Source organism: Miniopterus natalensis, chromosome X, assembly GCF_054644295.1.
Source record: "Miniopterus natalensis isolate mMinNat1 chromosome X, mMinNat1.hap1, whole genome shotgun sequence".
NCBI lineage: Eukaryota > Metazoa > Chordata > Mammalia > Chiroptera > Miniopteridae > Miniopterus > Miniopterus natalensis.
The window spans coordinates 82,806,130-83,067,174 of record NC_142103.1 but is presented as its reverse complement, the minus strand read 5'-3'; the positions used below and the strand labels follow the sequence as shown (position 1 = coordinate 83,067,174).

Sequence of the window (261,045 nt, the reverse complement as noted above, 5' to 3'; positions counted from 1 at the left end):
TGTGGAATCTAATGAACAAAATAAACTGACAAACAAAATAGACTCAGACATTGAAGCATGCAACAGACTGATGTATATCAGAGAGAATGGGGGGGGGGTGCAGAAGAGATTAACCAAAGAATATATATGCATTGCCCATGGTCACCAATAATTTGGTGAAGGCCTGAAGTGGGATGGGAACTGGTTGGAGGGGGGCAATGGGGAAAAAAGAGGGACATCTGTAGTACTCTCAACAATAAAGATAGATTTAAAAAAAAGTCAAAGAGAAAGAATAAACACTTTGAACTTTATTTTTTTTTAATTTTCAAATTTTTTTTTTTTAAATATTACAGATGTCCCTTTTTCTCCCCAATGACGGATTCTACCCCGTCCCATGCCCCACACCAGCCCCTCTCCCCACCATTGTCCGTGTCCTTGGGTTGTGCATATATGCATATAAATTCTTTGGTTACTCTCTCCCCCTCCACCCACCCGCCCTCCTCTATCCCTCTGACATTCGTCAGTCTGATCTGTGCTTCCATGTCATCGAATCTATTCTGTTCATCAGTTTATTAAGTTCTTTAGATTCCACGTATAAGTGAGATCATGTGATATTTGTCTTTCGCTGCCTGGCTTATTTCACTTAGCATAATTTTCTCCAGGTGCATCGATACTGTCCCAAAGGGTACGAGATCCTTCTTCTTTACCACTGCGTAGTATTCCATGGTGTAAATGTCCCACAGCTTTCTTATCCATTCATCTACTGATGGGCACTTGGGCTGTTTCCAGATCTTAGCTATTGTAAACTGTGCTGCTATGAACATCAGGGTACATATATTCTTTGTGATTAGTGTTTCAGGATTCTTAGGATACATTCCGAGGAGTGGAATCACTGGGTCAAAAGGCAGCTCCATTTTTAATTTTTTGAGGAACCTCCATACTGTTTTCCATAGTGACTGCACCAGTCTGCATTCCCACCAGCAGTGTACTAGGGTCCCCTTTCAACCCATACTTGCCAGCACATGTGGTTTGTTGATTTATTGATGGTAGCCATTCTTACAGGTGTGAAGTGATACCTCATTGTGGTTTTAATTTGCATCTCTCTGATGATTATCGACATTGAGCATTTTCTCATGTGTCTCTTGGCCATCTGTATGTCCTTTTCAGAGAAGTGTCTATTCAGGTTCTTTGCCCATTTCTTACTTGGGTTGTTTGTCTTCCTCTTGCTGAGTAATATGAGTCCTTTGTACACTTTGGAAATTAGCCCCTTATCAGATACATCCTTGGCAAATATGTTTTCCTAGACTGTGGGGTTCCTTTGTATTTTGAGGCTGTTTTCTTTTGCTGTGCAGAAGCTTTCTAGTTTGATGTAGTCCCATATGTTTATTTTTTCTTTGTTTCTCTTGCCCTAGGAGATGTATCAGTGAAAATTCCACTATGTGGGATGTCTGTGACTTTACTGCCTATGTTTTCTTCCAGGACTTTTATGGTTTCGTGACTTACATTTAAGTCTTTTATCCATTTTGAGTTTATTTTTGTGTATGGTGAAAGTTGGTGGTCTAGTTTCATTTTTTGGCATATATCTGTCCAATTTTCCCAGTACCACTTATTGAAGAGACTGTCTTTACTCCATTGGATACTCTTGCCTCCTTTGTCAAATATTAACTGACCATAATGGCGTGGGTCTACTGCTGGGGTCTCTGTTCTGTTCCATTGATCTATATTCCTGTTGTACCAATACTACGCCATTTTGATTACAGTGGCTTTGTAATACAGTTTGAATTCCAGTAATGTGATCCCTCCCACTCTGTTCTTTTTTTTTTTTTCCTCACGATGGCTGCAGCTATTCGGGGTCTTTTCTGGTTCCACATAAATTTTTGAATTTTTGTTCTAGGTCTGGGAAATATGCTGTTGGTATTTTAATAGGAATTGCATTGAATTTATAGATTGCTTTGGGTAGTATGGACATTTTAATGATATTAATTTTTCCAATCCATGAGCATGGTATATTCTTCCACTTGTTTAAATCTTCCTCTATTTCTTTTTCAGTGTCCTGTAGCTTTCCGAGTACAGGTCTTTTCAATCCTTAGTTAAGTTTATTCCTAGGTATCTTATTTTTTTAGTTGCAATGGTAAACGGTATTGTTTTTTTAGTTTCTCTCTCTGAAAGTTCACTGTTGGTGTATAAGAATGCCATTGATTTCCGGATGTTGATTTTGTATCCAGCTACCTTGCCAAATTCGTTTATCAAATCTAGTAGTACTTTGATGGAATCTTTACCGTTTCTGTGTACAGTATCATGTCATCTGCAAATAATGACAGTTTTACTTCCTCCATTCCAATTTGAATACCTTTTATGTTTTCTTCTTGTCTGATGGCTATGGCAAGGACTTCCAGTGCTATGTTGAATAAGAGTGGTGAAAGTGGATATCCCTGTCTTGTTACTGTTTTTAATGGAAATGATTTTAGTTTTTGCCCATTGAGTATGATGTTGGCTATAGGTCTGTCATATATGGCCTTTATTATGTTGAGGTATGATCCCTCTATTCCCACTTTATTGATAGTTTTTACCAGAAATGAGTGCTGGATTGTGTCGAATGCTTTTTCTATGTTTATTGATATGATCAGATAATTTTTGTCCTTTATTTTGTTTATGTGATGTATCACATTTATTGATTTGTGGATGTTGTACCAGCCTTGCATCCCCAGAATAAATCCCACTTGGTCATGATGTATGATCTTTTTAATGTATTGCTGGATCCGGTTTGCTAGTATTTTAGTGAGGATTTTAGCATCTATGTTCATCAGGGATATTGGCCTGTAATTTTCTTTCTTTGTAGTGTCTTTATCTGGTTTTAGGATTAGGATGATGCTGGCCTCATAAGAAGAGTTTGGGAGTTTTCCCTCCTCTTGAATTTTCTGGAATACTTTGAATAGAATAGCTGTTAATTCTCCTTTGAATGTTTGGTAAAACTCACCTTTAAATCCATCTGGTCCAGAACTTTTGTTTGCTGGGAGTTTCTTGATTACTGCTTCAATTTGATTAGTTGTTATCGGCCTATTCAGGTTTTCTGCCTCTTCTTGATTCAGCTTTGCAAGGATGCATGCTTCTAGGAATTTGTCCATTTCCCCATGTTGTCCAATCTGTTGACATATAGTTGCTCATAGTATTCTTTTACAATCCTTTGTATTTCTGTGGGGTCAGTTGTTATATCACCTCTTTCATCTGTGATTTTATTTATTTGGGTCCTCTCTGTTTGTTTCTTAGTGAGTCTGGTTAAAAGTGCATCAATCTTATTTATCTTTTCAAAGAACCAGCTCTTGGTTTCACTGATTTTTTGTATTGTTTTTTAGTCTCTGTGTCATTAATTTCTGCTCTGATTTTTATTATTTCCTTCCTTCTACTTCCTCAGGGCTTTTCTTGCTATCCTCCTTCTAGTTCTTTTAGTTGTGTTAGATGGTTCATTAGATCTTTTTCTTGTTTCTTGAGATAAGCCTGTAATGCTATGAATTTTCCTCTCAGGACTGCTTTCGCCGTGTCCCATAGATTTTGGGTTGTTGTCTGTTCATTTTCGTTACTTTCCATGAAGTGTTTGATTTATTCTTTGATCTCATTGGTAACCCTTTCATTGTTTAATAACATGCTATTTAGCCTCCATGTATTTGAATATTTTTGAGTTTTTTTATAGTGGTTGATTTCTAGTTTCATGGCATTGTGATCCAAGAAGATGCTTGATATGATTTCAATCTTCTTATATTTGTAGAGACTTGCCTTGTGCCCTAACATATGGTCTATTTTTAAGAATGTTCCATGTGCACTTGAGAAGAATGTGTATTCTGGTGCTTTGGGGTGAAATGTTTTGTAAATGTCAATTAAATCCATTAGGTCTAGTGAGTCATTTAAGGTCTGTGTTTCCCTGTTGATATTTTGTCTCGATGAGCTGTCCAATGCTGACAGTGGGGTGTTAAAGTCCCCTCTATGATTGTGTTGCTGTCAATCTCCCCCTTAAAGTCCCCCAAGAATTTTTTAATATATTTAGGTGCTCCTATATTGGGTGCATGAATGTTTATAAGTGTTATTTCCTCCTGTAGGATTGATCCCTTTAATATTACGTAGTGGCCATCTTTGTCTCCTGTTATGGTCTTTATTTTGAAGTCTGTTTTGTCTGAAATAAGAATTGCTACTCCAGTTTTCTTTTCCTTTCTATTTTCATGGAATATTTTACTCCATCCCTTCACTTTTAACCTGTGTGAATCTTTTGCTCTCAGGTGGGTCTCTTGTATACAGCATATATTTGGGTCCTGTTTTCTTATTCATTCAGTTACCCTATGTCTTTTGATTGGACCATTTATTCCGTTTACAGTTAAGGTTACTATTGACATCGGCTTATTTAATGCCATTTTCCCCTTCATGCTGATGTACCTTTCTCTCACTATTCTTTCTTTTTCTTAAAGCAGTCCTTTTAGCATTTCTTGCAATGCTGGCTTAGTGGTACTGAACTCCTTTAGCCTTTTTTTGTCTGGGAAGCTCTTTATTTCACCTTCAATTTTAAATGATAGCCTTGCTGGATAAAGCAATCTTGGTTGCATGTTCTTGCTTTTCATTACTTGGAGAACTTCATGCCACTCCCTTCTAGCCTGAAGGGTTTCTGTTGAGAAATCAGCTGCCAGCCTTATGGGGGTTGCCTTGTAGGTCACTGCTTGTCTCTCTCTTACAGCCCTTAATATTTTCTCTTTGTCCTTGACATTTTCCATTTTAATTATGATGTGTCTTGGAGTGGGTCTCTTTGGGTCCCTCTTGTTTGGAACTCTCTGTACTTCCTGAACTTGTGTGGCTTTCTCCTTCGCCAGCCTAGGGAAGTTTTCTATCATTATTTCCTCCACCAAGTTCTCTATCCCTTGCTCTCTTTCCTCCCCCTCTGACACTCCTATAATGCCAATGTTGTTTTCCTTCATGTTGTCCCAAAGCTCCCTTAGACTGTCCTCATGCTGTTTGAGTGTTTTTTCTTTTTGCTGCTCTGATTGATTTTTTTCTACTTTGTCTTCTAAGTCACTTATTCTATCCTCTGTTTCACTGAGCCTGCTTTTAATTCCTTCCAGTGCATTCTTGATATCAGATACAGCATTCTTTATCTCTGTCTGAGTTTTATTTATGGTATGTATCTCTTTTTTCATGTTTTCACTAAGGTCCTCAATCTTATCATCTAGTGTCTTCTTAAGTTCCTTAAACATCTTCATAATCAATACTCTGAACTGTGTTTCTGATAAATCGCTTAACTCCATCTCATCAAAGACTTCTTCTGGCAATGTTTCCTTTTCTTTAATTTGGGGGTTGTTTCTTTGTCTCCCTATTTTGGTAGGTCTTAGTTTGTATCTATATATTAGATATATTTGCTGTCTCCCAGTCTTGTGGGATGGGATTTTGTCTTATGGGTCCAGTGGAGCCCAGAGGTGTTTTCCTTAGACTTCTGAGTTCTTTGCTCTAGGCGTGTCCCTCTTGTGGGTGTCCCTTTTGTGATTTCTTTATGTTCTCCTGTTGTGGTTGGGTCTAGATTGTCATTGATCAGTCCTTGGGAGGACCCTCCTTTCAGGTTGGCTAACTGTGTCTCAGTCCCAACCTTGTTGTGTAAGCTGTTGTACGGGTGCTGGCAAGGCAGGACACTACACAACTAAACCTCCAGGAAACAAAAGGTAATTTACAAAATATCTTGACAGTCACAATGAAAACAACCCACATGAAAACAGAACTGGGAGAGTGAAGGGAGAACACACACACACACACAAAAAAAAAAAAAAAAAGAAAGAGAGAAAGAAAAGTAACGCTTAGAGAGAGATATGTATATTGTTGTTAATAGTGCTTTAAATTTAGAAAATAATAATAAACTAAAATGTGAAAAATAGAGAAGCTACTGGGAGATAACAGAAGCAGAGAAAAGATTCTGAAAGAAGGGCCAGCACAAAACTAAGGGAGAGAATAGGAATAGGATAATAGTTGAAAATGAGAAAACAAAAATACAATAAAGGGAATAAGAGAAACTAACAATCGAACAAAAAGACAGGAAGACAGAAGGGAGGATAACAAAAGAATGAAAGAAAAGTAGAAAAAGAAAAAAAAAAGTTATGCCAATGGATTGAGAGGAGAGAGAGATATATAGCCCAGGCAGGGAGGGAGTCCTGTAAGAGATTTGGTGGAAACTATAGAGGAAAGCAGTAAACTTGGTTATAATGATAAAGTCTCAGTCATTGAGCAGGGATATCCAGAAAGTCTTGACAGTAGAAGCAAGGATAAAACAAAACAAAGCAAATAAACAAAACAAAACTAAAAACAAGCTAAGCAAGACAAAATTATTTTAGAAAAAAGAAAAAAAATTAGTTAAAAAACGTTTTTTTTTAAAAAGCACACCTAAAAAACAAAATTATTCTAAAATCTAAAAAAGAAGGAAAAACAAATTAATTTTCTCCCCTTTCTCTTCTTCTTAGGGAGAAAAGAGTAAAAACATACAAACACACACACAAAAACAAACAAAACAAAACAAAACAAATAAACAGAAGAAAAAAAGACAGTTAATCAGGTGAGTTTCTTCTGGGAAGCTTATGTTGTCTGAGGCTCACTGTTTTTTATGCTGATTTCAGTTCTCCTGGGAGGTACTTGTGTATCACCCAATGTGAGGAGCTGTCTAGGTTTGGCTCTGGTGTCCTTGGGTAGATGGTTGACCTGAGGCTCTCCGTGGACCACCTCCTCTTGTGAACTATTTTGCAATTTTGTAGTTGCCTGGTATTACTCCAGAGTCTTCTGTAGAGTCTTTAGGGCGCAGGATGGCTAGTGTAGCTCAGGGTATCGCTCCCCTTACTTAGAGGTTTTGCTGTCAGGCAGTCACTCTGTGGGAGTTAGTCTCTGCTTCATAGCCAGCTCCTCAGTCCCTCTCCTGTCCTCTGATTCTAGTCCCCCAGGCTCTGGCCTGCTGCAGTTTCAGATTGATTTCAGCCTGTTGCCTTTTCTGTATGTGTTGTTTCAGCAGCCTGGGCTCAGTGGGTTTGATTAAAAAAAAATCCTGGTAAGCCCTTTTCTTGCCCAGCCCCAGCAGGGGTTTTCAACATTCCCTCCGGTTCCCAAACAACAGTCCCTGAGAGTCTTATTCTTGTAAAGTCCTTCTGTGAGCTGCTCTCCCTTCCCCCTCAGGACTGTGCCCCACGGGGGTGTCTGGGGCTTCAGTGAGTGGGACCCACCCTTTCCTGTTGGGGACAGTGCTCCTGGCTGCAGGAGAGCCCGGCAGGCTCTGCCCCTCCCTGCTCAGCTCTGGTTGGCTGGTCGCACCAGGCCCGCCCCTCACACCGTCTACTGTGCAGACCCCAGTCCCAGCCCCCGGTGGTCTGTCTGCGCAGTGCATGCTGGGAAGGTGGGAGCCAGTTCCGTGAGCAGACTCATGAACACACAAAGCAACACACAGGCAGAGAGTCTGCCCTGCAAGGTCCTGCTGCCCACACGCCAAGGCCCCCAGCAGGAGGCAACCCAAAGTCAGCTCCATGCAGTTCCCCACACAGCTGGTCTCAGCAAAGCTGGGGCGACTTCATGCGCCACCACGGGGCCCCTCCGGGCTGGTCACCGATCCCAGCCCCTCTACCCTGGGGGCTCAGGGCGGGAGGGCTCCTCCCCTCCCCCACGCCATGCAGACTCAGTGCTTTCTGGGGCTCAGCACAGTGCCCCACAGGGAGGCAGAGGGTCCCCATGTGTGGACACTCAGTGCAGTCCTCTGGTCCCTTACCACTCGGGTGCCACACACTTTGGGACAGCCTTTCCTATGGTCGGCACCCCGAGCACTAGACGCAGGTCGCAGCCGCCATTAGAGGCTTTGTTTCCTGGGAAGGCGCCGTCCCCTCCTCACAGGCCCACCGCTCCCCTGGGTCCCTCTGCCCTGTGCTCGGGGCGCTCCTTCCCTTCTCGTCGCTCCGGGTGTGGGGTCCCCGCTTTTGGAGGCCGTCCGCACTCCCGAGGGGAGGGAGCTTTGCAGCCTCCAGGCCTCCGGGCTCGGAGCCCAGCACAGGCTTCAGGGGGACTCCCCCTTTCTACCCCTCCCTCTCTTACTGGCCTCCGTGATGTGTCTTCAGTGCTCCTCACTCGCACTCCGTCCACTCAGGTATGTTTCTCTGGTTTTTCCAAGCTGGCTCCGTAGGATTTTAGGAGGAAATCGAGTCCGTGGCTGGGAGCAGGGGGCCTCTGCTGCTTCTCACAGGGCTGCCATCTTCCCCCTGAACTTTAAATGATCATGAAACATATAAAAGCAGGCCATGTCACTTCCTGGCCTCAAAAGTTCTATCTTTAAGGTAGTGTTAATAAAATATAATCTCTTAGCTTCACAGGGATGAGAAGAACTTAAGCAAGCTACTTGGTGTGAAGCATAAATATGATAATAGATGCAAAGACCCCTAGGTCCCACCTAGCACAAGGAAAGCAATTAATAATTTGTTTTTCACATTTAATTATCTTGATACTTTTCAAAATAGAGCCCCACAGACAGATCAAGTTAGTTTTATAGGATGAGAATAGTTAAGGGAAAGGATTATAGAAGATGCTTGACCTATATTTCTTGTCTTTAAATCTTGATTTACAGATTAATAGATCAAACAAACATATTTCCTGCTCATGGGTTTGAGAGTAAAGAAGGCAAACTACTTAGTTATAATTATTAATGGTTTCCCTGCCCTTCTGTTTTCATCAGTAAAAGCTCAATAACAGCAGAACCTTATAGATGTGAACATCTGTTTCTCTGATCTAACAAAGTCCAAGTTCTTTAATAATTAAGTTATTAACCCTTTAAAGACCATTTAGAAGAAGTTATACATATTTAAGTAAGAATGGACAGTTAATGTCAGTGTAAAATACATGATCTATTTCTTCCTCCAAAGATGACTGCTTCCCTGGACCCTGAAGTGGTCATTTCCCTTGTCTCACTTCAATTTGGGCCATAGATGACTTTCAGTTTCTAGGAATCATTTCCAGTGGTTTTTCTAAGGGCCTTTGTAATTACAAAACTCTTTCTTTTGTTTTTCTATAGCCCACTTCCAAAGAACCAAGAATGCTGTAATAAAGAGTCAATAAAATACATCCACATCACAACCCTGTGTATCTAGCGGGGTAAAATCATCCCAAACTCTCTAAGAGGTTTTAAAGCACTAACATGCCTTTTTCCTGACTGATAATAGCTCAGTTAGTCTTACTTGAAGAGCTGAAATTTAAAGGAATTACAATACTTTGTCTGTGAGGATAAAGTAAGATAGGGAGCAACTAAAACTCTTACACATTTTTGATGGGAGTGTAAAGGGGTACAAAAACATTACAGAACTATTTGGCAATATCTAGCAAAGCTGCACATACATGCATCCTAGAACCAAGCAATTTCACTCCTGAATATGTACTTAAGATAAATGAGTGCTTATGTTCACCAAAAGACATGTTAAAGAATCCATAGCACCTTTTTTCATAATTGCCCCAAACTGCAAACAATGCTAATGTCCATCAACAGTAAAATGGGTCAGTAAATAATAGTATATTCATTCAATAGAATGCTACACAGGAATAAAAATAAATGAAGTACATACACTCATCCACAAAAACATGGCTGAATCTCACAGACATAATACAGAATGAAAGAAGCCAGACACAAAGGAGCTCAGAAGGTTCGAGGACAGGCAAAATTTACCTACAGTTATAGAAGTCAGAATAGTAGTTACTCTTATGTGGATGGGTACTGACTGGGAAGGAGCATGAGGAACCTTTCTGGGGGTCCTGGAAATGTTCTATATCTTGACCTGATTTGTGGTTACATGAGAGTATGTAAAAATTCATTGAACTGTTCTCTTAATATTTGTGCACTTTGAAGTATATAAATTTTATCTCAATTAAAATTAAAAATAAATAAATAAATAAATAGATGCATTTAGATTTTTAAACATTAAAAAAGTTAGGAAAATCCAAAGGACATGAGTTAAATGAGTTGCCCAAGGTCATCCTTTGTCTGGACTTAGAAACGTATTCTACTACACTACTTCAATTGCACTGCTTACCAAAGGGGAATTACATTTTGAAAACATGTTACACAGTGCAATATACAGATCTTGTAACATAGAAACCCACACCTGAAACATATATGATCATATTAACCAATGTCATACCAATAAATTTAATAAAAAATAAAATTATATAGTCATGATGAACTTCAAAAAACATCTTATTCAATTAAGTAAATTGTGCATCTTCTTTATTAGAACAAAGGTCTGAACCTTCTATAATTGGTGAATTCACCAAATATCTGCTCTGCTAAACTGCTAGACAAGACAGGGCTTCAAGATTGAAAAGCCATTGCTGCTTCCCAATCCTACTGCTGAACTTATCCCCCAAATGAGACTATTTGGCTGGAATCCTTAGTGGATACCCATCCAACATATTCAGATTATCTACAATGTATATAGTACTATAGATTATATTAGGATATAGCCTCTCTTTTTTTTAGTAAAGAGGCTATAAAACATCTTTAAGAAATTTATAGTGTCTTTTTTTTAATTTTTATTTTTTTAGAGAGAGTAGAAGGGAGGGAGATAAGGAGGTCAGAGAGAGAGAGAGAGAGGGAGGGAGAGAAACATGAATGTGAGAGAGACACATTGGTTGCTTCCCCAACACCCCCAGACTGGGGATGGGGATCAAACCTGCAATCCAGGTATGTGCCCTTGACCAGGAATTGAACCTGTGACCCTTGGGTGCACAAGCCAATGCTCTAGCCACAGAGCTACACCAGCCAGAGCTATAGTCTTTTAAAGTTGTGTTGTTTATCTTTCAAATAAAAGCTCACAGCATTCAGTTCTCCTTAAATGGTTTGAGCAATCAATTCTGAAAATAGGTGTTCTCAACCACCCCTGCAGTACAAGGAATGGATTCGAGAGGGTCAATGAACCCCATAAAATTATACACATTTTTACCTCTACATATTAGTTTTCAGGGTGTGTGTGTTTTTTGTTGTTGTTGTTTTGCTATAAAGGAAAATAAAACTTTTGTGGCAGTCATGAGAAGAGCTCTCTCAGATCTCCTACAGCATGGACCATAAGTGACTGATGGTCCAGTTGCTGCACTCTGAAATCCATCATTATGTTGATAACAAGGCTACACTTCCTACAACCTGTTCCAAGCCAATGATGCAGGATTTCTTTAGTGACACCTCTAGCTCGAGGACTCCCTGACAGCCTTGTAGACTTCCTTCAGAACTGGGTTGCAGCCTAAGATGCTTCCACCCATCCACCCTACCATCTTCTTCCCTTCTCTCATTCCTTCACCTAGAGTCAGATCTGCTTTGAGGTCTTCTGACTTCCCTGGTTCCCTCCTAATATTACCTCATAAGCATTGTCCCTAATAAATCTCTTGCATGGCTAGTTCCATTGTGGCATCGTAGGACCCAGACTACATAAGTGGTACCAGGAGTGGTCTGAGAATATAGGTAGTAATATGTGAAGTTGGAACTTGGTCATTCACTGTTCTGCAAGTTAAGATGATACTCTCCTGATAGGTAGGTGGGGCACAGATATTCCCTGGCACAAAGTGACTTAACTGATAAATATTTCACTGGTTGTAATTCCAGTGGAGGAGTTCAGTGTTCAGGGAAATGCTTGATTTACTGCCCCCCCCCCCCACTGCAAAGTAAAACACAGTGCTGAATCTTACATCCCTTACCATAGAGAAGGAAGCACAGCATTTGGTAGATTTCTTTGGGTTCAGGGAGTACCCAAAGCACATTCCATTCCTAAAAATATTCCTCTGGCATGGAAGACTGTCAGCTTTAAGTAGAGTCCAGAGAAGAAAAGGATTCTGCAGTAGGCCCAGGTTGTGGTACAAGCAATCTTGCCATTTGTACCATAAAATCCAGTATACCTATGGTATTAAAAGTGTCAGTGCTGGAAAAGCTACAGTATAGAGCTTATTGCAAGCTCCAGTGGGGGATAATGTAGGCCCTGGGAGTCTGGAGCAAAAGCATGCCATCCATAGCAGAAAATGATGTCTTTTGAGAAACAGGTCCTGGTATATTACTGGGTCCTGGTGGAGATAGAATGTTTGACTACAGTCACCAAGTGACCATGCAGCTGGAGCTATCCCTTACGAGTTGGGTTCTTTCTGAATTGTTAAGTTGTAAAGTCAAAGAAGCCTAGCACCAGTCCATAATAACATGGAAATGGTATATCCAAGATGGGGCCTGAGTAAGATCAGCAGACACAAGTAAACTGCATGAGCAGGTAGCCCAGATCCCATGTCACCCATAGAGATTTACCAGTACCCTACCAAGGCTTAAACCTTAAACCCCATAGTCATATGAGGGAGGGTTCTCATACAAACAGCTGAAGGAAGAGAATAAAGTTCTTGTTTGGTTTACAGATGGTTTGGTTCAATGTGTAGATAAAGCTGAAAATGAATGATGGCTACATTATACCACATTCAGGACCAGCCCTGAATCACAATGAGAGGGAAAAATCTTCCCAATGGCTGGAGATAAAGTGGTACATCTGGTCACCCACTTTGGGTGGAAGGAAGAGTGATCTGAGGTGAGAAGATTTAGATTCATGGCCAGTGGTCAATGACCTGTAAGGGAAGGCTACAAGATCAGATACAAGGAGTTCTGAGGTAAAGGTATGTGAATGGAAACGTGGGAGTGGGTACAAAATGTGAAGATCTTTGCATCACATGTAAATGTCCAGCAGAAAGCATCTACCACTGAAGAGGCACCAAACAACCAAGTAGGCAAAATGACTCAGCAGCTAGCCTTTGTCACCAGCCACCCTACAATTGGCATGATGGACATATTCATGAAGTGGTGAGGTGACCAACATACTTCTGGCCTATAGCATTCGTGGCTAATAACATTGACTACCATTTACCAAAGTTGATCTAGCTGCTGCTGTCTCTGAATGTCTAACCTGTTGGCAATAGAGACCCATAATGAGCTTCCAAATATGGCACAATACCTTGATTTCATGGTGTCAAGTCAATAACACTGAGCCCTTCCCATCCTGGAAGGGTCAGCAGCTTGTCCTAAAAGGGATAGACACTTATCTTATGAATAGGTTCACCTTTCCTGTCTGTAGAGACTCAGCCAGTACCACTATCCAGGGGATTATGAAAGGTCTGATCCACAAGCATGGCATCTCATGTAATATAGCATCTGACCAGGAGACACAATTTATAGCAAAGGAGGAGTGGGAGTGAGCCCATTTCTAGGGCATCACATACCATACTATCCAGAGCCAGCCATCCTCATAGAACACTGGAATGGATTTTTAAAGGAGTAACTAAATTGCCAGTTTTTAGCAACACTGAAAAAATTTCCAGTTTTTAGGCAACATTCCCTTCAGGGCACAGTGTATATATTAAATCAGAGATCTCTATCTGGTGCTGTGTCCCCAGTAGGAAAAATACATAGATCCAGGGACCAAGGGTTGGAAGCAAAAGTTGTCCCACATACCACGTGATGACCCTATGCTTTCAGTCACATCAACTCTGGGCATGACAGAGTTGGTGGTCATGGTCCCCAAAGAGGGCACACTTTTGCCAGAGGATGCAGAAAGGGCCCCATTGAAATACAAGCTATGGCCACCACCAGGACACTTTGGACACCTTGTGTCCAAAGATCAGCAAGCAAGAAAAGGAGTCACAATTATGGCAAGAGTAATTAGTGTTGATCATCATGAGGAAGTATGGTTGAAGCAGGGAGGAATGTATGTTACTCAGGTGATAAACTTGGGCACCTCTTGCTACTCTCTTACCCAATTATGACTATGAATGGGCAAGTGTAGCAAATGCAGCCTCAGAAGAGTATGATTCCCAAGTGCTCAGACTTCTCAGGAATGAAAGTTTGGGTTATATCACCAGGTAAAGCCAGACCTACAAAGGTGAGAGCTGAGGTGAGAGAAGGTTAGAATGGATAGTAGATTAGAGAGAGGATGAGTAACAATTGCAGCTCCAAGACCAACTGCAGCAACAAGGGTTGTAATTCATCCCACTAATCCTCCTTTTCTGAGTTTTACCCTCAGGAAGAGAGGTCCATAGGAACCATGTAGGATCTGTTTCTGAATTTGTGTGAAGTAAATCTGTGCAGTGCAAGGAGTAGGCTGGCTGCCATGAGAATGTCCCTCTTAGACTTCTGACTATGAGCAGTGTACTTGACTGAAAGCCCTAGCAGCTCCCAAGGCAGATAGTGAGCATGACAAGGACAATAAGGGAGGCATGTTCTTGCAAGTGGTGGGATTCCCCTGACAGGCAACTTTGGTTCTAAGACACCCTGAGAGCCTTGTAGAGCTCCCTTAAAACTACTGAAGTCTAAGGCACTCCCACCTACTCTTCCTTTCCTCTCTCCTCTACAGTGGGTCAGATCAGATATCCTTCTCAGTCTGAGGGCTCTCCTAACCTCCTCACTCACTTTCCCTCACAAGCCTTTCTCTTTATAAATCTCTTGTATGGCTAATCCCATTTTAGAGGACCTGGATCAATACAGCTTCATCAGATACTCAAAAGGTCTATGACCTAACAAAGGTTATAACCCATTTGCCAGGTGCTGAATTTGCATTCCTGCCTTGGAAGAACCAGGAACAGAATGTGGAAGAGTTCTTGACTCAGATCGGTGGTCTCATTCTTGCTATATCCTTGATCAAGGTGAATAAGATTATGCTGATGCATTTGGGGAGATGAGTCAACACTGGGAATAAGTTTAGGCTCAACAGTGATTTTTCTTCCCTCTGGCCAGGCAGGTCACCCTTCCAAAAGAGTCAGCCTTATTGTACAAACTACCAGAACTCAATGGAATGTCACAAAAACAATTAAGCTGGAGGAATAGACTGCCTTAAATTTACTTATTAAAATAATACATTAAAGAGAATAAAAATTCTCCTGAATCATCCAAGTTGCAATGCTATTAGTCACTCAAAGAACTCAAAGTGTACCACAAACACAATGGCTTTATCCATCCCAAAAAAATGCAATGACAAGGGAATATAATTGCAAACCATTTCTGGAGAAAATTAAATTCATACATTTCAGGTTTTAGACAGTTACGCTTTTTTTTTATATATAAAATATCTGCTCCCCAAACACCCTTGAGCTTTCTCCATGACATTAATCGTGTTCTGCTGTCAGGGAGAGGGACAATATCCACCTAATATATCTGTTACCCATGGGATAGTGTTTAAGAGCTGATGACATACTCCTTTCTTATTAGTGACAGGACTGATTTAGAGTACTCCTCCCTGATCCATTTATTCATGGGTATGTTATCAAGTATAATCTCAAACTTTCTATTTCACAGCATAATAAAAAGCAATAAATTCAACCAAAATTCATACTCTGTCCTCTTTCTGTCCCAATCTTGTTATTAATAATATTTCTTATATATTTTCTCTTCAAAACAGCAAAATAAAAATCTTATTTTTCTAAAATTTCAATGTCTGAAATCCCCCCAGATGTCAGTCCAACTTAAAGTAGCTGAGGGTATGATTCTTCTAAGGTAATGTGCAGGGAGAAAAGAGGATGGATGTGGGGTCCAGAATATAGGCAGGAGTGAAGCCTTTTTCAAAGCACAAAAAAGTCCCAAATGATCCTTTCTAGAGAGTTATGTCTTTGAGAAACATCCTGGTGTTCATGGAAGGATACTAGGATGAAGAGACTGCTGGAACATCAGTATATTGTTCATTGCTTACCCTTATACTTACGTCTGTAGCAAATCCAGTTGCCAAACTCACCTGGGCATTCTCCTAGGGACAAAAAATACTAGAAGTTCATGCCATCTCTGCAATTTAATTAACAAGGAGACCCAATTTACCAAGTGACCCTAGAGCAAGCATCCAATCTCTTGCACCTAAATTCACCTATTTGTAAAACTAAAATAATGTTACTTTTCTGTTCCTCATTTATTAGGTTCATATGAAGTGGAAAAATGGCCCAATTTTAATTGAATCCAGTTATAATGGCCCAAATACCATATCAAATCTGATTCACAGGAACCTTTCAACATTATCCATGTTTGTTTTGCATTCACCAAAAGAAAACCTAGTAGCTTTTACAAACCATCTGAAGACTCAGCTTCAAACATTGTGTACGTTCCCTGAGAGTGAAAAGGACAGAGTAAAATGTTACTAGTTAATATTACTAGTTTAAAGGTGATAAGTTAGTGTTATAAAACCATTCCTCAAATGGTGTTGTTGTTTTTAAAAGAGCATATTACATACAACTAAAAGTAAATTTTAAATAGGTTAAATTTTTTACTTATAGTTCAGCATCTTCATGAAGGGAAACACACAGTCCTCAGCTATAAGTCTTAAAATTCCCATTTTTAATCCTCTCCCATACATGCCCATCACACACCACTGGTGCTTCCCCATCTCTTTCCTTCCAATAAACACCTTGACATCCATGCTTACGAAGATATCTTAGCAACATCTAGCAACTCATGATTCCATGAAACTCTTGTTCACACAAACTACTTCATCATGTTCTTGTGATTTTCCAGCACAGAAACTCTCAAGCTAGTCTGTCATCAGAAATCCCTTCTTGGAGGGCAAGAAAAGAAAAGAGCAAGAAAACAGTTTATTTCGAAGGGCATGGGGAGAGTCATGGCCAGAAACTCTCAAGTGTCAAGAATTTTGACTCCATCACATTATGATTTGGTTTTCATCTACCATATTACATATTTATAAATCTTAAAATATTTCCTAAATGGTCTTCACTACTAGCATATGAGAGTTATAGTTCTCATTGGAGAGAGAAGCAAGCAATTTGACACAGAAATAACAATAGCCTCTGTCTCCAGTTGGTCAGCTGCAGCTCCAGCAGTAATTGAATTGGAAGTTTTCCAAGTCTTCATTCAGCAAGAATTGCTCATAATGATGCCTATGAGAGGAATTTTTCATTTTAAACTTCACAGAGAACCATTCAAAAGAAAAAAGAAAAAAAATCCTGATACACACAGATTATTATCAAATAAAAAAGTTTTTAAAATGGTTGGTATGCATTAAACAATTTCTTTGGAATCTTGTTCTCTCTCTCTCTTCTCCCTTTCTCTCTCCCCTGCCCCCCCCAAACACACCAAATACAATTGGCCATTACAGATAAGTAGGTCAGCTTTGGGGAAAATAAGTTCATGTGTTATGAACTAGTTTTTGTATTGGAATACATATTGTATTCTACCTTGTATTATTGTTATTTGTTAATAGGCCTGTCTCCATTAGCTCAGAAACCTCTTGAACACAATGGCAGTGTCTTTTATTTCTTTGTATTCTTTAAAACAGTGCTTTCAAAATGTGGTTTGTGGGCTGCCACTAATCCCTCAAATATGAACTGTTTGTTATCAGCCTGCAACAAGATACATACAGAACCTGAGAGTACGTATTTATAAACTTTTATGGAAATTTAACATTATTATATTGTTTAAGTGCAGGATCATTGTACTCATCTTGTAAGCCAGCCACAGGCCAGGTTGGGTGTTGTTAAACTCCCTTGGATGAGTTGCATATGGTATAAGCTGTATACTTGTCCTGGGCAGGAATAAACAAAAACAAAACATTGGTGCTTTACCACATAGTTTGAGAAACACTGCTCTAAATTAGGAGTTGGAAAACTACAGCTTGTGCTTTTTAAAAGAATCCTCACCTGAGGATGTGTTTTTATTGATTTTTTTTTTTTTTTTTTTTTTTTTTTTTAGAGAGAGAGGGAGGGAAAGAGAGAGAGAGACATCACTGTGAGAAACAATGATTGTTTGCTTCCTGTACGTGCCCCAACAGAGGACCAAACAGACAACCTTTTGGTTTAAGGGATGATGCTCCAAGCAATTGACCCACCCGGCTGTGGCCAGCCTGTAACTTTTGTATGTAAAGTTTTATTGGAATAAGCCATTGTCCATTTATTTACTTATTATCTATACTGCTTTCACCCTACAAAGGCAGAGTTGAGTAGTTGTAGCAGAGGCCACATGGCTTTCAAAATTTAACATATTTATTATCTGACACTTTAAAGAAAAGGTTTATTGGTCCTTGCTCTAAAGATATGCTTTTAACTTTTTTTGACTGTAATCAATAGTAAGATGTGTTTTATTTTGCAAACATGTAGATACATACTTATCTATCTGAGATAAAAATTTTACAAATAATATTTACTACTACTTCATGTGGTGCACTCTAGTTCTATTCTGCTTTGTTCAGGTATATTAAAAAATAACATTGGACACAACATAATAAATATTACAACCTATTATTGATTTTTACCCATAGTTTAAAAATTACCCCTTGAAATTTCCTAGCACAGTGTCTGGCACATAGGAAATGTTTTTTGAATAGTTTATTGATATTTACTAATATCAGAGTTATTTTCCCTCCATGTCATATAGGGTTTATTGATGTTCCGTATCATCTCCACCTTCTAAGTTCTCCTTTGTACTATAAGGACTGAAAGCCTAGAAACTATATTTCCCAGATTCTGTTGTCATCAAGGTTGCACTTGGATTTTGCTATGAGAGAAATTAAAGGTGGAATCAAGGAGGAACTATTATTCCCCAATGGCAGGAACATGGGGATCAGTAGACAAAGGTAGTAAGCACAGAATTTTGTCACACATTCCCAGTCATCCACCTAAGAATTTATTATCTCCAGAGCCATAGGCAGTGGAGATAACTGGTGGCAGCTTTTCTGTGATCCCTGTACTTCAACAAAAGGAATCTGAGTGTAAAATTATAGAAAGGAAGAATTATAGTGAGTGGTATGCTGTGACATGTAACAGTTATCTCTTCTTTGTAGGATTTGCCAATTTCCATGGTGTACATGCTGCTATGATGGCCAATTTCAAGTTGCCAAAGTGGGGCATCAATGAATGTGGAGCTGGGAAAATATATACACAATGAACTCTGTAAGCTAGTGGGAGCTGGCTGCAACACACAAGTTATAGTGCTCTTAGCCCAGTTTTCACCTGTCGTCTAGGCATTCCATCTTTCACTTTCTTGGATAGTTTCTTTTATTTAATGCAGTCTATTCTTGTTATCGATAGTAGTTATGTTCTATAAAGTCACTGCAAACTTTGAATTATCAAATACTGAACCAGTGCTCCTAGGGAAATTACAGTGTTAGGTTCCTGCAAGCTTTTAGTCACAACATTTTCCTCAATTGATCAATATATAACTTTGCTTTTTTTTTTTAATCTGTGTCTCTGTTTAAAGATATCTGATTTCATATACATGGTTGGTTCATTAATATTGAACTAACGGCCAAAAGAATTATCATGCAGGTTTGAATGAAGCTTGGCGCAGGTATTTTCTCCATAAAGTATATCACAGGCTTCTTGGGCTAGAAACACTAGCCAGCACTTAAGAAATATATGTTTTGGGGCCATTTTAATGAAATTGCCAACAAAAAGCACAAAAATGAGGAAAATGTGGCACTAAATAAACCTCAAAAAGGAGGTTTTACTTTTAGTATGAGAGCTGAAACAAGAAGGCAGAGCATCACCATGTTCAACTTCAGCTGGGAACATATACATCAAGTGAGCAAGTCAACTTTTTCACCATTCTGTGCATGTCTGTGAAATGACAGCAAAAACACTGCTAGCATTGACTTTAGTGTTATAAATAAATTTTAGCAACCATGTAGTTTTGTAAATATGGTATCTGTGAATCATAAGGATCACATATGGGTACACTGTCACCCAAGTTATTAAGCAACAAAAATCATTAGGCCTTTTCATGGATAGAAAGAGTAGGAGCTCTAGAAGTATTAGAGAGGAAGGAAAATTTGGAGTTGTGGCAATATTTTGTTGAAGGGGATTAATGTTTAAAATTAACTTAAAGGAATTGCAAGGAGCCAGAGAGATTGCATTTGTTACAGGTTTTATCTTTCTCTAGAGTCCCTGGAGCTTGGAATTCTAACAAAATCTTGAATCTCACTGTAGGTGTTTCAGTCTGCCAGTGGGCAAATGGAATGAACAAGCAGGGTCACTGCAGCCTTCATCCTGAGGACTCTGTAGGAATTGATTGCAACACCAGCCTTTTTCTTATTGGTTTTCATCATGAGGATGAAATTGAGAAATCCTGAATGCTGGGAGCATCCTAATGAAGTCTGGTCTTTTGTCCAGGTTTATTAAGGAATCAGACTGGTACTGAAAGGATGTTTGCGTGTCAGATATTCTGTTTATCCCTTCAGTTCAACTTTCCACTCTTCTCCATCTTGATCTCTCCCCAGGAGTGGAATTTTTTAGAGTGCATCAACAAACTTTGTCCGCTAGCTCCTGGTTATCCAGTGGTAGACACCTACAGATAATAGGATGGGAAAACAATGAAGTCAGGGTATTTATTCCCCTGGTTGCTTCCCTGCTGGGTTGCCACAAGTTGGCAGTGGTTACATTTCTCTACCATAGGCCACAGCTCCCATTGGGGGGCCTTCCTTATAGCTACAGTTCTCTTTTTAGGTTACCACTAACTGCTCCCTTTCTTTAACCTCTCAGGACTAGGGTTAATGGTCCCCTGCTCATATGAATCCTAGGGTACTTCATCATTCCATGTTGATTTCCCTTAACCATGCCCACACATTGCTAAATAGTTTTTTCATTAAAATTTCCTCAAGGTCATATTGTTTCCTTCTGTGGCTTGATTTTGACAGTGGGTTCAGGTGTTGTTAGCCTGGTCTTTCCATTATAAAGGTCTCCATTGACACCCGCCTACTGATTTTGAGAACTTTTGATGATTGCCTCTAGAAATGCTGTGCATCAACTATGTAGTTATCCTAAAATATAGCTTATACAAGAAAAAGAATAAATATTTGATTCTTTCTCTTTATTAATCAATTTTTAGGATAACAAATTGAAGTTCCAGTGACTTCCAAAGAAGTTCACCTTTTTTTGGGAAATATTGTGAACTCATGAGGACATTTTGTGTGCCTTATTATTCATTTTGATGTTCAAATTGTCCTATCTTTCATTAGCAGGAATCTTTTGGTCATGACCCCCATAGACTTTGATACCTTCCTTGCTTTCTAGAACAACATGTTGTCTCATATTCTTTTTATACATTTCCTGCTCTAGACTTGGAATTAATCATTACTCTAAGGAGTTCTGATTTATTTTTATTGCAAATACTATTTAGAGACCATAATTGGGATGTAAGGGGTCTTCATTCCTACCAGATTTTTATTGCTTCTACATTTTTTCAGTGAACAGAATTAGGAAATATGTACATTTATAGAAAGTGAAAAGCAAATTATGAATTTTTACTAATATTCCAAGAAAGGTAAGCCTACAAGATTTTTAACTTATTTGATTTTATTTGTATCACTTTTCTCTTATAGTGAAAAGGTTTATTTCTAATTAAATTAACACAATTAGAAATTTGATTTATTCTACTTCACATACCATACTCTCAAGAATAACACCATTATTATTAAAAATAAGACTATTGAGTACAATGTAAGATTTCTTTGAGGTTATTTAGTCATTAGCATATAAAAGAATGTAAAAAGATGTAGAAGAGATATGTTTTTAAGTCACTTTATTCTTTGTTTTGTTTGTTTGCTTGCTTTTAACAATAAATTCTGGAGATTATAGAATTATATAGAGATTCTCCTTTTTCACACTAACCTGTTTTTCATTGTTTAGATATAACATAGTGTATTCAACCAGCCTCCTATTTATGGACATTTGGATTATTTCCAATCTTTTACTATTATAGGTAGTGGTGAAATGAATAGTTTTTTATATATGTCATCTTGTATTTTTGCTATATTTCTAGAAGTGGGATTGCTTGTTCAAGGATTTCTAGAAGTGGGATTGCTTGTTCATATGTGACTTAAAAGATGTAACAAATTCTCTGAAGACACTGCAGTTCTAACAGCTCTGTTATCAGTGCCTGTTTCCCTGTAGCCTCACCAATGAAGTATGTTGTCGACCTTTGAAATTTTTTGCCCTCTGACAGGTGAGAAATAATATTTCAGTGTAGTTTTAATTTGTGTTGCGCTTATCATGAGCATCTTTGCATATGCTTGGGGGCCATTTGCACATTCATTTGTAGAAACCTCTGTCTCTTTGAGACAGGAAAGATTAGATACTCTTCAAATTAACTAACATGAGTGTCTCAGGTTGGTGGCTCAAAGGTGGGCCTTGAGACAAAGATTCATGTGAAAGTAAATTATTAGGAGGTATTTCCATGAAAAGGCAGTAGGCAAGTGGAGAAATGAGACAAGGAAGGAAAGTTGACCAAGACAGAATGTGATAGTAAGCAAAGTTCCAAGGAATATTGCTTTGAATTAATCTCATAGGGTAGTTATGGAAACAGTATAAAACTCATCTAAGAATTATCCTTATTAGGGGGCAAGGGAGCTTGAATATTAATTCTCCTCGCTGTCATTCACTGATTAAGGGCTCTTCTCAGGGAATATAGATTCCTAGGCACTTCCAACTTTTTACGTTTCCAGGCAAATCAGGCTTCAATTGCCTGAGGGTAGTCAGCCAACTAAGAGATTTAAGTACTAGCTGTTGAAAATGGTAAAAAGAATGGAGGGGTTATAGCAGCATTTACAAAAGGAAGACTTATCAGGAATGACTTTAAAATCAATGCCAGTACCTGTGATAAATGAGAAAGCATAACTGACATTTTATTTACTTGATTTGACTTCATAAATATTTGCTAATCACATGTGTTAAAAGAAAATTATGGTGTTATTTTGTATACCCAGTTTCCCCTAATCACACAGTGTTGAGTTAGATGGCTCCTATGAGGCTGCTTTAGAACTTTCACAGATGCCTAATCTAATCCCTTTGTGTGAAATCAACACCTAGACCTGTGTTGGAATTAAACCAGGGTCCCCCTGACACAAGCACAAGGAATAAACAGAGTCTTGTTTTCCCAGCTAATGAGAGCAAACATCTCTATCCCAGGTGGCCTTCCTCAGAAGTTTTGCAACTATAAGATAATCACACACAGGCCAGAGGTGCAGTTCAATCCTGAAAGAGAAATCAGGAAAGGAATAGAACAAAATGCCTTGCTTGAGACTATCAAGTGTATTAACCCTGTGGCAAGTTTACTGACAAAGCAAACAGATTTGACCACTTAAGCCTTTGACCTGGACTCCATGTTTTGATTTATAGGGGGACCTAAAGAGCTGAAAGATCTCAACATCTCAGAGAAAAGAGAGCTGTTTTTCATTTCATTTATTTTCCTTTTTAAATTAGATTTATTGGGGTGACATTGGTTAATAAAATTATAGAGGTTACAAGTATACAATTCTATAATACTGAAAGCAACAAATGAACAAGACAAACAAAAACTAGTAGACACAGATAACAGTATGGTAGTTACCAGAGATAAAGGGGGTTAAGGGGTAGGTAGTTAAGGGTAAAAGGATCAAACAGGAGTTGGCAAAAGTAGGTTTACAGTTGTGAGTACACAAAATACAGAGTTTATTCTTCTATTATTATTTATTAATTATTGTATTATTTGTATTACAACAGCAAACCTACTTTGGCTCACCTGTATTGATGCCATAGTTTTGCTGTAAATCTTCAACATTTTAAACTTATTTAGTTTATCTCTGCTTTTAAACTTAAGGAAAGAAACATGCTTATGTGATAATATTATTCCTTTATGAATATTCATAGTGAAGAGGAAGGAAGGAATTTATTTGCCAGTACTGTATTAGTGTTTATAAAAAACAGTTTAAAGGAAGGGTACTCAACTTACAACAAAGCAAATTTTAAGTGATACAAAAATTATACATGATGGTTGTTGCTCTACTTTTTATATTATGTTATTCACTTTTTATTTAGTTCTGTTTTGTGGATTTTAAACAAATTTTAAACTTTATACATTTAGATAATTTCATGAACATATCTGCATTGCTCATTCCTATCACAGTCACATACAGGCACCATCTGTACCTTCAAATGGAGTTGTGTGCTTTTTGCCTGATTTCCTTATTCTTAGTTTATAGGGACATATGTCTTTATAAATCTTATATATTTCATATAAAATAAATGAAGGTGCTTAATAAGGTTTCTTCCTAGATTTATTTCAACCCCCTCTTTATAACTTCATTTATTTACTTTTCTTTGGGCACATTTCCTAATGGCAAATCTCCTTTGAAAAACACACTTCATCAATGCCATGAGACAGCTTTGATTCCAGGAAAGAAATGATGATTTTGAGTATTCCTAAATACCACAGCACGGCTTATTGCTATTAATCTTTATTGCCAACATTAACATGATAATCGATATCTAAATCCATACCATACTTTTCTAATGAGTTATCTAGAATTGCTCCTTGCCAGCTTTCTGGACTACAGGGTGTCCATTCTTAGTCATATTTGATTAAATTTCTATTTTAGGAGAGGAGTCATAGAAAACATTAATTCTGTATCTAGCTACCTTGCTGAATTCATTTATCAAATCTAATAGTACTTTGACAGAGCTTTTAGGGTTTTCTATGTACAATATCATGTCATCTGCAATCAATGACAGTTTTTACTTCCTCCTTTCCAACTTGGATACATTTTATGTTTTCTTCCTGTCTGATGGCTGTGGCAAGGACTTCCAGTACTATGTTGAATAAGAGCAGTGAAAGCGGACAACCCTGTCTTGTTCCTGTTCTTAAGGGAAATGGTTTTAGTTTTTGCCCATTGAATATGATGTTGGCTGTAGGTTTGTCTTATATGGCCTTTATTATGTTGAGTTATGTTCCCTCTATTCCCACTTTGCTGAGAGTTTTTATCAAAAATGGGTGCTGAATTTTGTTGAATGCTTTTTCTGCATCTATTGATACGATCATATGATTTTTTCCTTTATTTTGTTTATGTGATGTATCACATTTATTGATTTGCAAACATTCTACTAGCCTTGCATCCCTGGAATAAATCCCTCTTGGTTGTGGTGTATGATCTTTTTTATATATTGCTGGATCCAGTTTGCTAGTATTTTGTTGAGAATTTTTTTAAATCCTTAAAATATAACTTTCCAAATACTGTTTGCTAAATTTGACATAATAAACACATAGTTTTAAAAAGTGACTTAAAGTCTCCCAAAGGGGAAATATTAAAACATCAACAACAGCATAGATTAACTTTGGGCCATTACTGAGACCAAGAGAAGAGGCTGGCCATATCTATAAGTAGAGTGACAACTGGTCTCAGTTTGCTTGGACAGTTACAGTTAACAATTGTTAGTAGCTCCCTCTTTTATTTTCATAAGTGTCCTGATTTGGACCATAAATTATATGATTATCCTAGCTATAAGAAAACAACACTGAAGCACAAATAAGCAAAATGGGAAAAATTTCTATTTTTTTACCCTTTCTCCTTCTTCAGAAGATGTTCAAACTGATACCTTGTACCATCTAAACTATAGATATAATGAGACTTCCTCTCCTTTCTAATCATTTTTACCAATGTGCTCATTAGAATCACCGAAAAGCTTAAAAATATTGATGCCTGAGAAACATCTTGTAACAATTAAATCAGTTTCTCTGAAGGTGGGCCCTAGTCACTTATCTTGTCTCAAAGCTTCCCAGATAATTGTAATGTGTAGCCAGATTGAGAACCACTGATCCTGACAGTCATCCAGTAATTACTTCTATTACAAGACGCCTGGTATTTTGAGTGATTATGAAACTTAATATCTCCTTGAGGAAGGAATATGACCTTGCCCACCACCCTTAACCAAGAATCATGGCATACTCCCTTTTGCTCCAGCCTCTGGGTGGCCAAAGGTCCTGCTCATTCTTGTTATCCTCTGTTCATACAAATAAATCATTCTACTTTTCCTTGGAAATTTTCAATATCTGCAGTGATAATATAACAAAGCTTGAACTATAGTTGTCCAGATTTAAAGCTCCTTCGCGCTGGGATAAAGGCACCTGAAGTGGTATGATAAAGATGTTTGAAAGGACCTTCAAGTTGGCCACTCATCATTTGATGGAAGCTCTGACATTATGAAAGCTAACCAACTGAAGTTAGGTGGCAGTCCTGCTTAGGCAATTAAAGGGGACATCATAAAGACAATTATAAAAAAAGGTCCACACAGAAGAAAACCAAAAGGAAGTTACCAATAATTTAACACCACCATGGGATCAACAGGGCAAAAGTAACTCACTAAAGTCATGTCTTTAAATATAGTATTCTGTATCAAAGTTGGGGAATTTTCCTAAAATTATGGGCAACTCTTGAATTTTTTGGATGCCTCTTAATATTCTTCATAACTTCATCACATTTCAGGTTTTTTAAGATTGCCCCCCCCAACCCCCTGGCATGTGTCTACAAATGGACACTAGCTAATCATTTATATCACATCTATAAAATGAAGGGATGGGAAGAAGTTATGGAGGACATCAAGAAGCATCTGAAATGTAATGTATGCTACAAAATAGTGACAAAATGTAATTCTTTTAAAAGGACATATAATTATAAAGATTTTTTCCAAAATATTAACAGTGTTTATCTCTAGGTTGAGGGATTTGTGGAGATTTTTTTGTCCTTTTTTTTTTTTTTTTATATATACTTTTCTGTCTTGTTTAATTTGTTTTACAATAAGCATGTGTCCTTTTATTTAAAAATTTCAGTGTTTTTATGAAAGTAATAATGTCCTTCAACTCTCAAATGTCCATTAGTGATTAGATAATTAGCAGATCATGACTGTTTTCTGTCATGTGTATTCTCAGCCCAGGGCCTGTCTTATTTTAATTGATGGCTCTCCCAATTAGACTTGTTAATTGATGATGCCAGTGTGTGTTCATCCCAAACAATCAATAGATTGTGCTTGTACTCTCTTTAATTTGGAATGCTAACCAGAAGTTGATGTTTTGGTTTGTTTGCTGTTGTTTTCGGGAATACCCAAGATGAAGCTAAGGTATATTGAGTTGTATAAATTTCATACATCCTAAAGTGTTTAACAAACTATTCCTTAGAGAAGGTGTAATTTTAGAAATTACAAGATAAATGCTATATGAGAACTAAGAGCTCAGAAGATTTTGTAGTTCTTTTAAACTGTATTCATTTAGTTATTTGAGTTAAGCATAGCACATTAAGAAATACAGATGGGATTATAACTGAGAGTAACAACTGAGTATCCCAATGACTGGTCATTGTTTCTTAAAATAAATGCTTCAATGTGTAATGAATCCCAAAGAGAATAAATAAAAATAAATCTACACCTTCATATAGCCTAATGAAACTGTGAGTTAACAAAGACAGAAAAATATCAAAATCAGTCAGAGAGAAAAAATGAATAATCACTCATAAAGGAATGTCTATTAGATCAACAGCCACAATTGAAGCCAGAAGGCAGTGGAATACAAGCTTTAATATTCTGAGACTACATAAGTGTCAACTTAGAATTTTGTACTCACAGAAGCTATATTTCAGGAATAAAATGAAATTTAAAAAAATTTTAGACAAAAATTGAAAGCTCCTTGTCAATTGATTTTCATTAAAGTAAATTCTAAAGGATTGTCATTCAAGTAGGAGAAAATAATATCAGAGGTAAGATCTAGAATACAATTAGGAAACATAATGGATAAAATCTATTGAGTGTTGAATATATAAAACAATAAGCGCATGCCTGGGTTTCGGGCTCTATCCCCAGTGCAGGAGGCAGTCGATCAATGATGACTCTCTCATCATTGATGTTTCTATCTCTCTCTTTCCCTCTCTCTTCCAATAAATAAATAAGTAAATAAATAAATAAGTAAATAAATGGATAAAAATATATAAAACAAGTGAATAAATAGATAGTAATGTCTAATCTTTAAAATGAAAATAAGGTAGAACTAAAATACAGGACAACCATGTAAGTATGGAGAGTGGCCATCAGAGATAATGGTAGGGTTCTTGAGTTGTTCAGGAGAAGGTTAAAAGTGTTTTTTTTTATTTTCTATATTTTATGTCAAGATAATATAAAACTTCTAAATTTGTATTTGCTTAATATATTAAAATGTAAAAAAGGTGAAATAAATCCACCACCTTGATGGAGAAATTTTATAACATTTTTCTCAGGAATTGGTAAATTAAGCAGAAAAATCAGTAAAAAGAGGAAAGATTTGAATATGATAATCAATACAGGGAACACTGCATGCACAAACTGGAGAAACCACTTTTTTTTTTCAAGCACATATACAAACTTATTATCTGTTAGACCATAAGGTAAGCAGAGAACGAGGAGATGTACCTCAACTCATTTGATGAGGTTAGCACAACTTTGATTCGAAAACCAATCAAGGATAGGAAAAGAAAATCACAGGCTATTCTTGATGAACATAGATGTAGAAACCCCAATACTATATTAACAAACTGAATTTAGCAATGTCTAAAAAGATGACCATATTTAGTTCACTCTAGAAATGCAAGATTAATTTAATATTAGAAAACTGATCAATGTAATTCCCTACATTGGCAATTTAAAGGTGAAAAACCATATGTATACAGAAAATAGGTCTGCTAACAAAGTTAATACATACTCATGATCATAACACTCAGCAAACTAGAAATAAAAGGGACATTCTCTAATCTGATAAATAACATCTATGAATACTGATAGCAATTACTGCTGTTAATGGTGACAAAATGAAAAGGCTGTCTTTAAAATCAGGGGGGAAAAAGACAAAGGAAACTTCTATCACCGCTTCTATTCAATAGTGTACTGGACATCTTAGCCAGTACAATAAAACAAGAATTTTTTTTTTTTTTTTTAATGTATGAGTTTTAAAAGAAAAGGCTGTCATTCCAGCAAACAATGCATTTATCTGTATAGAAAATCTGACAGAATTTATAACTTATTAGAGTTAAAAAGTGTTTAGCATGTTTCCTGAATTAAAAAACACACAACAATGTACAACAGTCAACTGCATTTCTATAATCAACAGTTTGTTAGAAGATGTATCTCCTCTACTTCTTGAGTTTTGTTTGTAATTTTATTGCTTCATTGCTATATTTTACACCATTTCTAAATTTACCTTTTTACTTTAGTACTGGGCATATATTTAAGTGAAGTTAATTCCCATTACCAGTTCATTTGCCATAGACTCTCCATTCATCTTTTGTTTGAGAAAATGTCTTATTTTAGTTTCATCAATAAGATTTCAAAGGAATGTATTCCCTGAATTCTTTTATACTAAAACTATCTGTTGGCTCTATACTGAGCAATATTTTAGATGGTTATAATATTCTTAGGACTCTTTCTCCCTTAGAAGTTTAAAGGCATTGTTGTATTTACTGTTTCTAAGGTTAAATATTACTATGCAGAAGTCATAAGTTAACCTTTTTTTCCCCTTGTAGACAATTTTATCATTATGCTTTAATGCCCATAGGGCAGCTACTTTATTTCTGAAGTCTAGAAAATTTACTAGGATATATTTTGTTCTCATTCATTCTATCTGGAACCAGTTATTAAAACAGACGTCATAGCCCAGCAGGTGCTGCTCAGTGGTTGAGTGTTGACCTATGAATCAATAGTTCACTGGTTCGATTCCTCATCAAGGCACATGCCTGGGCTGCAGGCTTTATCTTCAGTAAGGGGCATGCAAGAGGCAGTCTATCAATGTTTCTCTCTCATTGATGTTTCGATGTTTCTATCTCTCTATCCCTCTCCCTTTCTCTCTCTCTCAAAAATCAATAAAAAACATTAAAAAAAACCACAGATATCATATTAGGTATTTCAACAGAGGAGATTTAATATAGGGAACATTACACAGGTGTGAGAGGGCTAAAACAACAAAAGGAGAACACTGAGGGAACTCAAAGATAATACCTGTAGAAAACAACTATCACTTTAAGACAGAAGACAAAGGGAAGAAATTATCAGACTCAAGAAGCTTGGGGGAGGGTAGCCTAACAGGGAACAAACTGGCAAATGAAAAATGTACTATAGTTTGCAGAGTCTCAGCTCCAACATCACCAAGTAGAATATAGAAGGTTATCTTTGGAGCTGAGAGATTAATAACTGGCATGGTCATTCAGTATAAAATTTTTCTGGGCTACATTATATTATTTCCATCTGTATATGCAAGGCTCCTTTCATTTCAGCAATTTTTCTGGATTTAAATCTGTGATTTTTTTTCCTGTTCCATTGTTTGTTCCTTAGGTATGTTTTTTTTCTTGTGGGCTACAGACTAGTGGAAAAAAGTCACTTCATGCATATACCATATGGCTAAATTAATTTCTAGTTTGTTAACAATGGCGTATATAAATCTAGCAACATGAAAGTGGCTAGCTAGTGCAGCACGACTCTACACAGCTTACAGTGGTAACCATCAAAATCACCAACACCAAGCCCTGAAAAAGGGAACATAGCTGCCATTGTCACTGTCAGCACAAGGTAGGTTCTTGCTGTGCCTAAGAAGCTTAAATTCATGTTTGTAATCCAGGATGCTACTCTGGGAAAATGCTAATAATTTCACAAAGCTAGCTTTACTTTCTCCATCCTCAGGCCCAGTTTAGAACCCCAAATCCCTTCTTCTGGTGTCTGAGTAAAGCAATCCAAACAACAATAACAGCAACAAATATATTGAAGATAAAAATAGTATAGTGACTAGTTTTAAGATTCTTTCATTTCTGGTTCTATTTAGAGCCTTTGACTAACAAAACTTGTCTCCAAATCATTACTTTTAGAGGTATCAAGGGTGACTGGGTACATGAAGGTCAATTGAAGGGTATTTTATTTGTGTGCTGGTATAAACTTTGTTAACACAAAAACCAAAAATTTGATGTAGAAATTGCATTCTGTTTTGGAGTGATTGATCATAATGATGAGTGTGGTGGGTGGATTTGTGAGCTTTCACTGCTAGGCAGGCATCCGCTATTCCTTACTCTGATAAAGTCATCTTTTGCAAATTACTTTCTCAAATGGCAAGCACCATCTGAAATTGGGCACTTTGCTAGAGACACTATTTGAGTAACAATTTGAAAGATTCTAAGCTTAAAGGGACTGGGGAGGGAGGGTGTTTATTACATCAACCACAGGAAGATGTAATGAGTTTATTTACCTGACTGGTGCTTAGAAGAATTCATATAGTCTCTTGACCTCAATCTCTTCTAGTGACCTGTTAGATCTGGCTCCATCAATTTATATTTTTAATTACTTCTCTTTTCCTGTCCCTTTCCCTTGCTTACATTTTTAGATCTATCCTGTATTAAAAATAATTATATCCTAACTGCCGCAAGCTGCCAAACTCACTGCTATCAAATTGCTTGAAGGAAATTATAATCTCATAGGTTATCCCCTTGAAGAGTGGATTCCAATTTTTGCTGACCCACAGAAACCATTCACCAGTATCACTGATGACCTGCTAATTGTCAATCCCATTGCTATCTTTTTCTCTTTATTTTTCTCCATCCCTCTCCATCTTTTTATGTTGTTCTCCTTGAGCCTCTCTCTTCTCTTGACTTTTATGACTCAGAAATCTTTCTTCTACTTCTGGATGCCCCTTCTCTATCTCCTGCACTGATTTTCTTCCTCCTCTCCCCCCTAAAGGTTTTCCAAGACTCTATTATTGGTCATTATTTTTTCTCTCTCTTGAACCTTGATGAGTTTATCAATGTCCATGGTTTTATCTCTCAAACCTAATTCTCTTAAATCAATGATTTCCTCAAGCTCTATCTCAACTTCCTGATAAACAAAACTCCCTGGATAATCCAATGCCTTTCAAACTCCACAGGTCCAAAGGTAAATTAATTATGTTTTCCCTTACATTACCTCTTTTCCCAAAGGCTGGAAGCTTGTTCTTTGCCCCTTATATCTGACGAGTTACCAAATCCGTAAACTGTCTGCCTCTGCAACATCTGCATCTGCATCCTATATCCCATTCTCACTACCACTGCTCTATTCCCAATCTTCACAATCACTCATATTGTATTCTCTTGTAAAGAGATGGTTGAAACTTTTGCCAAGATCCCATCTGAAACTTCAATTACAGCAATTATTATATATTGCAATTAATTAAAGTAGTCTGTGAATTTGTTTTATCCCACTACTGAAGCTGGAACCTCCATTTTTTAATTGGATAATACAGTAATTCCCCCTTATTGGTGGGACATACATTCTGAGACCCCCAGTGGATGCCTGAAACTGCAGATAGTACTAAACCCTATATATATTATGCTTTTTTCCTAATACCTATGATAAAGTTTACTTTATAAATTACGCACTTCATGGATAAAAGATTCATTTTTGCCATAGATCTTACAGCATACAATTTTTTTTTTCTTTTCTTATTAAATGGAGAATTTTCACCTTTTCACTTAAAGGAAGCACTTTACAGCTTCTCTTTGACATATCCAAATTGCCAGCATCACTACTTTTGCATCTTGGGACCATTATTAAGTAAAATAAGTGTTACTTGAACACAAGCTCTGTGACATAGCGACAGCGGATCTGATAACCAAGACTAACTAAGATGATTAGTAAGTAACTAACGGGTAAGTAGTGTATACATTGTGGACATGTTGGACAAAGAGATGATTCACAATCTGGGTGGGACAGAGTGGGAATGCAAGAAGTTTCATCTTGCTACTCAGAATGGTGTGCAATTTAAAAATTATAAATTGTTTATTTCTGAATTTTTCCATTTAATATTTTCAGACTGTGGTTAACCATGGGTAACTGAAACCACAGAAAGAGAAATAGAGATATGGGGGACTACTGTATATTGAATAATATCATTGTTCCACCTGAATCCCTTTTCTGCCACTTTACTATTATGTGCCCTCTCTTTACCAACATCAATGGTCTTTGAAATGCCAGGCCAACACCTGTGGTGGCTCTTCTTCAAGGAGCTGCCCTCAGGCTATTGGAGCTGTTTTGACCACAAGGTTAGAAGGCTTGTGCTGGAAGTTTCCATCTCCCCACTCTATCCTGAGGTAGATGGTTGCTAACCAGTGAATATAAAGCATGGGGGTATGAAAGCACAGCTGCCTGATTTTAAGATGATACAATTTCAAGGGATAACTCACGCTGAGAGGCTCCCTTGCGGGTTTTATGCCTAGATTCTACCCTGCTCGCCTTCCTCTCCTTTTGTGCTCCCTAACCCATCTGCCAGTCTCTCGGGCTACTGCTGGGGAACCCTGGCTAACAAGTAACATTTGAGTACCTACCACATGCCAGGCATCATGCAAAATTTGCACATAAGAAATTTCATTTAAATTTAACCTTCATAACCACCCAGAGAGCTAAGTACTATTATTATTCTGAATTAACAGATGAGGAAACTGAAGTTTAGAGAGGTTAAGTAACCTTTTCAATGCCAGGGATACAAATAGGGCTTCAGAGGCAGCTCAGTAAACCACTTTACTTTGCTTCCTCCGAAACTGCTAAATGGAAGGCAGACATCTAAGATGGCCCCCCATGATGCATGCCTCCTGGTATTCACACCCATATGTAATACTCTCCCCTTGAGTGTGAATGATACCTATTGATTTGCCTCTAACAAATAGAATATGCAAAAGTAATGAGATGATGTTCCCATGATTAATTATCTAAGACTGACTTCCCTCTTGCTAGCAGACTCTCTTACTGGCTTTGATGAAACAAGCACCCATGTTGTTGAGGTCCATGTGGCCAAGAATTGAGGGTGGCCTCCAGTCAAGAGCCAACAAGGAACTGAGACCGTCAGTCCAAACACCTTCAAGAAACTGAATCCTCCCAACAAGCATGGAAGTGAGCTTGGAAGTTAATCCTTTCCCAGTGAGACTGCAGCCACAGTCCATAATATTGATTGCATCTCATGAGAGATCCTGTGCCAGAGGACTCAGCTAAGCTGTGCCTGGATTCCTGACTCACTGAAACTGGAGATAATAAATGAGATAATAAGTTAAAAACACACACACAAAAACACCTGCTGCCTGAAAAGCAGAGGAGTCAGTCATTATTCTCTATAACACTGGCAACTTCTGGCTCAGTGACTTACCATAGAAATGCTAACCAATAATACATCACCTCTGCCAATTTTTACAGCCCAATAAACTTAGCTAGGATGGTGGCAATAAACTACTCAAAAAGTATTAACTTTCCAGTGTGATTAGTACTTGGTGCCCTTAGAACCAAGTAAACAACACATAAATTAAGAGGGAGGATTGGGTAAAGAATTTTTTTTAATGCATCTAAAATAAGCCTTTGGTTTAGTGCTTGTTTCAATCAATTAATCAATCAAGAAGCGACAACGCAAATTGGGTACCAGCTGGCTTATTGTGCAATGATATGCAAAGTTATGCTCAGTGCCTCCCAGTCACCATTGTGTTTTCAGACGTGTGCCTCTTTATGCCACTGCATCCCCACCCACATATAGCACAGTTGTCATGTAAATGAACATCAGCCAAGGATGCTTTCTCCAGCTCTTTATTCCTCTTGTTGCCATGGAATGACAGATTAAAACTCAGCGAAGATAGAAGTAAAATTGAAAAAAATGCAACCCTCCAAGTTCCACAGCAAAAAATGCTAATGATGGAATGGATGGTACTGAGCCACAGTTAGCCTCAATGATGGCAGGAGTAGAAAAAGTGCATAAGATAAAGGCAATTGTATCATGATCCACAGGGGAAAATGCACACCTTCTCCATCCTTTTCAAACAGTAGTTGGTAACAGCTGTCCTTATTTGTCTGAAGTTTTTCTCGTTTTAGCACTGAAAGTCCTGTATTCCAGGAAACAGCTCATTCCCTGGCAAACCAGAATTGTTGGTTACCCAAAATACTTTAATGTATGTTTTCCAAAAGCAAGGGCATTCTTCTACCTAGCTACTATGAAATTATCTATTGATACAATACCACTACCCATTATATAGCCCATATTAAAATTTTATAAATTGTCTCAATGTCTTTTATAGAATTTCCTCCCACACAGGTCCAGGATCATGCATTTAGTTGTCATGCTTTTTAGTCTTCTTTAACCTAGTACAATTCCTCAGTCTCTCTCTGCCTCTCTTGACCTTTGCACTTTTGAGAATTACAGGCCAGTTATTTTTAGAATGCCCCTCAATTTAGATAGCCTGTTTTATGTTATTAGAGTCAGGGTATGTATTTTTAGCAGGAATATGTGTTTGATTTTAAATCTCAGAATAGCTGCCTCTACCCATGTGTCCCCCACTTTGACCTGACACCTTGCACCTTGAGGTCTTCTGGTGAAATCCAGACATTTTTCTGCTTCCTCTTATGATCCCTAATTTAGCCATCAAAATTGCTAAAATACTGAGGGGGATGTCTGCTTCTTGGGGAGTTTATATTGAGCTGAAACATTATATTAATTCAAAATTCTTTCCTAATGTGTGCTTCTGTCACTCCCCTGTGGATTAATGCCTGCTTTGTTATTATTGTGAAGAATAAATTATTCCTAAAGGTGGAGAAATTATTTATGGAGATAAATAACAAGACACGAATGTAGTAAAAACATTTCCCTCTTCTAAATAAGTTGCATTTTTAGCCCAACCCCCTAAGACTGTACATCTTTCTGGAGAAGGAGAGTCAACTACACAGTATCCCCAAAGCAAGAGCTTTAACCAGATGCTACAGTAAAGGAGAAGTTCAAAGGCTTCAGTGATGCCTGGAGTTTTGACTGACTATTCAGTCCCTGGTCCCTCATGTTGACATATCCAAGGTTACCATGAAGTGGAAGGAGGAAGATGTGTGGGTGAAAAGAGTGGGAGGAGAAGATTACCAAGAATCGGAAACTATGCAAAGAGTAGCAGCCAGCAGTTTTAATCACTTTTAGCTCTGAAATGACCCCTTGTGTGGCTTGTCTTTCTGAGAGGTTAAATTGCTGTCATGACTCCTTTAGCAGTCTGGTAATGAAAACAATAATCCCAGGTCCTAAATAAGGTGGCTTCACTTATTTGGCTGAAGAGTGGCCCTCCTTAATTTTTTTTTTTTTTCCTTTCCTACTCACTGAAAATTACATCCAAGAAATGAGGAAATTCCTGTTTCATTTCCATACATATGGCCTATTTAGAGGGAGGAATGATCATTAAGAAATAATTTAGAATCTAAAGTTATCCATATTCCTGAAACCAAGAAGTAAGGTTATTTTGAGAGGTTACTATCTTAGCTCTCTACTAAGCTCTGTTGGGATACAAAGTCAGTTGATTAAAATAGCTAACATTTTCTGTGTGTTTACCATGTGATAGGCCATGACTTTGGGATTTTACATGATATATCCCATTTAATCCTTCTTAAAATCCAGGAGTTGGATAATATTATGATCATGTCCTGTTTTTCAGATGAGGAATCTCAGACCAAAACTGGTGAAGAAACTAAACTAAGATGGGTTAGCGCAGAGGCAGGATTTGAAAACAGGCAGTCTGGCCCAGAGCCCATTGCTCAATTACTGTGGTATCTACCGTCTAGATTTTAACTTTCCTAGAGTCAAAGAAGACAAATCCATGCCACATGACTGAGTTGGGTTGGTCAGGGAAGATTTCACAGAAGGCATATTGGAACTGGGCTGAAAAGTGAACTGAGTTTGATTTGCAAAAGAGGGGTATGAAGGGCCTTCCAGGTGAGGGAAACCACATAAAAATTATAAGTACCAGGGCAGCAAACTGGGCTGTGGCAGAGAGCTCCTGCAGTCTTCCATAAGAGAGCTTTATCTCCAAGGCCTCACACTTCTATAAAGGAGAGAAAACTTCTACTCTAGTCTCTAACAGGGGCATATTGGAGTTAATGTAAACTCTGGGGGCCTGATGTCTATTGGTACACATTAGCAATAGTACAGAGTCACTGCTATGACAAGGCAATGGAGCCTGCCATGTCCTCCTTCCCACCTCCCTTGGTCCACCAACATTATCCTAGGTTCTAGTCTCCATTGGGTTAGCAGATGAGGCTGAGCCTGCCTCTGGCCAGCCCAGCATTGTTTCTGCTTTGTTTCAGCTTCCCTTCCTGGAACTGGTTTAGTTTTATTCTGGATGTGGCAATAGGAAGTCCTAGCACATTCTCCAATTTGGTCTTAACACCAATAAAGCTATCTCGATTTCCACCTGGCTTTCTGTGTCTCTTCTAATTAATTTGAACTTGGATGAAAGGAAAGGTCATCAATTGTTAACCCCCAAAACTTCCAACAACAAAGATGTAGTAGAAAATTAATTTAAAAGGTAGATTAGACATAGTAGACCTTGAAGGCTGGTATAAGGAATTTAATCAGAGCCTACAGGAATCATTTATTACAACTCTGTGCTAGTGTACATACATACATACACAGACACACAGACACACATGCACACAGTGGTTAGCCATAAAGGAAATCACTGCGGGACTTGTTTCCAAATTAATCTCTAGAACTTTAATGTCATCAAATCCCCATTTTTCCACAGATAATTTTACCAAAAACCTTAAGTCATTTTAAAAATCCAAACTAATATTCTACCCACATGTCTTTGAATCAGTATTGTTTGCTCAGCAACTTGCTGTTTTTCAAGAATTATTTTATGACCAAAACCCACTTCAGCCTATTTGAAGACTTTAACAAAGCGTTCTCCTACAGCCACAATTTTTTACATTAAAATATACTAATAAGCAATGGTTTCACAAATATAATGTCATCATTTGGAAACAAATGTTTACATCCTCCTTCCCAAATAATCTACTTCAAGTTATAGTCTTTCAATTGATCTCATATTTTTTCTCCTTCATTTATATGTTTATATTTGAGTGCTATTTTGAAAATATTTTTGATTTTAAGTATATACTTTAAGTACAGAGATACGAGTTTTAACCCAACTCTGAAAATTGTTAACTGCTTCCTTATATTTCTTACTGCCAACTACCAGCAAGTGGGCAAAACTCCTTTCTTTAGGAATAGCTTTTCCAGTATATATTTTTTTATTATCAAAGGATTTTGTAGGGAAACAGGAAGACAAGGTTTTCTCCTTAGCTAGCAAAACAGTTGCCTCAATCTCTGTAAAATATTCTTCCCCTGCTTCTGACCCTTGTAGGATAAAAGAAATAATAGCATGCCTTTTTGGTCTCTTCCTGCTCCAGGAAGGAAAGTTGCTGTAAGAGAATTGATTATTTTCCACTTCTGTAGTTTTAGAACAAAGTTATAACTTCAGATTTTCAAAATACAAGGAAAATAATACACAATTACTAAATTGCTACCTGGAGACACACAAGTGTATGAATTTAGTAGAAAACAACTCACCAGAAAAGTGAAGCACATTTTTAAAAGAATTCTGCATTTGACTCCTTCTCCTCTTGGCTTCTGGAATTTAACCTTCATCTGACCCACCTCCATTCTAATCACTTTGGCTCTTATTGCTTCCTTAAAGTTGTCTTCTCTTTTCTCTAAAATGAACTGCGGAGACATTTTAATCTGGATTTTATAGTGTACTTTTTTATACACAACATTGTTCCACAAAAGGTTTAAGGTGGCTTAAAATAATGTAATGTATAAAATATACCAAGAAATTAGAAGCAGAAGAACCAAGAATGAAGCTTATATAAAAACAGTTATATGATCCTAGTCTTTTACTCTGGGTGGACCACAAATTTGGCTCTAAACTTTCTAGCAGGCAGTCAAAAAAGGAAAGTTAATTAGTTACATCATTGACAGTGTCCATAAAACAAAAACAAACCGATTACCCAAGTGAAGCACTGCTATTCCTAATATTAAGACCAGACAGAAATTTCTCGAGAGGCTTCATAAAGAGGTCAGTTTATGATGTGATGTAATAATCAGTGTTCTCAGCAGCAACCTAATGGGAGACACAAAGATGAATTTCATAAGGCTCTTTCTTATTGTATCCAATATAGGAAGATAACATCACACCAACTTGGAAGTCAGGAAAAGCAATTTAATTATGAGTTTTGGAGCCGAGGAGGGGAACAATATGATATCGGTCAAGGTAGTCAGTACTCTGCTCTGCTAGATAAAACCAAAGAAAGTTTTAGAACAATAGGGTTTAATCCAGTACCCAGAAAGGCTTCAGGGAAATTATGAAACCAGTAAAATTGTATGCAACCTTTTCTGAGTAACTGCATTTCTTTTTCTTGACAGAGAAAAGTTTATCAGATCCTCAACATACACAGGTGATTTACAAAAGTTAAAATAATTTCTTTAGAAGGCCTAGAGAATTAAACAGACTACAAATTCTTCATGTTATTCTGCATACTACTTTCTCCCCTTACAGCTTAGCTTTTTTCCCCCTCAGCATAAAGAAACTTTTATTTTGTTTCCATTTGATCTCATGGCTTGGGCAAGGGTTTCAAGGTGTTTAAAATGTTGCCTCCCAGCTGAAGAAAGAGGCTCAGTAAGAAATCCCAATAACACGGGAACACAGACAGGTCCCTGAAAGGCTGCTGGGCTTCAGAGGATCCTAGTCCTGCTTGTAGGTGAGCCTTTTGAAGAGATATTCACCCAACCTGGCCTGGGGACTAGCCAACCTCTGATGGTTGGTCAGATGGTTGCCCAACTTCTTGAAGAGTTTCACTTCATTCTCTAGGAAGTTCCTCTTCAGAAAGTCACAGAGATGGCAGTCTGTGTTGGCAGAACCCAGGGCATACAAATACAAAAAGTTCTGGTTCAGGATCTTCTACAGGGCCATGGTGACTTCCATGGCATCGATGCTCCATTCCACTCATCTTGGGACTGCTTCTTCCCATCCTGGAAGAGGGAACAGCTGCTCCCACTGGTTTTATATCTTCCAGAGAAGCTTGGTACCTTTGTGCTTCTCCTCAGCCAACTCGCAGAAGAAGCGGTCCATGCTTTCCAGGGCCACCTCATTGCCTTCAAATTAGAAACTTATAGAGAGGTAGGTGTAGGAGGCTGTCAGAAGTAGGTTAACCAGATATTTTATGGAGGCTTCCACCTTAGCAGAATAATTCTGGTGTATCTTAGTGCTCATGGTTAGTCAGTTAGCAATGAAGAACTAACCAGAAAAATATGATGCTAGTTGTTCTCTGAAACGGGATAGTTGAGAATATGTATGGTGCTCAAAGTTGCGACTGAAGGGGAGGAGTTAGAACATGTGAGAGGCAGTCCCACCTCCTTCCAATGGGTAGAACAGTAGGCACGGAAGGGAGTAACATCTGATCCATCTAAATCCATGCAGCAAGAGACAGGTCTAGGGGGCTATAGGGTACACTGTCTCTCAGTCTAGCTTTTCATGAGATTTTAATTCTAATTGCTTTCCTAATGATTGGGAAGGAGTTTTTATCTGTCATTTTGCCCCACTTTTTTTACCTTAATTCCAAGATTTGGTAAGAATGTCCAAGGTTAAGAATGCAAAAAGTATTCATAGTGAAACCACCCCAATCCTTTTTTTGTGATTTCAAACCCCTTGTTTCTTATTTTATAGCCTGTATAGATATATTTTTTGGGTTTGTGTGTGTGTGTGTGTGTGTGTGTGTTTTCTCTTTTTTCCTTAGGAAGGAGAGAAAGGGGAGAAAATTAATTTGTTTTTTCTTCTTTTTCAAATTTTAGAATAATTTTGTTTTCTAGTGTTTTGGTTTTTTTAAAACATTTTTTAACTAATTTTTTTCTAAAATAATTTTCTCTTGCTTAGCTTGTTTTTAGTTTTATTTTGTTTATTTGATTTGTTTTGTTTTATCCTTGCTTCTACTATCAAGACTTTCTTGATATCCCTGATCAACGACTGAGACTTTATCATTATAACCAAGTTTACTGCTTTCCTCTATAGTTTCCACCAAATCTCTTACAGGACTCCCTCCCTGCCTGGGCTATATCCCTATCTCTCCTCTCAATCCATTGGCATAACTTTTTTTTCTTTTTCTTTTTTCTTTTTCTGCTTTTCTTTCATTCTTTTGTTATCCTCCTTTCTGTCTTCCTGTCTTTTTGTTAGATTGTTAGTTTCTCTTATTCTCTTTATTATATTTTTGTTTTCTCATTTTCACCTATTATCCTATTCCTATTCTCTCCCTTAATTTTTTGCTGGCCCTTCTTTCAGAATCTTTACTCTGCCTCTGTTATCTCCCAGTAGCTTCTCTATTTTTCACATTTTAATTTATTATTATTTTCTAAATTTTCACCACTATTAACAACAATATATATCTCCCTCTCTAAGCATTACTTTTCTTTCTCTTTCTTTTTTTAAGCTTTGTGTGTGTGTGTGTGTGTGTGCTCCTTTCACTCTTCCAGTTTTGTTTTCATGTGGGTTGTTTTCATTGTGACTGTCAAGATACTTTGTAAGATACCTCTTGCTTCCTGGAAGTTTAACTGGATATTGTCCTGCCTTGCCAGCACCTGTTCAAAAGCTTACATGACGAGGTTGGGGTTGAGACACAGTTAGCCAACCTGAAAGGAGAGTCCTCCCAAGGACTGATCAATGACAGTCTAGACCCAACCACAACAGGAGAACATAAAGAAACCACAAAAGGGACACCCAAAAGAGGGACACACCTAGAGCAAAGAGCTCAGAAGTGTAAGGAAAACACACCTCTGGGCTGCACTGGACCCACAAGACAAAATCCCATCCCACAAGACTGGGAGACAGCAAATATATCTAATATATAGATACAAACACTAAGACCTACCAAAATAGGGAGACAAAGAAACAACCCCCAAATTAAAGAAAAGGAAACATCGCCAGAAGAAGTCTTTGATGAGATGGAGTTAAGCAAGTTATCAGAAACAGAGTTCAGAGTATTGATTATGAAGATGTTCAAGGAACTTAAAGAGAAAAACAAGGCAATAGAGTATCAGATCGAGGGCTTTAGGGAAAACATGAAAAAAGAGATACATAACATAAAAAAAAATCAAACAGAAATAAAGAATGCTGTATCTGATATCAAGAATGCACTGGAAGGAATTAAAAGCAGGCTCAATGAATCAGAGGACAGAATAAGTGACTTAGAAGACAAGGTAGAAAAAAATCACTCAATCAGAGTAGCATAAAGAAATAATACTTAAGAAGCATGAGGACAGTCTAAGGGAGCTTTGGGACAACATGAAGGAAAACAACATTGGCATTATAGGAATGCTGGGGGAAGGAGGGGAAGAGCAAGGGATAGAGAACTTGGTGGAGGAAATAATGATAGAAAACTTCCCTAGGCTAGCGAAAGAGAAAGCCACAAAAGTTCAGGAAGCTCAGAGGGTTCCAAACAAGAGGGACCCAAAGAGACCCACTCCAAGACAAATCATAATGAAAATGGCAAATGTCAAGGACAAAGACAAAATATTAAGGGCTACAAGAGAGAGACAAGCAGTAACCTACAAGGGAACCCCCATAAGGCTGACAGCTGATTTCTCAACAGAAACCCTTCAGGCCAGAAGGAAGTGGCATGAAGTTCTCCAAGTAATGAAAAGCAAGAACATGGAACCAAGATTGTTTTATCCAGCAAGGCTATCATTTAAAATTGAAGGTGAAATAAACAGCTTCTCAAACAAACAAAAAAAAGGCTAAAGGAGTTCTGTACCACCAAAGCAGCATTGCAAGAAATGCTAAAAGGACTGCTTTAAGAAAAAGAAAGAATAGTGAGAGAAAGGTACATCAGCATAAAGGAGAAAAATGGCATTAAATAAGTTGATGTCAACAAGGAGACGCAGACCTCAAGCGACTCACTAGATCTAATGGATTTAATTGACATTTACAAAACATTTCACCCCAAAGCACCAGAATACACATTCTTCTCAAGTGCAAATGGAACATTCTTAAAAATACACCCCATGTTAGGACACAAGGCAAGTCTCTACAAATATAAGAAGATTGAAATATCAAGCATCTTCTCGGATCACAATGCCATGAAACTAGAAATCAACCACTATAAAAAAACTCAAAAATATTCAAACACATGGAGGCTAAATAGCATATTATTAAACAATGAAAGGGTTACCAATGAGATCAAGGAAGAAATCAAACATTTCTTAGAAAGTAACGAAAATGAACAGACAAAAACCCAAAATCTATGGGACACGGCGAAAGCAGTCCTGAGAGGAAAATTCATAGCATTACAGGCCTATCTCAAGAAACAAGAAAAAGATCTAATGAACCACCTAACACAACTAAAAGAACTAGAAGGAGAATAGCAAGAAAAGCCCTGAGGAAGTAGAAGGAAGGAAATAATAAAAATCAGAGCAGAAATTAATGACACAGAGACTAAAAAACAATACAAAAAATGAGTGAAACCAAGAGCTGGTTCTTTGAAATGGTAAATAAGATTGATGCACTTTTAGCCAGACTCACTAAGAAACAAACAGAGAGGACCCAAATAAATAAAATCACAGATGAAAGAGGCAATATAACAACTCACACAACAGAGAAACAAAAGATTGTAAGAAAATACTATGAGCAACTATATGTCAACAGATTGGACAACATGGGGAAATGGACAAATTCCTAGACGCATACAACCTTGCAAAGCTGAATCAAGAAGAGGCAGAAAACATGAATAGGCCGACAAGAGCTAAACAAATTGAAGCAGTAATCAAAAAACTCCCAGCAAACAAATTCCTGGACCAGATGGATTTACAGGGGAGTTTTACCAAAACATTCAATGGAGAATTAACAGCTATTCTATTCAAAGTATTCCAGAAAATTCAAGAGGAGGAAAAACTCCCAAACTCTTTTTGTGAGGCCAGCATCATCCTAATCCCAAAACCAGATAAAGACACTACAAAGAAAGAAAATTACAGGCCAATATCCCTGATGAACATTGATGCTAAAATCCTCACTAAAATACTAGCAAACCGGATCCAGTTTGTATTAAAAAGATCATACATCATGACCATGTGGGATTTATTCTGGGGATGCAAGGCTGGTACAACATCCACAGATCAATAAATGTGATACACCACATAAACAAAATAAAGGACAAAAATCATATGATCATATCAATAGACACAGAAAAATCATTGGACAAAATCCAGCACCCATTTCTTATAAAAACTCAGCAAAGTGGGAATAGGGGATCATACCTCAACATAATAAAGGCCATATATGACAGACCTACAGCCACCATCATACTCAATGGGCAAAATCTAAAACCATTTCCATTAAAAACAAGAACAAGACAGGGATGTCAACTTCCACCACTCTTATTCAACATAGTACTGGAAGTTCTCGCCATAGCCATCAGACAGGAAAAAAACATAAAAGGTATTCAAATTGGAAAGGAGGAAGTAAAACTGTCATTATTTGCAGATGACATGATACTGTACATAGAAAACCCTAAAGACTCCATCAAAGTACTACTAGATTTGATAACCGAATTTGGCAATGTAGGTGGATACAAAATCAACATCTGTAAATCAATGGCATTCTTATACTCCAACAATGAACTTTCAGAGAGAGAAACTAAAAAAACAGTACCATTTGCCATTGCAACTAAAAAAATAAGATACGTAGGAATAAACTTAACCAAGGATGTAAAAGACCTGTAATCGGAAAACTACAGGACACTGAAAAAGAAATAGAGGAAGATTTAAACAAGTGGAAGAATATACCATGCTCATGGATTGGAAAAATTAATATCTTTAAAATGTCCATACTACCCAAAGCAATCTATAAATTCAATGCAATTCTTATTAAAATACCAGCAGCATATTTCACAGACCTAGAACAAAAATTCGAAAATTTATGTGGAACCAGAAAAGACCCCGAATAGCTGCAGCCATCTTGAGAAAAAAGAACAGAGTGGGAGGGTTCACATTACTGGATTTAAAATTGTATTACAAAGCCATTGTAATTAAAATGGTGTGGTATTGGTACAACAGGCATATAGATCAATGGAACAGAACAGAGACCCCAGCAATAGACCCACGCCATTATGGTCAGTTAATATTTGACAAAGGAGGCAAGAGTATCCAATGGAGTAAAGACAATCTCTTCAATAAGTGGTGCTGGGAAAATTGGACAGATACATGCAAAAAAATGAAACTAGACCACCAACTTTCACCATACACAAAAATAAACTCAAAATGGATAAAAGACTTAAATGTAAGTCATGAAACCATAAAAATCCTGGAAGAAAACATAGGCAGTAAAGTCACAGACATCCCACGTAGTGGAATTTTCACTGATACATCTCCTAGGGCAAGAGAAACAAAAGAATAAATAAACATATGGGACTACATCAAACTAGAAAGCTTCTGCACAGCCAAAGAAAACAACCTCAAAATACAAAGGAAACCCACGGTCTAGGAAAACATATTTGTCAAGGATGTATCTGATAAGGAGCTAATTTCCAAAGTTTACCAAGAACTCATATTACTCAGCAAGAGGAAGACAAACAACCCAACTAAGAAATGGTCAAAGGACCTGAATAGACACTTCTCCAAAAAGGACATACAGATGGCCAAGAGACACATGAGAAAATGCTCAGTGTTGCTAATCATCTGAGAGATGCAAATTAAAACCACAATGAGGTGTCACTTCACACCTCTAAGAATGGCTACCACCAACAAATCAACAAACGACATGTGCTGGCAAGTATGGGGTGAAAGGGGAACCCTAGTACACTGCTTGCGGGAATGCAGACTGGTGAAACCACTATGGAAAACAATATGGAGGTTCCTCAAAAAATTAAAAATTAAAAATGGAGTTACCTTTTGACCCAGTGATTCCACTCCTTGGAATGTATCCTAAGAATACTGAAACACTAATCACAAAGAATATATGTACCCCGATGTTCATAGCAGCACAGTTTACAATAGCTAAGATCTGGAAACAGCCCAAGTGCCCATCAGTAGATGAGTGGACAAAAAAGCTGTGGGACATATACACCATGGAATACTACGCAGTGGTAAAGAATCTTGTACCCCTTGGGACAGTATGGATGGACCTGGAGAATATTATGCTAAGTGAAATAAGCAGGCAGAGAAAGACAAACATCGCATGATCTTGCTTATTGGTGGAATTGAAAGAACTTAATAAACTGATGAACAGAATAGATTCAATGACATGGGAGGATAGATCAGACTGACTATGCATATATGCATATATGCACAACCCAAGGACTTGGACAATGGTGGGGAGAGGGGCTGGGGAGGGGTATGGGACGGGTGGAATGGGTCATTGGGGAGAAAAAGTGACATCTGTAATATTTTAAACAAAAATAAAATTTAAAAATTATTAAAAAAAAAGAATCCTATCATAAAGTTTCTACCATCCAGCCTTCATTTTTTTTCCCACTTGTTAATTCATTTGTTCCTTCTAGTTCTACTGAATACTGTTTATGTGTCAGGTGTTTTGTTAGGTACTGGTGGTTTCTTGTGATTACCTAGATATTCCACCATTAACTGAAACGTGTCATGTGAATGGGCACTAAAGACCAACATGTAGATTTATAAATCCTACTAAAACAGAGAATAACATATACAGGATGAGTTAGCCATTTTCAGTTGGAAGATGAGGGCAGAAGTAGATGTTCTGATAGGGTCTATTCCAGCTTGTGATTCCATTCTTTTCATTTTCCTAAATACCACTTCCCTGGGGCTGTTTCACAGTTAAAATGCTTTCATGTGTTTTCTGTCAAACAAGAAGGTGTATTACATTCAGGGCAAACAATATTTGAACCACAGAGAGGAGAGTTTTGCTCTAAACTTTCAACCTCATTCAAAAAAAAATTTTTTTTTAAATTATTTTGCAGTTACTCTCAAATTTTATTTTCTCTGTTGTTGAAAACAGACACCTTAAGTTTTCAAAAAGAGATCTGCAGTCTCCCTTCACAGCTAAAGCTAAAATATGAACACATATCCTGTATCTAAATACAGGATATATTGTCAATTTTTTTTCATGGAAGTCTCTTGTCCATGTGTTCTCATATTGCATTTGAGGTTTTCAAAACCTGTTAGAATTCAGGAATAGCACATTTTTCCCCCTGGAGGGAATTAATTGGATAAAACAGGAGTAGTTCTGAAGCCTTTCTGACTTGGTTCTATGTGGGGGAAAGAAGCTGGGGGTGGAAAGGAGGGGGAAAAACAAACATTCAATCCAAGAACAATATAACATGTACCAAAGTAGGAGAGAAATTAACTAGATGCAATACCTTTCAAATGACAACAAAGAAAATGATCATTTTCTACTTTGTGCATAAACCATTAACCATCTTATTGACCTTGTAATAAGAAAATGCTAAGCTTACAGAAAACTTCACCATATAACATACTCTCTGTATTGTGCCACGTCAGGCTCATTTAATATATTTCAATGCATTTACTTATTTTTCTTGAAAAATAAAAAATGTCTATATAAACCCTTTCACATGAGATCATTTTCTGCCGTGCACAAATGTTGACAAATCTTTCCCTCGTGTCTCTGGAGAGAAGAGAGCCAATGTTGGAACTGTACTCTGGTGAGTGATTAAGCTCCTAGTTGGAATCAGACAAATGTAGGCTCAAATCCCAACTATGCCCCTTACTACGAGTGCGGCCTTAGGCAACTAGCATGGCCTCTTTGAGTCTCAGCTTTCTGGCCTAGAAAATGGGAATATTCATATTCACAAGTCTACCACAAAGATGAAATGATACAATGCATGAGAAAACACTGCCAAACAAGTAGAAAGCACTAAAAAAATAGTGCTGTATCATCGCTCACTTTTGCAATAAAATTGTGGAGGCCCTCTCAAACCCTAGCAAGTATCAGAAGCATCTCCAATATATTGTTTTTTTAAAAAAATTCAGGATGATTTTATTCAGTATTTATTTTAATTTATCTTTATTTTTGAAAGTATTATAGATGTTCCCCTTTCCCCCTCCCTATTGATCCCCTCCACCTGGCACCCCCCTGCCCCCCCAGGCCTTCTCCTCATATTGTCTGTGTCCATAGGTTATGCATATATGCATCTAAGTTCTTTGATTAATATGTTTTTGATCCAAATTTCCTCACTGCAGACACCAACATTATTTACCCATTAGCACAGTGTTTCTTATCCTCAGCTTACTGACAATTGGGGCTGGAGAATTCTTTTTGGGAGGGCCGGTGCTGTCTTGTGCACTGTGGGATGTTTAGGGGTGAGTTGTACTACTTAGAAAAAGAGATCAGGAAAGCCTTTCTGATGACGTGACATGTGAGCAGAGACCTGAATGGAGTGAGGGAAGGAGACAGGCAGTGATCTGGAAGACAAGTCCATGCACAGAAAACAGCGAGAAAAGCAGGCCCCTCCAAGTTTTTCTGCGTTGGGAGATATGGGCTGTCCTTAGGAGACAAGATCTTGGGCAAGGCAACTTTCTTCAGTGGAGGCAATCTCTAAGATGGGCTAACAGCTGAAGGGTGCCCCCTAGTATCACTCTGGGCAGCTGGAAGACTAAGTGTTTCAGTCCCGAAGGACCATCTGGGTAGTACATCCCAGCTTCTATCACCCTGTGCATGCTTTTGTTGCTTATTCTATTTGGCTTACTCATGGAGAAACAGATCTTTGCGACCAAGAAAATATGCTAAACATTTTTAAACTGTCACCAAAGTTTTTGTGCAAAGTACAAAGGTTGAAATGTTACTTTGGATGTAAGTAGCTAGAAAGACAATGTAAATATTGGAACACTGAATAACACAGGAGGAAAGAGCAAACTCTAAATCTGAAAGTTCTTTGGGAGAGAGTACTTGGCAGATGGGTGATTTTAAAATGTGATATCATAGGTTCTTTTGCAACCTGATAACACATCAACACTGCCCACATGCTCAAGAAACCATGTGAATGAAGAAGGCTGTCATTAGAGCTGGAAATTGCTTTGTGATGTTGGCAACATTTTGCTCTTAGGCCAGGTTCAGATTTCCTTCCCAGTTTCTGAATTCTAACCAGTAATTGCAGTTACAAGTGTGTTTGGGAGATTGTTGCTGGGGATTGTGGCAAGGAGATAGAATTCTCTGCCTTTTAAGGTATCTTAATCACAATTTTGGCAGTATAGGGACCTTCAACTTAGTAAACTGAGCAGCCATTCCCATAGCAAAGAAATAAGCTACTGTTTGACCCAGAGAGGGAGCCTTTGGCTATTGTTTGTTGACCTGAGCCAAGGGAAACAAGATGACAGATTGGACAAGCAGCACACCATGCAATTTATGCCCTTCATGGACTGTCAGACATTAATTTAATTTAATTTTAATCATGACCATCTGGTGCTTATATAGAGAGTCAGGCCCAGACAGATATTTCCTTATCTTGAACTGGCGAACAGTGCTGTGTTTTGGCCTGCAGCCACACCATACACCCCAAGGAGGGGGCAGGGGACTATGGGAGGGCAGATTTGTACTGGCTGTGCAACCATCACCAGCCCCAGAAGCTGTAAATGGGGCCTGTGCTTGGTGCTGGTCCCACCACGGGTCAGTGGCCCCTTCTCCTGCCTTAGTCATGGAGGCATGAATGCTGAGTCGTGCCTTTGTATTACTGGACATTGGAAAAGGGGACTGGCTGGGGATGGTGTCGAGGTGAATTGGGATATCTGACTCTGTAGCTAAAACCTCTTGAGTAGCTAAATTGACCAGTTTCCACATTTAAGCTATTTATCAAGTAGTTAATAAGTAGTGACAACGGTGATAAGGACTGGGATTAAATGATCTTTGAGTTTTCATCACTCCTGAGAATCTGTAATTCTTTGTATCTATCGCAGTGCCAGGCCCAGCAGGGAATAAAGAAGAAGTATAAGGCACCGTTTTCTGTCCTTCAGGTCACCTCAGTCCCAGGAGAGATTTTCCTTTCTTCCCAGTCCTCAGATTGAACCTCAGGCTCTTGGTGGCTGATGGGAGGTAGAAGGATTGCTAATGAAGTCCCAAGGAAGTAGGGGAGGGGGTACATATAGAGAAGCCCTTCATTTCCCTGAATTTTAATTTCTCAAATATGAAGTAGCTCGTTGTCCACAAGTCTGGAGTATTCCATGCATCAAGACAGCTCTGCCTTTAGGAGACAAACACTGAGCCCTGTTTATTGCTTAGTGGACCAAGATCATATAACTTACTTGAGAGAGGAAAGCAAATTTTCCCCTTTTCTTTGAAAATAGAAACAAGTCTTTTTTTTCTGCAGTAATTTTATATACATGCTCATTATTTAAAAAATCAGATAATATAGAAAAATAAAAGCAACAAAATGGTCACACACAGATACAGACCACTGTTAACATTTTGGTACACACACACACACACACACACACACACACACTGATCATGTTATAGGAAATGAAAAGCAAAATCCCTTGCTGGGCGATTTTCTTCTTCAGCCATATTTTAGCATGACCAAAAGGAACATTCAGGGGCTTCAAGCGGGGGAAGGGAGAGTGGCCACTTCAAATTTCAAGGCTGGATGTTATTTCCAGCTCAAGCTGTGTCTGTCCAACCTACCTCTTGGCAACCACCAAGGGCAGACTTACCAGCCCTTCTGAAATATGATGCCATCTCTATTCAGAATGTGAATCTTGTTTCTTTCTATTAAACATTACTCTTTTCCTTTTAAAAAGTAACGGAAAGCACTTTTCATTATGGAGGGCTAAGGGACAAGTGCAGGTTGGAAGAAACATTTGCAAGGGTTAAAATGGAACAAGGAAAAAGAAAATAATTTCCTGCTTTCCTGATTAGACAGATTTTTTTCTTTATGTTAAAAGAGAACACTATTCCATACAGAACCCATTTTGATCCACATGCATCAAAATGGAAAGAATGTGATCTCCAAGTGTATCTTATCTTAGTTAAGGGTATGGTTCAAGCTGAAGACCAGGGGGAGACAGAACTCCCCACTTCTGCCCTTCCTTGTCAGATCTCAACATTAAATACTTATTAGAGTCAGGAGCAACAAAAGTCAGGTGGCATGACCTGCCTTTAACAACTAGCCTTGCAGTTCTTTTGGGTTCCCATTACCTGTTATAATCACTCAGATAAGCCGCAGCCCAAATTTGACCTTGTGGAGTAGCCACTTTCATGCACTGCCCAGATTCGCCTTCAATGAAGTCCTTTTTGTTGCAGCTACTAGGCGTTCTGGTGGTAGACAACCCTCAGCTCCGGGACCTTTCAGGGATTGCCTAAGCTGCTGAGAGCCATCCTGACTAAAAGGTGGTTTCCTTGATGACCTTCTGAGGTCGTCCATATCTAATGACAGATCAATGCAGAAATACAAACTCCCAGCCATTTTGGTCCAACTCAGGACAACGCTGAAGGGGCGTTATAGCTCCAGAGCTCCCTATGTGTTGACCGAGGCTGTTGTTGGGCCTGCATCACAGCTCTGCTTCTCTCTCTGCCCCCTCTTGCTTCCTTCTCCTCCTTTCCCCAGGTATTGATCCCAAGGACATGTCCTAATAAGCCTCCTGCCTCCTCTGCTCTGTCTGAGTCGGCTTCCCAGAAAGCCCAGCCTGCAACACGAGGTCTAATCCAATTCACCCACACTCATTTTCATGGTCTCTGGATTCCTCCAGAAACTATTCAACCCAGAAGACAAAATGACCTCCCAGGATTATAACTCCTTGGTCAATTCCCCAACTCATCCCCAATCATTTTTTACCTTTGCTCAGAGGTATGACTAGTCTTGCCTGCCTGCTTACACACACACATAAATGAAGCCAGAAAAATGATCTTCCCTGATGCCCATTAATCAATTTATTGCCTACTGTTCATCTCTTCAGCTCAGGGCTTCTCTTTCCTCAAGGAATTGAAACAGATAATCATGGGTTGCCACACAACACTGGTTCTTTACTTTGACCTCTTGAGTCCTAGGAGGATTTATCAACAAACAACAAGCTAATTTAACTATATGTCAGAAGCAAACAAAGAGCCAGTCATTAAGGGAATATAAACAACTAAGAGCTTCAGCTGTTTTGTAAAGCTAACATATTTATAAACATGTCTTTGGGCAAGGGTCAGCCTCAAGGATACCCACTTTGGGAATAACAAATCCCAAACCACTTAATTTTTATGACAATAAATGACATTTTGATGAGTAATCATTAAAATATATGTACTTTTAATGGACCATAAGATCTTAACATGTTTCCTTACATATCAGATTTCCTAAACTACAACTGGACAAACCGCATAGCTTCCATTTGATCTTCATGAATAGATAAAATAACTACCCTATTTAATCATGCAGTACTATATATTTGAAAAGCTAATAAAATCATAAAGGATAAAATGCAAGAGAGCATAATTACTGATTTTTAAGATTTTCTGTAGGAAGATACTTCATCATATTAAATAGATCTTCCTAAGTAAACCCTTTGCTCTCACAGCATGCAGCCTCATTCTTACAAAGGAATTAAAGGAATACTTGACAATCTATTGGTTTCTTATATTAGTTTTTGTTTTATTATGTCCCTTTGGCAATATTGTTGGATTTTTTATATTAGCTTCTGTCTAAATATCTAAAATGGAGCTGGTATTGCTACGCAGGTATGGATACTGATCAATATTCTGTCCTTTATAGTGATTGATACTGACCCCAATCTATATGGACAATTAGAGCTGTAAAAACAGATGCTAGTCTCTTGGGCCCATCCCAGCCGTATGTTTTGATTTGTGGTGCAGAGATGGGCATTTTGTGTCAGTCAGCCTCTGATAGCCCTGGACTATCTGAAGATTAATTTTTAAAAGTTATGATTCACTGTTTATGGGGCTAACTGCCTCTATTAACTCCTAGGATTCTACAACTCCTATGGTTCATGGTCTGAGATTTTGCTTTTGTGACCCAGATACTTATAACCACCTTATTTCAGGCCCCCCATAAAGTAGTTACTTGTATTACTTGGAACAGTGAATTGCAAGAGTTCTTAAAAAACATTCAGTATAAACATATATATATATATATAGTTGTGGCCTGGCCGGGCGTGGCTCAGTGGTTGAGCATCGACCTAGGATCCAGGCGATCGGGGTTTGATTCCCGGTCAGGGCACATGCCCGGGTTGTGGGCTCGATCAATGCCTCTCTCATCATTGATGTTTCTATCTCTCTCTCTCCCTCTCCTTTCTTCTCTCTGAAATCAATAAAGATATATTGAAAAAATATATATATATATAGTTGTGAACATCACCATAAGGGAAACTATTACAGTTTAACATCTACCCATAGCAGTTTCAGATTTATTGGGGGAGATAAAAATAAAACAGTGTTGTTTACCATCACTGAAATAGGTCAGGTTGTATGACCACTCACATAATCTAAAAGTGAATCATGAGGCTCCTAGTTAAAATGCAGGTCTCATCACAAATATATTGAAAAAGAATCTTTGGATTGGTGTTGAAATCTGCACTGTTAATAAGCTCCCCAGTGATTCTCATGCACAGTAAATATTGAGAACCATTTCCTTAGAGGCTGCAATACCACCATTAGTTATTGGGTCTCTGTGTTTTGGAAGGAAATGGAAGCAATCAATGACTATCACCACTGATATGTGTGATTAATGCCCCACCCAGAGCTCCTTTGCCAGCCTCTGACTCCACATTACCCAGAACTAAGATTGCCTCTATTTATTTTCTATTTAGCAGCTTGAGGGTTGGCTACTCACAGCTCACAGATGCATTTTTTTTTCTTTTTTTTTCTTTCTGGAGAATTGTTCTTAGTTGATGGGAGCTACCTCATCCAGATATAACTAAGAGGTTATATAGCCATCAACACAGCTAATGACTGACTGGTATGAAGGAGCAAAAGACCAAATCCTTTGCCTCAAGGGAGACAATTTTGTGGTGCTAACTTTGCTCTAGAGCTCTCTATGGAATCAAGCTGATGCTAGACTCTACTGAAACCACTTCTTTGTTTAGCTTCTTCTCTTGCCTTTCCTGCTTCCTCCACTACCTTCCTTACAGGTTGTTCCTGAGAACACTCCCATAAAACGAACCCCAGTCTCATTCTCTGCTTCTAGGTTACTTTACCTAAGGTACTATAGTTATTCAGCTATTGAGGAGGCTTTTCCAAGGAAAAATTTGTAAAAATAATAAAAGAGATTCTGTGAATAAATACAGAGATGTATTTGTAGCAAGTTATAAAAGAAATGGGAGATTCTGGTTCTAAGTAAAATGGGATAACTACACCTTATTTATCCCATTCAGTGCAGCTATAAGAACTGGAAAGAATGCAAAGGGCAGCTATTTGAGGACTCTGAAAAGTAAACAGTAGCATTCAGACTGGGAAAGAAGACAGACCAGAATCCAAAGTACTACCAAACTAGTGGTGTTTATCGATTATTTTTCCTCTGATATCAATGGCCTAGACTCAAGGAAGCCCAAAACCTATAAGTGGAACTAGGTCATGGACAAAGAGAGCTCCAGAAGCAGCTCTCTAGTTCTGCCTGGAGGGGGAGGAAAGAGATCTCTTGATGCTTAGAGAGGGTCGGAGAAATCTCCCAGGTTTTCTTCCGTTTCTCTGTTCTTTTGCACTCCAGGAAATCTGCAGTAGCAGCAGCAGCAGTAGAGACAGTGCCATCAATGTGGGCCTACAAGTACCCAAAACTCTGAGTGAGGAGGAGAACCATTATGTTTGGTTAGAAGAGCTGTGTCCCAAGAAGATGTGGTGAGCCCTACTGCTGTTTTTCTCTCCTTTCTCTCCTGCAGCTCAGTCTCAGACATGGGTACAATAGTGGGAAGTGCACAGCATAGTATCTAAAACCCCATCTTTCTGAGGTCAGAGACTGAAAGGAAAGCCCCAGGGAAAAAATAATGGAAAAATGTTGAAGAGGATAGAGCTTGGGAAAACAACTCTATAAAGTTGTTTATGAATTCCTAGGATCACTCCCTAGTTATGCTTATGTGGATCTGACCCTAACCAACATAACAAAATTTTTGAGAATTGAATTATGGGGTAGAACACAGCCCAGGTTCCAGACTTACCACTGGGTGTCACACATACATAAGACAAATCTGATAATACTGCAAAGTCTTTAGAACTCAACAGACATTAGAACCACAACCCAAAGAAGACTAGTAGACTGGTTGGAATGTGCAGCCTGAAGTCAAACAATTTGATTGCCTGTTTAAAAATGTCTCCATTACCCATAGGATTTAAACAAAAATCCAGAATCTCATAACCCAGTCTTCCAAAATATCCAGGATAAAATCTATCATTACTCAGCATACAGAGAAGCAGGAAAAATATCAGCTCACATGGGAAAAGACAACCAACAGACACCAATGCCAAGATGACATATGTTGAAATTATCAAAGAATTTTAAAGCCAATATTATTAAAATGTTCCAAGAAGTAAAGGAGAACACTCATTTCTATTGAAGTATAATTGACTTATAATATTATATTCAATATTTATATGCATTATAAAGTGGTCACCATGATAAATCTAGTCATGTTCTATCACCATACAAAGTCATTACAGTATTACATTCCCAATACTGTTTGTTACTTCTCTATGAATTATTATTTTATAGTTGTAATAAATTTGTGTCCCTTAATCCCATTTACCTAATTTGCCCATTCCCACACCAATGTACCTACATTCTCTGGCAACCACCAGCTTGTTCTCTGTATCTAGAGTTTGTTTATCCTTTATTTTGTTTTTGGATTTTTGCTAATTCATTTTGTTTTTAGATTCCACATATAAGTGAAATCATACCGTATTTGTCTTTCTTTGTCTGATTCATTTCACTTAGCATAATACCCTCCAGGTCCATCCATGGTGTTGCAAATGGCAAGATTTCATTCTTTTTCATTGCTGAGTAATAATCCATTGTTGTGTGTGTATACATATATACATATTACATCTTCTTTATCCATTCATTTATGCATGAACACTTAGGTTGCTTCCACATCCTAGCTATTTTAAATAATGCTGCAATAAACATAGGGTGTATATATCATTTCAAATTAGTGTTTCATTTTTTTCAGATTAATACACCCAGAAGTGAAATTGCTGGATCATATGGTAGTGCTACTTTTAATTTCTTGAGGAATCTCCATGCTGTTTTCCACAGTGGCTGCACCAGCTTACATTCTCACCAAAAGTGTACGAGGGTTCCTTTTTCTCCATTTCCTCACCAACACTTATTATTTTTTGTTATTTAATAATAGTCATTCTGACTGGTGTGAGATATCTTCTTGTGGTTTTGATTTGCATTTTCCTGATGATTAGTGATGAGCATCTCTTCATGTACCTCTTGGCCACTGTATGTCTTCTGTGGAAAAATGTCTTCAGGTTCTCTGCCCATTTTTTAACCAGATTTTTAAAAAAATTATTTAATTGTGAGTTCTTTATATACTTTGGGTATTAAACCCTTATCAGAGAAATCATTTGCAAATATCTTCTCCTATTCAGTAGGCTGCCTTTTCATTCTGTTGATGATTTCTTTCACTGTGCAGAAGGTTTTTAACTAATGTAGTCCCATTTGTTTATTTTTACTTTTGCTGCTCTTGACTGAAGAAACATATCCAAAAAAATATTGTGAAGATTGATGTCAAAACTCTTGCTGCTTATGTGTTATTCTAGGATTTTTTATGGTTTCAGTTCTTACATTAACATCTTTAATTCTTTGTTAGTTTATTTTTGTATATGGTATAAGATAGTGGTCTTGTTTCATTTATTTGCATGTGTTTATCCAAGTTTCCCAACACCATTTATTGAAGAGACTGTCTTTTTCTGATTGTGTATCCCTGCCTGTTTTGTCATAGATTAATTGACCATATATGCGTGGGTTTATTTTTGGATTCTATTCTGTTCCATTGATCTATGTGTTTTTGAGTCAGTAACCATACTGTTTTCACTACTATGGCTTTGTACTATAGTTTAAAATTATGAATGTGATACCTTCAGTTTTGTTTTTCTCTCTCAATATTTGGTTATTCTGGGTCATTTGTGTTAGTTTGTTTTTACAAATTTTAGGATTGTTCTAGTTCTGTCAAAAATGTCATTGGTGCTCGGGCTGGTGTTGCTCAGTGGTTAGAGCATTGGCCGGCTCACCAAAGGGTCATGGGTTTGATTCCTGGTCAAGGCCAAATACCTGGGTTGCAGGTTGGATCCCAGGCCCTGGTTAGGGCACATGTGGGAGGCAACCAATTGATGTGTCTCTCTCACATCAATGTTTCTCTCTTTCTCTCTCTCTCCCCCTTCCACTTGCTCTAAAAATCAATGGAAAAATGCCATTAGTATTTTGATAGAGATCACTTTGAATCTATACATTTCTTTGGGTAATATAAAGCCATTTTGATAATATTAATTCTTCCAATCCATGAGTACAATATATCCTTCCATTTATTTGTGTAATCTTCAATTTCTTTCATCAACATCTTGTAGTTTTCAGAGTATAGCTCTTTGACCTCCTTGGTTAAATTTATTCTATGTATTTTATCCTTTTTGTTGCAATTGTAAATGGAATAGTTTTCTTAATTTTGCTTTCTGATATTCTGTTAATAGCATATAGGAACACAATAGATTTCTGTATATTAATTTTTCATCTGGCAAATCTAGTGAATTCATTTATTAGTGCTGGTAAATTTTTGGTGGTATGATTAGTGTTTTCTCTATATAATATCATGTCTTCTGCAAATAATGACAATTTCACTCCTTCCTTTACAATTTGGATGCCTTTTATTTCTTTTTCTTGCCTAATTGTTGTGGCTATGGCTTCCAATACTATGCTGAATAAAAGTGGTAAAATGTGCACCATTTCCTGTTCCTGATCTTAAAAGGAAAAGCTTTCAACTTTTAACTGTTGAGTATGATGTTAGTTGTGGGTTTGTCATATATGGCCTTTATTATGTTATGTTCACTCTATATCCACTTTGTTGAGCATTTTTCTCATAACTGGATGAATTTTGTCAAATGCTTTTTCTGTATCTATTGAGATGATCATATGATTTTTATCCTTCATTTTTTTAAATGTGGTATATCACATTAACTGATTTGTGGATATTAAACCATCCTTACAGCACTGAAATAAATCTCATTTGATCATGGTCCATTATTCTTTTAATGTATTGTTGAATTCAATTTGCTAATATTATATTAAGGATTTTTGCATCTATGTTCACCAGGGATATTGGTCTGTAATTTTCTTTTTTGGTAGTGTCTTTGTCTGGTTTTGGTATTACTGCACAAGAAGTGGGGGTTTTTGTGAGATCACGTCTCTGCCTACCTGTCTTCAGATCATTTTTAGAGGGAAGTGATCCATAAGTAGCTATAAATTTGGTGTATTCATGGGAGGTGAGTGCAGGATCTTTCTACACCACTGTCTTGGACTCTGCCCCTCATGAAAACACTGTTGAAATGAATGGAAAGATATAGTCTCAACAGAGAAATAGAATAGTAAAGAGGTATCAAATGGAAATTTTGAACTGAAAAATACAATAACCAAAATAAAAAATTCACAAGATGGAAACAATAGCAAAATGAAGATAAAACAGGAAATAGTAAATATATTGATAGATCTATAGAAATTATCCAATCCAAACTAAAGGGAGAAAAAATAATGAATACCTTCAGAGACATGTAGGACAATACTAAAGATAAAATATTTGCATCATTGGAATCCCAGAAGGAGATGAAAATGAGTATGCTGTAGAAAAAACATTTCAGGAAATGGTGGTTAAAATCCTCCCAAATTGGAAAAAGACATAAACCTACAGATTTAAGAAGTCTGATGAATCTCAACTAGTATAAACTCAAAGAAATCCATGCCCAGACATAGCATAATCAAACTGCTAAAAACTAAATTTAAAGAAAAATCTTAAGAGCAGCCAGAGAAAATAACACATTACTTATAGGAAAAGAAAAATTTGAATTCCAGCAAATACCCTTTAGAAATGATGAAGGCACGAAAGAAATGGAGGAGCATTTTATTTTATTTTATTTTTTTAATGCAGGAAGAAAAGAACTGCCAACTAAATCCTTCAGTACTGAGGGTAAAATAAAGGCATTATCAGGCAAAAGAAAACTAAGAGAATTTATTTTGTTAGATTTATATGTATTTTATTTTAGGGGGTGCTAATATAAATTGTATTGTGTTTTTAATTTTGAATTCCCACTTTCATTGTTGGTATATAGGAAAGTAATTGACTCTCTTATATTAACCTTGTATTCCACAACCTTGCTATACTTATTTAGTTCCAGGAGTGTTTTTGTTCATTCTTTCAGTTTTCTACATAGATCATCATGTTGTCTGTAAATAAAGATAGTTTTATTTTTCCCTCTCAATCTGTTTACATTTTATTTCACTTTTTTTGCCTTGTTGTATTAGCTATGACTTCCAGTATGATGTTGAAAATAAATGATAGGAGGGAAATCCTTGCCTCCTATCTGATCTGAGTGGGAAAGCATGGAGTTTCTCACCATTAAGCATGATATTAGCTGTAGATTTTTTGTAGAGTCTATATTAAATTTGAAAAGTTCCCCTCTATTCCTAATTTACTGTCAGTTTTTATCATAAGTGGGTGTTGAATTTTGTCAAATGCTTTTTCTGTATTTATTAATATGATCATGTGATATTTCCTGTTTTTAGTCTGTTGATGTGATGGATTACATTACCTGATTTTTCAATGTTGAACTAGCCTTGCATACCTGGGATGTCACTTAGTTGTAGCGTATAATCTTTTCATACATTTTTGGACTTAATTTGCTAACATTTTGTTGAATATTTTGCTTCTATGTTCATGAGAAATATTGGTATGTATTTTTTTATTCTTGTAATGCCTTTGTTTAGTTTTAGTATTAGGATAACGCTGGCCTCATAGAGTGAGTTAGAAAGTATTCCCTCTAATTAGATCCTATGAAAGAGATTGTAAAGAAGTGGTGTAATGTCTTCCTTAAATGGTGGAATTCACCAGTAAATCCATATAGGTCTGGTGTTTTCCATTTTAGTAGGTTATTATTATTGATTCAATTTATTTAATAAATACAGACCTATTCAGATAATCTGTTTCTTCTTGTGTGAATTTTGGCAGATTTTGTCTTTCAAGGAATTGGTCCATGCCAACTAGGTTATCAAATTTGGGGACATAAAATTGTTCATAGTATCACTATATTATCCTTCTAATTCCCATGGGATTTGTAGTGATGCCTCTCTTTCATTTCTGATGTTATTAATTTCTTTCCTCTTTTTTTTTTTTTTTTTTAAATTTTGTTAGCCTGGGTAGGGGCTTATCGATTTTACTGATCTTTTCAAAAAACTAGCTTTGGGTTTTGTTAATTTTCTTTATTGACTTTCTGTTTTCAATTTCATTGATTTCTGCTCTAATTCTTATTATTTCTTTTACTCTGTTTACTTTGGATTAATTTGCTCTTCTTTTTCTAATTTCCTAAGGTGGAAACTTAGATTATTGATTTTAGATCTTTTTCATAATAAAGGGGTGGGCAGAAGTAGGTTTACAGTTGTGAATATGTGAGTTTATTCTTGTATTATTTATTATTGTATTATTTATTTGTATTACAACTGTAAAGCTACTTTTGCCAACCCTTGTACATATATTCAAATCTATAAATTTCCCTTTAGGCACTGCTTTCACTACTTTGACACAAATTTTGATGTTACATTTTCATTTTGATTTAGTTAAAAATAGTTTTTAAATTCTCTTGAGATTTCTTATTTGGTCCATGTGTTATTTAGAAGTATGTTGGTTAATCTCAACATATTTTGGAGTTTTCCAATAATATTTGTTATCGATATTTAGTTTAGTTCCATTATGATCTAAAAGCAGATACTGTATAATTTATATTCTCTTAAATTTGTTAAAGTGTGTTTAAAGATCCAGAATGTGATCTACCATGTGACCTGGAGAAAAATGTATATCCTGATGTTGTTGGGTGGAACTGTCTATAGCTGTCAATTATATCCAGTTGATTGATGGTGTTGTTAGGTTCAATTATGTCCTTACTGATTTTATGCCAGCTGTATTTGTCAATTTCTGAAGGTTGTTGAAGTCTCCAACTATGAGAGTGGATTCATCTATTTCTCCTTGTGGTTCTATCAGTTTTTGCTCCATGTAATTTGATGCTCTATTGTTTGGTATATACACATTAAGAATTGTTATGTCTTTTTGGAGAATTGACCCTGTCCTTATTATTATATTGCCTTTTTTAAAATTTCTGATAAATTTCTTTACTTTTTAGTCTGCTTTATATGAAATTACTATAGCTACTACTGTCTTCTTTTGATTAGTGTTAGCATGGTATATTTTTCTCCATCCATTTACTTTTTAATTTATCCGTGCCTTTATATTTAAAATGGGTTTCTTGTCAACAACATATTGTTGTGCTTTTTTATCAACTCTGACAATCTCCATCTTTTAACTGCTGCATCTAGACCACTGACATTCAAGATGATTATTGATATAGGTGGATTAGTGTTTATCATGTTCATTACTGTTTTCTATTTGTTACCTTTGTTTCTTGATTGTATTCTACACTTTTTCTGCCTTTTGTAGTTTTATTTGAGCATTTCTATTATTCCATTTTCTCTCCTTTATTAGCATATAGTTATATTTCTATTTTTAAACTATTTTTTAATTGGTTGCCCTAAAGATTGCAATATGCATTTACATCTAATCCAAGTCCTCTTTCAAATAACACTATACCACTACACTGGTAGAGTACCTTATAAAAACAAAATAATCCTAATTCCTTCCTCCTCTACCTTATAGCATTGTTGTCATTCATTTCACTTATATGAGCATACATAAGCATATATACATAGATGCATACATAATTGAATACATTGTTGCTATTATTATTTTAATCAAACTGTTATCTGTTGAATGAATTAAGATTTAAAAAATAAGAAAAATATTTTACTTTTACTTAGTTATTCTTCACTGCTCTTCCTATCTTTATGTAGATCTGTGTTTCTGACTCATATTCTTTTACTCCTCTCAAAGAATGTCTTTTAACATTTCCTGCAAGGCAGATGTATTGGCAACAAATTCCACAAATTTTTGTTTGTCCAAGAAAATATTTATCGTTCACTTTTGAAAGATAACTTTGCAGAGCACAGAATTACAGGTTGGTGTTTTATTTTTCTCCCAATACTTTAAGTATTTCACTCCACTCTTTCATTGCATGAATGGTTTCAAGAAGTCAGATGTATTTTTTTTTTTAAACTATATCTTTATTGACTTCAGAGAGAGGAAAGGAGAGGTAGAGAGAGAGATAGAAACATCAATGATGAGAGAGTCATTGATCGGCTGCCTCCTGCACGCCCCCGACTGGGGATAGAGCCCTCAACCCGGGCATGCGCCCTGACTGGGAATCAAACCCTGATGACCTGGATCCTAGGTGGATGCTCAACGACTGAGCCATGCCCAGCTGGCGTCAGATGTATTCTTACCTTTGTTCCTCTACAGGTAAAGTGTTTTATAAATCTGGTTTCTTCTAAAACTGTTTATCTTTGATGTTTGCCATTTGAAAATCATATGCCAAGTTGTGAGGGTTTTTTGGTTGTTTATTTTTGGTATTTATCCTGCTTGGTGTTCTCTGAGCTTCCTCGATCTGTGGTTTGGTGTCTGACATTAACCTGGGGACATTCTCAGTCATTATTGTTTTGAGCATTTCTTCTGTTTTGTTCTCTCTTTTCTTTCTGGCATTACCATTACACATGTTACAATTTTTACAGGTGTCCCACAGTCCCTGGATATTTTCTTCTGTTATTTCAGTCTTTGTTCTCTTTCATTTTCAATTTTCAAGCATTTATTTATATATCCTGTAGCACGGAGATTTTTTTTCTCTGTTGTGTCCAGTTTACTAATAAGCCCATTGAAGGCATTGTTCATATCTGTTACAGTGTCCTTTATGTTTTGCATTTCTTTTTAATTCTTTCTTAGGATCCCCGTTTCTCTGATTACATTGCCTATCTGTTCTTGCATGCTGTCTACTTTGTGCATTAGGACCTTTAGCACATAAATCATAGTTGTTTAAATTCCCAGTCTGAAATTCCTGCCATGTCTGGTCCTGATGCTAGCTCTGTCTCTTCAAATTTTGTGTGTTTGCCTTTTGGTGTGCCTTGTAATTTTTCTTGATAGCCAGAAATGATGCACCAGGTAAAAGGAACTGCTATAATTAGGCCTTTAGTAATGTGGAGGTGAAGCATGGGAGCAGGGGAAGTATTCTATGGTCTTGTGATTAGGTCTCAGTCTGTTAGTGAGCCTGTGCATCTGGACTATAAACTTTACAAGTGTTTCTAAGTTTTCCCTCACATCCCTCTCCTCTTAGGTAGGACATGATGGGTACAGTAGGCTGGAGTTGTGTATTTCACTTCCCCAAGTCAGTTAGTCTCTGGTTACCTAGTTTCCCTTAAGGGCTGGCCTTGCTAAGAATACAGTGCTCTTGTGTATTTCAAAATGGTTCCTTTTTCCCATCCCCTGATGGAAGACTGGAGAGATTTTTCTCTGATATTTACTATGGGAAACTGATTGAGCTCTATGTGGTAAACCTCACAATACTGCAAGACCCCCCTATGTGTGGGTCCCTGGGAGTTTTAACACTTAGCGTTTTAAACACTGAGCCTGCACCAATTTGTCAATTACAATTCTGGTTTCCCTACCCCAAGGATGGTTCCCACAATGGTTTCTGCTACTGAGTCTCTTTTCCAGTAAGCTGCAAATCCCTTTATTTGCTTGTCTCTCCAATCTTGAAGGCAATGGTTTGCTCTATGTCCTCCCTTCTCTCGTGGATCCAGGAAGAGTTGTTGATTTTTCAGACTGCTCACTTTTTTACTTGTTTGGATGAAGTGGCGACTTCCAAGCATCTTACATGAGAAACCAGAAACTGGAAGTCCCCTGCCATCAGAACTTTTCTGAAAGAACTGCTCAAAGAAGTTCTTCAGACAGAAGGGAAATGGTGCCAGAAAGAAACCTGGAACATTAGGAATTAAAAAAGAGTAGCAAAATGGTAAATATCTGGGAAAACAGAATATTCTTCCATGTTGAGTTCCTTAAAATATTTTTAATGATTGAAAGTGGAATTTATCACATTTTCTGATAAAGTTTTTGATGTATGTAAATATACTACAAAAATATAAAGGAGGGAGGGTAAAGGGACCTATATTTTTGTTATATTTTTCCACTTGAATTAGAAAAATATACTACCCATTGATTGTGAGTAGACAGTGAAAAGTTGACTATGGATATTACAATCCCTAGAATAAACACTAAAAGTACTGTACAGACAGTAAAACACACAATAGAATAAGTAAAATGGAATAGTAAAGCATGTTCAAGTAATCCAAAAGGAGGCAGAAAAGGAGAAACAGAGAAATGAAAAACAGAGGGAACACTCACAAAACAAATAATAAAATAGCAAGCCTAAATCCAAATATCAATAATTAAATTAAATGTAAAAGTCAGAGATTGTTAGAATGGATTAAAAAAACAAAAAAACAGGACCCAACTATATGCTGTTTACAAGAGACTCACTTAAAATATAATGATGTAAGTATATTAAAAGAAAAATAAGATATACTTTCATGCAAATATTAATGAAAGGAAAGCTAGAGTGACTAGTAAAAAAAATAAGACACTTGGGCAAAATGACTGAATTTAAGCTACTTTTACCAATAATTCCTTAATAAATTTTTTACATTCTTTTCTCAGGAAAGCTTTACTCTGTCTTACACATAGACCTTCCAGGCATCCAGATACTAAATAGTTGCCCAGCACTAGCTAGTTAAATTTTTTGAAATGTTCTCAGGTTTGGAATTAGAATCTTGCTGACTGGCCTAACCTAATGGTTTACTTTAAGAACAAAAGACATAGCATGTTTCTCCTTAACTTTCCAGTTAAGTACAGGCCAATTTTCCAAGCAGATCTCTGTTTCCTTTAAGAAGGACAGTTCTGACCCTCATTTTCATTTTACTCTTTCTGTTGTACAAAGCCTTACGCTTCAAAGCTACAAGAAAACAAAAGTGGTTATATAACGAACATAATTTACCTTGAGTCTCATTGGTCAATTAAGAAAATTATCCATGGCCACTGAAAGTAAGGAGATACTATTCTGAAACCCTTCTTTATGAAAATAGGTATTTAAAATGATAACTTTCTACCTTTCCTATATCATTGCACACATAGAAAGTGATAATATTTGTAAGACATTATGGATAAGAAGAGGAGAGTGCTCATTGACAGAGGCAATTGGCCAGACACTCTCAGTCCCTCTGGACTGCACTGAGCTGCCCTGAAGGCTATAGAGAACCACTGCATTGCACACCTGTAATACATTTGTGGAAAGCTGCAATCAGAAAGATGGGAAATATTTTAGCATAAAATGCAAGTTCTTGCTTTAGCAATCTCAGTGGGTTTCTCTTTTGAGTTTCTATAATCCTTAGTGTAATTTCAATTAATCCTTTTCACTTTTTAAAGGTTCAATTTTTAAGTAAAAGAGAGCATTAAATATTATTACACAGGAGTTTCTTCACACATAAAAGAATATCAGTACAAAGCTATGTATGCTAACTTCCTAATGGAATGATAGGCAGAGAGAGGATAGGGATCTTGGACCTGGTTTTCTAAATTTTGGAAAGTTACAGATCCTTTCTGATTTCAGTTTCCATTATATAACGGAGATAATAATGCCTATGTGACACGGTTGTTGTGAATATTAAAGGTGTAATACCTTATGAAATGTAGTTAGCTTAGTGCCTAGTAGATACTGGGTACTCAATGAATATAGTTTGCTTCCTTTTCATTTTCATTCCCTAGAGTAATCTTTGCTAAATAAATTGAAAGTAAGGAGATATCATGTCAGCATTGAAGTCTCAGAGAAGGCTTGGTTTGGGGGGGGTATGTAATGATCTTGGCCTTGAGGAGAAGCTGAGATTTGATGGACAGTGAAAAATAATAAAGACCTCTCAGGTCCTGGTAATAAGATGTCATGAAGCTAATCTTTGAAGTTTCAGGCAGCCAAAGGTTAAATAAATGAATAAAGAACACGTGATAAGTAGGAGAGATATTAATTTGGAACCTAACCTTAAGGAAACACTATGACAAAGTCTTACTTGTGAGGGTGTGAAACTTAACTTCAGGGTAGCCCATGACCATATGGTGACCAATAGGCAAAATATTCTTTTGGTGCTTTACCAACATGACTTTGCTGTCTTTTCTTCCCTTTGAGCATCACTTCTTCCAAGGACTCCATTATATTACTTATGCTAAACTATCATCTATTTGAGAATAAAGTGGGCTAAAATAATATCTAATTCATACTAGAGATTTTGATCTAATGGGTCATCAGCATTTTAAAAGAGAATCTTAGATTGCCTTATGGTTAATCAAGAAAAAGGCTTGCCTGTGAGGAATTTCTAGCACTCTTGAGTAGGGAAGATATTTTTTATTATAAAGTCTATCCACTTAAATCATACTACAAAGATAACTTCCCACTCCATCTATGGTTGATAAGGACACTAATTAATAGACCTGGGCATGCACAGTCTAGACATAATCATGCTCTAATGTCAACATTCTAAATGAGGCTCTAGAAGAATTTGTCTGAATTATCCTTATGTGAGTTGAATAATAGAGAGAAGCACTGCAGGGACTCCTGGCTGAAGCAGCCCTAAGTACTACAAAAAAAAAAAAAAAAGGAAACAAGCAAGTGAGAAAAGAAAAGATCCATAATAACATTTAAACCCAAAGGGCCAGATGCATGACTGCCAAGCATTCCCCAAGCTTTTAGAGTCAAGGGAGGTGGGTTCAAAATGGGAACTCATTAGGAACAACTGTTAAGTCCAAGGGGGTTATACTGACCAGTCTATCCATAACATCCATGGCTGATGTTTCTTATTCAGTATCTGCCAGCTGTGACTACCCACTGAATTAATTTAAAAAGCTAAAAGCAGGGGTGAGTATAAAGGATGCAGGAATGGACTTGTGATGCTTTGGGGAAAATTTAAATAAATATTAGAGAATAATTGGTAGCTATTAAAATACAGAAGCTATGATGCTATTAGAATACAGAAGTTATGGCAGATGCATCCAAAGGAGGTAGTAAAATCACTATTTAAAGAATCATTAGACACTTGTTCATCTTTAAGATAGGATTTAAGAAAAATAATGAGGTCTTGTGGTAGTGCTGAGCTATGAGCTAAATGACCCACGAGAGGTCTCTCCAAACTCAACAGATCCTGTTTAAACATTAGAGTCCATCTGCTGGAATGGAAATTAAATCTTCAATAAGCATTCTCCTTGGAAAAATATTGCTTTATATGAGCAATGCTCTATTCGCGCTTCTCTTTCTTTCCATCCATTCCAAATTAAAAACAGGCTCCAACCTATTTCAAAAGTAATTTTCTTGATATTAACCCCTAAAAAGAAGATTCATAGCCTAGCATACCAAAAATGGCAGGTTGGCTTCAACTTGGTAGGGGTTTCCTGAACTTTGTGTTGAAAAATATTGTGAAGTTGCATTCAGAAAGCTGTGCCTGACTAGCAATGCCTGCCTTGTGCAAGAAGGAGGGATGAGAGCATGCTTACCAGGTGTTTGCTAACCCTGCTATATAACAACACAAGGAGCATTTATCATTAAAAGCAATAAAAAGGTAATCTAATATTTTAATATTCTGAGGCATATGTGAGCTCACAGGTATCAATGAGATTTGGTGCATGGTATAATGGACTCCTTCCAAGAATAAGGAAACAAGGGGCTAGTTATTGTTCAAAAGAAAAATATCCAATAGAAGAGTAAAAGACATAATACTGGTACACTAAGAATAAATAAAGTCTTTTGCAAATCTACTAGCCTAAGGTTGGAACCCTAAGGAAAACATTTAGGTATGATTCAAAGGACAGAGGAAATAGAACTGAAATTGTTATGGCCATATCCCATGCTGCCTGACTTAATGGAAGACACAGATAATATTCTCCAAATATTGATTACAAAACTGATTTTACAGGCATAGAGCTGAACTGAGGTTGTCATCCATTTTTAGGGCTATCTTGTTAAACCCAAAGCTATATTGCCTAAATCTTAGCCGGACCTTCGATCCCTTGAAATGCTTAATAACTTTGATTTCTTTTGATAGTCAAACCTATTCAACTGCCTAACAGCCTTCAGGGGCCAGAAGGTAAATCTTGCTGGCAATAGCACTTTGGTTTCCTTAAGAGCTCTTTCAGGGGAGTCAACTACCACATCCCTGTTCTACCATCTAAAGTTGTGTAGATATGCCATGTGGTTCTGGTGACTTTGGTAATGTGGAAGACCCCAGGACAGGGTGTACATTCTCCCAGTCTCCTTTCTGCTCTAGCTGAGATGAATCAAAGGGGTGTGTGTGTGGTAGTTGGGGGTGAAGTGTGGCAGGGGAATATGAGAATATATTGCCTGACCTATTAGACTCAAAGATTTATCAAATGAATGAAATACCTGAATGAATAAGTGAGATTTTGGAGACCACCTTAAACAGTGGGAGGACAGTGCCTGCTGGCTTGGGAAAAACACATAAAGCAAGCCAAAAAAATAGAAGCAGACCACTGTAGATAAGTGCTTTCCTACCCTGCTATCATGGATCCTCCTCCTAAGGCAGGAAATCTGGGAAAGCTTTGCAAAGGAGGCATGTCTGTTGGTGGGAGAATCCCAAGACAGGAAGGTTAATCTTCAAATTAGCAAGAGGAAGTTTATACAGGCATAATGAAATTTGGCAACACTTTATCTGGGATTTCTCTAGCACATACAGTACAAAATCAGAGGGTCATACAGAAGATCACTAAAGTATATAGTTTGTTCTAACTTTGAATATGGGCTTAGACAAGTAGACTTTTTCTCTTTAACAATATACTGGCATGTTGGGAGATAAACAACATCTAAAACTCTGGAGCCTTTAACATGTTTATTGGAAGAAACAATTGTGCTTAGTTTTAGTGACCAGAGATGAATTTTAAATAGTTTCTAAATAAAAAATTTAATTTTCTTTCCAATTTAATCTTCTCTGAATGATTTTGGATTTTAAGCTATGCTGCTACTGTGACTTTTAACAAAAGAGACTTTGCCAGTGTTGACCATATAAGTAAATTAGTAAATCAGTGTATAAGGCTGTATAAAATTGAATAAAGTTAGGCTTCAATTAAAAAGTAAGCATGATGGGGTTTCTGGTCTACTAGCCATATCTTATTTCTTGACCTAGTGGCTAATCACAGGAGTGATCACTTATGATATGAGCACTTTTTCTATATGAATATTATATTTCAGTAAAATGTGTTGTTTTTTAATAAACAAAAAGCACCTGTGCAGAGGATATACAGTCTTAGGAATGAGTGGTGTCTAGAATCCTGTAGCAGAACAAGTTTTGCCCTAGCAAATGGCAATTTTGATTTATAATTACTTGGAAAATGCTTCTGCCTTTTATGTTTCATCAATTTCACTTATTTACAAGCAAAATATTATTAATTATGAAATTATAAAATCTCCATTTAGGTTTTGCTATCATTCTAACTGAAATAACTCATTATCTACTTGGTGAAGTTATGTGGACTTAAAAGACATTCTCAGCTCCAATTTACCCATTATCACAGATTGTTGTCCTTTGAGAAAACATACTTCATATCACAGAAGCAGCATATTTTGACCCTAATGCACTTCTATATAACTTGTTACATTGCTTAATTCAATCCATGATTGACACATGGACAGAAACATTTAACTCATTCTGTGCTCTTGGACCCAGAATGGAGCTGAGTTTCTCAGGAGCTTCGAAAACTAGGAATTTACAAAATGTATGTTTTCATGTTTAATTAGGAAAATATGAAATTATGTCATTTGGAGTTGAGAATGAATTTTCATAGAATTCAGAATATCTGGATATTCTACCCTGGGCCAGTAGTTCAGCTGGTTAAAGCATCGTCCCAATACACCAAGGTTGCAGATTCAATACCCGGTCAGGATACATAGAAGAATCAACCAATGAATGTATAAATAAATGGAACAACAGACTGATGTTTCTTTCTCTCTCTCCCTCTTTCTCCCTCTCTCCCTCCCTCCCTTCTTTTTTCTCTCTAAAATCAATAAATAAAAATTAAAAACAAAACAAAACAGAATACCTGGATATTCTGCAGGGCAAGTGTAAGTGCTGGGAAATTAAAGCCCTCTGGGAGCAGCCCTCATGCACCAGTGGATGGGAATTGGTGGATGACTCCAACTCTCAAGCCTTTCAGTTGGGATAATTCTGAAGTGCAAGTCTACATCATAGGTCAGCAAAATATTTCTGTAAAGGGTAGATAGTAAACATATTAGACTTTGTAGGCCACATAGCCTCTGTTGTAACTATTCAACTCTGCTGCTGTAGAATGAAGGCAGCCATAAACAATTCATAAATGAATGAACATAGCTGTGTTCCAATACACTTTATGGACACTGAAATTTGAATTTCATATAATTTTCATGTGTCACAAAACATTATACTTTTTAAAATTTTTTACTCATTAAACCACATAAAAACCATTCTTAGCTCACGGGCTGTATAAAACAATGTTGGACTTGGTCCATGGGTCATAGTTTGCTAAACTCTGTTCCACACTATCTCTCCAAGTTTCCCTCGGGGTTCCACAGTGGTATCTTGCTGAAAAGTTTACCGTTTATCACTTTCCTTATCTTCCTGGTCTTGCTCCTCCATTCACTTAACAGTGTTTCTCAGAATCGCCTACTAAATAAGCTACTGGCATTTGGATGTTTTTCTTGAGGTCTGCTTTTGGGGGTAGCAAAACTAAGACACTCACCTTGGCTAATTAATCACTGAATTGAACATTCATTGCTTTAGTATCATGAGGACCCCCAGAAAGACTCTGGAAATCTTAAGGGTAGAGTCAATAAAAGGCTCTTTTTATTATATTCTCAGACTGACAGTACAGTGGGTCAAATGTATAATCTTTACCATCCCTGTCTTCTGACTCGTACCCAAGCAAAACTGAGAGTATTAATACCTGTGATGAGCCCAAGGCAGCTAGTTCATCTTGGATTCATTGCTCTGAAACCCTCATACTGGGCTTATCAGCAGTGAGGACATCAAAGTGCTTCACAGCAGCAAGTGTCAGTGAGTCAGAGTCAACCAAGCCATGTAACAATTCACAGGGATCCTGGGGCAGTGGATGTGATGATAACCATGCAGCAATCTCTGTATCCATGGGGATTTATGAAATGGCTTTTCTTCCCAAAGCTCCCTGAAAATAACCAAAGGACTAAATTAATTCTTGCTCAGGAACAGCAGGTGAGTAGAGAAGGCATTCATTTTTTGGTCCCATTTTATGCAGTAATTTCTTTCTTTGTAAATTGAAAAAAGCTTTCCTCACCCTGTTCCATGCTGTTCCAGATGGCTGTACCCTCTCAACCTGGCAGGTGCCTGCCTGTTGGCAGTGAGACTGTGAACTTACTAAGTACAGCACTTTCAGATCTTCAGACACAAATGAAGCAATGTAGATCTTTTTATTAATGACAGGCTTCTCTAATAAAAGGACAGGCCATAACATGTGAACTACAAGGAAATTATGAAGTCATATCCTGCTCTAAAGTGCTAGGGATTTGTGTGTTGTCTAAAAATTGATTAACATAGACTGATTTCCTCTAGTCCTACTTGGTATGCAACATACAACAAAAATATAATTCTAAGCTTAAAAGGAAAAGAGCTGACATTCTAGAACTAGCTCTGGGGTGTTTACAAGTTCTAAAAAATCCTTTAAAAATGTGTTTTAATTGGGTTTCTATTAGCAAGTCTAATCCATTGAGACTCCCTAATTACTAAGGTAAGCCTTAACCCCCTTTCAACATTATTTTTCCTCTTTCAGTTGAAAATAGAAAGAAAGCAGCTTTTTTTTTTTTTTTTTTTTTTTTTATTAAGATGTAAATTTTAAATTGAGCTTGAATCAAGCAAAGTAAACTATCACTGGTTCTTTCTGAGCCTAACCCTCTGGAGGGCTTCATCTTAAAATTCAAATACAAGGAGATAATTGATCAGTGTGATTTTGGCAGTGACATAATTGCTCCTTGAAGAAAACAAGTTGGCAGCCTTGCAAAAGAGGAAGTGGCATTTATTTATTTATTTATTTAGTTAGTTAGCTAGTTAGTTAGTTAGTTAATTATTTGAATTAAGTTCTGCAAACAAATGTCTGACTACTGGGGATTTAAAAATGCTGTGTGGTGTTCAAATAAAAAAAAAGCAACATAAAGCCAGTAAGTGCCCATGGTCACAGGGTGTGCAAAGTGTAGCCATGGTAATAAAAACCAAAGTGACAAGGAGTAGCAAACCAATGCCCAGATCTATAAGCCGGCTGAAATTTCTACCCTAGGCTCTACATTCCTGCTTGAAAAACACTTCCTTCTTTATCAGACACCCAAAGGCCTGTGTTTCTGTGATGTAGTAGGATGCAGCTGGGGTAGAGTGGGGGACAGTCATGTTATCTTTCTGTTTATAGCAGTATCTGGAGTTCTATGATGCAGGCTGAGGCAGGGGAGACAAAGGAGCTATTTCTTAACATCAGCCAGCTTCCCAGCTCTGCCATTTTTCATCAGTTTGCATAACCAGTAGCAGCAGTTGTATTTCAGAGGCATGTGGACCTCTGCCTCACCTTCCCAATACACATATACCTTCAGCTAGGTTTCCCTCCAGGCCCATTCTACCAAATACATTCTTGTCTGCTTTTTAATGCTGAAAAGTTCACAACTAGAGATTTATTCCTTGGACATAAGGACTTGTTTCTTAGTAATATGCATATAATCCTGGGATGTATGACACCTTAACCCCTTAGCTTTTGAATTTAAACAAACCCACAATGTTCACTGAAATTAACTCCTTCAGAACAGTCACAAAATTAAAATGGATAAGCTCTATTAATCACTTATACTTTATTGGATACAGATTGGGGGAGGATTAGGCAAAGGGTACAAAATGGGAAGACTGTGCGATCTCCCTAATGATAAGGTCAATGGACATGAAAATTGCCACTATTCTATTAAACCCAAGCTCTCATTGTCATAAAGAAAGAAGATTCTATACAGGTGTTCATTCTTTATACTTTTTAAGGTATATTCTTTTCTAGGAGTGAAATATATAATAAAATACATTTGAAATAAGATTTGGATTAAATACTCTGTTTGGGAATCTAGAAATGAAATTCATCAGACAGCTCTTTGATTTTTTACATTTGGCCAGTAGGGATATTGTTATATGGCATTCCTCCAAGTCCCCAAGTTTATTCATATCACTTTGCTATCCTCACAACATCTGTTCTCTTAAGAGAGTAGGAATATATTTAAATGAATACTCTTCTTTTTAGCTGGGAGAAGAAGCATTAAAAACATGGAAATGTAACATCTGTCATATTGTGATAGTGTAGGGAACACAGTACACTAATAAATAGTTGTTTAGAACATAACTTGGAAGACAAATTGACCATTTCATCAAAATGTATCATATGATATAATTTAATATAGTAGTACTTTTTCCAGAAAGTTATTGTATAGAAGCACCCTAACAAACAAGTGAACCAAGGCATAAGTTACATGTGAGATACAAAAATATTCATTGTAACAGTGCAAATGTGGCAAATGCTGGAATCCTAATTGTAACAAAGCAGGTTAAGTAAATTATGCATTACAGCCACTAAAAAGAATTAAGTACCTTTATATGTACTTATATAGAAAGGTACCTAAGATATTTTATTAAATAAACTATATATATACTATTAACTCTGGGGAGAAGGATATTGACATAGGAAAATTTTACTTTTCATTTCATAGTGTTCTGAACTGTCTGACTTTTCTTTTTGAAAGTTATCATTCATTATTTCTATAAAATAATAATAACAAAATAAAGAAAAATAGAAAAAGATAAAAGTCAATTATCCTCCTGGAGCATACTTAGGTGTCGTTTAGGCCTATATTCCCTCTTTGACAGTGGCCATGCTGGGTTACAAGAGGTTCAAATTGCCTTCCCTGATGATCCTTGAACATCAGTGTTTCTGTATAAGTTATAGATTTGTCAAAACAAAATATCTTATTTGAATCCACATAAATTTCTTGTAGTACATCTTGGGAATAACAAGTTTTATAGGCTCATCACCCCACTTCATACCTTGTCGGGGGCACAAAAGGAAGAGTCCTCTCAATGTAGACCTTTCAATCTTCAGGAGCTGCTTATAAGGTTTAATGGATAAATTAGTGTTCATCCCTCCATGACTTTCAAAAAGGTATATAGCATTTGACTCTATCTCCTACACAACCTTGCCTTTCTAGGCAGAAGAAAAAGAAATCTTTCATCTGCCTTCAAACAGAGAGACATCCTGTTTTGTTTTGTTTTTCAGTCATTTTAGCTGCCCCTCCTTTTCCAACTCCAATATGAATTTTTCCAGGTTTCATAATCAAAATTGCAAATGGTTTTCTCAGCATGGTTACCCGGGGATTTTATACAGTGTTCTGCATTTTGTTTACACTGCTTTCTTTCTTGACAAATCCCATTGCTTGGACAGCATTTTGGAACAAGCTATCCTTTAGTCATCTTCTTCCTTCCACAGGATACCAAAACCCCCAAGATGAAAAATGGAAAAGATTCAGATGTTTCTAAATCATGGAATCCCAGGATAGAACTGAAAGGGTCATTAGATATAATCTTTACGTCCATTTGATAAATGAGGTAAACTAAGTCCTGGGGAGGTTAAGGCCTGGCTCCAACTTAAGTCTCCCAACTTCCATGCCAGCCTCCTACATTTAATTTGTGTCTAGGAGAGATATTAAAAATATTTAACAGCTGTATATACCTCAAGCATCAGACTGAAGACCCACCTGAGTGTTGGGGTAGGGCCCTGAAAATACCTGTTGTGGTGGACAATAGCTCCTTACTTGCTGGGTCAAGGAGTGGTATGTGGGGTTCTGGGAAACAGAGAGAAGTGACTGGGTGGTGAGTATAGGGGCTTTTGGAATGCAGAGCAGCATCTCTTCATCAAACAATATGGAAGTATTTCAGTATATTAACAACTGAGACAGTCATTAAAGTGTGTCCCAGTTGTGTAGCTCTTGTGACTATATAGTTCTTTTATCTAATTCAGATAAAACTTAGGAATATTTTTTCTTCATTGGAATGTTTGGATGTGGAAAGACTCAAAGAGTCTGGCAAAGTGATATGCTTTAAATCTTTCAAAATTTAGGCATTATGAAAATAATGTCCAGATACTCTGAACATTACACATAATTAATAAAGGTCTAGGGGGCCTCCCATCCAGTGGTATTAGAGTGCTACAGCCTTTTAATATCAGTCATAAAAATGAAATATTTAAATTGCAAAACAGACACATCTACACACAAATATGAGCTCTCTAAAAATGCATGAGCTGATGCATATCCATCATCAAAGAAAAATGAGTCACAGTAAAGTTTCTCTGTGCAACAGATTTTAAATTGTAATTTATGCAACTTGGAAGCAGCTAAGTAGCCCTTGTCAATAAGACCATCACAAGGTTGTTTGATGGAGACCACTTTGTACAAATTACCTAAATGACTTAATTCACCTTCTTCAGAGCAGAAGAGTGAGGAACACCCAACCTCAGGAATAGGTGTGTTAGGGTATATGAATGGAGAGGTTCTTTGTTCTCTTATTCTGTTTTCCTGTCTCCAGCTCCTCAGGAGGTACTACATGAGACACAGCATACACAAAAGCTAAACAATAGAACGTACATAAATATTCCTCCTCCAACCATACTTAAGACTAAAACATATTTTGGAAGCTTAAATTCCTAACACTCTATTCTGTCTTTTTTTCAAAAATATTTTTTTATTGGTTTCAGAGAAAGGAATGGAGAAGGAGAGATAGAAGCATCAGTCATGAGAGAGAAACATCGATCGGCTGCCTCCTGCATGCCATGCACTGGGGACTGAGCCAGCAACCTGGGCATGTGTCCCTACCAGGAACTGTACCGTGATCTCCAGGTTCATGGGTCTACATTCATCCACTGAGCCACACCAGCTGGGCCCATTCTGTCTTTAAGAGACCCTCCAATAGAAAATTATTCCTGATAATTCATTATTCTTCATATCTCTGGTAACGTTTTCCCTCACAGTAAAAATGGAATCTGGGTTCTCATAAACATTTATTTTCTCATTTACTTATTTAACAGCTGTTTGAAAAATATCAAAAGTTAAATAACACTTAGTCATGCTTTTTAAAGAGATAGCCTATTGAAAATAAAAAGACTAGATGAAAAGAGATATAGATGAGGCTAGACATAATATTTATTGAATTTTGAATGAATGAAAAATTAATAATATGTATGTCAATTATTTCTCAATAAACTGTTTAAAAATTAATTCATGGAAACTTGCATACTTGAACTGGAGCCTTCTGATATCAAATTCTGCATCATATAGGGATCAACCAGAGAAGCAAAACCACTACATACACACACACACATGCACACACTAAAGGGAATTGTCACAGGCATTTGACCTTAAACAATTGTGGAAACTAGTTAAGCAGTCTCTGTAAGATTATTATCTTTGTTTCTGAGGCTGGAGCTTAAAGTCCATAGAGCAGGCAGTGGAAGAAGGGAATGTGGATATGAAGTGAGGGAAAGCAAGAATGAGTTGGAACTCACAAGAAGACCACAGGATGGTCTGATATCTGTGTCAGCTCTTGTTGCTGCTAACCTTAGTAGGATGGTTGTCATGTGAAAGCTGGGGACCTTTCATCACAGAGCAAAACCCACACACCTAGCCCAGGAGTAGAAGCAGATGGAGGAGGAACCAAGGGGTGGTGGAGCAGTTGAAATCCCAGCTGCTGTATCATTGTAATGAAGTGACTTAGCAGATCAGTGACGATGTGTGTGAGATACAAAATGGCCGCTGTTCTCTTCTTTCTTTCAAATTTCATATAAGAATCTCTCTTGTTGCTCACCATAATGAGAAACATATAGAAAAGGGGTTTCTGGAATATGAAGATCAGCCTAGCTGAGTTGACACATTGCAAAGCCACCATGCCAGTCACTCTACTTAGGGAGATGCTAAAAGATTTCTGAGTCCCAGAAAAAACAGGACTGAAGGTTTTTGCTCAGTAGGGCAAAGAAAAGGCCAAGGGCCCTGCAAGGAGGGGTAAGAAGGTATATATCTGGTTAGTTGCCCTCCCTTCTTCTTTTTTTTTTTTTAAATATATCTTTATTGATTTCAGAGAGAGGAAAGGAGGCGGAGAGAGAGAGAAACATCAGTGATGAGAGAGTCATTGATCGGCTGCAGCCCGCAACCCGGGCCTGTGCCCTGACCGGGAATCGAACCCTGATCGCCAGGATCCTAGGTCGACGCTCAATCGCTGAGCCACGCTCGGCCGGGCGCCCTCCCTTCTTTCATCATTAAAAATGTGTATTGAGCATTTACTCAGGCCTTGTACTAAATTGTATTTTTCTTTTTTTAAATATGTTTTTATTGATTTTTTTAGAGAGAGGAATGGAGAAGTATAGAGAGAAACATCGATGAGAGAGAAATATCATCCAACAGCTGCCTCCTGCACACTCTCTACTGGGGATGGAGCCTGCAACCTGGGCATGTGCCCTGACTGGAAATTGAACCATGACCTCTTGGTTCCTAGGTTGACACTCAACCACTGAGCAACACCAGCTGGGCTAAATTGTATTTTTCAAAGACAGCCACGTCAATATGTTCCTTCCAGTGTGTTCACCTTACACTGTAATGTTGAAAGTCCTATATCAACAGATGTCTATGTTCACTCTCTTGAAATCTGAGCAGGGCTGTGACTATGGCAGATGTGACACTGAATAGCTTCTGAGGTTAGGTCATAAAGGTTATTGAATTTCTTTTTTTCCCTATCTTTTTATTTTTTAATTAACTAATTTATTTTTATTGAACTTACTGGGGTGACATTGGTTAATAAAATTATATAGGTATCAGGGATACAATTCTATAATACATAATCTATATATTGTACTGTGTGTTCACCACCCAGCTGGTTTCCTTCCATCATCATTTATCCATTTACCCTCTTCCCCCTCCCCCTACCTCCCTTTCCCTCTGGTAATCACTATACTGTTTTCTGTCTATGAGGTTTTTGATTTTTATTTTGCTTAATCCCTTCACCTTTTTCACCCTGCTGCCTCTCCCTACCCCCTGACAGCTGTCAGTCTGTTCTCTGTATCTATGACTCTGTTTCTATTTTGTTTGTTAGTTTATTTTGTTCATCAGATTCCACATATAAGTGAAATCATGCGGTATTTGTCTTTCTCTGACTGGTTTAGTTCACTTAGCATAATACTCTCCAGGTCCATCCATGCTGTTGCAAAAGATAAGATTTCCTTCTTTTTTACAGCCACATAGTATTCCATTGTGTAAATGTCCCACAGCGTTATTATCCACTCATCTATTGATGGGCATTTGGGCTGCTTCCAAGTCTTGGCTATTGTAAATAATGTTGCAATGAACACAGGGGTCATATAGCCTTTTGAATTTGTGTTTTGGTTTTCTTAGGATATATTCCCAGTAGTGGAACCTCTGGGTCAAAAGGCAGTTCCATTTTTAATTTGTTTTTGTTTTGTTAATCCTCACCCAAGGATGTTTTTCCCATTGATTTTTCTTCGAGAGAGTGGAGGGGATAAAGGAGGGAGGGAGAGAGAGAGAGAGAAACATCAATGTGAGAGAGACACATCGACTGGTTGCCTCCCACATGCTTCCTGACTGGGGCTGGGGATAGAGCCTGCAAGCGAGGTACATGCTCTTGACTGGGAATCGAACACACAACCCTTTGGTCCATGGGCTGATGCTCTAACCACTGAGCAAAACCAGCCAGGGCCCATTTTAATTGTTTGAGGTAACTTCATACTGCTTTCCACAGTGGCTGTATCAATCTGCATTCTGACCAACAGTGCATGAGGGTTTCCTTTTCTCCACATCCTCGACAATTGTTTGTCGATTCACTGATGGTAGGTGCTCTGACAGGTGTGAGGTGATAGCTCATTGTGGTTTTGATTTGTATTTCCCTGATGATTAGTGACTTTGAGCATCCTTTCATATGTCCATCGGACATTTGTGTGTCCTATTTGGAAAAGTCCCTATTCAGGTCCTTTCCCAACTTTTAAATTGGATTGTTTGGTTTTGTGGTGTTGAGTTTTATGTTATGAGGAAGGCAAACCTTCAGTGAGAGGTCATGTGTACATGTTCTCATGGACATTTCCAGCTAAGATCTCAGCATCAACCAGCTAGCATCAATCAGTAAAAACGTGAATGAGTTTTCAAATGATTCCTGCCCCCAGTCTTGAAGTATAACCCCCCTCAACTGATGACAAAATGAGAAGAGAGATAAGCCATCTTCACTGAGTCTTGCTGAAATTACAGATTTGTGAGTAAGATATATGTTGTCATTATTTCAAGCCACCAAGTTTTGGGGTAATTTGTTACACAGTCATAGTAATTGAAACAGCCCTTTGTCATACTGATAGGGGATATAATAACTGATATGTATTATTATATGGAATCATACATAATTGCCTAAACCCTTTTGCTGTAATAGCAGATCCACTGGCCTGAAGTTAAGTTTTTAATCAATAATTTTATATAAACAATAGTATGTCTTAAACTTGAATTAATTGTAGATTTGTATGCAACTGTAAGAAATAATACAGAGAGATAACATATACCCTTCACCTAGTTTCCCCCAATGGTAACATCTTTGCCTAACTACAGTACAATATCACAAGCAGGAAACTGACATTGACAAAATTCACCAATTTTATTCAAGTTTCACTAGTTTTATACAGTCATTTGTGTATGTTTATTTAGTCCTATGCAATTTTATCACATGTGTGGTTTTATGTGGCAACCAATATAGTCAAGATATAGAACAATTCCATCACAAGGATCTCCTTTATAGCTACAGCCACCTCCCTCCCACCACCATCACTACTCCCAATCCCTGGCAACCATTAATCTGTTCTCCTTTTCTGTAATTTTTGTCATTTCAAGAATGTTATATAAATTAAATTATATAGTCTGTAAACTTTTGAGATTACCTTTTTTTTTGCTCAGCATAATTCCCTGAAAAGTCATCCAAGTTGCTGTGCATATCATTAGCTCATTCCCTTTTATAGCTGAGTGGCATTTCATGGTATGGACGTTCCACAGTTGTTTAAGCATTCACTTGTTACAGAGCAACTGAGTTGTTTACTGCTTTGGGATATTATGAATAAAGTTCTATGAACATTCACGTACAGTTTTTTGTGTGAACATAAATTTTCATTTCTCTGGGATGAATGCACAAGAGTAGACTTGTTGAGTTGTAGTGTCATTCTCTTTTCTAGAGTGGCTATACCATACATTCCCATCAGTAATGTATGGGTGATCCAGTTTCTCATTTGGCGTTACCACTATTTTGAACGTTAGCCATTCTAATGAGTGTGATATAGTGATATAATAACATATTTTGTAATATGATTTGACCAGATGTGCATGAACTCTGTCCCTCCTTGTTTACAGCAGGGGTCTTATTTTCTTCAGGGGCTCTAGGCCAAGGGCCTGCTGGGAAACTTTTCAACCACGTCAAATTGTTGGAAGGGGCTCTTTTTTGTTTTTACTACCACGTCTTCCCCTTTGACCGTCCTCCTTGAAGTGGAGAAAAGAATGAGTTACTTGGGGTCTGCAGCTAATGACTGGCTTTATTTTCTTAGAAATCATTCCTAATAAATATGCAGAGGCAGAACTCATTGTTTTGTTCCAAAAAGTATTTAAATAAATTTTCTACAATAAGATATTTTAAGTAAATGAGGAATTCAAGATAAAGAAAGATACGGATAGGAAAAATATTAAATCTTGAATAAGGTTAATTAATAACCTTATATGTTACATACATATATATTTGTAATTTTATATGTATATAAACTACATAAGATTTCTTGTAATTGAGTCACACATTTGTCTGTGCATTTACAGAGTTAAGAGGGAGATGTACTGAGCTATCTGGTCCACAGACCTCAAAAGGAAACTAGTTGCTCAAAAAAGGCCAGCCTTGTTCTGAGACCAGAGTCAAAATTCCCCCATGCTTACAGAGGCCAAATAGATAATATAAATGAGTGAAGCAGATCGGGAATAAGAGAATAAGGAATAGGTGAGAAGGGAGGCTGCAGTTGTGCTAACCTGGAAAGCACCTGCACAATCTAAGAGGGCAGGGACTATTCAGCTTTAGCCAATATTGCCAAGAGGGAGAAGAAGGCTCAATGTTGACAGATTTTCTAATTTCTTAAGAGAGGCTATAAAACCAGATTTGTAGGAGTTATCTCCTGATAATATATTACCAACTATAGTAATTGCTGTATTAACTTTTAGCCTTTAAAAGTAGGCAGAAACATCTAATGCAAGATAATCCTTATAAATATGACCTTTCTCATTTCCAAAGCTCAGCTTTGGGCAAATATTGAATGCCATTGAGTTGATGGTATGCTCTTTGAAATGTGTACAGAATATAGATTTTCTGTGTCATTGGTTAAGTGTGGTGTCACATACTTTCATAGTCAGCCAACAATAATTTTAAAAGTGAACAGGAGACTTGAACGGGCACTTCATGGAAGATATCCAAATTGTCAATAAGCATATTAAAAGGTGGTCAACATCATTAGTCATTAGGGAAATAAAAATTAAAACCACAATGAGATAAAACTATACACCCACCAGAATGGAAAATATTTTAAAAAGCCAAATGTGGATGAAGATTGGAGCAGCTGGAACTCTCAAACATTGCTGATAAGAATGTAAAATTGTACATCCTTGTTGTTCCTAATAAAATTTAATATATTCCTTCCTCATGACCCAGCAATCCTACTTCCAAATATATGTTAACAAAAAGAAATAAATGCATGCATACATATAAATCCTGGTACAAGAATGTTCAGAGCAGCTTTATTCAGACTAACCATTAACTGAAAATATCCCAAATGTCATCAACAGGAAAATGGATTAACAAAAATCTTTGTGGTATATGCATAAAATTTATGAGCAATAAAAAAATAATTAGAATATATCCAAAAACATGTATCCTTAAAAACATTAGGTTCTGTGAAAGAAGCCTTTACACAAGAGAGTAAATATTAATGATTCCATTTATATGACTTTCAAGAAAAGAAAAACTTATGGTAATTTAAAAACTGGTTGTCTCTGTGGGTGGAGGGATTAATTAGAAAGGATATTAAAGGATAGTTCTGGGAGATGGACATGTTCTACATCTTGAGCTGGGTGATGGTAACATGATGTATACATTTGTTAAAATTTTCCAAACTGTACACATATCTGTGCATTTTCCTGTATTAATTATATACTTCAGTAATGTACTAAAATAATAGAGTCTTAACAGAAACAACTAGACAAGGGCATTGCTGGCCTGGCCCAACTAACTCATGTGTCTTCATACAGGGAAGAAATGTCAGCCTCCATGTTGGCATGTTATAGTCAGGTGCATGTGCTGGGCCAGTTCCACACAGGGATGGGAAAGCACACATACAGAGTGACTGAAAGAGAAAACCCTTCTTTTCCAAAAGATTCCCATCATACAGAAAGGCACTCCATGCTAGTGCTTATGAAAATGATTTTGGAGTCAAATAGCATGGATTCAAATTCGGGATCCCACAAATATTAGCTGGGTGACCTTGAACAAATTCTTTTACTGTTCTAAGCTTCTTATTTTACATCTGTAAAATGGAAAAAAATAATAACTTCTTCAAAATGTTGTCATGAGGATTGTTTGTAAAGTGTATGTCTAGCACAATGACACACATGAAGCAAAGTATTCAATAAATGGCAGCATTTCACTCTTATGGGAACCAAATGTCTGAACACCTACCCTTCAAGGCTTGTCTTCTGCCTCCCCCCTAAAGATCCTTTCACCATTCTAATGCTTCTAGGAAGAATAACACACTAAGTCAACACCTTAATGCAAATTACTTTTAGCAAGAAATGACTTCCTCAGAGACAAGCAGGGTGGGCAGGTTATAGAGTAATTGATTTGAAATGGATGTAGGGAAAGCACTGCTAAAGGAGGCTGTGTCAGTTAGGCGTTCACTGTTTACAAATAGTGAAAACCAGCTCTGCTGAACTGAAGGTAGAAAGTTGGAAAGCCAGGTGAGTGTCCAAAGAAACTAATGTCACTCTATAGGCCTAGGCCACAGAACCCACAGTCACCAACTCAAAGCATGAAGTGGAGTCTAATGAACAAAATAAACTGACAAACAAAATAGAAACAGAGGCGTGGGAATGAACAGACTGACAGCTGTCAGAGGGGAGGGGAGTTGTGGGACTGGGTGAAAGAAGGTGAAGGGATTAATCAAACACACACACACACACACACACACACACACACACACACACACATTCAGGGTATCCCAAAAATGTCTACATACACACTTTGAAAAATTATAAAGGCAATGTTTATTAAAATACATTTCATTTTCAAAATGTAATAGAATCTATAGACATTGTGTGTAGACATTTTTGTATGTGATAGATATCACATACACACAGACAATAGCAGTGTGGTGATAGCCACAGGGAAAGGGGGGTAGGGGTAGCTGGAGTGAGCAAAGAGGGGGACATGGGGACTGAAGGAGACTGCTTGGGGTGACGGAAGCACCATGCAGTGTGCAGATAATGTTTTATTGAGTTTTATACTTGAAACCTGTATAGTTTTGCAAACCAATGTTATCCCAATAAATTCAATTAAAAGAAAGAGAAGTGACTAATTGTTTTTATGCCTCATTTGCTCAAGATTCAAAGTCTCAGGAGAAGGCATCATATTAGAGAGCATCAATCTCAGGTCAACTTCTCCATCCTAGCTCTTGCAGTGGACAAGGCAAGGAAGGGCTGAATGGCTTTGGCTTCCAAAGGGTGAGGCAGAAATCTGGAATTACATCACACCAAGACAACCCTAATGAGGGAGAGATATTTCCCCCAAAGAAAATTGGGGAACTCTTGGGAAGTGGATGTTGGACAGCTGAAAACAACAAATGTTTACCAGAGGGAACACAGGGCAGAATAGTGGAATACCAAAAAAGGCCCTATCCTCCTTTTTGGCATGTCCTTAATTGACTGTATTTGAAGTTTAATAACCTTTTTGGTGATGCCATTATTATCCATCTCAACAGCTTCTCTGAGCAGCAGAGAGAGACCATCAATTTAACTCCTCATTAGTGACCTGTTCTGCATCTCATTGTATTTCTTAAGAGTCCTAGTGCTTTCTGTGGAGGTCAGCAAGAAGCCTACAACAAATATCAAAGAATGTCATTTTGTGGCATTTTACACATATAAAAGTTAAAAGATATGGGTGACTTCTTGTATAAATCATAGGAAAGCAAGTGTACTAGCAAGATATACAAAGTAATCATCAGAAGATGGAAATGCAGAAAAAGTTAATTTTTAGTTCAGGTAAATGTTGCCAGAATAAACAGTTTACTTTCATAGAAATATTACTTTTGTGTTGCCCACTATGGCCTTCTAGGGAAGAAGAAGGCCAAAATATAAATTTAAAAATTGTAATATAGCTAAAGTATATTTTGATTTTTAAATTTTTCCCAGTTTTTCTATATGTATTTTCCTCAGTTTGAGAGAAATTATGCACAGCCATACTAAAATATTTTTGGATTCAATATCAATTTTATCACAAAAATTTTATTTCAGTAATGTGTGTGTATACAGTATTTGTGAATGCCGACAACTGACTTTTAAATTTTAGTTTTTATAATATCACAGATTTTGGGTTCAGTTTTGACTCATTTGTGCATGTTGACCAATTCCAAGTACACTTTTACTCCTTAGGCATCTTCACTTAGTAAAACCCTTGTTTTTACCATGACACCAAGCTTCACAAAATATTATTTTCATATTATATTACAAAACAAATAATTGCATCTTCGATGTTAAACTTTTTAACTGAATTTTCAATTGAATTAGTAGTAATGCCACATTTTTCCCTTTGACAGAATGAAGTTCTAAAAACTTTACTTTGATTTTATAAATTGTGTGAAAATAAAACATAACCATTGAGATTCACATATTTTCCATTTGAAGTTTCCAATACCACTGATATAAAACTGACTTCACTTAATCTTTTTTGCAGTTCTTCTGCTAATGAAGCTAACACAATAACATCTATCATTTCATTTTTAATATGTGCACATGAAAATTTGGAATACAATTATGACATTAATTTAGTAAAATAATTATTTGATCTAAATGAAAAGTCACACTTAACAGAATGATATATAAATATACCTTCTGATGATGCACAGGTTAAAACCTTGGGCCCAGTCTTAAATAAATTACTACATTTCAAAATAGATATTTATGTATCCCTAATAGATATATGTCCCTGGATTTTATATAGTCAATTACATTATTTTGGCTCCCAGGGTGGGTGATAAATGTCTCCAAATATTTTGTACAAATTACATGTCCATGATCAACTTTTTTTAATCCTCATCCAAGGATATGTTTTATTGATTTTAGAGGGAGAAGAGAGAGAAATTAATGGGTTGCCTCCAGTATACGCCCCAACTGGGGATTGAACCCACAACCTAGTATGTTCCCTGACCAGGAATCAAATGTGCAATGTGTGTGTGTATGTGTGTGTGTGTGTGTAGGGGATGGCACTCCAACCAACTGAACCACCTGGCCAGGGCCATGATCAATTTTTTTGAGAAGTGAAAATTCAGTAGTTCATTTGTTGTTAATAAATCACACACTTTATTTTTGTTTAGCTCATTGTAACTGAAAGGGTTTATTATAAAATAAAAAGCATTATGAAACAATAAAGTAGTTGTCAATAAGAATCATACAACAAATGACAATACCACTGTAACAATGATATTCAGGCTAATCTCTATATCTGGGGTTAGCAAATTACTGCCTATGAGCCAAGTCTGGCCCATGACCTATTTCTGTAAACAAAGTTTTACTGGAACACAGATGCTGTTTCCTTTATGTATTGTTTATGACTGACGCACAGATCATATGACCCACAAGGCCCAAAATATTTACTACTTGGCCCTTCAAAGAAAATGTTTGTTCCCCTTTGCTCTACATACAATACGGCAGGGCTGGTCAGTCTCTATTTCCTGAACATATTTTATATACACCTAGCCCAGGGTTTATTAATCTTGGCACTACTGATATTTAGGGCTGTATAATTCTTTGCTTGGGAAAAGGAGGCTATCTTGTGCACTGTGAGATATTTAGCAGCATCCCTGGTCTCTACTCTTTGGGGGCCAGTAGCACCTCTCTACATACAAAAACCAAAAATGTCTATAGGCATTGCCAAATATCCTCTGGTGGGTAAAATCACCCCTTGTTTGAGAATCACTGACATAACATGTAGTTTCCCACTGATGCCACCAATTGGGACCTGGCAGTCTCATGGACCTTACAGGCTATGGCTTAATTAATAGATACCACAACCAGCTGGTACTCCAAGTGGCCAACAGTGGCAAAGCGGTATTGATAACTTTTCCCACCACCTTCCAAGGCCAGTGGGCATTAGCTGTCTCTAGTCACTGACGAAGCACACTTCATCAAGTCACTGAGTGTCCTGCTTTCTGTCCTTGGAAAGGGTGTGTTAGTTACTTGGTATCTGCAAGGGGTCAGGAAATGAGTACTGGGTTATTGTTAATCATTTTTCAGATTTAACTACATAAATTTATAAGTTGGTTTTCTGCTTATGTATCTCACATACTTCTAGAGGAAATTATGGCAGAAGCTCTAAGTATAAAGTACCAAACCATGTTAGCTGAATGGGTGAACAGGTAATGCATAATAAATCCACTACAAAATTTCTATCTTCTTGTCTTTGGATTCCTTTACCAATATCATATCAAGAAAATTTTAGCATCTCAACTTACTTTACTCTGGCCCCCTTATTGAATCCAACTGAACAAGCCATTGGAATCACTTCTAGCATCTTAAGCTAGCACAATGAAATTTCCTCATGCTTCCTAAATAATAAATTCAGCCTGATCTAGTGTTTTGTTCTGCTTTCCTAGGTATAGCACTCACTGAATCTATTCTGATTTTGGCCAATACACATTTGTAAATTTGTAATTTGCCAACTGGGGCCTCCCATTACACGATTCTAGTTTAGATGTGGCAATAGCCAGATGTAGTGGGTTAAGAAGTCAGGTAAAATCATCTCTCCATTTTAAGGTAATACTCTCAGCAAAGTTGTTACAGAGTCTTCAAGGAATGAACAGCCTCATCAATCAGGAGAGGAAGGAAGGCTCTATAGAATTTGGGGCACTGAGTTATCTGAATCCTACATGTCTCCATTTCAATTCTTGGGATCCCACTCCTTCTCAATCCAAATATAACTTTTATGTAAAATATCTGATAAGTCAATGTTTTTATATAGCAGCCTAAGACCCAAAATTTGAATTTTGCTTTAGCTATCTCAGCCCAGTGGCTGTAAGAGATGAGAGTCTTTGAATAAAATCATAGAAATTGTACAGCTTTCTGCTTTTGCCTTGGTATAAGCTCTTTAACTGTCAAGTTCACTTAGAAGCAAATAGCTTATACTGTAAATTTTTAATTCCTTAAGCCTTTTATTTTATTCTATTATAACTGCCCCTACATCCCTCAGAACCTCACCCAAAACAAGCATGCTATTCCTAGTAAGCACAGATAATAATTTAATTAACACATAATTAACCTGAGATTTACCCCTATTTTCCTGAGGATCCATCACCTGCAACTACTTTTGGTACCATTTTCTCGATCAGGTTCATTATTAAGCAGAAAAGTCACTCATTAATAGTTCTCATTGTTGGTCAGAGGGCTCAAGAATTGATGAGGAACAGAACCCAAAACACTACCTGAAAACAGACTTGATAAACTACTGCCACTAATTACTGCAGGAAGTCCTCATTGCTGCCATCCTGATGCATCTGTGGCAGGAACTCAGCTTTGCAACCTCCAGGAAACTGCTGTCGTTGCCACCACTAGAAGGCTAAACACATCTCCAGAAGAAGCACCACAGATTGCTTACTTCTAAACTGGAGTCTCACATGGGTACAACTGATTGACAGGGGTTCTGTCACATCCCTGAGCACTAGACGCAAATGGGGCTGTGGTTTGAATTTTTACTCCTATGTTGGGGAAGTTGGACTCATATGGAAACTTCCTTGTGCTGGTTACCTATTGGTGTGTAAGAAACCATCCAAAATTTCAGTGGCTTAAAACAACATTTGTTTTGCTCACAAATTTGCAATTTGGGCAAGGTTCTGTTTGGCTCAATGTAACTGGGGGCTATAATAATCTGACAGCTCACTTACATGCTTAGTGATTGAGGATGGCTTCCAGGCTGTGACTTTCCCTGGGACCATTGGCCAGACATCTACATGTGTCCTCTCCATAAAGAACCAAACTACCTCTATATAGCTTACTTTCTACATTAACTTGACTTTACTATTCCATTGTACTTTTTTGCATTACTTTAGTATTTCAGTAGACTATTGCCCAGGAAGATAAAAGTTGTAAATAAAATTATTGTTCTTTATAGGAACTTCCTGAAAGAACTATCACTCGTCAATAGAAGAGTTAACATACAAAGATTTTTTTGAGCCTCTAACTTCAAAATGCTCACCTTGTGGCCAGCAACCCTAAGATCTTTAACCAAGCCTATATTGAAAGACCTCCCAAACCCCTATATTGAAAGACCTCCTTTAAATCAACCTCCCAACTTTCAGTATTATCACCAAATAAATCACCTTCCCTCTCTGAGGCTCTGAGACTCCATGAGGTAGTGCTTTAAGCAATATACTCAGCTTTGTCTTATCAATGTGTTGGTTTGGTAATATTTAGGAAGCCAGCATTTGACATAATGGGACCTGGACTTCTTTACAAAATGATGATTAGGTTTCAAGGGTAAGCATCCCAAAAGAGAGAGCTATGTCGAAGTGGTATAGCCTTTTATAACCTAGGGTCAGAAGTCACACAGCATCATTTCTCCCAAATTCTTGTCACCAAGGAAACTACAAATGCTCACCAGGTTCAAGACAAAGGGAATTAGACTCTACCTTTTGATGGGAGAAATCAATAATTTTCAGATAGGTTTTAAAAGTATCACAATCTGTGACTATAGAAAGACTATATAAAATCTAATACGCAATCATGAATATGAAGACTACATTGATTATCCTCTATAAAAGGTATTTAGCTTAGGGAGTAGAATTATAGAAGGATTTTTCTTGTATATATTTCCTGAATTTTCTTGAATGAACAGATATTCCTTAATTTGAAAAAGATATGTAAATGTGCCCTCAAATCTAAGTTGGATAATTAAGAAAATTTTCAGGATAAAATGTCAAAAAAAGCATACCTGTAACCTAAATTTTGAAAAACATTCTAACAGCTTTATTGAGACATAATTTTCTGTAATAAAATTCACTTGTTTCAAGTGTACAATTAAATGCTTTTTAGTAAACTTATAGGTGGTAACCATCACCAAAGTGCAATTTTAGGACATTTTCACCACCCCAATAAAACCGCTACTACCCACTTTTAGCCACTGTCCATTTTTATTCTAAGATCCAGACAACTACTATCTAATTTGTCTCTATAGATTTGCCAGTTCTTGTACAATATGTAGTCTTCTGTGTCTGGTTTCTTTCCCTTAGCAAAGTGTTTTTGAGGTTTATCCATGTTGTACCATGTATCACTCTTTTGTTCCTTTTTGTTGCTGAATAAAATTCCATTGTATGGATATGCCAAAATTTGTTTATTTACTCTCCAGTTGATGGTCATTTGGATTATTTCCAATTTTTGACTATTATAATAATGGTGCTGTGGACTTTGACATATAAGTTTTTGTGTATAAATTGTTTCCATTTTCCTTGGGTAGATACCCAGGAGTAGAACTACTGGAGCATAAGGTAAATGCACGTTTACCTTTTTAAAATGCTACCAACTCTCGCTAAAGTTGCTGTACCATTTTACATACCCACCATAAATGTATTAGGTTCTCATTTCTCCATATCTTCCCTAACACTTTTTAATATGTCTTTCTGGTTGTAGCCATTCTTGTGGTTATAAGGTGGTACTTAATTTTGTTTTTTATTAACGTTTCTGTAATGACTAATGATATTGAGCATCTTTTCATGTACTTATTAGCCAGCTGGATGTATTCTTTGATGAAATATCAGTTACAATCTTTTCCTCACTTTTGAGTTATTGGTCTTGTTACTGAGTTGTAAGAGTTATTTATATATTCTGGACTTTATATATATAAGACTTATATATATATAAGACTTTTATCAGACATATAATTTGCAAATATTTTCTTGTAGTCTATAACCTTTCTCTCAATATAGAACCTAGATTTCATGCTTTAAATAGTATATTTATCACCATTTATTTGATTTTGTTCATGGAATGCACCAAATTTGAAGCAAATTGAATTAATGAGAAGGCACACCTTGGTAGAACTCTGTTTTCCAAGGTTTGAAATTGAAAAGGCAGTTGTGGTTTTCCAATAACTGGTAATAATTTAGTTACTTTATAAAGCTTGTAAAAATTATGTCTTGACCATCAATCTGCATCAGGAGAAAAAATAAAGAAAAAACATACAAGATGAGAAAATATATCCTGAAAAAACAAAGTAATGCCTTATACAGTCTCTACCAGTGGTTTAAATTCCAGTAGCATTGACAATTGTTTAACCTCAATGATCTAGGTATTAGAAATCAAAACATAAGAACATATTTTCCAAAATGAAAAATTAAGGGCTTTTTTTGAGATAAGCATTTCTTATTTCACAACTGAAATGTAAACCATTTTAACATTTTATCTGCATCTGGCTGATTTTAACAATGTACTATAAAGTGGGTGGTTCAATTCTGCAAATATTTGTTGAGCATATGTTAAATGAGGCCCTGTGATAGGTATAAAGGGAAATAGGGATGAGAGTAATTGCTCAACTGTAGTTTCCAAAATAAGGTAACCAATAACCTAAGTGGTGAGATGTTCAGAACAATTTTATGAGTTGCTACTGGATAAGCTCAATTCTGTATTCTGCTAGTGAAGAGTAAAACTGTATAAGAGGATATAAGAATGACACTCTTGCCCAGCCAGTGTGGTTGAGCGTCAACCCAGGAACCAGGAGGTTACGGTTCAATTCCAGGTCAGGGCATATAGGGTTGTGGCTCAATTCCCAGTAGGGATCGTGCAGGGGGCAGCCAATTGATGATGTTTCTCTCTCACCAATGTTTCTGTCCCTCTCCCTTCCTCTCTTTCTAAAAATCAATAAAACATATTAAAGAATGACATTCTTTTTGTGTCAATTTTGCCTGAGTCCCCAAAGCAGGAGAAAACCCAGCAAATTTGAAATACATAAATGTGCCCAAGGATTGACAAGATGTTGGAGCAAAAGTAACGTTTTATAATCCTTAGCACATCATCTATCTTTGAAGACACATAATTAGCTTCAAGGGAGTCACTCAGCTGCACATAAGCCTCTGGGTTTGGGAGAATGATGTCTGACATTCTCAGAGGCAAGTCCAAATGTTGGGAAACTTTTTTCAATTATTAGTACATTTCTTTATACAAAGGGGAGGATTGAACATGTGCATTTTATTTTACTTTCAGTTTTGAGAAAGTGGGTATTTGGTTTGCTTGTCTGTTTATCCTACCAGTCGTTGAACACAAATATTTGTATTTTCTCCTTTTTCACACAAAAGTTAACATATGCACTGTACTGCATCTTGCCATTTTTACTTAATAGTATATTTTAGAATTTGTAGCTTATCAGCACATAAAAAGCATCCTCAATCTTCTTATATTTGCACAGCATTTTTTTGTGTGGATGTATCATAATTTCTTAAACCAAACATATATTGATGGATATTGGGTGGTTTCCAAAATTTTAACTACTACCAAATTAAAAAAGCTATAATGAACAACCTTGCATATACATTTTCTTTTGTGTGTGTACACATGTGTGGTAGATAAATGTCCATTTTGATATCTGTAAGAGTTTTCCACATCTCCCCAACTGCTTAGAGGCCCTATTTTTATCTATATACTCTACTCAGCTATAAAGGAGACACTTGACAGAACAAGTGACATGTATGTGCACACATGTATGTGTCCAGAAGTAGAATTCCTGGGTCCAAACTCTATGTGTAATTTTGATGACTATTGCCAAATTTCCTTTCATAAGAGATATACTATTTTCTACCACAAATGTATATCAGTACTTGTTCTTTACGTAGAGGGCCATAGTTTTCAATGAACTCAGTTGTTCTTTAACTAAAAACAAAGACAAAACAAAAAACTAGTTTTTTAGTCCCTTAGCCAGAATCAGGCTTTATTTTTTCCCCTGTGTAGGCAAGTTCATTCTTATAATTTATAGACAGTCTAAGCCAAGGGCATATAGGTACTTTTCTAAATATAGGCCTCAAGTTATTACATTTCTAAATATCTTTACTTCTGGTTTTTGCTAAAATTTCTGTTTACATGATACATTTCCTTTTAATTATTTCTTCTTAAAATTTTGAAATATTTGGTCCAGCAGGACAGAGTGGTGGTAGCTCCAAATGGAAAGATAGGCTCAAGTTAATACACACTATAAAACCATTCCACTTCTTTACTCAAAGAAGAAGGGCCCTTGGAGGCTAAAGATTATCAAATTCTTCCTTACTGTCAGAAATATTACCAGTTTGTGAGATACAAAGAACTAAAAGCCCTCACACATTTATAATTTATCTTTCTATGTTTTCCCACATAAATACAAATTACCTAAAATATAAAATAACTCACTCAGAAAAATATTTTTCAGATAATTTGCCCATAAGGAAAAACAAGAGAACAAGCTTAGTGATACTATTAACATAGTTTGCTTTTAAATAATGACATGAGGTTGATCAAACATATATAATGCTTTGACATATAACCCCATGTGAATAAGCACAATGTGGGGTCCTAGGTAGATGTAGTATTATAAAAATAACCACAATAACTCACATTTTTATGGTGCTTTATAGTTTACAAAGCACTTCCAAGTACATGACAGTAATTACAGCTGCCATTGGTTGTATATACCAGGTGTTTTGACAAACTATACACTAGAAAGTATTAGTTTCTTTTCACCCAAGATGAGGGGAATGAAAATACATTATTTGCTTCAGGTCTAAAAGCCAGTTAATGGTAAATCATAGAGATATGAAGTGGAATTATGGTTGCCAAGGACCAGGGGGAGATGGGAATAGGGAGTTATTATTTGATGGGTACAGAGTTTTAGTTTTACAAGATGACAAGAGTGCTGAAGATGGATGGTGGTGATAGTTGCACAGCAATATGAATGTACCTAATACCACTGAACTGTATGCTTAAAAATGGTTAAGCTGGTAAATTTTGTTTTGTGTGTTTTATCACAATAAAAAATTGGAGGAAAAAAATGTTAGTGAAAGGTGAAGTCTGAATTTTATTTCATTTCTATTCAACCTTTTCTTTGTACTTAGAGCAGTTATTATCCCCATATTACAGATCAGGGGATTAAGACTCAGAAGGACTGATTTGACTTAAGCCACCCAACTATCAAGTAGCAGAGGTGGAGTTCAATCCAATGGAAGCAATTTTACAACCAGAAGCTAAATATAGGAAGTCAAAAAAACAAACAAAAAAACAACAACAAGGGCTCATCTAACCACCAAAGAGTTGGTAATCTTGGGTTAATTACTTTACCTGTCTGGGCTTCAGGTTACTCTGTTGTAAAATAAAGGGATGGATAAAACAAAAGTTTTGGTTTTTTTTAATTCAATGTTTTATACCATAAATTACTGTAAGAAATATCTTATATTGACCCAGCACACAAACACACACACACACACACACACACACACACACATACACACATCTTGTCCTAGGTTGAGTTTCCCAGAAGTAGACCTCGAAATAAGGATTTGAGTACAAGTGATTTATCAAGGATGTGTTCCCAAAAGAAACTAATATGGGAATAGAGGAGGCAGAGCAGAAAAGGGGTTGGAATCAACCAAGGGTAAGATTTCAGATGAAGTCACAGCCTCAGCCTGATCCGATGGGTAACTCGGGAGCATAAAATAAACCACAGAAATTTACTGGCCTTGAGTCAAGAGAACTTGACTTTCATATTCCATCCTTAGTCAATCACTAGTTACAGGCCACCCCAGCAGGATTTAACCTCCTAGGCATTTCAGCTCATGATACCTGTGGTAGCCAGTAGAGGCCCCCAATGATCCTTGCCTTATAGTATTCACACCTTTGTATAGTTCCGTCCTATACTGTTTCATGGTTGGTCTACGTAACCAATGCAATACAGCAGAAATGATGGTATGCCACTTCTGAGATTAAGATATAAAATACTGTGGCTTCCATCTTAGATTGTTTCTTTCTTTCTTGAATCACTGACTATGAGGGAAGCAAGGTCTCATTTTATGTGTAGCCCTGTGAAGAGACCCATGACATGGACTCTCATAACAAGGAACTGAGGCCTGCCGACAACCACATGAGTGAGTTTGAAAGCAGCTCCTCCAGCCCCAGTCAAGTCTTGAGATGCTACAGCCCCAACTAACAGCTTCACTGAATTCTCATGAAACACCCTGAGTCACAATCACCCAACTAAGTTGCTCCTGGATTCCTGACCCTCAGAAATTGTGTAAGATAATAAATGTTTTGTCATTTAAGTCACTAGATTTTTAAAAAATTTGTTATACAGCAACAGGTAAATAATACAAATACATTAGGCTAATGTGTCTCCAGTAGCTGAAGTGAAGATTCTTTAGGAGAGAAGCACAAAGACACTGGGAGATGTCCAGAATCAGTAAAAGAGACCTGAGGTGATGTGGGCAGAGCATCAATTATGTCTGCTATCCCTCTAAGACAAATGTTTCATGAAATAGCACTTACCCTTATTACATGCAATGCACTTTGATAACTTCTATTTTATTTCATTCTTATTTGCTTTATTAAATGCTGAAAGTGGGCCTTTACATTGATTTCACAATTCACTAACAGGTTGTGACATGCAGTTGAAAAATGGTGAACTTAATCATCTTTGAGTCCCTTTTAGATCTAAACCTTTGTACTTAGGAGATGGCACAGTGTTATTACAATGACAATCAACATTTATTGAGCACACAGTATGCCAGAACTGTTTCAGACACTTCACATATATTACCTCACGTGAAGATAATAAGGTAGATACTATTAATATCCCCATTTTACAGCTGTGAAGACTGGTAAGTGGCAGAGGCCAGGTGGGAACCCAGGTGGTCTGACTCCAAAACCTACTGTAAAGAGTGCAGGTGCCTACATCACACTGGGTTCAAATTCTGATGCCAACAGTCAACCAATAAGTGTTTCTAATTATGATCATTATATAGATCAATTATTAGAAGCTATCAGCTCACTGATGGGGATAATTCTAACAAAAGGAAGTTTAGGACCAGAGTTATGTATGTCAACTAAATTCAGGGGTTAACTCATCGATAATCAGCCCATATTCTGCTCTACTTTAGCCATGTTGGCCCAGTCTTCACCTTAAATTTAGCCACTTATGCATTTAAATAAGATGGAGTCCTGGGCTGGGTTATATAAATCTGCATGCTTGAATAAATACATTTCACTGTAACTAGGCAGAAGGAATTTCAACATACTCACTTTTATGTATTGGATTATTAAAGTGTGAAGATAACTAATAAATGAAACTAACTAAAGTAGAATGGTCACCCTTATGTAGAGAATATTCCTGTTGAAGTCAATGAACACTAATTAATCTTTGGATTTCAAAAATAGGGTCAATAAAAATAATGATATAAATGACTAAAATGGTAAACACACACACACAGCACAGAATCTGCATACCTGGTACCACCATCTTTTTGGCTGAATTTGTCTAAGCCAAGTCCCCATCAATTATGGCTTTCATCTCACAGGAATACACTATTTATCACAGATACTGGAGTCAGTATAAAAACATCCTTTTAATAAAAGATATTGGTAATCAAAGACTCATATACCTACTGAGTAAATTATCTACAGCTGTACACATGTATGGGATATATGTTAGGAGGATGTTTCAGCAGCTACTATGTAGTAAGGTGACTTGGATTTTTTAGAAAGATGACAGAATGAAAAAAAGTGGTCCGTGTCCTACTTCAGATGCTACTGCATGATTATGGATTACAGGGCAACTAGAGTGACTAACCTAGCCTGGAATACTGCTAGCAGAGGTAAGATGCTATTCTCTTGTCACCTATTTTTTTCCTATACTCTTTCTTTAAAAAAAGTGTATCTTTATTGATTTCAGAGAGAGGAAGAGAGAAAGAGATAGAAACATCAATGATGAGAGTCATTGATTGGCTACAGCCCGCAACCCAGGCATGTGCCCTGACCGGGAATCAAACCCTGATCACCTGGATCCTAGGTCGACGCTCAACGGCTGAGCCACGCCCGGCTGGGCACCTATTTTTTTGAAAAAAAAGAAAGTCATTTCAAATATATTGGTAAAGGGGGAAGTTACAAAAGGTATCATTGCTCCTCCCAAATCAAATATCAATCTAGATGTCCTGAAAAATTAACAATTTAAAATATTTTTTGGTTATAAAAGAAATATGTTTTACAGAATATTTAGTAAATGCAGAAAAGGTAAAGAATAAAATAAAAAATCAGATCATGAGACAATAATTGCCACTATCTGTGTTTATCTCCAAATTGGCATTATCCTACATTTACTATTTATAATTAAATTTTTTTTTTACTTCAAAACATACTGTGGGAATTTCCCTGTGTCGAAGAGTTATACTTCAACATTAATTTGATGGCTGTATCAATTCCATTCTAAGGACATATAGCATTTGTAGCAGTATCTAGTCAGGCAAATGAAAACCAATCTATATGTTTAGTGCAGAAATGGACTTAATGTTAATAATTTGCTACAAAGTTATAAAAAGTGCTAAAAAAGAAGAAAGCTGTGTATTAGTTAGCTGTTGCAAACATACCCTTAGCAGGAGCAATCTTAGTCCTGCAGACATTTCTGAATCCCAGCATAAAAGTCATTTTGGGTGCTCAAGTAGGGACCCTGAAAACACACAGATATATCAATAAATATAGAAATCTAGATTAATGGACATATGCTCATATTTCAGCCAAGCAGGTTTTCAAAACAGTTCAAGGTTTTCCCCATTAAATCCTAAAACTTTAATATTTTGATTTTGGGAGTGGAGGCTTTCTTTATAAAATATACTTCTTTACTTTTATAAATGTTGTATATGATTAGTATTTAGAAATTTTGTGAAATAGAGTAAATATAAAAAATCACCTATAACCCCACTACTCAGAGTCACCAGTGTGAAAATTTTCTATGCTTTTTCCTCTGATTTCTTTTCTATATATTCTAACATAGTTGAGATTACATTGCATATACATTTTCCTATTGTATTGTTTCTTAATATTATAACAAAATTTCCCTTTGTGATTAAAAAGGTTCTTTATATACATACTTTCTAATAAGTGTAAACTAGTCCCTTGTTTGAATGTATTATATATTGGGATTACACATTTTAAAAGCTGTCCTCCAAGTTTACTGAAACTAGAAATAAATTGTATTCAATTCCTCATTTCCCTTTATTACTCAAATTCACTCAGTCATGAGGACTGTCTATTCTATTTCTGAAGTTTCTTTTATCTGTCCCAGAGGTTTAAATCCCAGCTAGATTATTGAGGAACTTTTAAAAGCACTGATTTCTGGGGCCCCACCACAGATTGAGTCCATCAGAATCTATGGGGGATGAAGCCTTGGCCTCCATGTCTCAAAACTCTCCAGTGGATTTTTTAAAATTTATCTTTATTGTTGAAAGAATTACAGATGTGCCCCTTTTTTCCTCCATTGACCCCTTCTACCCCACAGCCACCCCCAACCCCAGGCCTTCACCACACTATTGTCTGTGTCCATGGGTTATGTATGTATGCATATAAATTCTTTGGTTAATCTCTGCCCCCCCCAACCCACCCCAGCCTTCCCTCTGAGATTCATCAGTCTGTTCCATGCTTCTATGTCAATGGATCTATTTTGTTCATTAGTTTATTTTGTTCCTTAGATTCCCATATAAGTGAGATTATGTGATATTTGTCTTTCTCTGCCTGGCTTATTTCACTTAGCGTAATATTCTCCACGTCCCTCCATGCTGTCCCAAGGGGTAAGAGATCCTTCTTCTTTACAGCTGCATAGTATTCCATGGTGTAAATGTCCCAAAGATTTTTTTATCCACTCATCTACGGATGGGCACTTGGGCTGTTTACAGATCTTAGCTATTGTAGATTGTGCTGCTATGAACATAGGGGTGCATAAGTTCTTTCTGATCAGTGTATCCTCTTTTGTTCTCTAATGTATCCCTAGCACCTAGATACGGTAACAACTAAAAAAAATGTTGAACAAATGGATGGTACATAGTAGGAACATATCTTAGGATATATTCCAAGAAGTAGGATCACTGGGTCAAAAGGCAGCTCCATTTTTAATTTTTTGAGGAAACTCCATACTCTTTTCCATGGTGGTTGTATAAGTCTGCTTTCCCACCAGCAGTGTACTAGGGTTTCCCTTTCTCCACATTCTTGCCAGCACTTGTCATTTGTTGACTTGTTGATGGCAGCCATTCTGACAGGTGTGAAGTGATACCTCATTGTGGTTTTAATTTGCATCTCTCTGATGATTAGTGACACTGAGCATTTTTTCATATGTCTCTTGACCATCTGTATGTTCCCTTTGGAGAAGTGTCTATTTAGGTCCTTTGCCCTTTTTTAATTGGACTATTTGTCTTCCTCTTGTTGAGTTGTATGAGTTCTTGTATATTTTGGAAATTAGCCCCTTATCAGATGTTCCAGTGGATTTTAATGCAGCCACAGTTGAGATGTACTGCTCTGTCCACTCCTGCAGCCCCAATGACACTCCCTGAGTTCTAGCTCTCATTAACTCCCAATTGGGTTATTTTAATTACCTAACTCTTTTTCTCTTTCTAGGCTCTTTCTTCTGCAATTTCTAATCCTACGTACTGCCTCTCAAATTAGTTTTCTAAAACACAGATTAGATCATGTCATTTCTCTATTTAGAAACCCTTCACTGCTCCCAAGTACCTACTCAAGGGAGTCTTACTTGGCCTGAGCAAGACCCCTTCTACCACAGCCCAACCTACATTTTTGCATCCTTTCCTACTTTAGGTCCTTTAGCTCACCTCACCAATCTTCTGAGTAAGTTTTTGGCTTTTGTTCATCCTGTTCCTTAGCCTGTATTGACCTCCTTCTCTATTCCTCAATGATCACCATTATTTTATTCATACTTCAAGGTCCGTTTCAAATATTACACCCTTTTTCAGTCAGTGATCATCTACTGAGTGACTACTATGTACCATCCATTTATTCAACATTTTTTTAGTTGTTACCATATCTAGGTGCTAGGGGTACAGCAGAGAACAAAAGAGACAAAAACACTTTCCTATGTGGAGCTTAGTAGCTGAGGCAGATAACAAAATAAGCTTGTGAATGAGAAAATGTTAGTTAAGTGTAACACAGAGAATGAGGACAGATAGTGACTAGGTGGCTTCTGAGGAGGAGGCTACATCTACACTAAGATCTGAATGACAGGAAAGAAGGGACCAAACCATTCAGAGTTTAGGGGGCAAAGCATTCTAAAGATAGGAGCAGCCAGTGTGAAGGCTTTCAAGGGAAACTAAGTATGATTGAGAAGGAAAAAGAAGGTCAGAGGAGTGTAATGGGGGAGGAAGTTGAAGCCAGCTCATGTATGCTTTCTAAGACAGGGAAAAGAGTTGGAATTTGATTCTTTGTGCAATGATGGGAAACCACTAGAGGGTTTTAGGCAAGAGAGTGACATGATATGTTTTGTTTGAATAAGATCACTCTGGTTGCTGTGATTGAGTGGGTGACAGCAGGGACCAGGTAGATGCTTTAGTGACAGTCCAGTTCTCCTTGAAGTACTTGCTGAAACTAAGGGAAATAAAAGCCAAAAGCTCCCTTGCTTTTAGACAAATATTAAAATTCTTTTTATCATATAATAGGACCTAAATGGGCTGACCTCTCTCCAGCCACCTCTATACTATCTTTGCCCCTGCTATTGAGCCTTGGTTACCCTTTTTCAACTCCCCAAATGTACCATTCCTTCAGGCCACAGGGCCTTTGGCCTTGCTATAATTATGTTATGTGTGAGTGATAAAATACATATAACATAAAATTTACTATTTTAACCATTTTAAAGTGTATAATTCATGGCCATTAAATACATTCATAACTGTACAATCACCACCTCTGTCTAGCTCCTGAACTTCTTCATCACCTCAAGAGGAAACCCATTACCTATTAAGTAGTCACTTCCCATTCCCCTTTTGCTCAGGTTCAGGCAACATTAATCTGCTTCCTGTCTCTGGATTTGCATATTCTGAGTTCATACAAATGTAATAATGCAGTATGTGGTCTTTGTGTCTGGCTTCTTTCACTCAGTATGTTTCCAAGGTTCACCCATATTGTATCATGTGTCAGTACTTCATTCCTTTTTATGACTGAATAGTATTTTGTTGTATGGGTATATCACATTTTGCTTTATCCATTCATCAGCTGATAGACATTTGTTTAGGTTGCTCCCACCTTTAAATTATTGTGACTAGTGTTGCTTTGAACACTCATGTACAAGTTTTTGTTTGAACACCTGTTTTCAATTCCTTTGTCTATATACTTAGCAGTCGAATTGCTGGGTGATATGTTAGCTGTGGTTATATTTTGAAGAACTGGAGATCAGTGAATCTTAGATGTGTGTTAGTGCCACAAAATGTGTGACTTAAAACAACAGGAATTTATTCTTTCACAGTTCTGGAGGCCAGAAGTCTGAAATCAAAGTGTCCGCAGGGTCATGGTCCCTTTGAGATTGGGTACAGTCTTTCCTTGCTTCTTCCTAGCTTCTAGTGGTGACCTTGAATCCTTGGCATTTCTTGAGTTGTGGTTGCCTCATTCCAATCAGTCATGTGGCATGCTCCCTGTGTGTCTCTGTGTCTTCACACGGCCCTCTCCCTGTGTCTCTTCTTCTTTAAGGATACCAGTCATATTGGACTAAGGGCCTACCCTACTCCAGTATGACCTCATCTTAAATAATTACATCTGCAAAAATCCTATTTCCAAATAGGGTAACATTCTGAGGCACTGGAGTTAGGACTTCAACTTATGTTGTGGGGGGGGGGACGACACAATTCATTTAAGGACAAACTGAGACATTACTGTGCATCTGAATTCCCTGGGGATCTTGTAAACATGGGCTTGGAGTGGGGCCTGAGATTCTGCATTTTCAACAAGCCCTCCCAACAGTTGCCAATGCTGCTAGTTCAGGAATAGGGTGATCGAATTATTTTGGTTTGCCCAAGAGCTTCCTAATTTTAGCAAGGAAAATCCAGAATGCAAGGAAACACCTCAGTCCTGAGAAAACTGGGATGGTTTGTCACCCTATTATATGACCAGAGCACAATTTGAGGAGTAAGGGTCTAGCTACAAGCTATGTTAATTTATCCATTAATTACATGACTGAATATTCATATTCATCTTTAAATTTAAATAATTTTTTGTTAGAACAGTTCAGTTTTCAAGAATCTGAACCTTATAGATATCCTTAAAAATCTCCAGAAAGACTCTGAAATGGTGTGTTAGTTGAGCTGATGGGCACCATCTATGAATATCATACATTAACTCACAAAATTATCTATGATGCTCAGCAAAGTCCCTGTTGGGTTGAAAATTGAGATGTCTGACCCCTGTACAGAGTAACTATTATTGGGCAAGACTTTTTGAAGCTAAGGGTACCCACTGTGTTTGCAGTTTTCAGGATCCTTTTCTTGCTGCTGCCTGAAAACTAAAGATGGAGGAGAAACTCCTTTCTGACATTGGGTCTAAGCTTATTGCAGTTGGGACAGTTTCCCTCAATTTGATTCCTATTAGGACCACCTGAAGAACTTTATTTATTTATTTATTTTAAAAATATATCTTTATTGATTTCAGAGAGAGGAAAGGAGGGGGAGAGAGACAGAAACATCAATGATGAGAGAGTCATTGATCTAGCCCGCAACCCGGGCATGTGCCCTGACCAGGAATCGAACCCTGATCGCCTGGATCCTAGGTCGACGGTCAACCGCTGAGCCACGCCTGGCCGGGCCACCTGAAGAACGTTAAAAACTGCTGAGCCTGTACCCCTCACCAAATGACTCAGGCTACCTGGGATTGGAAACTATGAATGGATAAACATAATGTAGTGCATACATACAATGGAAAATTATTTGGCCACAAATAATTTTTTTTTTTAAGGTTCTCCAGGTGATGCAAATAAGCAACCAGATTTGGGAATCATTATGTAGGTTCTTCCTTCATAACAGAAACCTTGACAATCTTTGCCTAATCTTTTTTCACCAGTACCCATATTCCTCTCCCACCCTTCTAAACCCACCACATAACCTTTTCTAATGGTTGATTATTGCTTAGGCAGGTTCTCCTCTTCCTCATATTTGTGTCCTGTTTATACAATGACCTCACTGACCTGGGAACATGTACAACTCATTAGAGGTAATAATTACTCCTGCAACAACTGACCTTGGCAGGCTTTCCTCAAGCTTTACTGACTGTTTTTACTCTTTCACAAGAAGTACCCTAACATGATTGAGTTAGCTTGTGATAGTATGGCTACTTTGACTGCAGAATCTCTCAGGAATCAAGCTAAATCTCCCACAGAATCTATAATGTGTGTTCCTCTACAAAGGAGCCACAGGAAATCTGGGTGGAGTTTATTTTATATATATATATATAAAAAATATATATATTTATATATATATATAATTCACATGCCATAAGTCATCCTTTTAAAGTGTACAATTCAGTGGTTTTTAATATATTCACAGATATATGCAACCATCACCATTAATTCCAGAACACTTTTGTCACTCCACAAAGAAGCCTCCTACTCATTAACAGTCACTCCTCATTCCTGCTGTCCCCCTGCAACCACTAACCTATTTCTGTCTCTATAGGCTGACCCTATCCAGAGAGCTTAAAAAAATAAATCAATGCATTATTGAGACAGGGAGGTGTCTTTTCTGTACGTTGCCTATAAATGGATCACTCAATGTGTTCTTTTATGTCTAGCTGCTTTCATTTAGCATATTTTCATGGTTCATACATGTTGTATCAGTACTTCATTCTTTTTCGTGGCCAAATAATTTTCCATTGTATGTATGCACTACATTATGTTTATCCATTCATAGTTGATGGGCATTGGGGTTGTTACTGCTTTTTGGCTATGATAAATGGTACTGCTATGAACATTCACATATAAGCTTTGGTGTGAAGATGTTTTCATTTCTCTTGGGTATATATCTAGGACTGGAATTGCTGGGTCATATGGTAACTCTATGTTTAGCTTTTTGAGGAACTTCCTAATTGTTTTTGAGCATTATTTTTTGACCATGATACAGCTCTCTTTCCTGGTCTGTACTTGTTAGGGTGGGGAAAATGTTTTGCGGGCACTTTAAACTTTTTTCTGTTATCTGTTAAACATTTTATGTGCAGAAAGAATAGTACCTTCATAGAGAAAATTCTTGTCGTTCAGTTTCATCATTTCAAAGTGTGAGGAAATAAAAAATTGGTCGCGAGGATTTGGGGTGTCTGTCTGAGCTCCGAGGTTCCTGACCACCCCTCCAGCTGTATCTCCAGCCACCTGTCACAGTCTGTTCCTGGCACAGACAAAGCCTGCTTGTTCCAAGGACATGACTACTGGGACACTTCCATCTGAGAAGGGCCTGGTAGGGCGTCCAAATGCAGAAACAGAATTGCTTTTTGGGGATACCAATAATCCTCGTGTAGCCAGGTGCAGAAAGCTGGCCTAAGTAAAGTCCTACTACGTACAAAGTATAAACTTACGTGCCACTGACCTCGGACCAGGCCTCCAGGCTCTGTGATCCCTCCCAGCTGCCTAGAGCCTCCCCTCGAGCGGGGGTCTGAGCCTGCGCAGCCTTGCCGGGGCGGGCAGCCTTCTCAGCATGCGCAGTCGCTGCCCACCCCCTCTTCTCCGGTGGGTGCCCCGCGAGGTGCGCGCTCACGCTCGCGCACTGCCTCGCCTGCGCGCGAACCCGACCTCTCGCAGCACGCGCCCCCGCCTCGCCCCGCCCCTCCCCGCCTCCTCCCCCCTCCCAAGCGCCCGCCCGCAGCCTGCCGCCGCCGCTGCTGCCAGAGCTCTGTAGTATGGCATCGAGGAGAATGGAGACCAAACCTGTGATAACCTGTCTCAAAACCCTCCTCATCATCTACTCCTTCGTCTTCTGGGTGAGTGACCACACCGGCCCTGTGATCGAGCCGCCGTGGTTCAGTCCGTGCCGTGATGCTCCGGGAAAGGCAGGGGGAAGAAAAACCTAAACCCCAAATCAAATCTCGACCCCCCTCCTTAAGGAGACAGGCACAGGGTGCTGGGCCGGGGCTCCAGGATGGCTGGGTGCGTTGGGGCTGCTCGGCCCTAGACCCCGCAAGGCAGAGGCTGCAAGGGGCTGCGTGGTGCTGGTGACCGCAGGTTGTCGACCTTTCTAAAAAAAATTTAATGCATTGATTTATTTTTTTTAAGCTCTCTGGATAGGGTCAGCCTTTGGGGAAAGTTGCAGGTATATTCGTCTATTTTCCTCTCTGGACACCCTTCCCTAACCTCCCTTACCAGCCTGTTCGCGGTGCCAATTGGAGCTAACCTGTGGCCAGCTGGGAGCTGGCGCAGGAGCGCAGGGTTTGATCCCAGATTGATTCCTGGTTATTCCCAAACCCATGGGACTGTGAGAGGGAGGCGGCAGGAGCCTTGTACCTGCCTGGCAGGGCAAGGGTAACCAGAGGCCCCCAAGTACGCGGATGGGAGTACGGGGGAGCGGGCACCGCCGCCGCTGCGCTAAGACGCACAGAGGGGAGAGATTCTTACAGAAACCAGAGGCATCTTTGGGATTTCTTGGCGACCCAGGAGATGGGACTTATGACCCTTTTCCCACTCCCTGTCACCCTCACGCTTTTCATCTGGTCTTTCTATCGTTGCGTGGGCGCAGCCGCAGAGCCCTGCGGGAGGACCTCCGCCACTAGGTGACAGCAATAGCGCCCCAACTCTGCTCCCCATCTAAATGATGCTGCTACGGGTCCTTGAAGCTCAATGCAGAAGGGTGACGTCAGCCCCTCAGTGGAGGTCTGGGGGGCTGAGCATTGCACCTCCCTGAGAAATGCGGGCTGCTGAGGGGGGGGGGGGAGGGCGGGGGAGGAGGGGGAGGGGGCTCAAGGCTGTGCCTTACCTCATCCTGTTTGGCAATTCATGGAATCAATGCTGGGCTGACACTGCAGTGATTCACTTGGTGGGGTGGGTGGTACCCAAAGAACATTCCGCGTTATTTCTCTTTCCATGTAGAGGGGCCCCCTTTCCTCAAGTTCCCCATTCCCACACCAAGCCACAGCCACCCTGCTGGAGAATGAATGTCTATCGTCCCCCCACCTCCATGCCTTCCCCAATAATCTGGGTCATTTCAGCTTCCAAGGCAGTCATTTTGAAACCTGAGGCTCTCTAGAAAAACCAGTCCTGCCTTTGGTTGTTTTTCTCCTTGCCACCGTCCCCCAGAATAGCCCTAATTTTGGTTTGAAACAGGGTACAGTGCTCTATGAGGTACCATACTCGGGTTGATGGTAAACCAGGCTGTTTGTAATGATCAAGGAAGGAGCTGAAATTTAATAAGGATTTTTAAAAAAATCCCTAATGCTCCCCCCACACCCGCGGGCATTTCCTTGTCACTGGCATTGGTGATTCTTCAAGTCAGGTGAACTGTGGACCCTGGGGACCAGGCATACCAAGAGCTCTGCAATGAGATAGGATAGATTAACTGTTGTGTCGCACAAGGCAAGCACATAAACGTACTTTATTTGGACTGAAAACGACAGAGGTTGAAATTTTTCAGTAGTGAATTGTGAGCTATGCACAGATCATCTTATGTCCTGCCTGGAAAGGGCAATAATGAATGCTGCTTGCTGAAACTTCCCAGTAGCTATTCCTGGGAACTGGTTTAGCTTTTTGTTTCTTTCCCTAAATTTCTTTGTGTTTGGCCCTTAGTATTTACTTGACTTTCTATTTGTTACTGGAGCAAATCATATGGGTGATTATTTTTAGCTTCCTGAAAAATACAGTTTACAGTATATACAAAGGAGTGTTGTTCTTTCAGCATCACTGCAGGCTGATAAAGAAAGGAGTCTTCTAGACTGAGTCTTTTCATGTGAACTCTTTAACTCTTCTTATTTACCTTCCTCCTACCCCTACCCTGCCCCACCTCCTGTGAATCTAATTACTTAATGACCCTAATATGCCTTAGGCATGCCATTTTATGTCTTCTGAAGTTCGTTGATGCCTGCATTTTAATTTTTTCCCCCCGCTTTCAATATTTTTATAGTCTTAAGTGAAACGTTTATCTGGAGCATTTTCAATCCTTTAAATAGCATTCAGAAATAATTTCCTATTTCACAGCCAAAAGAATGAGATCTCTCCAGATGCAAGGGTATTTTATTTTATTTCATTTTTATTTTTTTAATCTTTATTGATGAAAATATTAAATATGTCTCCTTTTTACCCCATTAACCCCTCCACTTGCACCCACCCCACCCCCAGGCCTTCCCCATACCAATGTCTGTATCTGTGGGTTATGCTTATAAACATATAAGTTCTTTGATTAATCTCTCCCCACCCAATCCCCCACCTTCCCTTTGAGATCCCTCAGTCTGTTCCATGCTTCTATGTCTCTGGATCCATTTTGTTCATCCATTTATTATATTTATTACATTCCACATATACGTGAGATCATGTGGTACTTGTCTATCTCTGACTGGCTTATTTCACTTAGCATAGTACTCTACAGTTCCTTCCGTTCTATCCCAAAGGGTAAGAGACCCTTCCTTTTTACAGCTGCATAGTATTCCATTCTGTAAAAGTTCCATAGCTTTTTTATCCACTCATCTACTGATGGGCACTTGGGCTGTTTCCAGATCTTAGCTATTGTAAATTGCACTGCTATGAACAGAGAGGTGGATCAGTTCTTTGTGATTGGTATTTGGGGTTCCTTAGGATATATTCCTAGCAGTGAGATCACTGGGTCAAATGGCAGGCCAATTTTTAATCTTTTGAGGAAACTCCATACTGCTTTCCATAGTGGCTGCACCAGTCTGCATCCCCACCAGCAGTGGACTAGGGTGCCCTTTACTCCACACTCTCACTAGCGCTTGTAGTTTGTGGATTTGTTGATGGAGCCATTCTGACAGGTGTGAAGTGATACCTCATTGTGGTTTTAATTTGCATCTCTCTGATGATCAGTGACTTTGAGAATTTTTTCATATGTCCCTTGGCCATCTGTATGTCCTCTTTGGAGAAGTGTCTATTTAGGTCCTTTGCCCATTTTTTTTAATTGGATTGCTTTTCTTTCTTTTGTTAAGTTGTATGAGTTCCTTATATATTTTGGATATTAACCCTTTATCAATTGTTCTCCCATATAGCGGGCTCCTTTTTTGTTTTGTTGACGGTTTCTTTTGCTGTGCAGAAGTTTTTTTATTTTGATGTAGTCCCATTTGTTTATTTTCTCCTTTGTTCCTCTTGCCCTAAGAGATGTATTGGCAAACATATTGCTACGAGACATGTCTGAGATTTTCTTCTAGGATTTTTATGATTTCACGTCTTACATTTAAGTCTTTTATCCATTTTGAGTTTACTTTTGTGTATGGTGTAAGTTGGTGGTCTAGTTTCATTTTTTTTGCATGTATCTGTCCAATTTTCCCAGCACCATTTATAAAAAAGACTGTCTTTACTCCATTGTATGTTCTTGCCTCCTTTGCCAAATATTAATTGACCATAATGGCATAGGTCAATTTCTGGGTTCTCTGTTCTGTTCCACTGATCTATATGCCTGATCTTGTGCCAGTACCAGGCTGTTTGGATTACAGTGGCTTTGTAGTATAACTTCCTATCTGGTATTGTGATCCCTCCAACTTTGTTCTCTCTCAAGATTGCCGTGGCTATTCGGGGTCTTTTTTGGTCCTATATAAATTTTTGAAGTGTTTGTTCTAAATATGCTGTTGGTATTTTTGCGAAGGTATTTTAAATAAGATATTTTGGTTAATAAACCATGGTCCAAATGCTGTATTTTCCATTGTACCTTAAATACTATTTTTATCCACTTTATGGAGATATAATTCACCCCTTTTAAAGTGTACAATTCAGTGGTTTTTAGTATATTCACAGACATGTGCAACCATCACCCCAGTCAATTTTAGAACAGTTTCATTACCTGAAAAAGAAACCCCATACCCTTGAGCTGTAATCCCCCCTTTACCCCAAATTTCCACCCCATCTTAAGATAAGCAATCATTAATCTATTATCTTTATGTGTAGATTTCCCTATTGTGGACATTTCATATAAATGAAATTATGTAATATGTGGTCTTTTGTGAGTGGCTTTTTTCACTTAGCATAATGTTTTTAAGATTCATCGATGTTCATTCTTTTTTATGGCATGACTGTATCCCATTTTATTCACCCATTTGTCCATTGATGGACATTTGGGTTGTTTCTGTCTTTTGGCTATTATGAATAATGATGCTATAAACATTCATGTACAAATTTTTGTACGAACATATGTTTTCAATTCTCTTTGCTGGGAATTTCTGGATCATAAAGTAATTCAGTGTTTAATCATTTGAAGAACTGCCAGACTGTTTTCCAAAGTGACTACACCATTTTACATTCCCTCAACCAGTGTATGAGAGATCTGATTTCTCCACATCCTTGACAACATTTGTGATTATCCAACTTTTTTATTCTAGCCATTTAGTAGATATCTCATTGTGGTTTTTATTTGAATTTCCCTTATGAGTAATGATGTCAAGTATTTTTTTATGTGTTCATTGGTTATTTGAATATCTTCCTTGAAAAATGTCTATTCGTATACTTTGCTCATTTTTTATTCAGGTTGTTCTTATTTTTATTAGTTGTAAACGTCCTTTATATATTCTTGATTCAAGTCTCATGTCAGATATGTCATTTGCAAATATTTTCTCCTATTCCGTGGGTTATCTCTTCATTTTCTTGATGGTGTCCTGTGATATACAAAAGTTTTTTTAAAATTTTGATAAAGTCCAATTTACCTTTTTTTCCTCCTGTTTGTGCTTTTTGTGTCATATCTAGGAATCCTTTGCCAAGTCCAAGATCAAGAAGAAAATGCTGTTTATAAGAATGATTTACCAATTCAGTAAATGCAGTTGATAAATTTACCTTTCTCTAGCCCCTAGCACTATGTCTGACACATAGTAGATACTAAATATTTGTCAGGACTTCTGGGGTTATGTTAACTAATTAACAAAAAATGACCTTGGTGTTCTTTTAAGTGGAATATAGAGGACATATTAGGCAGGATTATTTCCTTTCTTGTTCTTTGTGAATCATTTTAGTAGGAATGCTTTTCTTCCTGTACCACAGTTTAGATTTAAGACTAGAAGACATTTGAGCTTAAAATCATGGTAGACCAGTAGCATTAAGAGGTTGATATACCTGAGCATATACTAAAGCAGAAGTCTACAATTATGAAAGAGAGATCTTTGTTTTATTTGGCATTCTCATCAGTCTACAATCGCTATCTTTCTTTGAGGTGTTCTGGAGACATTTTTGGTTACAGCTGGGGATGGGGGTCTATTGACATCTAGCAGGTACTGGACTGCTAAATATTCTCCAAGGCACAGATCAGCCTCTCATGACAAAGAATTATCTGGTTCAAAATGTAAGCAATGCCTGCAACCTCTGCACTATTGAACTTTATATGAAGTAAGTTCTATGAAGAAAAATACAGTATTATGCAAAACTCACTATAGTCACCAGTGTTTGGAGTCACCATACCAGAGCATGCTCAACAGTTGCAATTAAGGAGAAAAACTTTATGTTGCACCAGTCTTTATTTGAAGACAAAAGGTAGGTGCTTCTTTATATAATAGTGTTTAAATGGGTAGGATGGTTTGTGTTGTTGTTAAATAACATCACCTGAATTCTATGTAAATGGACCCTTGATTTTCCTTGATTTAAGTTTTGTTTTCAGGTTTATAGAAGAAGAGGAAAAACACACCTAGGAGTAAGTTACCTTGTGCTTTAAAGACTAGCAAACAGTGCCTTCCACATAGGAGGTTTACTTAGGAAGTTGTTTACTTAATGAATGGATGAATAAATGAAATTGCATTGACTACTCTTGGACTCATTTATTTATTTCTACTCACTTCACTTGGGAGGCTTTTAAAACAATATTATTTCCAGCATTTCTGTAGTGATTTAAATGTGTTCCTGACATTGATGTATGGAAACATAGGATACAGACTTTATAAAGATTTGCTTATCTTAATGATAGTTCAATTATTATATTTTTATGGTCAGCTAATTTGCCATATATTTTCATTGTCTAAAATTTTAATTGAAATTTAATTTGTTAAACTTGAATAAGAAAAGTATCTATCTTGTCTTAGTACAAAACAAAACATCCCTCCATGACAAATACAATTTTTTTCAACAAAAAGCAGGAAAATTTTACAAATGTGCTGATTATAAGATAAATTCTGTTTTGATTTGTAAGTTTTTAATATATTTTAAACACTCATTTGTGTTCTAAGCTAAGATTTAAATCTACTGTATCTAAATTGCTAGATAATACTGTGAAAAGAAATATTCTTTGCTTCATTCCAGTGTATATTGGATTTGATTTCTTCATTTTTAATTATAGCTAGAGTTCTTGATTTGACCTTACCTTGAGCTACATTATTTATGATTCATTGACTGTTCAGCGTTATATACTATTTTAAGTAAGCAACTCAGAAGGTGCTGAGAATTAAAAGTCATCTGTGACTGTATATCTTTGTTTAAACATTTTAAACCCTTGACATAGGTGACTAATGCACTGTTAAAGCAATTTGAAACACACTTTAAAAATATATTCTTGGATGAGATTAATTAAAAAACTTATATGCATATATGCATAGCCCATGGACACAGACAATAGTGTGGGGAAGGCCTGGGGTGGGGCAGGTGCTCCGTGGAGGGGGGCAAATGGGGAGTAAATGGGGGACATCTGTAATATGGTCAACAATAAAAAATTTAAAATATATATTCTTATGACTACCAATTTGTACTTCTTGATCCCTTCATGAATTGGTAGTCACAAAATAGTCACGAGGATGTAAAGTACAGCATAGGAAATATAGTCAACAATATTGTAATAACTATGTATGGTGCCAGGTGGGTACTTGAAATATCAGAGGGACCAGGTTGTAAAATGTATGATTATCTAATCTCTATGCTGTACACCTGAAACTAATACAAAATAATATTGAATGTAAACTATAATTGAAAAATAAAATTTTAAAAATTAAAAAAATAAAGTATATATTCTTATGTCTTTCATTCTTTGGTCTCATTATGGCAGCTTCCATTTGGTTTATCTCCTCCTGGCAAGCAGATCATTGCATTACTGCTCTTAAATTTTTTGAGGGGGGCTATTATCCCCTTTGCCATGGCAGAATGCTTTTCATTCTTGGCTGAGCAATTTTGCCCTCTTTTATATAGAGCCCCAATATTCATCTAAAAGGACATGGGGGGAAAGATAGAGGGTTTTTCTTTGTTTTACCCTTTGGTTATTTGATCAGTTTAACGTGTAAGCAAGTTACATAGTTTGATGATAGAATTAAGGATCATTTCTGTGGAAGATTTTCTTTAGAGATTTTTGTAATGTATGATGGGCTTTTTCGTCATCTGTTTTAGGAGAAATTGCAAGTGCCTTATATTAAAAGATAGGGTGGGTTGGGCACAGGCACTAGTTGAGCAATGTAGATTAGTGAATCCTGTTTGCTCACAAGGATTGCCTAAGGAGCTCTGACATATATGTTTAGACCCACCCTACAGATTCTGATTCAGTTGGCCTGGAGTGGCATACCAGCATTGGTATATTTAAAGTAACCTCCTAGGTGGTTTGGCTTTGCAAGTAGGTTTGAAAACCATTGATTCAGAGAGAACTCAATATATAATAGCAGACCTGGTTCATTTGGAATCTCCTGGATCTAGAGATAGCTAGGGAGTGTCCAGCATTGGCCTTTTGGTTTTGTTTGCTTTGCACAAATGTCTGGACTAGTTCTCCAGTGTCTCTTAGTAAATCAAAATGGCCCTGTCACTCTCAGGAGACCTTGCTGTTTGTGCCTAACTAGAGGAGTGCTCATCAGAAACACTAAAAGGGCTTTTTAAGACACATATGTTCAATCCTATATTGTGAAGTTTCAATGTTAATTTATCTAGAGAGTGGACTGGGTATGAAATTTTAAAAACTATTCCCAAGGTGATTCAAATTCCTGGAAGGTAACTCTATGGTCCATAATTCAGTTTGTTATAAATAAATTCTTATCATATGAATTATTTCCTGTGTATTGACCTGTGGTACCATAAAGCTAGTTTGATGAGAAGACTAGCAAGATGTCGCCAATCGAGCATGTTTCTCACTCACTGAACCCATCTCTGGCAAGGGTCTCTAATTGAACTCTTGGAGTTTGGGGTAGTTTGCCCCTTACAGGGAATCTATTGCTGTTCATCTTCACACTGAGAAGTTAAGCATCTTAGTTTGCCCTCTGTCAAAAAATGAGACTATTTTCCAATATGTAAAACACAAAGCTGAATTCATTACTTACCAAAGTAAAAGAGAACTTTGCTAGTCAGGCACAGTTTATGAGTGAAGCAGGTTGCTGATCTCTTTGGGAAGTGTGGTGGTGGTTGGGGGTTGCTTTATTTTTATTTTTTTATGAACTTACTCATTTTTTTCTCTCCCATTAATCTTCATGGAAAGTGAAAATGGACTGACTCTGATGGTAGTAAATCTATGACTACCCCAGTCTAGTTCCTTTGCATAAGTAAGCAAAGTAATACTAGAAGGGACCTGGAATTAGGAATTAGATATTTTTAATCATAGCTCTGACCTCAGTTAACTCTTCATATTATCATAAATAATTTGGTGTTGTGAGGTCTTGGTTTTCTCATCAGTAAAGAAGGTGAGAAATACATGCCTGCTTTTTCCCCCAGGGGTATCAAGACTCAAATGAAATAGTATTTATTCATTTATTTACCTCATTTATTCATTTAACAAGTGTCTATTGTCTACCTCAAACCAAGCATTGTTCTGGGAGTTGGGGATACAGAAGTGAACAACACAGACTAAAGTCCCTGCTCTTATGGAGCTTAAATTTTTAAATTTTGGCAGTAGGAGAAAGATAAAGAAAGCAACAGATAAATGTATAGTGTGTCAGGTATTGATAATTGCTATGAAAAATATAAATAGCTAAAATGGATAGAATTACTTAAAAAGCATTATAAGACTGTAAAGAACTATACAAATTTAAGATTTTACCCTAATTTCAAGTTTTACTAATAAATCAAATTCAGCTCATGGCCTTTGGCACTGGAGAATATATTGGATTCCTTCAAACAAGGGGAATTTCCATGATTGTTCATTACACATCAGCCTTTTTAAAATGGCCCCATTTCCCACCTTTTTTTAAGGTTTTTGTTTTTTTTTAAAGTTTCTTTATTGTTGAGAATATTACAGGTGTCCCCTTTTTATCCCCCTGATCCTCTCCGCCTCACATCCATCCTACCCCCAGGCTTTCCCCACAATGTCTGTGTCATGGGTTATGCTTATAAACATATAAGTTCTTTGATTAATCTCTCCCCTCCCACACCTCCCTCCCCACCTTCCTTCTCAGATCCCTCAGTCTGTTCCATGCTTCTCTGTCTCTGGATCCACTTTGTTCATCAGTTTATTTTGTTTATTATATTCCACATATAAGTGAGATTATATGGTACCTGTCTTTCTCTGACTGGCTTATTTCACTTAGCATAATACTTTCCAGTTCCCTTCATGCTATGCCAAAGGATAAAAGGTTCTTCTTTTTTACAGCTGCATAGTATTCCATGCTGTAAATGTCCCACAGATATTTTGTCCACTCATCTACTGATGGGCACTTGGGTTATTTCCAGATCTTAGCTATTGTAAATTGTGCTGCTACGAACATAGGGGCGCATAAGTTGTTTGTGATTGGCGTTTCGGGTTCCGTAGGATATATTCCTAGAAGTGGGATCACTGAGTCAAATGGCAGCTCCATTTTTAATCTTTTGAGGAAACTCCATACTGCTTTCCATAGTGGCTGCACCAGTCTGCATTCCCACTAGCAGTTTACTAGAGTGCCCTTTTCTCCACACCCTCACCAGCACTTGTAGTTCGTGGATTTGTTGATGGAGCCATTCTGACAGGTGTGAAGTGATACCTCATTGTGGTTTTAATTTGCATCTCCGATGATTAGCAACGTTGAGCATTTTTTCATATGTCTCTTAGCCATTTGTATGTCCTCTTTGAAGAAGTGTCTATTTAGGTCCTTTGCCCATTTTTTAATTGTATTGTTTGTCTTCCTTTTGTTAAGTTGTATGAGTTCCTTATATATTTTGATATTAACCCTTTATCCTATGTGTCATTGGCAAATATGTTCTCCCATAGAGTGGGCTCCCTTTTCATTTTGTTGATGGTTTCTTTTACTATGCAGAAGCTTTTTTATTTTGATGCAGTCCCATTTGTTTATTTTCTCCTTAATTTCTTTTGCCCTAGGAGATGTATCAGCAAACATATTGCTAGGAGAGATGTCTGAGATTTTGCTGCCTAATTTTTCCTCTAGGGTTTTTATGGTTTCATGTCTTACATTTAAGTGTTTTATTCATTTTGAATTTACTTTTCTATATGGTGTAAATTGGTGTTCAAGTTTCATTTTTTTGCATGTATCTGTCCAATTTTCCCAGCACCATTTATGGAAAAGACTGTCTTTACTCAATTGTATGTTCTTGCTTCCTTTATCAAATATTAATTGACCATAATGGCGTGGGTCTATTTCTGGGTTTTCTGTTCTGTTCCACTGATCAATATGTCTGTTCTTGTGCCAGTACCAGGTTGTTTTGATTACAGTGGCTTTGTAGTATAACTTGATATCTGGTATTGTGATCCCTCCAACTTTGTTCTTCTTTCTCAAGATTGCCATGGATATTCGGGGTGTTTTTTGGTTCCAGATAAATTTTTGAAGTGTTTGTTCTATATCTGTGAGATATGCTGTTGGTGTTTTAATAGGGATTGTATTGAATTTATAGATTGCTTTGGGTAATATGGACATTTTAATGATGTTAATTTTTCCAATCCATGAATATGGTATATTTTTCCATTTGTTTATATATTCCTCTATTTCTTTTGTCAGTGTCCTGTAGTTTTCCGAGTAAAGGTCTTGTACATTTTTGGTTAAATTTATTCCTAGGTATCTTATTTTTTTAGTTACAATGGTAAATGGGATTCTTTTTTAGTTTCTTTTTCTGAGAGTTCATTATTGGTGTATAAAAATGCCATCAATTTCTGGGTGTTAATTTTGTACCCCACTACCTTGCTTAATTCATTTATTAAATCTAGTAGTTTTTTGGTGGACTCTAGGATTTTCTATATACAATATCATGTCATCTGCAAATAATGACAGTTTTGTTTTCTCCTTTCCAATTTGGATGCCTTTTATGTTTTCTTCTTGTCTAATTGCTGTGGCTAGGACTTGCAGTACTCTGTTGCATAAGAGTGGTGAAAGTGGACACCCCTGTCTTGTAGACTGTAGGTTTGTCATATTTGGCCTTTATTATGTTGAGGTATGATCCCTCTATTCCCACTTTGCTGAGAGTTTTTATCAAAAATGGGTGTTGGATTTTATCGAATGCTTTTTCTGCATCTGTTCATATGATCATAGATTTTTGTCTTTCAGTATATGTTATGTATCACATTTATTGATTTGCAAATATTCTACCAGCCTTGCATCCCTAGAATAAATCCCACTTGGTCATGGTGTATGATGTTTTTAATATATCGCTGGATCCGATTTGCTAATATTTTGTTGAGGATTTTAGCCTCTATGTTCATCAGGGATATTGGCCTGTAATTCTCTTTGTAGTGTCTTTATCTGGTTTTGGAATTAGGCTAATGCTGGCCTCGTAAAAAGTGTTTGGAAGTGTTCCTTCCTCTTGGATTTTTTGAAATAGTTTGAGGAGGATAGGTGTTACTTCTTCTTTGAATGTTTGGTAAAACTCCCCTGTGAAGCCATCTGGGCCAGGGCTTTTGTGTGCTGGGAGCCCTTGGATTACTGCTCCTACTTCATCAGCAGTTATTGGCCTATTTAGACTTTCTGACTCTTCCTGATTGAGTTTTGGAAGGTTGTATTTTTCTAGGAATTTATGCATTTCATCCTGGTTGTCCAGCTGGGTGGCATATAGTTGTTCATAGTATTTACTTACAATCCTTTGTATTTATGTTGGGTCAGTTGTTATTTCACCTCTTTTGTTTCTGATTTTCTTTATTTGGGTCCTCTCTCTTTGTTTCTTTCTTTTTTTTTTTTTTTCATATGTCTTTATTGATTTCAGAGAGAGGAAAGGAGAGGGAGAGGGAGAGATAGAAACATCCATGATGAGAGAGTCATTGATCGGCTGCCTCCTGCAAGCTCCCTCCTGGGGATCGAGCCCCCAGTCCGGTCATTTGCCCTGACCGGGAATCGAACCCTGATTGCCTGGATCCTAGGTCGATGCTCACCCACTGAGCCATGCCCGGCTGGGCTCTCTTTGTTTCTTAATGAGTCTGGCTAAAGGTTCATCAATCTTGTTTATCTTTTCAAAGAACCAGATCTTGGTTGCATTGATCTTTTGAATTTTTTTTTTAGTCTCTATGTCATTTATTTCTGCTCTAATCTTTATTATTTCTTTCCTTCTACTTACTCTGGGCTTTTCTTGTTGTTCTCTTTCTAAGTTTTTAAGTTGTAGGGTTAGAGAATCTATTAGAAGTTTTTCTTGTTTTATGAGATAGGCTTGTAGTGCTATAAACTTCTCCCTAAGGACTACTTTCATTGTGTCCCATAGATTTGGAGTTGTTGTGTGTTCATTTTCATTTGTTTCCAGGAAGTTTTTTATTTCTTTCTTAATCTCTTTGGTAACCCATTCATTGTTTAAAAATATGCTTTTCAGCCCCCATGTGTTTAAATGTCTTTTAGTGTTTTTATTGTAGTTGATTTCTAATTTCATGCCACTGTGATCCAAGAAGATGCTTGGTATGATTTCAATCTTCTTGAACTTATAGAGACTTGTTTTGTGTCCTAACATGTGGTCTATCCTTGAAAATGTCCTGTGTGCACTTGAAAAGAATGTATATTCTGCAGCTTTGGGGTGGAATGTTCTGTAAATGTCAATTAAGTCCATCTGATCTAGTGTGTCATTTAGAGTCACTTTTCCTTGTTGATTTTTTGTCTGGAAGACCTATCCAGTGAAGTCAATGGGGTGCTAAGGTCCCCTATTATGACTGTATTGCTGTCGATCTCTCCCTTAAAGTCCTCTAGAAGTTTTTTTATAAATTTAGGTGCTCCTATATTGGGTGCATATATGTTTATCAGGGTTATATCCTCTTGTTAGATTGATCCTTTTAGTATTATGTAATGACCTTTCTTGTCTCTCATTATGATCTTCATTTTGAAGTCTATTTTGTCTGATATAAGTATTGCTTTTTTTTCATGGACAGTTTTTTTTTTTCATTCCTTCACTCTCATCTTGCGTGAGTCTGTTGTTCTGAGGTGGGTCTCTTGTAGACAGCATATATTTGGGTCATGGTTTCTTATTCATTAAGCCACCCTATGTCTTTTTATTGGGGCATTTAATCCATTTACACTTAGGTTATTATTGAAAGATACTTATCTCTTACCATTTTGTTTCTTTATACCTATGCTTCTCATTCTCTTTATTTCTACTTCTAATTATAGAAGTCACTTTAACATTTCTTACAATGCTGGTTTGGTGGTGATAAATTCCTTTACCCTTTTTTTGGTCTGGAAACTCTTTATTTCACCATTTATTTTGATTAATAGCCTTGCTGGATAGAGTAGTCTTGGTTTCAGGTCCTTGTTTTACATTACCTTGAATACTTTATGCCGTTCCCTTCTGGCCTATAGAGTTTCTGATGAGAAGTCAGCTGACAGCCTTATGGGAACTCCTTTCTAGGTAACAGATTGCTTTCCTCTTGCTGCCTTTAATATTCTCTTTTTGTCTTGAGTTCTTGGCATTTTAATTATGTTGTGTCTAGGCATGGGACTCTCTGTGCCTCCAGAACTTGTGTGACTTTTTCCTTGACCAGGTTAGGGAAGTTTTATTCCATTATTTCATCAAACAGGTTCTCTAACCCCTGCTTACTTTCCACCTCCTCTTACACTCCTATAATACAAATATTGTTACATTTAATGCTGTCCCACAGCTCCCTTAGACTGTCCTCCTGTTTAATTATTTTTTTGTTTTTGGGTCTCTGATTGAGCGACTTTTTTCTACCCTGTCTTCTAATTCACTGATCTGATCCTCAGCTTCCTCTAATCTGCTGTTTATTTCTTCTAATATATTCTTTACTTCTGCTATGATATTCTTCATTTCTGACTGGTCATTTTTCATAGTTTCCATATCTTTTTTTCATGAGCATCCTTGCAATCAGTATTCTGAACTCTATATTTGAGAGATTGCTTATCTCCATTTCATTTGGCTCTTTTTCTGGAGACTTCTCTTGTTCTTTCATTTGGGGCTTGTTTTCTGGTCTCCCCATTTTGGCTACTTTTTGAGGTTTGTTTGTAAGTGTTAGGTAGATCTTCTAGGACTCTCAGTATTTCTGGAGGGTCTTTGGTACAGGCTAATGTCAGATGCAGTTTGTGACTGGCCCTGAGTAACCTGTTTGGGGCTATCAACAACCCCAGGCTTGAGATATCCGCTCCCGTGGCTGGGTATGGTTGGACAGGACCAAGATGCACACCAAAGTCTGCCTTTCTAAGGCCCAGGTCCCAAAACAGATCAGGCAAAGGGTCAAAGCACTCTGAGTTCTGCGTCTGTCTGCAGACTGATTAATATGATTCTCTTAATGAGTCACAGGCTGTAGAAGCTCCACAGGGTGGGGCGACTGGTTGTTATCAGTCTCTTAATAAGCCTCAGGCTGTAGAAACTCCTCTGGGCAGTGCAAGAGGCTCTCCAGCAGGGTGGGGCAGTTGCTTCCCCCACCCCACCCCCCAGGCAAAAGCCAAAAATTCCCCTCCCGAGAAAGATGTCCCCCACAGTCTAGGGGAATAACTCTTTGCAGACTCTCCCCACACAGCTCCAGTCCACTCTACTCCCCCCCCTCCTCCGGAGCCCAAGGTGAGTGGCTGCACATGAAACGTTGTGCGTTGGCTCTTTAAGAGAGTTACTGCAGTTTTAGCTGCCTCTCCCTGGCAGCTAAACAGAAACTGGGCTGCTTTTCACAGCCACATGTTATGTGGGCACCTTTCTCAGTTCCAGGGCTCTTGGCTGGGAGGTCCAGCCTGGGTTTTAGGCCCCAGAGTCCTCAATGGGAACCCCCACAGCTGAGATCTCCCTCCAGGCCTTCAGCTGCTGCCTGTGGGAGCCCAGCTAGCCGTCTCCTGTCTGCACTTCCTACCAGTCTCTGTGCAGTCTCCACTTTTCCTCCTTGGTTATGAGCGTGCTCTCCAGCCAGTCTTCAGTTGGTTTTTCTGTTTTAGTTGTAAATCCAAATTGGTCCTAGGAGAGTGTTAGTGTAGCTTCCACTCAGTCCGCCGCCATCTTGGATCTCTAGGGGTTGCTTTAGGTACAGAAGCATAAGAAGTGACCTTAGCCTTAGAACCATGACTATTTGGGTGAGAGCATTGTTGACTGACTTTGAGAAAAATATTCACTGCAGTACATCTGCTGCTGATTGGTTGACCTTGAATTTTATGAGACACTAATTGTAGTTGGCTTCCAGAAGTATATTCCCTGAAGCAAGTTGAGTTGTCATTGATAATTAGATTTAGGTGAATTTTCATTGATCAGATAGGTTTAAAGTGGGTTCTAGTGGTTACTATTTATCATGCCTATTGAATAATCAATCTCTCCCCTCCACTCCAAGAGTATAGAGACATTTATTCTTGTCTCAGATTGCCAATTCTTGCTTCTCGGTGAAATGAGGTGGGCTGTGCATCTCAGTTACCATTCTTCAAACATTGTCATGGTGATGTATAGAATTCCTCAGTTAGTTCATTGTTCTGTCGTTCCACAAACACTAATGAGAGCTTATGATTTCCAAGGATTGTACCAGGATTTCCCACAACCCCTTTGGGTTGTAAAGGAACCCAAAGCTTGATAATGAGACTGGATGGTAACTGTTCTTAAACATTGCTTTCACATTCTTGTCTTTACTTGTGTTCAGTTTCTATTTCTGATGAAGCTTTTGAAGATTTCCTCTCTCAATTTTTGTTTCATATTCTAAACTGTATCACTCACTTGGTATTCTTTTAATTATTGCTTTCTTTTGCAGGGGATCTGAAATTAGTCCTATGTGAAGTCTTGGCTTCGGCATTTGCCAGGTGACCTTAGGCAAGTCACAGAGCCACTCTGAGCCTCAGTTTCCTCTTCAGAATTGAGAATATCTGTGCTTACACACCTCTGTAAAGTGTTGAAGGTTAAATGGCATTCAATTGCTTTGTAAAGTTTGATACACGTGTTTTAGCAACATTGTTCCTTGTGGTGTAGAGTGTTGCTTTTTTCTTCATTTCTTGCACATGGGAAGTACTATGTCAATATTTGTTAAACATGTAAATTGATCAGAACAATTTCTACCCTGGAAATTAAGGATGATTCACTTTTTAGGTTTTATAGTTCACAACCTAAGAGAGCTGGGATTCCATAAGGGTTTGAATGGGAGCCAAAAATATAAGTTTAGTTTGCTGAGTTTAGCCCTGTCATTGGGAAAAGAGTGTTCCTATTTAGGATAAATAAAAATAAACCTGTCACTTAAAATCAAAAGAGGAATTGATTACTTCCCTTATTCTTTTTAATTAAGCTTTAATTTTAGAACAGTTTTAAATTGGCAGAAAAATTGTTGAAATAGTGCACAGAATTCTTAGTTCTCCTATTGTTAACATCTTACATTAGTATGGTACATTTGTTACAGTTAATGAACAAAGATTGATACATTATAGATATTAACTAAAGTCCATGCTTCATTCAGATTTTCTGAATTTTTACCTAATATCCTATTCAGGTTACTACATTACATTTAGTAGTCACGTCTCCTTAGACTTCTTTTGGCTATGACAGTTTCTCAGACTTTCTTTGTTTTTGATGACTTTAACAGTTTTGAAGAGTACAGATCATGTACTTTGTACAGTGTCTCTCAACTGGGATTTATTTGATGTTTTTCTCATGATTAGAGTGGGTTAATGTGTTTTGAGGAGGAAGACTATAGAGGTTATGTGCCATTTTCATCACATCATATGAAAAGTATGTAATATCAACATGACTTATCACTGTTAATATTGATCTTGATCACCTGGCTGAAATAGTCTGTGAAGTTTTTCAATGCAAAATTGCTCTTTTTACCCCCCCCCCCTTTCCATACTGTACTCTTTGGAAGAAAGTCACTATGCCTAGCTCACACTTAAGGAGTGGAGAATCATGCTTCATTTCCTTGAGGGTGGAGTATCTACCATTATTCTTTTAATTAATAAACGTGATTTCCATTCAAAAATGTTAAAATCAACAGTAAATATTTGTTCAAGCAAATAGTAAAATATGAAACCATTTGAGTCAGTTGGGAACTGGACAGGGATGCTTGCTTACTATTATTTATGATTTTGATTTAATTAGTAAGTGTAATAACATAAAAAATAACAATATTGGAAAAAGAAGTGATAAAATTCTCTTTTCACAGATATAGCTGTTTTATACTAAGAAACCCAATGGATTCTAGTTTAAAAAATACTAAGAATTTGGGAAAGTAGTTGGATACAAGATAATACAAAAATTATCTGCTTTTCTTTATTTTAGCATGAGCCTTAGAAAAGAGGAGGGAGGAAAATATTCCAGTCTCAGTGGCAACAGAAATCACAAATAACTTCAGATTAAAGTTAACATGACAGGCAAGGCTCTTATATGAAGAAAATTAGAATCTTATTGAGGGTCATAAAATTTGATCTGAACAGATTAAAGGATGCTGTATTTTTGAGTGGGGAGATTTAATATCATAAAATACTAATTTTCTAAAAATTTGTTTAATACAATTCCAAATAGAATCCCAACAGAAAATTTTTAAGGGGAGGGGTGTTATTTGATAACATAAAATGTTTATGCAGAAGGATAAATGCCTGAGAAATCAAGAGTAATTCAGGGAGGAGAGTATATGCCTTACCATTTATCAGACTATAAATTGGCTGCCATAATCCCCACTTCCCATTTAGGCCCTTGTGTTATCTCCTCCACTTGAGTGTGTGCAGGACCTGTGGCTTGCTTATAACTAAAAAAATACCTCAGTGGTGTTCAAATGTATGTGAATACATGTACATGATTGCATTAGATAAGATTGTAATGTCTATCTTCCTGCGAGACACTGTCCCTTGCTGGCTTTGAAGAAGTGAGCTTCCATGTTGTGATTTGCCCTGTGGAAAGGAACACATGACAAGGAATTGAGGGCAGTCTCTGGATGACAACCAGCAAGAAACTGAGGCCCTGAGTTTGGCAGCCTGCAAACAACAGAATGATACCAACAATCGAGTGATCTTGGAAGCAGATCCTTCCCCATAGGCCTCAGAAAGACTGCAGCTACTACCTGTTATCTTGATTGAAGCTTTATGAGACCCTGAAACAGAAGACTCAGTTAAGCTGTTCCCAGACTCCTGACCCCATAGAAACTATAAGATGGTGGCTGTATGTTGCTTTAAACTGAAACATTTGTGATTAATTATGCTATATAGCAATACATAACTAACACAATTATAAAGTCACTAATTGATTCAATATGATGTTAACATAGGAATAGACAAATAGGTCAGTGGAATGATAGGGAATCCAGAAATAAATTCTAATGTGTATGGTTTAACATAATCCAGCAGGGGAGTGGGTGTGTGTGGGAGGGGAGAGTGGGCAGACTGGATAAAAGATGAAGAAATTAGCCAAAGAACATATATGCACAGCCCATGTCACAAACAACAGTGTGGTGCTGGCCAGAGGGCGGGGGGTGGAGGCTGGATGGAGGTGTGTAAAGGGGGGGGGGGGATGAGGGATATCTGTAATAGTGTCAATAATAAATAATTTAAAAAGTGACATTTCAGTGACAGAAAGCTAGGTTTAAATGATTCTTATACTATGGGATATATGGAAGAAAATAAAGTTGGAGCCCTTAAATTAGTATATTAAAACTTCTAGTTGGTTAAAATGCTTAAATATAAAAATAAAATGGAATTCTGTAAGAAAATATAGAGATCATATGTACAATACAGGAGTCAGACTGCCTTAACTATACTGGAAACTCAGAAGCAATTAAATTAAAAATCAATGTATTTGCTTATAATTTTTAAGTTACATGGCAAAAGGTACAATAAATTCAATTGAACAGTTGTAAGATAAGCTGATACCAGACTGTTAACTAATGTACTGCTTTCTTCATTAAGAAAGTCTTGTTACGCACCCTGGCTGGTGTAGCTCAGTTGGTCGGGCATCATCCCATGAACCAGAAGGTCACAGGTTCGATTCCCTATCAGGACACATGCCTGGGCTGTGGGCTCTATCCCCAGTAGGGGGCATGTAGAAGGCAGCCGATCAGTGTTTCTCTCTCACATCAATGTTTCTCTTTCTCTCCCTTCCTCTCTCTCTAAAATCAATAAAAGCATATTTTAAAAAACAATGTATTGTTACAAAAAAATTTATTTGCTTCTCATTTTAGACTAACAATTTACTGACCAGCACGGGCCCACTGGCCACACTTTGGGAATTACTGCTCTGGGGAAGGTGTTGGCAACCTGTTTCTGTAAAGAACTAGACAGTAAATATTTTAGGCCTTGTGGGCCTTATGGTCTTTGTTGCAGCTGCTCAGCTCTGCCATTGGTGTGTGAAAACAGCATAGATAAATGTAAATGAATAAACAAGTCTATATTCAAATAAAATTTTATTTATAAAAAGGGATGGCCAACCAGATTTGACCTATGATCTGTAGTTTGCTGACTCCTGCTCTAGGGGATAATCCTTAGATTATACAAAGAAGGTATAATCCTTAGCCTCAAGAATTAAAGTTTAAAGTTTGATTAATCTCTCAAAAAAATAAAAAAAAGTAAATAGTTTAAAGTTTTATTTGGGCCTATAGGAGTGGGAATGATGCAAACCTCACAATTTTTAGCTTGAAACAGCTAGTCTTGCACTGTTCAATAAGGAAGCCATTTAAGCACTTCAAATATGGATAGTCCAAATTGAGATGTGCTCTAAGTGCAAAAAAAAAAAAAAAACACATTAGATTTTGAAGATTTAATATGAAAACGTAAAATATATCAGCTTTTATATTGATTACATGTTGAAATGGTAATATTTTGGACATATTGAGTTAAATAAAACATTGTTAAAATGAATTTCACTTGTTTCTTTTTAATGTGAGTGTGACTACTAGAAAATTTAAAGTTAGATACGTAGCTTACCAATATATCTCTATTGGACAGCACTGGACTAGAAGTACTAGAAGTTTAAACTAAGTGCTGTGGGACAAAAGGAGAGAGATCATCTAGCTGAGGAATTTAGAAATGTCATATGGACAGAATCAACCTTGGATAATAATGGGATTTTGACAAGTGGTGCTCTGGGAGGATAATGAAGACTTGGATAGAGGCAATGGCATAAATAGAGGTTTGGAGAAAGGACTATGGTTTCTGTGTTTGTTTGCAACAGGAGTGAGTTTAGCTCTAATAATGACAAAGCATGTGATAACTCTAAGTAGGCATTGGCCTTATTGTGGGTTGGCCTCATGGGTTAGGTCTTTGGGCCTTTTCTGCCTGGCAGGGAGAGGGATGGATGTGAGGTGGGGTTGAGGCCATATTTTTGAGCAGGGAGTGGTAACTTTGGAAGCAGTTCATATGCCTAACCTAGAAACAGTAAGATTGGAATAAGGAAGGCAGGAAGTGGTGAAATCAGGTTAACTAGGAAAGAACAAAGGTCTCACAAAGTATGACAATGGGAATGAAGAACAGAGGACAATGGAAAGCCACTTTATGTGGCAAGGATATTTGTGAGTGAGTGAAAACCCCAGTGCTATGGGCTTGAAGAACTTGCATGATAGTGATGCCCTCATGGAAAAGCAGGCCTTAGAAGAAGCTGGTTTGAGACTAATATGATATGTTACGTGTGTTTAGTTTGAGATACCAATAGATTTAAAAGATAGGCCAACTCTCAGAAGCTTGCACACTTGTGGTTTTTTTCCCTGAGAAATGTGGCCCTGGGCAATTCTTTACTTTTGGCCATCTCTGTACTTCGTGACCCTTGCCACCATCCACCATGGTCACAGTTGTTTGACCAGGGAAGAGGACTTGACCCTTGGATATTTGCTCCTTAGCTAGTCAGTGGAACTTGAGATGATCAGGCTTGTAAGATCTGAATGGAACAGTTCTTTTTTTAGGCATTTGAACTTGAGATACAAGAGAGACAGCTGGTGTAGGGGCAGAAGGAGAATGAAACACTGGGGGAGTGTCAGGGACAGGAAAAACCTAAGTTATGAGAATGGTGAACAGCTGAATGGGACTAGTGAACTCCTGGCCACTAGGTTGTGTAGGCTCCTGGACAGCTCTACAACAGTCCATTCTTTTTCCTAACAGTAGTGCTCCTTGGCTAACCAAGAAGGACGATTAGGTGGATACTGGAAGCCATTAGAAAGGCAGGTTTGGCATTGAAAGAAGAGGTTGGTGTGGAGATGCAAATTAAGAAAAGCCCATTTGCCCATGTAAGACGCATGAGATCATACACAGTATTCTTTTCAACTACACAGTGAGCCCAGAGTTAAATGCAGTTGATGCTAAATTGCTTGATGATAATAGGTGAAATAGGTAAAGCAAAGCATCAGCCAGCTAATGGAAGCCTGAGTTTCCAGTAAGTCTTATTTAAGGTATGAAGGTTCTGCTACGGGCAGGAGCAAGTTATTTGAGCAAGTTACTTATTAATCTGCTTAACAGCAGCTGTTCTATTTGTGAAATGAAGCTAGCAGTTGTTTTCGTTTATATCCTTCAGAGATGTTTTGAGGACAAACAAGTAACTGCTTTGTATGTTGTATTCTTCCTAAAAAGGTCCTGGTATACAGAGGTCCAGGTAGCTAGCCTGACAGTTTTTATAAATGGCTTGTAATAGGCAGCTCTCTGAATGGCGGCTCAATGAGTGCTTTGGGAAGCTTTGATTTGGCCTAGATATCAAATGGAGGGGAAATGCACTTCTCCTCACCATTTGAAATTGAGATCAAAGTCTTTTAAACTAAGATGTCAGGAGTGAACTCTGTGTATTTGGCATGGGAATTATTTTGAGATAAAATACAGAAAAATAAAGGTGTATAAAAAATGGATATTCTAATTTTAAAAAGCTATTCAAATAAGCTGTCTAAAAAACAATATACATATATGGTATACCATTTTTGTAAAGAAAAAAATGCATGTAACAATCCTGGAGGGAGAGCCACACCGAAATGTTAATGGTTATGGTGGGATGGTAAGAAAATTCATGGGGCACTTTTTACTTTGTGCTTTTCTTTATTTCCTAGGGTGTGTTTTTTCTCCCCCTACATATAGCATGAATTACTTTTGTACTTAAGAAAACAGTAAATACTGGGTGGTTGTTTTGTTTTTTTTAATCCTCACTCGAGGATATGCTTTCCATTGCTTTTCAGAGAGAGAGTAGAGGAGAGAGAGAGAGAGAGAGGAAGAGAGAAACATCAATGTGAGAGACACATTGATTGGTTGCCTCCCAAAGGAGCCCCGATTGGGGCCAGGGATCAGGTCTGCAACAGACGTATGTGCCCTTGGCAAGAATCGAACCCGGGACCCTTTAATCAGTGGGCTGATGCTCTAACCACTGAGCAAGCTGGTCAGAGCAGTAAATGCTGTTTTAAAAACCAAACTTTTCTGGAAATTTTATACTATGTAGCTTCTTTTGTTTCTCTAAAATGGAGTACCTGTTTTTACCACGTTGTGTCATTTATAATCCAGCATTTCTTCGACTTAGTCCGTTTTAGTGACTGGATTAAATTAATGCAGAGCAAAAACACATTTAACTTGCCTTTAAAGCCATGTCTCTTCAGAATAAAGGAAAATGTATGTTCCTGTTAAAAATTTATAGAAAGTTTTCATGATGTATTTAAAATATAATACTAAGACAGAGAATAATATGACAATTATTTGTGTACCTACAACCCAGCTTTATCAGATCTTATCATTATGCCTTATTTGCTTTGGGCATTTAGTTTTAAAAGAAATATGAAAACTGTACAGTTGATGTATCTCCTTTTTGTCATAAAATCAGAGTTCATCAGTTGAGCCTATTCTTAAATAGTGATTTACATGTATATATCCATAATTATTATAAAGTATTGCTTTTCAGATTTTTAAATTTTGTATAAATGAATCATGCCTTACATATTGTTTTGAAACTTGCATTTTCAAGGCATTGTTTGACATGTTTCCGTGTTGATAGATGTGGTTCAAGTTTAGAGGTTGAAAAACTGTGACCCATAGGCCAAATCTAGCAAGCCACCTCTTTTTGTAAATAAACTTTACACATTGCCTATGGCTGCTCTTGCCTCACAACAGCAGGTTGAGTTGCGCCAGACACTCTATGGCCTGGAAAGCCTAAAATGTTTAATCTGGATCTTTACAGAAAAAAATTGCTGATCTTTGATCTAGTTCATTCTTTGTATGGATATAACACTATTTATCCATTTTCCTGTTCACGGACACTTATTTCCTGTTTATTTGTAAGGAAGTGATGCTTTGGTGAACATTGGTATATATCAGTGTCCATACCACGTGAGAGGGTTACTAGTGTAGTGCATTGATCATGAAACAATTAAATTTTTTATATGTTTTGGTCCTGTTTTTCATATCTAGCAAAAAAAATTCCAAGGCATATATGGCTGTTAGCTGCTAAGTGTTTTATTTTGTGGTCTGAGATAAAGAAGTTATTTTTACTCTTGATTTAGATGTTTTTTCTCAAAGTGGATTTTTTTTTGCTAGAAGAGAGGAAAGGGCTGGGCCATCCATATGGAACTGAGAGTTATGAATGGTTCTGTCAGCAATAAGGGAGTACCCACTGTATGCAGTTAACTGTATTAAGTTATGGTGATATTGTTATTGCTACTATTAATAGCAGCTACTAATAGTATTTACTAAGAGACAAGGATAGTATTAAAAACTTCACATGCATTATCTTGTTTAATCCTCATAACAACCTGCTGATAGTAATTGCTACTCTTCATTTTGAGAAGAAACAGTGAGGTCCAGAGTTTGGCTGAAGGTCATGTTTAAGTGAGGCTTCGATTTGGACCTCTCCACCCACACTGGGCCTGGTGCTCCATGTCCAGGGGTACAGTTATCCGTGGTGAGTCTTTGTAGATGGGACAGAGGATACTCTTTGAGAATCCACACTGCCCTGAGGCACAAGTCCTCATCAGTTCCAGCCTTGGCTCCTACAAGCTGACCAAGGCTTTATGCACAAAGGAGAAGTCTCAGTTTTCCAGAATGGTCAATGTTTATAAATTCAGTGAGAGTAATTATCCCACATGATTTCTTTGTAAAATAATCAAGGCAAGGGCCATATTTTAACATTTTTTTTCTGTTCCCCAGCTCAAAACTCCAGTTCCCCATGTGAGAGTTGTATTGCGTCACAGACAGTTGATGCTGAAGACTGTCTAAGGACTTGTAATATCAGGCTTAGTGCTCTTCCTGAGCAACAGGGAAAAAGTTTGAATCTATATATATCTTTTTCCCTCTTCAGTTTGTGGCTAGTGTGGGCAAGACATAAGAAATCCTGAAAATTTTCATAGGGATAGATAATTTTTCTACTCTGTCATTTAAAAAACATCTTATGCCTAAGAGACCCCAAATTGCTGGTCCAAACTGCAGATATTATTTTTCCTGCTGCTGTGAAATATGGTTAGGATGTAAACTTGTCTCCTATAGCTATAAGCTCCCAACCTCTTTGAACAAGACAGAAGGCAAGGCATTAAAAACTGCTAGAGAGGCAGTTTTTCTCTGCTTTAGAGAAACAGAGCAGAAAGCAGCAGGAATCATCAGGCATTTTCCCATGGAGCTGACGCTAGCTTAAATACAGTTACATAATCCACACATGGACACACAGATAAAGTGTATTGGCATAATGGCCTAGTAAAAGTTTTTTAGCTAGGGTGATCATGCTTTTTCCCCTGAACTTGCTTTCAGGCAATAATCTGACCAGTCATTTATACCTCCTATGAATGGCAAGAGGAATTCTTGCCTAAATCAGTGCAATTAGCTATATTAGCTCTGATGGAAACAACTTAAAGAATTAGAGTGCATTAAAGAAGGTCTAATTTTAAAAAGGAAATCCCTTTTAGGCTGCTGAAATCGTACCCTGTAGATGGGCCTCTTTTTCTGCTTGTAAGACCAATCATATGCCAATAGTGGTGACAATAATTCATCATACATTACAGATACAAACTTCATTAACATAAGTTATTTCTTAATTAGTTAGTGCATATGTGTTCTGCTTCTACCATCACCCCAACTGGGATGCCATTTTCTTGTCCATGATCTATCAGATGGTAGAAGCAAGTGATTTGAACCTTGGGGCCTATTGACTTGGGGCCTAGTTTCAACAAACCTGACTTAAATCAAGTGTTCCTGTGTAACCATGGCACCATTTCTCTAACCCTACTTTGGGCCCTCTGACTTCCCTGCCCATCAGGTTCCTATAATTGTAATAAGGATTTTGTGGATTAAAAAAATCTATTTGTAGGTGATGGCATTGGCCAGAGAGACAGAACAAGCTGCATTCAGGTTAAATCTAAGTTGAGCAGAATGTGCAAAATTATATTGTCTTTTGAATGTAAGGTAGACCTCCACAGCCACTCCAGCAATTCATGAATGGAGTGTATTTTTTTTTTTTTTTTCTCATTCGTACCTCTCCTAAACTCATTTCTCTCTCTTTTTTTAAAAAAATATATCTTTATTGATTTCAGAGAGAGGAAAGGAGAGGGAGAGAGAGAGATAGAAACATCAATGATGAGAGAGTCAGTGATCGGCTGCCTCCTGCAGGCCCCCAACTGGGGACTGAGCCCGCAACCCGGGCATGTGCCCTGACTGGGAATCGAACCCCGATCACCTCGATCCTAGGTCCGCGCTCAACCGCTGAGCCATGCCCAGCTGGGCATCATTTCTTTATATTTACATTTGTTGTATTCAGTTGCTGAAGGTGTAAATGCTAAATTTTTGCTTAACCTCAACCTCACTTATCCCGTGAATCACCAAGCCCTGTTGATTCCAATTCTTAAATAGCTCTTGCATGGCTTTCCTTCTCTCCATCTCAGTGCAACTGTCTTTTATCTTACTTGGATCATTATAACATTTCCTGTTTTCTCTACCCCAGCCTCCTCATTTCATCCCATCTAACTCTGTTGAAATAATTTCTCTGAAATAAAACCACCTGATAAAAACTGGTAGTTGTTTCATGTTACCTATAAGACTAAGTTCAAATTTTGTTTGTGCTGATAAAAGACCCTTTGTGATCCTCAGTGCACCCCACTACCACCCTTTTAACTTCCTTTCTGGTCACCAGCTCCAGACCCTGTGCTTTTAGTGAATCTCACTTGTCTTCAAGGCTTTATTCCAATGTCATATTCTCTAGGAAACATTGCCTTTCTTGACATCCTTTTTCTTCCTGCCACTCTAGTCAGTCTCCTTTCTCTATGCCCTCTTCAAACTTTGCCCATTCATTTTAGTACTCATATAGCAATCATTTATTTGCCTACCCATCAGCCTTCCCTATTTATTCATTGTACTTTCTAAAGGAATATTTTAGGAACGAGTGCCTGTTATATGCCAGTTTCTGAGATTTAACTGTGAATTGGATGAACAAAATGATCTGTTAGGAAGGGAGGAAAATAGACAATAAAAAGAACAAGTGTGGTAATTTCAAGCAGTGATAGATGCTCCAAAGGGAAGAGTTCATAAGATGGTGATGTAGGGGCCAACTTGAGAGTGATCATAGAAAGCCATGCTGAGGAGATGACATTGGAGCTGTGACCTGAAGAATAAGGAGGATCCATAGTAGAAATCAGTGTTATTTACTATTTGCTGATCATTGTTAACCTGATAATTCCAGTTATCTGTGCTGAAGCAGATAACTTAGAAGTCAGTTTACTGATTTGGATTGTTGCCCCCCCCCCCCCCCCAGTTGGCAGCAACCCCAGGTTTATCTTCCTGAATATCTGTCCTTTTAGCATGAAAAAACATGAACCCGAGTTTTTTAGTTTGTTTATTTTTAAGGGCGCATATAAACAGTGCAGTAGAAATGGAAAAAGACTGTTAACCTCCACATGGGCCATTAATAGTTGGCCATGAGATAAAGCACCTTGCTGTTAAATATAATTGGGATTGGGATGATCTAATGAAAATAGGGTGAGCCCGTCCACCATTTTCTGAAACTTGCTTGATCCTTTTCTTCTCATTTCCCTTACATCTAACCTTTAACATTTCTCCATTTATTTCTCTTATCCTAGCTGATGTGTCTTTATGTGTTATTCACACATACAATCTCTTTCTTTTATGATTATACCACAAATATTTTTGAAATATGGAATCCCCTTTTATAATGACAATAAAATCTCTTTGCATTAAATGTAACTATCAACTCAAAAATTATCTGTGGCTGGTAAATATTAGTTGTAGAATCAGTCCACATCTAGATTTGTGCACACAATCTTAAGTCTCTCACATCCACCTTATATATTTGCCTTCTGAAAATGCCTATTAAACATCAATCCAGAGCCTTGTGGTTATCCTAAATCCATTGTCAATTGGACCTCTTTTTGTATATTGATTTTTTAAATACCACCAGCTATGGATTTAATTTGTTGTGTGACATCAATCAAACAGTTTTGAAATTTTGAACCTAAACACCCTGACAAGAAAAGCCCCTGATGAACATGTCACATCACTTCCAATTAGCCTACCATCTTTGTCATTGTACCTTCATATCTATGCAATTATAATCATCCTAAACACACTGAGTTCTGCTTGTTCCAGTTAATGTTATTCAGGTGTGGACTTGTATGTGTCAGAATGGTTGTGTATAATGCTTCATGTTTGAAAAATTGAGTCTTTATGTTGTGGAAGAAACATAAAGGACCGTGCAAATATTTATGTATATAGTGTAAAAAATAATTAAAATGCAAATACTGTACTCATATAGTTAACCTCCCAGGTTAAGAAATATATTTCAGTACCCCCAGAAGCCACCAGAATTACCGTCTATGATATCGTCCTCTCTTTCGACCTCTGTAGGGAAACTCTGTGCAGACTTATTCACCACTCCCTTGCTTTTCTTTATAGCTGCACCACCTATGAGTGCACTGACCTAGTTCTCCTTTCTATATTTTATTTTTGCCTATGTTTGAACATTATGTAAATTGAATAATAATCTGTGTATTTTACTTAATGTTGTATGAGATTTATCCATGTTGTTGCTTGGGGCTACATTTCTTCCTTTTCATTACTGTAGTATCATTGTATGACTATACCATAAATTATCCATTCTGTTATTGGACATTTGGGTGCTCCTCAGTTTGCTGTTATGAATAATACTGCTATGAACATTCTTTTGTTTCGTGTTGAACATTTGTAAAGGTGAAGGTGTGTCTTTAACCTAAGAATTCTAGTTGTTTTACATATTCTCCAGCACTTGATCTTGTTAAATTTCTCAATATTTTTTCAATCTTCTGGATGTTTAATAATACTCTGCTTCTTTTAATCTGTGTTCCCTTGATTAATAATGAGGAAATGTATATTTTCATGTTTGTTGCCCATTCTTATATCAATTTGGGGGCAATATTTCATTTTCCCATAAAAAGGCATCTTATTTTTTCCCTAATTCCTATGATTTGAAAGATTTTTGATTAATAAATTTCATTTTAAGGATGTTTTTATAAATGCAATTTCTTATATTTGCATACAATATATTTATATACATTTGCATATAAGTAGTAATTTGTATACAGTACAAAGTATGTATTTATTTGTTAGTCATGTCATTTATCCATCTGACTGTGCTTGTTTGTTTGTTTTTCTGAATCTTGCAGCTCAGCACCATTACCTGGAGCCTTGGCTCAGGTACTTTTTAAAAAAGTTCTGGAAATGCCCAGTGGGCCCTCTCTACTACATTCAAATTCACTCAGTGGTTTGAAGACCAGACACTGGACTAGAAACTCAGGTTTCAACCATCATATGTGTCTGATAAAGCATTATTTCTGTTCCTTTGCCTTAGTTTGAAGAATTGGGTGTTGTGCAATATTTGATATCAGGAATGTTCTGAATATTTTTTTTATCTAACTCTTGGGGGGTTATTTCCTTGGAATATATTTCAAATGTGGAATTCCAAATGTGGAATTATTAAGCAGTTTAATACTTTTAACCTGGTATCTCATAAGTTAGGAGATGAACTAGATCAAACTAGCTATTTACCCAGGCTATTCTACATACAGCTTTATTTAATATGCATTTTGTTAGTTTAATTAGTAGGCAGAGTAGTATAGATTTTTCTTTTAAGTCTACTAAATGTTGAACTGGGTTTAAAAAGTCAATTTCTTGAAAAATCATTTCTTAAAAGTCTAGTGCATACTTCCATTCTGTTCTCAGAATATATGATCAATTATTTGATTCCCTTATTTTCTACTGGAACAAATGACCGATTTATGAAGTTATTGAAAGAGTTGGTCAATGGTGATGATTTATGGCTATGAAACCTCACACACAAATTTAATGGCATGTGGAAAAATAATACTTGAGCTGTTTCCAGATTTACCTGTGCTCATTAGCTGTGGAGGAAGGCATTGATTGTATTGCTTTCCTGTATTTGAAAGTGGACTAAATAACCCTAAAGTCATCAACATCCTCCACGTGGGGTTTCATAGGAGTTTCTTAATAAGCGTCAAGTTGACACACAGAAAAGTTAGACAAAAAGGTGGTCAGCAGTAATTATTCTTTACCTGTGTTCATAGTATTGTGCTGTAATGAGAATAAAACAGTCTTGTTTAAGGGTAAAAAAAAACTAGGTAAGGATTGGAGCATTGCAACATTTAGAGGTATTTAACTATACTTTAATGCTATAGGCTGTGGCTCAGAACCACCATAGGAATCTTGCTGGTTGTATTTGTGGGTTTATTTTGGGGGAACTATGAACAGTACTGAAATGATACTCTGTGAAAAGGAAAATAAAATGTACCCACACATTTAAAATGCTGTTTGCTGGTTTTTCTCTCTGGTCTTATGCACCAATCAAAAATTGCTGGAAAAAGAAGTCATGTTGAACCATGTAATCTTGGAATCATTTGTGTTGCCCCTTGTGGTAACCTTAGTATTTTAGAACACTCATGATGAAAACAGTATTCCAACTTAAGAAAATCAGGATTCTTTTGGAACAGCATTTTAAATGCTAAGAAAAGATTTTCCTGTGGGGATATTTTCCTCGGTCCCTTCTTCCTTGGTCTTTTAGCCCAAGGCACCATCTTACCCACTGCCAATCAAGTTCTAAGGCTCAGTGAGTGTCTTGTTCTGAAAAAGTGATATTTTTGAAATGGCCTTATCTTTGTTTGAAAGAAAGCATTAATATAATGATCCCAGTTTATTCTTGATAATAGATTAGAACATGGACAAAAATCTCAGGCACTTAAATTCCCCATCTGTCCTATTTTCCATCACAGCTTATTTACTCTTCTCTACCATTTACTTTTACTGTCCCTCTTGACATGGAAGATGTTTTACTAATGGATTTGTGGTTATTTAACCCCGAAGCCAAGGCCTGGTTAGCATTAGAAGGATGGTTTGGATATTCTGAGTTCAGAATTTCTATTTGGTGGTGGTCATAGTTGGTTAGCCATATGACAGGCAATGAAACACTAATAGGTCAAAATTTAGTGAAAGTGCTTAAAGGGCAGTGCAAAACTAAAAATCTGGAGGAGTGAGACAAATTTGAAATCATGCTACCTTAAACAGATTGGTGTCCTGGTATTTTTTATTCAATCAGAACCCATGTCTTTAAATTTTTTTTTTTTTTTAAATAGCATGAAATGGCCATGTATTTTTACATCCTGGGGTTCATTTATTTAACAATTTTCCTGCTCTTGCATATAATAAGGTTGTTTCTAGTTTTTCACCAATAGAAGATTGTGATTAGTAGTCTTGCACTTAAATTTTGGGCTTCATATTTCATTATTTGCTTAAGATAATTTCCTGGCAGAATGAAGTATGAATGTCTTTAAATATTGAAAACTTTTGCTACAAGAACTTCCAGAAAGGATGTTTGCCAATATCCCCCTGCTAACTGTATAAGAAAATGTCAATCACAGCACACTCTTGCCATTTACAAGGATTTTAAAAATTTTAGCATTCATAGATTTAAAAAATGATAAATTATGTATGTATATGTTTAATTATAAGGTGAAACTTAAAATAATCAATTTTTATTTTATGAATTATCTGTACCTTTACTATGGCTATTTTTTTCTGGCAGTGGTGTTTTAGTTTTTTATGAGTGTGTATAAAGTAAAGCTATCAATCCATTTTTTGTTGCAGATTACCTAATTTTTCACTTCTTTTGTAATTTATGAGGTAGGAGCCTTATAAGTTATTGATTTAATAAAAGAAAAAGTAAATTCATATGTAATTATAATGCTATAGAGTAGGTTGGCATTAATGTCTATTTACTTCTCTATAATGGCCTAACTGGCATAATCCTAAGGTATTCTGAGAATTTCTGGTCTGGTTTTGATTCTGTTTTTCTCCAATACTTTTACGACCACTTCACCCCTTTTATTCTAATTGCTTTAAAACTCATGAACTGGTTTAGAATGATACTTTATTGCGTTAAGGTCATTACTACTAATTGCAGAAACTTGTTAGTTTTGCTACTTAAGTCCTTGATAGAAGCGTCCTAATAAATAATGTATTTTGATTTCTAACTCTTCTCCTTAGTTTTGCAATGCCATGGACATGTTTATTGAGAATGGTTCATGTCTTACATGAATGTGTAAGATAGGTGTTCCTCTCAGGGAGGTTATATTCCAGTGGTGGAGGGCATGCTATAAATGTGGAAATAAAAGATAGGATTTTGCTATATATATTTGTTTGGTTGCTTGATTGTTTTTAACAACTTTATTGGGGTATAATTGACATACAATAAACTGAACCTATTTAAAGTGTACAATTTAAGTTTGGGCAAATGTATATACTGGGGAGACTATCACCACAATTAAGAAAGTGAGCATATCTATCATGCCAAAAGGTTCCTGTTCCCTTTATGAACTATCATCATGCCACTTCCCATTGCCCATTCCCAGGCAACTACTGGTTCACTTTTTAAAAAATTTATCTTTACTGTTGAAAGTATTACAAATGTCCCCCTTTTCCCCCGATTGATCCCCTCCACCCTGCACCCCCTCCAGGCCTCCACCACACTACTATCTGTGTCCATGGGTTATGTAAATATGCATATAATTTCTTAGGTTATTCTCTCCCCATTCTCCCACCCCTGCCTTCCGTCTGAGATTCTTCAGTCTGTTCCATGCTTCTATGTCTCTGGATCTGTTTTGTTCATCAGTTTATTTTGTTCATTAGATTCCACATATGAATAAGACCATGTGATACTTGTCTTTCTCTGACTGGCTTATTTTGCTTAGCCTAATACTCTCCAGGTCCCACCATGCTATTTCAAAGGGTAAGGGATCCTTTTTTACAGCTGCATAGTATTCCATGGTGTAAATATCCAAGAAGATGCTTGATATGATTTGAATCTTCTTGAACTTGTAGAGACTTGTTTTGTGTCCTAATGTGGTTTATCTTTGAGAATGTCCCATGTGTACTTGAGGAGAATGTATATTCTGTAGCTTTGGGGTGAAATGGTCTATATATGTCAATTAAATCCACCTGATCTAGTGTGTCCTTTAGAGTCACTGTTTCCTTGTTGATTTTTTGTCTGGAAGATCTATCCAATAAAGTCAGTGGGGTATTAAAGTCCCCTACTATGACTGTATTGCTGTCGATCTCTCCTTTAAAGTCCTCCAGAAGTTTTTTGTTGTTGTTTTTTTGTTTCAGCCTGTGTGAGTCTTTTGTTCTGAGGTAGGATTCTTGTAGACAGCATATATTTGGGTAATGTTTTCTTATACATTCAGCTACCCTATGATTTGATTGGAACAATTAAGCCATTTATATTTAAGGTTGTTATTGATAGATATTTATTGCCATTTTATTTTTTTATGCTTATGTTTCTATTTCTACTTCTTATTACAACAGTCCCTTTAACATTTCTTGCAATGCTGATTTGGTGGTAATAAACTCCTTTAGCCTTTTTTTTTTTTTTTTTTTTTTTGGTCTGGAAAGCTCCTTATTTCAACATCTATTTTGAATGATAGCCTTGCTGGATAGAGTAGTCTTGGTTTCAGATCCTTGTTTTTCATTACCTTGAATACTTCATGCCATTCCCTTCTGGCCTGTAGAGTTGCTGATGAGAAATCAGCTGACAGCCTGATGAGAGCTCCTTTGTAGGTAACAGATTGCTTTTTTCTAGGCTCCTTTAAGATTCTCTCTTTGTCTTGAATTTTGGGCATTTTAATTATGATGTGTCTGGGTCTGGGCCTCTTTGGGTTCTTCTTGCTTGGGACTCTCTGTTCCTCCTGGACTTGTGTGACTTTGTCCTTGGCCAGATTTGGGAAGTTTTATTCCATTATTTCTTCAAACAGGTTCTCTAACCCTTGCTTACTTTGTACATCTTCTGGCACTCCTATGAATTGAATATTGTTATTTTTCATGTTGTCCCACAGCTCCCTTTAACTGTCCTCCTGTTTTTTAATTGTTTTTTATATTCGGTTGTCTGATTCAGCGATTTTTTTCTACCATGTCTTCTAATTTGTTCATTTGATGCTCAGCTTCCTTTAATCAGCTGTTTATTCCTTCCAGTGTGGTTTTTATTTCTACTATGTCATTCTTAATTTCCTTCATAGTTTCCATATCTTTTCTCATGCTGTTGACAATCCTTATGATAAGTATTCTGAACTCTATATCTGATAGATTTTTTATCTCCATTCCATTTAGCTCTTCTTCTTGATAATTCTTTTGTTCTTTCATTTGGGGCTTATTTTTTTTGTCTCCCCATTCTGGCTGCCTGTTTGGATTTGTTTCTATGTATTAAGTAGATTTGCTAGGACTCAGTCTTTTGGATGATTGCTAGTGTGGGCCAACGTCAGACACAGTGAGTGGCCTTGAGTACCCTGTTTGAAGCTTTCTGCACTTTATAACTTGTGGTTCCCTCTGCTGGGGCTGAGTGCTTTTGGAAAGGACCAAGATGTGCACCAAGTTGTGCTTTTCCAAGCCCTGGGTCCAATAGCAAATCAGGGAAAGTCTCAAAGCACCCAGAGGCTGATGGTTATTCAATCTCTGAATGAGCCTCAGGCTGTAGAAACTCCATAGGGTGGGGTGAGAGGTTTTCAGTGGTTGGGGCAATTGTTTTCTCCCCAGACAAAAGCTGTTTGGAGGTACATATCTACCTGAGAAAGATATCTTCTGCCTCATGAGGGAATGACTCAGCACAGGAATCCAGATAGCTGCCCTCTGAGCTCTTTTCTCCAAGCTAGCATCCATAGATTCTCCTCACACAGCTCTAGTCCACTCTGCCCTCCTTCTGCTGGAGCCCAAGGTGAATGCTGCACACAAAACTTTATGCATTGGCCCTTTAAGAGGGTGCCTGCATTTCCAGCCATCTCTCCCTGCAGGCAGAACCCCACTGCTTTTCACAGCCAAATGTTATGTGGGTACCTTTCTCAATTCTGGTGCTCTGGGCTGGGGAGCCCAGCTTGGGGTTTAGACACCAGAGTTCACAGAGGGAACCCCCCCACAGCTGAGATATCCCTCTGGACCTTCAGCTGCTGCCTGTGGGAGCCCAGCCAACCCTCTTGTGCCTCTGCACTTCCTACCAGTCCCTATGCAGTCTCCAGTTTAGGTCTTTGGTTATAAGGGTGCTCTCCAGCTAGCCTTCAGTTGATTATTCAGGATGGCTTTTCTAGATTTTAGTTGTAATTCCAGTTTGGTCCTGGGAGAGTGTCAGTGTTGCTTCCACTCAATCTGCTGCCGTCTTGGAATCTCCTCACTTTCTATCACTATAGTTTGTATTTTCCAGAATCTTATATACATGGATTCATACAGTATGTACTTTTTTCTGGCTTTTGAGTGGCCTTGAGTACCCTGTTTGAAGCTTCTGTACAATTTTTATTCATGAATAGTTTTTCATTAAATGGATGTATCTCTGTTTGTTTACCCATTCACCTGTTGATGGACATTTGTGTTTTTTCCAATTTTTCTCAGTTAGCAATAAAGCTGCTATGTATATGTACAAGTGTTTCTGTGGACATATACTTTCATTTCTCTTGGTTAAAATACCTAGGAGTGGAATGGCTTGATCATATGGTAGTTATTTAAGTTTTCTAGAAAATGCCAAACTGTTTTCCAAATTGGTTTTACTGTTTTGTATTCACACCTACAGTTCTAGTTTCTCCATATCCTCACCAACACTTGGTATGGTAAGCTATGAAATTTTATTTATTTTAACAGATGTGTAGTGGTATCTCTTTGCAGTTTTCATTTATATTTATCTAATGTTTAAAGATGTTGAGCATTTTTTCATGTGCTTCTTTATATCTATATAAATTCTATGATGAAGTGTCTGTTCAAATCTTTTGCCCACTTTTTTTTTTTAAGTCCTCACCCAAGGACATGTTTTAAATTGACTTCAGAGAGAGAGGAAGGGAAAGAGAGAGACAGAGAGAACATCAATCAGTTGCCTCTATATGAGTCCAGACTTGGAATTGAACCTGCAACCTAGGTATGTGCTCTGGCTAGGAATCGAACCTGCAACCTTAAATGGATGGTATGACTCTCCAGCCCACTAAACCACATCAGCCAGGGCTTGCCCATTGCTTACTAGAGGGTTATTTTCTTACAATCAAGTGTTGACTGTACTTTATTATACATTTTGGATATAAGTCCTTTATTAGATTTATGAATTACAAATATTTTCTCCTAGACTGTAGCTTACTTTTCATTCTCTAAACAGTGTCTTTAGAACAGCTAAACTTTTGCATCCTGATGAAGTCCGATTTATCAATTTCTTTCTTTAAGGTCATGCTTTTGCTTTCATATCTAAGAAATCTTTGTCTTACTGCAGGTCATAAATGTTTTCTCCTAGAATTTTATACTTTCATGTTCTACATTTAGTTCTGTAATCCATTTTGGTTTGATTTTTGTATATGGCACAAAGTATAGATCAAAGTTTATTTTTTGCATATTGATATCCAGCCATTCCAGTATAATTTGTTGAAAAGACTCTCCTTTTCCACTAATGAGCTTATTGTTTGTACAAACTTTGGGAAATTCTGGCCAGTATTTCTACAGATCTATTTTCTGTCCTCACTCTTTCTTGGTATTTTTTATTACAGAATGGTATTTAGAAATTAGGGCCTGTTGTGCTCAATGGATACTAGAGTGTCATTGCTTCTAGGCCCTCCCAGTAGTTAGGACGTATATGTAAATAATGTACTAACCATGCCAACACATCTGTTTCCTTCTTTCTCTCTCCCCCCCCTTCCTCTACCTCAGCTCCTCCCTCTCTCTGTCCCTTCCTCCATTTCCTTCTTCCCTCCCTCCCTCCCTCCCTCCCTCCCTCCCTCCCTCCCTCCCTCCCTCCCTCCCTCCCTCCCTCCCTCTTTTCTTTTCTTTGTTTCTTTTCTTTTCTTTTCTTTTCTTTTCTTTTCTTTTCTTTTCTTTTCTTTTCTTTTCTTTTCTTTTCTTTTCTTTTCTTTTCTTTTCTTTTCTTTTCTTTTCTTTTCTATTCTATTCTATTCTCTGTCTGTCTATCTATCAAAATCAGGAGCTCATACTAATACCTCTGATTCTAATCCAGCACCACATGGTTCACTCTAGCCTTCTTTCTCTGATGGTGAGAAATATGTCTCTCATATCTATAATATAAGTAAATATATTTATTGATTTCTTTAATCTTAGTATACACAAAAATATTTTTAAAGGTGCTAACCCATACCCTATGAGAAACACACTCATTAGCTATTTCTCTTACTTTACAACAGTATCCCATCAATATAGTGTTTTTATAGTCACTAAAGCTAGTTCTTTTCTTCCCCACCACCTTCAGTGTGGTTATGTTATTTACTTGTGATATAATTGAGTTCTTTTGTTACTGTCTGTATTCCATTTTGCCTTCTTCTCCTAAAACACATACACCCTAGTTGATTTTAATTATTTATATTTTTGGTATATTAAACATTACTATAGTTCTCAGAGCCGGGGCTATACAAAAAGATATAATAGTAGGTGTCACTGCCTTCTCATCTCTACTATGGTTTCCCATTGACCCCTTTTCCCATCCCTCCCAAGCCACCCACTTAGATAACCAACTTTGTTTCTGATTTACCTTTACTGTATTTCTTTTGCAAAATGAGAAGATTCATGAATGTTTTATTATATTCCCCTTTTTCTTACATGGTAGCATACCATAAATACATTTTTTTTGCACTTTTTTTTCTTAACAGTTTATCCTGCAATTAATTTCATATCAATTTATAGAGATCTTCCTCATTCTTTTGTACAGTATTGTAACACTGTTGTGTGGCTTTATCATAGTTTATTTAAGCACCCTCCTATATATTGGCATTTAGGTTGTTTCCAATATTTTGTAATTGCAAACAGTTTTGCAATGAATAATCTTGTGCATATGCAGTTTTGTATTGGAAGTGTTTTCTTAATATAGATGCTAAAAGTGGGATTATTGGGACAAATAGCCCTTTTTGTCCCTCTGTCTGAAGAATTTCTGATTTGTATCAGAAAATAGCTTTTCTCTGCATTTCCTTCCTCCCATGGCTTTGAGTGAAACAAAATAATTTTTTTACAGGAATATAGGTGAAGACTTTCCCCAACGTGTCTGGTATTTCAAATATACTCCTAATATCTAACTGTCATCTCTTGAGCATTAGATTCCTAGTCATTCCTCCCTGTTTCTTTAAATATGTCTTTTTCATAAAGCTCTCTTACGTATGTTCTGAAATGTCCTTAATTCTTAGCTTGAGCTGAGGTTTGCTCATTGAAGTATAATTATATGCATTTTATCTTTGTCAAATTTAAAAATACAACAAAACTAGTATTACATTAGTATACATAGTCAATTGAAGACAGTTATTTTTTCTTAACTGCAACTGGTACCATGTGTGCTGAAAGAGACTTCTTTCAAAGAAAAAAGACAACTGTGGATTGTTCTCAAGTGGCATGGAAAATCAGACTGGCTTAAGTGATGAAGAACCCTATGCTGGTCTCACATGGAACTTTGAATCTTTAAATTGTTAAACACAAACTATAACGTTGGAATCAGTGGCCTGGAAAAATCAGTCTTGAGTATCTCAAAAGCCTCTTACTCTCTGCCTTCAGAGAATGTCTGCCACTCTGAAGCACCAGTGAACACACTCTTCATTTCATCTACTTTCTGGTTATTTTTGTAGCTCTGCAAATCTTTATGGGAGACTAATGTTCCTCTGAATTATATATTGGAAGTAGAATTTTCACTGGGGCTTTTGCATCAAACTGCTCTTCTCACAGGCTTTTTGGTGCCAGATTTCCTTCCAAAATGACAGGTTGCCGGATCTGCACTTCTGCTACCCTTTATTTCACCAAGACATCTTTGATTTATAGTGTTGAATCTGAGGGTAAGAGCACAGAGGTAATGAGAAGCAAATGCCTTTATCTACAGATAACAGCTTCCTAATAATCCTAGCTCTTATCTGCATGTTAAAATGGACAAGTTGTGCTTTGCCCACTTATGTGTCAGCTGCCTGAAAATGAAGCATTCTGTACCTTTCAGATGATTTTTCCTTTACTTCCTTAATGCTGCTAATAGTCCATTGGGGAGGAGAAAAATGCTCCCAAATCTGAGGTTCTATTTGTAAAGCACTATTGAGATGCTAATGTACTTTGTTTTAATTTCTTTACAATATTGATAGACATGGGTAGGAAAATGAATGGCATTGTGCATTCTAGGCCATTTTACATGTGGAACTATTGATATTCTGAAAGCTTAGTTGCTTTTTAGTATCTAATATATAGCCTTAAACTAAAGTGCTTGTTTTTTTAATCTAAGTAATTATCTATCCTCTGTTGGATGTAGGTCCATGTTAGGGCTGATGAATTTCTTCCATATCTTTGCTATTCAAAGTATGTGCAGCATCAGCACTGTCTGGGTGTTGTTAGAAGTGAAGAATCCTCAGGCCTCACCTCACACCTCCTTAATCAGAATTTGCATTATTCACATGATCCCCAGGAAATTCATGAGCATAGTAAAATTTGAGAAGCACTAACATAGAAGGTGAACAATTTAAGGAATCAGGGCATCTAGAATTTACTCCTCGTTCTTTTCTTCCTTTTTTTCCAAACAAGAACATGTTTTTTAATTTTTCAAAGCTTTGATTTTTGTCTCACTTAAAAACTGATTTATAACTAGGTTTTTCCAGGCCCACAAGAGATGAACAAAGTGGTCATTTTGATATGATGTCTAAAGAGACACTTTTGAACTCATGGGAGAAAACACATCACTACAGATTTGGCATTGTTACTGACTAGCTCTGCCCACCTACTACTAAAGAATCTTTTGATGTCTCAAGACAGGAAGTGATCTCTTAGAGACAAAGGCAATCCTCATTATTTGTGGATTCTGTATTTATGAATTTGCCTACTTGCTAAAATCCATTTGTAACCCCAAAATCAATACAGTACTTTTGCAATCATTCACAAACATGCAGATTGGTGAAAATTTTGAGTCACCTAATGTGCACATTCCCAGCTGAGGTTGAACAAATAGACACTCTGCCTTCTTGTTTGACTTCTTGTACTATAAATACATGTTCTTTTCACAGTCTATTTAGTGCCACATTATTCCGATTTTTGTGCTTTTTGTTGGTGATTTTGCTTTTTAAAATGGCTCCCAAGTGTAGTGCTGAAGTGCTCGCTAGTGTTGCTAAGTATAAGAAGTCTGTGATGTGCCTTATGGAGAAAATATGTGTTAGATAAGCTTCATTTAGGCTTGAGTTATTGTGATTTTGACCATGGATTAGTGTTAATGAACCAACAATACACAGGGTAGGGCAAAAGCAGGTTTACAGTTGTTCATATGGAAAATAATACAATAATTAATAAATAATAATACAAGAATAAACTCTGTGTTTTGGGTACTCACGACTGTAAACCTACTTTTGCCTCATCCTGAATATTAAATAGTTGTCTTTAAATAGAAATACACATAAAACAAGGTTATGTGTTCATTGGATAGCAAAAATGTTGTGACCTGAGACTCTTAAGAACCTAACTCAGTATTTCCAAGAGGAGCAATGGATCAGTGTTTGTTAATTCAGTGTTTGTGGTGACTTTATAGAACATAACTGCTGCAAATAATGAGAGTCAATGGTATGCTTGAAATCAAAGTAGGATTACAATTGGGCATCATTTTCTCTCTTAGGGATGGTGGTGAGACTATACAATTTCAAATAAAGAAGGCTGGTAATTTACAAAAACACATTTCACCAATATTTGGAGGCTTTCTTGGAATTAAAGCAATATGATAGGAAGGCCTTGTCTTCCCATGGGTGATGTTGCATTCTTCTAGGCATGGCATATGAAACAATAGTACTATAGTTGCTTTTAGACCAACAATTTGCACTATGCTCATTTTCTTTTGGGTCTGTGTCAACTTTTTCAGTACATTTCACTACATAAATATCACAGAAATCTACACATTTCTGCCTGCATCCATGATCCATGTGGTTGCCTTAGTTCAGGTCTACATAATTTACTGCTTGGATTTTAGACTTATGTTCTCACTGTTCTTACCTACAGCCCACTCTCTAGTACAGTCCACTTTCTAGTATAGTAAATCTGATCCTACCCCTCCTTTGTGTGAAATATCTCAGTGGCTCACAGTTACCATGGGATAAAGTTCAAGATGCTCTGAGATTTGACCTCTAACTTCTTTGCCACTGTGCTTAAGTTTGAAGATTCCTGACCACTTGATACTCTCCCACCTCTGCATTTGCATGATCTGTCCCTCTGCTTACGTTTCTTCATCTACCAGGCAGTCAACTTCTGGTTTAATATGCTGAAAATTATCTCTTGTATTAGAATTGCAGAATTAAAAAAAATGTCCCCCTATATTAGGCAGAGCCTCAATGGAAAGGAATGGCTTTGTTCAACTCAGTACCACTAGTGCCTTTTATAGGAGTGTCTGGCCATGAGGTCACTGGAAGTATTGAATAAATGAGAATTTAGGGGTGAGTCTGATCTGATTAGTGTCATAGTAAATGGGCATTGTGTTAACATCCCTGATCTGTGCCAGCTCTGATATCACTAATCTTTAAGGAAACTCAGTGTAGAATACATAATGACCATTCAATCCTTGAAAATACAAAAATTTTTAGGGTGAAGAGATTAACTATGAAATACAATTAAAACTGTAGCAACTTGTTTTATATGGTCGATTGTTTTAAAACAAGTGATGCTTAACGTAGTATTTATTTGTTAGGAAGTAAAGAACGTAAAATGAATTAATGCAACAAAGCATTGATACTCTAGGTTTTAATTTCTCCTTTCCCTGATTCACACAATGAGTAATATACAGCAGTCAAAATGAATGAACTATTGTAGTGTAGAACACTATGGATGATTCTTATTAATATAATAAGTGAAAGTAAGTCTCTCAAGATTAAATGATAGGAATATATAAAAGTTTAACACAAGATTCCAGATAGTGCTTACCTTTGGAGGATGACAAAGATTGAAGGGAGGGGATGGGGTTGATCACATAGAGAGATACAAGTTATTGTCCATGTTCTAGTCTCTATGTTAGATAGTGGGTTTGTGTGTGTATGTGCATGTTAATATAATAAACACAAATAAACAAGAAGGCCATGATGAGTGGTCATGAACCAAGGATTTTGATAATAATGAGTTATTCAATTATTTTTACCTGAGTTCTATACTTTAAAAAATCCTTATTTAGAAATTGTAGGGGAGTCTCTGCACTTTACCATTTCTTGAAAGTGAATCAAGCATGTATGTAAGAATTTTAAGTACTTCATATGGGAAAGAAGTTAAATAAAATGATGAAATATAAAATGTAATATTAATGGTGAATTCAAAGACAACAGGCATTATGAAAATGAGAAAATAATGGGAACAGTGCACAAATAGCCTGTCTTATTTGAGTCATTTGAGTTCTAGAGATGTGGAGATGAATTGCAATCAGCTTTAATGGAGTCCCCCATTTTGTGGTACTTGTATTAGCTTGTCCTACATTTTGTTGGCAGCAGGAAAAAAGCAAAGGGCACTATTCAAAGAAAAGCAATTGTGTGAGGCTTGTGAGAAAAATATGCATCCTATCTCTTCCATGTTGCATGCCACAGAAAAAGAGCCCTGTCTTCCAATTTTATGAGAAATACCCTTCATTTGAAATGGTTTTGTTTTACATTTCTCCCAACAGCACTCTCTCTCATGCTGTTTCTCATCAATCCTACATTCCTCTTTCTGCTAAAATCCTTGAAATCTCTTTCTAGTAGCAGTTGGTGCAAGACAATGTGCATTTTTATTTCAGTGGCAGCATTTTCTAGTTTTCGTGCCAGAATGTCTGCATTCACAATGAGCTAGTTTTAAGACACTTTAGATTTCAGCTGATTCCCAGTATCAGACTTGAACAGACAAAACTCTATCTGAAATCTATCTCTCTTTAGGCAGGAGCTTTAGTTACCCTCTTGGTATAGTCCAGAGAGAAGAATTGAGCATTGCTTGGATTTCTAAGTCATTTAAAAAACTATATCATGAGTGTCTTCTTGTCTCCTTGGTGATATGTGACCATTTTTCTCCTGAATGAGCTATTCCATGTATTTTTAGTAACAGCAGAACAGCATAGATATTTGGGTGAGCTGTGTCCCCAGCCAGGAAGCCTAAGCAGACAAAGGGTCTTAAGTTTCCCTTGATCTTGTTTGTCTCCTCAACCACCTACTTTCTTTTTTGTACAGCACAAAAATGGAAGGCCTATTTGTGAAAAGCACCTCACTTAGGGCTTACTGGCTGCCATTATCTTCTTTGGCCCTTTGTTCTGTTTCTTCAATCTGCAAGGTTAGCTCTTAAGCTCTGCCAGCTGTTTGTCACTTCCAGAGATATTATGCTGTTTCTGTCACGTCTGCCCAACCCAGCTAAGAGTGGAATCTTACTGTTTGATGGCCTATAAATAGGAGGCCTTGGAGAGTATAATTTAGTGATATTTTTGTGTTTTCTAAGCCTCATTTCTCTTGTCTGTGTAGCTAGCAAGTGTCATTAACTTATTGCCTGATTGAATCTGGATAATTTCTAACTAAAAGCAATGTTCTTTTCTCTCAATTAGCAGGAAAGCTGTTTTGTGTTCTCTCTGGTAGCAATAGGCACTATCTTCTACATTCTGTCCTGTCCTCTAGGAGGCCAGCCTGGGCTTTTGCACATCTTAGCAGAAGAGTTCCCAGAAGTAATGCACACACACTCTTCCTGCCTTTATCTACATAAAGTTTTCCAGGCTCCCAGTGACCTATGCAAGTCACATCACCAAGGCCAGAGTCATTGTGGTAGGGGAGACTACACAAGAGCATGGATACAAGGAGGTATTACTTTTGGGGTTGTTAATTAGTCCCCCACAGTAGACTTTTGAGTTGCCAGATGCTTTCAGTAAAATGGACACAGAGCTTCTGATAGCTGGGATGAGGGATGAGAGCTGGGGGTGGAGGAAAAACAAGTTTCTACAGTTGTGTGATGAATGTGCTTTCTGAATGAGAAATCATATGACAATCTGGCCAAAGGGATTTTATGAAAAGTGTCTAAAGTATAAAACCTAATCATTTTTTTGTGTCTTCTTGAGAAAATAAGGCACTAAAGGCAGCGAATAATTGTAATGACTAATAGACTAGTCTACGTAATAATGAAGAACTCTTATATGGTAAACACCATGAATAAAGAAGGAAAATACACCTGGGAAAATTATAGATAATAGACAAAGGGGTAATATTTCTAAAAATTAACAAGAAAGAAAAATATGTCAATAGGAAAATCAGCAAAGGCCATGAATACAATATTTACAAAAGAAAAAATTGAAATATACACATGGCTGCCAATAAACATTTAAGAAAACATTTGTTGTAATCAGTAGTCAAAGAAAGGCAAACAAATATAATTGACACGTATCAATTTCTGATATATTTTCATAGCACTTATATAATATGAAAGAAGGGAAATGGAATGGAGAGGTAGGTGGCGGAGTTGCAATTTTAGGGAAGGCCTCTATGAGGTGGTACCATTGGAACAGAGGCCTGAATGAAGTGAGGGCACAGACCATGTGCTCTGGAAGCATTCTAGATTTAGGTAAGATCTGTGGTGGGTTCCTAATGTGGCACAAAGCAGTGGGAAAGCCAGCAACCACACGATGTGGGGAGTAGTAGAGAATATGTTGATATATATATACCTAGTGATGCAATCAGAAACAGTCAGTGCGGTAAGTAAAACAGCAGGTGTCACAGCCCACAGAATGGAAGAAAGTTTTGCAAATCATATATCTGAAAAGGGACTTGTATCAAGAATATATGAATTATTCCTACAAGTCAATAATGAAAGGGCAAATACTACAATTAAAAATCATCAAGGGGTCTGAATAGATATTTCTCCAAAGCAGATATCCAAAAGCCAATAAGTACATGAAAAAGGCTTGATGTCATTAATCATTAGGAAAATGTAAATCAAAATTACACTGAGATACTTTACACCCACTAGAATGTTTATAATTTAAAAAAACCTAAGTGTTGGCAAAGATGTGGAGAAATTGGAACTTTGATACATTTCTGGTAGAAATGTAAATTGGTGTAGCTAGCTGATTTGGAAAACAGTCTGGCAGTTCCTTAAACACTTAAACATAGAGTTATCATGTGGTCAATTCCACTTATATTCCACTTATATACATATACCCAGGAGAAATGAAAACATACTTCCATACAAAATTATGTACATGAATGTTTGTAGCAGCATTATTCATAATAGCCAAGTAGTGAAAACAACCGAAATGTCTGTTAACTGAGGAATGAATAAATAAAATATGGTATAAACAAACCATGGAATACTATTTGGCAATTAAAAGGAATAGTGATTCATGCTACAACATGGATGAACCTTGAAAACATTATGCTAAGGGCCAGTCTATATACTGTATGATTCCACTTTTAGAAAATGTCCAGAAAAGGCAAATCTATAGAGATGAAAACTAGATCAGTATTTGCCTAGACTTGGGTAGGGGAAGGATCTTGGAGTAACAGCTAAGGGGTGTGGGACTTCTTTAATGTTACTTAAAAATATATCAATATCTTTTTAAAAATTTATATTTTTGTTAACAGTATTACAGATGTCCCCCATTTCCCCCCCTTTGGCCCCCTATACCCAGACCCTGTCCCACCCCAGGCCTTCAATATCTTTGTGCATTTAATTAATCTTTTTAAAAAGGAAATAATGTTTTAGAAAAATCAGTGATAAACGGAGAAGAGAATTACAAAGAGGCAGCACCTAGCCCAGCTGAGGAGAGGGAGGGGTAGTTGGAAAATGTGTAGAATAAATTATCAGTTGATTTTGGTCTTGATACCTACAAGAACCACAGCTACAGCCTTCCTCAAGGTATTAGTTTAGAGTTTTAGTGTAGTAGCTGATATGGTAAGAGAGACCTTTTGATCCTGGAATCCTGAATCTAGAGTTCATAATATCAGTGTTATGGAGGTGATGAATGCCACAAAGGACATCTGCCCCCAACATTTCTGCCTCACCAGGAGCTACTGCTGCGACCCCCATACTTGGGAGCCACTGTCACAAGAGAAGCCTCCTTTGTGAAAATGCACCAAAGTTGGAGCTTGGAACTTTTTTTTTTTTTTTGGCCTAGTAGAAGCATTTTTAAATGGTTAAGGTGTTTTGTTTATATATATATACATATCAATTTTATTGTAAATCTATTGTGATTTGAAATAGAAGATAATTTATAACATTGTTTGTATGAGGAAATGTGCCTAGGTTTCAAATAAATGATTTGGTAATGAACCTTTTAGGAATCCAGCTTTTTGTGAGATAGAACTGCCTACAATTCAGAGCTCTCTGTCTCTTGGTGTGGATGTAGAGTAGGAGAGCCTGAGAAAATAAGATAAGGGGCTCCAGTTTTTCTTAGAGATTCATGCATAGTCATGCTTGCTGCTCCCATGTTTTGGGAGCTAATGTAGAAGTCTGCACTTTAGCTGGTTAAATGTGATTTGCATGCAGTTGACATCCCAGAACTCTGGTGTGTGATGAATTTCATTAATTCAGTGATTTGTAAAAAGAGTTTGAATTAAATGCTTCTTTATGCTTCAGAGACTGCATTGAGCTGCTCTGTATTGGTTGGCACAGTTGTTTCCAGTGTAGTGATATAAAAAGGAAAAGACAGGTAGGAATGAAAGATAATCTAGAGACCTGCAGGTACAGTGTTGCAGATCTTGAAACAGAGGAAGTAATGTAGCTTTATTTAGGTGTCTCACTTCCCTCTCTTTTTGTGAAGACAATTATACCCTCACTGTGCTTTGGTTTCTTATTCACAGTAATCCTCTTAGGGTAGTTAAGGGTAGCTCTAAGCACCTGGACAGCTAGTAAACCTGCAGATACATGGGCCCCATGTATAGTAGGCTTCTGGTGAGGCCTGAGAATTTACATTTCTAACAAGCAGTCAAGCAATGCTGCTAAGCAACCACACCTTTGGTAGTATTTATAAAATTTAGAAATCCACTTTTAACTCCAATATTCTACAATTCTCTGATTTCATATTCTCACATCTGAGGCATGTACTTGAGATCAGATGTGAGCACTCGTCATTTAATTGCTCAACAATCTTTACGACTCACTTTCATCCTGACCATTGGGAAACCAAATCATGGCCATGCTTAATGTCTGTAGAAGGACTGGTTTCTGGTCTAATTTTAGCCTTGAGAGAAAATGGTGGGAAAGTGAAGCCAATTCTGAATTGGAGTTTACAAGATTAGTGAGTCTTGAAAACCTTATCATTTTGCTTCCTGGGTATCTCCAAACTCTGGCATTCCCTCAATCTTCCCTGGCTTAGAGTAGTCCCTGGTGCAGAAGGAAATATGAGAGAATTGGAGAAATAAAGCAAGTGGGAGGAAGATGTGGAGGAAAGAGAGTTGTAAGAAATAAGTCAAAGTAAATTGGGTACACTAAGCTTTTGTTCCTATAAACATTTGTTTTTATAGGCAGTTCACACTTCCTAGAGAGTTCTTGAGAGGCAATTTAAAGAGAACAAAGTGGGGGTAACTGAACTGTTAGCATATACCACAGTTAGGGTCTTGAGGACCTAACCTTCCAAAAAAAACTTTACTGCTGACCACCCAGACATCAGAATGGGCAGCCCTCACTGCAGAAGAGAATATTTTATTTTAAAATATTCAGTTTCTACTGCCTTTGTTTTCTGACCATTTCTTAGTGGATAGGAGCCGTGGGTAATTTTCTTTCCCTAGGTGTTATTCCTGAAGCTCTTGGGAAATGTGGGAAAAGTTAAAAGGTAACCTCCTCTCTTCTTTATTATTATATATATTTTATTATTCAATATATCTGAATTATATTTTATTTTTAAATTTTTATTTCATATTTTATTCATTCATTTAAGTTTACTAGCCATACTAATAAAATAATTAGAAATTACTTTCCAAAGGAAAACTCCCACAATCCCATTACGTAGAGATGACTTCCTTTAACATTTTGGAGTACATCCTTTCATACATTTTTCTGTAATTAGTATCCTTTTTTTTTTCTCTCTCACAAAAATTGAGTCCTGCTATCCAAATAATTTAATCCCTTTTTTTGGCTAACATTATTGCAGATATTTTTCCATTTTGTTCAATGCATTTCTATGCCACAGGAATCCTCTAGGTAACCAGTGTTCTGTGATATTTTTGTTCCCTCTTTTTGCTATTAAACAATGTGATGAACTTTCTTGCATATGCATTTTTACTTGTGTGCCCCATTAATACCTAAGGATAAATCTCTAGAGGCTGAATCTTGGGTCAGAGGATATACACTCTGTAAATGCTTTTGATACCCAGTGCCAAATTGCCCTGTAGAAATGTTGGGCCTGTTCACACACTCTCTTAGCAGTGTATGATTAGTAATCTGCATGTTTCAAAATGAGTTTTTAATAAATTAATATTTTTTAGAACTGCTTCATGGCATTAGCGAATTTAAGTGTTGGTTTTTGAATGAAAACGTTAGCACACTGAATGTATTTGAAGTGCTGCTAGTGAATATTATTTGGAGCTCTCTCTCCACATAACCTTCCTGTAGCATTTTTGCACTGCCTTGATCAGCCAGTTCTATTATTAGTGGAAGACAGTGAGAGACACTGAATTGTTTACCACTAGGCTTCCTCTGTGTTTAGGAACTGCATGTATGAAACTATCTTTCCTCAAATACTACTTTATATTTATTCTTGTAGTTGAAAAGCCCATGCAGCCAAATATCCGTTCACATATACATTTCAAGACTATATTCAATTTTGATCTCCTGTTTTAAATATCTTTTAGCCTTAATGGATTTCCAGTGCATGGGTGCTTGGCATACAGCATTAGAAAAAATAAAGTTAAAAAAATTCAGGGACCTCTGTTTCCTACAACAGTACAGAGAATCCTTTGAAAAACTATTCCTTTATCTTCTGAGTGAGGCAGGGACGGTACTCCTTTGAAAAGAAAAACTTGGAATTCTAAAGCTGTTCTTGCCAATTCCTACAAATACAGTGCTCTGATTTCACACCAGGTTATTAACAAAGACATGGGTGTCTGAGTGATGAAGAGAAGGGTGGACACAGCAAGAAAGAATGTTGCTATGCTACGTTAAATTTCCCTCTTGGACTTCAAAAATATCCTTTTTGCCAGAGCTGGATGAAGTTCCATTATAAAATATAAGAAGTAGTACAGAAAATTTGAGGGATTTTAGTCCCCAAAATGTGCAGTTGGCATCCTGAAGAACATGTTATCAGATTCTAAATTATTTGTTAATACAATTGCCAATTTCTTTTTCTCTTTGTTTGGGCTTGACAGAAACTGGCTTGATATTGTATTTAACAAAGATTTCTAAGGCATGTCCTGTGTCATAGCCAATGTTGTAAGCATTCTATGAATACCAACTAATTTAATACCCACCATCCTGCGAACTATGTGTACTAATATTAGCCCATTTCACAAGTGAGGAAAACAAGGCATAGGACAATTATATAACTTGTCTAATAATACTTAGCCAGTGTATGACAAAGCAGATTGGCAAACACAGGCAGCTGGACTCAAGATTCTGCTCTCCTAATAAGTTATTTGTGCTGCCTGACATATATAAGCATGCACACAGCAGTGATGGGTTTTAGGAAACGTTAGCTTATATATTTGATAGGAAGAAACTGGTAACCATTATGGTTGACCATAATTCTCACCCTTGGCAGCATATTACAATCACCTAGGGAGCTTTTCAAACTCAAGTAGCTCAGGCAGACCCTTCAACTGGTAAATCAGTGGGACTCAGACACCTGTAGTTTTCAGAGCTCCCCAGGTGATTCCAGTGTGCAGCCAAGATTGAGAGAAACTGATCTAGGAGAAGATACGTTACTGATGGTCATTATTTTATCAGAAAAAGAGCATTGTGGCCATGCCTTGATTCATTTCACCTAGTCTTCTAAGAGATGAGCTTATTCACAAAAGAGCAACCTTTTTGTTTCAAGTGGAGGCAGTGTAAGTATGGGAAAAATAATTCTTTCTGAAGATTCTGGTTCTGATAATATTTGAGAAGAGTAGGAGTGTGTGAATCTATTTGCGTTAATATAATTTAGCCAGCTATTTCACTTTATTACTTGGGTGAATAGAATAGATGCCCTTACTCAAATCAGAGCCCTGTTGGTTTTGATCTACATCTGAACGTCCAGGTGAATCCCACAAGAAGTAACAGAAAATCATTGGCAGGAGGGAAGGAAAGTCATGTCTCAGCCAGATGGCTGAACAGTGTCAAGAGGCTTGGGCTGAAGCATCTTCAATTCTCTGTGAGAACTGTAGAACTATTTTTTTTGTTTCTTTCTTTGACTGAACACAGAAGGGAAACATGGAGCATGTGTGAATTTGGAATGTTTGTTTCTGTTGAAGCAATTTTGTGAAATTGAATAGCAAATTGCCTTTCAAGAAAAATGACTTTTAGTCATGGTGGTGTGACCATAGAATACATAACATTTATGGAAATCTACAAAACATGGGTCAGTAGTTAATGGTAAACATTTCTGCTGTTTCATCTGAATCATACTGGGAAAGTGAACCTGTTGTTTGGGGTATTTATTTTGGAATTGCTAGTCTGTTCAAACAAGACTAAAACATGTCAGTGAGCTGGTGAGCACAATCTCTTTTGACTAGACATTTCAGTTTGTCTCAGAAGCCTGTCGGCTCATGGGAATCCCACTGGTAGAGGAGCACAAGGACATTTCTCATTATGGCTGTACATGAAAGCTAATTACAAAAGGTCCTATTTCTGTTTGTTCCTGTTGTAAAGCGTCTTCTGGAATTGCATTACTGTGACTGCTGTCTTGGGGCACATAAAAGGATTGCGATGACTGGAATAGACTGTCTACTGCTGTTTTGGGGGATAACAGAGGCAAATGATACAGATTCTGTGGAATTTGTAATCTAATCTGTGACTCAAATAACTTTTTAGAATTGAAAAATGTATTCTAAATACAGAAGAATTTTCAGTAGCTATACTACAGTATAGAGAATAACCACTCATGTGTTCATGCCCCAGTTTAAGAAATGGGACAATAGCAGCTCGTTAAAGGCATCTTTCCCCAGTTGCACAATACCCCTTCCCTCCAGAGATAACCACTACCCTGACTTGTATTGCTCATTTTTTAACTTTTACTTTTAGTGTCTCCATGTATGTATGTATCCCTAAACACTATATTTTATGGTTTTGAAAACCAAGCAGCAAACAGAAACCTAGCTGTCTGTAAGGAAAGGGAGACAATGCTTCTAGCTGATGACGGTCCCAAGAGAAGTGAAGTGATCAAGTCTCTGAGAGAAGTCTGTGTTCATGTGCCATGAAGTTATTCTGGAGAAGTGGGTGGGGAATGCCATGGGTGAATCCAAAGAAAAATGGGGCTCCCCATCATCAGCACATCTGATGGTGCTGTAGTGTAAGGCCAGGTACTGCATGCCCAGCATGAAGATAGTGGGGAATGTGGTGGGGGGTGTCTCTGCCTTTCGTACTTTTAAGCTCACTGGGACCTTCTTCCAGCTCTTGGGAATAGGTGAGAGCAGAATGCTGCCATGGAGTGAAATGGATTCCCAGGCAGCAGAGCATGGTAGGGAGAGTGGATCCACTATAAGCCATGGTCAGAAAAAGTAACACAAGAAGGATATGGACCTGCTCACCTGGTCATTCTCTCCTCAGGTTTCATGGCATCAAGCATCTTGTGATAACAGCCTACTCATCTCTGGAGTCATCCTGCTCCAATCTGAACTGCTTGTCCTCTTCTTTCCACTCCCAGCTATCATCCTGAGCTCATCCTTCACTCATCCAGGGCTGCCCTTGATCTCTCCTGTCTTACAACTGGTTTTCTTTCCATCTTGTCTTCCACGTTGCTTGTTTTGGTATGCACATTGTCCAGTAACTTTGTGAGAAAAGGTATATGGGAAGTACATTTTCTGAGGCCTTGCATGCCCGAAAATGTCTATTCTACCATCATGCTTGATTGGTATTTTGGGAATAGAATTCCAAGTTAGAAATCAATGTTCTGAAGGGAAATTAACACATTGCTCCATTGTCCTCTCTTTCTACTACTGATGTATGGAAGTGTGAAGCCATTCTGATTCCTGATAGGCTATTTATGACCTGATTGTCTTCTCTTTGGAAGCTTGTAAAGTCTTTTAATCCCAAAGACTGGAAATGGCACACTAATGGACTAAGGCATGGGTTTGTTTTCACCCTCTGCCCTAGATAGTTTTTGACATACTATGTGCCATTTCATTCTGACACCTCAACTCATTCAGTTTTGGATATCTTTTCTTGAATATTTCTTTTATTCTCCACCTTTCTCCTCTCATTCTTGAACTAACATTCAAGAACTGGACTCTCCATAGCAGTTATTTGATTTTCTTTTTTCTCCCCTTTTAAATCTCTTTATTTGCTCTAATTTGGGAGAGATATCTTCTAGCATTTCTAGAAGATATCTGCTTTTAATTTCTCACATTTTTCAATTCTGAGAATGTTTGTTTTAGCTTTTTAATTTTCTGGGTTTTTTCCCTCTTATTTTCTTATTTTATAAATATAATATCTTCTCTCTCCAAGAATATCCATGATCTATATTTGCTTAACTTTTCTCAGAACTCTGTAGTCTGTTTCCTCCAAGTTACTCTTTTCTGTTTGTCTTCATCTCTATCCTTTTTGGTGGTGACTTTCACAGATGTCTGGCAATCCTTCTTTGCTTGAGGACTAGAAAGCAGTCATGAAGGTCTGAGCAGGTGGGTGGAATTTGTTGAATTTACTTCACCGTAAGGTGATCTGGGTTGGGAATTTTTTGGGAAACCCCAGTGTTCATATTTTTAGATGTTTCCTCTTGGATTGCTTAGATGCCCTAGAAAAGCCTTACAGTTTCCTGCTGGGAAGGGTGGGTCTGGTGTTCAGCCTGGTTGCTCCTGAGAAAGGGGACTGGGGTGGGGTCTGTCTCTGCATTCAGGGTTCAACATGCATCTTTATGGTCACTTAATGCCTCTCTTTTCACTAGAGTACCCTGGCCCAACTATACTTCCCAAGTCAGATACCATGTGCCCATGTCCAGCTTTTCTCCCTGATGGTTTGAGATAATTTTTCCCTCACTTGCTGAGTTGATTACTGCTTGTCTTTCTGCTTTGCAGCTTCCAAAACTTTGTTGCTGTTATTACCTCTCCTTTTCTACTAGGTTTGTCTTTTTCAAAAAATAATTCCTTTATGTGGTCTTAGTGAGGTTACAAGAGAGTGAAATTAGGTTAATGTATTTAGTCCACCAACTTAACCTGGAAACTGGAATGTCTCTCTTTTTTTTTTACGTTATTAGATTTGGTACATTTCTGCCTTTTTGAAGCTAAAGGCCAAGTCCATTAACAAGGTTTTTGACCATTTATTGAACATCATTGTGCCAGGTGCCGTTGAGCCCTTTGCATGTGTAGACATGCAAGTGGGAATGGACGTTACCCTTAATTTACAAAAGACAAAATTGACACTCAGATAGAGCAGTGCACCCAAGGTCACTGCTAAAAAGTGGCAGTCCTGAGATATGAATTCAGTCCAAGATTTGGATTTGGAAACCCTGTGAAAGTTTTTAACAAGCCCAGTGCTTTCATTATACCGGGAGCTGATTTAAACTAATGCCTGTGAATTCTATGGAGATCTCTGAATAAATTGGACTTTGAAGGAGAAAAATATTCTGACATGTATTGGACTGAGTAACCTTGCCTGGGCTTTTGAAAAGCCAATGGGGTACCCATAAAGTGTGAGAAGCGCCTGTTTTTCCCAGCTGCAGTGCCTCATGCTTCCCTGCTAACTTGGTATGTGGCTGAAGGTCATTCATAAGCACTGTTGTGCTGTCTATCTGGAGAACAAAACATGCATGGTTTTCTCGCCCACCCAGTAGAATGTGTGTCCTACTGTTAAGACTTTGCTGTAATGAAGGACTTATTTTGTGCATGGCTACAAGGCTAGGTAACTCATTGCCTATTCAGTGTCAAGAACACTAGCATCTCATTTCCCTATTGACAGTTTTGCTTTTTTCCTGCAACAGCATGAATCCATTGATTTGCAAAATTAATACAGTGGTAAATGGGATTTTTAGAGTTCTTAGAAATTGAATTATTTATTATGTTTTATGCAAACCTTTTAAAACCAAATTTTCAGACCAAATTATATATAAAAAATTATACTTCAGAGCTGTAATATTGCCAATAGCTTTAAGAATGGACTACATAGGTTTGAACATTAGAGTATTGGAAGTATTGGTAAACAATGAGACCTACTTTTTTTTAATGTTGAGTGTTATGCATATAATAGATTTCAGCTTTAGTGAGCTTTCTAAGCATGACTATTTGCTTGTTAAGGATAAGATTCTGTTTATATTCTTTCCCATAGCTATAGCTAGTCCTTTGCCTAGAATAATGCAATAGAAAACACAAGTAGCTAAAAATAAGATGTGTGCATGTTTTCTTAATTTAAAAAACAGCAAAGAAACATCAACCTGCTTCTGCACTCTTGAAATTAGCTGGGGTTACATTTTAATACAGTGTTTAAAGCCAAATTATTTTTAGTCTCTGTGGATAGAATCCTTTTCACTTAAAGGGATTAAAAGAGTGCTGGACCAATTTCAGCTGCTTTAAAATGCACACTTGGGGCCTTTTTATGTTCCCTCAAGTTCCAAAGAAAAGAACATTGTAAGGACACTCTGTAAACTGCTTTACAGTATTGGCTTTCATATTTAACTAGATCTTTACCTAGGAGAGATAACGATGGATAACATATACCTTGAGTATTTTACTTGGGAGAAATAAAATGATTTACTTTACATTTTAATTTATTTTTTAGCATCTTTCATCATGGGAATATCATCTCTTCCATTCTTATTACCCAAAGAAAAATTTTTAGGTGTCTCTTTTCAGAAAACTCTGCTATACCAAAGCCAGATTTTGAATCAGAAGAGAAATTTAGAATAACTTGTCAACACAGACCTGTAATCTTGGGGTCACCATTCCTTTAGAGTTTGCGTGAGGGGACTTATACTGGAAAAAAACTAGTCTTTGGAGTTGGATATAGGTTTCAATTCTGCCCACACCTTGTGTTCTTGGAAAAGTCATTTGACCTCTCTGGTATTGTTTCTGCATCAGTAACACAGGGATGGCATAATTCCCAAATTGCATGGTCAATGAAAAGTTTAGCAGGAATACACATGGAGGGCCTACTATACTAACTGGTGTATAATTGGGTATTCTAATACTATAGCATTAATTGACAGCAGTTACTGCTGGTTAGCCTCCGTTCTAAGGATTTTATGTGTATTGACTCATTGAAGCCTCACAACCTTCTATAAGGTAGGTACTATATTAATATCTCCATTTTACAGATGAGGAAACTGAGGCACGGAGAATGTAGTGTGCTCTGTTATACAGCTAGTAAGTGGTAGAGCCAAGCTTTAAACCCATACAGCCTGACTCCAAAGCTTTTGTCTTAACTGCTGCACAGTGGTGGCTGATGATGTGTTGAATTGTGATCATCTATAGGGCAGAGTTCCTGCCACATTTATCTGTGTGGCACCCATTGCATGCTGTTTATAGTAGTAGGTGCTCCACAAGTGCTTGCTGAATGAGTGTACGAAGAAATTCCCATAACCTAGTGAGGTGGGCCCCTTTTACTGCACAAAACTTGTTTTTCTCCATAACTACGCTACTAAATTTCCCTGAGCCCCTTTGCACCCCCTTTCACTTTAAAATGCTGGTGCAAAACTCTGTGTCAGTATTTCTACTAAACTTTCTATACCATGACTGATTCCCATAGCCAAGCTATGGGAATAATGCCTCAAAGTGACCGAAGGAATTGCTTGATAAATACAGATTTTTGAAAGCTACTCATCCAGAGTAGGAGTTGGTACAGTGTTTCTGTAAAGGATCAGATAGTAAATATTTTAGACTTTGCAGGCAATAGGGTCTCTGTCAAAACTTCTCCATTGTAGCTTGAAAGTGGTCACAGATAATAAATAATAGATGGGTGTGGCTGTGTTCCAAGAAAACTTTATTTACAAGAAAAAGAAAAAAAAAGCTGGCTGGCCACATTTGACCTGAGAGCTGTCTTTTGTCAGTCTTGCCACAGTGCTGATTGTTTCCCCTTTGTAGTGCTGAAGAACCACTTAGAGCATACCTTTAAAAAACAGAGATTCCTGGGTGTTACCCATTAAAAAATAACATTCAGATAAAGGTAAAATCATTTTTTTCATGCAGATAAAATGAGCATATATTAACAATTTTATTTTACTCATATTAGAGAAGCTAACATATGCTATAAGTGATTTAAAGGGAAAAAGTAAAAAGCATAAATTTATATTGAGTAAAGGATTTGAATTAAAAATTGAGGCAAAGTTGACTTTTTTTCTGCAGGGAAGTCAATCAAAATGACAATTACAGTTTTTCTGTCAGTTGCTTATAACTTAGAGAGTTGAAAAATAGCACAAGCAATGAAAGGTTGGAACCTGATAATCTGGAAGGATGTGCCATATGTAGATGATGCAGAATTTTCCTTTGAAACAAATATTTTATAAACCTCAGGGGACTGGTTCTATAGGTCTGATGTTAGACAGAGAAATCTGCATTTTGAACACATCTCCAAAGCTTTTGTCCAGCAAGAAGGCTTCAGACCACACTTTGAGGAACACCATACATAGGTGCATTATTTGTTCTTTTTCCTAGAATACTCCTTTCTGTCCTGCACTCTTCTCCCCTGATATAGAGAAATCAACCCTCATTTTGTGAGGTTTACCCATCTATTTGACCAGATGATGACAAATAGATTATTTGTTATAGGGTATGGTAGGGACAAAGGAAAATTGGATATTGGGGAAAACACATTGTCATCTTTTATCTTAACTATTTGTCTCCTCATGTCAGGGAGAAAAACCAAAGGGATGGGGGGAGACTTAATCTGAAGTGATCATAAAAATAGTTTGCATGGACTAAGAAATAGTTTGCAACAGAGGATGATTAAACCTTGGAAGCTCTTAATGCAGCTGTTGGAAGGTGGAGGAAGGGAGAGAGATTTAGGCCAGCCTGGGAGGGACTATAGGGTGGACAGAAACTGGGAAAGAAAGAAGCATGGATTTTAAATAGTCAGGAGCACAGAGACCTCAATAAGCACCTTAGGTAAGTCAGAACTCATTAAGTTGACAATCCATTAAACATTTACTTCCTTGTAGATCTTTAACTGCCAGCAGCTATTCTGCTCCATCAAATGTTGTTCTTCCATGGACAGAGCAGCCAACCTGTCTTGTGCATTTCTGGATGATAGCGAAATTCAGAAAAGCCCTAGACTGTCAGCAAGCTGATTTCCTTCTTACTGTCTTTTTTCTGTGTGTGAAAAAGTAAAGGGCTGTCCTTGCTACAGGGTAGCTGGAAATTACCATCAAGTGTGAGTAGTTAAGACCTAATTTCCCTCTGATTTGCTTTCCAGTAGGAGCAGTCCTTTGTGTCCGAGAGTGAATGTGGGAGAGTAGGGAAGGTTCAGCCCCCCACAAGTCTTTTCACTCAGTTCTGGCTTCTCAGACTGTATCCCTACTCACAGAGTTACCATTTATTCCGAAATCTTAGCCAGCCCACAAGTGGAGTTTTCTGTTAGTGTCAAGAGCCTGAATGACAAGAATGTCCAAGTGGTGGCCACTGCTGCGCCCCTGGGATATTTTAGGCCTCCTGCTTGACCAGGAGGCAGAGATGGCAGCAGCCATAGCAGCTGTTTGGGCCCCACTTATGCCAGGAATTTAGCACTATAGTCTGCCCTGCTGGAATTTGGGACACTGGATCATGAACCACACACTGCTGCTCAGTCCCTGCTGTGTTCCCTCTGCTTATAGTACTTGGTGCCGCCTAAAACAACGCAGCAGTAGTGTACTGTTCTCTCTATGTAGGAGATAGTCTTTCTGCCCTCACCTTGTTTCCACCTCAAAGGGCAGCTGAGATGGGGAAGGTTATCAGTGTTCATTACCCAAGGCATGGCCTCAGCCTTGAGTCCCCCTTGGAAAGCTTCCTAAAAGGTCTTTGCATGGTGCCATATGGGTACTAGACTTGTTGGGATGATCACTATGTAAGGTATATAAATGTCCAATCACTATGTTGTACACCTGAAACTAATATATTGTATGTCAACTATAAAAATAATTTTAAAGGTCTTTGTAATGTTTCTGAAATGATCCTTTGCTGCTTATTTTTAGAGCCACAGAAGGCTTAAGGGGGCTGATAGCTGTGTGAAGGGCAGGAGCCTGTTTTCAGGCAGGACATCTTGTCATTTTAGATTCATAACCCTTAGTTCCTAATTTAGACTGTAAATCTGAGCAGTCCTGTGCCTTCCACAGTGTTGACATCCTCTATTTTGTATTTGTTGGTTGCCAACACAGAGCACACAGACTAAGCTGCAAAATTTTACGCAATTTAAGAATGGAATTTTAGGATTGTTTGGGACTTTCCTGCACTGTATGCATCATCTTTTTATTTGGAGGTTGTAGATAATAATAAATAAGTTTTTAAAAACCTACATTAAGAGATGAAATGAAAAAAGAATTACTAAAACAGGGAGTTATTCAAAACCAAAAGTGAAACTACTCCAATTTTCCTAATTTAAAAATTTTATCTTGTCCCCTTCTTTTCTCTAAGACAATAATGGTATCTTCTGTGCTAGAGAAACGAGTGTGATGTATTTATTGTTATGCAGATCTATTTGGAAGTTCCTGAGGGACAGGGCAAGGGTGGATGGACTTGTGTGCCTATATAGCAAGATGGAAGCGGTATTTAAGGAGAGAAATGATGGGACATGGAGGAAAAGCAGGTAGGGAGCCTTGAGTGGGGTATGCTAACTTCTGCAAGAACACAGTTCTGACATTCTCCTTACCTTTCAATTGCAGCTCTAACACATCAGTGATGGCAGGCAACCAGAAAAATCTCCCTGGGTGTCACTACCTTGACCACCACCAAGCAAAGAGTGCTCCTCCTTATGGAAGCAGATGGAATGGCCAAACCTGACTCTAGTCTCTTGCTGTCAAGCAAGGTCTTGCCTTAATTTTTTGAGACCTTTCCTGGGAGATAGGCCTGTAATCTGCAGCACAGGAGAATATGTGGCCTTTGAAAGTTCTCCTTTTATTTTTGGTGTAGAAATTGCTAGCCTTTTCTGTTTGAGACTGACAGCCAGATTTCTCTTCAATCCGTATCCCAAATGAAGGAAGGAAGTTGTCATTTTGGGCCTACAATTTCTGTCTAGAAAAAAAGGTATGAAAGGGGTCAGAAGCCTCCCTCCCCAATTCCAGTAGTGGCCTGGTCTGTCCTGTAGACACTTGGCTATAAGGTGTGGGCAATTCCACTGTTGTCCACTCTCAGTCTTTCAGGGAGCAACCCCATCTTCAGAACCCACAGCTGCTGAGAGGAGTGAAATAACCTACCATCAGGCAGAGCACTAGACATAGGGAAGGTGGGGTCTTAGTTATGTCTTGGCATGACATTTGATAAAGAATAAAGAGTGTGGGAAAACTTGTAACTACTCTATGCCCCTTGGTGCCCTGAAATTGCTGACTCATGGAGGGCAGGGCATGTGTTTTTCCTCACTCTATTCCCAACATTTAGCACAATGGCTGGCACAAAGGAGAAGCCCAGTAGATAAGTACTTACAGTCTGCCAAAAAGTTACTGTCCGTACTCTAATAAACAGACACGTCTGATGTAAGCAGGCTTAAGATATGAGGACTGTGTGCCAGCAAGGATAGCACAGGTTTAGAAAGACATTTAGGCATTTTAATTTACCCTTAGAACATGCTGCTTCACTGGTTTTTAAACAATACCAGCCTGTCATATGGAATTTTATTTTTTACTCTTAAAGATAATTTTTTAACCTTCATTTGACACAGTGGTTTAAGAAGTTCTAGGTAGGTCTACTAGGCTATTTGTCATTGGTAGTTTGTTTTTTTTAACTTTAAGGAAATAATCTTAGCAAACCAAACCTGAACCTCTGAATAGGATATTGTCTGCCATGACAGAAGAGTTGATAGGTTCTGGCTTTTCATGGTGTTTTTTGAATGACATATTTTAAAAACACAGCTAGAGAAAGGACAAAGAGTAAAGTAATAAGATCTAAGACTATAAGGAACAGAGTGAAAGATCAGAAGAATTCTCATCAAAATATTTCAAACAGTTCCCTGAACACAAACTGGTAATGGTGTTTGGCTCTAGGAAAGAGAACAGGAAGGTTAGGGGTTCTGGGTAGAAGACAGATTCTCTTCATCATATAATCTCTTTGTGTCTTTTACATTTTGTATTATATTCATTTATGGTCTTTCAGAAATTAATAAAAAACAAGAAACACAGCAGCTTTCTGATGAGAAAGGAAATAATTGCTGAGTCACTCGTCTTTTAGAAATAGCATCCAATACTGATGGTGATTGTGTTGACCCAACCCACTTGGTTTTGCATATGTAATTACTTTCCAATGAGGCTTATTTCACAAACAGATGCAGATGCAGAATTTTAATCTAGGGAACGCTGTATAGATAAGTAACTTCTACATTTTCAGTATAACATTTGGCTTTTTATAACCAATAATCTATAAACATCTAATTATAAAGCCAAAAAGAGCTGGTTTAATGTAGTACTCTGCTTCTGGATCCCTGATGCAAGTCTGAAAATTTTCAGGTTACCAGGCCTTGGCCAGATTACAGTCTATTGATTATTGTCTTAAAATTAGTTCTTTAAAAGAATTTGAAATTTTTCATGCTTAGTTTTAGAATCTAAGCTTTCTTTGATTTGCCTGGAACTAAAAGGCTCTGAGGAACGATATACTTGGCACTAAATATAAAGCTGTAACTTTGGTTAAAGCCCTTGTTTGTACACGCTGTTTTGCATTAGATCAGGATTGAGTCTTCTTGGAAAAGTGGAAGAATTCATAACCATCTTGGCAATTCACCTTCAATAGAGTATAAAGCAAGACTGTGGTGAGGCAAAGAAAAACAGACCTATTTCTCATGCCTATGTTTAACTTTGGTTTCCCTAACTCATTCAGTTTCTTTCTTTCCCTGATGATGAGCTTGTGATAGTGTGATCCACAAAGCAATATGTAAATATGAGTTGTGCACTTATTTCTCTGTGTTTGGGATAGCCTTGCCTACTGAGAATAATAAGAAATGGGTTTTCTCTTTATTTACATAACAGGCAATATGGTGTGTGAGACAGAACCAAAGATTTGAGGTCAGAAGAGCCAAGTTGTCACCCAACTTTTCTACAACCTTAGATGGCTAGCTTTGAACAAGTCTCAATTGAGTTGTAGATTTTTTACCTGTACATTTGAGTACAACCCCTCCTCACATCACAAGGAGGCTGTGGAATTCTAAGGAGAGATCTGTGAGGCAGTACCTTAGAAACACTGAAGTGTGATGATCCTCCGTTTTATTTAGTCTCATTAGTAAGTGTTTCTGGCAGACTCTGTAGTTTCTGAGCAACTTGGCTTTCATTGGAATTATGAGACAAGCTATTGAATGAAACTAATGCCATGTGGGAAGTAAGATCAAAGATCTTTCCAGAGCTCAGCTTCTACTTTTCCAATCAAACAAGAAGAGGATTGAATGTCAGTTGCTGAGAATTTTAAAGTTCACCATATATTCTAGGAGCTTCTCTTGACTTGACTTCCAAAGTACCCCATTTTCTTGATTTTCCTTATACCTCACTGCTTTGTTCCAGCCTCCTTGATCAGTTCTTCCTCTTTTCCCCAATCTCTTAAAATAAGCAGGCCCCAGGTCTCAGTCTGTGCCTCTTTACTGTATACTCACTCCCTGGGTGACCTCATCATATCTCATGACTTTTTAAATACCATCTAAATCTTAAAACTCCCAGACTTTTTCCTGAAACCCAAACTCATATACCACAGCCTTCTCTACTTTGATATCTCCAACTCATTGTGTCCCCAATATGAACTGATCTCTCCTCAAAACAACATCAACAACAAAAGAATCAGTTCTACCTACAGCTGTACCCTTCCTTAACCTCTCACTTTGTACTCTTCCCAAATATTTTTCCAGGATCTTTCCTTTTCCACCAAGTACCTGTGGGAAAGTAAGAGGGAGGAGAAATTAGTATCTCAATATTAGAACTGAAACATGTTGTCATTCACTGCACTTATTTTAAGGCTGAGGACACAGGCCCAAGGTCTCACAGCCAGGTTTCAGGGGTTCTTGTTCTCTTGGCAGAGAGCTTCATGAGCTTTGGGTGTTTGTTTTCAGAGTCATCTGGTGTAGTCATATATAAAGATGGAATAGCCTAGGTTGGCTCCAGGCAAGAGGTACAATCAACTAATATACAGGTATTAGCCATAACTTTCCATTCAACATTTTATCTTTCTACCAAGTAAACCACAGCCCTCAGCCCTCAAGAGTACTGTTATTTAAAACTTTGAATCATAAAGCTGTATCAAGCCTAACAGCTGGAAGAAAGGCTGCTGCCAGTTTGGTTCTGACCATGCACATCTCTTGAGACCCTTAAAACCAGATTCACAATGAAAGATGCTATGGAAGAGCAAATTATTGTATTTATCTTTAGGTTATTATTTATGCTAGCAGTGGAGTAACTTCTCTGCTTTTTTGACTAATAAATGTTGACTCTCTTGGTAGGGTCTTAATAGAACTCAGTGAGCTGACAGGTCCTTAGAAATAGATTTCAGTATTAATGTTCTCTAAGCTAAGAAACATTGTCTAGAAATAGTTTCTAGAATCTAAAAGATTAAGGCAAGAAGAAACAAATGATCAAGGTAGAATTATCTTGCCTGATTAAAAGTAGTGTATTTAATCTTTTAGTATCTTGTTCACTCAAATTAAAAAGTAAAAATATAATTTGAGTGCCCATTCTTCTAAGGTGATGGTTCTCTTCCTTGGCTGTGCATCAGCATCTCCAGGGTGCTTAAGGAACATGGATGCCTGGGTTCCACCCCCAGAAATTCTAATTTAAGTGGTTTGGGGTGTGGCCCAGGTATCAGAATTTAAAAAGCTCCCAAGGTTATTCTAATGCACAACCAAGGGTTGAGCGTTCTTGTAATAGGGACTTGAAAATACCTTGCAAGTATCTGTCCTAATTTTTTGTTTTCTAAAAGACACATGAACCTCCTTGGAAATTTCCATATCTTTTATTTACTTGTGGAAGATATGAAAAGGAAACACAGTTCCCCTTTGCCTTTAAACATTTTAATTTTCCAGAATCTGGAACACTAGCTACATGTACCTAGCCAGTTACCAGGGTGTGGAAGAGATACATTTCATACACTATTCAGTGTAGGGTATTCTTTAGTGTCTCCCTTAATGTGTCTATACCCTGCGACTATCTCTGTGTCACCTGGCCAGGAAGTTGCAGGCCTCAGATTTGAATGCTGATTTTTCTGAGCCCAAAACTCCTTTGTTTAACCACTGGGGCAAAATCTGCTAGGACTCACCCAAACCAAATTTCATCTTCTTGCTAGGCACACAGCTAGACTACCTTTCCCATCCTCCCTCAAAGTTAGGTGTGACCATGTGACTGGGTTCTAGTCAGTGCAATTAAAGCAGACATAACGTATGCCACCTTCATGCCCAGATCATCCCTTATTCATTCCTCATCTGCTGGCTGCAAGTGAGGGCGACCTTTGAATGTCCTCCCGCCAAATACCCACAATATAATTCTACATGAACAAGAAAAATAGTGTTAAGGGAGAGATTTGGGGGTTTATCTCTTTGAGCAGCTTGTCCTTCCCAAAGGTAACTACTGTGCAAAAATGGCTCTGTAGAAAGGCTGAAGACTGTGGAGAGGAAAAAAACAATGGGGTGGAGATCCTGGGATTTGGGACTCAGAGTGCAAGTGGAAGTGTTAGTCTTGAACAGGAGAAAGGACACGTCTGTGATTTTGACAATTGGAAAGGAGGAAGAAGCAAGTATACATTTAAAGGTATGCAAGGAAGTTAAGGTCATTTTTTTCTGATAGCTTCAATTTTCTTTGTGATATATGAGAGATAAGTCATCTATGGGAACTTAATGAAACAGGGTAGGTGGTTTGAGTAGATAATATTTAAAACACCCTTGTGAAGAGTGGGAAAGAAATACAAAGATAATAGTGGTTAGTGTCAAGAATTCATTAAGGATAGAAATCATGTGAATTTGTCACTGCAAAGACTATGTATCTTGTTCACTGTTACTTCTTCAGTGCTTAGCATTCTTCCTGGGATGTGGCGGGTTTTGAATAAATGGTTGACTGATTGAGGAATAAATATAATGACACTGAAAATGGGAGAGCTGGAAAATTGGGGGGGCTGTAATGGACAGAATAGGATTTTTAATTTACTATTCTGGAGGTAAAGTGTTTCCAGGTGCTGACAAATTTTATGTTGTGGCCATGGCAGTAGGTGGTAGCAGTGGAATGGAGGTGAAGATTATTGCCATTGCGGGATACCTCAGGATTGAAACACTAAAGATACAAAGTCACCCTGGATGATAGGGCATGGAGTAGAGAGTAAAACTGTACATTATCTGTAAACCTTTAAAAATATAAAGGGATTGGTATTTTAATAGGAAGAGGTAGAGTGTGGTATATGGTATAGCCAGATGGTTTAAGCATCAGGGGAGAAGGGATGTCTATTTGTGAATGCAAGGGCAATGATCTGGAAGTGGCAGTGGATCATGAGAAAAATGCTAACAAGCTTCATGGCCCTGAGTGTGTTGAGTGTAGGAGAAAAAGCCACAGAGACATGATATCCTCAGAGGAAAGATGGGTTCTATAGAGGACCAGGAACTGAAATGGACATTCAGAGGAGAGAAGCTTATTCCCTAACAAAGGAGCTGAGTTTCAACGGGAAGACTTGGAAGGAGTCTGAAGTATGTATCAGTTATCTCTTGCCATATTAATGTTGTTTAACAATCAACCACAAAACCCTGGGTCCTACAACAATGAGTGCTTATTGTCATGTTTCTAGAACCTGATGGGGACTGCCTAAGTGGCTCTAATGATCTTGGTTTGGCTTACTCATATGTCTGGGGGTTAGCTAGATGTCAGCTGATCTATGCTTGGGTAACTTGGCTTTGTTTAGAATATCTTTCATCTTCTTGGGACCATAGACTAGCTTGAAATGGACTTAATCATAGTGATGACAGCAGACAAGAACAGGAGCAGGCACAATTGCTCAAATGCTTTTCAAGTCTCTGCTTAGGCCATATTTGCTAATATCCTATTGGTCCAAGTAAGTCACATAGCAAAGCTCAGATTATGTCATAAAGTTATATGACAACAGGTATGGATGTAAGGAGGGATAAAAAAATGGGATCATTTTTATAATCTGCCACACTTTGGGGGAGTAGATAAGGAGAGGAATTGAAGAGACTGAGTAAAAGGGTTTAAATCTAGGTGTGAGCAAGAATGACTTGTAAGTAAAGCAGATGTGGTATATGGCTGATAGAAATATTAGTTCCAGTAGACTTCTGATGGATTGGGGTGGGCAATCTGAATCCTCTCGGGAAAAGTATGATCCTCATACTTTCTTAGTCTTAGTCTTCCCATGTATAAATGGGGATGTTAACATTTTTCATATTGTTAAGATTACAATGAGGTAATATGTTTGAAAACATTTTGTGAATGATGAACTTAAGATATGGGGGTAGGAGTGCATCAATCAGATAGCAGCTACCTAATCCTCAGCATGTAAGTAAGCTCAGCCAAGATCATCAGGGCCACACTGAGGAATATCAGGGCCAGATTACCATGTAAAGTCTGTATAGATGTCTCAAACCCCTACCAATGCTTCAGTGACTCCAATGGCAGGTCTCCTGGAAAGAAAAAAAAGTATTCTTCCTTTATAATTAAGACTGAGTAGCTATTGCCTCTGGGGTGGAAGGCATGAATGACCCTCTAATATCAGATGGCACAGAAGAAGACAGATCCTAAATTAGTAATAATGCATGGCTCCTCTAAAGGGAAGTATCCTCCACTCAACCCCTGCTAAGTCTTCTGGTAGCCACAGTATGACTTCGCAACTCTTTCAGAGAACCTGCTCAGAGCCCTCTGGACTGGAATCTGGAAAAAGAACCTGCCTAGTTCCCAGAGTGGCCTGCTCTAGTCTGGCTCTCTGACCTCCCTTGGCTAAATGTGAACTTCCCTACTGATTTGGGGGAAGCTTTTCAGATGCAGGGGTCTAAACCCTACCCTATTGCTTCCTCCTTGGCGGTGTCCAGAAACAGGGTCCATTGGCATTAGCCCCAAGGTCTGTTCCCATGCTTCTCCCCAATGCCCACCATGAGGCAAGGGAAACTGTGTTGGTAAATGGACTCTCAGGAGTGTTTTTCAGGTTCCAAAGCATGTATGCACATGACTTCTGGGTGATCCTGGTCACATATGTGAGGGTCTATTTATGACTATGAACATGACTCTAGAGGGACTGCACCAAACATAGCCTTTTAATCCTGGGAACACTTGTAGTGGCAATTCTGTTTTTAAAAATCTGTAGTCCTCTTTTACTGAATAGGGAAAGTGCCTCTACCTATGTTGTATAGCCCTGTACATACTTCCTATTTGTGGAGGCTTCCAGGTGAATGTCATGCATGTTGATTTAAGTAGCACAATAAAAATATCTGCCTGCTAGGTTTTATTATCTACCTTATTCCTCTATGTTTCATCTCAGGTCTGTATTAGAGCCATTTACTTGGGTATATTTAGGTTTATTTTGTAAAACTGACATATGGAATATGTCTAGAAACAGATCTGTAATGAGAAATTTCTGCCTATTTATTTTAGGAATCAGTCATGTAGCTTAGTATTGGATCAACATTGACAATGTGGATTCCTACTGTGAAGTTTGAAATTTTGACCAGAGGCCAACCTGTTTACAAATTTACTTGAACGCAGATATATTACAGAAACTTGGAAAACAGTTTCAGATGCTCAAAAATTATAAGCAGCCTGTTCTCTACCTATTCGTTTAAGGAAATGTCTCTTCCACTGAGCATTGGTATGTGGAACAGAATTTATCAGAATCAGGGTGGGGGCTTTCCATTCAATGTGTGGAGGAGTTTGGAACAAGGATCAAAACTCTAGTGAGACACTGAAGTGTTGTCCATGGTTCTTCTGGTTGGGGCTCTTACAGCTTGAAATGGGGAGTCCGTCCTCTTCCTCAGCCACCATTTTCTGCTGAAGCTGATAGCTCTGACCTAGCTTGACTTGGGCCCAGGGCTTTTTCTTCTTCCTAAATTATGTACCCTTTTGCTACCCTGCCTACTTTTCTAGATCACCTGCCTGGTGGCTTTCGTGAGATGCAGGGAGAGGGGAGTTAATATTGAGAGGGATATTGGGAGCACCTCCTGCGTGTTGCCAGGTAAAAATTAGAACCTATGACCTAAGAAAATAAGCGCAATGTGAGATGTTTTTTTGCATTTTTATAGCCAGTTTTTAATGGCCAAGGAGTTTTAAGTCTTAGATCATCTTTGGGTTTGGGCTAAGAAGCATTGAGATAGTAAAGAACTATGCCATCAAATACTTTTCCCTTGATATATTTGTTTTCTTTTTATTTATTTATAAATTTATTGGAGTGATGTTGGTTAATAAGATTATATTCGTTTCAAGTGTACAATTCTATGATACATCATCTGTATATCGCACTCTCTGTTTACCACCCAGAGTCAAACTTCCTTCTGTCACCATATATTTGACCCCCTTTACCCTTTACTACCTCCCCCCACCTCCCTTTCCCTCTGGTAACCACCATACTGTTGTCTGTGTCTATGAGTTTTTGTTTGTTCATTTGTTGCTTTCAGTTTTATATCCCACATATGAGTGAAATCATATGGTTCTTCACTTTTTCTGTCTGACTTATTTTGCTTAGCACGATATTCTCAATATCCATCCATGTTGTCACAAATGATAGTGTTTCATCCTTTCTTATGGCTGGGTAGCATTCCATTGTATATATGTGCCACACCTTCTTTATCCAATTATTTATCAAAGGATACTTCGGTTATTTCTATGTCTTGGCCACTGTGAATAATGCTGATATGAAAATCTGCAATGGTTTGTTTAATAGAAATATAAAGTAAACCTCACATGTCATTTTCATTTTCTATTGCCCACATTAAAAAGTAAGAAGAAAGGGGCCCTGGCTGGTGTGGCTCAGTTGGTTGGGCATCATCCAGTGCACCAAAAGGTTGCTGGTTCAATTCCCTGTCAAGGTACGTGTCAGGGTGGCAGGCTTGATGGCTGGTAGGCATGCAGGAGTCATCCAGTTGATGATCCATTCTCACATCGATGATTCTCTTTCTCTCTCCATCTCGCTTCCTCTCTCTCTAAATACCAATAAAAATATTTTTTAAGAAAAAGTAAAAAGAAAGGTAAAATGCATGAACTAATTTAATTCTTTAGTTTTCAGATTGTCTTTGAAATTAGGTGTGTATTTTACACTTAAAGCACATCTCAGTTTGCACTAGCCACATTTCAAGTGCTCAACAGCCACTGTGGCTCGTGGTTACTGGAATGGACAGCACAGACCTACAGCTTTAAGAGGGTGATGTGATACAGTGTGGAGAGTCACTACAGTTTTGATATTTTTGTTGTTGCTGTTAAGTAGCATCGTTTTGATTAAATTTGGGGCACTACACTTCAAGTGCTTAAATTGCATCCATAATTATCATACCATTCGCTTAATTACCCTCAGCTCCTTGTTGTTTTTGAGTAGCCTTGAAGGAGAACTTGTGGAGAACCACTGCTGTTTCTGAAAGAGCTTTGGAATAATAAAGCTAAACAGAAAGGTTCAGCCTGACTGCACTGCAGGCCAATGTTCACGTGGCTGCATATATAAGATTAAAGACTCAATTCTTTAGTCATTCTTCTTATGAAAAAAGACAGGAGGTATGATATGCAGGGCTAAAATATCTAAGAGCATTAGCTTGTTACAGTTTAATTCTGCTCTGACCTGAGGGCCTCCAATATCCTGAAGTATAGCTAGCATTGTATGTGCATGTAGAACTTTCAGAAATGTGACCTTCTCTTGGTCTTTTTTCCCCTGGACTTGTTTCATCTTTAGGTCTCTGGTCAATTTAATATTTGTCATTCTACAATGTTAGAGTGCTTTTGTAGCTTGGTCTATAAACTTTCAAAACCAGGCCATTCTCATTTAAATAGCATTGGCTTTTAAAAGGGACTCTGGGATTGGCTTAATTGTTTAGTTATGGCCAGAATGAATTTGGATTCCACCTTATAATATTGTACTATGGAAGGTTTAGGATTCTTGTGGTTGTGCTTGAGAAAAAGAATGAAGCATTTTCAAAACTTAGAATGTTGCAAAGGAGAAAAGAACAAAAAGTGATCATTTACCCATTTTAATTTAGTTATTGACTTGCATAATCCAAAATGTACAAATCAGTTTAGAAAATGGTTGTGTCCTTCATGTAATCTAAAAAGTGTTACCATGGCCCTGGCTGGTGGCTCAATTGGTTGGAACATTGTTCCATACACCAGAAAGGTTTCAGGTTCAATTCCTGGTCAGGGCACATACCTAGGTTATAGGTTTGATCCCAGGTAGGGGTATATGCAAGAGGCAAATGTGTACTTGTTTCTAGGAGAAAATATATAATGAATATGCCTCTCTCGTCTATAGCTGTCTTTTATTTATGATTTTTGAAAATTGGCCTCTCCTAACAAATATTATTCTAAATGTGTTTTTTTAAGTTTGGTTTTCTGTTTTCCCTGGTAGGAGTAGGTTTAGCTCCATCTAGACTCAAAGTTGGGCCTAATGGTGAGGACTATGCCACACTGGTACACCCATGTAAAGACTGTTTATGAATATAGCAATATCCTCGATCTAATGTGATTTAAAATCCAAACGTGGCTACAAGTGGGGACCAAATATATGTAGAACAGTTTTTGTGTATATCTCTGCTATCCTGATGTAATGATTATGTTCTCTGTACTATGTACATTTACACCATTGGGAGGCCAGCATGTCTTTCTTTTTTTAACCCCTCTTATTTTTTTTCAGCTTTTACAGCTGTCTTTTTTTATTTGGCCTAGGATAGATTTAGATGGCCTCTTTTTATTACTGAGTCACTTTGAGAATACCCCTGAAATATAGCACCAGAGTTGTGCAGAAATGCCCCATCTGTGATGATAATTGAGTACTGTTAATATCTATGTCTATACCATGCAAGAGCATGAGTAGAGCACCAACCACTGGCTAAATCATAAATCTTGAATACTAGCCTTTTAGCCTATGCTGCCCATTTATATATTTCTTTGGGGTGAAGTGGGACAGGTAGATTTTTTCCCCCTTGGATAATAAATGACCAGTTTGCTAGAATTCTTCATTATTCATAGGTGTAATAATTTTTTAATATAAACTGCTTTTATTTTCTTGATTTTTAAAAAATCTGCCAAACTTGAAAGTAAATATTTTCCATCTTAATTTTTAAACATTAGTTAGGATTTCTTTTTATTCTAGCATCCTAATAGTGGTGATCTCAGTGCATCTATGGCAGGAAGTTTGGAAACAAAGGAGAATTGGTGAGGATCAACATGGATGTGTCTTTGAATTGTCATAGTCCTTTTGAGAATTTCAGTTCCCCGTCTATTTAAATAGAGACCATTTGAATATACATTTACTTTTTGTTTTTGTTTTTCCAGAATCCCAGGTTTAAAATGGAGTAATCACTACTTTTTCAAGACATCTCATCTATTGGGCCCCTGATTTGGGAGATGTGGATTGGAAAAAGTGCAGTTGCTTTTGGGCTCTATGACCCATTATACTTTAGTATAAAGTTGAATGTACTTACTTAAACTGTTGGCATTCATGTTATGACATTACTTCTCTAGGACAATGATTTCAACAGGTGTCAAGTTTCCAAAGGCTTTTTCAGCTCTGGTAAATCTTTGATATATTTTACACAATTATACAAGGGTGGCAAAAGTAGATTTACAGTTGTGAGTGTGCAAAACAAGTTATTATTGTATTATTATTTATTATTTATTTATTAATTACATTTCATATGAACAACTGTAAACCTACTTTTGCCCACTCCTGTATTTGTAGGTCTTATGGCTGTGTTAAACTATGGAGAAGACACAACATTTACATAGCATTTTCTAGTTGATTGGTTCTAAAATTACACCTGCCTTAATTGGTGTGAACTGCTCCCTTTCTAATTATGCTAATACCATTAAGGTTTCAACAGTATGGCATTCTGAAGTTGCCCCAATGTATCTTCATTTTATACCTGTAGCAATGGTGATTGACAAAGTTGTCGGATTACAAGTTAGTATTTATTTGCTTGGTTTGCATAAATCTCTCTATACCCAGCTGCTCCAAAATCAGTGGCTATTAATCCTTTTTAGAAAATGTTATTTCTGAGCAACTAAGTTATAAGATATTCTAAAAAGTAGAATCATTAAGTTTGAGCTGGGGACAAAGAGAATTGTGTTAACAAGGAGAACCAGAGTTAATTTCAGTTCCTAATTCTGTTCAGCTACTATACCTTCAAGAGTGCCTTTCTGGCTACAGCAGGCAAATGGAAGTGAAGGTTTCAGATTGTTGGCTTTCTGGCATTTAATTAGTCTTGGAAAAATTTGATATCCAGTTGGAGTTCATGATTTAATGCCTCAATATTCATTTGTCAGCATTACACTGTTATGAAGGTATCTCTACCAAGTGTTACACATGTGAATATCTGCAAAATGGCTCTTATCTTTATTTTAAAGCTTGAATATTGAGTGATTTCATTATTGTCTGTCATCACCATTAATGAGAAAAAATGTTGCTCTATTTCTCAAGAATATAAACCAGACCAATAACTGATAAAGAGGAAGAAAGTTAAGTTTTAGGAGGGTAAACCTTAGGAAGATACGCAGCCATACAGGGAGAGAAGACTAGAGGTCATTTTTGTCTTTTAAAAAAAATTAACTTTATTGTTGAAAGTATTGCAGATGTCCCCTTCTTATCCCCAATGACCCCTTCACCCCGTTTTCCCCCTTCCCCAGGCCTTCACCACAATATTGTCTGTGTCCATGGATTATGCATATAACTTTTTTGGTTGATCTCTTCCCACCTCACCCCCTTCCCTCTGAGACTCATCAGTCTTTTTCATGCTTCTATGTCTCTGGATCTATTTTGTTCATCAGTTTATTTTGTTCATAAGATTCCACATATAAGTGAGATCATGTGATACTTGTCTTTCTCTAACTAGCTTATTTTTGCTTAGCATAATACTCTCCAGTTCCCTCCATGCAGTTTCAAAGGGTAAGAGATCCTTCTTTTTTACAGCTGCATAGTATTCCATTGTGTAAATGTACCCCAGGTTTTTTATCCATTTGTCTTCTGATGGGCACTTGGGCTGTTTCCAGATTTTAGCTATTGTAAATAGTACTGCTATGAATATAAGGATGCATATATTCCTTCTGATTGGTGTTTCAGGCTTCTTAGTATATATTCCTAGAAGTGGTATCACTGGGTCAAATGGCAGTTGCATTTTTAATTTTTTGAGGACACTCTATACTGTTTTCCATAATGGCTGCACCAGTCTACATTCCCACCAGCAGTGTACTAGGGTTTCCTTTTCTCCACATCCTGGCCAGCACCTGTCATTTGTTGATTTGTTGATGATAGTCATTCTGACAGGTGTGAGGTGATACCTCATTGTGGTTTTAATTTGCATCTCTCTGATGATTAGTGACTTTGAGCATTTTTTCCATATATCTCTTGACCATCTGTATGTTCTCTTTGGAGAACTGTCTATTTAGGTCCTTTGCCCATTTTTTAACTTAACCAAGGAGGTAAAAGACCTGTGCTCAGAAAACTATAGGACACTGAAAAAAGAAGTAGAGGAATATACAAACAAATGAAAGAATATACCATGTTCATGGATTGGAAGAATTAACATCATTAAAATGTCCATTCTACCCCAAACAATCTATAGAGTCAATGCAATCCCTGTCAAAATACCAACAGCATATTTCAAAGATCCAGAACAAATACTCCAAAAATTTATATGGAACCAAAAAAGACCCTGAGTAGCTGAAGCAATCTTGAGGAGGAAGAACAAAATAGGAGGGATCACAATGCCAGATATCAAGTTATACTACAAAGCCACTGTATGTGAATAATTGTAGGAATTTATAAAAGGCTCATCTATATCATTTTGAAGATTTGTCTTAAAGACAATTTAGAAGAGGACCAGTGTTTCTGGTACTGGGTACTAACCTTTTTGCCCTTTTAGGGCCTTGACTAACTTGATCTCTGTTTCACTCAGTAGATCTCCATTCAGTTACTCTGACCCATCCTCTGGCTCTGTTAGATTTCTCTCTGAGATCAGCTGAGTTTTAGAAGTGGACAGGAGAGAACCGCCATGGTAGTGGCATTACCAATTCCTCTGTCTACTTAAGGACTTTATTCTAAGCATCCAGACTTTGTTCTTCCTTGTCTCCTTTCCTTCATGAGGGGCCTCATGTTTATTGACACAGCTCTTTGCAGCACCCAGGTGGTCCTCATAAATTTTTTTCCAGCCTCACATTGACTTGTGAGATATGGCAGGGACATGAGAAAATTGAGATTTAGAGGTGCAAGAAGTAGCACTTGAACTCAGCTGTCTGATGTTTCTAAACCTCTGCTGCCTGTGTGTATAGGTTGATAAGAAGCCATGGTCAGGAAACAAACCTTTCCCCCATGAGGACTCTTATCTAGAGCAAAGGCTACAGGAGAAGCAGGATGTGGCCCACCAAGTGGGGCTGCAGCCCTGGTTGTAACTCTATGGTGAACTTCCAGGCATTGAACTCTGCCTCATCCTAGAACTTTATTATCTGGTGGCCGGGCTGTGTGCAGGTTCTATTACTGCCACTTCAGACCCTCTTGTCCTTATTTGATAGTAGCAGCCTTACACAGATATGTGTTTGGGGGTGTTACTATGACTTATGACTTCCCTCTCTGAAGAATTGATATCTTGACCTGAAATGCTGAAGGGTGGAAAAGTGCCCATTAAACCAGTCAATGAAATCAATTTTCAATTAATTTTAAAGAAAACATACCCAAGATCTAGTTTAAATGTTCTACTTTAACTTGGGCAGAAGGGTTTTCTAGTAGAGGCTGGGAGCCTTTACAGGAAGAAAAATGTTATGGAATGTCTCTTCTGTTACATTTTGGCAAGACTTTTGGGGGCAGAGAGAATGTCATGAAAGGATCTGGATTCTGTACTCTTTCCATTTCCTAAGGAAGCTGATGTAGGTCTCTGGTGAAATTGCTTATGAAATAGATACTGTTTCCCATTCTCTGTTGACAAGGACTAATGATATTTCATTTTTAGAAATGTCCTTGCCAGAAAGAGAAGAAAAATAAAGCAAACTTTGGAATAATCGGAAATAATGATGCTGATGCTTAATATTTATTGAACACTTACTATATACCCTGCACTGTATATTACTTCATTCAGTCCTTAGCACAACCTGTAGAAAAAGGTAGTAAACTTATCTTCACTCAACAGATATGGAAACTAAGGCAGAGAATAAGCTGCCCAAAGTCCCACAACAGTAAAATACAGAGTGACACTCTAACCCCTTCTCTAAAACACTGTTCCACTATTGTGTGTACCTTTCCAGGTGAAGTGGGTTATGGGTCTGTGCAGCTATTCCATTGCAAACTCCAGGGGTGCCATACATGACTAAGTTTATGAACAGTAACCCATAAAATTCATTGCAAGCTTTCTATTTCTGGCAAAGGGTTCAATTACTTATTTTCAGACAAAATTTTAAAATTCCTTACTGGCAGCCCTACTAATTTATATGAACTTGCTAATTAGGGAAAATACTTTTGCAAAACTAGATGGGTACCCTAGCCTCAGACAGGCCACATTTGAGCCAAATGGTGCAAAAAGCTCTTATTGTTGATAATTGGTATAGCTTAATTGTGTCTGCTCTCTCTACTCTTTAATAAGTCAAACCACTCAGCAGTAGGACAAAAGCTGTTGTTTTACTTTTCCCTTGTTCAGATTGTTTCATAACCATTACTCTGATTTTGAGTAAATATTAATCATTCTTTACTCATAAAGAAACATTTAAAATTGCAAATTACCCTCTGTTTCAAATAGTTGTTCTTGTTCACAAACAAATTTCTTACACTCAGGATTAGTGAAGCCACTCAGCAAATCCTGAAGGTAATTTTTGGAAGACAATTAGTGCAAAGAGTAGAACATAATGGAAAAAGTTGGAACTCTAGCCCTGAGGCTGTTATGTTGAGCAGAAGTGAAAGATGATACCAACAGTAGAGGGCATTGCTGAGGCACCTGGTGGGATGGGCCAGGCTATGCCCCTTGTGACTAGCAGAGCTGATATGAGGGCCAAGCAGGGATTTTTTCCACTATGTTGTCTAATAAACCTATGGTCCCATTGAAGAAGCATCACAGGGCAAATTGCTGAGATGTCACAAACATGTGGCAGTAAGAAATTACTCCTTCATAATCCAGGTTTACTCTTGCATCCTGACTTTCTTGAAGGTTTTTCCTTAGTTCGCCACACTGGAACTTCCCATGTCATGGTAGGATTTTAGCTTACTGATGCTTTTAGTATTCTGAAAATTGCCTTTGAGTATTCTAACAGGCAAAATCCCTTCCTGTCAAATTCCCAAAGTGCTATTTTTAATTCATATGACCCGTAAGTATCCATGAATATAGTTACTCTGATGTTGCTTTAACCCGTGTACCAGGGCACACATTTGCTTCCTCTAAGATTCCTTCCTCATTTGACTTCCATTTTACATGCTCAAGGTCATGTACATATCTAAGAGATAAATAATCTTATGTCTTTGATCCTAGATTTAGAAATGTCATGGCAGTCATTGCTTCATGTCTATTTTGGGTCCCTTAGGTAGCCCAGTTTAGCAGAAATTGATTTCCTTCCTGCATTGCTTGGTTATTATTGGGGATGTTGAACTCAGTTTTTCCTTCCTGGTGCCTCTTGAAACACAGCCATCTTTCCTCACAGGAGAGCAAGCCCCTGCTGATAGGAAATCTTTCTGTGTGCACATGTACACAGCAGTTTGCCAGCCTGGATTGCTGTCAGTGGTTTTCTCTAGTTGCTAGGAATTGTTTTCCCCGGATGGCAGTGCTGTGCCACATAGGTGGCCTGTGACACAGTAGGCTCCTCATTGATAGGAGCTTCTTTGTGAAGAAGTGCCTCTGGTATGTTTGGGGTTCCCACAGACATTTGTGACAGTCAAGTGATGCAAAAAATGTTTTCATGTTGTACTGGTTTGGGGCTTATCGTGAAGCAGAGGATGTGTCAAGATTAAGGTATGCTGTAGGCCCCTGACGAGGTAATAGATTGCTCCAGACCCAGGAAGGCTGGCTGGCTATTATGTCAGACCTGGAGCCCCCCAACCTTGAATAGCCTGTTGAAGGAAAGTGTTAAGGATTCTCCACTAAGTGCCTCGACTTTGTAGAGCATGGTATGGGTCTCTGGCTAACTCTGTGAGGGGGAAGAAAGGGCATCTCCCTAGAGGTAAACACCTTAGGGAGTTATAACTTCCTCCCACTAACGCCATAATCTGGCAAAATGCTGTAGCAGTTTAAGTTGTGTATATGTTTTAGTATAAATCTTAATTGTTATGTAGATTGATCATGGTCAAGTGTGAAGCCCCTGAGTTGGAGGGTCCTATCTTCTGTCTTAGTCTCAAATTGTCTCCCACTCCCATAAACTTGCTTTTGCAGTTGGCCCAGCTTCTGCTTTGCAAAGCCTCAATTGGTGGAACTCTCCTTAGTTATATGGCCCTGGGGCACTGCTGGGTCTTAAATCATCGAAGACAGATTAAATTATGAACACAGTGCACTTTCTGAGGCAAAGTATTTACTCATGGACATAAGTTTTTTTTTTATGAGTTAAAACAAATTGGTTTTTTATTAATTTGCAGTTAATAAGAAAACTCAATGAACCCCAGCATGACATTCTAAGCATTTTGATTAATCAACGCTTATCCCTAGAATGCAGGAGTTTAAAGCAGACGGCAAGCAGGGACCTTCTCTGGGGAAAGCGTAAGCTTTGATACCTTTTATTTTCATACTTTATTAGGTGGGGGCTTCCTAGTGTGCATGTAGAATGCATTTAGCTATTTGTACAACACCATTTGCCTCTGACCCATGTCATGGGTAATGAATTGTTCTAGCAAGCTCTTCTGAGCCACATCAACCAAGTCTGATCAAAGGCATATTTTGTCTTTAGAAGGAGAATGAGCTGAGACTAGTAGGAGTGGCAGTTTATTGGGCATTGATTGTTAGATATGAGCCTAAGTGGTTTAGTTTACATAATCTCATCTGATCCTCTTAATATCCCCCTCAGGTGGCTATCATCATCCCCCTTTTACAGAGAAGAAAAATGGGTCTAAAGGAAGTTAAGTAACTTATCCAAGGTCTACCAAAGTGAGTGGTGGAGAAGGAATACAGATGAGTCTAGCACGTGGACCCAGCACTTACATGCGATGCTGTCTTGTTTGGTGATTGTATATTCCTTCCTGCCTGGAATGTTCTCTCCATCCCAACCCCAGCCTTCAGAATCTATTCCATCTGGCAGGCCCCAGTCTGAATGTTAACTTTCATGAAGCCTCCCCCCACTGGCCCGGTGAGAAGTGATTTTCTGTTTTCCATACCCATGTGGCACATGATTACATGATTGACCGTCTCTCTTATGGCATGTCACATTCTGCTGCTTATTGGTTTATTGTTGTTGTTACATGTGAATATTACCTGTTTTAGGGCTTCAGTCCTCAATGGATGGTTCTGTTGCTGCTGCTTTGGTTTTGGTGAGGGGGTACCCACTCTCTTCATCAGTGGGGTCTGCTTTGGCAGTTCCAAGTTCAGGCTGAACCTTTCCCTCATCTTTGAGCAATGATTCTTGCCCTTGAGGGATGAGAACATTTCCCTTCCCCTTCATGGTGATCACTATGAAGTAATATTATATGAGGATCATTCATTTTCTGATTGTGACTGTATTTGCCAGAGTGATTCTTTTAGTAACCTCAGCTATGAATGGGATAGGTTTTTTTGAAAATATATACATAAACAAAAATTGACAGCTTTTATTTTACAACAGATCTGTTCTATATTTTGCTATTACCAATCTTCATGTATTTTGAAAGGGGATGGGGAAGAAACCAGGAGAAATAGAAGTAGGCTTAAAATATGCTAATATCAAAATTGGATTTTCAATGTTTTAAAAGTCTGAAGGTAATTGAAATTTGATTTACCAGGATTGGATGTCTAAGGTGAGTGACTTCCTTGTAGGGAAAGAGAAACTTCCATCTCCTGAGGCCCTGCTTTGTGCTGGGTTCTACATTTCTACTTGTCCTGGCTTCCTCCCCACTCCCTTTGATAACTCATAAATAACAGCAAAATAGGGAAACGAATGGGAAATTCCCAAGATTCCATCTTATCACCATTTTTACAGGTAGGAAGCAGGCTTAGTGAGGTGCTGCTAAAGTTTACAACAGTCCCTACCTGATAAAGCTTGTATTGGAACCCAGGCCCACCTTACCCCAGAAGCTTTGTCCACAGCATTTGCTATTCAAGGAGAAGCTCTGAAATTTTCTCTGTGGGATAAGAGAGTTATTCTTTCAATTAGTGTCTCCTGAACAAATTCCCTTCCCCTCCTTTGGCCAAGGCTGGCTAGATTAAATCACTTACACTTGGAGATGAATTGTTATTATATTGCCTGTTAAATATATTTTTCTCTCTTAAAATGCTAGAATTTTACTACAAAATATGCCTTTTAAAGTGAAATTTCAGGGACTCTGACACTTATATGAGACGGAAAGATTAGAGCAAGATCACACCTCATACTTCAAATGACATTAAGCCGGAGAGAATTGCCGGCTTTGGAGGTTAAATACCAGTGGTAAACAGTACATTTTTTGAGCACTTTCTCGGTTTTAGGCATGGTACTAAGCATGTTAGCTGTAATTAGTCTAATCTTCACAATACCTCCATGAAATAAGTATGGTATCCCTACTTGACACATGAGATAAGGGAAGTTGTGCCTAAGGTCACACCCAAGGTTAGATAGTCAGGGGAGCTGAGTTTTGCATCTGGTCACATGAAAGGCAAAGCCTGTTCTCAGTCTTCATGCCAAAGAGGATTTGGAAGTTCTTGGCCTTGGAGACGAGTGCACAACCTTTCAGTGAGAGGTCCCAAATAGTTTGCAGCGAGGCTGATGCTCAGAGTGCAGCCCTCTCTCTAAGTATTTCTACTGTCTACAGCTCTGAAGAGAGGCTTTGAACTTTCTCAAGTGGAAATTTGTTCCTTCAAGATGTTTGTTTGGAGTTGAAGAACAAAGAAAATTTCATGAAACTAGTAACAAAGCTGCCTTTGTGAAGACATACGCTTTGTTGTTAACTTGCTGAATCCAACTTTTGAATTATTATTACTTCCATTCAGGGTGATGTTGAAAGAGTTATCTATGAGGAAAGAATCCAAAAAACCTCTCTGAAGGAGGCAGCAGTCCTCTGGCCAACAGCAGAGCTCTCTTTTTTTATGCCATTTTGCAGAGTGCTTTCCCATTTTGTCTCAGGGTGTTTCCCATTTTGCTCCCGTGAAGTAGATATTATCTTCATTTTGCAGACCAGAGGTGGAGGCTCAGAGCAAAAATGTTAGAAGTAGGATGTAAAAAGAGTGATTAAAAAGGGAACAAAATAGAAACAAAACACTTTACCCCTGGACAATCTCCTTTAGTTTTTTGGAAAGCCCTCTTACCATTTTACCTTGGGATTTGTGAGGTCTTTCTCCACTACCTGCCACCTCATGCTGCTACTACACCATAATTTTCATTACAAAGTATTAAATACTGATTTCTATTAGGTATGAAGAGTCCTCCTATTACAGTAGATATTTGTCACATTTTTTCCTGCCATTAAGATTTCCTTTTTTTCTGTCTCTGACATGCTCTGTTGTGTGCATTTGTGTTGCGAGCTTAAATTTGTAACTTATTTCCAACCCTGTCTGCAATGATTCCTGGGGGTTAAAGGGAACACATCTCAAGGATGTAGGTACCATTAAATTGGACAGCTCTGGCTAGGATATCTCAAGACTAAACTTAGGACTCAGGGAGACCATGATTGATAGAAATCAGCAGAATGATGTTGAATAAAGGCAAGTTGGCAATACCATCACGGGGGATAAAAGCCACCCAATTTTTTAGTGGATATTTATAGGACAATTACACTTTGCTCATCACTGTGCCGAGTGCTGTGGTGGACTCAGAAAATGCTGAGAGGTTGTCTCTCACTTCCACCTGCAATCTATTTGGAGAACTAAGACCTAAAACATGAAACAAATAGAGAAAGAATAGTATCTCACGCAAATAGAGTGGCCTTTGTAATGCAGAGTGTTATGAGAAATTGGCTGTAGTGCAGCAAACATTGAGCGTATAAAATTTTCAATAAGACACCAGCTCCAACCTAAGAAGAGGCCTCTCTCTACTGAGGAGGTGCACATGTAACTGATCACTCATATGTGATATATAAAACAAAAATCAACAAATGAACAAACCAAACAAACAAGCAAACTCATAGATACAGACAACAGAATGGTGGTTACCAGAAGTGAAGTGGGGTGGCCGAGGAGGACAAAGAAACTAAAGGGAGGGTCAAATGTATGGTGTTGGAAGGAGACTAGACTTTAGGTGTTGAGTAATTTAATTTAAAAAATATAGTGTAAATATGTAATTGAAACAGATACAAGAGCCAGCAGTTAGGGGCAGTGGTTAAAAGCATAGCCTGGAAAGATACTGCTTGGGTTCAAATTCTGGCTCTGCCACTCAGTGATCATATGATCTTGGGCAGCTTATTTAACCACCCTGTACATTCATTCCCTCATCTGTAAAATGGGGAGTAATAATATCCACCTCATAGGAGGTAGGATTATAGTAAGAATTACACACACACAGACACACTCGGGTTCCTGCTATATGGCAATGCTGTATAAGTGATGGAAAATGGCAGTACAGAAGGGGAAGAGAACTTCTGCTGGAAAAGGATAGGGTAGAGGTCAGGGAAAGTTGTACAATGAGTCCTTACTACAGGGCATTTAAAATGTCCAGGGAATGTCCAGGCAGATAATGAATAAAGACACAAAATGGCATGACGGATTGTAGAACACTGCAGTCGGCTAGGTATAGTTGCAACATCAGATTTGAGTGTAGGGGATTTAAGTCCTGGGAGAAAACATGACCTAAGCTGAACTTTAAAAGATGGGTAGAATATTGAAAAGTGGGAAGAAATATTTCTCAGGTTGGGGAAAATGTCTGAGCAAATATATAGAGTTGGGGCTTTTTATTCAAACAAATAAAAAAGAGTATGCAAAAAACATCACAATGGGGACATTTTCAGCAATGTGATTGGTTGGTAAGACTTAATAGTAAAACATGAAATTGAGATTTAACCTATAATAAACTAGTTTCTCCAATTTTACTAAGGAAAGCAAAATTGTTGGGATGGAAGCTTAGCATGAGAGGAAAGAAATCAGTGACAAGGTAACAAAGCAGAAGTTAAGGGGGAAAAATTGGAAATTTAAACCAGTTTTGCTTCGGTGGTAATGAATGAAAGATGATGACAAGGAAGGGTAGAAAGGCTGATCCTTTGCAATAAAAGACCAACAGGGTAACTTGCCATAGTTCATAGCACCCCATGAATGTTTTGTGCTTCTCTCATTCCAACACTATGAACTTTGCTCTCAGTGTAGGATGAATAGCTCCAGTGAGTGTGATAAAATTAGTGGAGCTCAAACTCCTCCCCCTTCCCATACTGTGCTGACCTCAGTAACTGTGCACAGGAGAGAAATTTTGATTCAATGGAGTGATGTATAGGCCATTATTCTGTGTCACCTGTTTTGGGGGCCATTTTGCTGAGAAGTGCTGATGCTTCTGACCTTGAGTTTAAGAAACAGCAGCACTGTTATGCTCATGGCGTTCTGTGATGTTCAGTTTTTATTTCAACCTTGTGTGACTGGATGACAGTGACTGGGAATGGGGAGAAGGCACACTAACATCAAAATAAATCTTCGTACAGTATACTGTACCTTGGTTTTTCAGTAATTATAATGAGTGTCCTTTTTGACTTGCATCTTTTGAATTTTCTTAATGATTTTTGAATTTCTAAATAAGTTAAATATTGTCACTATGAACAGTTCTTATAAATCTACCCCTGTTCCCTAGAAACTCTTTCACAACCCTCTCTGTACTAGAATTGCTTAGAGGCCTTTAAAGGGGACACTTTATAGACTTAGAAGGAATCTGTATGGATAAATGAATGTCTTGAATTCTAGTATTGGCTCTGCCTCTAACTAGCTGCATAATCTTGGGCAAATATTTTGCTTCCTAGGCCCTCAGTAACCTTATTTGTGAAATTGTGGAGGTTGGACTAGGATCAGGGATGGGGAACCTTTTTTCTGCCAAGGGCCATTTGGATATTTATAACATCATTCATGGGCCATACGAAATTATCAATTTAAAAATTAGCTATGATAAAAGCTCCTAGATTTATTGAATTTCGAGTCCTGCCTGCGGTTACCTTAGCAGGGAAGACCAGATGATTTTTTGGGCCATATAGGGCCCACGGGCCAGATGTTCCCCACCCCTGGACTAGGTCATGATGTTGATGAAGATAATAGCTAACTGATTGAGTGCTTCTGATGCACCAGGTAGTATTCTAAGTACTTTACCCACATTAACTCACTTAATCCTCCCATCAACCCTATCAAGGAAATACTGTCATCACTGACCCCGTGTTGCAGATGAGGGAAGGCACACACACAGGTAACTTGCCAAAGGTCTCTCAGATGGTAAGCAGTGTAGACACAACTATTGTAACCCAGGAAGACTGCCGCTGGACCTGTTCTCATGTCCACTGCTGCCTCCTGTCTCTCACTGTCTCCCTCCTGACAGTGGGTGACTTCTAATGTGGTATCCAGTGAGGCTTTAGGAAATGTCATGACCTCAGTGTTTCTAGTGAAATCAACACCTCATCTACACTTCATGTTGAGCTCACTTGGGCCACCCATTGCTCCTGTGGTGTATAGAACCCGAGGTGGCTAGGGGTGAAAAGGGAGCATCCTTGGGGAGCTTTGCTGGTTTCCAGGAGTTTCTAGTGCTTCCTTTCTCTGAGCCCATCACTGGCTGGCTGGGCCTGACCCCCTTGAACAGGGTCTCCACAGAGCAATGCTAAGGCAGACCTGCAGACAAAGGTGCTGACAAACTTCACACCTCTTCCAAAGAGTTCAGTTTAAAACAACTTATCAGGGATTTGCAAATGAATGAAAACAAGCTTTTTCTTTAGGCAGAAATGACTGTGCAGGAAGTGAGGAGGTGTGTATTCTCTGACTGTAAACCAATATGGTTTAATTTTCTTAAAAGCCAGAGCAGACCTCTGGATTCATAACTGTCTAGGTACATAACAAAAGAAAAGACTCCCAAGAGGCAATTCAGAACATAAAAGGATTCAAGGCAGTACAGATTCTTGGTTGAATTTATGGCTGTGGAAATATTTGAAATAGCTTAATAATAATAATAACAACAACAACAACAACGGGATAACCACAGTTTTTGTTTAACACTATCTACTTACCAGGCCTGAATGGTATATTAGACATATTATCTATTTAAACCACTCATCAAAGTAATAAAGTAAAGCCATTGTACACATGAAGAACTCAGAAGTGTCGAATTGTTTTTTGGTGTCTGCCCAATTAACGTTCAAGTTAGAGTACTTCTTGTCAGTCACCTGTCAGTGAGTTACTGACCTGGCAAGTTCCAGACTTTTTTTGATCAGACTTAAAACTCTGGTTTTTAATCTAGTAATAGTTGGTGTACTTTCTAATGAAGCCCATAAAGATTGTGAAACTTTGGGAAAAGCCTTCTGGCAAAGAAGTATAGATATAGTTTTTAGAGCTTTTGTTATAATATCATTTGTATTACATATTTACTAAAGAAAGGAAAGGCTGCAAGATTTTATGGCCAATTGAATGTGGCTGTGGCTTTGATTAGTAAATTTTGTTTGATAATTTGGCTAATACAAATTACTATGGTAGCTGTGCGATTTGTGAAGATGGCATTTGTTTTCACTTTTTCCCTCAGGTGGCAGTGGAATAAAGTAGAAAGATTGGGAGGGGTGGATAAAACAGGGGTTCTCAAGAGGGAATGTCAGAAAGCAGATGAGAGAGATGAGTATAGTTGGAGAAAGAATGTTCACACTTATCATTGCCTGGAAGAGTTTTTGAAATTCCAGATAATCTTAAAGGAGGGCATGACATTTTCTGTGCTTACCAAAGGAGTGTAAGTTTAAGAGTTTGGCTCTAGTGACTTTATCACAGTTTGCATGCATAATATGTGGTATATATGCTGTAGCTATACACGTTCATGTGAAGTGAAATGTCCCGAAATTATAAAAATTATGTTAAAGTGGTAGATTTACTCAATAGGGGTGTTACTCGATTTTTAAAAAATTCTGTCTTTAAGAGAAAGAGCAACCACAAGTGCAATCAAGCAACTTCATTGCTTTCATCTTTACATCTGGCATATTTGTGTGTTAAGGTTGCCAGAGACTGATGGCCATGGGAGAGCAGGTTGCTCGAGTTCATGGTCCTTCACTGAAATCAGCACTTACATTCTCCTGTGCTCCACTTAGAAAGAACAGCACTAATATGCATCTTGAAGAGAACTCAACCTGAAAATGATCTGATCTTCAGGGAGCACTAAGGTGCTCTGGGGCAGAAGATCTGCAAGGAAGTTTGGAAAGGGTTGGCCAAACTATAGATTTTCTTCTAGTTATACTCAGCTGAAAAGGCAAACATTTAAAAAATTATCCTAACTGTCCTGTTCTAACAGAAGTTTCTACAGGTTGGTTTTGCTAGTGAGAGACCTTTGGTTAAGCTCTGTAAATTATTCCCCACCTGGATTAAAGGGAGAGAACACATGCAGTTAATACATAAACCATCACCATACATTTATCCTGAATTTTACTGAAATATATTTTTGTGATACAGAATTTTGTTACATGATTCTGTTTTTAACACTGTTAAGTTCTACAAGGTACCACCAAATCTGTTGACAAAATAAGCATTCCTTAAGTGGATGCTGTAAGTAGGATACCATACTGGGTGCTACTGGAAATATAAAACACAGTGGCCAAGTGTCTAACCTCAACTGGTTGTATGCTATTAAGATGACAAGATGGCCCGGCTGGGTGTGGCTCAGCGGTTGAGCGTCGACCTAGGATACAGGCAGTCGGGGTTCTATTCCTGGTCAGGACACATGCCCAGGTTGTGGGCTCGATCCCCAGTCGAGGGTGTGCAGGAGGCAGCCAATCGACAACTTTCTCATCATTGATGTTTCTATCTCTCCCCCTCTCCTTTCCTCTCTCTGATATCAATAAAGATATATTTAAAAAAAAAAAAAAAAAAAGATGACAAGACGGATACTTGCAAAATTTCAAGACACATCAAAACTACAATTTGCAAAGTGACATAATTGTAGTAGTATTAATTGAATAGGTATTATTCTAACCCTTTGATTTTCAGTCTTTATTCTTAGGGTTTGAATACTAAAGAGCCCTGCACAGTGGATGTTAGGTTCGTATGGAGTCCTGCAGTTTGGGCAGATGGTCAACTCTGATTCCTATACACTTGGATGATATTCTTAATAAACTCATTTTTCAGGGAAACTTATAGTTTGGAGAACCAAGTCAGACACAAGTCAGATACACAAAATACAATAAGTTAAACCAAGTACCAGGAAAACTACTTTAAAAAAGTTCCTGGTGTGGTGTAGTCAAAAGGACTTGACCTCTGAGTCAGGGCATTGGGTTTTAGTTCTTTCTCACTTATAGATAGTGGAACTTAGGTTGACACCTAATTTTCTCTGAACCTACTTCTTTATTTTGCAAGTGGGCATGCTGATTATGTGGGCCCCTTGGGGACATTACAAATATTAAATGGAATTTTATGAATGAAAATACTTTATAAACTATAAAGCACATTGCAGATGTAAGATGATATTTTAATTTTACTTGTTACAGAAAATCCAAGGCCATTTTCTTCCTCTTGCTGTCTCTAATGATTATATAATAACATTTTTTCACCCATTATTTTTTTGCTTGAGTTTTGAGGTCTTCCCCCAAAATACACCTCAATCAAGATAAAGATCCTCTCCATCAGCCCTTGAACCACCTCCTGTCAGTCTCGTTACCCCCATGGATAGTTACTCTTATGATTTCTATCACCATAGGTTAGTTTAGGGTTTTGCAATTTAAATGACTTAATAATCATCAAATGCCACTATTATATTATTCCCATTGTGTAAGAAGGGCCCTTGGTGCAATCCCAAACTTGCTTGCTCTTTTATTTAGTATATTTTTATTTAGAAAAATTAATATCCTCTAGTATTATAAAAGATGTTTATGTCTATTGTTTGTGCCTAAGGCTCTTTCTAGTCTCCAAATGAATACATTAACAGATTGTGACACAAGGTGACACCTCTGTCTGTACTGTATTGTCTCTATTTGACCATTTTTCTTCCAACAGCTGAGCCCTCATTCTCCCATTGGTAGAGTTCCTGCTACAGTAATAAAAGCCACTGTCAGCTGTGTCTGTTAGCCAGATGTGGTGAATGGATCAGTGTAGGCATGAGGGTGTCCAAAGGATCCCACCCACCCCATTGGATCATTTATGAGAGAGCTATTTTGGTCTTCAGGATAGAGCGAGTTCTGCAACAGGCAAGCTACTTTAGGATAGTGTTTTTATTTATTAGAGGTCACCTGGCATTGAGCCTCATATGTGGTCAAGGACCTGAGCAATGTTTGTGGAGGGGCTGAGGGAAGGATCTGGCCTCCCCAAGTCACCCCTCTTAGGCAGCCAGGGCTTCTGCTTGTGTAATCTGGTTCTGGCTACCAGAGTGGGGTTTCCCCAGGGCCCCTTCTGGGTAAAGGGCTGTGCTGATGATGGGGCTATCTCAAAAGGCAGTGGCTTGGTCTTCTACCACAATTTTCTGGTATTGCACAGATTAAAATGAGGCCAAACAGGTAGACTGCTTCAGAGACCCTCTCCTTTATTCAAGAGGGAAAGGGATGACCAAGCATCTCAGTGGCAGGTAATCAGTGGGTGGTCCTGCTCACAGATTTTTCTGAGCATCTGCTCTCCTAGTTCTTGCTGATAAGATGGGGCATAGGTAAATGGTCCTACCCTCATCACAGCTGATTGCATCAGAGAGGTCACCTGACTTGAGATGGCTCCCTCAGATTCTTTCCACAAATTTGAAATCAGTGTGCAAGGCTGCTTGTCACTTTCTATTGGATGTTTCAGTTGGGAGGTACTCTAATAAGAGGCTTCTGTCACTATGTAGAGAGAGCCAGTCTGTACAGATAGAGAAGAATGTGGCAAATATGCAAGAGAAGCATATCGCAGAGCCCTTGCTATAGAGGGAGGAAAGGGTAGATTCTTAGGCTCCTGTCCTGGGAGTTTTCAGCTGCTTGTCTGCCCCTCTTTCCACATGATGCATACATGGCCCTCAGGAGACCTCCCTTTTGCTCAAGGTGACATGTATGGCTTTTCCATATAGCCACATGGTCCACGGTTACAATACTTTCTGATTGAACAACAGAAGACAAAATGAGTTGAAAGAAGAGTTTAGCAAAATAATGCCCATTGAATTCAGAAGTCAGAATATGGTGCCTGCAAGTCAATGCAGTTCCATGGTGAGAGTTACTCACAGTGTGTGCCAGGACATTGTAAGTGTCTTGGATTTGAGTGCAAACATATGGTAAGATCTAGTGACTTCCCCCATGGCCAGAAAAGAGTGTCCTTGGTCATTAGCTTGTGTGGAGTACAGGGAGGGTTCAGCTGTTCTGGCCCCTTACATGCTCCTTTAAAGAATAGTCAGTGGACCAATCACTTTCAGCAAACACTATCAGTGGGGAAGGATTTCTGCTTTATGTTGACAAGCCTAGCTTTCCAAACTAAGTTGCTAATGGTGACTTTCAGGGAAGGAAGGGGTTTATATTAGTGGTCTTTAGGGGTCACTAATTACCAGGTTGTAATTTTCTAAACTTTTAATTTGCCTAAGATCACAGTAGTAACATTGGTTTCAAAGCACAACATGGAAGCAATGCAATAGACTTTAACACTAGTGCCACACTTGATTGTTGGTGTCTTCCCAGTCCTTGTTACTGGTCAGGTTCCCCAACCCACCTTCCCATCCTATGCCCTCTGGGCAACATCAGGGACCATCAAGCGGGGTGCCCATTACCGTGTCTTAAGATGAGACCTATTTATTATCAGAGTGCTCTGTCTGATCATGTTTAGTTATCAAAAGCAAATGCTAGATGCCACAGGATATATATAGTTAACACAGTCCCAAGTGGGACTCATCTGTTTCCAGAGACTTGTTTACTGGGGCTGTGCTAAGGCGTTCACAGAGGTGTAGAACACAAGTTAAAAGACCATTTATAAGAGATAGCACATTCAGAAGAGGATTAAATGACTACTGTCTTTCAGTGTCAGGAAAGACCTCTTGGCAGAAAGAGCATTTTAGTTGGGCTTTGGAGCGCAGGTAGGACCTGGCTGGGGAGCAATGGAGCAGGAGGCCTGAGCAGTTAGAACCAGCATGCACCATGCAGGAGTGAGCTCAACAGTGGCAGCTATGACACCTCAGGGATACACAGTAGAGTTGTATTTGCCCCCATGACCATAACCAAGAGCTAATTACATAGCTCTTCTAAGGAGTTATGTGGTTGTTTCATTGGGAATAGATTTCTGGTGCAATATACCATTACTAATACCACCTTATTAAACAGCTTCTCTTTTTATTTCCAATGTATGTCGAGTTTTGGACAGAATCTTTGTCTATATGTGAAAAGTCTGAAGGTTGCCTCTATGCCTTTGTACATTTATCTCTAACCAGTTTCACTGATTCTTAAAGTCATCCAGGACTTCTACTCTAGCTGAGAAATGGTATAGTTGCCTAGGGAAAATAGAGCTATTATTATAATAGGGCAAATGTTTCTTCAAGTGCCATAGCCCCTTTTAAAGAACACAGCTCATTTTAGTTACAACCTCATTTCACTGACCAGGCATTTCAATTGTTCTTCATGTAACAAAATTAGGTGGCCTATCACTTCCTTTTGGAGATCAAAGGAAATGTAACTTGGGGTCTTAGAAAATGGTTTCCTTGTTTCCTGTGTTGCAAACCTCCTATTCATTCATATATGAAAATCTGGGGAGATAATTCGCCAGGAAAATCACTAGGCTTCCTGAACAATAGGATCAGACAACTTTTCAGGCAATTCTGCCTTTTCCTGCTTGCTTCCTATCCATGGTTGCCTCTGGAGACTGTGTGGAAATAGCCAGAAAACTGATTACCCTCAGTTGTCACATTTGCAAGGCAACACATTCCATTTGGGGCAATGCCTATCACTAGAAATTTCTTCCTTGTATTGAGACAAAAATCTTTCCTTCTGTTAATTTTCCCAATACTGGCTTAAATATAGACTTTCAAAGCCAGGCCTAGAACACAGGCACCATGTCTAATGCTGTTTCCAAAAGACAGTGCATTGTGTGTTCCAAGCAAGTAATATATAAAAAAATCTTGTGGAGCACGGCCCCATTCATGATTGGAGCATGCCCACTAGCAGACATGGGAGGCATGCCCCAGGAAGGAGAATGGAGAATATCAGTGTACACAGGGTCAGTCTGTAGAGTCCATCTCTCCTCCCCTCTGCCTTTTTCTGTGTTTCCTGTATGTTGACAATTAGAAACTTCCTAAAAAAAATGTGTGGAAATTGTTTCAGAATGCTGGTTTCCTCATAACTCACTCCTTTAAAATTAATTTAGGCAACGTTGGCTAATAATATTATATAAATCTCAGGTGTACAACTTTATAATACGACATCTATATACTCCATTGTGTGCACACCACCTGAATTCTAGTCTCCTTCCATCACCGTACACTTGACCCCTTTACCTTCTTCATCTTAAGAATCACTTAGGCAGTGTAAAGAAAACTAGGCTTCCCTTTGTATTACTCACCTACCTGGAGGAGAGGGCCACAGCCTGGGTAATACTGGGCAAGGAGGACCTCAGCCCAAGGAGCTTCCCTGTTTTGTTCACACTGCCGCAGGAGGCAGAGAATCATGGTGGTTTGGGAAACTGCCTTCTAGTCAGACAGAGATGAATTTCACCTTGGGCTATACCACTTTTTAGCTTTCTGACTTTGAGCAAGTTGTCAAACCTTTCAAATCCTCAGTTTTCAAAGCCTGTTTTTCATCTGCAAAACAGAGATTAAAAATAAATGTGATGAAGCATGTAGGGAGCACAGTGCTGCTCAATAAAGACAATTTATCCCAGGCACACACAGTTAACTGTGTTTTCGCACTGTGCCCTTAGTTTATGAAGGACTGAGCACATCCCCCTTGCAGGCTATGGGGGAGGCAGATAAGATGCCACTGCCTTAGGTGGCAGCTCAGCCCATCACTTTGGGCCAGAGCTGCTTTGTAAGTCAAATGATTCCACAGCATCAAAATGGGTTCTCCTCATATATATTTCAGCCATAGCCTCTTGTTTTTCTTCTCAGGGCCAAACCCAGAGTACTATTTTAGTTTCTTAAACTTGCCCCAGAATCTGCTACAGTTGTCTGTTTGTATGTCAAGGTTTATTGATTCTTCAGATTGGTGCTTGTGCAGATTTGTGTCTGCTGTTTGTGATAGTTACCATTTCTGGTTCATCACAACATATACATCAGGATATGTATTTCCCCTCCTGGTTTTTAAAGTATCAAGCCTGAAGCAGAACATGTTTTCATTTCTATAGATCTTCCTTCTTGAAAGGGTAGAAATAATGGAATACATTTTTATATAAATAAATTGGTGACTATGCCTGCAGATTTTATTTTTTAATTGTAGCAACCAAATTCTTAGGGTTGAGAACCAATCTGGCATCAGTGCCAGGATGCATGACACTGGCTTCCAAGGTTTTCTCATAGAACTGTTAGCGGTAGAGGGTTGGAAAGTACCTTCTCCAGTCAGACTACTTAAGTGGACATTAAGGGAAAGCAGTGGTTGAGAGCCAGGGCCTTGAGTACCTATTGAGTCACTTAGTGGTGAAGACCTCAGTCAAGTTTTATAGGGTTATTACAAGGATTGAGCTAGATAAAACATTAGAGCACTTATCATAGTGCCCAGTACATAGTAAGGACCTACCCTCTCTCCAACTATTGTACATTTTTTAAAAGAGAAATTTTGCTGGTATAAGCACTGCTCATTCTCCTAACCATCAATTACAGACCTCATGGAGTTTTCGAATTTTAGAGCTTTGAATTACATTTCCATTAGTGGTGATGGATTAGACTGAACCATTCCCATGTTTTCTTATTTCGTCCCCCTTGTTGGTCAAAAGCAGACATTTGTGAAGCAATGTGCTGGATTAGAAACAAATTGACTAAAGAAAAGGTTTTTATCTGAGCGCAAGTGCCTGTCTGGACCTTGTAAAGTCAAGTCCACCATTTGGCTTCCTTAGTGTAGTGCTCATGACAATAGATTTCATGGCCTCTGAAGCTCCCACACTTTCTCACCTGCCTGTCATTTTGCATTTAATCATTTAACAAGTATTTACTGAGCACTTACTATGAGCAGACATTGTCTTGGCTTTAGGGATACAGTAATAAAAAAGGCAAAATTCCCTGCCCTCACAGAACTTACATTCATTTTGGGAAACAGATTAAGCCAGTAAATTAGTGTTTGAAGGTGATAAGAGGTAATAAGGGCAGTGAAAAAAAAAAGAAAGCAGGGAAAGGAAGGAATAAAGGATGCTAGAAGGGCAGAGTTCTAAGTTTTAAATAAGGTCATCAGGGAAGGGCTCACTGAGGAGCAGGGACTCGAAGAAATGAGAGATCTCAGAAGTCCAGGCAGAGGGAAGGGCACGTATAAGTCCCTGATGTAGGAACCAGGCCAGGAGTGTTTAGGGGGCAGCAATAAGGTCTGTGACAACTCTGGAGTCCAGTAAGCAAGTGGGGCAGCTAGTGGAGGTCACATTAGAGGAACTAACATGTCAAGAAGGGCCTTGCAGGCCGGCTGAGGACACTGGCTTTCACTTAGAGATGAAATGTGTGGAAGGGTTTTGAGCAAAGGATTAATATTATGGGACTTAGGTTTGAACAGGATTACCTTGACTGCTATGTTGAGAACAGAACATGGGACACAGGGGGAGACAGGGAGACATGGTGGGTTGGCCCAAGTGGTAGAGGTAGAGATGGCAAAGTGTCCTCTTTGTGCTTTTCTGAAATGGCTGATATTCCTTTGCCAAGTTCACACATTACCTAAAGTTAGTTTTCCCTCACAGTACCCTATCACCGTTAGAAATCTGAATTTTCCCTGTATGTCTTATTGGTGGCAGTATCACATATGTGTGTAGGGAGGATATTTGAATGTTGAGAGGGAAGTTAATTAAATCACTTATTTCCTCCCACAAGACTCTTTAAATCTTGATGTACACAAAATTAACAATACAGAACATGATACATGTGTGGTCAGCAGAAACTTTCTGTCAACACATTAATAATTGTAGCTTGTTTATAAGCTTACACTGACATGAACTACTTTTAAAATACATTTCCTTATTAGTTGGGAATTTTGTCCATCTTTTCACAGATGATTCAGTCCTAGGTCACTGAAGAATGAAAGTAAAGGGAATGATTTCTCCCCACAGCTCTTCCTGCACTTGGTCAGCCACTTGCTAATGACGCTAGCGCTGTTCATTCTCCTGGCGCTCACCTGCCTTTGTGTGTGTTAACTGGGTCAAAAGATTTTGTATACAAGTGAGATCAAATGGGGGTTCCATGAAGGAGATGTGGCATAGAGGGAATCCTCCAAACATTAAGCTTCTGTCACTTTAGCCACTACAGATGGTCCTGATTTCTAAGTACCTAAATATCCTCATAAGTGGCTTTGCTGGCCCCAATTACTAATAGGTATTCATCTATATGCCATCTATTTTTATATCTGGGTCATCACTGAAACCAGAGATGTGAGCTGTATCCAGACAGCCTTAACCTCTGTTTTGCTCACTTTTTCTTTTTACGTGCTCTTCGAAACTAGAAGTTGGAGTAAGACACACCTTAATAGTGTAATTAAAAGGCCTAAGTCCTGTTTCGAATGTTTTCAAGGAGAACTCATCATATATTCAAAAAGTAATGCCAAGAAGCTCAGAATAAGCTGCCTTAAAATTTCTCCCTGGCATAATGGAACATTTCTTAATGTGCTAATAAGTGTAGAGTGAAATTCTTTTTTGCTTATGGGGTCTTTTTTGTGGCTTTGTTTTTTTAAGAGGGAGGAGACCAAAAATCCCGAATCTTGTAGGGTAATATATGGAAAATGAGAAACCAATTCAGGGATGTTCACTCTTTCTCATTTCCTTGTGAGATATACAGAGTTCTTAATAACATGTTTGGAAATATCCTGTGACCCTTTGTTGAATAATGGCATTAAGTATAAGGTGGAACTGCTTGGGCCTCATTGGAAGGAGTTTAATTATTTAAGTAGTAAAAGGCTATTTTAATAAAGTACCCTTTATTATTATTTTAGCAGCTGTGTACCCCTGATTTTCTGTGATAGGCCTGTTTCAAATGTCTCTATCATGTTCAGACCCAGTTTTGAATTCAGGAAGTACTATTACCATATTGACTGATTTCTACCACTTCCTGGGCCTTTAGACCATTAGAGATTATTCAGTCTCCAGCCAGTCAACTACTTGAGCCACTCGCCAGCTAGACTCCCCCAGACTGACTACAAAGTCCAGCCAGCACAGGCCCTTGGTAAATGCTGCTGACTAGTGTGGTCTGCATCCTAGCTAACAGTTGGGCTTGACCTTGGCCCTTCTGAGGACCATTTAGTCAATTCAAGGAGACAGATAAAACTTAAGTACTGGAAGGACTCCTGTAGATGAGACTGGGGCCAGTCCTGTCATTTCACAGATGAAGAACTAAGGCACAGATATGCAATATGACTGGTGCAAGCTGGCAGTTGTATTTTGAAGACATCTGGGAGAAGGAAGCATTATTTACTGGACTTAAAGCATTCTTGGAGTCATTTCCTATGATATGATTAGCTTCTTCACTACACAGGTGAAGAAGATGCTGGGGTAGGCCCACAGCCAGAGCTGGAATTTCTAACTTTTCATAGTGCCATTCAAAGCAATATACATATTTTCAAAAGCATCTATGATCTGTTAGACAATATGTGCTTCAGACCCTGGCTATATGGTCATTGATAAAATCCAAATGGAAGCTAAAGTTTGTGACAAATGACCTAGCTCTTAGAACTTGAATTCTATGAATTGGTTATAGGATGAAATATTTAAATACAAATATTTAAATATAAAATATAATCTTGGTGGGCTATACTGGGTATATAAATAAAGAGTACCATGTCTTCTCATTGACATACCTGGGGTCAATGAACTGTGCTGGTGTCCCCCCAACCTCCCAATAAGTCTTTAGAAGCAAAAGAAAAGTCTCTCTTCCATGTCTCCTACTTTTCCTATTAGCAGCTACCTTTGTAGATGTGTCCACTCTGTTCTGCATCTCCTCACTATTTCCTGTCTTCCAGTGTTGTCCTCTCATGTTCTAGTGCTCATCTTCCTCAAGGCTTAACCCTTGTCTTTTCAACCATCCTCTGCTTCTGTTTCCTGAGACACACTGTTCCTTGAGCTGTCACTTCTGGCCTCAACCATCACCTGCAGTTCTAATGAACTCCTAAATTCTGAACTCCAGCCCCACATCTACAACTGACATCATAACATGTTATCTGTGTTGCCTTGGCCTTCGGTCACCTCAAAACCAACAAAAAACAGGGTCTGGACCAGATGGGTTTCCTATTGGTTCTCAAATTCAGTTTTAACAAATCAGTATTTAAAATCCTCTTAATTATCTCACTCTTCTCAACTTCCCTATCCATTTTTAATGATACCACTGGTCTACCCATCATGTATTGTGTGTTCTCTTCCACACACGTACACGTAGACATAAAAGTGAGAAAATGATTGAATTGGCTAACATACTTGCCTAGAAAGAAATAGCTCAAAGCATATGTCTTGTTGCTCTTAAGATAGCAGTGTCATCCTTATTGAAAAGGAAAGCATGTTATCATGTCAGTCAGCTTATGAATTTTTGGATGTCTTTGTAAAACTACAATGGCCGACTGCCTGTGCATGTCCCCGCAACCACTTGTCACCTTGGAAAGCTGGCAGAACAGTGGGCTTCAAGTACAGAAATGAGCTGACTTTCTACTCCCACGGCTGATGGTTTGTCAGTCACAGGAGGAACCTTACAAACTTTCTTGTATTTATTTTCCCAATGGCACATCTATAAATATATTTCAGAGTAAATAAACATGTCAACTTTGAGATTCATATTTGTTGTTGAATGTTAGAGATGGGGGAAACACTGAAAATCAGGTTTGCTCACCTCCTGGTCCTACTGAACAGGGAACTGAGGCCCAGAAAGGTTAGCTGATCAGCCCAAGATCACACAGCTAGTATGTGACAAAACTACAACTGAAACCCTAATATTCTCACCCCCAGCCAAGAGCTCGTCCATTCATACCTTTTAAATATACTAGGTCCCCTTTTGCCACTCATCTTGGCTGAGTTCTCAAGCCTGCTGAAAAGCCCCAATAAATTCTGGTTCTTAGTCCATTTTAAAACATTAAGTATTTACACAAATAATTCTTAATAAAATCTTAAGTTGTAAATGTGGCAGATTCACACTGTTACTTTTTTAAATTTAAAGAGAAGACCACAAGATTATAAAAGCAGCTGGTTTCTCTGTCTTTCCGGTTGCTTTATCTACCTCTACAAAATCAGGTCAGAACACTGTGTAAAGACAACCTTCCCTGCTGTCTCCTCAGCATACATGCTCAAGTAAGAATAAACCAAAAGCATAGTTTGTTAGCTACTTTTCTACTTACGAGCTATTTTCAAGTACCCTGTATTTTAATTATTAATAATATGTATGGAGTTTCTTTGTCATGCATTTTTCCTGAGTTATAGAATGCTCTGGAGTAGGGGAAGAACACTTTATAATACCTCTGTGTGTAGTCATTGAGAGTAAACTTCTGGGATGATTGAATTGTGGCTTTCCCCTAAAAAGCTGTTAGGCTGAGATTTCTGCCTACAGTTTCTTCTGTGTGTTTCTTTTGGCTGGTTTTAGGTCCTGTACTTTTTCTCCCATATGGCTCCTTCGGGGGGAGAAGGGTTTTCCAAGTAGCTTGTGCTTTTATAATTCAATTTTCTATTGTATTTTTCTATAATTGTATAATACATAGTTCATGAACCCTATCTTCTAAATGAACGTATAGATGTTATTCTGATGACACAATTTATAGTTTGTGTATAATGCAATTAAAGAAAAATAATATATGAACTTCACTCTGGCAGACCCACACATGGCACAGCCTTTCATGGTCATGAGAGGAGCTGCTGCAGTTTAACCAGAAGGTTTGTGGTCTGTGAGAACAAATGGGAGTGGGCTCAAGTAAAATGCCTTTGGGAATGCAAGAAACATGAAAGCACAGTATCCCTGGCTTCTCATTGAGGATCAGGACACTGCAAGGACGGTAGGGAGACTTTCTAGCGTTAGCTGTGCTGACCTGGCAGAAGCAAGGGGAATCATTTATCGTTGCTGCCTGTTTCTCCAACATCCTATTCAGGATGAAAATAAACCTCCATAAGTCTCTTCCAGAGCGTTTCAGATACCCCTTGGTATATTGGCAAAGCTTTTTTAGTTCTGACCTACTTTCCCTTTCTGACGCTTCCGTTGTAGTTCTTCAGCCTCATCATCAAACTTAAATCAGAGGTAGCTGGGATACTCTGCTACCCATATATTTTGAGTTGTACTGTAGCACATAGATAATATCGAGCCGCCGTAAGATGCTGGGAATAAAAAGAGACTGAGAGCCTCAGCCTGACAACTGCTGGTGGATCCTGGGCCTGCCTTCCTGGCTTGCGGTTGATGTGGGACATGTAAGGTGGTGGCGGTGCCTTCACCAGGCCACTCATGTTGTTTATTCATGGAATCTAATCTATTCCCTTCTCAACCACGCTATTGGCTGCTTGCTAATTGATTCTTCTGAGAAGAAAAGCAAAACTTTCATGATTAATTTAGAAATATGAGGTCTCTGAGGAGCTGAGACGCAAACTTGATTTGGCAAGCTCTGGACCTACTCCTTGCACCCAAAAGCAGAAGAGAGATGTCAAAAGAACATGTCCCTTGCTTTTCACCCTGGGGGTGCTTGCGAAGGTGTGTGTATGGGTGGGTATGTGTGTGTTGACAGGAACCAAGGAAAAATCATACAGATAACAATGACTTTTGTCTTTGGCTTGTCTTTGTATGCTTCTTATCCTTAGTAAGAAGCATTATTATAGTAGTAAAAATGTGAGAAAGCACTAGTCTATTGTGTTTAATGGATCTTTAGCTCTTTGCCTGTAGTTTTTTTTCTCTCACACAGCCTGGCAATTATTTCAAATACTCACCCTAAGTCAACCACCACTACCACCACCAAATATGGTTTTACTCACCTAGGGGTGCACTACATTTTTCTCCCTTGACTATTTAACCCTTTCTTCTTTGTCTCTAACATTGTTATTTCCCAAGATTACAATGCCGCACAGACTGGCATTCTTACCATTTCTGATAGGTTTTCAGAGAGGTTCAGAGGGTATAGTAGATGGATAGATAACATAAAACTTTCCCCTTCTCCTATCTACAATTGGTTGCTTATTCAATAATTTAACATACTGGACAGTGACTATGTGCAAGACACACAGCTTCTGCCCTTAAGAGAATCACTGTACTGGATGTGCATGGGAGGAGGATAGGGCATGGCACAATGAACAGCAGCATACTACAGAATAAGTTCTGTTTAAGGAGGCTGGGATAAGTGGGTACAGTGTACTGAAAGAGTTTAGGATGCAGACAGGTAGTGATAGGAAGGGTAAGAAATCTAGGTAATAGGATCATCGAGAGCAAAGGTTGAGAAGCAATAAAGTACAGAAAGTACACAGAGAGCAGTCCAGTTTTCCTGGGGCTACATAGAATGTACAGAGTCATGAGGGAGATGTGGCTGAAGAGGTGGGTTTGGTGTATGCAGAGGCCTTGTATATGTGGAGATTGGGCTTCCAAACACAACTAGTCCATCAGAAATGTTTTTATTTCAACAATTAAGATAAATTTCTAAAAAGGCAATCTACTTCCAAAAGTGAACATTTCAAAATCAAGTAACATTATTTTATAAATTAAAAATATTTTTCCAGTTTTATTGAGATATGATTGACATATAGCATTGTATAAGATTAATGTGCACAACATAATGTTTTTATATATGTACATATTGTGAAATTATTATATCAGTAAATTTAGTTAACATCCATAAAACAAACAAACAAACAAAACAATCACATACCAATAATGACTGGCAATGGTAATGTACAGACTGCAACTGCTCAGTGTATGTCTGAAGTGTTACTGAATCTTTGGGAACAGTCTCATGAAATTGCAAGCCTCTAGATGAGACTTATAGTCAGTCTATATAAACCATGACCAGTTTGATTGAGTTTTTGGTTTTGTTTAACACATTTACATTGTGACATTTACAGCTTTAGGCACATAATGCTAGAGTGGGAAGTAGGGGAGAAAGTTCCTTTTTGGCTCCATTTTAACTTGCCTCACAGTATTTACCTGATGGAGAAGTTTTGTAAGTATTTGGCATTAGACGAACTCAGTTTTATAAATTAGAGGTTCTAAAACTCAGAGAAATGAAATATATTTGTTTCTCAATGATTATTAAGCATTTACTCTGTGCCTGGCACTGTGCTAAACACTGAGTAATAAAAGATAGCTTAGGCACTGTCATGTCTACCTAATGTTCCATGTGTTCTTACCCCTAATGAGTGGAGAGATGAATCTTCAATTTTGATTCTGGTAGATGAAAAACTTTTATGTTTCCATTTGGAGGAATATGGCCAAAGAGACTATTCAAGGAAGGCACTTTCTTTAGCAACCACCAGGTGTCAGCAGAGGACTTGGAACTCTTAGCAATATTTGCGATCTTGATATTCTTAATTCACGTCTTTTCCATTGGAACTTTTCAAAGGCAGTAGACCTCCACTGGGCCACCAGCTCCCAAATATTAGTGTCAAATATTTTCTCCTCAAGATTATATCACAGCCATTTACCTTTACCTTATAAAATTTGCATTAGTTCCTCAATCTTTTTCTGATTTAAAGCTTTTAATTCTTTCATGGTGATATTTCCATAAAGTAGAAAGGCTTTTGGGGGTAGGGATAAGGGAATATCACCAAACTCTTGTTTCTACTGAACCCTTCCCCCCACATTCGTAGAACCCACTCTCACCTGATATGGGGAAAAGTTCAGGGTTCATTCTTTTACCTGCACAGAGGAAATATCTGATGGTGGAGCGTGATGCTCCAAGTTGCATAAGGAGTTTTCAGAACGTAAAGGAGAGAGGCTTTGGCATCTTCACTGGCCCAGCTGTTTGGTTCCTCACGTAGCATGTATCTGGTGGTGTTCAATTACAGACGTTATAGAACAGTGAACACTGTGTTGATTGACAGGAAATGTTGGTGAGGTGGGTATTGATTTGTATCATACTGGTTTTCTCCAGTTTCTCATCTGGCTTCCTCACTTGAGTGGGCAGACTGGACAGAGAACTGGGGCATTTGGTATGGGACATTAGACGATAGGGTGAGACCAAACTGGGAAGGAGTTCCCTTGGACAACCAGGCTTCTTTGGGCCTCTTAAGGTGTCAGAAGTGGTAGCAGAGGGCTGTTAGTTTGAATAAGTTTCTAAGCTACTGGTAAACTGAAGGAGAGGCCAGCTAGAAGGATAGAGACACAGTTAACTATTGGCTTTGGTAGCTAAAAGTTCAGGGGGTGGAGAGTAAGGCATAGCATGCAGCCCCAAGTCTATCTTTTGAAGTAAGGGCCCAATTGACCCAAGGTTCTAGAGTTTAGAAATGCTGTTGTGAGGATTTCTTTTGGCCTAGATCAGTAGGGTTTGACAAATCACATTAAAGCTAATTCCAGGAGTTACTTGGATTCTTCTCTTGTTTTATATTGAATAAAGTATTATAAATAAGGTGATGAATCAACAGGGATTCAAAAATATTTTGAATGTTTTGCTTTTGTAGAGATTTTTGTGAAAATAGTGAAAGAAATTCACCTTGTTGCTCAAAACATGTGAAATGACCTTAAAACATACTATGTACATACAAATCATTGAAGAGGGTGGCTGACATTATTACTGGGGTTATACCCAGCTCAGCATCAGGCAGCGGCTCTCAGACCAGGCCTGGAATATCTCTGAGGACTGTATTAGGATATACTTTTTAAGCAGCTTGAAAAGTTCTTTGTTGTTGGCTTCACTTCAGATTAATATAGTAACTGCATATGGGATTATGTGAGAGACAGATCTAATTGTACAAAATCAAAGTGTCTTTGTTCTATGATGGCATTAGTTAATGGCCTGCAACATTTTCCCATGACTTTAGGGAATCCTAGAGCAATTGCCAATTTGCTCATGGAAACTGGAGTTGTCAGGTTCAGGCCACATTGTTTTGTGTTGATCATCACCTCTCTCAGCAGCAGTTTCACACTCCCTTCTCCCCCCTTCCCATTTTCAGATCACTGGGGTGATCCTGCTGGCCGTTGGAGTCTGGGGCAAACTCACTCTGGGCACCTATATCTCCCTCATTGCTGAGAACTCCACAAATGCCCCCTATGTCCTCATTGGAACTGGCACCACCATCGTTGTTTTTGGCCTGTTTGGATGCTTCGCTACCTGCCGTGGTAGTCCATGGATGTTGAAACTGGTGAGTATATCACAATATCATACTGCTTTTTCAATTCCTTTTGGTAAAAATATAAATCAAATGGAAGCAAAGTGGCCTTTCTTGAAGCCACAGACAAGACCTCAATAGTCATTGACTCTAATTTTAGTCCAGACTCTTACATAATCCACCCTTTAATCCCCTAGAGGGAAAAACAAACCTAAACACAGCCTGGCACAAAAAAATCAGTCCTGGTCCCCTGAGGTAAATGATGAGAAAGCAGTGGCCAGCTGTTCCAATAGGCCATTTATATCCTTGTTGCAAGACACCCTGTTCCAGTTTTGAATTCTGTCTTAGAAATCTCTTCAAGCGTGTGATGTGTAGCTTTGGTGGGCAAGTCAGCATCCCAAACATAAGCAGCCTTTCATCTCCAAGTTCACATTGGAGAAATACTTTCTGTCTCCTTGAACTTGGCTGTGGATGCATGAGCACACTCTTCTCTAAACCTGGTTCAGTTCTAAGAGAGTTGAGCTAAGCCAGAGCTTCTCCACTCAACAGAGGGTTGAGGCATTGCCAAGTATCAGCTACCAGAACCAGTGCTGGGTACCTTTACTCCAATAGGGCAGACACAGCAGTGATGTTTCCTGAAGAGTAAGGGCAGGCTGTTAAAAGGTTGTTGCTGTGATTCTTAACTTCTTAGTAGACTACTTGCCTCAGTCTCAACTCTCTGTCCATGCACTTCATTAATAAGAGTTAATGTTAAAGGATTTTATAGATAAAGGATAGCAGGGGCATCTCATCAAAAGAAAAATTTGTTTAAAAGGATTTATTTCAGACATTTCATTCTGTGAAAGGGGGGAGCAGAGAGTCTATCAGTATTTTGTTGCTTGTCCTTCCTTGTTTACCCCTAGGTTGTAGTAACATTTAATACCACCTAGTGACAGATATGGATGTGAAGGTAATTTGCTCTAAAGGAACAACCTTCTAAACTGGTACAGGTCAGTTTCTTTGTTGATAACCTCATGAAGTCATGCTTGATTTGGCCACTTTTTCTTCTGCAGACCATCCGGGAGACATGTCCTGGGGACCACTGATTCTTTCAGTTTGGTGGAAAAGCCATAGCGAAGCCATGTTGAGGCACTTCTCCTGCTATCAGCTGCCACTCTATGCTAACACCCTGAGTTTTCCTTCTTGTATTTCTTACAAGCACTAGAATTTCTTTTAGTCTAGAATAGTAATCCTCAACTTTGGATGGATGCTTAAATCACCTGGGCAGGTTTTTTTTTTTAACCTTACCGGAGGATATTTGTTGTTTTAGCGAGATTGGAAGGGAGGGAGGGAAAGAGGGAGGGGAGAGGAAAGAGAGAGAGAGAGAGAGAGAAACATCAGTGTGAGAGAGATACATCAATTGGTTGCCTCCTGCACTCGCCCTGACTGAGGCCGGGGATTGAGCCTGCAACCAAGGTACGTGCCCTTGGTCAGAATCAAACCTGGGACCCTTCAGTCTGCGGGCTGATGCTCTAAACACTGTGCCAAATCGGCTAAGGCTGAGCAGCTTTTTTAAAAACACCTTTGCCAGGGCCCCATCTCCAATCAATTGAACCAAAATCTATGGAGAGAGGCTATAGCATCATATTTTCTAAATGTTTTCCAGGGGATCCTATTTACAGCCAGCACTGAGAACTCCTTGTTTAGTACAATGAGTAGCAAGGGGAGAATTAACTTCAGATGCATAGAAAAAAAGGATTACTAAAACTTCATCTGTCTAAATAAGAACAGAGGAGACCTGGTCATAAGACTTGACTGATTCTGACACTAACTGGCTGTGTCTTCAGTGGCAAGGGCATAACCTCCTTGAGCCTTTGTCCTCATTTATGAAAGAATAGTATCAGAGTAATCACCAAGGTTTCTTCCAGCCCAAATACTATAAGTGAAGGAGGAAAGGAGAGAGAATAAAGCAATGGAATAGTTATCTCTGGCCTCTTCTAAAGGTGGTGTCACAGCACACTGCCATTTTCTGACAGAATTTTTTTGTTTTGCTTTTTATCTTTTTTTTAAAAATATACCTTTATTGTTGAAAGTATTACAGATGTCCCCCTTTTTCCCCATTGACCTTTTTTTATCTTTTGAAAACTATAATTTAGTTCCTTTTACCTGCCAGATGCTATCCTGGGTGCATACTACATTTATTCCCCACCACTGTGAAGTATAGGTTGTATTTTCATTACAGGATAAAGACTTTGAGGTTAAATAACCTGCCAAGGTTCACACAACTAATATGTGGAGAGCTGGGATTGGAACCCATCTATGTCTTTTTCCAGAGCCAAGATGTATTTTACTATGGTATTTTCATTTGAGGAAAACTTGAACCCTACCACCTGTATTTAGCACAAGCTCTTCCCAATAGACTTTTGGATAATGCCTTGTGAAGGAGAAGGAGCTGTTCTCTGGAAGGTCCTGGCAGCAGAAAACTTCCCAAAGACAGGAAATTGCTGATCTTGCTGATGAGAGGAAGTCACTTGATTAACTGTCAGTCTAGAATTTTACAGTCCTCATTTAACCTCATTAATTGCAAAACAACTGAAAATAACTATTTTCACTTCATGGAGGCCTAGAGAGGCTGCCTCTTTCCTAAGAGTTCTTTCACAGAAAGCCTAGGACTCAAACCTAGGAGGGCCTCTGGTGAGGTCAAGGCTGGTCTGAGACTCCTTAGAGTCAAATGAGCTTCTAATTGTATTTTGTAACAAGTCAAGAGATAGAAGTTGTGTACGTGGAGCATTATACTCATAACTGTGTGTTTGATATTTTAGTGGCTGTGCTTTAAGTGTGAGTAGAGATTTTTGTTAATATTTCACATGAAACTGGCTTTTTAAGCCAATATATCTTCCTTTTAATATATGTACCACTATCTGAGAAAAATAACTTATGATTCTGTGTATATATGTATACTTTACAGGACATGTGTACACGTTACAAGTAAATCATATTGCCGCATGCAGTCTACCTAAATTCCACAGCATCATCTAAGGCCATTTCTAATATTGAGGACTTTTACATATTTTTGAGATGGGAACAAGCAGATTGCAGGACATATACCTTGTAGGAAAGGAATCAGTTTATCTTTCCTTTTATCTGCTTTTCAAAGTCACAAAAATGGAAACCCTTAATGTCTCATAAGTACCATGTAATATCCCTGAACTTAGGCATGCATACGTGCACACACAAAATCAACTTAGAAAGTACAGGAAGCATGAAATGAGCAAGAAGCACTAGAGGTTTTAGGTGCCAGCAAACATTGTTAGTCAGTGGTGTAGTGTAGCATATTTGCTTTTTAAAAATCTATTAACTCCACGTAGTGTGCAGAACAAGAGAGGTAGGTAGCCCACTGGCCATTGCTGTAGATGCTATATTTGGACCTGACCACCATATTGAGGAAGGAGGTCAACCTGTGCATATTCTGGTCTTTCTGTAAGAATGGGAGGGATACAATTCCAAAGGAAGAGTTTTTGAACCCATTTCATATGAGACATGCTTAAGGAAACTGGAAAGATTTGCCTGAATGGAGAAAAGCAGCAGGGTCACACGATGGCTGTGTTCACACATAAAAAGGCCTGTTGTATAGAAGGCTGGTTCTTACATCTCCTGAAAGCAGATCCAACATCAGTGAGTGGAAGTTAGAAGTAGGCAGACTGTGGCCAGGAGAAAGGAAGTCTTTCCAGCAGTTGAAACAGTTTGAAAACTAAATGAGCTGTAAGGGGAGGGTAGGTAGAGCTAGGCTTGCAAATGCTGGATGAAGGGTGCATAAAGAGGAAGGTTGGTATGAAGTACTCCCAGACAGTGTAGAAATGTGTCCTTGTAACCTCCAGAGTACTTTCTAGCTCAAGGATTCTAACATTAAAAATAGTGGATAGCTTAGTTGTAGAAAGCCCTTCTAGATTTCTCCTGTTCAAGCCAAGCTGACAGGTATGATACTAGTCCCTTGATGAGCTCTCCTCAGCATGTCTGCCCCAAAATGCTTCCTCATATTAAACAGACACATTCCTATATTGAGGCTCATGTGGGTGAATCTGGAGAAGAGTATTTTTAAACTTTTCCTAAACTTTGTCTAGACAATAGAAGAATTTGTCTAATTCTCCCTGACAAGAAGTAACCCACCACAAAGAAACTTTTCTTAATCTTGACATATTTGACTTTGTCCTTATCCACTTGATTTTCAGTATGCCATGTTTCTGTCCCTGGTGTTCCTGGCTGAGCTCGTAGCTGGTATTTCAGGATTTGTGTTTCGTCATGAGGTGAGTATACACAAAGTGGAGTGCTCAGTTAAAGGGTCTTTGAGAGGAGAAAATTTGAAACCTCTTGAAATGTGTAAAGGTTGCATATAGGCTACCTGGCATCTCCAATGATACTGCCATTTTCCAAATGTCACATAATTTGGGCTGAAGTGCCAATAAATTTCTAAATGCAGGAATTTTGCCAAACTTGAAAACTTAGTTGTTGATCCTTACTTTGTTTCTTTACATAGCTATTACATAAAATGATTCTCCACCTTGCTTTAAAGCAGTGGCCTTCAATATAGATAAAATACTCCTTTTAAGATAGCCACTTCAGCAAAGTTCAAGTATATATCTATATAATAGGATTTCTGTGACTTCAAAGGCAAGCTAAACTAGTTGTGGCCCGCCCAAAGGCAAAGTGCTAGATTTCCCCAAAGCAGTCTGTGCTCTCTTTTCCTCTACCAGAGCCCCCGGGGGCCACCCCTGCCACTGGGGATAAAATCCACACCCCAGTAGTGAGGAACCCTGCTGCTTTGCCTGGTAGTGAATGAAAGGGAGAAAAGACAGTCATGATCCAAAACCCCTACAACTTTTTGTTTTTAATTTACATGTAAAATTTTAGATTTGTAAAGCTGTTTCTCCTGGTCTTCCATAGATCAAGGACACCTTCCTGAGGACTTACCTGGATGCCATGCAAAATTACAATGGTAATGATGAGAGGAGCCAGGCAGTCGACCATGTGCAGCGCAGCGTAAGTTGCAGGGAAGGAGATGGGGCTGGCAACTGCGTGTGAGGCCTGGCCTTAGACTTGTGTGCTGCTATTGATTCTCATTCTCCAACTTCCAGTCCCTTTCCGTTACCAAGGGTTGACATCCAGTATTTGTCCAGGTCCAGTTATCCAGGTAATTAGTATAAAGAAGCATCACTGGCTCTGGTTTGCTTTTTATAAGTAAGGATTGTGAGCATTCCAAGGAAAGCAAGTTTGACCTTAAAATCTGAAGCCTTGGAAAGGAGGTAGGCAGTGAGTGTATGATAGCCTAGCTTAGAGTTGGCTCCCAAAGGTTGGCATTCTAGAAGTTGTCTTTAGTCTGGGTGAAGAACTCAAGTAAACTGCCTTCACAGGCTTGAGCAGCATAGTGTCACAAGTGGGGATGGAGAGCGGACCTAGAAGAAACTGAGGGTCTGTTAGGTGTGTGAATGGCCCAAACTTCCCAGTGCTTTACAAAGGATATGAGGAAAATAGAAGTTTCCTGCCTAGAGGCACTCAGGAGGGCAGATGCTAGTGCTGAAGCCTGATGCCCAGCAGGATCACAAGGCAAAAATGGTTTTATCCCATCAGGGAGGTTTTTGGTATTGAGGTATTTTTTGTTTTACTTCAGAAGCAATATTTTAATTTGGGGGATTAATTTTTTTTTAATAAAATTTCAAACTTATCTAGAAAAATTGTAAGGGTTGTACAAAGAACTATATACCTTTTACCCAGATTCACTAATTAATTATATTTTTCTCTGTTTACTTTAATATTCTTTATGTCAGCGGTTGGCAAATCTTTTCTGTAAGAGGTCAAACAGTGACTATTTGAGGCTTTGAAGGTCATGTAGGCTCTGTCACAAGTACTGCCTCTGTAGCACAAAAGCCACCATAGATAACACATAAAGAGACCTGGCTGTGTCCCAATAAAACTTGATTTATGAAACCAGGCAAGTGGTCAGCTATAGTTTAGCAACACCAGCTCTCTTTCTACCTCTGTGTGCCTCTTCCTTCCCCCTCAAGACCATTTATTTTACTTATTAGCATAGATCACTTGAAGAGCTTTTTAAAATAATTTTTGCCTTGGCTTCCCCATCGGCAGTCCTGATTGAGTTGATTTATATACATGTAGACCTTTAACAGCACCCAGCTCACACAGGTGATTTTGATGCATAACCAGGTCACTGGTTTGCTTCAAGGAGGTTGTAAGAAAGCCAACAGGACCAGTCACCTAGGACTAACTTCCTTCACTGAGTTCAAATGGGCTTCCCAGTGAGGGTAATTGTTAGTGGAGCTTCAGCTCACCTGTACTCACCAAAGCTGTGTCTGTTGACTCATGTTTCTATTTTAAAAGTTGCAGGACAGGGAGTGAGAAGACCGCACAGTCTTTGATCTGCCACACTTTGATTCTTTTCTGTTCCCTATTAACAGCTGAGCTGCTGTGGTGTGCAGAACTACACCAACTGGAGCACCAGCTCCTACTTCCCAGAGCATGGCATCCCCCCAAGTTGCTGCATGAATGACACTGATTGTAATCCCCAGGATCTGCACAATCTGACCGTGGCCGCCACCAAAGTTTACCAGAAGGTACTTGCTTCCTTTCAGTCCTAATGGGATCAAGTGGTGAATGTTTGGGGAGAGCTATTGTGTTTCTGTGAGATTATGACAAGTAGGTTAGAAATGGTAGTCTAGAAAGGAGTCAAGAATCTGCCTTTGTGGTACTTTATTGCCTGGGAGAGGCACTTGAGGCTCCCCACTTCTAAGGAGAAAGCTGTGACTCAGCTAAGCCGCACATTCCTCTCTCAGCAAGAATCTACCAGGCATAGTTATGAAGGTTTAGCAAGTGGTTTCTGCTAACCCTGATGCTGATGTCAGACAGGGAATGCTGGCTTTCTTCTTTCTGGGTGTCTTTCTTCTGCTTAACATATCTTCTAAACATGAAATTTTTTGCAGCTAGGTGTTAGTCTTTAGTAGGAAAGGGGAGTAGAGTTGACAGGCAGCATCTGCCTTTATTTTAGGGAGTTCACTGTTATAGGAAAATAAATCAACAACTCCAATTCAACTCACCGTCATCCTGACTCCAAAAGAAATTAGAGAGAGGAAAAAAACTAGCTAAAAGATATTTGAAATTTAGTATGTAGTGGAATTGAGGAATATAAAATTTCAGTAGTCAGAGAAAAGGAATATCAATTCTGTATTCCACTTTACAGAGAATATGTTAAAGACATGATACAAGTGCATGTGAAGGCTATCTATATTCTTAAATGTTTAGAGAAATTCCAGATAGAAAATATACTTTGGTAAATAAGAGGGAGAATAAAACCATACTATTGAGTTTACCTGTGGTTATATGGCTATTGGGTAAATTTTCTTTTCTTACTAAGATAAAATTATAGTCTTCTATGGTCTTCAAAATTCTTTTTTTAAAAATATATCTTTATTAATTTCAGAGAGAGGAAAGGAGAGGGAGAGAGAGAGATAAAAACATCAGTGATGAGAGAGTCATTGATTGGCCGCCTCCTGCATGCCCCCGACTGGGGGTTGAGCCCACAGCCCGGACATGTGCCCTGACCGGGAATCGAACCCCGATCGCCTGGATCCTAGGTCGATGCTCAACCGCTGAGCCATGCCCGGCTGGGCTGGTCTTCAAAATTTTATGTGATCTGGGCCAACTACTGAATAATTCATAAGAGATAGCCATTCTCTCAAGATTAGAATGTTAAGAGATTGGTTTCTGTATTTTACCCATTTAATGTTGGTATTTGTAGCATAAGCACTATAAGGCATTGTTGCCATTCTAGAAGCTCGTTTTGTCATGGTGAGCTTTTGACTTTGCTATTGGAGTGGGGAACTAAGATGTTCAGCACTGACAGCTTCTTGTCTTGGATAAGAGGGCATCTGTTACTACTGGAATTTTCTTACGAACCCAAAATTTGAGGCCCATTTACCTCTCATCAAGGTAACTTCTGCTTTCTTCCTGGACATCCCCACTGAGCACCTATACATGCCAGTATGCTGCCATTTTATGAAGTGCCAAGCTTACTCAGTACATGGTGGGTACTCAGACTTATAAAAGGCAAGAAGTGCTTTATGGTAGGGAGATATTGGCATACCAGAGCCTCGGGAGGTTGTTTGTAGAAGCAGCAACCCTCAAACTTTGATAAAAGTCTTTTTTTTTTTTACACCCAAACTTCCTCTTTTTTTTTGTGAAAGATGAGGGTCTAGAAGTCCAGAGCATGGGGTCTCAAGTCAGACTCCAGATTAAATTCTGGCCCAGCCACTTGCTGGTCATGTGATGTTAATCAAGTTACTTAACCTTTCTCAGTCTTGTTTTTTTCTCATCTGTAATATGGAGATAATAATTCCTGCCCCTTAGGATTGAATGAGGATTGAATGAGATAAAGTATCGAAGCATGGTGCCTGGCACAGAGTAATGGCACAATAAATGTTAACTATAATGTTCAATATTACTTGTAATATAAATGTCATGACAATTATGGTGAAGTTTGACTTCTACTCTACCACATTGTGGCTGCTATTAGAAATAATGCAGCCAGTCCTCCTAGGAAGGATCTTTTGTTAGTATTCAAAAGCAAGTTTAGAGGCATATCCTGTAGTACATCTCTATAGTCTTTATAATTATTTCCAGGAAGGATGATAAGATAGCATTTTTTTCTTTTCATTGATGATCTACAAATTGAGCTCATTCCCCACCTCCCCCTCATAATCCTGCTTTATTTTTTCCTGGGCACCTTAACTTCTCTCTCACTTTCCTTATATATACTTTATCCTGGCTCCCTAAGAGGAGAAAAAGTAAGTAAAAGCTGAAATTTGTCTACTGAGTTTCATTAGATATTCTCATTTAATGCCTACATGAAGGAAACTCTGAGACAAATTACTTCTCAGGTCAGAGTCTCAGAGGACTCATCTATAGAAGGTGGGAGATGAGGATGGGGTGGAGATAGTAATAGTAGATGCTCACAGAGGTTAGAACCCTCCCCTCTCCAGACTCACTTGCCCAGAAAGCTTAAGCACTGCCATATTCTAGTAATATGGAATACTGTTATATAGAATAAATGCATTGTAAATCCCTTTAGATTCTTTGGTATCTTGAACCCTCTGCTCTGATAGCACAGGAAGATAACTCTGGCTCTTATTTGACAGCACGAGAAACCTACCTTGTACAAATAACTGGGAGAGAGCAGGAAGGAGGTGAGAACAGTTAAACAGGACATTTATTGTTTTGTTTGGGAGACAGACTTTATTTTGGTTCTGTTAGCAGGATGATGAAATGTCTGCAGGTTCAGTTGGCTAATAGTATTGACTGAGTCTGTCCTCCATAAGAATTTCTTGACATTTTAAAAAAATATATGTTTTTATTGATTTTAGAGAGAGAGGAAGGGAGAGGGAGAGAGAGAGAGAAACGTCGATCACCCCCTGCTGGGGATAGAGCAACCCAGGCCTGTGCCCTGACTGGGAATCAAACTGATGACCTCTGACCTCTTCGTGCATGGGATGATGCCCAACCAAACGAGCCACACCAGCCAGGGCTTCATTGACATTTTTAAAGAGCAAGGACAAGAAGAAGAGAGAGTTATTCTTGTTGGCAGCTACCAAGACACAGCTTCCTAAAACCTGTCTGGAACTAGCTGTCTACTAATGATATTGAAAATCTGCCACTTATAGATGTTTTCCATTGGTGACTGTATTGATTTAGATGTGCTGAGAGGGTCAGCAAATTACCTGTTCTGTTTCTGGGTGTTTCCTAGGACACTTAGCAGGCTTCTGTAGGTTTACATCGCACCTGGCAACCAGGGTTTCATTTTAGGAAATTAAAGAGATTATTGTGGGTGATAAGATCAAGATTTAGTGGAGAACTTTTTGTGGAATGTAAACATGGCCTGTGGTTGTGTATCAAAACAGTTCTTGCCTTCTGCAGCTCTATTCTGTGACCTGAAAAATGGACTTGTGAGTCCACATGGTAAAGAACAGAGCTCAATTCAGAGATGGAAAGCATTTATTTCAATCTTGGTCTTGTATTGTTTAAACAACAAGGAAGCTAAATCACTTCCATCTTCTCATTTTAAGTAACCTTATTCCTGATATAATTAATTAATTTACTTTTTTATTTTGAGTAAAAAATAGGGAGAGAACTTTTCTTATAGTGTAGTGCTTCTCAGGCTTTAATAGGCATATGAAACATGGAGATATTAACATTCATTAAAAATCAATGAAAAACAAATAACCTAGGGATTTCACAGATTGTAATTCAGTAAGTCTGGAGTGGGGCCTGGAATCTGCATTTCTAACAAATTAGCAGGTGCTGCTGCTGTTCATGGAAGAATCCTATTTTGAGGAGCAATGTTTAGAGAGAACAATTTCTCCAGAATTGTACTAATGCCAGGCACCTATTTCATTTTTCTGGTTGTGGTGGGCTTACTTGAAAATAATGTGGTTGACTGAAATCTCCTAAAATGGAATAGAAATCATACTTCAGCTTCAGCTTACGTGTAGAATTGGAGTTCACAGGAAAGAAAAGTCTTTGCCAAATTATTTTGCAGAATAAAATAATAACCCACCTCACTTCTCTCTAGTTTTTATTACTGGGTTTGTGTTTCCATATTTTGAGCCAACCTAATACTGATGCTGGTGTGAATTTCATTCCTCTACCTGACCTTCAACTATCGCTGTGGGGAGAAGATCCAGTAATGATGACCAGCAAAAACACTGTTTTAGCTACTATCATTTGGGAAATGGTTAGAATATTCACTTCCCTCTCAATTTGAATTCTTCCTAACCAAAACTACTCTCCCTTCCGCTGTCTTTTGAAAAATAGTGTGATATATAGTCTCATTAGTAAAAATGAAATCAGCAAGCAAGCTTCTACTATAAAGAGAATCAAATTTCAAAACTCCCCATGGCAATAAAGTATTTCCTTTCCTACCTGCGCCCTGATCTTCAAATTTATGTCAGGAGTATATTTACTGAGGAGAATAGTTTGTCCATTGCATTGAAAATATGTGTCAAAGCACTGTTGCTAAGTTAATGCATCTTTTTTCTCTGCAAACAGACTGTGAATCCATAAAATATCACTTATTAGCAAGCATAGCTTTGGCAGAATTTTTACAAGCTATGAGAAATGTTAAATTGTTAAATTTTGAGTTTAAAAAGGGGAGACACGTTTCTTTGGTTTTTTAGATGTTATGACAATTCAGTGTGCCTTTCTTGATAAACAAAAATTCCTCTTACTCTGTTATGAAATTAACATCTTGATTTTTCACAGTTGAAGTTTTTTTTCCAGAAAACTAGAAAACGACCAAGTCTTCCAAAAAGCTGAATATGTCAGAAGTCTAGGTTGATTTGGCCCAGTTCCAAATGAATATACATATAAATTCACTCTCTCTCTCCTTCTCCCTCCCTCCCTCCCATCTTCCTTCCTCTACCCCCTGCTGTTTGACCTGTGATGCTTTTAACAAGGAAGAGTGAGTTTTTGCCTTTGCAATATGGGTGATGTACAACATTTGGTGTTTCCTACCTGTACTAGGTTGATAAAATGTAATCCAGAAAAACAATGAAAAACTTTTTTAGCAACATTGTTGAACTCCAACCAGATCATTTATTTTAAAGAAAGGTGGTTAAGTTTTAAACCAACATCAAAATTGGCAAAAATGGTGTTGGTTTTAATCACAACATTTAAAGATTTCATAGAATGTTAAAGGAAAATACCCTTTATTTTATGGGTAAAGATGCTGACATCCAGAAAGGAGAAGCTACTTGTTCAAGGGCATACAATAAACTTGTGGGAATGACTCTAGACCATAGGTTTTCCCTATTAAAAAAACCCCAAACTTAATAGTCTCCTTAGGAAGGACCCTAAAACACAATAAAGTTGGCAGGCATTTAGACACCTCCCTCTGACTAGATGATTTCACTTTATCCAAAATTTTGCCATTTTTTGTCAAAATGCTATTAACTATGATTATGATTCTGAGTCTTCCTGTTCAAGGATATGAAATGCATTTTCATCTGTTCAAGTCTACTTCTGTATCTCTATAGTGTTTGCTTCATAGATCTTACAGATTTATTGCTAAATTTAATTCTACTACTGAAATATTTGTGGATGAATATACAGTTAGCCCTTGAACAATAGGGGTTTGATTGTGTGGGTCTGCATATATACAGAATTTTTTTTTCTAAATACCTGTACTGTTTTTTACCATGGTTAGGAGTTTGTGGGTACGAAGAAGAGTTGATTGTATGCATTAATCTAAGCCTTTTTTTTATAGGGTGATAAAGGAAAACTCGGTCTAAAATGGCCAACAGTGTCGTACCCCCCACCCTTCCCCTGGCTTCACCTTCCTGCACCCTTCCACTTTCCCACCTGGGCCAAACTAGATAGGTTAGCCCCGCCCTCCTACCTTAATGTAGGCGGAAGCATGTCCCATGTAAAACTCCTTGCCCAATCGTGTTCTGGGCAACGACTTTGGACTTGGCCTCCTCTGGGCCCACTGGTGTAAAATAAACCTCCTGAAACCCGAGCCTCTGAGTGCCTCTTGGTCTTTCTGTAAGGTGAACATCTGTTCTGCAACAAGGGGACTTGAGCATCCTAGGATTTCGGTGTTTGCAGGGGGTCCTGGAACCAATCCCCTGTGAATACTGAGGGTAAATTTAAGTTTTGGGGGAGTTAAAAATTATACATGGATTTTTGACTATGCAGGGGTTGGTGCCCCAACCACTGTGTTGTTCAAGGGTCAACTGTTTATATGCTGGATTTATTTTAAAATCACTCAGCCAAGGGATGAGAGTTGGGGAGATTTAAATTAAACAAGATTAGCCATATGCTAATTGTAATGTTAGAGAAAGGTTCATATGGGGGCTCATTGTACTACTCTGTATACTTTTTTGTATATTTGAAATTTTTCATTATTTTTTTAAGTGTAAAAAGAATGGTGGTAAGTTCCTAGAGTGAGTTACAAAAGTTAATGCTATCCAGTCTGGCCTGGTAAAACTTGTCTCTGAGATTGTCTCTCTCTGTATCTAGGGTTGTTATGATCTGGTGACCAGTTTCATGGAGACTAACATGGGAATCATCGCTGGAGTGGCTTTTGGAATAGCATTCTCCCAGGTAGCCTACATAATTGTGTGATCCAGTCAAGCCTTTCCCCTGTCTCCCGCTCTCCTTTCCTTCCCTGGTCTCCAGATTCTGCCAGCCTCCCTGTGCCTTGTGAAAGGCTGATAGATGGGGTCAGACCTCCATACTCATTAGTCCTCAGGTCATCTGTTTATTGATTTTTCTTTTTCAACTTAAATGAAGTTTTGCCGTCAAGGGAATATTGGTTACAGTTCAATTAATGACTAGCTCCAGAAAAACAACTTGCTTCTTCTGTAGGTCACATGGAGGTTAACTGAACCAAAATGCTGGCTTAATTGGAGCATAAACAACTCCAAACATCAAATGGCTGATCTGGATTTGGGGGGAAGCTTTTTTCCTGGTTGACCTATCCCTTTTCTGTTCTTAATTCCTATAGATTATGCATGAGATCCTTCACTTTAAAGAAAGCCTAAATTTAGCCGACTTCATTTTGTGATCATTATTTTAATCTCTAGGTTTGGAGTTTGTGGATGCAAAGGGCTGATTGTATGCATTGATCTAAGCCTTTTTATATAGAATTGAGCATCCTAGGATTTTGGTGTTTGCAGGGGGTCCTGGAACCAATCCCCTGTGAATACTGAGGGTAAATTTAAATTTGGGGGGAGTCAAAAGTTGTACGTGGATTTTTGACTATGCAGGGGTTGGTGTCCCAACCACTGTGTTGTTCAAGAGTCAACTGTCTATATGCTGGATTTACTTTAAAATCACCCAGGCAAGGGATGAGAGTTGGGGAGATCTTGTTGCATCATATTCAAGGATGGAACAAGATTAAACCAAATCTAAAATTTTGTCCACCTCCATCAGGCAGTGTACTGTCCCATAGGCTTCTGATCTCCTGGCTGAATGATATATTGTTGCTATATATATTACTATGGTGAAAAGATTGGCATGTATACTTAACCAAATAAACATGTTATGTTTTACTTAGAATTTTTTCAGACAAACAAATCATTTTTTCAACAAAGCCTAATTAGTGTTATTTCAGCAATGTGTCCACGACTCTAATTTCACCTGCCTGAATTCTATATTGGCTCTCTCAGACTATAATTACTTTTTCCCCACCCCTCTGTACCTCTTTCCTTCCTGCTGAGCAATATAGATTCACTTTGATCTTATTCAAGTCTAAAACTTTTTACTGGAATATGGCGTATGCAGAAAAGTACATAACTTATAAGTATACAGTTTAATAAATTATCACAAAATGAATATACCCGTGTGATTGTCACTTAGATCAAGGAATTGAACATTAGCCAGGTAGTTTTTACAAACAGAGGGCTTTGCCTTAGGTAAGTCAAAAGCTTTCTTCCAAGCAGGTTCAAAAACCTGCCTGACATTTCATTTCACAAGAGCATGTGGCCTCAGCCAATAGGAGTGTGTATTTCTTGTGATAGTTCCAAAATTCTTAGACCATGCTTTATTTTTTGCAGCTCATGAAGTGAGTTAAACCTCAATACACCCACACACAGACAAACCAGAGTGATGTCACAAACAGGGCCAATTAGTTCAGTCTCCAGAGACATTTCAGAGGAAGTTGTTGCGCAGGACTTTCTTCTGGTTGCTATCATATTTCAGTAATAACATCTCAGTAACATATCTTTAATGGCCAAAGGGGCATTTTAAAGGACCCCAGACCACGTGTCCAACGCAGATGTGCAGGATTCACTTGACAGCTTGCACATACAGTTTACTTTAAACATGTATGTGCAGAGTCAGGTTCACACCCACCTACAGGAAAGGTTTATGCTGGGCATTTGAGGTGAACTGTTCCTTTTGAGGAAGGAATATGCTGAAGTCTCCCCTAATGGCTATCCTAGAATCATAAAGGGACATGATGCCAGTAGTCTGCATGGGGAGAAGAGAGCCTCAAATAACCTGGAATCTCATGGATGAAAGATCTTATCATCCAAAAATATTCCCATGTGGCCATGAGGGAGTGAAGTAATAATCCTATTTTCATTAGTGAGGTGACCCAAGTCATAAAGAACCTGATTTGTGCTTAGACAAATGGTTACCTGGCCTGATGAGTGTTCATCTCTCTGTTCTACCTTGAAGAAATCCATAACATGGGAATTGGTGAGTTTTCTCTGTGGCCCTCTGAGGCAGTGAGAAAGGAGCTTGGCTCCAAGGAACCTCCCAAACAGAAACTCTCTGCAGAGAGTTTAAGTCTCATAAGGTATCACATAGTTGTGGGGATAAGAGAACAAAAACACAAAGCCCAGTTTCATGCAAAGTCAGTGCCATTCACTTGCATGGCCAGACAGATGCAGTGGGGAAGAGACTTGAGTCTTGTTATACTTAGCTAGGAGCAGGGAGAGGAATAGCCATGGTTGTCTTTTATTAGCCAGATGTGCTAGGAACTGCAGCTTTTAATGGTGCCAGAAGCCCCAGGGTTCCTGTAAGCTGCAGTTGAATTCCAGATGCCAGTAGATCCAGGGCCTCTCTGGGACAGTGGTGGCCACTTACCAGATGCCTATGAATAGAACCAGCCATACTGATCCTGGTCAATCACCTAGAACCAAAGCTTTAGCCATACATGTTCAAAAATTGTAGGACACATGTCACAGTAAAACTTAGCAAATGTTGGCCTATGTCTTAGCTTTCCTATAGTAAATCAAGCTCTACTAAGCAGAGGCCACAGACAGACCAGAGTACATAGGAAAGGACAGAGCTCGCTCTCTCTTCACCTTTTCTCACCTGCCCTCCACCTTCTCCTTGTCCTTTTTCTGACCTGCTCTTGTGACCTCCACACTATCATCTGTTAGCACAAATGGATTTGCACATCTGTTGTCTCAGAAATTAAAGGTGATATAAAGTACAAAGAAAACTAAGCTGAGCCTAGCCTTTTAATAGACTATGCAAAAACTTTGTCCCCATTAGCTAATTCAGCTAAATTAAAAACTTGAGTTTTGTTTTTGGACAGCAAGGTTCTGGCAGACCTTTAATACTTCTCTCCAAAAATTCCTACTGCTTTTACCCTCTCAAGGAAGAGCCCATTTGTCTAGACTTGATGGGCAGGTACTACTGTCCTATAAATTTGCAACAAGAGTGTATTTTGACAGGGTACCTCCTCCCTCTTTTTTTGGGAGCTACTCTTTTACTCAAGAAGTCTTGGGGAGACACAAACAGCATAGGGGCATTACCTTCCCTGACCCCAACATGGCATAGAAGCCAAGAGTGAGGGCCTCTAAGTCTGGACACTTGCATTGCTCCATTTTTAACACTACTTCCCAACTCGGTTGGCCTTCTGCTGTGTGTGTGTGTGTGTGTGTGTGTGTGTGTGTGTGTGTGTGTGTGTGTGTGTGTGTTTGCGTAGTAATAGTAGTAGTAGTAATGATAGATGTCCTCTGAGACTCTGTATTTAGTACTTCTATATCCAATGTAAATAGACATAGGACTTCACTAGACTTGGAAGCTGTTAGGCTGAATTAATCCCCTACATAGTGGAATGTTATAGTCCTGAGTGGGGACAGTACAGCTGTTCTCCAGAAGGGGAGGTTTGAATGGCTTGCTTGAGATTGGGAATCTAGGATTACAGTTCTGACCTCTTCACCTGGTCTGCTGTATTAAACATCACCCTTGTTCTTGTCTCAGGTAGCACCTAAAGGGGACTTATTCTGTGCCTTTATAATGAAAGGGTTTGAATCTGTGGTATTATAAGGAAAAAAGTACTCATCAAAAAATACAGATCCTCCTCCCCATCCATCCCCTGACCTTCACCACTGCAGAGCCTCCCTCAGAGCCCACAGGCTTCTGAGATGACTCGTTATTGGCCAGGAATTTTTTTTCTGGGACTTGTTTCCCTTTTCTATGTAGAGGGCAGGACAAAACTGTTGATAGCCTTGATAAGACATGACCTGATAAGGCTAACAGAACTATTTATGCATTCCCTTAATATTTTCAGGGCCTGAGATGGTCCCTAACAGCATTTATACAGTTTTATTTCTAGCCAGATTCCTTGGCACTTTCCTGAAGTCATGAAAGTTTTATTTAGTTTCTCAGTTAAGTCATTAACATAAAATCTCCACAGGCATTATATGGATCTAAATTTTTGACCTATTGCTTGTCACTTTCTTGTTAAGAAAGTTGCCTTTACAGCTTTGTTTGCTGACCTCTCTCTGCCCCTTAGTCATCAGGGGTAGGGCCACATTTGCTCTTAGGTCTCTGTCCTGATGAGTTTTCAGCATAACAAGCTCTCCTGTTCCCATCTCCCTCCAGGGTTTAAAGCAGAAGTTTGTCCAAATGCCCACACACTGCAGCCTTAATACATAGCAGTGTGCTTCTGAAGGGCAGTCTGGAATCCCATAGAGCCTACCTCTGCTCTCTTTGAGGCACTTTTTACATATATTTAACCTAAAAAAGGTTTCACTTTTATAAGGATATATCTTTCTGTCTACAGATTCATTGGGTCTAATGGCAAGCAAGCTTTGTGTAATGTCTCAAACTGAGGAAGGGGACATGTCTTTAGGCTGAAAGGCTTTTCATTATGTACCTATAAATAATCTGGTAATAATTGGTATTAAGTATAAGATGCTTCCCCCTATCCCTTAACTTGGGTACTTATAGAAATGAGAAATCAAAGGTTTCTCTCAAATATGATGAAAACACTATAGCAAACTTGAAATCAGTGACCTCATGAGTAATTCAAAACACCTACACGTTCCAAATCCTAGTTTTGTTCTGTTTATTTTGCACTAGAATTCACTAAAATCAAAGCCAATGTATCTAAAATAGTTTTCACATAAGCTTGTATGTGTATGTGCCTCAGTTCAGGACATTTTTTTGGAAAATCAATTTCTTAGTAGATGTTAAAAAATAATTTTTAAAAATCTGTCATCTTCTATGAGCAAACAGAATGAGGTATATTCTTGCACCAGAAATACAAAATATAGTAAACTTAAAAGCAAACAGCTTTGATTTTTACTCATATTTTTTAAAGTTATTGCTTCTATGAGAAAGTTAGTATGTCCATTGCTTAAGAATGATGTTGTTCCTGTTTTGGGGGGAGAAAAAAAGATGGAGGGACATACTGTATTTCCTTGAAGGCAGAGATTTTAGATACAAGAAATATTTAAGTGTTCCAAAACATCTTCTGGCTGTGTGACTAATGAATTGCCATGGAGGCCAGGAGCATTGCAAACCGTGGAATGGAGTGACTATTTTAAGTTGCTTAAAACACATATGAGGTCAAGGAGAAAAAAACTAAAGTGATAAGCTTTACAAAGGAAGGAAAGTCTAGGAACTTGAAATCAAATAAAGAGATACCCACTGAAAACTCTCTCTCAGAAGTATGCAATGTAAGGTGGTGTGAGACAGAGGAGTTATTCTGGAAATGAAAGGGGTCTAGGCCTAGGAGTAGGGTTGGGGAAAAGGGCTATACTTGGCTAGGGCAAGAGGATGGAATCTGCAACTCTGTGTGAGTTACCTGTGTGGTTTGGGGAGATTCTTTAACTTTCCCTGAACCCATTTTCTTACCTGGAAAATTGCAATGGTAATATTTCACAGCGAGGTAGTAAGAATTAAATAACTTGATATATCTAAATGTGCTATATACCTCTAATACTTATTTTTTGACTGGAATCTGACTTTTGAGAGTATCAAGTGTGTTCTGGTGTGTGTTGGTCCTGGAAAATGGAAGTTCTAATGAAAAGCTGTAAAGTTCAAATTCCTTGCACTCATGGAGGGGATTTGAGTTTCTCATTTGGCACAATATTCTGGAGGTTACAGCAGTGGTTCCTGTGGCTATTTGATGGTACGTGCATGATACTATGCATTTTGTGGCATAAAATGATGTTGGTAAGTCCAATAAAGTGGTGATTTTTCCTTACCTGACAGAGGTTATAGTTTGCATATTCCATTGAACAATTTTAATTTTAAAAAGGAAGATAAGAATCAGGGATTTCAGCAATAAAGGTAGGCAGGTGAACTGGTACCAGCATGGATGGATGGAGATCCAGGAGAACAGAGTTCAGGTGTTGCCCTGACCAAGAGTGAGACCCAGTTTAGCTGCAGGTATTTCACCTGTAAGATAAGGGTGACTAAATGGACTGAATGAGTGGTTCTCTTACCTGCAGGTCTTGTTAAAACACCAATTGCTAGTCCCTACTTGCCCAGAGTATCTGATTCAGCAGGTCTGGAGTGGGGCCTAAGAATTAACATTTCTAACATGGTACTAGGTGATGCTGATGCTGCTGGTCTTGGGGCCACACTTGGAATGACACTGTTCCAGATTCTCTCTAAAGGTCATTCTCACCTCTGATCCAATAAAACGTGGACAGTTGCTTAAGGAGAAGGGACTCAATTTGGCTTAGAGAAGCTGCAGACCTCCAGACTCAAGTGTACATTTGGGTTCCTGTCCAAAGCATACTGATTCTCCAGAGTCAGGAAAGAGAATCTTGATTTCCAGTGAGCTAAACAGGTGTGCTTAAAGGATGTCTTTATAGTATCACAACAGCTTTTATTAGATCCATCTATGCTACAGTTTAAGTCAAGACATAAACACAGGTAGACGATTGAGGTCTTCTGAGGAGGTGATATGGGTTGTTCTGGGGCCCCAGAAAAACTAGGAGGTGGACCTTGAATGTAGGTAGATGGGCTAATTAGGCCTAAGATATCTACATGGTTGAGAGACAAAGAGAAATTAAAGGCCCCCTTTTCCCTTCAGCCCCCAACCCCACCTCTCACAGGCCATGACTTTATTACTTCTTCGCTGGCAAACTCACTTGGTCAAGGATAGCATCTCATTGTCTCAAGGAAAGGACTATGATTTGGTCAGCTGGGTATGGTTGGGGTATTATACTATGATGAGATATCTTCTAATGCATGTGCTTATGGTTTTGAATTGCATTTGGGCATTAAAAATATATATCTCACTAATTCTGTGATACTTAATTTTTTTCATTACTCTTATAACATATGAACACATTTTAATACTACTTATATGTCAAAAGTTGTTTTTGAATGACCAGAGTGAACTAGAACCTTATGGCGAGTTCGAGAACCTCCATTTGTCCTCTACCAGCAGTTAAACTCCCTAAGTCTTAGATCACACAACTGAAATCAGGTTTGATCTTTTTCTCTAGTGCTCTTCCCCATTTGTGTACAAAAGCCTTCAGTTGTCAAACATTGTATTTGAGGGGCTGTCAAAGCAGGGTGTAGTTCAGTGACTTAAGATTCCTGTTCTCATTTTTCTTCCTGGCAACAGTTGATTGGCATGCTGCTGGCCTGCTGTCTGTCCCGGTTCATCACAGCCAACCAGTATGAGATGGTGTAAGGGGAAGGTGAGTGGTGGTGGGGAGTGTTTAATTTCGGGTTTCTCCCTTTGGGGCACATACTATCTTTCAAAGGGTAAGGGTACTGCCCAGCCACTTAACTACCTGATCTTGGTGGCACTAGCCCATGTGCCAAAACCTCATTTCTGTGTTGCTAGGGAGGAGATGTGAAATCGATATTACGGAAAATGTATAAATGCTCTTTTTAGCTTGTTACCTTATTTTAAGTCCTTATTAATGGTGAGTCACTCATGTGTTTTAATCTCTCTCTTAGTCTTTCAAGAACGACGGAATATGAGACCTGATTTAAAAAGGAACTGCAGCAATCCTTGAAAGACTTCCAAAGAATGTTAGAGCACAGTACATATTACACCTACCCTGATTCCCCTAACCCCCTACCCTGCGTGCAACTGACACTCCCACACAGTCTCTATTCTGACTTTCAGCCTAAATCATGTGTAGTGTTCCATTTTGTGAAGTCCTGTTGTGCCAGAGTATAGCCAGATTCCCTGCATCTAGTCCTAGTGGACCCCACCCAAGGCTCCTCCATCTGTATTTGGTCCAACTGCAGCTCATCGTAGGTGACTGGTTATCTCACCATCACTGGCCTCCTGGGCCCTGCATGTTTTTGGGAGGCTCCTGTTATCCCTTCATCATGATTGATAAATGCCACACCCCTTGATAGAGATAAACAGCTATCTGTTCTTTTGGCTTAATTTCCTCTAATTTGGTTTTCCCTTTGCTAAGGCTCTTTCCTACATTCTCCAGGATGCTTGGGACATGTAAAGAGATACATCAGTGATTGTTCATGAGGAGGAAAAGACATGAAGGAAATTGTTGAGCTTTAGGTGGCCTTCTTGCTCATTATTATTACATGCCTGGGTATGTAGAGGCAGTTTAGTGCACTTATACCTCTCACTTGAAACCTGTATTACAAAGCTAAGTTGTTGCTTCACATGAAGGAAATAATATTACTCCTGTTTTTCTCCAATTAATTGCTATTGTGTTATTTTACTTCTTTCTGTATACTTTCTTTGCATTGACATTACAGACATTGAGGACATCATTAACTCAATTAAAAAATGAGTGTGAAGGGGGAACAATGTCAAAATATTTTTAAAAGATCTTTAAAAATAATGCCTCTAGCATGCGAACAAGAATGCATTGATATTGTGAACATTTGTGATACATGTATTAATAAATAGAGTCATTACAAATTGCTGTGTTCTGGTTTTGTTCTTTGGCTATTGCAGAAGTTTTAAACACATATTTTTCTACTCTATCTTATTCCACAAAGGCTTGGAAGTAGACTACCTAACATGCTGACACATTCCTCCATACATGCTCCCACTGACCCCACCCCATCAAAATAGTATTGGGCAGCGTAAAAGCTGAAGGGTGGGATTTTTAAAATGGAAATTTCAGAAACTTACATCATTTATCATGAACAAGATATATTGTTGACTGCAAAAATAGAACTTTCATATTACTTCAGGTTAGAGGCAGAAAGGTTTCAGCAGAGTTTTCAAAAGTCTAAATGTCATTTTTTTAGAAAAGGAAATGAGCATTTATTCTTTCTTTCATTGTTTCTGATGAGCATGTAATCTTTCTTTCATCTCTGGATTGAATACACTCAATCTAGGGAAGAGATAACATCATGCAACACCATTTAGTGGTCCCAATGCCCTGGTTTATATTGAAGTATGAAATCCTTATACTTGATTGAAAGAGCATTTCAGGAATAGGTACAATATATATTATCTGTGATGTATTTTTTCCTTCTTAATGAATCATTCTTTAAAAATTAGTAAAAGCATATGTTGATCTGTTTGCCAAATAAGTGGATCTGAAAAGATCCTCCTTCTCTGTAGAATAACCTGTAATTAGTATGGAGATTCCATTCTGGTTATATGCATTTATTAGCCTGAACTTTGCATGGGGTAAACCCTGAAAGGCTTACAAAGGGCACTGTTCCACACCCTTCAGATATTCCCTCTTCAAAATGTCAATATTTTTAGTGAATTAAGGAGATATCTTCTAAGGAAACATGTTACTCAAAACTTTTCAAAATCCATTTTTAAATTTCCATTTTATTATATATGGAAATGAGGCTTTTCCATAAAATCCTAAATAGCCCCACTCATGGTTCACCCTTCTGCAAACTATGCATTCATTAATACACTATTTTTAATGTTTATACTAGTTTATTCTTACTGTTTATGCTATTTTATTTTTATTGTTTGCATACTTTTTTTTTTTAAAAGCAGCTTTATTTAGATATAATTCACATACCAGACAATTCACTATTTAAAGTGTTTGATTCAATATCTTTTAGTGTATCCATGGAGTTGTGCAGCACACATTTAATTGTCAGTGTTAAAAGCCTTTGAACAAAACTTGAGTTGAAAGATGTTTGAGATTATAATCATAGACCACTCCAGAGATTGATTTATTGGGTTTGGCCTGGCCATTGAGATTTTTTTTTTAAAGCTTCCCAGGTGATTCTAATATGCAGCTAGGGTAAGGCATCTCTGTACTAGAATCGTAGTCCAGTTTTCTATTTTCACCTTATACCTTACTTCTGTCTCATTTACTTGAGATTATCTCACTCTGCTTAATGCATATTTATTTCCACTCCATGCTTTTCCTCTCATTTTTCCTGTTTGGTATGCCTCTCCCAAGGTCTCCCATCTTCAAAGACTATCTCTTCTGTGATATTCTTCCTGATGACTCCAGTCCTAACTGTCCTAGTAATTTCTCTCTATGCCCAACATTTTAGATCAGTTATTTTCTAGAACATTGCCCATTTCTTCAACTTATGAAGTTGTTATAGTAATGTCTTATTTTTGAAATCTTAATGGCATCTAGATTTATTAGCTTTTTCATTCCTAATATATTTTTCTTTCTTATTTTTCAATCATTCCAGAAGTTCGTCTATTTTGTACCTTTCAAGAAACTAGCCTTTTTGGTTTGATCCTTTCTATTATTTGTTTTCTATTTCATTAACTTCTCCTTTCTTCCTTCTACTTTCTTTGGTTTCCTTGGATTTTTCTCTAACTTTTTGCATTTCATTCTTAGCTCATTAATATTTTAAACTATCTTTTCTAATACATTCATGAAAGGCTGTATTTTTTTTTCTAAGTGCTGCTTTAGCTGCATATCAGTTTTGATTTACAATTTTTATTGTCTTTCAATTCTAACATTTTGCAATTTCCATTAGGATTCATGCATTGAATGATAAATTAGAAATTATTTTTAAAGTTTCCAAATGTGTAGAATTTGAAGCTGTCTGTTTTAAAAATTTTGGTTTGTAATATAAAGATTTTATATTTGCTGAGGCTTGCTTTGTGCCCTATTATGTGGGCAGTGTTTGTTCTATATGCGCTTAAAAAGTGTCTTCTTTAATTATAAGTGTAAGTTTAGACCAAGCTTGCAAATATATCCAAAGAGTAAATTTTGTGGATATTATTCAAATTGTCTGTGTTCATATGAATATTTTGTCTGTTTCACCTATCAGATTCTGAGACTGATGCATTAAAATCCCCCACTATGAATGTGGATTTTGTCAATTTTGCTTTATATATTTTTAAGTTGTATTTTTAGGGACATGCAAGTTCAAGATTATTTCTCATGGGTGGATTATTTCTGTTATCATTATGGACTTATCCTCTTTATCCCTAACTATGTTTTTTCTTTTAAAGTTCATTTTGTCTGATATTATAGATGTTATAATTACTTTTGATAAATACAGGGGTGGGCAAAAGTAGGTTTACAGTTGTGTATACACAAAACAGTTTATTCTTGTATTGTTATTTATTAATTATTGTATTATTTGTTACTTAATTATTAACCTACTTTTGCCCACCCCTGTATTTGCAAAGGGTATTGTTCTATTTTACTGTGTTTAACCTTTCTGTGTAGTATTTTAGATATGTCTCTTAAGCAGCATGTAACTATATTTTGTTTTCTTTTTCAGCTAAATCTGAGAAAGTCATAACTGAAAATCTTGATCCAATTATACATTGTTATTACTGATATATTTTGTTTTATTTCTACCATATTATTTTTTCTGTCTACTATCAATTTCCTGTTTGTTTGTTTTTTTTCTTCCCTGCATTCTCTTGGAAATTATATATTATATATTTATTTTTTTAGTGGTTAACCTTAATTTCTTAGCATACATAGTTGAAATGTAAAGTTAATCAGAATGTTCATCATTCTCCAAAATAACACAAAGACCTTGAAATGTTTTCATTCCAGTCACTTCATTTAACTTCTTTGTTTTTGTTGCCTGACATTTTATTTCTACCATCTCCCCAAATTAATTATCACTGTTAGTGTTTTTAGAGTTTATTTGGACTTGCCTACATGTGGATGTACTCATTTTGTTGTTGTTATTGTTTTGTTTTGTTTTAACCATAGCAACTTGCATCTTAATCCTTTTGGGTTATTTTGTTTTTATTGAAGTACATGTTATTTTATGAAGGGGCCTATACATGGTAAATAATTTAATCTTTGTCTGAAAAATCATGTCATCCTTTCTCTTGAATGGTAGTTTAATGGGGGATAATATTCTAGATTTGAAGTTGAGGGTATTTCTTTTACTATTATTAAGAATAAGTCTAATTGTTCATTTCTGGGTAATCTATCATTTCCCCTCTAGGTGCCTTTAAGACTTTCTCTTTGCCTTTGATTCTCCTCTTCCATATATGATGGACACTTTCTAATTCTATCTTCTATGTCTCTTAGGGTCTTTCATTTTTCCATGTCTTTATTTCTTGTTGACCATCCAGGATAATCTCCTCAATTGTCTTCCAGTTCTCCAATTTGTCTAATTTGTTGCTTTTAAATAAGTTATTTTTTAATTTTCTTTTTTAAAAGCTCTTTACCTTTTTTATGGTAGCCTCTTTTTTCACTGGCTTCACATCTGTCTGTAAAAATCATCATCTATTTTTATTCTTTCTTCCAAATATCCTAATATCTGAAGTTTTTAAATTTTGTAAGACAGTTTCTCTTCGTTGAGATTTTTAAAACTCTATTTTTATTGATTTCAAAGAGAGGAAGGGAGAGGTAGAGAGAAATAGAAACATCAATGATGAGAGAGTGTCACTGATCGGCTGCCTCCTGCATGCCCCCTACTGGAGATCAAGCTCACAACCCGGGCAAGTGCCCTGACCTGGAATCAAACCGTGACCTCATGGTTCATAGGTTGATGCTCAACCACTGAGCCACACCAGCCAGGGTCATTGATTATTTTTTAAAAAAACTTTATTTTGAAATAATTATAGACTAATGGAAAAGGCGAAACAATAATACAGAGATTTCCTGCCAGTGCCCCTGATGTTAACACCATACATTAATTACCCTTGTACATTTGTCAAAACTAAGAAAGCTATACTGGTACAAAGCAATTAATTAAACTCCAGACTTTGTTCAGATTTTACCAGTTTTTCCTCCAAAGTTTTTTTTCTGTTCCAGGATGCAATCCAGGATACAATATTACATTTAGAAAGTGGATTGCAAGCTGGCTTATAGAATTGTCCCTACAGTCAAATTTTGCATTTGCTGATCCAGAACCAGATTTTATATTAGCTTCTCAACTTAAGGAAACATTCATAAAATAGGTAGTATATATTTTTATTTCACACCTTTAAATGGCTTGTTATTTCTGTAGGGATTTTTCTATGCCCTCTTTCACTGGATTTATTCAGGATCATAAGAAACAGATGGCTCAGTGTGGGCCCAAGGATATGTGTCTCTTGACCCCTTGGTAGGGGTTAAACCCTCAAGACATTGAGGAGTACACTAAGTTCAATATCCCATCATACCCTTTAACTCCTTGTCATCGATGGAACACAACTCACAAGCCTATTGCTCTAGCTTTAAGTTTCTTTGCTTCTGTTTCTTGAAGATTTGTCTTTTTGTCTTTGGATGTATATTTAATTCTTAAGCATATTTTTGTCCAGTATTTGAGGTTCTGCCTAGTGTGTGTGGCTTCATGTTTTTTTTCAGTTTGCCATGTTTTCCAGGTTCTATATTCTATTATTTGCAATATATAACATGGTGCTTTCTTGTTCTCTAATTATTTCATGTGTAAGTAATTTAACTCACAGTTGGTTAGGATCTTTCAGTAGTGTTCTTTAGGGCAAGGACAATGTCAGTACTGCCTTTATATCCCCACAGTGATTGGCACATAACTAAGAACTTTTTAGTTTCTCAAATTACTTTATGGGTAATGAATGAATGAACTTAATTCTTTAAACTGATCTTATTATCATTTTTTTTTAAATTGTCACCCAAGGATATTTTTTCCATTACTTTTTTGGAAAGATTGGAAGAGAGAGAGAGAGAGAGGAGAGAGAGAGAATCAATGTGAGAGAGACACATCGATTGGTTGCCTTCCACATGTGCCCTGACTGGGGCTGGGGATCAAGCCTGCAACTGAGGTATGTGCCCTTGGCCAGAATCGAACCCTTCAGTATGTGGGCCAATGCTCTAACCACTGAGCAAACTGGTCTTATGTACATATATTTTCTTAGTTTATTTTAGTTGTTCCTCAAGTTCAATTTGTTGTTTTATCTCTAGAATTCTGTGGTATTCTATTTTTGCCTCATGCCTTGTTTTCTAGTTAATGCATCACTATTTTTATCAAATTGATATGTCATAGTTTCTCCCACTGTCCTCAAAATAAAAAACTCAACATGTCTTGAGTAGTACTATGATTCAGCCTGGATTCTCAGCTAAACTTATAGTCAGAATCCCCAGGTTTTTGTTTTTGGAGGAGGAAAAGTGGTGATCTCTGTCTCCTAATAGAACTTCTGGTATAACTTGTATAAATAGACTAATAAACACTAAAAGGATCCAAGAATAGATAACTCCTCCTAGCCCTGGTAGCTCTCTGCAACAAACAATACTGGGTAATGCATGCACAAAAAGTTTGACCTATTACACAGAACTGTTTGTTGCAGAGAGTTACCTGGGCTGGGAGGAATTCATTGATCTGTTCTAGATTCTTTTGACCTATTGTGTGATGTTTCCATGGAGTAATATAATTTACTTCAAAGAAGATTAATTGAGCACTTCCTGGATTTAGACCATGAGACATGTAAAGAAGCATGTAAAAAAATGTCTGTCTTCAAGCAGTGTTGATTAATTTCTATGTATATAGCAGATTGTGCAAGCTGCTAATTTTTCTACTAGAACAATTCAGGTTTGTACAGTTGATTGTGAAAAGGCCAATATAATATCTTTTACAAATGCAGCTGTGTTTGTTATATATTGCTTTATAACAAATTACCCCCATGATTTAGCAGTTTAAAATAAAAAACATTGCCCAGACAGCTTGGGTCAGTGGTTGAGCATCAACTCATGAACTAAGAGGTCCCAGTTCAATTCCCAGTCAGGGAGCATGCTCAGGTTGCAGGCCCAATCCCCAGTAGGGGGCACAGAGAAGGCAACTGATCTCTATCCCTCTCCCTTCCACTCTCTCTAAAATCAATAAAAATATATTTTTAAAATAACAAACATTTATTGTGACAATTTCTGTGGATCAGAAATTCAGGTGAGGCTTAGCTGGGTGCCCCTGGTCCTCAAGGTCTCTCATGAAATTGCAGTTAAACTACTGGTTGGGGCTGTGATCTTCTGTGAAATCTTATCTTGTGGAAGGGAAATAAGATTCTTATCTCATTCAGGTGATTGTTGACAGGCCTTGGTCCCTTGCCATCTAGGCTTCTCTAATAGGGCTGTCCTATGCCTCCTTAGGGGTGCTTGACAGCTAGCTTATCCCAAGATGAGAAATCCAAGAGAGAAGGAAGAGAGAATGTTCAAGGCAGAAGCCCCCTTTTTATAACCTAACATCAGAAATGACATGCCATCATTTCTATAATATTCTATTTGTTAGAAGTTAGTGAATAAGTCTAGCCCCAAAAGAAGGGGAGGAGATAACACAAAGGTGTGAATACCAGGAGGCTGGGATCATTGGGGACCATCTTAGAGGATGCAGGCCATAACTATACTTGATTTTTTTCCCTTTGGGACTTATTGAATGACTCACATACAGTTAACAGAGATAGCAACTACATTTAGGAAGAATGTTTTACAAGTAAGTTTACACTCCTCTTTCATTGATCTTGGTGTTTTCCATTTCTTTCATGATTAGCCAAGGCTTTTTTTGGCACCATCTCCTGAAATACTTCTATTTAGAGTTAGAATTATTGATGGTCAGCAAAATCAAATGCTGCAAGTTTTCAAATATATCAGAGCTATTTTTCCATTATCTTGGAAGATATTGTAATTTCTGCATGTCTATTCTGTCTTTTAAAAAATCTAATAATTATCACATTTCTAACACACCTCTTGTTAAAATATCTGTGAAGAGAAATCTTTAAAAGTTGGTATTTGATTTTTACCCTTTCTTCCATTACCTTTACTTCATGAGAATTAATTACTTTAAATGATGGTCATTACAGGTAAATGAATGGAGCAGTCAGGTTATTTGTTTTATTTATAATTTATTTGGTAGCAAAATGATTAAATTTTTAAGGGGACATTGACAAACTGATAAATGAATATATCCAAAGTACTCTCCAGGATTATAATGGCCTAGACATTATGTTATGTTTGAGGGGATTTGTGGTAGTCTGGTTGTGCAGGTTTGTGTACAAGGGAATGGGACATGCTGAGCATTTTCTTCTTTAATATTGAGCTCATGAGAACTAAAGCCTGGGCCATCTTCTGCATGCTCTTCTCCTAGGTGATTTTATCCATCCCTGTTGCTTCAGTGACCATGTATATGCCAGTTACTTCCATTTTCAAATAACCGGCTCACACATATCTTTGGAGCTACAGATCTGTACAGTTCAGCTGCCAACAACTACAGGGCTGAAAGTAAAGAAACCCAGAATGGTGGCAGTGGTGAGACTAACTTGGACACCGCATTGAGGGAAGATACAGATCAGTCTGGTATGGATGAAAAGAAACAGGAATTTTTGGTAAATTTTCTTTATGCAATCATTCCATAGATATGCATTAAACACGATGTCAGGCACTGCTCTGAATGTGTGGCTACAGAGGTGACAAGACAAAGTAGGCCCTTGCCTTCATGTAACCTACATTTTTACAGAAGCAAAATGATAAATGTGTGAGTAAATAAGATTAGTTAGTGACATGTTTTACAGAAAAAATGAAAATGGGTAAAATTGGTGATGTTAATTTACATGTTATTTTAAACAGTCCAATTTTCACTACATATTCGAATTACTTTTTGAGTCTGGGAATTCAGGCTCTGACATCCTCTCATCTGAGTTAACTTAAAGGTGGTCTGAAGTCAGATTTGTACGTACCTGAAGTTTGGATCAGGCAGTCTGTTCCCAGGTGGCTGTTTGTATGTATGGAAACCAGCCATTTATGGTTATGTAAACAAGCCTAAAATCATTCCCCAAATAAGGACCCTGAAGAATCTTTAAGAAATTAAATTCATCTCTAATTGTAGCTATTCTCTTGCAAAGAAGAGTGTACTTTGTGTAGAAGGGCATAACAATGTATATGGTGTATACATTAACAAGGAATGTACATACTATAGTTATAGTTGATTAGCTTTGTAGATGAGCTCTGGCCCTTCACACTGGGGACCATACCAGTACTACTGGTTTTATACAGGATTTCCTGTAAGGTTGGATTTGAAGAAAGGGTTTTATAGCTTAAGAAAAGCGTGTAAAAATCACTGAGTTTGATTATGATGCTACTGAAAAGAATCGGAGCTACACAAAATGTGGCCTAGGTCAGCAGTGTAGGTTTAGCCTGGGAGCTTGTGACACATGCAGAATCTTGGGCCACCCCAAATCTGCGTTTTAACAAGATCTCTAGGGGATTCATAGTCACAAATATTTGAGAAGTGCTGATGCTGATTTAGGCCACTAGTTTCCAATCTTGGCTGTGGTTTGCAATCACCTGGGAGTGAAATCTCCCCAGAGGATTTTGATATGCAGCCAAGTTTGAGAACACTGATTGGGGCCACAGACTGATTGGTGTCCTGACAGTGTAGGCTGTTTGGTCACCTGGCGAGCCAGGTTTATAGTGTAAATCAGTCAGATAGAACCCCACCAATACTCCACCTCAGCCCAACATTCTCCTGGCATATGAAATCTAATACATAATGAATGGCGAATGGCTATTCTTGTAAGTGGGTGGAGGGAGTTGTGAGGGCATTGAGAATTCCTTTCCAGAAGATGGTATTTATCAGCTGGTGAAGACAGCGGCGAGATCTCATTTATGTGCAGTGATTGTCCCTCTTCACCAGGGATTAACTCAGTAGAATCGCTCAGAAAGACTAGCCTGCTTGCTACTCATCCTATCCAGTTAGATTTATTTTATATAATTGTGTGCAATAATTTATCTGTGAAATTCCTCCAGGGAAGGAAGCCACAGGGATAGCTCAAACTGCTGAAGGCAGTAAATAGAATGGCCTTATGCATTTGTTAAGTCATAAAGCAAACAGCAGGGGATTGTTGAGGGAGGGGAGAAGGTGACTGAACATTCAGAAAAGGACACCTTTGGGAGGGCAGCTTTTCTTTCTTTCACCATCTCTGACTCCCAGACATGGGGTTTGGCAAATTCTATTTGCATTAGGCATTTCCAATTTTTAAATTCATCTTTATTGAGGTAACATTTGTTAATAACATTATATACACTTCAGGTGTACAACATAATTCAATACCTGTATACTCTATTGTGTACTCACCACCAAAATTCTAGATTCCATCTGTTACCATATATTACACCCCCTTTACCTATTTCACTTTCCCCATCTTCTTTCTCTCTGGTAACCACCAATCTGTTGTCCTTATCTATGAGTTTATCTTTGTTTTCTTTGTTCATTTGTTATTTCTTGTTTTATATTCCACATATGAGTGAAATAATGTTTTTTGTCTTTTTCTATCTGACTTATTTCATTCAACATAATACTCTCAAAATTCATTTATGTTGTCACAAATGGCAATAATTCATCTTTATTATGGCTGAGTAGTATTCTATTGTGTGTATGTCCATATATATATATATATATATATATATATATATATATATATATGTATATATCACATATGTGTGTGTGTGTGTGTGTATCACATCTTTATCTACTCTTCTATTGATGGACACTTAGGTTGTTTTTATATCTTGGCTATTGTAAATAATGCTACAATGGATATATGTGTACATGTATTTTTTGAAATAGTGTTTTTATATTCTTTGGATAAATACTCAGAAGAGGAATTGCTGTATCATACGGTAGTGCTATTGTTAATTTTTAGAGTAACCTCCATACTGTTTTCCATAGTGGCTGCACCAAATTACAATCGCCCCAAGAGGGTATGAAGGTTCCCTTTTCCACATCCTCTCCCACACTTGTTATTTTTCATCTTTTTGATAACTCCTATTCTTACAGGTGTGAGATGGTATCTCATTGTGGTTTTGACTTTAATTTTCCTATTAGTGATGTTGAAAATCTTTTCATATGCCTGTTGGCCATCTGTATGTTTTCCTTGGGAAAATGTCTATTCAGGTCCTATGCCCATTTTTATTTTTTTATTTTTAAATTTAAAAAAAATATATCTTTACTGATTTCAGAGAGAGGAAAGGAGAGGAAGAGAGAGAGTTGAAAACATTAATGATGAGAGAGTCATCACTGATCGGCTGCCTCCTGCACTCGCTGGACTGGGGATCGAGCCCACAACCCGGGCATGTGCCCTAACCGGGAATCAAACCACAATCTCCTGGATCCTAGGTCGATGCTCAAGTGCTGAGTCATGCCAGGCCGGGACCTTTGCACATTTTTAAATCAGGATTTTGTTTATTTTGTTTTTGAGTTATGTCAGTTCTTTAAATATTTTGGATATTAACCTGTAATTGGAAGGATCATTTACAAATATCTTCTCCCATTCAGTTGCCTTTTTGTTTTGTTGATGGTTTTCTTTGTTGTGCATAAGATTTTTAGTTTGGTACAGTTTCATTTGTCTATTTTTGTTTTTGTTTTCTTTGCCTTTAGAGTCAAATTCATAAAAACACCACTGAGACCTATGTCCAGAGGCTTAGTGTTTATGTTTTCTTCTATGTTTTGTTGTTTCAGGTCTACATGTAAGTGTTTAATCCATTTTGAGTTAATTTTTGTATATGGTGTGAGATAGTGGTCTGGTTTCTTTCTTTTATATATAGCCGTCCAGTTTTCCCAGGACCATTTATTGAAGAGACTTTCTTTTATCCATTGTATATTCTTGACTCCTTTGTTATAAATTAGTTGCCTATATGTGTGTGGGTTTATTTCTAAGCTCTAAATTCTGTTTCATTGTTCTGTGGCTTTTCTTATGCTCAATTTTTAAAATAAAAATTGAATCATGGAAATATCCAAGCATAAACTATTTTTAAAATTCCAGTGTGTTAAATTATCCATGATCCCAAAGTTGCTTTTACAGAACAAGTGGAGTTGAGTTAGGAGAAGGTGTTTGTGAAATTTGATTTTCTTGCTGAAGAAGCAGGCTACATTGAGCTTTTGGTTCTAGGACGTGCATGCCTGCCCATAAAAACAAGCAAGATATCTAAGTGAATACCTTGAGAGAGTACATGTTCTTCCTATTTTTTTAAATTGTTCAAAATATTACAGATTTCCCCTTTTTTCCCCATTGACCCCTTCCACCCCGCACCCACTCCCCGCCCCAGGCCTTCACCACACTATTGTCTGTGTCCACGGGCTATGCATATATGCATATAAATTCATTAGTCAATCTCTCCCCACCCTCTCCCACGTTCCCTCCGAGATTCCTAAGACTGTTCCATTCTTCTATGTCACTGAATTTATTTTGTTCATCAGTTTATTATGTTTTTAGATTACACATAAGTGAGATTGTGTGATATTTGTCTTTCTCTACCTGGCTTATTTCGCTTAGCATAATATTCTCTAGGTCCATCCATACTGTCCCAAAGGGTATGAGATCCTTCTTCTTTACAGCTGCATAGTATTTCATGGTGTCAATGTCCCACAGCTTTTTTAATCCCTTCATCTACGGATGGGCACTTGGGCTGTTTCCAGATCTTAGCTATTGTAAATTGCACTGCTATGAACATAGGGGGGCATATATTCTTTCTGATTAATGTTTCAGGATTCTTAAGATACATTCCTAGAAGTTCAATCACTGGGTCAAAAGGCAGTTCCATTTTTAATTTTTTGAGGAACCTTAATACTGTTTTCCATAGTGGCTGCATCAATCTGCATTCCCACCAGCAGTATACCAGCGTTTCCCTTTCTCGACATCCTCACCAGCACATGTCATTTGTTGATATGTTGATGGTAGCCATTCTGACAGGTGTAAAGTGATATCTCATTGTGGTTTTAATTTGCATCTCTCTGATGAATAGTGCCATTGAGCATTTTTTCATGTCTCTTGGCCATCTGTATGTCTTTTTTGGAGAAGTGTCTATTCAGGTCCTTTGCACATTTTTTAATTGGATTGTTTGTATTCCTCTTGTTGGGTTGTATGAGTTCTTTGTACAATTTGGAAATTAGCCCCTTATCAGAAGCATGCTTGGCAAATATGTTCTCCCATGCCATGAGGTTCCTTTGTATTTTGAGGCTAATTTTTTGGCTGTGCAGAAGCTTTTAGTTTGACGCAGTCCCATTTGTTTATTTTTTCTTTTGTTCCTCTTGCCCTAGAAGATGTGTCAGTGAAAATTCTACTATGTGAGATGTCTGTGACTTTATTGTCTATGCTTTCTTCCAGGATTTTTATGATTTTGTGACTTATATTTAAGTCTTTTATCCATTTTGAATTTATTCTTGTGTATGGAGTAAGTTGGTGATCTAGTTTCATTGTTTTGGATTTACCTGTCCATTTTTCCCAGCACCATTTATTGAAGAGGGTCTCTTTTCTCCATTGTATGCTTTTGCCTCTTTTGTCAAATATTCACTGACCATAATGGCGTGGGTCTATTTCTGGGGTCTCTGTTCTCTTCCATTGGTCGATATGTCTGGTGTTGTAGCAATAACAGGCTGTTTTGATTACAATGGATTTGTAGCATAGTTTCATATCTGGCAAAGTGATCCCTCCCACTCTGTTCTTCCTTCTCAAGATGGCTGCAGCTTTTTGGGGTCTTTTTTGGTTCCATATAAATTTTTGGAGTATTTGATCTAGCTCTGTGAAATATGCTGTTGGTATTTTAATAGGAATTGCATTGACTCTATAGATTGGTTTGGGTAGTATTGACATTTTAATAATAGTCATTCTTCCAATCCATGAACATGGTATATTCTTCCATTTGTTTATATCTTCCTCTATTTCTTTTTTCAGTGTACTGTAGTTTTCCAAGTACAGGTCTTTTACATCCTTGGTTAAGTTTATTCCTAGGTATCTTATTTTTTAGTTACAATGGTAAATGGTATCTTTTTTTAGTTTATCTTTCTGAGAATTTATTGTTGGTATATAAAAATGCCATCAATTTTCAGGTGTTAGTTTTGTCTCCAGCTACCTTGGGGGATTCATTTATCAAATATAGTAAGACTTTGGTATAGTCATTAGGGTTTCCTATGTACAATATCATGTCATTTAAAAATAATGACTGTTTTACTTTCTCCTTTCTAATTTGGATACCTTTTACGTTTTCTTCCTGTCTGATGGCTGTGGCAAGGACTTGCATTACAATGTTGAATAAGAGTGGTGAAAGTGCACAACCCTGTCTTGCTCCTGTTCTTAAGGGCAATGGTTTTAGTTTTTGACCATTGAGTATGATGTTGGCTGTAGGTTTGTCGTATATGGCCTTTATTATGTTGAGTTATGTTCCCTCTATTCCCATGTTGCTGAGAGTTTTTAACAAAAATGGGTACTGGATTTTGTCGAATGCTTTTTCTGAATCTATTGATATGATAATACGAGTTTTGTCCTTCAGTTTTTTATGTGATGTATCACATTTATTGATTTGGAATATTATACCAGCCTTGCATCCCTGGACTAAATCCAACTTGGTCATGGAGTATGATCTTTTTAATGTTTTGCTGTATCTGGTGTGCCAGTATTTTGTTGAGGATTTTAGCACCAGGGATATTGGCCTATAATTTTCTTTCTTTGTAGTGTCTTTATCTAGTTTTGGGATTAGGATTATACTGGCCTCACAAAAAGAGCTTGAGAGTTTTTCCTCTTAAATTTTCTGGAATAGTTTGAGGAGGATAGGTGTTAATTTTTCTTTGAATGTTTGGTAAAACTCGCCTTTAAATCCATCAGGTCCAGGACTTTTGTTTGCTGGGAGTTTTCAGATTACTTCTTTAATTTCACTAGTTATTATAGGCCTATTCATGTTTTCTGCCTCTTCCTGATTCAGCTTTGGAAGATTGAATGTTTCTAGGAATTTGTCCGTGTCACCCAGGTTGTCCAGTTTATTGGTATATAGTTGCTCATAGTATTTCTTACCATCCTTTGTATTTCTGTTGGGTCAGTTATATCTCATCTTTAATTTCTGATTTTATTTATTTGGGTCCTCTCTCTTTGTTTCTTGGTGAGTTTGGCTAAATTTTCATCAATCTTATTTATCTTTTCAAAGAACCAGCTCTTGGTTTCATTGATCTTTTGTATTGTTTTTTTAGTCTCTATGTCATCAATTTCTGCTCTGATCTTTATTATTTCCTTCCTTCTACTTCCAAGGGGCTTTTCTTGCTCTTCTCTTTCTAATTCTTTAAGTTGTTGTGTTAGATGGTTTATTAGACCTTTTTCTTATTTCCTGAAGTATGCTTGTACTGCTATGAACTTTTTTCTCAGGACTGCTTTTGCTGTGTCCCAAAGATTTTGGGTTGTTTTGTGTTCATTTTTGTTTTTTGCAAGGAAGTTTTTTTATTTCTTCCTTGATCTCATTGGTAGCACTGTTTAATAACATGTTATGTAGCCTCCATGTGTTTGATTATTTTTTAGTTTTTTTATAGTGGTTGATTTCTAGTTTCATGGCATTGGCATCCAAGAAGATGCTTGATATGATTTCAATCTTCTTAAAATTGTAGTGGCTTGCTTTATGCCCTAACATGTGGTCTGTTTTTGAGAATGTTTCATGTGCACTTGAGAAGAATGTGTATTCTGGTGCTTTAGGATAAAATGTTCTGTAAATGTCAATTAAATCCATTAGATCTAGTATGTCCTTTAAGGTCTCTGTTTCCCTGTTGATTTTTTGTCTTGATTATCTGTCCAGTGATGGCAGCGGGGTGTTAAAGTCCACCACTAAGATTGTGTTGCTGCTCATCTACCCCTTAAAGTCCAGCAAGAATTTTTTTAATATATTTACATGCTCCTATATTGTTTGCATATGTATTTATAAGGGTTCTTTCCTCTTATTGGATTGATCCCTTTAGTATTATCAGTGACCTTCTTTGTCTCTTGTTATGGTCTTTATTTTGAAGTGTATTTTGTCAGAAGTAAGTATTGCTTATTCACCTTTTTTTTCATTTCCATTTGCATGGAATATTTTTTCCCCCTCCCTTCACTTTCAGCCTGTGTGAATCTTTTGCTCTCAGGTGTGTCTCTTGTAGACAGCATATATATGGGTCCTGTTTTCTTATCCAGCTACCCTATGTCTTTTGATTGGAGCATTTATTCCATTTATATTTAAGGTTATTATTGATATATACTTATTTAATGCCATTTTTCCCTTTATGCCTATGTACCTTTCTCTCATTATTTCTTCTTCTTAAAGCAGTCCTTTTAGCATTACTTGCATTGCTGATTTGGTGGTACTAAATTCCTTTAGCCTTCTTTTGCCTGGGAAGGTCTTTATTTCAATTTCAATTTTAAATGATAGCTTTGCTGGATAAAGCAGTCTTGGTTGCAGGTTCTTACTTTTCATTACTTGGAGAACTTCATGCCACTCCCTTCTGGCCTGAAGTGTTTCTATTGAGAAAGCTGCTGCCAGCCTTATGGCAGCTCTCTTGTAGGACTCTGCTTATCTTTCTCTCTTGCAGCTCTTAATATTTTCTCTTTGTCCTTAACATCTGCCATTTTATTTATGATGTGTCTTGGAGTGGATCTCTTTGGTTTCCAATTGTTTGGAACTCTCTGTGCTTCCTGAACTTGTGTGGGTTTCTTCTTCACCACCTTAAGGAAGCTTCCTGTTATTATTTCCTCCACCAGGTTCTCTGTCCCTTGCTCCATTCCTCCCCCTCTAGTACCCCTATGATGCAGATGTTGTTTTGGTTCATGTTGTCCCAAGTTCTCTTAAACTGCCCTCATGTTTTTTAAGTGTTATTTTTTCTTTTTCCTGCTCTGATTGAGTGTTTTTTCTACCTTATTTTCTAATTCACTCATTCTATCCTCTGCTTCCTTGAGCCTGCTTTCAATTTCTTCCAGTGTATTCTTGATATCCTATATCATATACTTCATTTCTGCCTGGTTCTTATTTATCATATCTAAATCTTTTTTCATGCTTTCACTAAGTTCCTGGACCTTCCCATTAAGTATGTTGTGGTTCTCATTTAATTTCCTTGAGCATATTTATAAACATTACTCTGAACTCTGTTTTTGATAACTTGCTTAACTCCATCTCATCAAGGTCTTTTTCTGGCAATTTTTTCTTTTCTTTAGTTTAGTGGTTGTTTCTTTGCCTCCTCATTTTAGTTACTCTTAGTGTTTGTATTAGTATATTAAATGTATTTGCTACGGGATTTTATAGCATATGTCCAGTGGGATCCAGAGGTTTGTTTTCCTTGAACTTCTGAGCTATTTGCTCTAAGCGTGTCCCTTTTGTGGGTTTCCCTGTTGTGGGTTCTTTGGGCTCTCCTATTGTGATAGGGTCTATATTGTTGTTGACCATTTTGTGGCAGGGCTCTCCTCTCAGGTTGGCTAACTGTGAGGCTCAGCCACAACCACATCATGTGAGCTGTTGTACAGGTGCTGACAGGGCAAAACAAAACACAACCAAACTGTCAGAAAACAAAGAATAACCTACAAAATATCCTGACAATCATAATGAAAACATTACAAGAGAAAGTAGAATTGGGAGAGCGAAGCAAGAACACAAATGCTAAAACAAAAAAGAAAAAGAGAAAATGATATTATTGCTAATAGTTAAATAAAAAATAATAATAATAAAATAAAAAGTAAAAAATAGAGACGCTACTTGGAGATAAAAGGGGCAGAGAAAGAATCTGAAAGGAAAGTTGAGTAAAAAATAGGGGTAGACATTAGGAATAAGAAAATAGTTGAAAAATTAAAAAAATAAAATACAAACCCAAAGAAACAAAAAGACAGGAAGACAGAGAATAAAAGGGGAAACAAAGGGGAAAAAAGTTACTCCAATGGAACAAGAAGAGAGGGAAAGTTAAAGCAAGGGCAGAGAAGGAGGCCAATAAGAGACATGGAGGAAACAATAGAGAAAAGTAATAATCTTATTGGTTAAAATGATAATATCCCAGCAATAAAGCAGAGAACATCAAGAAAATCTTGATAATAGAACAAAAAAACAACAACAAAAAACAAGCAGAGCAAGACAAAACAAATCCTAAAAAAATTAATTGAATAATTAAAAAATTAAAAACAATTAAAAAATAAATAACAAATATTTTCTAATTTTCCCTCTTTTTTCTAAAAATAAAAAAAGTCAACCAGGTGAGTTTCATCTGGGCAGCATCTGTTGTCTGAAGCTCACTGTTTTTTATGCTGGTTCCAGGTTTCCTGGGAGGTACTTGTGTTTCAGCCAATGTCAGTAGCTGTCTAGGTTTGGCTATGGTGTCCTTAGGTAGTTGGCTGATCTTAGGCTCTCTGTGGATAACCTCTCCCTGTCAGCAATTTTGCCTCCCCATTGTGGTTACCTGGTATTACTCCAGAGTCTTCTGAAGAGTGTTTAGGGTACAGGCCTGCCAGTGTAGCTCGGGCTATTGCTCCCTTTACTTAGAGATTTTGCTGTCAAGCACTCACTGTGGGGAACTTAATCTCTGCTTCAAAGCCAACTCCTCTGTTTCTACCAAATCCTCCAATTCTAGTTCCCCATACAATGGTCTGCTGCAGGTTCAGATTGAATTCGGTGTATTGCCTTTTCTGTATGGGCAGTTAAAACGGCCTGGGCTTAGTGGGTTTGTTTGTAAAAGACTCCATTGAGCACATTGCCTGCCCAGTCCCCAAAAGGGGTTTTAAGCTTTTCCTCCAGTTCCAAAACAATTGTCCCTGAGAGTTTTACTCTTGTCTTGGTGTCCTTTGAGCTGTTCACCCTTCCCCCTCAGAACTGTGCCCTGCAGGGGATATCTGGGACTTCAGTGAACTGAACCAGTCCCTTTCCTGTTGGGAGTGGTGATCTTAGCCTGCAGAAGGCGAGCTCCGCCCCTCCTTTCCCAGTTCTGGTTGGCTGATCTCACAGGGCATTCAGTTCAAACTCTCCACAATGCAGACACAAATCCCAGCCCTCACTGGTCAGTCTCCCCAATGCAAGCCAGGAAGGTGGACACTTGTTTAGAAATAAAAAATGCACAAAGCAATAAACAGGCAAAGAACCCACCCTGCAAGGCCCCAGCACTCTCACGCGTGGGAACCAAGCAGGAGGGGTCACAAAGTCAGCCCCACACAGGTCTTCTGCACAGCTGATCTCAGTAAATCTGGAGCAGCTCCTTGTCTGCTATCCTAGCTTTCTTGAGAGCAGGTCAAAATCTCTGATTTATGCCACCAGCAGCTCTGGTGGCTAGAGTCCTGATCCGCCCTGCTGGCAGCTCCCATCCCTCTCTCTGGTGGCAGGAGGGCTCTCTTCCTCTTCCCCATGCAACATAGTTCAAATGCTTTCTGTGGTTCTACACAATGCCTTACAGGAAAGCAGAGGGTTCCTTTAGGTTGCTGCTGAGTGTAGCTCCCTGGCCCCTTTCTATTAGGAAGCCACACCTTGTGGGACAGCCTTTCCTGTGGTGAGCACCTGGGGTGAAAGTCTCCTACCCCGGTTGCTGTCATTAGGTGTGTTGTTTCACTGGGAAGGTTCATTCTCCTCATAGGCACACTGTACCTCTGGCTTCCTCTGCCCGCAGTGCATGGCCTTTCTTTCCCTCCTCCTCTGCTCCAGGTTTGAGATCCCAGCTTTTGGATGCCAGATCATACTCTCAAAGGGAGGGAGCTCTTCAGCCTCTAACCCTCAGGTCTCGCAGCCAAGCACTGGCTTCAGGGGGGACTCCCTCTTTCTACATGCCCCCCCCTTACCAAACTCTATGATGTTTCTTCAGTTCTCCTTACTGAAAATATGTCCACTCAGGTATATTTCTCTTGTCTTCCCAAGCTGGCTACATAGTATTTTATCTATAAATCCAGTCTGTGGCTGAAAGTAAGGGCACTCTGCATCTTGTCAGAGTGTCACCATCTTCCTTCCTGAAGCTTGCATTTATTTCCCTGTACCTCCAGGCCCCGGCTCCAATGTGTGGACTCCAATCTTCAGGCCCCAACTTGCAAGACCTATGCCCTGCACTTGGGCTGTAATGGGTCTTTTCCTGCTTCCCCCAGCAACTTGTGGGGCTCCCTAGTTCTTTCCATTTAACAGGTGAAGTTACCGAGGCTTCCAAGAGTTGTGATCTTCCAAAACCAGTGTCCATGACAGGTGAAAATGCCAGAATGTACTTACATTGCAAAGCTGGGATTCCTACTCTACCATTTCACACAAATTAATTATGGAAATACCCATTGTCTGTCTATTAGTGTACATGTGATCAATGGGGAAATGTACAGTGGTAGATCTACTTGGAGATAAATTATTAGAAGTGGTTCTATATCCACCCAGTACCTTTGACATAATAGCATTTCATCTCAAAAGACTCTCTTGCCTTTCTTTGTAGAGGTATGTTCTGAGCCTTCTTATAAGGAAGAGACAGACAGGAAGTCCAACCCCTGGCCATCTGCCCCAGAACAACACTTACACCATGAAATTATTTTAAATTAAGAATTTCAATTTTCCCAGCAACCTTTGTCCTTTTTTGTTATTGTAGTAAGAACACATGAGTTTACCCTCTTAACAAAGTTTATGTGTATAGTACAGTATTATTATCCGTGAGCATATTTTACAGCTGATCTCTAAAACTTACTTATTTAACATAACTAAAACTTTATACTCATTGAACAATAACTCCCATTTCCTCCTCTCCCCAGTCCTTGGCAACCACCATTCTACTTTCTGCTTCTGTGAGTTTAAACAAATCTGTATGCCATAAAATCCTTGTAATACAGGAAATGATAATTTGATTTGAGGATTCCCCAATTTCTTTTTATCTTCTTGACTCTAGCATTTTCACTATTATAAGGAAGGCATACTCTCATAAGAACAAAAATTATGAGGGAGGGACAGTAACACCATTAATTTTATATCAACTTAATACAAGGATTCAGATGATCAATGGACTTTCAGTAATCCTCCCACATAATTTATGTAAGCTATATAGATTTTGGGGAGTAAACATTGCTTATTAATCTTCCAAATGTTCACTTGGGTGCAAGAGTTGAAAAGATATTTTGGAGGGACAGTTGCTTTGGAGGTAGGGGATCTGCCACAAACGTAGTTACAAAGCTAGGCAATCTCTAGCCTTCTTCAAATTTTAACTTTAAAAATTGCAAGAAACTTTTGAAGCTTTCAAAACTGTTTTGAAAGCTTAATGTAACAATTTTCCTGGGATGGATGGTGGTGAATAAGAGCAGAAGGAGACATAAAGCCAAAGTATTAGGCATCACTGCCAATAGAATATCCAGCAAAAATAAAGTCACAATGGCTCTAAAATTGTAATATAAATCAATGAGAAAATAGGATTTTTAAAAATTTGCCTTTACATAGTACTTTTTCAGATCACAAATTCCAGGCCACTGGTAGCTTTTTTTCTCATAAGCCTTCAGGAAGTAAATGCCTGCTGACAACCCTGAGAATGTGTTTATGCCATTGGACCATGTTGGCAGGAAAATTCCAGGGGCTAGATAAGGCATTTCTCTGGATGGACATTCAGCCACATCCTGCTTTCCCAATTACAGCTAAAACACAGTAATGAAGTCTGAGGTATCAGCCTATTGGCAGGTAGTGAGTTATTTCCAATGCAATATCAACATGACCTCATCGTGCTTATCTCTGTAGTCTCCTAAAATAAGGTACTAAAAAAGAATAATTCCCCCAGGAAAGCCCAAGGATGGCCTAACACATCTCTTCCAAAACCACTCACAGCTTGCCCCCTACTTCATTCAAACAAGCAGCCTAGCAGAAACTAGCTCCAAGGGTTTCATGGAAAAAAGAGAAAGGGTCATTAATAGCTTCCCAGCCAGGGATTGGGCAATGATGATAAATGTACTCTTTCCCATAAAGTCCCATGAGATTTTGGAAAGATACTATTTAAATTTCAAAACAACTATATATTAAAATGAATCTAGACAGACAAGAAGGTGAGAATCACTCAATCAGTTACATCTGTTGACCTTCAGGGCATTTGTAGCATTTTCATAAAAGGTAAGATTATTGTGAAAGTTATTAACTACAGCAGGGATACTTATATTCAGTACTATCTTGTGCCCAGCACCTGATAAATAAAGGTGTGGCACAGAGTGAAGTGAACCCAGCAGCTGGAGAACCAGCCCTGAGTGTTTTATATCTTCAAATAGGAAAATAATCATAACCATGAGGCCAAAGTTGTTTAAGTTCGTCTACCTACCTTGACAAAGTGCTCTCACTAGATAGAGAGAAGGCTATCACTTTATGGTTTCTTGCTTTTTGCCCATTGTGATTCCCTTGGCTTATAGCCTTGAGAGTTTCTAGGTCAGGATGAAGGAAGCAAGAACTCACTGAGGCAGAATCTCTGAGTTGAACAGACAAAGCTGAGAGTTTAGGGAGACCAAAGCAGCTAGCGTTTGCAGAATAGAGTACTGGAACTACATTGAATATTCACTAGAATAGAGATTGGTGCACCTATGTGGGAAAACTACCAGATGCTGGGAAAAGAAATACCCAAAAGGCAAGAGGGAAACAGTACTTGGGGCTTACTTAGAGGAATGTTGCCTATTCCCATCCACCAGAGTAGAATAACTCATAATTCACAAAGTACTCAAAAGACTCTGAGACACAGTTCAGCTACTTCAAAAACCATTACATTCCTTCCAGTCTTTTAAGATTTTTTAGGGGACTAGAGTCATGTTTATTCTAGGGCTAGCTAATTTATTACCAACTCGCGAGTCAAGTACTGGATATTTGTGTATTCCTATAAATACACAATTGCTAATATTTGATGAAAACTATAAACCCATACATCCAAAAAGCTCAACAAGCCCCAAGCCCAAAAAAGAAATTAAGGCACATAATAAGCAAATTCCACAAAATCTGTGATAAAAAGAAAATCTTTTTTTTTTTTTTTTAATATATCTTTATTGATTTCAGAGAGAGGAAAGGAGAGGGAGAGAGAGATAGAAACATCAATGATGAGAGAGTCATTGATCGGCTGCAGCCCGCAACCTGGGCATGTGCCCTGACCAGGAATCGAACACTGATCTCCTGGATCCTAGGTCGATGCTCAACTGCTGAGCCACACCCAGCTGGGCGAAAATCTTAATTTACCAGAGGAAAAAGAGGTTATCTAGAGGAAAACAAAGATAAAGATAATAAAAGACTTGTTTGGAAAGAAAATGTAAGTGTGAAGACAGTTGCAATGGAATGAATGTTTATGTTTCTCCAAAATTCGTATGTTGAAATCCTAACTCCCCAAGGTAATAGTATTAGCAGGTGCTGCCTTTGGGAGGTGATTAGATCATGAGGGAGGAGCTGTCATGAATGAGATTAGTACCCTTATAAAAAAGTAGACCATATATTATGGCCCATAAAATAAATTTTGATGAATTTAAAAGGATTTAAAGTTAAACCAAGTATATTCTCTGACCACAGTGGGATTTAAGTAAAGGGAATAATAATAGAAAGTTCTCTTATGAAGTATGGTATGTTCATAATAGAATATTATTCAGTAATAAAAAGTAATGAAGTACTGGTACATGCTACAACATAAAATGAACCTTAAAAACATTATGAAAAGTGAGGGGAAAAAACAGTAAGAAAAGATCATATATTGTATGATTCTATTCATATAAAATATAAATAATAGGCACATCCATAGAGACAAAAAGTAGATTAGTGGTTGCTTCGAGGTGGGAGTGTGGCTGTTGGGAAGAAACGAGGAGTGACTGCTAAAGGGTACAGGGTTTCTTTCTGAGGCCATGGAAATTTTCACAGTTGATGTGGTGATGGTTACACAACTCTGTGAAGATACTAAAATCACTAAATTATTTACTTTAAATGTGTTAATTATATGGTAAGTGAAATATATCTCAATAAAGCTGTTATAAAATATGTATGTCAGTTATTGTTTGTTAACTATTTTTTAAGAGGTACATTTTGTGTCCCTGAGTTTTTCTGAGCCTTCCTCTAAGTGTGGCTGGTAAAAACCAATGAATAAGACCCTTGAGCAAGTTAGCAAGAATTCTGTCTCCACTACATTATGTCACATTTTCTTAAGTAAAGTTTACTCAGGTTGTAACACTACACAAAGGGTGTGTAAATTCCTTGAATTCTTAGCACACCTGCTTGCTAAATAGTTATTTCTATTTTACTAAATAATCATTTCCATATGTTAATGTTTTAAAAATCTGTTTCTATAAACAATTATGTGCTTTTCCTGGCTATGAGACTACAAGTTCATCAATGAAGGAAGGGGATATCTTTGTTTTTAAACTTTTTATTAAAAAATGCTCATATCTTAAACATGTTTTTGACAAATTTTCACAAACTAAACACATTCATATCGCTAGCACCCAGATAAGGATATAGAGTATTCACAGCTGCGCAGAAACTCCCTTGTTGTTTTTTTAAATAGTGGTAAAAACAACAACACATAAAATAAAAATTACCATCTTAATCAGTTAAGTACACAGTTCAGTAGTGATAAGTGTATTCACATTGTTATGCAATCTCCAGAATATTTTCAACTTGCAAATCTGAAACTCTATGCCCATTAAACAACAATTCTCCATTTTCCCTTCCCCCAGCCCCTGGTAGCTACAATTCTATTTTGTTTCTATAAATTGATTACTTTAGATACTTCATATAAGTGGAATAATACAATACTTGTCTATTTGTGACTGGCTTGCTTCACTTAGCATAATATCCTCAAGTTTTCATCCATATTGTAGCATGTGACAGGATTTTCTTCCTTTTTAAGGCTGCATAATATTACATTGTGTATATATATATATATATATATACCACATTTTGTTTATTCATTCATTCAGTGATGTACAGTTGGGTTGCATCCACCTCTTGGCTAGTGTTACCAGTAGTGCAATGAACCTGAGAGGAAAGATATGAGAATGTCTTTTAATATAAAAATAGCTGACATTGATTAATATATTAATGCCAGGAATTCTTCTAAAGACTTTATATACATTATCTCATTTAATCTTCAAAGCAACAATATGAATTAGGAAGCACTCTCATTATTACCATTTTACAGATTATTAAACTGAGCAATAGGAAGGTTAAGAAACTTTCCCAAAGCCACACCAGTGGAGCTGGGATTCTCATTGAATCAGACTGGCACCAGTGCCATGAACTGAACCACCATGTTATGCTGCCTATTCTTTATCTTCTTTTTTAAAAATTCACTCATTTTTTTAATGTTTCTTTATCTTTATTGTTGAGACCATTACAGATGTCCCCCTTTTAACCCCACTGATCCCCTCCACCCCACATCCATCCCACTCCCAGGTGCTCCCCACACCAATGTCCTCGTCCATGGGCCATGCCCATAATCATGCAAATTCCCTGATTAATCTCTCCCCGCCCACACACCCCTCCCCACCTTCCCTCTGAGATCCCTCAGCTTGTTCCAAGCTTCTGTGTCTCTGGATCCACTTTGTTCATCAGTTTATTTTGTTTATTGTATTCCACATATAAGTGAGATCATTTGGTACTTGTCTTTCTCTGACTAGCTTATTTCACTTAGCATAATACTTCCTAGTTCCCTTCATGCTGTGCCAAAGGCTAAAAGGTCCTTCCTCTTTACAGCTGCATAGTATTCCATGGTGTGAATGTGCCACAGCTTTTATATCCACTCATCTACTGATGGGCACTTGGGCTGTTTCCAAATCTTAGCTATTGTAAATTGTGCTGCTATGACCATAGAGGTGCATAAGTTCTTTGCAATTGGTGTTTGGGCTTCCTTAGGATATATTCCTAGAAGTGGGATCACTGGGTCAAATGGCAGGTCAATTTTTAATCTTTTGAGGAAACTCCATACTGCTTTCCATAGTGGCTGCACAAGTCTGCATTCCCACCAGCAGTGTACTAGGGTGTCCTTTTCTCCACACCGTTGCCAGCATTTGTAGTTCATTGACTTGTTGATAGTAGCCATTCTGACAGATATGAAGTGATACCTCATTGTAGTTTTAATTTGCATCTCTCTGATGATTAGCGACGTTGAGCATTTTTTCATATGTCTCTTAGACATTTGTATGTCTTCTTTGGACAAGTGTCTATTTAAGTCCTTTGCCCATTTTTTAATTGGATTGTTTGTCTTCCTTTTAAGTTCTATAAGTTTCTTACACATTTTGGATATTAACCCTTTATCAGATGTGTCGTTGGCAAATATGTTCTCCCATACAGTGGGCGCTTTTTTTGTTTTGTTGATGGTTTCTTTTGCTGTGCAGAAGCTTTTTATTTTGATGCAGTCCCATTTGTTTATTTTCTCCTTAGTTTCTCTTATCCTAGGAGATGTATCAGTAAACATATTGCTATGAGAGATGTCTGAGATTTTACTGCCTATGTTCTCCTCTAAAATTTTTATGGTTTCATGCCTTACATTTAACTCTTTTATCCATTTTGAATTTACTTTTTGTATGGTGTAAGTTGGTGGTCTACTTTCATTTTTTTGCATGTATCTGCCCAGTTTTTCCAATACTATTTATTGAAAAGACTGTCTTTACTCCATTGTATGTTCTTGCCTCTTTTATCAAATATTAATCGACCATAATGGCATGAGTTAATTTCTGGGTTTTCTGTTCTATTCCACTGATCGATATGTCTGTTCTTGTGCCAGTACCAGGTTGTTTTGATTACAGTAGCTTTGTAGTATAACTTGATATCTGGTATTGTGATCCCTCCAACTTTGTTCTTTCTCAGAATTGCCGTGGCTATTTGGGGTGTTTTTTGGTTCCATATAAGTTTTCAAAGTGTTTTTTCTAGATCTGTGAAATATGCTGTTGGTATTTTAATAGGGATTGCATTGAATTTATAGATTGCTTTGGGTAATATGGACATTTTAATGATGTTAATTTTTCCAATCCATGAACATGGTATATTTTCCCATTTGTTTATATCTTCCTCTATTTTTTTCAGTGTCCTGTAGTTTTCTGAGTAAAGGCCTTTTATATCTGTGGTTAAATTTATTCCTAGGTATCTTATTTTTTTAGTTGCAATGGTAAATGGGATTGGTTTATTAGTTTCTGTTTCTGAGAGTTCATTATTGGTGTATAAAAATGCCATCAATTTCTGGGTGTTAATTTTGTATCCTGCTACTTTGCTGAATTCATTTATTAAATTTAGTAGTTTTTTGGTGGAGTCTTTAGGATCCTTTATGTACAATATCATGTCATCTGCAAATAATGACAGCTTTGTTTCCTCCTTTCCAATTTGGATGCCTTTTATGTTTCCTTTTTGTCTGATTGCTGTGGCTAGGACTTCCAGTACTATGTTGAATAAGAGTGGTGAAAATGGACACCCCTGTCTTATTCCTGTTCTTAGGGGAAATGGTTTTAGTTTTCCCATTGAATATGATGTTGGCTGTAGGTTTTTCATATATGGCCTTTATTATGTTGAGGTATGATCCCCCTATTTACATGTTGCTGAGAGTTTTTATCAAAAGTGGGTGTTGGATTTTATTAACTTTGGGCCTCAATCAGAAGGACTTGGGCCCCCCACAAGCGGTGCCCAACTGTACACTCATTTTAAGTGTACAGTTGTTTTTAGTAAATTCACAGTTGTGCAGCCATCATCATAATCCAGTTTTAGAATATTTCCATCACCCCCCCCCCAAGTTCCCTAAGCTTGTTTACACTTTCTCCTATCTCTAGCCCTAACAACTATTTATCTGCCTTCTGTCTGTATATAATTGCTTTTCCTGCACAATTAATATGAATGGAATCATATGACATGTGGTCTTTTGTGACTGGATTCTTCCTTATGTTCTATAATGATGCTACAAAGTACCTCCTATAGAGTATTGCACTATGTGAGCTCATAAAATGTTCAGGTCTCCCAATTACAGTCCCCTTTAATTAAAAATGTGAGCATTCCCTCTTGAATCCCCAAATTTCTTTTACTTTTGACTCACACACAAACTGCAATATCATGAAGCACATTTATTAGTACACAACCTTCTAAAGCTCCTTTTCTTGTTCTGTCCAAGCATTTCAGACATGCTGTACATTGGAAAGAAGAAATCAAAATTAGCTTCATGTACTGAATTCTATAAAAAGTTATTAGTAATTAATACAAACTTAAGGGCAAGGGGAGTAATTAGCGCATTTTCCCTAAAAATTAATGGGTGCTTTTCATTATACTCCTAAGGGGTATTTCACCAATAACATTTCATTTCCGATTAATGTAAAATGAAAACTACATCATTTGAAAATGCTGTCTACAAAATGATTACAAACGACAAATCTCACAAAGATTAACAGGGAAGGAAGATCAAGGGAACAACAACCTATTAATAATTCCAGACAGGACAGAGGTAATAAAATCAAGAAGCCACAATATTTTTTGAGGGCATGGCCAGGTTCATGCAAAGTAATACTTGAGAGATTTCTTTATAGATTAACCTAGGCTTTCAGAAGTGGGTAGTTACTGAACAGTTACAAAGGAAGTAAAATATACTCCATAAATTCCTATTTTAAAATACAAGGGCCTATACACAGAGAAACTCTCTTTTCATTATTTCTAGGGAAAATCACCTTCCCTTTCCTGCACAAAACATCAAAAGCTGTTCAAGGTGCCACTAGGGGGCAGAAGCAGACAGAAGCTGACCAGCAGGTTACTCTGAAAACCTATTCACATTTGGAGTGACTTGAGATAGACTGCTGATAACTGTCTCCTATATACTAAATTGAATTTGAATCTATCATATTTCCTTACTAAGAACCAGAAACCAAAATACACTTACCTATTTTTTTTTATTTTTTTTCTGTTAGGATGCTTAAGTCACCATGTGGTAAGAAATACGGACCCAGGAGCCATGGTAGCAGCTACATGAGTATAAGGCAATACTGTTTAATTTTCTGTTCCTCTCCATCTCCAGTTTTACAATCCTCTTCATCCTGATAGCCACTGGTTTATTCAGGCTTATGCTTGTGGTTACCTTCATCACTTGGCAAGTTGTAGTCTCATCCCAGAAGCAATATCCAAACAAATCTGATTTTATGAGGTAACCTATTGCCACACACATTTAACCTATAACACAGTCATTTCATAACAGGCATAGAGTTCACTCCTCCCACTTTGTAACACTGTGTTAAAGTTTAGCCAGGAATATTTTTAAAGGAACAAATAAGCAAGTAGCAAATATTTGTAATAAATCATGGCATTCATGCCTATTTCTGAAAACTTTATCCCACATAAACCCACAGAAATATGTCTTTTATAAGGAAGTAGCAGTGCATTATGAAGTATCCTGAACAATCTTATTCATATATCACTGCAATTGTCTATATGGCAAGGAGCCATAACACAGGTTTTTCATTCAGTAAACTGGGTACTTAATATGTGTCAGAGTAAAGATGCATAAAATATGAACCCCATCCTCATGGAGCTCAAAATTGAATGGGAAGCAAGATACAGAAATAGAAAAATATTATAAATAGAATATTACATTCTATGTGAAATCATAATTTGGATGGGGTATTGTTCAGCTCAGAGTTGAGACCCAAAATGGGAGGGATCAGATACCAGAAAATGCTTTGCTTCCTAGGGAAAGGCATCCTGAGTCGGCTGTTAAAGTATAAACAGAGGTGACCAGGTAAGAAAAAGGTGGAAGAACATTAAAGTCAAGCAAGGCACACATTTGGAGCAAGAGGCAAGGAAGGAACATAGGATGGGTGTAGTGATGGTACCATAATCAGTTCTGTGTTGCTTCTGTGTTCAGTGCGAGTTGTGAGAGATTAACAGGAGGAATAGACAGGGACAGAACTCTATGGGCTTTTTACATCAAGGTGAGAATCAGGGATGTCACCCTGTAGGCAACAGAGGGATATGCAACTGTTTTGAACAGGAAAAATTCATCATTCTTGAAGGAGTTGCAGGGCATGAGATTGAGGTCAGACAGACTACTTAAGAAGTGGCTACAATTATCCAGAGATGATGCAAACTTTAGCTAAAGCACTGAGAGTTGGGGTGAAAAGTGGCTACATATTTGGGTTCAAATCTATAGGGCTTGGTAATTTATTGGATATGGGAATGGCAGGTGGATGAAAAAGGAATCAAGGATGACTCTTGGATTTCTGGGATGACTGGGAGTGTAGTGGGGTCACCAGTGGAGATGAAGAACACAGGAATAGTAGCAGGGCTGGGAAATTAGTCCAGTTTTAGATAGGTTGAGATTAGGTGCCTCAGAGATATCTAAGTGTAAATGTCTGGTAAGCATGTAAATGTCAGTCAGGTGGGCCTGAGTTTGGCTTCAGAGTTTGTTTAGGCTACACTTTTAAGTCACTGGTGGTGGACAACATGCGGGGATGAGATTTTCGAGAAAAGAAGTAGAACAGAAGGGCAAGGACTGAATGCCCAGAGAACCACAGCATTGAAGAGATAGGTGGAGGGTGTGAGTCATCAGGCTGAAGTAGAAAAGGGATGGTCAAAGGCAAGCATCTTGTGGTAGAAAGTTTGGAGAAGGACCACATATTACAGGTTAGAAATATCTCTAGATCCTACTCATGCCATTCAGTTAGTAAATATTTGAGTGCTTAGCATTGTGATAGTCCCTATGAGGGGAGGAAGCCACTAAGAAATCTATCACAGGACTCGACTGCAAGAGCCTTGTAATCTAGTTGAGGAAACAAAAATCACTCATAAAGAGGTTAAAGAAAGCCTAAGGGAGAGGCAAACAGCTGGGGAGGGTAAGGTCTAGAGAACTCTGTGGGAGTGAGGGAACCAAAATTTCAAAGAAAGGCAGGACCTGGTTGGCCTTGGGGCCAGATGGGCCATGGGTGGAGGACAATGTAATATCTACTGTGGATGGATCAGCTACTTCACATTTGAGAACAGAGACAGGTCCTACTGGAAAGGTAGCTCAAAACTAGGTCTGAGAGGGCATGAATGCCTGCCTGGGTAGTTCAGATTCTGTATAAGGGGAAATGGAAAGTTCAGTGCAGGAAAAGGGTTAACTTCATTAACAAGCAGTTACTAAGTGTGTATTGTCCAAAAAGGAGTAAGAAGAAATGTTGCTGATCTTCAGACAGAAATGAAATAGTGTTTCAGAGAAATTAATACAATGCTGACGTATCTTTTATTTTCCACTTTTGAAAGAGTCTGACAAATCAAAATTTTATTTTATTTTCAGAAAGTACAATTTCTCTGTTCTTTTTGTCAAATTTCCTGGTTAGTATAGTTTTCTGCTTAACCTTCAAATTTCAAAAAATAATAAAATTCTCCCTCAGTGAGACTTAGCCTATGAGGTTCTATAAACTATAATTTTATAGTAACTTCTCTCTTTCAGAGAGCCTCAGAGAAATCTATGCCCAAATTCTTCAGAAATCACTAAAATATGGGTACATTAGTCAATTGAATGATAAATGATAATGTCAATGTGGTGCTATATAACAAAAGAACTTTCTAAAATGTGATTTTATCTCACTCTTATTTAACATCCTTAACTCTTACAATTCAATGAAAGAAAGGCTAGTAAATTAATGGAAAAATGGGCAAAGGACATGATGAGGCAGATCAAAGAAAAAGAATTGCAAACAGCCATAAGCACATGAAAAATGCCCTCCTTCACTTTTATGCTTTACTAACATTGAAAAATGCATTTAAAAACAGACAAGCAACTGCTTTTCACATCTAAAAATGTTTGCTATTGTCCTCTGTTGGTAAGGGTATAGGGACTCTTGGCTGGTGCTAATGGTAGTATAAATCTGTGCATCTTCTGAGAAGGACAATTTGGTATTCACTTTCACATCAGAAATGCATACACTCCTTGACCCAGCAATTTCACTTCAAGAAATTTCTCCTGCAGCTATTCTTGCTCAAGTGTTTCAAAATGTGTGTGAAAGGATCTCCATTGCAGCATTTTTTATTGTTGGTTTTTCTTTAAAAAAAAAAAAAAAAAAATCTAGATCATTCAGTAAGAGATCAGAGTAAGAGGGTTGGAGTCACTGTGGTATCTACAAACACTGGACCCTGGAAAGCCATAAACCAAATGGCATAGATTGGGATGCATGCTATTGTGGCCTTGGCAGTGATCTACATGCTTAGAGACCCTCTATATCCTCCCTTAAAGACTCTGATTTGTTCCTGAAAGCCTGGCTGCAAAGTGAAGAGCTGTTTCATGAAAAACTAGCTACATCAGTCTTACTGGGAACATTGTGTTGTGCTCTAATCCAAACTGAAATAACCAAAAATGTTTTACAGATAGAAAAACAAATCAATTTGATGATGAAAACAAGTTTGTGTAAATAATAAACATTGGTTTACAAGTGTGCACATAATGAAGATCCACTGTTCTTCCCCAAAGTGAAAGAGACTTAATAGTAGGTGGTAGGCGGTGGAGTGGAGCACTAAGGAGTCCTTCCTTGAAAGGTGAATTCTGCTTTCTTCACTTTTATGTGGATTCATAGTTACCTTGCCCAGAAACTGTTCTTAAAAATAGTTATAGCATAAATGCTTTGATCATGTGGAAATAGCACACATGAACTACAGACTAAAGAGGTGTAAAAGGTGCTACTGCTTCATCCCTCCTGCTTGGGATGCAGATACCAAACAAAACATTTTGACTTCATCCAAACATTGTGCACAGTTTCAATTAGTTTTGTATGATAATCTCTAACTAGAGATCATTATTCAAGTAAATTGCTGTGTGTCACTGCCTGAAACTGTAGTGTCAAAATCCTCATTATAGTGCATTTATTTAGTATATCGTGTGGAGAAAAAGTTATTATACCAATTCAAAGAAGGTGTCATTCCAAAAAAATGATATGCCTTTTCAAGAACAGTTATAGAAAAGATTAGCAATTAAAAAACAAACAAAAAACCACCCCACCCCAGTATAATCTCCTTTTAAAAAAGACATATAGCCCGGTGGACATGGCTCAGTGGTTGAGCATCGACCTACGATCCAAGATATCGCAGTTTGATTTCTGGTCAGGGCACATGCCTGGGTTTCAGACTCGATCCCTAGTGGGGGGATGCAGGAGGCAGCCAATCAATGACTCTCTCATCATTGCTATTTCTATCTCTCTCCCTCTCCCTTCCTCTCTCTGAAATCCATAAAGACATAAAAAAAAAAAAAAAAAAAAAAAAAAAAAGGACATATATCCATAGTACATGTTTCTGGAGGGAAAATTCTAGAAAAATATATAAAAAACTGTAGCAGTGTTCATTGTGAAGGAGAGGAGTGAAGGCAACAAAGACTTATGTGTGCTACTAAAATTTTTACTATGTGAAAGTAAGATTTTTATAATAAAAATCGGACTAAATACAGAATCCTTCAGTGATTGCTCACATAGAGAAAGGAATTAGAGTGCAATTTCAGGTATTGACCTAGAGAACACTGCAGGATCTGTCTGTCCACACAGGCACCATCCATGCCCCTGTGTGCCTCATTATAGCCCCACCAGACCACTTGCCATTCCCAGAATAAACTGCATTCCTGAACTTCTTTCCTTTTGTGCTGTTTCCTCTCTCTGGAATGCCCTTTCTAAACTCATCTATCACAAAACTCTCTCTCATCCTTCAAGACCTAGTTGAAATGCACCCTTTTATTGGATTTCTTTCCTAACCTCTCCAAACCTCAGTCCCTCCCCAAGCAGATATTCCCAGATGTGCTTTCCCTGAGATGAATGCCTGTGTTATGAACAGCTCCTCCTGGGTCATACCAAGCTGCCTGAGTCACCATTCTCCAATCTGAAGAAGGAGTAGCTTAAGGTAAAGTATGAAATGCATGTAATACCTGCCCCAGTCTGGGTGCAGGGTTCACTCACAAATTTCATGGCTCTTTCAGCTTTCATTCATCAACCCCTTCCTAAACCCCTTTCCTTAAGGCTATTAGACCTGAAGTCAAGAGCTTATGTCTTACTGGCTTAGTTCATCCTTGGACCTGGGAAGATGGAGCTCTGACTACTGTGGACTTACCTACTTTGCATTTGGTGAGATAGGTTAATTCTTCACAGTAAATTATGTTGAGTTATGTTGGCCAATGCAAAGTTAAACTTAGATTCACAAGAAAATGCTCTATCTAAACTTGGTAATTTCATTCAGACTCAGTTTTACTTATTTTAACAAGGAGAGAAAATCATCTATAGAACACAGTTTCTATAACATATGCAGAAATCTGCTTTATCTTTCATGTCCTCACACCCAAGGTTAATGATCACAAACAAATTTATAAGAAATATTCACTACAAAATAAGCAAGTGACATTCTGAAAAAGAAACTATACAAGGACAGTGACCTTATCAGAAATTAAAACATACAGGAATGTATCAGCAGTTGAAAAAAGTGCTTGAATAAAGAATGAGACCAATGGCCCAGCTGGGCATGTTTCAGAGGTTGATCATCAACCTAGGATCCTGGAAATCGTGGTTCGATTCCTGGTCAGGGCACATACTCCAGTTGCGGGCTCTATCCCCAGTCGAGGGCATGCAGGAGGCAGCTGATCAATGATAACTCTCTCATCATTGATGTTTTTTTCTCTCTCCCTCTCCCTTCCTCTCTCTGAAACCAATAAAGATATATTTTTTAAAAAATGAGACCAATGGATGGGAATAGAAAGCCCAGAAATTAAACAAAGTACATGATGGACAATTAGATTTTAATCTGAAAAAAATACAAAGTTAGATTTTTAGTTTACACTGTACAGCTGTACACTAGAACAAGCTCCAAATGAATTGGAGATTCAAATGTAAAAAACAAACAAACAAACAAAAAAGCAAGTAAAAAAGAAACCATAAAAAGCATTTCAAGAAACATGAGTGAATAGACAAAGAAAACACACAGATGGTTCCCCAAAACCAAACAACATAAATGGTCCCTAAAATATATAAAAATATACCCAATGTCAGTCCCAATTATAGAAATGCAAATTAAAGTTACATTGAGGGATTATTTTTCACTTCTCAATTGGCAAAAATCTAAATGTGTAACAAGACATCTACTGGTACCATTGTGGGCAGCAGGTATTCTCACACATTGCATGTAGAAATACAAATGTTACAACCCATGTCAAGGGCAGATTGACACTATCAGAATTACAAATATGTTTACCTTTCAAACATATTGCCCAGATGCACTTGCACATGTAAAGAATGACATGATTATTAATTGCAACACTGTACTTGCAAAAGAGTGGACACAACCCAATTGTTCATAAATAGGGGACTGGTTAAATAAACTTTGCCATGCCTACACAGTGGAATATTATGCAGTTGCTAAAATAGAATGAAGGTGTTCTTCTATATGTACTGATATGAGAAAAAATCTCTAGGGCATATTCAGTGAAAAAAGAGTGGAACTTCATATACAGTATGCTTTCTTTTGTAGGAGAAATGGGAAATATAAGAGTAATTATTCACATTTGCTTGTATTTGCATAAG

The 261,045-nt window shown here is 37.9% G+C and overlaps 1 protein-coding gene across 1 annotated transcript; it reads left to right on the top strand.

Annotated features, from left to right (window-relative positions):
- The first annotated feature begins 103,979 nt into the window (after positions 1-103,979).
- Positions 103,980-226,728, top strand: TSPAN7 (tetraspanin 7). The gene is made up of 8 exons (XM_016197027.2): positions 103,980-104,090; positions 204,615-204,803; positions 208,979-209,053; positions 209,691-209,786; positions 211,217-211,372; positions 217,827-217,910; positions 225,139-225,214; positions 225,480-226,728. The coding sequence occupies exons 1-7, from the start codon at positions 104,010-104,012 to the stop codon at positions 225,205-225,207; spliced, it is 750 nt and encodes a 249-aa protein (XP_016052513.1). The 5' UTR covers positions 103,980-104,009; the 3' UTR covers positions 225,208-225,214; positions 225,480-226,728.
- Positions 226,729-261,045: the final 34,317 nt, after the last annotated feature.

Excerpts from the sequence above, each read along its gene's own strand:
- TSPAN7 (XM_016197027.2), top strand. The coding sequence starts at position 104,010 with ATGGCATCGAGGAGAATGGAGACCAAACCTGTGATAACCTGTCTCAAA. Across the intron at positions 104,091-204,614 it reads TCTACTCCTTCGTCTTCTGG|ATCACTGGGGTGATCCTGCT; the intron begins GTGAGTGACCAC and ends TCCCATTTTCAG. Across the intron at positions 217,911-225,138 it reads TTGGAATAGCATTCTCCCAG|TTGATTGGCATGCTGCTGGC; the intron begins GTAGCCTACATA and ends TCCTGGCAACAG.